At 38.7% G+C, this 245581-nt stretch overlaps 1 protein-coding gene across 5 annotated transcripts; it reads right to left on the reverse strand.

Annotated features, from left to right (window-relative positions):
- Nucleotides 1-27435: 27435 nt before the first annotated feature.
- Nucleotides 27436-217394, reverse strand: LOC126337002 (uncharacterized). Of its 5 annotated transcripts, XR_007565030.1 has the most exons (11): nt 217221-217362; nt 201240-201349; nt 161548-161760; nt 159710-160019; nt 157330-157480; nt 142733-143099; nt 139592-142090; nt 131951-132339; nt 83209-83787; nt 47310-47379; nt 29371-29455 (listed from the first exon to the last, which is right to left on the reverse strand). XR_007565030.1 is itself a non-coding variant. In XM_050001245.1 (10 exons), the coding sequence occupies exons 2-10, from the start codon at nt 201310-201312 to the stop codon at nt 28766-28768; spliced, it is 5271 nt and encodes a 1756-aa protein (XP_049857202.1). In that variant the 5' UTR covers nt 201313-201349; nt 217221-217394; the 3' UTR covers nt 27436-28765. The 5 variants fall into 5 exon arrangements, 4 of the variants coding, with proteins under 4 accessions (XP_049857202.1, XP_049857203.1, XP_049857205.1 ...); XM_050001245.1 differs by lacking the exon at nt 47310-47379 and having other exon boundaries at nt 27436-29455; nt 217221-217394; XM_050001246.1 differs by lacking the exon at nt 47310-47379 and having other exon boundaries at nt 27436-29455; nt 216813-217362.
- Between the last annotated feature and the right edge of the window lie 28187 nt (nt 217395-245581).

The raw sequence follows: 245581 nt of genomic DNA on the forward strand, positions 1-245581 counted from the left end.
TTACAAAACAAACAATTCCATACAAAAGCTCATCCCAAACTGAAAGCAAAACTAGACAGATACCAATAATGTGGTATCTATCAGCTCACTTGAAGAGACTGTGCGAAGATATACATTGTAATGACTGGCAGGACATTAGACACAAGATATAAAGATCGCATGAGAATATTTAAATATGGTATAAATCATTCAACATTTCCAGATCATCTAAAACAAGAAGACCACAGATCAAGCAACATTGAAAACGATATGAAAATCATAAAAATCAGTAAAGACAGATACTCCTCCTGAACTCAGAAAATTTCCACATACAAAAAGCATTAAATTAAAATAAACAGTTGCTCAATGACCAAAATAATATTGGAAACCAGACTCTATATAGAATAACTAATGAAATTAGATGAAAAAGAAAATGGCCTTTTCCATCCTTCATCCTTGCCCTCTCTCCCACCCTACTCAAGTTTCAATTCACTTCTCGCTCCTCACCTTCCCCTGTAACTCACACTCCATCATTCTGCTATGTACTTATGTCCACTCATCATAGTTTCCCCCTCCACTTAAAAAATACCTCTATCGCTATTCCTTCTCTACTCATACACAGTAGATAAATAATAGAATCATAATGAAATAGAATTACACTTATACAATAATCTAATTTAAAAAAGTATCATAGGTCAAAGACAAAGTAGTGGAAAGGTTATATTGGCAACACTACAAAACACAAACCACAACAAATACTTGAAGCACAAAAACAAACAGAATATAGTGGTGTGCATAAGAGTGTATTGTGGAAAACATAAGAAATGTAGAGTGCTGGAGAACATTTAAAAATTAGACTAAAACCATCAGTGTCTAAAACAGAAAAAGAACGATATGCTAGCAGACGACATTTCCCAGTGTAAGCGAGAAATCGATCGAAAATCACCGTAAGTACAAATCAAGTTATTCTTAAGGCACTGTTTTTCGATCTAAAAGCAAATCAAAATGTAAATAACTTAATTACAGACCACTGACGATGCTTTACCTCAATAAAGCTATACGCACTTGGTGAAAAAAATCACGCAATTTTCTAGCTGCAATGACAGAACAAAAATGCGCTCAAAGTTTTGTTTGTCTGTATCTACACTCCTGGAAATGGAAAAAAGAACACATTGACACCGGTGTGTCAGACCCACCATACTTGCTCCGGACACTGCGAGAGGGCTGTACAAGCAATGATCACACCCACGGCACAGCGGACACACCAGGAACCGCGGTGTTGGCCGTTGAATGGCGCTAGCTGCGCAGCATTTGTGCACCGCCGCCGTCAGTGTCAGCCAGTTTGCCGTGGCATACGGAGCTCCATCGCAGTCTTTAACACTGGTAGCATGCCGCGACAGCGTGGACGTGAACCGTATGTGCAGTTGACGGACTTTGAGCGAGGGCGTATAGTGGGCATGCGGGAGGCCTGGTGGACGTACCGCCGAATTGCTCAACACATGGGGCGTGAGGTCTCCACAGTACATCGATGTTGTCGCCAGTGGTCGGCGGAAGGTGCACGTGCCCGTCGACATGGGACCGAACCGCTGCGACGCACGGATGCACGCCAAGACCGTAGGATCCTACGCAGTGCCGTAGGGGACCGCACCGCCACTTCCCAGCAAATTAGGGACACTGTTGCTCCTGGGGTATCGGCGAGGACCATTCGCAACCGTCTCCATGGACCTGGGCTACGGTCCCGCACACCGTTAGGCCATCTTCCGCTCACGCCCCAACATCGTGCAGCCCGCCTCCAGTGGTGTCGCGACAGGCGTGAATGGAGGGACGAATGGAGACGTGTCGTCTTCAGCGATGAGAGTCGCTTCTGCCTTGGTGCCAATGATGGTCGTATGCGTGTTTGGCGCCGTGCAGGTGAGCGCCACAATCAGGACTGCATACGACCGAGGCACACAGGGCCAACACCTGGCATCATGGTGTGGGGAGCGATCTCCTACACTGGCCGTACACCTCTGGTGATCGTCGAGGGGACACTGAATAGTGCACGGTACATCCAAACCGTCATCGAACCCATCGTTCTACCATTCCTAGACCGGCAAGGGAACTTGCTGTTCCAACAGGACAATGCACGTCCGCATGTATCCCGTACCACTCAACGTGCTCTAGAACGTGTAAGTCAACTACCCTGGCCAGCAAGATCTCCGGATCTGTCCTCCATTGAGCATGTTTGGGACTGGATGAAGCGTCGTCTCACGCGGTCTGCACGTCCAGCACGAACGCTGGTCCAACTGAGGCGCCAGGTGTAAATGGCATTGCAAGCCGTTCCACAGGATTACATCCAGCATCTCTATGATCGTCTCCATGGGAGAATAGCAGCCTGCATTGCTGCGAAAGGTGGATATACACTGTACTAGTGCCGACATTGTGCATGCTCTGTTGCCTGTGTCTATGTGCCTGTGGTTCTGTCAGTGTGATCATGTGATGTATCTGACCCCAGGAATGTGTCAATAAAGTTTCCCCTTCGTGGGACAATGAATTCACAGTGTTCTTATTTCAATTTCCAGGAGTGTATTTTTATTCGATATTGTACAACAATTTTTAACAGTAATTAATTTGCCTTGGTAGAACTCCACATGGGCTTACAAAGTAATTTGCAAATTCATCACGAATTTCTTTGTACGTGTTTGAAGTTCTCTGTGGTATATTTGGGAGTACAGAAATAGATGATGCGGCAGCATCTGGCCTCCAAGCCCCTGAATCATGTCACCTATCTTTAGGAAATAATAATCGAAGTCTCCTTGTGGGCTGTAATAGCTCCTTGACAAGACATTTCTCATTAAAAATTTGTGGAGACATACTGCTATAATAGTGACAGTTCGTACCTTCGCTGGTTCTAACAAAATTTTTTTGGGGGCAAACGACGCATTGAGTCCATAATACCGAACGTATTTTTCAGAACCATCCTTGCTCTTGACAATCAATAGTTAAAAATTCTTTCTTTTGAGCCTTGGTTGTGTCTTCCTGGATAAGGCTTCTGATGTTTTCCTGTAATGAAAAAGCATCATTTGCCATGTGCACATATGATAGTGGCTTTGTCCCACAAGGTAAACCTTAATGAGGTGGAAAGTATAGATATTTTTTGAGCTAGTTCACTTACAGAGGCTTTCTTAAAAACACCTCCATGGCAGGGAGATCATCAACTTTATATTCCCCTATCAAATTAACTGGAAATCTTAGGGACGCTGAAGCAGAAGAAATTATCTTCACTTAAAATTACAGTGTAGATTTAATTAATAAGAATATAATCAAATACACAGTGTGAACATTGATAAAGTCGACAAACTGCAGGGAAGGATTTATGACTGAAAGTGGATGGAAGAAGCTCCTGTCCACATGCAACCAGAAATGCATCGTTGCCACAGTGATGGCACTGATGAATTGAGGCAAACAACTGCTGTATCGTGTGTGAGATACAGAGGTGAGCAAGTGTGCCGGGACTTACCCCAATTCACTGCTAGTAGCGCCACCTTAATGCACTTGCATGTAGTGCACAAGTATTGCACCACAATTAAGTGTAAAATTAAAAGTCAAAATTTACATTTAAAAATTAGTTAAAATATATTTTATTGTAATAAAGTTTCAAATATCAAGTCTTAATGTACCTAGACCCGACAGTTTCCATAAAAATGCAGTTTTAAGAAAATAATAAGTGGCTCTAAATAATAAAGCTAGAAAGCCAGAATTTGCTCAGAATGTGCCTATGGAGCTCATAAAAAAGTGGTACTCGTTTCAAAAATAAAGAACGAAAATAACGACAGGAATCCACTTTTTTAAGAAAAAGGGAAGGCACTAAAAACTGGATTTAGAAACGTAAAAAAATGTTTTATGCTTCAGTTCACCCTAAAAATCATAACTAAGAGACCACGTTAAGCTACCTCTTATAGTTTTTGACTAATTAAGTGAAAACCAATTTTGTAACTAAAATATACCAAATTGTAGTAGATTAAGTACCTGTAACTTTAATGATAGAAAATTTTGGTTAAAGCATATGATAAAAACCTACTACATAATAGAGCTATTCATAATTTTAGAGTTGTAGTATTAACAACAGCCAATACAAGTTTTAGTAAAGGTATGGTTCAGAGGTAACCATCTACTATTAGTTCCACTATAAAAATTCTAGAAGCCAAAGCTTTTACTCAGGCAAGCTGAATCTTTTTCTGTGCTTTCAAACAACATACTTAAATACATGTAAAAATAAACAAGATTCTAAATTAATTCATAACTATGTTATTAAAGATTATGTGTCCAAGAAAGCTGTCGTTCTGAGGTGGCTGCTGTGTCTTAAGGCAGTAGACAACAGACATTCCCTCGGCCGTCCGCTGTGGCACGTATATGCATACAGCCTGAGAGGCAGTAGGAAGGTTCACTTCACACTCAGCCATTGTAAGAAGAGACACTGAAAGGTTTCAGATAGATTATATAATGGTAAGACATAGGTTTAGGAACAAGGTTTAATTTGTAAGACATTTCCAGGGGCAGATGTGGATCCTTGGTTATGAACTGGAGATTAAAACGGAAGAAACTGCAAAGATAGGAATTTGAGGAGATGTGACCTGGATAAACTGAAAGAACCAGAGATTGTAGAGATTTTCAGTGAGAGCATTAGGGAACAACTGACAAGAACATAGGAAAGAAAACGTAGAAGAAGAATAGGTAGCTTTGAGAGATGAAATAGAGAAGGCAACAGAGGTAACAGAAGAGATATTGAAATTAATTGATGAAAGGACAAAATATGAAAATGAAGTAAATGAAGCAGGTGAACAGGAATACAAACATCTCAAAAAAGAGTCGACAGGAAATACAAAATAGCTAAGCAGGGATGGCTAGAGGACAAATGTAAGGATGTAGATGCATATATAAGGAGGGGTAAGATAGATACTGCCTACATGAAAATTAAAGAGACCTTTGGTGAAAAGAGAACCACTTGCATGCATATCAAGAGCTCAGATGGAAAACCTGTCCTAGGCAAAGAAGGGAAAGCAGAAATGTGGAAGGAGTATATACATGGTCTATACATCAGCAATGAACTTGAAGGCAATATAATGGAAATGAAATAGGACATAGATGAAGATGAAATGGGTGATATGATATGGTGTGAAGAATCTGACAGAGCACTGAAGGACCAAACTGTAATTGGGAACAGGCCCCGGGAACAGACAACATCCTGTTAGTGCTAATAGCCTTGGGAGAGCCAGCCATTACAAAACTCTTCCATCTGGTGAACAAGATGTATGTGAAAGGTGAAATACCCTCAGACTTCAAGAACAATATAATAATTCCAGTCCCAAAGAAAGCAGGTGTTGACGGGTGTGAAAATCAGCAAACTATCAGTTTAATAAGTCATGGTTGAAAAATACTTTACAGAGGAATGGAAAAACTGGTAGAAGCCGACCTCAGGAAAGATCAGTTTGGATTCCGTAAAAATGTTGGAACATGCAAGGCAATACCGACCCTATGGCTTATCTTTGAAGATAGGTTAAGGAAAGGAAAATCTACATTTCTAGCATTTGGAGAAAGCTTTTGACACTGTAGACTGGAAAACTCTCTTTAAAATTCTGAAGGTGGCAGGGGTAAAATACAGGGAGCGAAAGGCTATTTACAGAAATCAAATGGCAGTTATAAGAGTCAAGGGGCATGAAAGGGAAGCAGGAATAGAGAAGGGAGTGAGACACAGTTGTAGCCTATCTATATTGAGCAAGCAATAAAGGAAACAAAAGAAAAAAATTGGAGTAGAAATTAAAATTCATGGGTAAGAGATAAAAACTTTGATGTTTGCTGACATCATAGTAATTCTGTCTGAGACAGCAAAGGACCTCGAATATTAGTTGAAGGGAATGGTCAGTGTCTTCAAATGAGAATATAAAGTAAAAATCAACAAAAACAAAATGAGGATAATGGAATGTAGTCGAGTTAAACCAGGAGAGGCTGAAAGAATTAGATTAGGAAATGAGACACTTAAAGTAGTAGATAAGTTTTTCTGTTTGGAAAGTAATATAACTGTGACGGTCAAAGTAGAGATGATATAAAATGTAGGCTCGCTATGGCAAGGAAAGCGTTTCTGAAGATGAGAAATTAATTAACATCTAATATAGATTTAAGTGTCAGGAAGTCATTTCTGGAAGTATTTGTATGGAGTTAAGTCATGTATGGAAGTGAAACATGGATGATAAATAGTTTTGACAATGAGAATATAAGCATTTGAAATGTGGTGCTACAGAAGAATGGGTAGGACACATTATGAGGCATAAAGGGATCACCAATGTAGTATTAGAGAGAAGGGTGGATGGTGAAAATCATAGTGGGAGACAAAGAGATGAATACACTAAGCAGATTCAGAACAATGTAGGTTGCAGTAGTTACTCAGAGATGAAGAGTCTTGTACTGGATAGAGTAGCATGGAGAGCTGCATCAAATCAGTCTCTGGATTGAAGACCACAACAACAACAAGTAAGGAAATGTAAGTATTATTATCTTTGTTTAAGAGAAGATTTTTGGATGCATTTTGTCTTCTACTTCTTTTTAAATATTATATTTTCTTTTTCTACAGTGTTAAACAACAAAATGTCAAGTTCTACTGAAACTGCATAACAAGATGGCATTCTCAAACCATCTAAGAAAAGAGTGAAATGATTAACATTAAGCAGTTAAGAGAAGGAAATTATACTGAATGTGTACAAGACAGAATGTGATTTACCTCCAACAACAATAACAAGAGAAATTATTGCTAAAACTCCACATTCCACTGGGGTCAAGTGGCTCATCCATACGCTGAGTGCTTTGGGAACATAAAGCTAAACTCACCAAAGAAAGGCAGCCTCACAAAAAAATAATTCAAAATGTTGACGACTTCAGCAGAAACATCATAAGGGGGAAAGTGCATCAGTTTTTGCAATAAGCTGCCTATTGCTGATAAAATCCTCTTCCATTAATGAAGATCCTCATCTGCTGGACTTCACAAGAATGTTTCACTCTTTATTGAAATAGATAAATCTCATATATGCTAAGCATGGATGTAAAAGCATGCTGATTTAGAAATAGGAGATTGTTCTATGGAGAAGGCATTATTTAAGGATGATAAAGTCAGCATGCCAGGAAGGTAGGAAAATTTATGACTTGGGTGAAACCTGGCTAAATGCAGGCCCTACATCGAATAAAATCTGGGCAGATGATTCAGTGTACTCTACTAAGGAAGCCTTTCTGTCTGGGTTGTCTACAGGGAACAAAGTGCCATCTGGGAAGGGAAAACGAGTAATAACAACGCATATTGGGAGCGAGACAGGTTTGGTGGACAAATGTCTGAGGGCTTTCAAATGGAAAAGAAATAAATCCAGAGACTATCACGAAGAAATTAATCTTGGTTTTCCGACGTTCTTTCTCACCTTGAAGATAATTGTGTTATTGTATGTGACAATGTGCCATACCACTCCCACGAACTAAAAAAATTCCAAACACAAGATCCAGTAAACAGAATATTATAGACTGTCTTTTGTTCGAAAAAAATCAATTTGAAAATGAAATATACAAGTGAGAACTACTGGCTGTCCTCAAGGAAAATAAACTAGCTTACAAGTAGTTGTAGATGCTATGGTAAGTTCAGTAGACAAAAGTTTTAAGAATGCCACCATACCACAGTGAATGGAATGCTACTGAACTTGTCTGGGCACAGATTAAGAATTATGTTGCAGCAAGGAACAAAACCTTCAAACCGGATGAAGTGAGAGTACTTCTGGTTGAAGTGGTCACTGAAGTAATGGCGGATGTGTGCACATACATTAATATTTGTTTCATTGATCATGAATATGACATTTCATATTTTGTGAAATGTGTCACTTTAACATAAGTTTTCTTTATAGAAAATTTTTATTTGTTATTTATTTATTTACTTCATTTCTAAAAATTCGTTTATTGAATAGAAGGAGATGTCATTCAATAATTCTTTTAATTGTATGGATATGGTGTCTGTTCTTTCAGACATGTCCGAAAGAACAGACACCATTTATGACCAGCACCCATCTAGAACGAAATTAGGATTATATTAATACCTTCAGCTGCTGACGGGCATTGCGGGCAAGTGAAAATGTGTGCATCGACCAGGACTGAAACCTGGGATCTCCTGCTTACATGGCAAATACTCTATCCATCTGAGCCACCGAGAGCTGCAGGGACTATCTCTCACACGCCTCCTGCGAGACTCACATTCTCACCTTGTATGTCTACACACTACATTCATAGAGTCGCACCCCAACACACTCTTTACTCGTGAAAGACATTCTTACCAAGTCCTGTAAGAGTTCTGGGAATATGTGTGCATCCGCGCAGAAGAAGAAGGTCATGGTTGGTATTGACAGAACTACACACTTATATAGATATGGTGTCTGTTCATTCAGACATATTAGAAAGAACCAAAACAAAATAAAAAGACTCTAGCCACCCCATAATGAAGATACTATAGGCGTTTTCCTCCTCCTGCTGTCATCAAATGGCACAGTGACGGGCTTGAAGATCCCACTTCTGACACCAGATAAAGTATCAGAAGAATGGTAACAGAGACAAGGGGCTCCATGGGCAATCACTGCTAACAGTTACAAAGAGCTTTTATTGCTTTCACTGCATGATGTAGTAAGGCAGGCATGCCTTGTTGACTCTGGCTCAGACTGATGAATGGCCTGCTGTGATGGCATCCAACTCGGCAGATGGTTCTTCAGTTCCATATGCGGCCACAGTGGAGGTATGTGGAGTCTGCTGTGTGTGAGGTATAACCCACTGCCCTTGGACAGACGTTGGCTGGCGCCTGGTGATGTGGCACCAAATCCTACTAGGAACTTAGCAGTGGTGGCAGGAATGGTGGATGGCAGGCCTGTGACACCGAGTTCCATGAAGGTGATGTGATAGCTTCAATGACTATGGGCATTCAAAGGAATGTTAAAGCATACAGGAAAATATTTCTGGTTAGCAAGTAAGACAGCATCAAAATAGCAGAGTGTGTAAGAAGTTAACATCATATATTCAACTCTGAGAATGAAGATGTCTTACACAAATGGATAAAACTCAAAATATGCCTTCAACAAGAATGCTGCAAATGAGATTCTAATGAATGGAAGAGACCCACCATGGTTCAATAACAACGTTAGAAAGTTGCTATGAAAGCATAGTTAAGGCCTGGTAGGCAAATGGAAAAAGGACAAAGCCAAAACAAGCAATAGGAGATCGATGTGAGATGCATTCAGTGAATTTTAAAGTAAAATTTTGCCAGATGATCTGGCGTAAAGTGGTCTTATGTAAAATCAGTAAGTGGATCAAAATCGTCCATTCAACAGGTCAGTGACCATACCTGCACCGAAACAGAAGGTAAGAGTGAGGAGGAAATTCCGAAGTCAGTCTTCCAAAATTGTTTCATCATAGTACACCATAACACGATTCCCCTTTTAATCATTGAACAGAAAATCAACTTGAACTGTTCAACAGCGAAAAGGCAATAGGACCATATAAAATACCCATGATGTTCTAAAAGTTAATGTGAAATTAAATTGCTCCCCTTCTTTGAATAGTTTATTGTACGTCACTTGAGCAACGAAGGGTACCTAGTAATTGGAAACAAGTGCAGATCATTCCTGTTTTCAGGGAAGGCTGCCACACAGATGTGCATAATTGTTGGCCTATATCACCAACAACAATCTGTTGTAGAATTATGAAACATGTGTTATGCTCACATGTTGTGTCATTCTTGAAGAATAAAAATCAGCTTTATAAAACTCATTGTGGGTTCTATGAGGAGAGAAATGTGAAACTCAGCTTGACGTGCAGGGGATCGATCATTGGTGCAGGGGATGGTAATTGAACCTCAACATAAATAAATGTCATGCAATGCACATAAATACACAAAAAGATCCACTACTGCTCGATTACACTGTTGTACAAACTGCTGGAAACAGTAAATATCGTGAAATACCTAAAAGTAACCATTGTAGTGACCTAAAGTGGAATAACTACATAAAATAAATAGTAGGAGCAGCATCTGCCAGACAGATTCATCAGGATATCTTACGAAAATGCAATTTATCCACAAAAGAAATAGCTTACAAAATACTTATTTGACCTATTCTTCAGTACTGTTCATCAGTCTGGGACCCTTACCAAATGGGTTAATAGAAGAGATAGAGAAGACCCAATTAAGAGCAGTACATTTTGCCATAGAATCATTTACTTGGCAGGGAGACATTATGGATATGCTAAACAAACTCCAATGACAGGCACTACAATGCAGCATTTTGAATGAAGAGGTTTACTGTTGAAATTCTATGAGCTTACATTCCGAGAGGAGTTGGGCAACATATTAATTCCTCTCACATACATTTCATGAAATTATCATGAGAAAATTAGGTTCATATGGAGCTTTACCAACAATTATTTTCTACTAACAGCATTCATAACCGGAACAGGAAAAGGAGGAAATAGATTGTGGTATCAGAAGTATACTCTGTAGATGTAGAACCATAAACTAGAGCTATCCTCAGATTTTCCTCGAGGCTAGAGTCCACACAATTGTGAGAACATCTGATTTCGCTGTAGAGCAACACCCATCAATGGCAGGAGTCCAGTGAAGCACCTTCACAGTCACCTGCGTTGGAATACTCCTTAATCTGTTGTTCCTGCCATTTCACTGACACACCAACACCACATTATTCTGTGTTAGCACTCTAGTATGATTACCGTATTTACTCGAATAAAAGTCGCACTTTCTTCCGGTTTTTGTAATTCAAAAAACCGCCTGCGGCTTAGAATCGTGTGCAAAGTAAGCGGAAGTTCTGAAGAATGTTGATAAGTGCCACCACAACTAACTTCTGCAGTCGAATATACACTACTGGCCATTAAAATTGCTACACCACGAAGATGACGTGCAACAGACGCGAAATTTTACCGACTAGAAGAAGATGCTGTGATATGCAAATGATTAGCTTTTCAGAACATTCATACAAGGTTGGCGCCGGTGGCGACATCTACAACGTGCTGACATGAGGAAAGTTTCCAACCGTTTTCTCATACACAAACAGCAGTTGACCGGCGTTGCCTGGTGAAACGTTGTTGTGATGTCTCGTGTAATGCCGGGTTCACACACGCAAGGAAAGTATCGCCACAAGTTAAGTCATTCTGGAGTGGCGCTGTGAGCTACCGTTCACACAGGGCGCCACAAATTCTTCGTTATTGCGCAGTTTGCAAAATGGCGTCACCTATCTCAGCTGATTAAACGGCTGTACATATTACTAAATAAGATGTTTTGGAAACATAATAAATGTAAAATATTACTTACCAAAGTGTTTCTCGTCTCTCTTGTCTCGACTAAATGTTTTAAGAACCGGTCTACAGCTTCAAACAAAGCAAGGCTGAGTTTATAAATGTCGTCTGTAGACACACCACTCTTAAGTGATTTCAGTACCTTTTTATGTTCATTCATGTAAGCATTTCGAATTTTTAATTGTGTTGTAGCTACATCAATTCCAGGTACATATTCACGCATACTGTTTACTATTTCAGTTAATGCAGCATCTCTCAAATTTTTGGCTTTGTATGATTCGCTTTTGCGGTTCCAAAGGCATTCTTGTTCTTGATACACCTCGAAGAATCTCATAATTGTCGCTGTGGACCACCATTTCGACATATTAATAGCAAACGCACAAACAAAAGCACCATCTGCGAATGAATATGCACTAGAAAGGTTTGAATCCAGCCGCGAGGTAGAAATGGAATGACGTTATTCGATTCTGGGGAAGGCAAAATGGCGCAGCAAAGTAGAACCAAGTTCATCTTTTTGTGGCGTGACAAAAGTTGCGTTTCTTAAATGGCGCCATCGAAAACTAGTAGTTTACACATGCAACTACAAAGCAACTGCACTTCGCCATTAGCAGTGGCGATACTGTTGTTGCCTGCGTGAACCCGGCTTAAGGAGTAGAAATATGTACCACTACGTTTCCGAATTCAATTAAGGTCGGATTGTAGCCTATCGCAATTGCGGTTTATCGTATCGTGACACTGCTGCTCGTGTTGGTCGAGATCCAATGACTGTTAGCAGAACATGGAATCGGTGGGTTCAGGAGGGCAATACGGAGCGCCGTGCTGGATCCCAATGGCCTCGTATCACTGGCAGTCGACATGACAGGCATCTTATCTGCATGGCTGTAACGGATCGTGAAGCCACGTCTTGATCCCTGAGTCAACAGATGGGGACGTTTGCAAGACAACCACCATCTGCACGAACAGTTCGACGACATTTGCAGCTGCAAGGACTATTAGCTCGGAGACCATGGCTGCAGTTACCCTTGACGCTGCATCACAGTCAGGAGCACTTGGCGATGGTGTACTCAACGACGATTTGGGTGCACAAATTGCAAAACGTCATTTTTTTGGAAGCATCGAGGTTCTGTATACAGCATCATGATGGTCGCATCCATGTTTGGCGACATCACAGTGAACACACATTGGAAGCGTGTATTCGTCATCGCCATACTGGCGTATCACACGGCGTGACGGTTTGGGGTGCCACTGGTTACACGTCTCGGTCACCTCTTGTTTGCATTTACGGCACTTTGAACAGTGGACGTTACATTTCAGATGTGTTACGACCCATGGCTCTACCCTTCATTTGATCCCTGCAAAACCCTACATTTCAGCAGGATAATGCACGACCACATGTTGCACGTCCTGTATGGGCCTTTCTGGATACAGAAAATGTTCGACTGCTCACCTAGCCAAGACATTCTCCAGATCTCTCACCAATTGAAAACGTCTGGTCAATGGGGGTCCAGCAACTGGTTCGTCACAATATGCCAGTCACTACTCTTGATGAACTGTGGTATTGTGTTGAAGCTGCATGGGCAGCTGTACCTGTGCACGCCGTCCAAGCTCTGTTTGACTCAGTTCCCAGGCGTATCAAGGCCGTTATTATGGCAAGAGGTGGTTGTTCTGGGTACTGATTTCTCAGTATCTATGCATCCAAACTGCTTGAGAATGTCATCACATGTCAGCGCTAGTATAATATATTTGTCCAATGAATACCTGTTTATCATTTTGCATTTTTTCTTGGTGTAGCAATTTTAATGTCAAGTAGTGTATGTAGCGCTACAAAGGCATGCTTAGCAGGCACAAAGAAAAATACTGGCACCAAAACCTCCGAGTCAGCAAATAAATTTAAAAAAAAAAAAAGGGTAGACGACGAGCTTTTTTCTCCGCCCCGAATTTCGACCACTGCATTTTCATACATTATCCAACGAAGTAAAAAGAAATTTCGTATTGCTCATCTTCGAATGTAGCAGCCTTTCAAATATTCATAGCAACAAAAATAAATTTCTTTACACAAAAACACCAACAATGCACAAGGCTTCAGGATTGTCGCACGAGTTGATAAGCTGGGGCTCATTAAGATTTCACGTAGCGGCACCTATTGCTTCGTGGAATTTTGTGAAGTGCTTGTTGGTGTAAGTGAATCATATTGAAGCGCTTCCAGTATAGTGCCAAATTCAAAAGGGGAGTTATTTCTTTTGCGGAACAAAGTTCTAATCGCGCTGCAGGTCCGCGATACGGGATTGATGTGAGCAACGTCAGGCGATGGAGACTGCAGAGAGACAAATTATTTGAATGTTCAAGTAGCAGGAAAGCATTTAATGGGTCAAAGTGTGGCTGATATCATGCACTAGAAATGATTTTAAATTAATTTGTTAAGGTACAGCGTCAGAAATTCCTGCCTGTAAACGCCGAAATTATAAAAATTAAAGGCACATGAAATTGCTAGAGACAAAAAATCGAAAATTTTAAGTCTAGTAGCAGCTGGATTAATCTGTTTATGAAGCCCTGGGGTTTTTCACTTCGGAGGCGAACTTCCGTTTGCACAGAAGCTGCCGAAAAATTATTAAGAAAAGCTTGTGAAATTTCAGCGCTTCATAATTAGGCGGCGCGCAGAAAAAGCAATACCTTGTTGGTCAGATAAGAAATGCTGACCAAAGTCACGTATATTTTGACATGCCGTCAGATTATACGGTTGACGCCATAGTACACAAAGACATAAGTGTTCTTTCATCAGGGGGTGAAAAACAGCGGATGTCCGTCATTCTTGCTTGCACAGCAGATGGACATAATTTAGCCCCATTCACAGTTTTCAAGCGAAAGGCTTTACCGAAATCGGAAGTATTTCCAAAAACTGTAATTGTACGAGCAAACGAAACTGGTTGGTTTTCGGACGACATGGTGCTGGAATGGATTAGGCGTGTGTGGAATCGTCGTGCCGGCGCACTGCTTGATTTACTCAAGTAATCTCTGGTTTGCGCAGTCTGTTGGCAATAGATACGTACACAGGCCATACAACGCCTGCAGTAAAACGAGAATTAGAGGAAAGCAAAACGGAGTTGCAGGTGGGATGACGTCAATTCTGCAATCACCTGACGTCTGCTTGAATAAACCATTTAAGGACAAGCTTAAACGCATGTACACACACTGGCTTTCGAAAAGTGACAGACAACTAACACCAACTGGTCGTGTAAAACGCGCAAGATTTTCGCAAGTGTGACAATGGATTTATGAAGCATGAAAGTGTGTTCCAAATCAGACTGTTCAACAAGCATTTAAAAAATGTTCGATATCCAATGCACTAGATGGTACCGAGGTCGATGCTCTGAGTGAAGAAATGAGCAACAAAGAATCCAATGATATTGATTCAGAATGTTTTAAATTTCAGCGTTTAATTTCGATGTCATTTTCATTCTTATTTTATAAGTATTGCTACTCCGCACTGCACAGGATAAAAAAGCATGGAGAGCTTCATCAAACCAGTCTACGGACTGAAGACAACAACAACAACACACACTACGCATTTGAAGTCATCACTAAAAATCTACTACGAAAATCCGACTGGCAAGACTGACTGGGATGTATGTCAATATGGCCAACTCTACGTTCTGAATTTTTTCCTACCTGTGACAAGAGATGGCTACTAATAGAAACTTTTATGAATCGAGAATCACATGCTGTATTCTCTTCACCATAAGAATAATACATATGTAAACATTATGCCATGTATTCCTTCTGTTTGCTGCTATCTCATTTGAATCCTATCTACCTAATAAACTACGAAACTAGAGTGAGATAACAGCAAACGCGGAAGAATATACATATCATGTCATGTTTATATTCGTAATATTCTTATGCTGAATAGTGATACAGTCAGAAATGAAGCACGGCAACTGACTAGATTTTTAAATCTAAGATGACTCTAATTTCTGTGCAGAATGTAATGTACTAAAGAGGCGTCTGAAAGATTTTCAAACTGAGAAAAATTTTCGCTAAACTCTCGTTCAGATCATCATCTGTCATACGCAGTCTATTATTTGGTTCTTTTGATCATTATCAAAGAAAGCAGCAGTGTAAGTAACAACAAATAGCAGTCTCTTACCATTGTTTCGCTAATAAGACAATTCCTCTCTTTTTTTTATATTGTAAGCGGCGGTAGCGCGCACAGAAGCAAGCCATGCCGCGAGCGGCGACAGGTCGTAAACACTCTTTATCAGAATGCGACAAACAATGCATGACACAGTTCAATAATGAATTTTCATCTTAGGGCGACGTAAACACCTATAACAAAGAGAACGGCATTTATCAGATCAAAGCAAAATAAGCAATCGATTCAAACCAGACGAAGCGCCGGCCGCGGTGTCCGTGCGGTTCTGGGCGCTACAGTCTGGAACCGAGCGACAGCTACGGTCACAGGTTCGAATCCTGACTCGGGCATGGATGTGTGTGATGTCCTTAGGTTAGTTAGGTTTAATTAGATCTAAGTTCTAGGCGACTAATGACATCAGAAGTTAAGTCGCATAGTGCTCATAGCCATTTGAACCAGACGGAGCACGTGAAAAAGAAAGGGTACCCGTATAAATACTGACGGAGCGCCTTACTCATAGCAATTAGCCGACAGGGCACAGATGTACCGATTAGCCAGGAGGGTCAAGAGGGAACTTCAAACACACAGAAGTATCTGCTGGGAAGCCCTCCTAACGGACATGGAGAGCACACCAGATAAGTTCTGGAGGGTCATCAAGTCACGAAAAACAGGCAACACCTCGCTCCAACCACTCCACGGTAGAAATGGAATAGTCTATGAACCACAAGAAAGGGCGGAAGCTATGGCCGACTCCCTGGAGTTACAATTCAGAACACCAAATACGAACGATCAGGAAAGTGACGACCACGAAGAGCAGGTGATCGCCTGTGTCAACAGGATCCTCAGGGCCCCAGTCACAACATCCTTTAGACCAGTAGAAGCGGAGGAAGTTAGCGTAATAATAAAAACTATAGGCAACAAGAAAGCAGGTGGCCCAGACAAAGTCAGCCCATTGCACCTCAAACACCTGGCACCAAACACACTGGAATTCATCACGCACATCCTAAATGCTTGCCTGGAAAGGAACTACTTCCCACTCCCATGGAAGAAAGCTAAAGTAATAACGATTCCAAAACCACAGAAGGACCACCTCTTTCCTCAAAACCACAGGCCGATCTCACTCCTGTGCTTCTTGGGAAAAGTGCTAGAAAAAATCATTCTGAAAGAACTGGACAGACACCTCAAAGAGAACAATATTATCATACCGGAACAATTTGGATTCAGGCAGGAACATAGCACAATACACCAAGTTATGAGACTAACTGAATACATATGCAAGGCCAAAAACATCAGGCATAGTACGGGCGCGGTCTTTCTCGACATAGAGAAAGCCTTCGACCACGTCTGGCACTATGGCCTGACATACAAGCTCAATGAATACGGCTGTCCTAAACACCTCCTACACATGCTAACTTCCTTCCTTCGAAACCGCACCTTCTATGTGCGCTTATCAGGACCGACAGCTCGATCAAACAGGTAGAAGCTAGAGTGCCGCAAGGCTCCGTAATGGGCCCAGTCCTCTACTCTGTTTATACAAATGACATACCACAGGTAAGAGGAGGTCAACTCTCCCTCTTTGCTGATGACACGGCCCTGTATAGGAGTGGACCAAATCTCCACTTTATCGCAAGGAAACTACAAGAGCACCTTGAGATAATTCAGAAGTGGGCAAACCTATGGAAGGTCACAATAAACAGCACCAAGACTCAAGCCATCATGTTCACACATCGGAGGATGAGTCCAAACATCATTATTAGGTTTAACGACACAGATCTAGTCTGGCAAGATAATGTTAAGTACTTAGGATTAGTTTTTGATAAGAGAATGACCTTCAAACAGCACATCACGCAAATCTGCAACAAGGGGTCCCAAGCCATATCACAGTTGTATCCACTACTGAAAGGGAATGGGCTAACTATTAGAACTAAACTAAAGATGTATAAGATGATAGTATTTCCAGCCATCTTATACGGGTCGGAACTCTGGTCGCTGACCAGCGACAAGAACTTGAAGAAAGTACAAGCAGTTCACAACAGATTCCTCCGACTGGCTACCAATGCACCCCGTTATCAGTCAAACAGAAATCTATACAACCTCACCAACTTCCCCCACATCACCGACATCATCAAACAGAAATCTGAATCATTCTTCACCAAAGCCGCAGCCTCCCAATACCCCCACATCCGCAACATCGGTATAAACCCAGAGCACACCATCACCAAATTCCCGAAAATGACAATCACTCGACAATTCCACGTCTAAGCAAACTACACCCGACTACAGGTACACAACAAAATAACACTCAAGACGACACCAAACCATCAGTTTCGTTCCCCAAAACTTATCAGACAGAAGGCAGGAGCTAAATTAAGTCTCGGTCCTTTAAAACAACAGGGGTCCTAGAACCCATCCGACAACCCCACTACTCATAGCAATGGCTACATGGTAAAGCTTAACTGCTAAGCTTACGACTCGAACCAAACTACTGTTGCTGTATCTTCATCCATTCGACCTAAATTGTGTCTCATGTTACAATGGACGAACTTTTTTCGATTTGGAGGTGCGGTCTAAACTTTTCTCTCCCCTTGAATTTCGAGTCTCAAATTTCAGATGCGGCTTAAATTCGGGATTTTTTTTCCCTTGATTTCGAGTCTCGCTTTTCAGGTGCGGCTTATTTATTTATTTATGTCCCATAAATTCAATACTGCGAGGCATTCACATGGATGTAGGATGTGTCAGAATTATTACAAATAATACAAAAGGAATACATCAAAGTACCTCTTGCAAGAGGATATCTGGTATAAGACAAAATACACATTAATAGGTATAAAAAATTACATTAAAAATATGGTCCATCTTAATAGCTAAATGAAAGACACAGTAATGTTAACAGTGATTGTATCGTAATGCACAATAGCACATCAAATTAGTAAATGAAAAAATCAATTACAGTTGACTCTACTGAAATATTCTTCTACCGAATAGAAGGAATTATCTAATAAATAGTGTTTGAGCTGATGTTTAAATTTGGGAAGCTCGTGGATAAGTAATTTCAGTCATGGTGGGAGAGCATTGAACACCTTGTAAGCTCATGTAATGGACTCCTTTTTGTACAATAGTAAGGTTTTTTGATTCATAATGGAGGTCCATCTTCCACCTGGTATTGTGGGTATGGTATGAATAATTGGTTTTGTACGATTGTCCATTTTTACGAATGAAACATAACAGGGACTAGATGATATATTGGCATGCAGTTGTCAGTATCCATAATTTTCTGAAAAGATTCCTACAAGAATGTTTAGGCTGGACTCCACTCATTATCCTAATAGCTCCCTTGCGGGCAATGAATATTTTTTTGGATAGTGGATGATTACCCCCAGAAAACTATGCCATACAGCAATAATGCATGGAAATAACTAAAGTGAGCAGTTTTTCTGGTGTCTCGGTCACATACAGTGGAAATAATATGAACAGTGAATGTTACTGATCTGAGTTTTTGTGGGGGTGTAAAATATGTTCAGACCATTTTTGACTGTTGTCAATGTGTACACCCAGAAACTTGATTGACTCAACTTGTAGTTAACTCTCTACCATTAATTGATCCTCAACTTTTTTCCTTACTTGCAAATGCACAAACTAGGTCTTATTAACATTTAGTGATAACCCATTATTTACAAACCAATTACATACTTCACTACAGACAATATTGGCCGATTCCTCAAGATTGAGGTTGGTAGTTTTGTTGATAAGGATAGAGGTGTCATCAGCAAAAAGAGTAAAGTGAGTTTTAGAGCTAGTATGCAAGGTATGCTCATTGATAAAGATGAGGAAGAGAAGGGGGCCGTGAGGAACACCACAGCCAATCCCCAGCTAGATGACAGAAAGTACCCCTCAGAGTCGTTCAACATGACCTTCTGCTTTCTTCCAGCTAGGTAGGATTTAATCCATGAGCCAACTGAGCCACTTATACTATAATATCTAGCTTTTGCTAAGAGGATTTCATGATTAACACTATCAACGGCCTTAGAAAGGTCACAGAAGATACCAACAGGAGATAATTTATTATTAAAAGACTCAGACTTGATGGGAGAAGGAAAAAATAGCTTGTTCTGTTGATATATCCTGTTGAAATCCAAACTGGCTATTGTTTAATACCTTATAATGCATGAGGTGTTCAATAAGTCTTTTCTTAACCAATTTCTCAAGAATTTTAGAAAAGGTTGTTAAAAGGGAGATAGGTCAATAGCTGGTAATGTTGGCTTTATCGCCTATTTTAAAATAAGAGGTCTGACAATAGTATACCTTAGTCTCTCAGGAACAAACCCGTGCTGGATGGATTCATTTAATATGTGGCACAGTATTTTGATTCTTGCTCTTCATCTCTCTAATTCTATTCTCAATTTCATGTACTGTGTCAGGAGACACTTAAACCTCTTTGTTTTTACATTAATAGCTTTTTGAAGGGATAACATGGCTTCATTAACCGAACAAGTTTTTCCAGTTCGTACTGCCAGAAAGTGGTTGTTAAAAATGTCAGTGATTATTTCAACATTGTCATGAATGGTATCATTTGTTTTAATTACTATTGTGTTTTTTGCAGCAGGTATTTTAGCTGTTTCCCTTTTCATTATGCGCCATATGGTTTTAATTTTGTTATTAGAGACATCAATTTCTGATTTTATAGAAATATTCTTTGCCCTTTTTAGAACTTTTTTAAGGACGGCACGTATAGTTAGTAATGTTTTTCCTTTTCTACACTATAAATGGATTTGAGTGAGGCATACAGATTCCTTTTCCTCCTGAAAGACGTTTTAATGCCCAGAGTTAGCCAGTTTTTATTAGAGTAGGTCTCGTGTTTGGATTTGACAGTCCTTTTAGGAAAGGCCGCTTCAAACAGGCAGATAAATTCATTTAGAAAAGCATTGTACTTTTCATTAACATTGTCAAAGAGCTCAATCTGGTCCCAGTCTACTTCTTGTTGGGAATTACAGAAGCTATTGATAGACTGTGTGTTAATTACTCAGAAAGTTTTACTGCAGGAATTGTTCTTGCAAAGAGGGCTAACATTATCAATTGAAAGTAGTTGACCATCATGAACTGAGAGCCCATTCAATACACGTTTTACAGTCATGTCTAGAATTCTACTGCTTTCTAAAAAGATGTTGTCAATTCGACTTGTAGAATTAGCAGTGACTCTAGTGGGAAAATCCACCAGTGCTGTTAAGTTAAAAAGAGTTCATTAAATGTGATAATTTCTTCCCATGTTATCTGTAAGAAAGTCAACATTAAAATCACCTACAATTATAATATCTTTTGTTTCTGGAAAGAGATGTGTTAACAGAGATTCTAACTGTTTTAGAAAAATACAGATTTTGCCTGCAGGAGCCCTATAAAATGAAAGGACAGTAATTTCAGAGAAATCAGTACAGATTACAACTCCACGAAGTTGATCAATACAGTATTTACTCAAGTCTAAAGATCTATAAGCTATTTTGTTCTTAATGTAAATCACCACTCCACCCTTACCTAAAGAATGTCTACAGTAAAGAGCTCCTAGGTTATAGTTATTCAGTTGCAGTGTGTCACAACCAAGTTTCATAAATTGTTCACTAAAACAGATTACATCGGCATTATTAATAAAGTCCTTATCTAAAATGTTAATGGATAGCTCATCCAGTTTACTTAATAAGCCTTGAATGTTCCGACGGTAAACAGCAAATTTATTAGCACTGGCTGGAGATTTGAGGTGGTTGATTGGGTTAGTCTCTCTTAAAGTATTAACATTAGGCTTACTTGGAGGTGTAGTTTGATACAGTTGTCCTTTCCTTGGGATGATACCATAACAAATTCTCACTACGAACTGCGGCTTTTTTGGACCTCTGGTTCCTCCTCCTTGCAGGTGGCACTTCTCCTTGGGTTGGTGAAGAATCCTTGTCTGTTAGCTGCTCTGATGGTTCTGCAACAGCTGCAAATGATACTCTGGGTGCTGATGATGCTTCATCTTTTGGCTCTGGAACTGTTCTTGATGCCAGTATATCTTCCTGAGGTGATGCTAGGAAAGCCTCTTCTGCTTGTGGGAGTGACAATATCCCCTGATCTTCTTCTGAAATTGTTGGTAGGTCTATACTGGATTATGAAGTGATTTCTTGAATGACCATTGGAGCAACAATATCTGTTGATGCTAGTACTACTGTTGCAACAACTTCTGATGAGTATGATTTTTCTTCAGTTGATTCACGTTTTGCTGCCCTTGGTGAAATCTCTGTTGTGTCAGCAATTAATCCTGGTAATGCTGCCACAGGTGTTGGCTCTCTTGGATTCCCTGATGATGGTGAATTTGCTAATGCTGTTAATAGTGGGTCCACTGTTGGGAGTTGAGTTGTTGCAGTAATTTTGGAAAGTTGAGCTGCTGCATATGGTGGTGTTTGGTGAGGTACTGAAGGTTGAACTGTTCTAGGTGAGTAATTTTTTTTTTTTTGGACTTTCATGCAACATTTCCACATTTTTTTACAGAGAAGTTTTTTGCCCTTTCTGTTAAGGTGCAACCAATGTATTCGAGTAAATACGGTATGCAAATTCTGAGCCACATGGATACAGACATCCATAATGGTTCATCAGATGGCGGTAGCTGCAACATACTGGTACCAAATGTTCTACCAATGAAATCAGCTGTACTTGCACCATCTGGGTCAGGTGCTGCCAGCTCTCACCATCCCATTTCAGGGACCACTACAGTCTGTCTCACCTCAGACTACGGGAAAACCAGCATCACCCTTTGACGACTTCTGACTGGCTGGCCTGATGTCCCATTCTCAACCAATGCAGATAACAATAGAAGTTCATCAACTAAACATCTGTACTGTCTTCATCCTTCAAGGAATGGTTCGCAGAAGACAAGTTAATCAGCCACTACCAGCAACCTATCTACATTACACAGCACTGCAACATTCCTACCCCCGCCCCCCTCCCTCCGCAAGCTGGGTACGAGGAGGGAGGACCCAACAGCATTGCCAGATACAAATATTTAAACAAAATCACCACTCCATATAACTGCTACAACACCTACAGACTGTGACCTGCTCGGTGTGTGGTATGCATTTATGTACCAATGGAGCCAACCACTGGGGCCAATAAAAGATCAACTGCAGGCCGATGTTAGCAGCAAAATTTTTTTTCTATTCCATAATTTTATGATGATCTCAGGCTACTCTTTACTATAAAGTATGAGGTTCTTTTGACTGCATTTGAGAAGACAGTGCATGAGAAACAGCGCACTGTACATCTACATGATTACTCTGCAATTCACATTTAAGTGCTTGGCAGAGGGTTCATTGAATCACAATCATACCATCCCACTCTCGAACACCTAAAGCTTTCTGTTCGAGCTCTGATTTCTCTATTTTATTTTGATGATCATTCCTACTTATGTAGGTTGGGCTCAACAAAATATTTTCACATTCGGAAGAGAAAGTTGGTGACTGAAATTTCGTAAATAGATCTCGCCGCGACGAAAAATGTCTTTGCTTTAATGACTTCCATCCCAACTTGCATATCATATCTGCCACACACTCTCCCTTATTACGTGATAATACAAAATTATCTGCTATTTTTTGCACCCTTTCGATGTCCTCTGTCAATCCCACCTGGTAAGGATCCCACACTGTGCAGCAATATTATAACAGAGGACAAACGAGTGTAGTGTAAGCTGTCTCTTTAGTGGACTTGTTGCATCTTCTAAGTGTCCTGTCAATGAAACGCAACCTTTGGCTCACCTTCCCCACAATATTATCTATGTGGTCTTTCCAACTGAAGTTGTTCATAATTTTAACACCCAGGCACTTAGCTGAATTGACAGCCTTGAGAATTGTACTATTTATCGAGTAATCAAATTCCAACAGATTTCTTTTGGAACTCATGTGGATCACCTCACACTTTTCGTTATTTAGCGTCAACTGCCACCTGCCACACCATACAGCAACCTTTTCTAAATCACTTTGCAACTCATACTGGTCTTCGGATGACCTTACTAGATGGTAAATTACAGCATCATCTGCGAACAACTTCAGAGAACTGCTCAGATTGTCACTCAGGTCATTTATATAGATCAGGAACAGCAGAGGTCCCAGGACACTTCCCTGGGGAACACCTAATATCACTTGTTTTACTCGATGATTTGCCGTCTATTACTACGAACTGCGACCTTCCTGACAGGAAATCACGAATCCAGTCACACAACTGAGACGATACCCCATAGGCCCGCAGCTTGATTAGAAGTCGCTTGCATCAAACGGTGTCAAAAGCTTTCCGGAAATCTAGAAATACGGAATCAACTTGAGATCCCCTGTTGATAGCAGCCATTACTTCTTGCAAATAAAGAGCTAGCTGTGTTGCACAAGAACGATGTTTTCTGAAACCATGCTGAGTTCCCTTCGAGGTGATTCATAATGTTTGAATACAGTATATGCTCCAAAACAGTACTGCAAACTGAAGTCAATGATATATGTCTGTAGTTCGATAGATTACTCATACTACCCTACTTAAACACTGGTGCGGCCTGCGCAATTTTCCAATCTGTAGGTAAGGATCTATCAGTGAGCAAGCGGTTGTATATGACTGCTAAGTAGGGAGCTATTGTATCAGTGTATACTTCCAGAAAGCTTCTCAGGAGTACTGTGACATTTGCATGTTACTGAGACCTTGTACGGCATGTAATTCCTGTTTTGGAAGAGTGCAACTGTGGGGAACGTCTCATGTTACTCGCCTAGTGAAAGATCTACTTAATGTAATATTCCACGAATGTGTTATCTCCAAAGGTCATCCAGATACATAGCCTGCAAGATCACCTAATCTAAAACCAGGTGACACTTTGGTTCTGGGGATATCTAAATGAACGCATTTACCAGGGGCAATTATGGTCTCTACCTTATCTGAAAGCCAGTATACAGGAAAATGTTGCTCAGATTCCATCGGAGCTGTTGCAAGCAACTGTTAATCAGACCGTTTTACAAATGCAGCATTTCATCGTAGTCTCTGGTGCTCATATTGAACAAATTGTGTAAGAAGTGGTTAATAATGAAATCAACATTATGTCTTTCACACTTCTTTGAGCTTTTCTACCAATGTCCCATTACTGTCAAATACATATGGAACATTTCTATACGTCTTTCTTGCGTTCAAAGCACAGGTTTGCATGTGGTGGCCAAAATTTGAACTTTTTCCAGCATAAATCAGTTCCCCACTAACGCATTAGAATAGCTACCAAGGTCTGCTGCCGTACGACAATTACAGCCCACACTGGACTTCTGTGAATAGCTGGACTTTACAATTCTATGCATCCGGTATTTATAGCTGTGTATGGAAAGTTCAGCATGACAGTTGACGATTTAGATACAGAAATTACAGACAGAATATTAATTACCTGATATGGAACACGTGTGTGGTGTTTTGGTCATACAACCTGGTTGGTTTGTGGGATTTAAGGGACCAGACTGCTGCGGTCATCGGTCCCACATATAATCTGATAATAAGTCGATGCAGCACTCTTATTCCTGATAGCTTTCTTCATATTCAGCATAACTGCTGTATCCCACATTACTGACAATCTGCCTTTACATACACCTATCTAGGCGTGACCCTACACTCTTTACTTTCCGCCATTCCTTCAAAGGCTTCTAATATTTTCATTTATTGTCTGTTTCATACTCTCAAAGAGCTATGCTCCAAACACAAATTTGCATTCTTACTAGATTGGCCACACAACTCCAGTCATTCTTTGGTCTCACCAGTCAGCCTCCTCCATCTTCTTTAGTCTACATATCTGCTCCTGCTAGTCCCATCATACTCGCATCCTCTCTGATTCTCTCAATCCATTGCACCTGTGGTCTTCCCCTCCGTCTGTTGCCTTCTTCCACCATTGACTGATGATCTGGCCTTCTTGACCATTAAGTGCAATATCAATTCAGTGTCCACTCACTGATTTTTATTTTCAAACGTTAGTAGCTGTCATTTTTTACAGAAAGATCCTTTGCCTCGAGGAGTCCTCGATGCTATTGCTTTTTTGCATTGATCTTTATTTATTGTTTACTTCTGACATAGCACAATCCCTCCACCTATTCTAGTCTCTTTTCTACATCTACAATTTAACTGTGCAGAATGCCCATTAACTATGCACACAGTTATCTTCAATTTTTCATTTATATGCATATCACAGAATTAGTTTATGAAACATCTGAGTCAGTTCTTGTTCATTTGACGACCACTACTATCGTCAGTGAACTGTGCTACACTGATTTTCTGTTCAGGGTGAACAACTCCCACATTCACCCGTTAAGACCAGATTTTTTCTGGAGGAAGGATAATTCTTTATGTGGCGATATTCTCAGGTGATTCTTTAATGATTTTAGATTTATAAAAAAATACATAGCCAGTTTCAAAACAGTTTGTACACTTGGCTTAATTTTATGGACTTAAATAACTAATTATGAAAATTCTCTATTTTAATGAATAGTGAAATGATCATTCAATAATTACCATGCAAAATAGCAATAACAACAATATTAAATTATACAGTGGAATATAGCAAATCAACTACATCCGTGTATTCTGGTGGTCACGAGCTGCTTGCTCTGCTACACTGACTTGCTCACAGTTTCATAGTAATGGCCAGCAGTTTGCAGCACTTGTGTATGATGGAAAGGCTGAACATTTGCAAATGTATACCTCAGGTTTCCACTGGGGAAAAATACTTCTGTTGTGGCTAAGGCATAGTAAAAGCCAATGTACACAACTGTAGCCAGAAGGTCTGAAAGAATTAAGGTAGTCCTTCACTCCTCTCATTTCTTTTTCTGTACACAAATGTCATCAGTGATGAGTAACCCTGGGTTATATTTTTCCTGATTTTGGTCATTTGTATCATTCTTCAATGCAGTTCTGTTTTGTGTAGAGATTGTGTGGATTATTCTTCTAGCATCATTGACACCACACTACAGTATTGGTGAACATGGATGTAAAATCAAATTATGATCTGAAAACTGTATGGTGCCCTGTCAGGCACTAGGGGCTTTACTTTATTGCCTTTACTTCATTCTGTCCACTGATGCAAGGAAATCTCACCTGTAGTGTCTGTTCTTATCTAACTGCAATCTTTTTTCTCTTTTTTGAAAATTTAAAATTCATTTAATGTGTGCATAATAGATACAACACATATCATATCATGACAAGTTACTTTGTCACACTGTTTGATGAAGTCAAAGAACCGGTTGCCCTACTTCCTACATGTATGTAGATAAAGAATAGTTAAGGTTTTAACATCTTGTTGTCGAGGTATTACAGACTGAGCACAATTTATGTTAGACAGAAATGGGGGAGGATATTGGAAACTGGCCCATTTTAATAAACTTTCAGTAATTTCAGATAATTATGGCAATACTAAATATAAATAACAGTTGAGTGCCTCAGCCTATGTACCACTTCTATTGGAGTAAGCACAAAAATATCACACACACACACTGAGGATGTAATACCCATTCGTACTTGATAAACAATCTTGAACTGCAGTTATAAAAAACTACAAGGGAAGATGAGCTCTAACTTAGATCAAATCTTTAACTGCTGGGAGATGGAGTGGGGTGGAAAAACAGAAAATGGGCCAGTGTAAAAGAATTTTGGAATAAAACAAGGGAAAAATGGAAAGCCACTGATTAAAAATCTGTCAACAAAATATTTCCAAATTTTACTGTTTTTAAGTCACAGAGGTAAGAAAAAAGTTTATCTGTTAAAGCATAGAATTTAGCATGCAAGGAAGACACTATTCCACGACCAGCCTATATGAAGTGTAATCCATGGTAACCTCTGCAAAAAATAGTACTATCCACACAGACAGTGACACAGAAGGGCAAAGGCTGATGGCTTCCACATATTTCCAAGATTCTTTCAACACTATACCCATTTAATATCATACAAGAACAAAACACAAATAAGAGTCATGCACCTTTTGTTTCAAAATCAGCTTACAGTCAGTAATATATGACTGATACATGTCACATTTTGTTTATCATTATGCAGTATGCTGTTAGTTGTCACACTAGATTCCAGAACAACAGCTTCAAGCTGCAATAACTTCCTGACTTCCAGTTTTTTCTGTGACTATGTTAAGCGAACATCCGTAACTGCTTTTTTTTTCACTTTCACTGAAAGCAAATGTTTCAACAAAATATAGAATACAAGAATAGTTTTTAATAAACATTACAGTCTTTTGTAACAGCAATTTGAGTTGCATATGCATCACTCATTGCTTTTGAATTCTGTTTTCTACACAAGTCACATCATTTATTCCCACTCTACTATCTTTTAACATTTAAACAGCATACTTGAAAACAAACATAGATATAGGTGTGTGCATAAAATAAATAAATAACAAACTGTTATGCAGACAAAATTCATAAACTGCATCTCCAAACAGTAAAACAGTTGCAGGACTAATTTAACAATGTGTCATAACAAAATCATTACAGGACATGACTACACATAAGAATGGTGATTGTACAATAGTAATGACAATAGTGAACATAGTAAAGGATGTGAGAAAATGAACATTCATGTTCTGATAAGTTACAACTAAAATTACATTTTCTGAGAAATATTAACAATTAACATTGTATGTGTATACAACACAATAAATACTTTTAAAAATGCATAATAAATTACTACAAAATTCAGGAAAGTACTTCAAATAGAGAGCAAATATTATACAAATATTACAATAAATGTACCAAAAGAATTAATGGTAAAAGAACTAAATAAAAATATATATAAAGCTAAAACATGTCAATTTCATATAAGACTCAGCAGTTAAACAAAGAAAACTAAATTACAGTCAAAATTTTATTTTAGCTGGCAGCATAGTATGCGCATATAAAACCTCTAAAACATTTTTACCATCATCACATTGTAAAAATTTTTTTACCCACTTAACATCATTAAAGGAATTACCCATTGAAAGCCATTTTGCAGGTGAGACAGAAGAATATACAGGAAAAGAATGATAGTGAAATACAGAAATGGAAGACAAACACAAAGTACAATGCTACTTCCCTCTCAGCAATACAAATGTGTATATTTGTATAATGAACACTCTTTCACAAGACTTAAGTACATTACACATAAATCAGTCGTGAAAAAATTTTCAACCCACTCTCACAAGTGTGCATGTGTGTCACAGGAGTAACTCAGTAGGCTATAGCAATTTTTGTCCATTGCAAAAAAATCTCTCACAAAAACAGATAAGCTTGCCACATTTCACATCATTCATCGAATAACACAAGTTCCACACAGGCGTGAGGGTCCTATGCAGTCATCGTGGCAAAAGGCTCCACATTTCTTACATATTATCATAGCTTTCAAATTGCAAGCACACGGAGACGTGTCACTTCTGTTCATAGAAACGTGATTATTGTGCGTCTGCTTAGAAACATGGGCCCTAACACCACCCTGTAACACAATCTGAGACTGTCCAACTATAGGATATGCCATATTTTCCCCATTGCTGGGTACTATGGTATAACTCTGCAACATACCGTCTGATGCTACATCACCATAAGCTAAATTAGGATTATCTTGCATCCTCTCTCTTCTAGTGACAGGTTGCATAGCTGGGTTTGGACAGTGTACCATAAATTGTTGTTCACTGTAATTGTTACCCAAGTATTCAGATGATGGTCCATTTTGCTGATCCACATCAACACTGGCTGGGCGGCCTCTGCCTATACCTCCACCAGCAGTAGTAGTACTGCCACCACTGCTTCCTGGTCTAACAATACCACATGCACCAATTTGATTCTGGTTATTGGATGGTGGCGCACTGGATGCACGTGGAGGAGCATTCTTTCTGTTCAGCATTACATGTGTTGTATCATGTTGCTGCTGATCCACACCTGCTCTCTGTACTAAAATGTATTGACCAACATGTCCAACTTGTGGTCCAGGACTTTCCACTATCTGTAATAATTACAACAGAAAAGAATTATTCATACTATTTTTTTTTCTTTTTAAAAGTGTGGACATGCTATTTGATATAAATTTTGTTCAGACAAACTAAACTGTACAAAAGAGTAAAAAAGGAAAAATAATTAATGGGAGAGTGGGAACACCGCTGCAATTCAGTTATTCCATAGTCTTTAAATATTGGAGTAGATATCATCAGTAGTATAAGACAGATTTAGTGTAGCATGAACCCAATAAGGGCCACAGAAAATATGTTGGTTACATTTGTGTGTGATAGGCAGTGTGCTTAATAACTGTTGACTCTTGGTACTTGGTGCAGAATCACATCTAATTGTAATTTAGAATTTATTTCCTAAACTGATCGCCTGCAAGATTTGTTGATTATGATTAGTCACCTGTTTCATCACTGGCAGTCTGTTACAAGTTAAGTGTTTGGCAGTCAAAAGTAAATTATAGTGCAGAATTCAATTTTTTGCAACATTTAGCACCATTGCTGTAATATGGATTTATATTTGCCATGTTAAACAACATTGTTTTAAAATTGCTCTAGAAACAAAGCATGTTCCTCCAAGTACAGCTAAAATAACTCTAGTATTAAAGGTGTTATGATGTGCTGCTTGTTTATATTTTCTCTGGTATTTATTGACAGTTTTTTTCCCCAACATCTTGTAAGCACAAGTGGCTACAGTAAAAATTAGTAGGATGGAAGAAGCTGGAAAGCATGCCTACAATGCATTGATGGGAAGATATAACCTCAAGCCAGCAATAACGTAAGATGACTTTTGAAAATGCCACACCTACATGCTAATGATATGTCAAGAGTAACAAATGAATAAAGATGAGTTACAAAGTACAGATAACAAACAGCACATCAAGAAGCTGCCATGAAAGCCTCAACAAAGTCATATTATGAAATACAATGCCATGTTATGAAGTGCTTGCTACTGAAGCAACCTGAACAAAATTTATGTTCCACTGTGTTACCAAACACATAATTATATTGTAAACAAATTTAAAGACTCCGATGGCAAAATTAATGTCACTTGTAACTTAAACATTCTTGAGATAGCCAACAAAACCAGCTTTCCTTTCACACAAATATGATATGCACTTCAAAGGAAAAAGATGTCCTTGCATGAAAGGAAAATAATGGTTCTTGTGGTTAAATATACAGTATGATGCAGTACTTAGAAAATTAAACAAGACAGTGATGAAATGACTAAGTTCAAAATGGAAATAGCACCTTATACAGAGTGAGGATGGAGGGCAGGGAATATTTATTTTGTTATATTAGTATGGAAATAGGGGTATTGCCCTCTCTCTCTCTCTCTCTCTCTCTCTCTCTCTCTCTCTCTCTCTCTCTCTGTGTGTGTGTGTGTGTGTGTGTGTGTGTGTGTGTGTGTGTGTAAAGAGAATGATAATTAATTACTTAATGTATTCCTTAAATTAATTTAAAGTAATCTCCATATGCAAGACAATTTTTGAGCAATTTAAAGGTTGCAGAGGAGAGAGGACTTTTTAGAATAAGTCAACCTACCTTGGCAAACTAGCATCAGTATCCAAATAATGTGCTGCCTGTCCCGACATTGCAATGCATGAAACTATTAATACTGTTATTTTCATATAATCTGTTGTTATACTATAGACTTTTTATTTCGCTAATTTTCAGATTTGAAATTATCTGTTGTTTTCAAAAGGTAATATGGATGTATTCTGCCTGTGCCCTTCAAATATTAGCTAACAAGTTTCCACCCATATGTACTTTTATTCCCATTTCCATTAGTTGTGAGGGTCAGAGGTGGCTTCATCTGGTAACAGCATAATAATTCCAACAAATTTTACTTCAAATTCTTGAGGTACCCCACTGTAAAACTATTTTGGTGGACAGGTGTTATGTCTGGATGAAGATCAATCTTTTTCCTTCACCCCCTGCCCCTCCCCCAATCCAGCAGGAACCACATGTATTTAAATTCATTTATTGAAAAACTCAATGCAATTATAATTTATTCTTCCACATAGTCTCCTTTGGAAATGCGTTTGTCCCAGCGTATGGGCAGCTTTTGATGATCTCATCATAAGAAGAACTGGGTCATGTTACCAGTCAGTTGCGAACAAAGTCTTCCACACTCTCGTCATCTTCAAATCATCATCCTCATAGAGCTTCTTTTAGCAGTCCGAATAAATGGAAATCGCAGAGCAAGAAGTCTGTGCTGTAAGAAGGATGATCAAGTGTAATCTAGTACAATTCCTGTAGCTTGGAGACAGTTAGAGCTGCAGTATGGAGTTGCACATTGTCGTCTAGGAGGATGACCTGTTGAATTGATTGGTCTCGTCTTTTGCTGTGACGTGCAACTCTCGCCTTGTTCAATAATTCGCAGTAGTAAGCAGCATTTATTGTGCGTCACTCGTGCAATAAAATCAATTAGCAAAATGCCTCGCTGATTGGGGAGGGGGGGGGGGGGGGGAGTTGAAAAAAACCTTGCCAGCTGACAATTGATTCATGGCTTTCACTGGTGCTGCCTCCTCTTTCCTCCACGACTCCTTACTGGCTTGTTTGAATTTTGGAGTGTAGTGGTGAACCCATGTTTCATCACCTCCTTCTGCAAACCTTGCTGTAAGCCAGCAACAGGCCTCCAAACGTCTCAACTTCAATCTTCAGTCAAAAGTTTAGGGGCCCACCTGGAACACAATTTACGAAATGGGCGAACTCATATTGCACGCACTTTAAAGGGCAAGAAAGGAGATATTTCGTTTGTTCGGCCATTACCTCGGAAATACCAGGATAATATTCAGATTCACAACCAGAGAAGTGGGATGTTTCTGGCATGTGTGTGTGACTGGGCCTGGTGGATTGTAGACACCAGTTGAGAGTTAAACAAAATTGTAGTAAACTTTATCCTACCACGTGGACCAGCTGCTGGATACAGGTTTCCAGCTCAAGCATAGCAACAATTCCATCAGTGTTCCAGTTCCTATTGGTTCAACATGAAGGCATCACTCTATATCAAAGGAAGATACTGATGCAGTGGAAGAAATTTTTAATTCATTAACTGGCTACTTTCAGTACAAAACCGAGTGCACAGAAATTGTATAAATTGAAACCTTTTAAATCTTTGGAACTTTCACACACATTTTTGAACCATTTAAAATACTTGAAAAATGACACTCTTACTCAACTTTCAAAACTAAAATTATGTTGAATAAGGCTATGTTTTGATTTTTATGAGCCTGTTATATGATAATGTGGCAATAAAACAGCCATGGCAAAAATTTCAGTTATCTATAAAACCTGTTCAACTTAAAAGTGGAAGCTCTCCATTTCAGGGAACGTAGAACTATATGGTACTAATCAACAGAAAAAAAGTCAATTTTATGGGTTGGCATTTTTGGGGGGAAAAATATCTGTGAATTATAAAAAAAAGTTAAGAACACTATAGTAAAAGGACTTTGACAGATAAGTCCAAATGGAGAATTTCTTTATAATCATAAAGCAATTATCTTGCAAATAAAAATACTAGCAAAATATCTACAACTGTTCCACATACAAAGCATTTTAAATTTGATCCACTCTTGTGTGTCACTCCTGTAAAAATTGAAATCTGGTCATTACTCCATCGATACCTTGTACTTCTTGTAGGAGTCCTCAGCAAAATAACAGTGTAGCAATGAACATAGTTCTTCAGATGCTGGTGAGTTACTGCTTTCACTGACAATTTACCAAGTTCACCAATGAAACTGTCGAAGACAACAGTTTTCTTTATTAGTTTATTTTCCTCCCATGTTGCATGTGTAATTTCTGCAGAGTTATCTGCTACATATTCCAGGCCAAGTGTCTCTAAAGACAGTCATCCCTTTCCATGGCAGTCACCACATTCTTGAAACAAACAATTCTCTCGCATTAAGTCACAGGCTACTAATGACTTCACATGCCCGACTAAGGTGTCATATGTTACGTGTTCCAGTAAGTTCTTCAAAGTTACCACACAAAGCTCAAAATTTTTACAGGAACACACATAAACGGACATCCCTAGGAGTGTGTGGAACTACCCACTTAGGTCGTAGTGCATAAACCTTGGATCTTCCAATATGTTTAGTTCTATAGTTGCTATTACAAACTGCATAAGTTTCTTTAATATTGCAAGTCATGTATCTCTCCACTTTCACAACTTTTTGACCTTCAACTATTACAGTAATTGTGTCTTTTTAGTTGGCGCTCTGGCAAAAACAGTCCCATTTAACTTCCAGATAAAATGACAGCACTATCTGAACTTGAGCTGCTTCTACAGGATGACCATAATAGGGATCTGGTCTTCCAAAGACTCCTTTTAAAGACCTCACATTTCTTGATTTGTCTGCCATGTACTTTGATACTGATGGAACATGGTTCAAAATTGTTTTCTTTGAAAATGTCTCTGGAATTATAGTTAAAACTTGCACATTTTCACTGCAGGATGCACAATATTCGACAGCTGAATTGATATTTGTGAAAAATTCCTGGCAACAGGTGCAAGAGTGTTTTGATTCATTTCCTTCTGAAGAAGGGAAGAGTGTGGTCAGTTTTGCTGTAGTGTATTCATCCATAGATTTAGTAATTTCTCTGCACTTTCTTGATGCATAGAGCTTATGACCTTGACTTCACTGACCATGGTTTCTTAACAGCTCCCAACACTTGCCTCCGTAGTTGACTGATTCAGGGTATTTAATTCCTCCTCTATTGATGCAAAATCTGCATCAACTACATCATGGGATGCTTCACCTTATTCAGATACTATCATTGTGGTTATTCTGTCAAAACATTTAGAACACAAAAAGTCGTCACTGGAAACATCTTCACTTTGAAACAGTCTTCAAATGGGAACACTTATTCCCAACCTGAACAAAGTCTGCTTTTTTGTTTGTTTTATATATCACTCTTTTATGGATATGCAAATAGCCGGCACGCTTCACTCTCCTGTGGCCCCAATCAGGAGACATTTCAAACAGTCCTTTCCACAAAACACACTGCAACTGTGTCAACTGGCAAATTCCTCACCACACAACAGAACTCACTGGATGGTCTCAGATTTCTTGGAAACCCTTTTAGTAAACAAATTAGCACTGAACAACTACAATACAGAAACCAGCAATGAACAACCACGACAAAGAAACTGACAAGAAACCACAACAAAGTGTAAAGAAATATCTGCAACAATGAAAGTGAAAAGAAATGACTGCAACAGAGAAAGTGAAAAGAAATAACTGCAAACAAGACAATAAAATAGGCATTGTAACAAAGAAACAACTTCAGTGAAGACATACATTACTCTTGAATGTTAAAAAAATTAATTTTTAAAAATAAAACCTGTCCAGCTTAAAAGTGGAAACCCTCCTTTACAGAGAATATAGTGCTACGAATCAACAGAAAAAAATATATAACTTTTCTGGATTGGCATTTTTGAAGGAAAAAAAATTCTGTAAATCACAAAAAAAATTCAAAAGGTGATAGTAAGAGAACTTTGACAGATATGTCGAAACGGAGGAGACCACTGTAATCATAAAGCTATCATCTTTCAAATAATAATTAAAAAACCTAACAAAAGAAATAGAACTGTTAAAAGAGATACAGCATTTTAAATTTTTTTCAGAAATTCACATCTTCAAAATGGTGTTCGCAATGTGATTTTGGAGGCTTGTATCCCGGGGCAGCAATTTTTTAGGAGAAAACAAAAAAATACGTGTTTCTTACTTACTCTTGAATTTTAACATATACTAAATTCAATAACATCCAAGACTATGAAGGTAACCCCCCTGCCTGAAGTGATACGGATTATGCCACCCATTACTGCTTTACCTTGTGCAAGGTGGTCAACAAAGGATGATGCCCTTTACCTGACAAACGACACTGTCCATATCCTCCCTGGCAAATTAAATCAGAGAACCACAGTCTTCTACTTTACTGTTCTGGTAGCTGTTTCATTTCTGGAGTGTAGAACCATTGCAGCCACATTATTGGGGGGAGAGAGAGAGAGAGAGAGAGAGAGAGAGAGAGAGAGAGAGAGAGAGAGAGAAGGGGGGGAGGTGAGTGTGTTTTGGACAGTAGGTTGGGGGGGGGGGGGGGGCACGAATCAGCAGGTCAAAAGAGCTCAATGTCTTGACACCATGAATTTGTGCCTGAGGGAGAGGTCGCCACAGGTGCTTTCAGGTGGAAGTGGTGTAAAGATTGAAGGGAACGATCAACAAAGAGTCCAATCATTACTGCCAATTTGTCGCTGCATCTTGGCAATGCACCAGTGATCATCTGCCACAGAATGCCATCGCAGTGCTTCCCCCAGCCAACCTACAGTCCAGAAGTGGCCCTGGTGGCATTTTTCCTATTCTCTGAGTGAAGAGAGCCTTCAAAGGTCAACACCATGAGGTCATAACATATATCAAAAAGTCTTCAAGCTGCTGTTTTAAGAACATTCCAGAAAATGAGTCGCAGTACCTTCCAAGCATGAAAACTTGTTGGTATGAGTGTGCTGACACCCATGGGTGCTAGTTTGAAAAATTTGAACTGTTTGTTGCGATATCTTCAACACAATTTTGAATCATCATTCTTCATATAAACCGTCCACAAAGAGCACCAGTCTTAATACACTCCAACAGATAACTGGAAATATTACTTCAGTGTCTATACATGACTGTAGCCAGGAATATGCAATTCATCCTGCCAGCTGCAAACACGTTTGGATACCTCATAGGAACATACTTTCTTTAACACACGCACAAACGGTATTGAGTGGAATGCTATCCGGGAAGTGAAGAACATCAAACATGGTATTCATTTTTGACATTACCAACCTATTTATTTCCTTGCCACTTTGAGATCTGAAAACAGAAAACTGAAATGGGCCAAATTTGGAGAATAAGGTTGGTGGAGAACTATTTTTAATTTTTATATCAAGCTCATATACTTTTGTTGTCAGAACAGATGGTGTCAGATTTTTCCCCCACAGGCAGTGGTTTTTTTGTGCATTTTCACTCTCTTCACCCACATTTTTCATGTTAGTTTCATCTCTAGGTTGTTGTGATTGGTCCACATTCCATTTACAATTATAGAACAATGCCGGAATTCTTTGGATTATGTGGAAACCTTTCAAATATGGTTTTTAAATAACTTTCCTCAACCTTTTGTTTTCAAGACAATAAATGTGTCCCCTATTGAGCATTTAGATTAGGCTGACCAAATTATTTTCGGTGAAAACCGGGACACATTCACCCGGGTGCCAATGGACACCTCATTCCACATGTACCCAGGTTTCTTAATTTTAAATATTAATGTTTTGTTGATACAATTTGTTAACCCGATTATTATAACTAATAAGAGGATACAAAAGATTGATATAATCTAGATTATCTGTATAATTAATGACATTTAATAAACGTATACAGAAATAAAGAAATGTGTTACGATTTTACAAAATTTTACAACCATTCAACTTTTAACCAATTAATATTAACTTGAGCTTTAATATTACTGAGCACTCATAGATGGAATTGACTGTCCTTGGAGAAAAGGGTATTTTTCACTGCCTCCAGCCTTCTTGCCTCCAGCCTTCTTGATCATGTCTGAGACACAGTGATAAAACTCGGCACAATCCATTTTGTAGTTGTACAGGATCTGCAGGATTGCTTCAAGGGAGTCCACCTACATTCTGTTTCTCTCATCAGTCCACTGGATATTCATGAACGAAAATATTCTTTCCACATTGGCATTATGGGCTGGGATTACAAATAAATACCTTGCAATTATTACCAACTCAGAGTAATGCTGAAGACAGTCACAGCTTTTAAAAAACACTCACCCACTTCTCATGACATTCCAATGGTGGTTTTTTCCCCCCTCTCCACCATGCCACTTGTGAAGACTTTCTTCACAAAAGTTGTCAGTATGCCGAACTGATCAAAGAGAATGGATCATTGATTTCAATCTGTTTACTCTTCAAATAAGAAACTGTCTCTTCAACAATTTCCCATTCTGGCACTCTCTTCAGTAACATCCAATCAAACACCGGCGAGGAGGGTAAATATGAGGTGCTCCACTTGCTGAGATATTCTGCACAAGTGTCATAAAACTTGTTAACTTCTTCCGTAAAACTCCTTTCCGCTGCTTCTGATACTTCTGCTCTTGTAAGGACAGATTTAACATTAAAAGAAATGAACTGCTGTTCTCTCCTCTTAGTAACAGTTTCCAGAGTATTTTTCAAAACATCATTTACCTCTATTACACTTTTCGTGCTTCCCTCAATTTCCTTTATCCCATGCTGCAAAGTGCTAAGCTGACTGTGAATGGACCATAAGTAGGCTTCACTTAAATGGTTACTGAAAAACTGAAGCAATATTTTGGGGGCTTTGTCTTCATTTAGGAAAAAATCTTTTAACGGTTCAAACAGACGGATTACTCTTTCAGCTGCTGGAAACAGTGATACCAGAGAGTTTTCCAGTGACACATTACATTCATATATTGAGTTCTCACATAATCACAGAACTCCTTAAGCCTCCCTGTTCTAATAGTATATATGTAAAAGTGTGAGTATACCTTCATGACGATAGTTTCAACATCACAGCTTAAACTGTCAGCAGATGTCTGCATGCTATTGTGTAAAACATGTGCAGGGCACCCTATGCCTTCTATGTTTTCATGCAATGTTGCCTTTAATTTGGTAAATACATTGCATTTGCCTTGTCTTTTTAAACCACTAAAGTTTGTGTTGGTGTCGTCTTCACAAAATGCCACACATTTATTTTTCTCAAGATCAAACATTTCGATAGTATTCATACAAAATCTTGAAATTTCGTCAGATGTTTCATTAGGTAGGGAACTCACCTTCAAAAGTTAGGTCTAAATTCCCTGATCAATATCGAAAAACTGAACAACAATCGGAAATATTTTAGTGGCCTTATGATTCCTGGCATCAGTGGATATCCCGTTGAAAGAAGACTTTTTGATGTATTCAAGGCTTCCTTTACACTCTGGGGAGCAATAACTCCTTTCACTAAGGCTGAAACTTTACTTCTTGCTGAACTAAACTTTTTTGCAATGGAAGAATCATCAAACATAATGCTGTTAAGCTTATTAGTACAATCACTACATCTATAAGTTTTACCTTGTGGTAGGCTAGTGCAATGTCGCGGCTGCTCGAAACCCCCCCCCCCCCCCCCCCCCTCCCCCGTCTCTTCACTTGACTGATGTTTCACAAAATAATTTTGTAGAGTTTTACTGCAGCTCGGTGCACTGTATCTGTTAATGTGTTTCTTCGACCTGATGTGATCAACTATGTCGGAAAGTTCACCATGACTTATACTAATAAAACAAGTTACATACGAACACTACTTCGTAATCAAAACGACCTTTCTTAATGAAATTCCATTCCTTGGAATAACAGTCACTGAACTTGCAGGCACCTTTCGGCATTGCGTTTCACAGTACTGCAGCAATAATACCACTAATATGAGAAAAAACTATTGCAATTTGTTTGACAAAACATCAACTACTACACTGTTCTGACAATGAGTGTGTAAGTAAGTGGCGCGACAGTCGGACGGTTTCATAGCTTTGTTATAATAATACAACTTACTACTTGTTGGCCAAAGTACTGCTCAAAGTAAATTATTGCCTGAATGTATCAATACTGATACTGTGATTACTAGTATGAGACAATGGAGATGCTACACAAATAAGTTAAAATATATTAATTTCTTGTGTTGTATTTCCTTTAATATAGTGAAATCCCAAAAATTTGAGAAAGTTTCACGAAATATATTTAAAAACTGAATTCCGGGACTTCTGGGCGTCCCGAAACAAATTTTTGGGACACCGGAACACAGGGGTGAAAACCGGGACAATCCCTGTTTTCCGGGACGTTTGGTCACCCTAATTTAGATCCTTCAGGTGTCCGAATTTCATGTAACCTGCCATGAGAGCACTACCACCTCAATTTAGTGATCTTCACAGTCTTCCATCACATCATCATCAAATGTTAATGACTAATTCTTCTTGAGAAAGCCTTTGTTGGTCGTCTACAATATACCAAGTCTGACTGTCTTACAACCACAGAAAATAATCCATTGTTATTAATTGTTTCTGAGTGCTGGTACAGTGTTTCCATTAATTTGCTTGATCTCATTGTGCATCAGTCACAGATGACTTTATATTAAACAAAAATGTTTCATAACCATGAAACTTAGCATATTTTAACTCTTTACTGCAGTACGCGCAGTGATAATATTTCGTGACACATTATAACAGCATACTGCGCAGGGACTCTTAATGGACACAATTTTGAACATGGCTTTGAGCCAGCAACCATACAAGTTAATATTTAACTTGACCAGGTTTTGACACCGACTATGGGTGTCTCATCAGAAAAACTAAAATCAATTGTCTGTAAGTATTGTAACGCCATTAACATAGAGCTAAACCAAGAATAGATGGTTATTATACCAAACAAATTTATGAGGTGACTATATTGCATGTAATGACACATGAAAAAGATTAATGAGCAAAATGCTCTTATCATATAAAATAGCTTCTTAAATTGTATACAAATTACAGGTATTGGAACTAACATAACAATGGTACTTGCCGGTAAAAATTATAGCTACATGACATAGCACACTGTATGTCACCAAGGGCTGTAAGAGGAAACAGGCGCTGAAGGTGGCATCAAGCTAAGAGGCTCACAGGTAGAAGTTGCCACAATGTGGACATGAAATAAGTCACTCCTGCTATTAACAACTGAAAAAAATCAGCTGCTTACGTTAACAAAAATATTTTAAGTAGCCAGTATTATATAAAATAAAAATTTTAACCAGGACAGTGCGATAGCAGATACCCTCAACATTCTGTGTGAAAATGAATTACAATGTAATAAATGAAAAGGAGAGAGGAGGTATTTTATAGTCTTACTCTGAGGAAAATGAAGAGTCAGTTTTGGGCATTTCTAAGTAAGGGCTTTACACCATTAAAGAAATTTTTATTAAGTAGCTGCAACTGTTCATTCAGAAGGAAACTCATTAAGAGAAAGGTGTTTCAAAATTTCTAATTCTTCAAGAACAGTAAGTATGATGTCTTTCTTTTCTGTGTGCAGAATACTGACATTGTGAAGTTATTTAGGCTTGTGCCCTGTACTTAATAATTTTGCAAGGGAGAATGCACTGGTTTCGAATTATGAATAAGGTTATTTCTCATACTGTTATTAGTAGAAAATATTACTTTACAATCATATTTGTTTTGGAGAAGACGCTGAATCCTGTAAGATACAGGTCCAAAACTAGTAGTATTTTCCATTCAGGGTGTATACGGGGACAAGGAAAAAAAAAAAAAAATTCCCCGATTTCTCTCTGGTATCCCGTTTAAAAAATATGCTTTTTCCCGGGCAAAAATACACTTTTTCTGTGCTAAGTGACAGTAGGTTTTCCGCAGATTTTCCCTCGGAACTGTAAAACTTATCAATACTTAGAATGGTTAACGTTTTATACAATCGCATAGAACTTCCGGAAAAAAAAAGAAAAGACGGGACAAAGAAGTTTTGGAGAGGCTTTTAATAATAATAATAATAATAATAATAATAATAAAGGAAAGAAGTTCTGGAAAGACCTTTGATCTGCAGCAACATATACGCTGCATATTTTCGTGTTACGAAAGTATAAATTCGAATTGCACCAAACACAGCGCGTTAGTTTCCGGAGCGTTGAAACCGAGGTTGCGATGTCCATTTGTAAGCGAGTCATATCTCAAGCCACGAGATCTCGTCAGCCGATGACAGAACTATTCAGAGCATCGCACACGTGTTATAGTCAGCCAATAACAAGATCACTGGTTAACATAGCGCGAACACGCAAGAGGAAAAGTTAACAGTTTACATTAATATACACAGTACCGTATATCTACAAGAAAAGCTAAGCTTTCACATATAACGTTAGTCTCTAAGATTAACACGCTATAACAGAAGCTAAGCTTTCACATGTAATATTGATCTTTTTTGCCTGTGTTATACTTTAAGACACATCACACAAATGTGCCAGTAAATTTAAAATTATGACATAAATGTCTTGGATCGAAATTCTTGTAAGCGGCTGGTCCTCAAACTGTTCAGTTACGAACGCTCTGTGATTTAGATATCCACCCCACTTTCTCACATGTAACATAATTCATCTTGCGTAAAAAGAAATTTGCTCTGAACTTTTCTAACCACCGTTCGCAATATTATCCGGAGACTGTTAGAAATAGGTTCGGTTTACCAGTTGCCAGAGAGTGCCTGAAAACAGGCACTATTGTGCGTGTGCAACTGCAGTGGTGTAGGAAGCCCGTATGTTCGTGTGTATAAAGCACTAAGAGAGCTTACATTACACCATAAAAGAAACAGTGCATCAGAGGATACTTCAAAGATCATTGGAATTTCGTAAACCATACTAAAATGCATAATTCGGCTTGAAGGGCAAATTGGCTTTTTCCAGATTCACAACGAAGTAGGTCCCATCTGATACTAAGCTTTTCAGTGTGGTTTTTAGGATGTAAATTTTCTTGGAGTACCAGTGCTCTACGATCTCATTTTTGGTTCTTTATTATGGCATAATGGCATATATGGCAGAACATGATAACGTGCACTTGAAATTCAGCGAACAGTTGGAACTAGCCAATACTGTAGAATGAAACACTTCGTTTCAAATAAAAAGATTGCCTCGGCGGAAAGACCAATAAAGCCAAATTTCTTTAGCACACTTGCAAAAATAACTTCACTCTTCTGTTAATGCTTGACTGCTACTAACTTGGAAATAAAATAAAATCATAAAACTGAAATTAATAATATATTTTTGCCCTCTGTAATTATGTGAATGTATTTTAATTCACTTGATAGCTCCCGGCCACAGAAATCCGTTTCTAGGGCACGCAAGAAAAATTTTTCTCGTTTGCATCTGGCTGCTTGCTGCTACTACCGAGACAGCTAACAGCCAAACTTCAAATAGAGGGAGAAGGTACTGCTTATACACGAGTCAAATGCACATGCGCAACAGACCGCTGGCAATTGGTCAAACGAACCTAATGTGAACAGTTGTGACGTCATGCTCATGGCAAGCAGTATATTGTTATGAAGAATTAGTCTGCGCCCTACGGTCTTTGACATATTTTTGCTATTTGCAGACGCTTGTGTGTGCACGCTTTTTTGTTGTTGTAAATTGCACATTTCCTTTGCCACTAAAGTTTTATTTTTTCCCTCTCGTTTATATTTTATTGCTGCAGTATCATTCTCCAGTAGCAGGATACAATAATATTCTGTGCTAGAGAATCGATTCTGCAGTCAAAATTACAAAAAAATTAACTGGAAGCTAAAACAATGAAAAATTCCCGGGTTTTTCCTGGTTTTCTCCCGGATGAAAAAATTCCCGGGTTTTTCACGGATTTCCCGGTTGTCCTGTGTCATATACACCCTGTCATTACAGTCGTTATTAGGAGAAGTGCCACGATTGACAATACTGTTATTGGTTTTTTTTTTTTTTTTCCAAAAATATTGTCGATTGTGGTTGGTTCAAAACTATTTTTGAAAATACAAAATTCACATGTTAATCATAACATAATCTGTGATACATGTCCAGCCTACGGCATAGGTCAGACTGGACAAGCAACTGCTATTAGATTTAAAGGCCATCTCTTAGGAAAGAAAGATACAGATATAACTTGCTCTTTGCTGATCATTTATTAATTACAGGCCATAAGCATAAAGAACTTCATGACTTCGGTATCCTGTGAAAAGAAAAAGGTTTCAGACTTAACATCCATACAGAATTAATTTTCAAACACCTTTCTCTTAATGATGGTTTCATTCTGAAACATTTGCACCTACTTAATAAAAATTTCTTTAATGGTGTAAAGCCCTTACATAGAACACCTAAAACTGACTCCTCATTTTCCTCAGAGCAGACTCTAAAATACCATCTTTCTCTCTCTCCTTTTCATTTATTACATGAAATTCATTTTCACACAAAATGTATAGAATATCTGATATTGTATTGTCCTGGTTAAAATACAAATAATGGCTGTCGACTTGTGAGATGAACACTTGCATGCTCTTTAAAATATATTTGTTAATGTAAGAAGCTGATTTTTTTCAGTTGTTAATGGATGGCTCGTGTCCACATTGTGGCAACTTCTGCCTCTGAGCCTCTTAGTCTGATGCCACCTTCTGCGCCTGTTTCCTCTTACTGCCTTTAGCGGCATACTGTGCGCTACATTAAATAGCTATAATTTTTCCTTTCAAGTACCATTATTATGTCAGTTCCAATACCTGTAATATTTATATGGTTTTAAAAATTATTTTAAGAAGTTACTCTATATGATGAGAGCATTTTGCTCATAAATCTGTTTTAATCTGTCACTAAATGTGAGAAAATTTGTTTGGTATATTAACCATCTATTCTGGGTTTTTCCTATATGTTAACTGATTTTGGTTCTTCAGACGCAGATCCCCCATAGTTGGTGTCAAAACAGGGTCAAGTTAAATCTTGTAAATAGTCTTCACGGGTTGCCGCTGGGTCATGTTGTGCAAATTCGATGATATTTCCTCGGAACAACTGTCCCAACATTTTCAGGTGGTTCAACCTCATTGGTAGCGATGTAAGATTGATGGTATCCATACGTCAATGCCCCATTTCTAGAATATGCGAATGAAGGATTCACAGGCGCAGAAATCATGAGTGCGCAATGATTTGCAAATAAATGGTGCCATTCTCAAATACCCTCTGCGCAAAATCACAGAGCGGTTCTCCTTCGCGTGCGTCGTATGTTGCGTTAGCTAACAGTGCGGCCAGACATTATTCACTAAAGACCATACTAGACCATGTTATGGTGGGCCTGTTATTGAAAAATCTTGATTTCCACATCGTGGTTTAATAGCAGCCAATCCCAGGGTTCCGGGTTGTGATCAGTTGAAATCCCGCATCCATGTATATGAGAGTATCGGCAGTATGGATATGTATTGCTTCCTAAATGAAGCAAACCCAGAAGGATGATATCAGGGATAAAACTTCCGTCTTTTCATAAATCATGCAATGTCGTGTACTTAGAAAGTGTTCCGCATAGTGCCGACTTTTCCGACTGACGAAGGTGTGTATGACGTTTATGTTCATTGCAGCGTTCTTGTACTGTGCGACATGTCTGACCTATATATATGCCACCCCACACTGAGAAGGAATCTTGTACACACATTTCCTCAGGCCAAGGTCATCCTTAACCGAACCCAACAGGTTTCTCAGTTTTGCAGATGGTTGAGAAACACACTTAATGCCATATCTTCCGAAGACTCTTCCGATTCTTGACAACATGACGCCAAAATATGGCAACAAGGCCAAAGTGACAGTTTTATCAGAACACTGTCTTCAAATGTTGCATTTCACTCAACAGGCTTTCAGGATCAGATACCACATGTGCTCTATGAACTAGTGTACTACTGCATTTTCCACGATGATGGCAGCTTGTGGCCTGCAGATATAGTTCTGTATGCGTTGGCTTGCGGTAGAGGCTGTTTCCCTAGGTTCCATCTGCTTTCCTTCATACAAGAACATCAAGAAAAAGTAAAGTACCATGTTTTTCCACTTCTATAGTGAAGTTTATATTCGGATGGAGCGTATTCAGACACTGAAGAAACGTAGGCAGAGTATCAAGCCCATGTGGCCACACCAAAAATGTATTATCCACATACTGCACAAAACAAGGGTTAGAGAGTGGCCGACTGTAGTGCTTCTTCAAAATCCTCCATAAAATAATTGGCCACCACAGGAGACAGAGGGTTTCCCATGGCAGCACATCCAGTTGTTCAAAACATCAGTCATGAAATAACAAGTATGTTGAGTGTAAGCATGTGTTTAAATAATGCTACTATGTCCTCCTCAAACTTGTTGCTAAAAAGACACAACACCGAAGCTTACTACAAGATCCGACAATTGCAATCTAAGAGTTTTCAGGTGCCCTACGAAATCTTCAGAGTTTCGATTATGATGGTCGCGCTTGCCTATGAGAGGTCCCAATAGTGATGTCACATATTTGGCAACAAAGTAAGTAACTGTTCCTTGTTACTTACAATGGAACGGAGAGGCACCCCATTTTTATGGATCTTGGGTACACATACAGTCTAGGAGGAACTGCAACCCACTGATGCAAACTCTTAGTGACTTGTGCTGGAATCGAGCTCTTTCTGATGAGTTCCAAAGTCTTTCTCTGGATCCCATCCAATGGATCACTTTCTAATTTAGTGTATGCAGGATCTTTGAGCAGTTTGTATATTTTGTAGTCCCCCCCCCCCCCCCCCCCCCCCCCCATGAGAGACTGTCCGAGTATGGCACCATCTACCTGCAAATCATTGCATATGCGTGATTCTGCATCTGTGCTTTCTAGAAATGGGGTGTCGACGTGTGGATGCCATCAGTCGTATCTAGACACCAGCAAGGTTGAACCATCTGAAGATGTCTGACAGTTGCTCAGAGGAAATATTGTGGAATAAATTCACACAAAATGATCTGGTGGCAAACCCGTGAAGACTATTTACAACATATCTGCTGGGAAAGCTTGAAGAGTCACAAGTTAAATCTTGTTTGCAACACGTTGGCTGTATTATACAAATCATACTTGACAGACACCTTGCTTCTGCAGGCAGTGCACTATCAGTTGTGCCAACTGAAAAGCCCCACAGAGTGATTCACACTTACCACAATATTAACTTTTACCCATTTCAAAAAACCACATGTCACCCACCACACAAGGTAGCTACCAATAAAAAACTGTACAATGTACCTGTTTGAAAGTTAGAAGACACTGGTTACAAGAATTACACTTACTTACAGTAATAATGTGTAACAAAATTTCCTGGTGTTTTATAATAACACACTACCTTCATAGAATTGGCTGTGATCCTCCCTGCAACTGGTTCATGTGTTCACACTAAAAGGATTGCTACTCTTGTGGACAAGTTCTCCACCTGCTCCCTAAATCACATACATCATCTGATACATCTTTGCATTACTAATTGCATTCTCATCTCATTTTCTTGTTGTCACCTTGTCTATACATGGATATGCTGCCACTGTACACTAACTTTCTCAGCATTCTGTATGCATCCAATTTCCCTCTTCCCTCTACATAAAGATATAAAGATGACATGCTATATGCATCTACACAACTGCATCCCTTCAAAGGCAATGCCTGTGAACAAAGTTGAGGCAATTGTATGGCACTATCTTCAACTTGTTTATGAGTAATCAACTGAAGTTGGCCCTATGCATCCATTAAGCAAAATCTCTCATCTGATTCAGATTCACTGACAATATCTTTATGTGCTACATACAGTATTAGGATTCTGTCTGTTTTTTTCCCCAACATCACCATCTCTTCACTTTATTTCATTGGGTTCTCTTCCTGTGTTGAGAGAGACGTTTTACTAAATGATGCCCACCTTTTTAACTGCTCCTTATATAATTGTAGCTAACACACACACACACACACACACACACACACACACACACACACAACCAGCAACAGTGTCTATACATAGGCTGTGCAGAGGCATGTACAACACACACACACACACACACACACACACACACACACACACACAGGGAGAGGGAGCTGAAATCACCGCTACAATTTAAGTCCTGGATTGCTGTAGTTTTTTATGGTGAGAGATTATCTTCCGCGTACTAGTTTTCATATGTAGTAAATTTACAATAATTCAAGGGCATATGCTTAGCTACAAATTTTGATCAGAAGTTCAACAAAAATATATCAAGTAATTAAACATATTTTCTTCCTTAAATTTCAGGATAAAGAATGATTAGTTACCATGCTAAATGATACTTCCGATCCACTGCACTGCACTGACGATACTCGGGAAAAGAAGTTAGAAAAACCACTGCAATAGAAGGAAGGTAGGTTAGAGTTTAACATGTTGTCGACAATGAGAGCATTAAAGACAGAGCACCAGCTCAGTTTGGAAGGATTGGGAAGGAAATTGGCTTTAGCTTTTTCCAAGGAAGCATCCTGGCACTGGGCTGAAACTATTTAGGGAAACCATGGAAAACTTAATTCAGGATGGTCATTTGGGGATTGGAACTCTCTTCTTCCTGAACATGAGCCTAGTGCCTTAACCAATGCACCACCTCATCCAGCTGCTTCGATATAGGGTTCCAGTAAAATGCAAACAGTGTATGTTAATCACATTATATATGACAATCCGGCAAGAGAGAAGGAATTGCTGGGGGCAAACAGGAATGTTAAGGGATTAAGCGGGAATGTGGGACAAGGTAATGTAGGTAATTGAAGTCTTTTCTTTTTAAACAATGGAAAATCCAGGATGGGATGTAACAATATTGTGAAAAGTATAGCTGCTACTCATCATATTGCAGAGACGCTGAGTTGCATATAGGAACAAAATGACTATCACCCAATAAGGTTTTGGCCAACAAGGCTTTTGACAAAGGACTTGTTGGCCAAAAGCTTATTGTGTGACAGTCTTTTATTGTGCCTATCTGCGACTCAGCATCTCTGCTATATGGTGAGTAGCAGCTATCCTTTTTATAATAATTCTCTTCTTTTTGTATATAAAAGATCATTACATTCTGAAAGTTATACTTTGTTTCACTATTGTCCATATGTGTATATGTTGTCATAAGGTAGGCAAACTTAAGTTTTACCTTTATTTGATTGTAATTTTGTCTTGTGAGGCCAACCTTTTGATGTGACACATGTAGAAATTCAAACAGAACTGTACAACACAGAGATTAAGATCACAAATTGGTAAGGTATTATAAATCAGAAATCTGAGACTAATTTACTAAGCATTTCAACAGGAAGGAAAAACTTAATCTGATAAATTAATGGACTTACTAATAAAGTAAACAGCACTAATTGATCCAATGAATGAAATTACAGATTCAATTTGGCACAACTTTGTTATGTCTTATTTTGAATGACATGTGATAATGATAATGATGAAAATAAAAAGCTAAGTTGAGGATGTAATTTTCCAAAGTGACACTCTTGAATTAAATGTATCACAGAGTTCTTGCCATGTCATATTTGTCAATCTTGAGCTTTCGAGAACTTCCTCTGCCATCATTATCAGGAGATTAGAGTTCAGTAGACTGCTATGTATTTTAGTTGGCCGACTTCATGGGAACTTCAATTTGGCCAACTGAAATCTAACCTCCTGCCATCAAAAGCTTGAGGTTGACCTATCTGATGCTGCAAGAATTCTGTGAAGTGTTTTTTCAAACAGTTAAGTTATTCTCATATATTTACAGGTTCAAAGCATCGTAAGTAATCATTTTTCAAATGCAGTAAATGTAAGATAATTTTGACAATGCCCCAGCAGCACAAAACTAAATGTCAGGCAGAACATTATGTCTATGTTCAAACGCCACCAAGAATGTGCAATAGCTATAAGCCAGTCAAGAACCCTTGTTTCGTCTATGGATAGTTTCACAATTTCTTCTCTGCAGTGATCAACATTCTGCCCTGAAAGCACTTTTGGCTCAAAGTTTATTAGGGCGTTCTCTCAGGTTTCTCACAAAGCCTACTGTCTGGGATTGTAGCTGCATTAGCAACCACAGACAAGACCTTCAGATTCTCACATGAAAAATGAGTTACTGGAGGCTTACAGACTGAAGTTAACTTTTTTGTTCTTTGCATCTACATTGAAAGCGGTATATTTATGATATTTGGTGTTTTATGACTGAAATAGTGTATCACTGATGGTGCAAGTAATTTTCTTGTCCATCTGAGATTTTATACTTTTGTGATATCCCTATATGGGAATATGCTAATGTTAGTACAGGCGCAGGTCGATGGCAACAACTGCCGTTCACTACAATGAAGATTGTCAAACGATCATGAGAGGAGAGTACATAATGTAAAAGTATGGTGATTTGCACCACATGTTCATCTTCACTATTCTGTTTCTCACTACATAGAGAAAAGTAAGAAAGATTAAACCAAAATAAAATCACAAGTGACATTTCAAAGGAAAAGAACAATTATCTACTACATGTTTAAAGTGAAATGAATTAAATAAGCTTCTATTCTTTAATTCAGCATGCTTCAAAGAGTACTCATCTGAGATTTTTCTCATGGAATAAATTGTTATTGTAAGAAATTACTTAAGAGAGAGGACTGAAATTGAATATTAATGAGGAGCCTGTGCTTCCACAATTAATATTCTCATGTAATAAAAATGTAAATCACACACCATGAGGAGTTGTTATAGATAAGGTTCTACTATTCTACACAACAATGGTCACCACAGAGAGTTAAAAGTGTGCATCTCATCAACTCCCAAGTCTCTGGGACTGCGAAGTCTGTATCCAGCTAAAAGTAGTTCAGCCCTCTCGGGATTACATAAGAAAATTATGTAGAGCACCAACAAACACAACCAAGAAGGAAATATATGACTGAAAACAACAGAAAATATTCTGCAGTGTATTTTGAATTACAACAACCGGAATCTTGTACATCAGAGAGTATAAAATCTGAATACAGGTCCGAAGCAATACAAACTATGACTGCACTGTGAAGAAAAAGAAAAGACCAATTTGCTTGAAGGTTAAATCAGTTCAAAATACTGCTGTCTCATTGATTTATTTATAGAAAATATTAAAAAATGATTAACTTTTAGCAACTAAGCTACATTTGATGTTACTTAAAACTACTTTAACATTTTTCTACAACTGATTTCTGAAAGGAACACTTCGGCTTTATATACTCCTAGCTGTGATATTTTCATTAACTAACATCATTTCTGCACATTACCTTCACTGTGAACAGATACAAACGAGGACCTGTCAACTCTATGGACTCCACGTGGTTTGAGTGTCAAGTCACTTTGCAATAGCTGCGTGAAAATAGTGCAGAGCACATGTAAATATGATTTAGAACAGGATAAAATTATTAAAATTTTGGTGACTAACCAAATTTAGAAAGCTATTATTAGTGAATCTAGTAGTTGTCAAGATACAAAGTGACAAGCAATAAGTGACAAAGACAAGCCATTAGAGGCAAAAAAAGTCAGACTGGGGAAGGTTAGGAAAGGTTGGTTGATTGGTTGTTGGAGTTAAAGGGGCTGAACTGTGAGTTCATCAGCCACCTCATCCATCATATATGTATCGAACCAGAAATAACCCTTGGAAGAAGGCTATAAACATCAAAGCATGGGAAGCCCGATTGTAAGCAAGATACAATAAGACAGAAATAAAATCAAGGAGAAGTAGGAGAAGGGTGAGAGTGGGGAATGTGGGCAAGCTGCTCTGCCCAGAATGAAGTTGATGTCCCTGAAGCACGGTAAGCGGTGACAGCTGCACACACTGCATCTCACCAGCAGAATCTCATTCTCCATTGCACCAAGAAAACAAGCAGCACAGAAAGATGTTGCAATTTAGGAAAGAAAAAACATTAAAAACCGCAAATATAAATGAATAAGGAGAATAAAATTATGAGAAGGGTAGTAGCCAGGCCGGACCACCATGTAAGAGCCACCATGGGACCCTTAAGCCAGACCAGGCGAGGGGTGGTGCCCCTCCATCCCCTCAGGCGGTCAATGAGGCCAAAGTGCTCCACCCTACCAATGAGTAGAAACCACCTTTGCAGGTGAAACATAAACCCAGGTCAGCCACGTTGGCATTATCTGCTAGCACCAGAGGTAGCATGTCAGCAAGGTTTTCGATGCCACAAAGCAGCCAAATTTGGGCAGTCTAGTAGGACGTGGAACACCGTCAGGCAGACACCACATCAGGAGTAAACTGAGTCCTCACATCGAAGCATGTGGCTGTTGGTCAGCCAAATGTGGCCAATGCATACCGAACAAAGAACAGTGGATTCCCTGCAAGAAGCATGAAGGACAGACTGTCACATGGTTGTGGTCTCCTTCATTACCCACAGTTTGTTACAGGACTCCTGGGCGAACCATTCCCTGTTCCAGACATCCAACAATTGATGGCACAGAGATGTCCCAAGGTTTAATTCTCGGATTCATATTTCTAAAATTGGTGTTCTGGTAGCCAACTTCAACAAGCGGTCAGCATGTTCATTCCCAGAGATTCCAATGCATTCAGCAGTCCAAACAAAGACTACTTACCATCCACTTTCATGGAAGTCAGAAAGACAATCCTGTACAGTTGTAAATAATGGGTGATGAGGATAGCACTGATCTACAGCCTGAAGGCTGCTCCGGGAGTCACTGCAGATTAGAAGCATCTTGCCGGTGCAAGAACGAGCATGGCTGAAGGCTTGTTTGATGGTCACCAATTCAGCAGTTACAACACTGCATCTATTTGGACGCAGTTTGTCCATCGGCTGTTGAGACATCAGTATATACCACTTACAAACCTGGAAATGCATCAAGGACAGCCAGGAACAGGTGTGAAACACCACAGGGTCAACTAAATCTTTCAGTCCAAAGAATAAATCAAGATCGATTTGTGGTCAGGGTACATGTCAAGGTGGTGTACGTGACTGTTCTCCATCATGAGGTGACTGTAGGGGAAGTTGGGAGTTCAGAGTGGAGACATAGTAGTCGAATTGCAATTTTGGCCTCAGTTCTGGGTCTCTGTTGTGGCAGGTGGAGCAAAGGACATGATAGTTTGGATGCCTATGGGAGCTGTGAACATGAAGAGCTTAATGGAGTAGCTATTGTTGGTGACTTATCTGTGGTAGAGGGACTCCAGCCTCCACGAGCAGGCTGTTCACAGGGCTAGCTTGACAGGCTCCTGTTGCAAGACAAACCCCACAATTATGTATCAGGTCCAGAGAGTATAATCACAATGGTTTATCAGGTCCAGTGATCGCAATACTGTGCAAGAGCGGTGTGACATTTTTAAATGACACCCTATATTATTTATTCGATAATTCATTTCCTCTCCTAAAGACTCATTCAAAAATGTATCACAGTGTACCATTCACTGAAATACAGCGTTATTAATAATGTAACACAACACTGACTTGTCCACTTACTGGAGTTTTCAGAAAACAAATGAAAACCAAGTAAAATAGTAACACAAAATTGACTTTGATTCTCCTGCACTATTGCTCAGGAGTAGAATATTCAAAGGTGTTCAAAGTGGTGCCCTTGGACACTGATACACTGGTGCACTCATTAAATGAAAGAATTATTTACTGCTTCCAGTGTTGCCTGCTGAAGAGAATTACAAGCAAGCACGATACGTTCCTGCATGTCCTCTGGAGTTGTTGGAATATCACGATAGACATCTTTAATGCATCCCCAAAGGAAAAAGTCCAGAGGATTTAAATCAGGAGACCTAACAGGCCAAGTTACTGTTCCTCCTCGAACAATCCACCTGGCACGATACCTTTGGTTCAGAACACGATGTGCACGCAAGGGTTTATATGCTGGACATCCATCGTGTTGATACCACGTAAGCATTCTGGTTCTTCGTGGCACTTCATCCAGAAGAGGAGGAAGAATTTGTCTGAGGAAGTTGGCATATGCTGTGCCGTTTAGACTACCACTGATGAAATAAGGGCCGATAATTGTAGTTCGAAGTATCCCACACCAGACGTTAACTCTCCATTGACACTGATGTTCCACCTGTCTAAGCCATCATGGGTTGTCGCTGGACCAATAATGCAAGTTCCTTGTTTGAGAAGGAACATTCATTGGTAAATAGAACAATGGAGAAGAAGATCAGGTTGGCGAGGATTTGCTGCTGCACCCACTGACAACTATTCACAATTCTGGAAATCATTCCCATGCAATTCTTGATGTAGTTGTACATAGTAAGCATGGAACTGGTGACTAGGAAGAATACGATGTACACAGGTTTTAGGAATGCCAATCTCGTGTTCAGGCTGTTGTGTGCTCACACGTGGATTCACAGCAACAGAAGTGAGAAAAGTAACTTCAGCAGCTTTGTCTGTATGAGTGCTACAACGATTGCATTGTCATGGGTTGAAACTTCCAGTTACCTGAAGCGTTGCAACAAGATGAGAAAACATCTGTCAGGAAGGTGGGTTCTTGACAGGATATCGCTCTCTATACTGTTCCGCTGCCTGCGTAGCATTTCGTCTAACTTCAACAACAACAATAAAAGAAACGTTATGTCGATGCAATTTGTAGGAAGGACAGCCTTTACTGCATGCCTACTCTACACAACAGTATTTAAAAGGACTAAACTATTGTACTAAATGTACCGGTACATAAGAAAACAGTACTGCAATTACTGTTCTGCTAACTTACATCCCCCATGGATGAGTAGCACTCCCACCTTCTCTTCGTTGGTGTACATGCTACTCACACAACTCTTCAACTGACGATGGTTGACGGAATGATGGGTGTGCATTCTACTTATGATTACATTTGTCCTCTGTCAATGTCAGCATGTGGATGTGTTCCATTACCCCGAGTACCTGCACTAAGTGCAGGGAGCATCAATGTCAAAGTTCTATTATATAATTAATAACGTCGTGTTTCAGTGAATGGTGCACTGTGATACATTTTTAATAGGTCTTTAGGAGATGAAATGAATTACCGAATGAAAAATACGGGGTGCCATTTAAATAAATCATACCACTGTTCATTATCTTCGTAAAAAACAAAGCTGTAATGAAGGCAGTCATGCTGATTGATGTCCCCCTGATGGCTAAAGAATATTTGCTTGAAACATTTTGTAATTTTCATCTGGACAAACAGTTATTTAGGGTGGTCAAGATAACGGGACACCCAGCAAAATGGAGGAGAGTACCACTGGCAGATGGGTTGACATCGTCACTCCTATGGCATAAGACATTTTTATGCGTGCAGGATGTAGACGTTTAAACTTTTTCTTTACCTCTTGGTATATCAGTCTGTCTAGAGTCTTCTATTCTTGTATTTCTCTCTCCCAATCTCTCTCTGAAAGACAGTACAATCTGGTGAACAGGGAGAATGGTGCTCTCCACAGCTGATGCAGACGGGAGAAAGGACACAAGGAACGTTTGCATGCAACAGTCACCCACAATCCCCACCAGACTGGGCTGGCATCACAATGCCAAGACATGTGCACGAATCAGATATTTGAAGCACCGCAGGGGAGGGGGGGACATAGGTTACATGTCACGTCAGTATAGCATCCATCACTTTTCAGGCAAAAAATCCCCCTCGAAAACCAAGATGAAGGCCCTGGTAGCAACCCTATTGTCCTTTGACCCCCTATGGACATGACGGACAACCTGCTGCCGCAAACTGTCATATAGCTCATCATCATCGGGCTGCAAGAGGTGGTCATGATGGAAATTATGAACTGAACAATGTTTAGAATATTATGGGGAGTGAATCATTGGAATGTAACCCAGCTTGTCACAAGCAAGCAATGCTCATGACTGGGTAGGGGTGCTGTTTTAAACGAAACTGACCCACTCTTCACTTTGGGGAATACTGTGGACTTCCCAAACTTGTCCTATATAGTCTCTACAAAGAATAAAGGTACCGTGGCCCCATTTCTCGCTTGTTACTCAGCCCTAGGTTCCTCCCATGGCCTTGCCAGCAAGGAAAGATTTTGGGGTCGTATCTCTCTCAGTCCTTTCCTTCTGAAGAGATTGCTGTGTCTGTATGACCACCAGTGGAAGAAAGCTTCATATGCTTCGAATGCAACTCATCTGCCATGGTGCACCCACTTCAAATGGGGGCTCTCCCAAGGCACCAACAGTGCGACCCCTGCCTAGTCATGAGGCTACCACCATGGAGGTACCTGACAAACTGCTGCTGCCCCCCCCCCCCCCCCCCCCACACACACACACACAAACACAAACAAGATGGCTATTGTGCTGGATTTGGGGCATACCACCTTACTGGAAAGGAAGGGGTTGATAACATGAAAAGTCACAGATTGGAACAGGCACCACACTGAGCGACCTTCTCTGCATGTCTGCATGATCCCCGTTTCTGAAAAATTAAATGAAGTGGTGGATACTGAAACACAACTATGGAGATCATGTATTTATTAATGAATAGGTGTAGAGAGCACTGGAGGTGAAATAGAAAAGCATAGTGGAAGTACAGGCTTGCAGCACATAAAGGGAAGTAGTGCTGCAAAGGCTGGGACCCTGTGGTAGCTAAGAGTTGTGAGCCTTCTAGCCCTCTGGGAGGAAATAAGTTATATTTTATTTTTCTTCAAAGGAATCATCATGGCATCTGTCTTACAAGAACCATAGAAAACCTACATTTGGAAGGCTGAGTGGGGTTGGACCGACAATCCTCCCAAAAGCAAGTTCACTTTTTCTTGCCAATGCGCAGCCTTGCTTGGTGTTGACATGATAACACAGGTAAGTAAAACGCTACCAGATAATCAGAAATTTATCGTTATAATAATGGGAACAAAGAAAGGAGTCATTTTTGCAGTTCATCACAAATTTGAATTCATGTTAGTAGTGACGTTCAGATGGACTTCACAGATAAGGTTTTGGGGAATATTTTTAAAATGCTTTTGGCATTGAGATTTAGGAATTCATCATCAAAGATACATAAACACCAACCATTTCTGCTGGTGCATTCTCATCTGAAGATTCAGTGACAGGCTGGAATCTGGAATGCCACGACTGCATAAGAAAAAATAGCTGACTGGGAACCTGCTTTTTCGTGGCGATGTGGAACTACACGAAGTAATGGGAAGACATTTCTTGTTTCTGTGACCCAAACGGTGCTGCAAAGAAAACCCACTGCTGCAACATACAGGCATTTTTGTCAGAACATTGCATGATGACAACATGGAAAAAGTGGCTTCAAGGAAAGGAACAGACGAAAAGTACTTGTATTTGACTATAACACGCATATGGCAGCTGTTTATAAGAATGAGAGACAGCTTGGAAACTATACGTCAAAATGAGGAACGTATTAGCAGGTGGCATTCCACTACAAATCTGAATGGTATGTTTGAATGTGCACACTACATTCTACAAGAATTATGGGTGATTATGGAATTGGAATTTCTGCTCACAATGCAGGAAAACTTGAGATCTGTAGGAGTGCAGATTACTCCAAACAAATACCAACCAAATTCACTCCTACAAAAATGTTTCCTACCTAACATGGAACCATAATGAATTATCTTTCGAGACAGTGTGTGGGGTGAACTGGAGCTAAAGAAATATGTTTTACATTTCTTGTAATTATTTTTGTGTAAACTTGTTTGACTGAATCCAATAAATGGACAAACATCTAGTACTTTAAAATGAACACTAATGCTTTATTCATTTACATAATACTTTTATTCTGCATGTATAAATGCTATTCCTTTTTTGAGGTGACACTGCTTCACTTTTCTTTCGGCAGCTCTAAACTACCAACAGCCAGAGAGATTTCACTGCCTACATGGAAAATACACAAGAGTAAAATGTTTCAATTTTAACACACGCTTTTTGTGCTGTTGCTATCAAGTCTACCACTGCTTCTTCTTCACAAGGCAGTGTAACTGCATTTTATATGTGGGGGTTATGATTACAATCCATTCATTTATGTATCATGTTCCTTCAAGCATGTGGAAAGACTCAAGTTACACATAAATAGAAACTACCACTTCAGGCAACTTCTGTTAAGTACACTAAAAACAAATTATGACTAGTACCTGATCTACTTACACTGATAATTATGAAAATTACTGTCAGACTGCTTGTGCAGTTTATATCAAATATGTCAGATTGAGCATTTAGATAACTTTACACAGAACACCCTTTTATGCATGTACAGGGTGACTCAATGAAGACTTTACAATTTTGGATGATATAGAAATTTATTTTGGATGATATAGAAATTTATTGAGATAACTTGCCCTTTTGTAGCAAACAACCTAAAGTTTCACATAAAAGTGTCAAGTTTATTTTGGTTTGATGTGACTGCCATTTCTCATAAGGCAAACATCCAAATGTTAATAAATTTCTTCCCACATCCGTTGCAGTAAATCAGATGTAACTTGTGCAATGGCAGCATAGATTTAATTTTTCAGGTGGACTAAACTGTTTCATGGGGAGGGGGGAACAACACACATGGTCTTCACTGAAAACCCAGAGAAAGAAATCTCGTAGTGTGAAGTCTGGGGAGCGAGGTGACCAACCAACTGACCTGGGAAGCAATTATCGTGGAAACTTTGATATTTCTTCAGGAAATGAGGTGGTGCATTGTCTTGCCGCTAGTAAACTATCCCATCTCTGTCATCATCACTGATCTGTGGAATTAAAAAATTTTCAAGCATATATTGATACACAATACCTGTGACAGTTTCCTCCATGAAGAAGAAAGGGCCATAAGCTTTCAGTCTGCTAAGAGTGCAAGAGTAATTTGTAGGCCTGCTTGGATGTTTTTAGCATATTCAGTGCAAAATCTATGCCAAACATTTGTTGCAGAGTTCGTTTCATGAAATCAAAACACACACAGAGAACATTCCGTACCACTGAAAACAGCCATTCTAATTGCGCACTTTGCTGGCACTCTTGGTGACAGAATGGGGTACTGACACACCAAGTGAATCAAACTTGACATTGTATGCTTCAAAATGACATCCCCCACTTCTGTAAGTTACCTCCATAAATTACTATACCATCCCAAAGCTGTAAGTCGTTTTGGACTCACTTTGTATAGCAACAAAGTAGTAGAAGAAAAACCTTTTAAATTAGACTCGTGAAATTTACATTCCAAAACCCAAATATTTTGATTAGGTACACCTTAAATTTGTTTTTGAGCATCTGAGGATTTTCGATTTCCAGCCTTGTAATATACTGGTAATCAGTTATATGTTTTTGTACTGTATATTCTGAACCCCAGACAGGGACACACATTCTATATGGAAATTATTTTTACTTCTAGTAACATGGTTGTGAATTTTGTAGTTCATCGTAAATTAGTTCTTATAGGTAACCGGAAATAGTATAAGGGTGCAAATGTTTCGTTTTCCTGAAGAGGCTTTGCAAGATGTTTGGCTATGAACTTTATATAGTATTCTTACAGCATGCACCTGTTGAATAAATATTTTCCTGGTGTCAGCTGTGCTGCCCCAGAGATTGTCTTAAGATAGAACTTTTAAAAAAAAATTTTCCATAGGGTAGTATTGAGTGGAAGTGTGTAAAATATGCTAGAAATCCAGTCCACAGGTTCAGCACAATGCACAGAAGGCAAAGTCAGATCATAGTTAATTTATCCATGAGTTTGTGCCACTTCAGTTCATTATTGACCTGGGGCCTCACACATTGTGTGACCATCGATTCCACTCGGGGTACCTAAGTAATTTTTATTTGTTGGGAATAGCATAATATGAATCTTTGTAAGATTATAGGCTTATCCGTTTCCTGGCAACTTTTAATTCTGTATCATTATTCTCCTGGCTGTGTCTTCTATGGTTTATTTTTATTTATTTATTTATTTATTTTTTTTTTTTACTCAACAACATTATACTTAGGCCTACATCATCAGCAGCCATCACAATTGAAGAGTCCTACAATCTTACAGCCAAATAATTTGCTTATGTTAAAATATGAGTGGGCCAAGCAATGTATCTTGTGGGATACCATATTTTACTTTTCCCCATGCTAACTTTGGTCTCATTCCTGTGGTATCTTTTCTGCATTCTATTGTTGTGGCTCCATCAATGTACTGCTGATACCAGTAGGCAACATAGTAGAACATACCAAGAGAGTAGTTTTTCTTGTTTGGTTCTTACGGAACTGGAAGAAAAGTAATTCACTGCTTTCTTACAAGCTATCTTCTACAACAATTTTGTTAGTGTGTGAAGGAAGGAGTTTCGACTGCAATTAAAGGCATCTTGCTTATTTCAGTGTTTATAAATGGTTGCTATTACCACATACTTTGATTTTTTTTTAAATTAAATGTCTCTTTACTTGTTGACTGATTACAAAGGTAAGATGGAAGGTTTGAAATCCTACTTTTATTGCTTTTCAGTGCCCTAATGAACACACTCTTTAATGGCTGATTTGGCAAAAGTGACGTCTGCAGCTGGATTACCCAAAGTTTTCCACGGCCCATCTTTTGTCCCAGTATTTTCAGCTACTGTTAGCACAAATTCACTGATTCTTTTAGTTAACGTTTTGAATTTAACTTCATCTGTCTCATTGCTAAGCACCACTGTCACTCAGTTGAATATCAGGAGCTGCATTACTGAATTTAATCATTTTATACTTACTAATGTTCCAAATTGTCTTTAGCGAACTACTTTCCTTTGTTCATACAGTAAACTCACTCTGAATAGTGTGACCACAGAAAATTTTGCTTTTGTCTTCCTAGATAAACCTGATTGATGGGGGATGTTTCACTGCTGACATCTGACCTTCTTGCTCAAATAAATCAGTATGGGGCTCTTTATCTACTTTATGAAAGACAGCTGGATTAGAAAGAAATTATCAACTGCTCTTTTTACTTGTATTCTTACTGAGTACATTACTTTGGGCTACAAACCAAAGCTGATCATCATCATCAGTAGTTCAAAGTGTCTTCGATAAAAATTGTTCTGGGAGGAAACCGCTCCATCACAGCTTTGTTTAACCTAGTGGAAGACAGCCACGACTAACTCAGCAGACAGCTGTGACAGCATAAGAAACCTCAGAGATAGGTGCTCTTGTGCAAGGAGCGGTATTCAGATGCTGACATTGGAGAAGTTGTCACCCGGATCTCTTGAACAGCGAAGTTGCAACATGGTCACAGCACACTCAGGCTGCAGAACCGCTGACACAGCTTAAGGACCCACTATGAGCAGATGATGATTTAAAACAACTGAGTGAGGTAATGGAGCTGCTGAAGGCATAAACCATGTCCCTGCATGATCACTTGAGAAAACACTTTACTGGACAAATTAATTGGTACTGTTTACACCAATATCTGTGTGACAAATTACCTGCACTATTTATCTCAATATATATTTATTTCTTGGTATAAATTTAAAGGACTTTCATTCTATTGACTACTACCATAGCCTATAAGAGTATGAGAAAATTAACACCCTCTACTAATTCCTACTATGTAACACTAAAACAGAAAAAAAGACAGAACTCAGGTGTACACAGGAACCACTAAAAGAAGCACTAACACCACCAAAAGAGCAATTGTCATCTGGATAATGTGGCTAAATTAGCAGTAGAAAATTGTGTATTGAGACTAGGTAACCACCAAATTTGTCTTTCCAAAACTATAGTTTTATCAAGGTCCACTCATTACTATGCTAGGATGTACAGAGGGGCCACGGAAATTCAAAGGCTAAAAACATCTTTAACAGAAGAGGAAGAGGAGCAGGAGGACGAGGACTGAAATGAGACAAGCTGTGGACCTCAGTGTAAAATATAGAAAACATCACTAACTATTCAACATAAAACTCCATAGCAAAAGTTGTGTGATTCTGTGAGCTCAGATATTGTGACCTATGTAACAGTTTAGTGTGCTGAGCTTGTTTGTGTCTGAAACTACTATCCAAGTCTTTAAGGGCTCTAATGATGTCTTCAGCATAAGGTGGTAAGTCACACAAAGAAACATGCCTTTGACCATGCTCTAATACACATACACCAACAGTCACCAAAGGATGCAAATACCAGCTGTGAAATGATGTACAACATAATCCAATTCAAGTTTTATACAGTATCTGACTACTACATTTTTCTACAAAAATTAATTCCATCAATGAAGTTTTCTATGCTTTTCACAATATGTCAGATCATTCTCTTCTCAGATCACTCAACTTTCACTTGTCATTAGATTTGCCATCACTCTCACTTCATTATTTATGATAAAGGTGTTTTGCTGCACCACCGTAAAGTTTAAATGTCCTACTGCTTAGAAAAGAATAGTCAAAAACAATATAGCAAGTAATAAAAACTAATAAAAACATATATTTGGTTATGGTTTCTAATATCCTCACAATCTTATCAATAATATGAAAGAAAATATCCTGACTGATTCACTGACTCATCACTGCCCAACCCAAACTGCTAAGGATAAAAAAGGGTGTTGCCCTTGTACTACAGGGATCATTTAGGAAAGGACTTTTTGAAATTCCACCCTTAAGTGGATGAAGTAGGGGATGAATAGGTTTTTGAAAACGTGCCCTATTAAGGCATTTCTGAAGCTGGAACTACAAAAATTGGTATTTGGTTTCTCAGTCAGAAATGAAAAAAATGTTTCAGTATTTTTGGAAATTCAACACCTGTTGTTGTTGTTGTTGTTGTTGTTGTGGTCGTCAGTCCAGACACTGGTTTGATGCAGCCCTCCATGCTACTCTATCCTGTGTAAGCTGCTTCATCTCCCAGTACCTACTGCAACCTACATCCTTCTGAATCTGAATTCAACACCTAAGGGGGTTAAATAGTGAATGAAGGTTTCTTTGTATATACAGAAAAATTAAATCATTACTAAAGAACTACTAAAGCATTTTAAGAGCTACATCTACGAAAATTGGTTTTTGACTACTCAGTTAGAATTTTACAAAATATGTTTTACAGTGTTCTTGGAAATTCAACCTCTCAGGCAGTACAATTGGGCATAAGAAGTTTTATGAAAATATTTCATTAAATAAATGATTTTTAAAACCAAAGCTATGAAAATTGGTAATTGACTTTTCGGTTGGAAATAAAGAACCGTTTTTTACAGAATGAAAGTTTCTATGGAAATATCACCACAAGAATTCAAAAGGCACGATTAGCAAAAACGTCAGACTTCAGCCACCAGAATAACTTTTTGGTTAGAAGAACATTTGAAAAAGCTCTGGCTGCTACGACCTTAAGTAACATGGGAAGTTTATAAGGTGTTGCAATTTTTGAACTAAATCAATGGTACACCTAATATACATTTATAAAGTTATTTTAGATGTAATTACTACACAGATGAAAGTAAAATGTATGTGTGTGTGTGTGTGTGTGTGTGTGTGTGTGTGTGTGTGTGTGTGTGTGTGTTTTGGGGCTTACGGGCACTCAATGTTGAGGGCATCAGCACCTTGACACACATTAAAAGAATCAAATGTGGACAAATTTAGTAAAATGGAAGCATACATGCAAAGAAAGTGGAAAAAGAAGCAAAATGCTGTATAAGAAAATAAAATGTAAGGAAAATTTGTTCATATAATAATTTGATTTTAGCTTCATTTTGAAGAACCAGTGAATTCAGAAGTATCTTAACACTGCAGTCATATATGGGAATATCACTGGCCACTTATGTAAAATATAGGCGAGCCAGTCATCCTGTGAACAAATTAAGACTCTCTCCCTAAAATCTTGGTTAAACATTGGACAAGTCACAGAACTGTAAAACTTTAACAACATTTGTTTGAGTGTTTCCTAAGAGAGATGGCATATCCACCGGCAAGTCAGCTGTGGCCCGCTGATCAGAAAATAAAATGCAGTCCAATAAAATGTGGACACAGTGACCTGGACGCTACAAGTACTGCACATTGGAGGGTCCTCTCACTGAAGCAGGAAGCCATACATCATAGGACTGTGGCTAACAGAAGATGAGTGAGGAGAACCTAGTCCCATCGACGGGGCTGGAAAGAAGTACACCACACTCACATTGTGAGCATGATTAAATGGAGCTTATTGTCAGTCATTTCCAACCACTCATCCTCCCACCAACGCATGACTCGTGAGCTCAATAGCGAGGTGAGTGAGTGAGTGCAGGGGGATGGCACACTGAAAGGAACTATCCAAAAGCTGTAAATTTCCTCATTTAACAATTGCAAAATGTAACAGGTCCATGAAACATTTCCATCTACTCTCAAGAATTTTACACTTATTCCCACCTGTTTTACTAATATCATAAAAGAAACTCCAGTTCCAAAAGTTCAAGATTCATCCTATTTTATGTGATTGTGGAAACACAATCATCTTTCATACATAAACTATTATTAATCTTTATATGACTGCAGTGTTAAGATACTTCTGAATTCACTGGTTCTTCAAAATGAAGCTAAAATCAAATTTTTATATGAACAAATTTTACTTACTGAACAATGTAGACATAGCATGGGTGCACGAATGCACGTGAGAGAAATCACAAAGGGGGGAGGGGAATGAAACATGTTGTATAGTCTTCAGTTCAAAGACTTGTGTGATGCAGCTTCCTACACCAGTCTGTCTTGTTCAAGACTCTTCATTTCTACGTAACTATTGCAACCTACATGCATATGAACCTGTTCGCTGTAGTCAAACGTTGATCTACAATTTGTAATCCCAAACTTACTTCCATTTCTGAACCGACTATTCCTTAATGCCTCAGGATGTGTCCCCCATCAATCAATTCCTTCTTTATTCAAGTTTTGTCATAAATATCTTTTTTTTCCAAATTAGATTTATTACTACTTCATTAGTTACTTTGTCTGCCCAGCTACATTCTACAAACATTTTCCTACAACATTTATACTAACCAATGTTTATCATCCTTCTCGAGAGTAGCATTACAAATGCTTCTATTGCCTTCTTGTCTGTCACATTTGTCATCTTCGTTTTGATTCCATGTAAAGGTAAATTCCAGAGAAGACTAACTAACACTTAAACTTATATCAGATGTTTCATTATTTTCTTGTTCAATAGCATTTTTCTTTTTTTTTCCCCTAGTCAGTGTTCTGTAACCTTCTACTATGGTCATCATCAGTGATTTTGCTACTGAAATAACAAAACTAGTCTTCTGCTCTTGATACTCATTGCCCAATATTCTGCCAGCATCACCTCATTTAATTTGCTATACTTATTCACTCCACTATCTTTGATTCACTTTTGCTGATGTCCATCTTGTAACCTCCTTTCAAGGAACAATTCTGTTCAAGAGCTCTTCCAAATTCTTTGCTGTTTCTAATTGAGTTATAATGTCACTGGCAAACCTCAAAATTTTTACTTATCCCTGGCCTTTAGTTCCCTTCTCATTTTTCTCGTTGGTTTCTTTTACAGCTTGCTCATCGTACAGACTAAACAACGATGGATATAGGCTACAACCATGTCTCATTCTGTCTGTAACTACTGCTTCCCTTTCATTTCCTTTAAGTCTTAGAAGTGCAGTTTGACTTCTGCACGATAATTTTCACCTCCCTGTATTTTAACCCTGCTACCTTCAGAATTGCAAAGCGTGTATTCCAGTCAACACTGTCAAATGCTTTCTCCAAATCCATAAATACTTCAAATGGTTTTTCTCATTCTATCTTCTATGAGGAATCATAGTGTCAGCATTTTCTTGTGTATTTCAATATTTCTCTGGAACCCAAACTGACCTTCCCAAGATCAGCTAGGGGTTAATTTAAATGACATAAAAAGTGTTTATGAATCTGGGAAGTGGCCCAATTGCAACAAGTGAAGTGGAAAGAAATAATAATTAGAACATATATGAACACAAATGGCAATGCTGTTTGGGATGTAGTACTTTGCACGGAAAAAGTGGTAACTGAAAAAGTTCAAAGTAAAGAGCAAGTGCTACTGACGCCCCCCCCCCCTCTCTCTCTCTCTGTGTGTGTGTGTGTCTGTGTGCGCGCGTTTTCATTGAAGTAGAAGCTACAATTTTTGATGTCTGGGAGAAAATCAGTACTGCATGCCGTAACTGAATTTCCATATACCTGCAACACAAAAACTCTTCTTCAGCTGAAACAATGGCATCTAATACGAAAACACAAAGCTGGTTTTCTGTTACACTGGCTGAATTGAAGGCACATTCTGGTCTCTGTATCTTAATGTTACACGTAAGCCAGTCTTTCAATCAAGGTGACTGCTGAAAAAGATAAATAAGAAACTCCAGATTTCAAAGTGACAATACCACTCATATGATTCAAAGTTATCTCCAGGTATTTGCACTTTGCTACTGACTCAACAGAAACACTTAGTGATAAACTGAAGAACATAAGGCCAATCATTTTGCAAATTGTTCAACACTAAAATGATATCACTGATGAAGTCTGAAGAAATTTAGGGGCAAATCTTCATGTGTTAAGTATAATCAATCAAAAAGAGTTAAAACTGCCACAAAGACATACAAAGTATTCTTAAGAAAAGGAATACTGCCCAAATCTGAAGGAAAAAGGAAATTGGTAATGTGGCTGTCAAATTTCCAGTGAGTTAGAAGGCTGTGCCCAGAATGTGTACTGCTCTGTTGGGGGAATGGAGAATGATTTGCATGGAAAACTGATACTTGTTCAAGGAACTGTTAGAAAGGAGCAATCGTGCTATTGATACTGTTATGACCAGCAAGGAAAAAATATGCCACTTCAATTCAGTTGAGCTTCCCTGAGAAAGGGGGAATGAACATAGGCATTAGTCAATAATATTTGTATAGTAAAATGAGCCAATAAAAGTAAGTACAATTTTACCAACACTTCACAGAAGACCAGGATTCGTGGAGGTGAATAAAACTGGAAGAATGAAGTTTATACCTGATTTTTTTTATCAATTACAATCAAGGACTGAATGGAACTGACACACACACGCAATCAGCATCTATCTTCTTATTCTGCTACGAAAAGACAGGTCAAGATATATTTCTAAATTCTGGATGTAGTAATGTTTAATGTAAGCATCATCGATCATTGAACCAAGCACCTAAGAGAATGAAGTCAATGTGCAACTGCAGCTCTTGAAGAACATGATGCCTCATCTGACTATATCCACAATGTGTGGCCGAACAAAGTAGAAATCAAACAGGCTTTTAGTCAGGAGTTAAGGTCATTTTAAAGTGAAAATAATGCAGATTATCTCTCTAAAATATGCAAGGTCTTTTATGATCAAGGTCCAAATGGAGACTCATGTTTTCAGGGTTGCATAGTAACTGTTCATGTGGACAAATGTTTCATGGTGTACCACAAAGAAATAAACTGTGTGTCAATATGCGTGATTCTACAAGGGCATAAAACAAGTATATTTGTTCATATTTGTAATCCATCAAGAATGTAAGAAGCAACCACAACTCAAATGACAGCTGAACAGGTCTACAAAGTGGTTTACAGGAATGATTAAGTCATATGTAAACACTTGAAGCGTAAAGGAGACCACTCGCCAAATAGCAGCTTTTGGCCAAGAAGACCTTCATCAGAATTACACACACACACACACACACACACACACACACACACACACACACACACACACACGAGTGCCCCTGCAATGTGCTGGCTGGAAACAGAATGCCGGGACTGCATTTCATCAGGTGGACTAGGTTGGGTCGGTGTTGTGTCGGGTAGGGTGGGTAGGGAAGGCAGGAAATGAAGGGAAGCAGCATGTTTGCTGCCTAGGAATGTGGGGGGGGGGGGGGGGGGGGGGGTGCCAGGTGCACAGGCTTGGCATGTGACACACAGGTAGCAGAGCCAGTGTGCTGCAGTGCACAATGTAGATGATGTGGCTATTGTGTGTGTGTGTGTGTGTGTGTGTGTGTGTGTGTGTGTGTGTGCATGTGCGCGTGTGCGTGTGCGTGTTGGTCTCCTTTACTCCTGAAGTATTTACATTCTGCAAGAACTTCCCTTACTCAGCAAGTCTGAATGAAAGAAGTTTCAAACCAGCTGTAATGATCTTCACATCAGTAGTAATGGTCAAACATGAATTGTAGGAAAAATTCCTTGGAATCCAGCAAGGTAACAAATTAAAATGGAGCTTACACATGGATAAACTAATCAAGAAGCTCAGTTCAAGAAGTTTTCTCTTGGAAGCATCTTCCACTGTGTTGACCTGAAGACAGGGGTGTCAGCTTATTTTATGTATTTTCACTCCCTGTCATCTTAAGGAATTACCTTCTGGGGCAGCATACTTCAAGTAAATAAAGTATTTTGTTCAGAAAAAATGAACAGTAAGAATACTGTGTAAAGCAGATAATCATACATCTTACAGAAGCCTTTTTAAATGATCTTGGATTTTTTTTCTCACTTCCCAATACATTTAGTGCTTAATGATTTTTGTTGCTCATAATAAAAATCAGTTTCAATTAAATTGTGATACACAGTCACTATACAAGACACAAAAATACTTTTCATGTAGACTTCGCCTCTTTTTGTATAAAGTTTCAGAGTGGTGTTATGTATTTCGATGTTAAAATATTCAACAAGAGTACATCTAACATAAAGCAAGACATTGCAAACTCCTCCCAATTAAAAAAACAGACCCCATATGCTACTCTTACTACAATTTATCTGAATATATTGAGTCAAGAATTGGAAAGCTCTCTTAGCAACATGTCAAGTGAACAACAACAATAGCACCTTCCTTACTAATTTAATAAACTAGATTTAGATTGCGTAAGTGTGAATACAATTAAGCAGTATTGTGATAGTCTACAGTTAATACAGTGTACAGGTTGAGTTTCTATAAAATGTTTGTCTTATGTTAATGTATATCTTGACTCGTTCCACCTCCCTGAAAGCTCTACAGAATGCAATGTATGAATGAATATAAAAGTATTCACAAAAATTTTCTAAAGTAATTCCATTTTACTTATGGTAATCGAAACCCTTAGTGGAACAACAACAACAACAACATTAATAATAATAATGGAAGAAGCGAAGGTAACAACTCACCATACAGCTGAGGTGTTGAGTCGTCAATAGGTATGTATACAAGACAGAGAATTTTGATGAGCTTTCAGACAAATCCTTCTTCAGAATTAATAGAATGCACATACGCATGCATAGCACAGCAACATTCAAATTTTTGTTTATGTGCTTGTTAACATCTCAACTGTATAATGAGTTGCTACCTTCATTCCTTCCTTTGTTCGTTTCCATCCAAGTCAATTCTAGCAGTTTTTATGTAATCTTAAAACCAAAATGTACTCGATACTATACTGCATTGCATATTCGAAGATGCACCAAAGCAAATTAATAAAAGCCTAGATCATCACCATCATCATGCATAGCAGAGTATACAAAAATATAGGTCACACAAACTCACTGTATCATGAATGAAGGTGCAGAGGGCAAACAAACAAATGTGAAAAAACTGCTGTTGAAAGAGCAGATACATAATATTACTGACAACTGATCTCAAATTTCACAAGATCTAGGAGACGACCCCCCCCCCCCCCCCCCCCCCACACACACACCACCTGACATAATGGATTCGCATTTGGATTTAGTACTCAGTCCAACCCTTCACGATTTAGGTTTTCTGTGATTTCCTTAAACTATTATGTTTTGATGGCTCCTTTGATAAGGCAACAGCTGACTTTCTTCCCCATTCTTGTACACGGGACATTATGGCATCTGCTTTCTGCCTTCTAAATACTTCTTATTTACACTTGTAAGTAGCAAACTGATTGTTCACTTTTAAACAGTAACTAGAGCAAGAAGGTTTATCAGTGAGTTACATCATTGTGGGTGACCAATTACGTGCAATGGTAAGCAAAGTTGTGGTGACACTAACTCTCCACTTATCTTTACAGTTACTCAACTACAGAAATATTTTATTAGAATAAAGGCTCAATAAGTATAACGTGAGATAGTACGACGTAGTGGAAATCAGTAAGGAATGGCTAACGCCACCAGCGCAAAGATAAAGGGAGAAGGGGAAAGAGCAAATGGGTCATACTTGGACTGAGAAAATGTTGAAGATGTAAGGGTTACCACTCTAAATAAAGAGCTGATCATAGGTGAAGAGAGAAAAAAAAAATATTGTGAAGTGGCATCATCAAGAGAAGAAGTTGACTTGCAATCCTTTTTTGCAACACTTGAGAGACAGAGATCATAATTATGTTTTATCACTGTTGTTTTACTGCTCATATTTGAATATTCAATTGACAGCGATAAAATGTAACTATGATCTCTACCTCTAAAGTGTTCCAGAACGGATTCTCCAATATGATGAAGATTGAGATCTCCACAAAGCTAAATACGCCATATAGTTACTTCAGTCATGTTGATGGACAAAGATCACACCAACAGAATTAAAAGTATTCATGAAATGTGCCACGTTAACTACTGCATGTCATGCCTTAGCATAATTAGTTACAAAAAGATATCAAATTAAAACACAATCCACCCCTCTAGAGGTAGTTAACATCCCATTGCAACTCTGATCCCTCTACATTCACTGACACTAGGCTTTTACTAGCAAAATATTTTTGTGAGCTGTTTTTCACCCTACTTGTGTGTCCTAGTTTTGTCAGGTATCTGATACTGAAGGTGTTTACCTTTTCTGACTGTTTTGTACCTTTGCCCACAATATATAAACTATGACTGAGAAATCTCATCTCCTTTGCTCCTACATGGCTTTTATCTATTTTGACCACAACCAGTGTTTTACTTCCATGTAGAAATACATACTTCAATTTATTTATTTTTTAAAAAAAAGGACTAAAATGTCCTTTTTTTCCCTTAGAAATTACATCTAGTTGTTTTACTGTTTGGGGTTTATAGTTTCATACTGTGATATCTGGAAGCTAGAAATTTGTTTCACTAACATATCATCACACACATACATACTTAGATCAAAATTAAAAAAGTGATTTAACATTGAGCATAAGAGATGGCGATGTCAGTGTGCACACAATTTAAATCCAGCAGCAACAGTTCGGCATTTCTGTTCTGAATACATTCACCTGGTACACATTAATATACAGGGTTCAATTTACTTAGCAGGTGGTCATGGACTTATCACTTTTCTGCACACTCTCATAGCTATTTCAGAAAATTTTGCTGTGTAAAATAAACAAATGGCACACAGAAACAGTGCAAACAATGAAAACCAACCACAATTGTTATGCCATCAGCGGCAAGTGTTGTGTGGAACTTGTGTGGCACTCACACATAAGGTAACAGAGTGAAACGACAATGGTGAACAGAATAGAGAATCATTCTATGATTAGTTGCTGCTGTGTTAGCTGTCTTGTAAAAAATTCTGATCACAATGTAGGACACACTGCCCAAATTGGACTGTTTTTTGAAAACTGTTTTTATTGCACAACTTACAAACAGCTTTGATTGTTCTGGTTTACTGATTGAAGAACAAATTTGTTTGGTATTTGATCTACATGGGTAAGCACATTTCACTAAGGCACGAAGATAGATTATAATCTCCTCTGACTCCTCTAGCTGAAAGGTCATCAACAACAATCAATATTTCTGATGTAGTTTTTCCCATATTTGTATTTCATTTTGATTAACCAACTTTTTTTCCATGCCCAGGGATTCATTTACATGTCAATTAATGGGGCTGCATCCCTGTTAACACACTGATTTGCACATATTTACTCCCAACTAGAATTTAACCAATCACTATTTATTTTAATTTTGTTGTCCAATGCCCAACTACTCTTTATAAAGTTTTTTAGCTGTCCACAAACATGAGAATCTACCACAAGACTTTTGTGTTTAGTTGTCAACAATCTTTTCGACAAGTCTTTCCTTAACTGGCAATGATTTTGTGTTTCACTTTTTCACATTAATATTTTATCACTCCACGAGCCTATAGTTATTCAACCTCTGTGCAGGCCTCATTCAAATCCGTCTTTCATATAACATTTTTAGGTGCACACTTCTCTGTTTCTAAGATGAATTAACTTAACAAACAATGAATTGGCACTAAAATATGCCAGATACTACATTCTCGATGAACCTATCGCAGCTTGTATCAAGCGAACCTTCTAACAACAGTCTTTTTCAGGTCTCTCAACATGTGTTCTATGCTCTCCAGTTTCTCCTCTGAAATGTACTCTGCAAACCACCAAGAGGTGCATGGCAGTGGGTCCATCCCATTGCACCAGTTATTAGGGTTTCTTCCCGTTCCATTCACACATGCAGTGTAGGAAGAATGATTGTCTGAATGCCTCTGTGCAATGATTATTCTAATCTTATCCTCATGAGCCCTATATGAGCAATACATAGGGGGTTGTACTATATTCCTTAAGTCATCATTTATAGTCAGTTCTTGAAACTTTGTTAATAGACTTTCTCGGGATACTTTATATCTATCATTAACAGTCTACCACTTTAGTTCCTTCAGTTATCTCTCAGAACTCTCCCACAGATCAAACAAACATGTGACCATTCGAGCTACCCTTCTCTGTATACATTCAGTATCCCGTATTAGCCCTATCTGGTACGGGTCCCACACACTTCAGCAATATTCTACAACTGGTTGCATGAGTATTTTGTAACCAATCTCCTTTGTAGACTGACTGCAGTTCCCCAGTATTCTACCAATACACGTAAGTCTCCTACAACTGAGCCTATGTGATCGAATCTGTTTCATATCTCGACAAAGTGTAGCACCAAGATATTTGTATAAGTTGAACGACTCCAATAGTGACTCACTGATATTATAGTCACAGCATATTATTATTATTATTATTATTATTATTATTATTATTATTATTATTTTAAATTTCTTGAAGCGCACAATTTTACAATTCTGAATAGGTACAGAAAGTTGACATTCCTTGCTCCACTTTGAAATCTTCGAATATTTATGCAGTTTCTTTCAGACAGTACTTCATCATGGATAACTACATCATCTGCAAAAAGTCTTAGGTTACTACTAATATCGTCAGCAAGGTCACTGGTATACAACACGACCATCAAGGGTCCTAAAACACTTCTCGGGGGCACCTGAAGTTACTTCTATATCTGACGACGTCTCTCCGTTCAAGATAACATGCTATGTCCTTCCTGCCAAAAAGTATTCAATACAGTCACAAATTTCACTTGATGCCCCTTATCATCGTACTTTTGACAATAAGCATAGGTGTGTACTTGAGCCAAATGCTTTTCCGAAATCAAGAAATACTGCATCTACCCAACTGCCTTGATAGAAAGCTTTCCGTACGCCATGTGAGAAAAAGTGTTAGGTGTGTTTGACATAATTGGTGTTTTTGAAATCCATGCTGGTTAGCATTGAGGTGGTCATTTTGTTCAAGATAGCTCAATATGTTTGAGCTCAGAATATGTTCTAAGATTCCACAACAAATCAGTGTCAAGGATACTGGATGGTAGTTTTGTGGATCACTTCTAGAGGGTGTCCAGGAAGTAAATATGAATTTTGCGCCATCTTGCAATATGATGATGGGCAGCCATGATTTTTTGTTATCTGTGTTCCTTCCCATCAGCATCATGATACCTTGTGTGTGGTGAGTATTAAAAGTCATCACAAATACAGTCAAAGTCCCAGGTAACCATTCGTGAATTGTGTGTGACACTCTGACGTAAAGCTGCTGCTCCAACTGAGAGCTGAGTTCAGTTCAGTTCACGAGTTGTTCCGGAAGTTAGACACAACAAGTTCTGTTTCAAACATTAAGGAGAAAGGGCAACTGCATTCTGTTCGAACACAAGAAAACATTGCTCTCGTGCTTGATAATGCAACCATAAGTCCCAGAAAATCAGTTCAGCAATGAGCTCAGCAATTGAATTTAACCCCAAGTTCACTGCATGAAATCCTTCCAAAAGATCTGAAAGTGCTTGCATACAAGATTCAATTTCACAAGAGCTGAAACCTACAGATCATGGAAACAGATACCAACTTACTCAATGGGCCTTGGCTCGACAAGAACAAGAACTTCACAAAGAGAAGGGTCATTCCATGTTAGTTCAACCAGGGTCTCCAGCTCATAGTCTCAGATTCGACTGAAATTCAGTACACTAATTCTACAATGTGCGGAACACTCGTGTACAAAGTATTAGCTTCCCCCGCCAATTAGTTCCAGAATTATGACTTGTGAAAGAAGGTGGCATGACCCGGAAATTGCTACCCGCATCTGGCAATCTATCTTCAGACCCAACTACAGGTCTTAATAACTTTGGAACTATTCCACACAGTCCAGTGAAATTTTTACAACCCAGTAACATCCACTTAGAGAACACACACTATGAATCAAAACACCAACGACATATTTCTGAGGGAAAATAAAAAAATCCAAAATGTGATTAAAAAATGTAATATGTTAAAAGGTACATATTGTAGATGCCCTCTATGCCAAATATAATTCACTCAAAAAGGGTATAAATTTTTTTTAGTAAGCTTAATGTGGTCTAAACACACACACAACTCATCATGCCCATAACAGTCACAAAAATTGTGTTACATGCACACAAAAATTTGAAAAATTACCTGAAAAACATGGATTTTCTAAGTGTGGTAGCACAAAAGGGACAAGTGGTATCCAAACCAAATTTCAAACACTGCATAAGTAGAGCATAATATAATATATGGCAGAATTTCAACTTGTTACTGCAAGACATTTGTGTACAATGGAAGTTGACAGATGTATTTGGTGATGTGGCCATTTTTCCACAACACAATTTTTGTAAAAACATGCCGTAAACGGTTCTGCGTCTTCTTATCCTCTCCCACAACTGTTTAATCACTAAGCAACAACATTTAGACAGATTAAAACAACCTACCATTAATGTTTACTGCACCTTAACTGCTAAAAACCAGTCGATTGTGCTTCGAACAGAAGTTCTCCCAGACTTTTGCTACTGTACTCTGTACATTGAGTGGCAAATTGTACTGTCTTCCTGACACTGTGGTAGAAACTAGAACTGTCTTAAGAATATGTTCAAAAGGTATTATCCAACACCTGTCTGCCAAACATGGCAAATGAAATGATCTTGCTGGTCCTGCTGGTGCCATGAAGTTTACAAAAAATACACCACCTTCTGCTTCACAGCACTCTGCAACACATCCTAAGTACCATTTGTCATCATAAACAGCAATAACATAGCAACCTGGTTGTATGTTGCTGCTTTTGCTTCTGAATCCTGAGTCAGACACACTGTGAAGACACATGCTGTGCATGAACCTATAGTTATAACCAGACAGTCTGCTCATCTGCACATTGTCAGAGTGCACTGGGGAGAAGTGATGATGGCTCCTTGTGCCTGCAACAATATTAAAGTGTTTTTGTCTGCTTTTTAGCAACTCTTCGACTAATTTCACCTCATCTTTCGAAACACAGAATGATTGTATGTCAGAGATATTTTTCTGTACCCAGGTAAATAATTGAAGAGGTGTTAGAATGTGACCTTTTGTAGGGTGCTACAGACTAGCTTGTGATGCCATGCGCTTAATGGTAGCACCAATACCATCACATACATTTTTACCATGACTTGTTGCGAAAAAATTCCATTCTGCGTGAATCTGAAAGTCATGGTAAAGCACGCATAAATTTTTGAGATTTTTACAGTTTTTGTACTGACTAGCTGCCCCACCACTGAAGTATTTTGCAAAAGGTATGTGAGGCAGCTTGTTTTTCACATATGCCATGGCAGTGTGAATGTGGGCATGAACTGCAATGGCATCATGAATTAAACAGTCACTAAAAACGCACAGGCTCATGACAGACACATCACCTGATTCACCCCTATAGTAAATCGCAAATGGCTGGAGAGTTTCTTGACTGCTGTCCCAATGATATCCTTGGATGGCATCTTGAACTATAAATGCATAATTTCCAGGAAAGTCTAGTATTACTATAATTTCATCTTGTTTCAAATTATCCTTACAAAACTGGAGATAAGCCGATTGTGCTGCTGCTGCGAAGCTGTGTGTGGTCAGTTTGTCCATTTTCTGACAACATATTTCAACAAAATCTTCCACTGTACTTTGCTTTGTTTCAAGACTTGTGTGATCCATGTGTGTCCATTGATTATGAGAAATAAGTTCATTGTCTTCCATAAGGAGTTGACCACACAGTTTGTTATTCATGTGTTCTGCAAGATTTGCCTTACCAGGACACTTTTCACACCTGTGTATCATGCACTGGTAGGAACAATTTTGTCCAAATAGGAGCATATCTGGCATGATTTCTGTTCCTTTGGAGCAGATAGTTCTCCCTGTTCCACCATTAGTGTCAGCTATTTTGTGTTTTAATTCCATTTGAGCTTCTTGCAGTTTTCTTCTACCATATCTGGGCCTGTCATTTTTTCCAACTTTGTGTGTTTTCATGGGAGACCAATCACAAGCAGTCACTGAAGTATTTAAATGCTCATCCACTGTGGTTGAAGGTGGCTGATACTCTTCGTCACTTTCATGTAAATTATCAGAATATTCTTCATTTTTTAGCAGTGTAACACACATGGAATGTAACTTTGTCCTGGTTTCATGTGAAGTCCCATGCACTGATTCACTTTCAATAGTGATATTATATCAATTTCTTCAAGGCTACACTTCACTCCCTTCTTATGAACCCGAAATGGATCAAAACAACCTCTTTGTAGGAGCAAATACTTATCCAGAAACACTTTCATATGATTATAAAAAACACTAAAGTTTCCTGGAACTGTACTTCTTGTGCCCGCAGGGTGTATCCCGGATCTCCATAGCAACAAATCTTGGTCTGATTCATCCAGATCATACAGTACAGAGTGAATGCCACATTTTGTTCCATATGTTGTTTTATGGCATTCAGATGCTTGTGCTCTACCAATACTGCAACTTGTTTGAACAAAAGCACCACTAGTGCACTCTTCTGGCTTCATACTGACTTTCCACAACTGTACTGACCAGTCTGAACTACAATCTTAAAAACATTAGTAACCTGTAATTGCTGCTTGTTTCCTTTGTTGTTCCTGCCTAAAATGACTCATTCTGTCCCTGAAAACTACCATTGTTTAACTTTCTGTTGCCTAATGGTTCCCAACAATTGCTGCAGCTTTATCTGAAACAAACTGTCTGCATCATCACTATTACTGCTAAATCGTGTCAAAAGAAATGTAACCACATACATCTCTGTCAACTTTTATTGTACACAAATGCCTTGCAATAACAAGTTGAAATTTTGCCACATATTATATTATGGTCTACTTATGCGGTGTTTGAAATTTGGCTAGGATATCACTTGTCCCTTTTGTGCTACCACACTTAGAAAATCCTTGATTTCAGGTAATTTTTCAAATTTTTGTATTTTCGTGTGCATGTAACTCTGTGTGACTGATACGGTCAAGATGAGTTCTTTGTGTGTTTAGGCCACATTAAGCTTACCACAAAAAAAAATTATACCCTTTTTGAGTGAATTATATTTGGCATAGAGGGCACCTACAATATGAACCTTTTAACATATTACATTTTTTTTAATCACATTTTGGATTTTTTAATTTCCCCTCAGAAATGTGTCGTTGGAGTTTTGATTCATAGAGTGTGTTCTCTAAGTGGATGTTGCTGGGTTGTAAAAATTTCACTGGACTGTGTGGAATAGTTCCAAAGTTATTAAGATTTGTAGTTAGCTCTGAAGATAGATTGCCAGATGTGGGTTGCAATTTCTGGGTCACGCCACCTTCTTCCACAAGCCAGAATTCTGGTATTAATTGGCAGGGGAACTTAAAATTTTGCACACGAGTGTTCCACACTTGGTAGCATTGGTGTGCTAAATTTCAGCCAAATCTGAGGCTATCAGCTGGAACACTTTCTCAAATTGGTTGAATTGACAATGAAAGACCCAGAACCATTTTCTCAGATGAGGCCCACTTCCACCTCAGTCGGTACATCAATAAGCAGAACTGCAAAATTGGGGGTAACAAAAATCTGCGAGTGATGGTGGAAGATGAGATGCGGCCACAAAGCAGGCCTGTGTTGTGTGGTTTCTGAACAGGGGAGTGATCAGCCCACACTCTTTTTGAAAATGAGGAAGGAGCTGCCATAACTTTGAATGGCAACTGTTACAAAGCACGCTATCTGATTGGTTTTTCCCTCTTATTGATGAAAATAATGATTTTTTGTTTCAACAAGGTAGTGACACATTTCACACACCCCGTGAAACGATTGCTCAGCTGAATGAAAAGTTTCCTCAAAAAATTCCGTCTTTGCGTGGCAACCAGAAATGGCCTGCCATGTCATGTGATCTTAAGCCTTATGACTTTTTTTTTTAAATTTTCATTTTTATTTTTGTGTGGATTTGTGAAACAAAAAATGTATCTGAACAAATTGCAAACAAGCACTAATAATGATTTCAGCCGTTTCTCAACTCCACTGACACTAATACTTAATTCACTCATATTTTCAGTGGCATGGGGATTAATTTGGGGCAATTCTCCTGGGTTTTCCTTTTCCTTTGTAAAGAAACATTTGAAAATGGAATTAAGCATTTCAGCTTTTGCTTTTGCTACCCTCAATTTTAGTTCTTGTCTCATTCGCTCGGGACTGGACACTAACTTTCCCGTCAGAAACCACCTTTACATATGACCAGAATTTCTTTGTGTTTTGTGAAAGATCATCTGACAATATTCTGCTACAGTAGTCACTGAAGGCTTCAAGCATTGCTCTCTTGACAGCCAAATGCATTTCATTCAGCATATCTCTATCTGTAGCCCTACACTCTGTTTTACATCTATTATGCAGTAATCTCTGTTTCTATAGAAGTTTCAGTACAGTGAGTGTTTACCATGGAGGGTCCCTCCGCTTATGAACTGTTCTACTGGATACATATCTACCCAGAGCACGGTCAACTACTCTTTTAAACTTGAGCCATAGTTCTTCTGTATACTCCTAACCTGTACTGAAAGTTTCAAGTTCCTCACTGAGGTACACAGTATTGTTTTATTTATTTATTTAAAATCTAGTTTACTGAACATATATATCTTTCTGCTTGTTTTATTTGTTCTTTATACTTTGATAATCACTGTTGCCACAACCCCGTCATGGTCACTGACACCAGTTTCAAAGTGGACAGCCTCGAAGAGGTCAAGTCTATTTGTTGCCATTAGATCCAATGTGCTTACGTCAGGATTGGGGTTCGTAACTACCGTATTTACTCGAATCTAAGCCGCACTCGAATCTAAGCCACACCTGAAAAATGAGACTCGAAATAAAGGAAAAAAAAAATTTCCCGAATCTAAGCTGCACCTGAAATTTGAGACTCAAAATTCAAGGGGGGAGAAAAGTTTTAGGCCGCACCTCCAAATCGAAACAAAATTGGTCCATTGTAATATGAGACACAATTTACGTCGAATGAATGACGATACTGCTACAGTAGTTTGGTTCGGTTCGAGTCGTAAGCTTAGCAGTTAAGCTTTACCAGGTAGCCTTTGCTATGCGTCAGGCGCTCCGTCCGTATTTATACGGATACCCTTCTTTTTTCACGTACTTCGTCTGGTTTGAATCGATTGCTTACTTTGCTTTAATCTGATAAGTGCTGTTTTCTTTGTTATAGGTGTTTACGTCACTCTAAGCTGAAAATGCTTTACTGTACTGTGTCATGCATTGTTTGTCGCATTCTAATAGTGCGTGTTTATGGCCTGTCGCGAGCTCGCGGCATGGCTTGCTTTTGTGCACGCTTCTGCCGCTTACAATATATAAAAAAAGAGGAATCGTCTCATTAGCGAAACAATGCTTTCTTTGATAATGATCAACAAGAACCAAATAATAGACTGCGTATGATAGAACATGTTCTGAACTAGAGTTAGGCGAAAATTTTTCTCCATTTGAAAATCTTTGCGGCCGCTTCTTTATTACATCAAATTCCGCACAGAAATTAGAGTCATCTTAGATTTAAAAATCTAGTCAGTTGCCTTGCTTCATTTCTGACTGTATCACTATTAGGCATAAGAATAATACGAATATAAACATGACACGATACGTATATTCTTCCGCGTTTGCTGTTGTCTACTGTATTTTCGTAGTTTATTAGGCAGACAGGACTTAAATGAGATAGCAGCAAACACGAAAGAATACATGGCAAAATGTTTATATTCATATTATTCTTATGGTGAAGAGAATACTGCATGTGATTCACATTTCATCAGGTTCCTATTAGCAACCATCTCTTCTCACTGGTAGGAAAAGATTCAGAATGTAGAGTTGGTGATATTGACAAACAGTTTTGCCAGTCGGATTTTCGTAGTACATAGAAATGCTGCTACATTCGAAGATGAACAATATGGAATTTGTATTTACTTCGTTGGATAATGTATGAAAATGCAGTGGTCGAAACTCAGGGCGGAGAAAAAAAAAAGCTCGTCTTCCACTCCCCCCCCCCCCTTTTTTTAAATATAATGATGCAGAGGTTTTGGCACCAGTATTTATCTTTGTGCCTACAAAGCATGCCTTTGTAGCACTACATATATTCGACGGCAGCAGTTAGTTGTGGCGGCACCTACCAACATTTTTCAGAGCTTCCACTAACTTTGCACTCAATTGTAAGCCGCACGCGGTTTTTTGGATTACAAAAACCGGAAAAAAAGTGCGGCTTAGATTCGAGTAAATACGGTATCTGTTCTAAGTAGTTTTCAGAGAAAGCATTTAGTAATGCTTCACAATATGTCTCATCATGCCCACCACTAACAAAACTGTAATTTTCTCAATTAGTAGTTCGATGATTAGTCTCCATTGAGGATTACGGTATTATTGGGGAACTGATGTACTAGTGAACTGAGGTTTTCTCTAAAGTTTTCAATTACATCAAGAGACGAGTTTGCTGGACAATAGAAGGATTCAATTACTATTTTATGCCCAGCCCTGATACTCAGTCTTGCGCGGACAATCTCACATGCAGCTTCAACTTCTATCTCTGTGGATCTGAGTTTCTCATCTACTGTGCAAATAAATTACCCCCATTTCCCATTTGCCTATCCTTTCGATCTATACTCAACGTTTGCCCAAAAATCTCACTGCTATCAATTTCAGGTTTCAACCAGCTTTCTGTAACTGGTATTATGTGAGCTTCATTGCTTTTCATGAGCGCTTCAAACTCTGACACTTTGTTGTGAATGCTTTGGCAGTTGACTATTAGCATTTTAAATCTCTCACCTCTGGGAGAGTAAATTACATGTACACTAATTTATCATAATACTGTTTCTGGAGAAAGCTATATATTGTTATTAAATAATTACCTGGAATGACTGCTGGATGAAAAAAGAAGTTGTTTGGTCACATAATACAGGTATATGAGATAAAAGTTAAGGAGGAGAGTATATTACATAAGGGAGTTACAAGATATGTTATTGTCAAGAAGAAATGGGGAGTGAGTGATCCAGAAAAAGAGAAGAAGGGAAACTATAGTTTACCTTCTTGTCAACTAAAAGATTATTACAGATGGAGCATAAGCTGGGATTAGGAAACGAATTTGGACATACCCTTTCAAATGACCCCTCTTGGTATTAACTGTATGATACTTAGGAAAATCACAGTAACCCTAAATCTGGGTGGCAAGACACAGGGAGAGGAAGGGGGAGGGGGGAGGTGGGGGTGCTGGACTGATAACCTCTCGAATAAGTCCAGTGTCTTATCAAAGTGCCATCTTGGTCATGATGGGGGTGAGGGGAAGGAGAAAGAAGAGGAGGGCGAGTGGGGACACAGGGATGGAGCCAGAGGATGAGATCGGTCTAATAAAAAATACAAGATAATTGAACACAAAATGATACACTAGCAACACTACCAGATTACGTCAAGGAAAAGAGAGGCACTTTCATACACACATCCTGTTGGCTAACCATGAGATGTGCATGCATTACTGAGGTCACAGTACACTTCATTGCAGAATGTGTTCTGGTCACAGGCATGGGAGGTGGAACAGGGTTTGAATAACAACTTTGTAAATTTCCTGTAAACAAGGATCTAACATGATCTTCCATATCAATATGAATTGTAGAACATTAGTGTGTGGAGAAAATTAAGAACTTAAAAGTCTCTCCACCAAATATGAACTCTATCACATATGAGTACATGTCCCACCTACTACACTGCAAAAGCAATGAGAGATTCCAGCAGTATTCCCAAAATCTTTTCACAGGTTTACCATTCATATCATTATGACATAACTCTTATTTTGTACAAATAATGCTTCCAAAACATTACAAACAAGACATCAATTAAGCAGGAAGTAAAAATAAAATATACGATGAACCCAAACTCCACTGACATAATTTTGGAAGTGGTTGTGGGGTATTTTCCGAGTACTTTGGTGTAAGAGAGCCATGTTCTATGCTGGCTCATATCACAGCAATAATGTAATTATGATTTATTCAAACTGTTACCCCACTTATGTTTGTTTCTATGAAAATGCTGAAAAATTCTGTAATACGCAATCACCAAAACATACAGCACAAGTAATGGAACAACTCTCGGGCATACCACGAATGCTTATCACGTTGTTTTTCGTCTGTTCAGCCAGTGTACTGTACAGACTGAAAAAGTGCAGTATTGTTCAAAATCCCAATTAGCATGACCACAACTAGATGTACTGTGATGTATCATCAACAGTATTACGTGCTCCAGAATTTCAAGAGTTTGGTTACAGTATATCACTGTAAACAAATAGCTAACAATGAATGCAGCTGGATGGTGGATTGTAAAGTGGGCATTACTGCTGTGAACAAGAAGTACCTTAAGTGAATGGAACAAGTTTTGTTTTCACACAAGACATTCAGTACATACCATTGATAATTGCACTGTTGTGCAAACATTTTTGTCCAGTATTGATAGAAATACAAAAGAATACAATACAATACAATACAAAAGAAATCAAACATGATGCTATTACTCTGTAAAAAGCCCTGACCAATCTCAAATCTTGTCAGCAGAGTTTGGGTTCACCATATATAGTAAGGTTAGGTTCTTGTCATCTACAAGGTTTTTTTGTTTTCGTTTTTGCATTTAGTTTCAAAAGTAATCGTATAAGTTATAAAAAGTATCATTAAGAAGAGATACAGATTGTGTATACTGGTAACATAAAATACTTTGTAGAAAAAATCTACAGTTTAGCTTCACAGTCATGTCATGGAAGGAAAATTGCATCTAGTCTTAGCATTACTGTCTGTTGTACTCTCATTTCTTTAACTTATTGCCATAATCTTTCTTTCCAACTAGAATTATCTAATTAGTCTGTAACAACATGCACTTCCGCTAATTAATACATTCTGCAGCGCATTTAACAAAATTTTGTTTTTAAATAAGACTCTCATTAATGAACACCAGTATTTTGAACATCAATGCACTGCCTTCGCTGTGTGTCTACTTGACAGTTTGCTCTGAGGCATTTATACTTTTTATTGCCAATTATTCTGATTCTTAATGTTTTAACTGCTATCTTTGTCTCTTTAGTTTCAAATGGGTGAAATTTTAGCAGCATAAATGTGCAGTGTTCTACACTTTTTCGCATGCTATCAATCTTTGTAGCAGCCTGAGAAAACAAACAAGTCACCAAAGACTGAGCATTAATTTCTTATTCACATTAGTTTACGCACAGCCTTGGATTGTGTTTTACAGGTTGTCCTTTTTAAAGTGAATGTTATTTGATTAAGGTGTATAACAACCTAGAAGATATGGCAGAACAGAAAATACATTATCTCCAGTTAGCTAACATTACAGACAGGAAATAATGATGAGAAGCTGAAACTGAGAAATTAACAGAATGTTTTACAAGGAATGTTTGAAATACAGTGTGAGAAATTTCATTCAGTACAATACAAGAATGTGTACTGCACATGCATAATGATTTTGCATTCCAAAATTTTCTTTCTCTGAAACTTGGGATTAAGCACTGACACTATTACAAATTGTGACTGACAAGGGTTCACACAGTGACAGTGCAATCTTAGCCCACAAGACAAATAGAAAAATCAACTGACGCTACCTACACTGAATTTAATGAGATGCCAAACTTGTTCAGAATATTTTGGAACAGATGTTTGTATTAATATGTTAGCAGGTGAAAGAAGTGACAATATTTACAAACGAAATGTATTATCTGTTACAGCTGCCCGTAGAAGAATGCAACAGCACAAAGATCCATTTTTAAGCACAACAAAGCATTAAAAAACAGGTCCTGTCAGTATCATTCAAAACATTTCAAGTTCTTGTGATGACAATGGAAGAATGGTGAAAAGCAACTTACCTCAGGTACAGGAGGAGCTTGTGATTGTGGTAAGACAGCCATTGTAACTGGAATCCCTTGAGGGGATGTAAAAACATGACGAACCAATACAGGTGGTGACTGCTGTCTCTGATGATAGGAGCCTCCCTTTGAACTGGTCACTTTGTTTTGGCCACCAATGGAAGTTACGGATACTGGCTTTGACACACCAACGCTGTTGTTTACATTTCCATTATTAGGCAATACAGAAAAATTTCCAGAGGCCGGCAAAGGGGGGGTAAATGCCTTGGTGTTAGTGGAATTATTAGTTTGTCCATTTCCATTTCGTGAAGAAGTAACCACACCATACTGGGTAGCAGCTCGAGCACTACCAGGAGTTTCTGATTTTTTTGTAGCACCGACACCTGTAGTGTTCGAGTTAGCAGCCAACAAAGATGGAGGTGGCTTCAACTGACAACGTAACTGGTCTCGATTTGGGCTGTTCTGTATGACAGCTTGACATATTTGATAGCTTCGTTCTAGATTAACTGCACCAGGTGGTGGCTTATTCGAAGAGCCCCGAGAGCTTCGTCCTCCACCACTCTGCCCTCCGGAAGATACCTGCACATTAATAAAAAAAAAGTCCTAAATATTGAAAAGGCATAAATAGTATGGGACATAGCATATTAAAGTGACAGCATTACAATGTGAATATAAATTTTAGAATGTAGTAATTGGTGGTGACACCATGAAACATCAAGTCTCAAAGCAAAGTTTCAATAATCATCCAGCTACAACACTTATTGTTTGGGCAATACAACTGGCTGTTGAATGATTTTATACACAACAGGCTTTTAAGCTAGTAAACTGGAGCCAAGATGAACAACTAAGTGATTTCAACAACCCACAACGTATTTTACCAAAACTAGTGAAATGGTATGGGACAAATGTTACTGTCATTAACAAGCTATGTTAACAATTTCTTAAAATTAGTAGTAGAACAAATTTCCTCTATCTACAAAATCATGTTAACAGACTACACCTGTGACATACTGAATAATGATACAGTTGTACTGGCTTTTCACCAGCAACTGTCTCTTCTTAACTATTCATTCAGTTGTTACAAGGAGAAATGGAACAATAGACACAAAAATTTAAGTGACAGCATCTTTCAGATATACAATGTCAAAAGATATAATCCCTTTTAGTGCCAAATACAATCTAACCATAATGCAATATTTCGAAGGGGACTAGGAAGGGGGGACAGTCATGACTCACTTTTGGCACAATTCTGTCCACCTCAACTCTCCTTCTTAAACGAAGTTAAACAGGTTTTACTGTCTCTGCAGCTTGAACTCAGAGGGAATGTCAAAGTATGTGTGTTTCATTAAGATTGATTAGATCGATGATACAAATAATTGACTCTGATACGTTTAAAGAGTTCTTGCTGAGTGGCTGAGACAAGTTAAAACTGTGTGCTGGAATGGTGCTAAGCCTAATCCCTGCCTTTCATGGACAGTGCACTACCAATCATACATGTGAGCATATTTCATGGAAAGACTCAAGGCTTCAACTTGTCCCAGGCTGCTATCAGACTTTTGAGGCAGGATGAGAGGCATGCTCAACTGAGGTAATTTATATCATACTGGCCAGGAGTAAAGGGACTCATGTTCAGATCCTGAACTGGTACACTATGCTAACTTCCCACATACAACTGAAGCAGCGTGGAATAAATGAAGTGTTTTTCATCTTTGTTGTTACTACCTTTGAAAGGCCTCATTGTGCCATCACACAGGAAGTTTTTTCTGAAGATATTCTATTTTGATAACAAGAACAGTACAATAAGGATGGGTTGTCTAGTATTGCAATAAGTGAATTGTATTTAAAAACATATGATGTTGATAACTACTCATCCATCCTTTTATTCTCTGAGTGATGCATGTGCATCAAGAATGAGCAAGATCAAATATAAAGCAGATTAAGTGAATCAGAATAGCATTTCGAAGACAGGTATAATGCAGCTCTCCATGCTACACTATCCTGTGGGAGCCTCTTCATCTCCGAACTGCAACCTTCATCTTTACAGATATCACTACACAAAAGGGTTATGCCCCAGATGTAGTGTGCAACATTTGGGCACAGTAAATAATGTCCCGAATCTTCATTTCAGTGATTTACAAAATTCAATGAGAAACTCTGCATGTGTGTTTGACAGATTTTCTCTTAGTTCCTTCCACTAAGTTCTAAAATCTGACAGAGAAACTGACCACCTTTTGTTTCTTCTATCGAGAATAGTATGCCATGTAGCTGAGGTTTCTAAATGTTTCTCAATCTACATGGAAGTCAGGGTCTCAATTTTTTCCTTTAAAAATCCTTAATGAAATATCATTTTATCTAGGAGTATGTGTTTCAATAATTCGCCAGCAGTTTAGATTTTACTTCAAATTTCATAGAGCACATTTCACCAGACAGCTTGAGAAAACGCATGCTACAACGAGTGTTAAAAACAATGTATCACTTCTTTATCTCTACTAAATAAGAATTTACCACTCCTACTTTTAATTCGTGAGTACTTCAGTCACAGACAGTACTGTGTTATTGCCTCTTTGTGTGTTACAAGTCAACAAAATGGCAGAGGACAAACTAAGATCAATTTTGTCAGACTCATTTATATAATTCATAATGCAATCTAGAACAAAAATATAAGTATTTTCATTCAACGCCATCATTTGACAACCACAGAAAGAACCAACACAATATAGTGGCAACAGTTGTGAAATGAAATTTTAATAAACATTTTTGGAACAGTGATCAAAATTTTTTTTTTTAATTTTTCTTTCAAAAATTCAGTCTTGATCACACCACGTATGCTTCAAGAACAAAGGTGACCGGTTTTGGTCATATCACATGACCATCATCAGACCCACTGCAACCTTTGAAGATGGTAGGTGGAGTACTCTTCTCAGCTGCTGTGATGTCATCTAACAACTAGTTGTGAAATAAACTAACAAAGAACAAGTAGTTAATTAGAGGAAATGTAAACATATTCTGAAAAATATGGCTATTACAGGCAGCCTGCATGACCAATAAGCAAGAAAATAAAGAACTCATTTAGAAATTTCCCCATTACTGCAATGACTGACAACGCCTGCACCACAGTGTGTCACTGTATAAATCTATTAGATAACAGCAATTCATCTTGTTACTTAAGGATGTCAGAGGTATTGAGAGATTACGCAGACTTCTGGAAGGGCACAACAAGGGCTTTAGGAAAGGCAATAAAATTATGTCTTGGCTCATATAAATGAATATGATACCTCCCTGATGAAACATTTTCACATAGTTTTGCAGTCAATGTTTGTATAATAACTAGTCAGAAATTGTGAAACACACTTCTTACATAACATTCAAACTTGGTTACAAATTTGAATTTCCTCACATTGCTTCACAAAGGGTTTTTGGTGCAACTGAACTTGAGAAACTCAGTAAACAAGAAACTTGCAATTTCAGCAGCCTTATCATTGGAAGAGGAAGCGTAATGTTTAGATGGTGGGATGTAATACCGAAGAGTGTTTCACCATTGGTACTACGCCAAAGAAGGTGTGACACGTAATATTCTTGATTTCTTATTATATTTTGCAAATCAATTAATTTCTGCAGACATGTGAAGAGAAATTGACTAACACGGACCAGCCAACTGATTTAGTAATGGTACTGTTGGACACTACAATATTCACAGTTCTTTTTAATATTGTCGATATTTCAGTTTCCGAGGAGAACAGAAAAAAGTAACTCGTAACAACAGAAGCAACCTGGGATAAAGCAATTCTTTGTTTCACTTGTGTAGCTCCTCATTTGAAAATATATATGCCCACACAATTATTGGTGTACTGTACACACTGTAATAAGGAACACGTAACTACTTGTGTGGAAATCTATATGTTCACACCACTGTGCAGATAAATGAGATGACAGTAAGAATAATGCCTACTATATATGACTTACATATGAACAAGATTACAAAAGAAGCATTTATGAAGTTAAAATGTGAAAAAAATCAGAGGATAAACCTCTACTCATTCAAGGCCAAATTTCCATCACAGGGACTTTAGCACCTTAAATTCTAACAGCAGCACAACCAGCATCAAAATCAAAACAATTAACAACAAAGCATCAGCAATCAGTTACCCCCAAGCAAGATAAAAGCAGGTTAGTTGTCACATTTCATGGATTTATTTAATTAGCAAAAAGCACCAGAAAAATGCTAATGCAAAAGCTGAAATGTACAAATGCCTCAACATTTCTGTATCAAACTGTGCAAGTTTCAAGAAACAATTTGTATGTATCAGAAGCCCTGCTACATGATGGTAGCATGTGCAATATTTGAACATGTGTTGTTAGAATTTCGGTTGTGGATTTGTAAGTTGCTTCTGCAGACAAAATGGTACATTTCACAGAGCATGCTTTTAGGTTTGAAAGGGTCTTACGTAACGTAAGACACTTTCAAATGTTTGAGGTATTAAAAATGATCTAGACTAAGATGTGTCAAACAGAAATCAGACTTAAGGTAAGGTTACAGATCACCCACAGACAAGGTTACATTTATTTTATAATCTCTAAGCACTCATAATTCAGACCAGAATCAAATCTGTGTGGCAGATCAACAAGGACTGGTCTAGTACATAAAGCAGCCTGAGTGAGGTTTTGGGCAATTTTCCATGCTCATTTAGGCAATCGCTAGGCTAATTTTCAACCCACACCTCAGAAAATACAGTACACAAACAGTTATCATATGACGACACAGCACACAGTTTACACAATTCACAGATAAACTGTGAATGTGATTTCCCTCCCTTTTGTTAACTGTTGAACATGGCGGCAAGAAGTGGATGCAGCCACAAAGCTAAAATAAAATAAATCTGCCAAATCATGAAAACAGTAGATCTCATTATGATGGGATACACTCTAGGAAATAGAGAAACAAAAACCTTCTAATACAGTTTAAAAATCAAACAAACTGCATGACTGACCTTTCTTTAAAACAGAAAATACATGCAGAGGAGCAATACCTAATCTCTATATTTCATTTAGCACAATAGCAATTGTACAAAAGCCCACAATGGTGAATTAAAAAAGTAGATATCAATTTGGAAAGCCATTAATAATAATGGGGACAAAAAAAGAAAACCACCAATAACTTGTTGCAACATATGAAGGGATAAAACTACAAGAATCAATTAGGATTGCTAAAATAGTGAATGAAAATTATATTATATAAGCACAGTACAAAATTTAGTTAAACAAAAAATGTAACTCAAAGAACAATGTAGACAAGCTCAAACATTAAAATTCAATACATCAGTCTCCAGTAACTACAGCAATGAAATTTATCAGATAATAATCAGAAGAAATATTTTGTGAACCAAATTGCAACAGCACATCTTCCCATATACTTCTCACTATATCTTACACACAAAAATAGTGATGATGATGATGATGATGATGATGATGAAATGGAAAACTACTGCTATATCACTCGCCTATAACAATCTGGAAATCACATTCTTGCTTCCCTTACAAAGTATTTTACTTAAAGGCTTCAGATAATTTTTGAAACAAAATAAGAGTTGGAAAAGTTTTATACGCATAATGCATTGATGGCAAGGAATTCTCGGGCTATGCAGGTACCAGAAATATTATTTTCTTATACAAAATTAATTTTTAAAAATGGGGCATTATTACTTTGAGATTGGAATAAAATAAACTTCCAGATTATCAACAACAATTGACTTCATTTTTGTAGCTCAGACACCACAGAAGAGGATTACATATTTAAAGACTAACAACATCAACTAACTGCGTTAATTTCCAACCTATGATACTAGGTATTAAACAAAACAACTTATGAACACTACTGCTGTCTCCTAAGCTGCTGTTCTGTTTCTGTAAGTGTTGAATAACAAATATGCGCAACAGCAACAGACAAAATATTAATCACACCCTTAAAAGAGCACTCTGACCATCTTGCACTGAAGAATTGGTGTCAGGTGGCCATGTGATCCTCCAGTGAAGTACACAATGGCAGTGAAGTGGTGTGTGTGTGTGTGTGTGTGTGTGTGTGTGTGTGTGTGTGTGTGCGTGTGTGTGTGCGCGTGTGTGTGCGTGTGTGTGTGTGTGTGTGTGTGTGTGCGTGCGTGCGTGCGTGTGTGTGCGCGCGCGCACTCCGAGCAGCTATTTTGCACTACAGTGAAGCGTTTACACATTCGAAGTGTGACCTCTCAGAAGAGAGCATGGATATTATGACGCTGGTCCCTTTTGAAAAGTTTTCTGTAGCTTAATAGTATGTGGCTGAAGATGTGTCTCTCTCTCTCTCTCTCTCCTGATTACACTTAATAGGTAAAACAATTTTTTTCAACAACATAAATAAGTGTGATAGGTAATGTCTAATAAATGAACACCATGAGAGAGAAACTTGAGGGGGAGGGGTTGGGGGAGTGGGGAGGGGAGAAAGAAAGCTGCCAGAAAAGAACATCACAAATGGCAAAAATTTAACACTGAAATTGGTCTTAGATTAACACCCCCACTTGTCACTACCATCACGTGACAAGGCAAAACCGCAAAAGTTACAAGATGTGCTTATCATAAATCACCTTTAATGGAGGGAGAACACTGAACAATAATACTGTAAATAACAGTGAAGTCAATAAGCACCTCAAGACAATCTGTAGTCACAAAACCACCCGTAGGGGGTTTAATGCTCTGATATGCCAGGATACTTGTGGTACAGTCAAAAGACAGCAATACCATAACAAAGTCAGCACCTCACATCAATACCAGAGAAGGTAATGAGGTCTCATAGCAAACTGCAACAATGAACGGGAGGTGCCGGCTGAGCCACACCCTCTCTCCACTTTGCAGTGCTAACACACCAAGGTGCCAATGTACAGCCCAACTGAGCACAGGAACGGATCAATGTTTAATATGGCTGCATTGTGTTAGATGGGGCACCAGCATATTTAATATTTTATGCTAAAGAGGGAATATTACACTCATGTTCAGGAGGAAAAAAAACTTGAATGATTAGAGATAGGGTTCAAGGTTGACATCCATATCAGACGACAACACCACTTACCACTAAAACGGTGCCTGGAGCTCTCATTGTTGCTGTAAACTGAAGGTAATGGATCACTGTGACTTGAGCAGACTGCCTCGCAAATATATGCATGAACCATACCATCGTATCAGTGAGTTTAAAAGAGGGCGCATTATTGGCAGGACAGAATGTGAAATTGCTGCTTGTATGTAATGATGTGCTTCAGCAGTGCAATGGGTGTGTGCAGGATGGTTCCTGGAGGGACGCAGAACACGACAAGATGGGTCAGGTCATACCATCCAGACCACATCTGTGTCATCCTCAGCTCTGGTGGAACAGTGTAACTCATTGTACACTATCAGGGGGCGACAGTATGTCGCCATTTATGATGGCATAGATTACATGCGCGTAATACACTTCTCCGCCTACCTTACACGAATGTGTGGAAACATGCTAGATGGCAATGGTGTTTGGAACAATGTCACTGCGAACACGAATGGAATCAGATAGTGTTTTTCAGATGAATCCAGGTTATGTCTGTTTGAAAATGACGGCTTTCACTTGGGTTTGCCGCAGGCATGGGGAGGCAACAACTCAAGGCCCTATGGTGTAGGGTGCTATTATGTACAACCACAAACCACAGTTTTGTGCATGTACAGGGCACTTTGATCAGTGTGACCTATGTGAATGACATCCTGTGACCTGTAACCATACCATTTCTGCAAAACACCCCAGATGCCAATTTTCAGCAAGGCAATGCACAACTACCACATGTTGCTGCACAAACACTTGCCTTCTTAGTGTCACAGGATGTCAGCCTTTTGCCCTGGCCCGGAACATCACCAGGCTTGTCACTGATCGAAAATGTAAGGAATATGATGAAATGACAGTTGCAGTGCTGTGACCCAATGATAACCACTACAGATGAACTCTGGAACCAGTTGAATGCAGCATGGATGGTTATACCACAGGATACCATTCGTGCCTTATATGTGTCAATGCAATCATGCATGGAACAAATTATCAGGCTTCATGACAGACCCTGTGACTACTAGGTAACAGGACACATGCTGAAGCGAGGTGACTGAAATGCTAATCATTTCTGCAAAACATACTAATACATCTGTCCTGTGAATATGAACATCCTATCTCTAGTTCTTGGTATGCTGTTTTTTATGAACATGAACATACTTCGAATGAAGAGTCTTGTAGATATGTCTGTATCCTGTGATACTTTAACAGTCAGAGATAGTTATACAAAATCAGAATATTCCTGTGGAAATGGATTATACAAAGTTAAGTATACCTGTCTTGTTATGAAGTGAAATAATATTTTACATGTTCCAGTTTCCACTCATTCTCCTTTCAGACCTAAAGAACCCACCATTGTACTGATGATAGTATTTCTGTCAGTGAATACTGTTGTTTAATTTCTAGATTTATTATGCCAAAAGATTACATGTGGATCATAACATCAGGATTTTTCCAACTGGTCAGTAGTAAAGTGCTCTGAGAAATTTCTTTCCGTTTAACCGTGACATACATGATTTATTCGCTGACAGTGCCAAAAGCTGCCAAACTGACTGATTCCCACTGTGAAGCTCAAAGGTCAATGCAACATCGTTTGGCTAGCAGCCACAATGTTCTTGCACCTACTACTTACTTTGGCTGAAAGATAAATAAGTAACATTGGCTATGTGAACACATTATAAAGAAATAAAATTTTTGTCTCTTTAATTTAATGAAAAGGAAAGTTGCTCCTCACCATATAGCGGAGATGCTGAATCGCAGATAGGCACAACAAGAAGACTCACAAATGAAGTGTGAGCTGTCATTGTGTGTGTGTGTGTGTGTGTGTGTGTGTGTGTGTGTGTTTTGATTTTGACGAAGGCCTTATTGGCTGAAAGCTTTATTTGTGACAGTCTTTTTGTTGCGCCTATCTGCAACTCAGTATCTCTGCTATACAGTGAGTAGCAACTTTCCTTTCCGTTATATTGTTACATTCCAGTCTGGATTTTCCACTATTTGATTGTCCCCTTAATTTGGATGTCAAGAAAGACAGTGCACTTCAGTCAGTCAAAGGCAGTGGAGGATTATAATTGTTGAGACTTTTGTATATAGTTGTTGAAATATTGCCTGTTGATTACCAGTTTGGGATCTTTGGCAGACATTTTTCTTCCCTGGTCATTATTGCTGTAGTTCTTCTCCACAGCAAGAACCTATATGTTGGCAAATTTCATTACATGGTCGGTCTCACACAGCACATGCTCTGCCACAGCTGATTTCTCCACCTGTCACAGCCTGCAATACAATGTATACTCAATGATCTTGGTGTTGATGGATGGTCCAGTCATTCCAATATAAACTTTTCCACATGTAAACAGTATGCGGTATATTCCCAACAACATGAGTTGTCTCCTTTTACCATTTGCCAATCAGGGACATTAATTTTCTTGGACAATTTGTAAATAGTCTTTACGCCATGTTTGCGCAATATGTGACAGATTCTGTCCATTACCCTGGGGATGTATGGCAGAAAAAGTTATACCCGATACTACTTCTTCGAACATGTCACTTCGCATGCAGGTGGCAGAGTACCCATTACTCCTTAGAACACATTCCCATTGCATCTTATGTCTGAGGTGCTCAAGCTTACATATTAATTCTCCTCCATGTTACAAGCATATTATCCATTTCTCTTTTGAAACTCTATTGATGATTTGCAAGTTTGTGCAGGTATCGGTCTCGGCATTACTTGTAAATGTCAGGCACAAATGCCTTCTTTTCCTGCCTTCGTCAGCAGTTGTGTGTGTGTGTGTGTGTGTGTGTTTTGGGGGAGGGGGCGGCACGCATCATCTATTTTTGATGAAGGCCTCGTCGACAGAAAGCTTATTTGTGACAGTCTTTTTGGTGTGCCTATCTGCGACTCAGCATCTCCACTACATGGTGAGTAGAAACTTCCCTTTTCATAATATTGTTATATTCCAACATGGGTTTTTCCACTGTTTAACAACAACTTATTGTAAATGAAAAGCCCCATCTAAACAAGGCTGAAAATGTTGCTAAGCTTCCTGATGATGTCCTTCTCCAGAAATAATTACCAGAGTACACAAATATACACCACCAGCGACTAAGAGCAAAACTGACCACCCAATGGCAGAATATACTGTATTTACTCCATTATTAAGACATTTTTTCCCAAATTTGTCATTTGAAAAATACAGGCTCATCACGCATTCACAGATTAAACTATTGCTGCTGAGGTTAACACTTTTATGTTGTTCAATTTACAGATGAAGCTTTGAATACTGAGGTCACATGCAGATTTATTTTGAAGAATTCAAAAGTGCAGGTCTGGGCAAATGATACTCTCATTCAAAGAGGTTCAAGATTCCTGATATTGCAAAGTGCTAGATACAGTATCGACGTTGCTTGAACAATCATGTGACATTTGACTCTTGCAGCGTTAGTGGAAAGGATATGGGAGAAACTATGAACTAGGCACTACAACGATCATTTTCTCTGCTTAGAATCTGAAAGTTTTGTGAAAAACAGGAGGAAATAGCACTACACTCTATCCCCTTGCAACCTCTTTTTGTATTCAAACAGGTTTGCGATAAAAGCTCAAACATCAATGCTGCCTTTTAAGCAAAGGTAAGATTCAAAAGCGGAAATGTTTTCCTTCAAAAAACATTACTTTACTCTGAACCCAGACCAACATTTTATTTGGTTAAGAGACTGTAATGATGCTTTACTAAGTGGCTTGTCATGAGAAATTTGGTCACTGTTCACGAATTAGAATAAGGTTTAGAACATGATAGTGATGTTCATGTGAGAATAAATTATGGTGGCAAGACCAGTCATAGAGATAGTACCAACAAATGTCAGTACATCACAGGGTGACCGAAAGTTCGAGAATCAGATTAAATCATATTGGCAATCTTTTGTTCCTGTATTAGTTGCTGTTGTTAGATGTGACGTGCACCCTAGAAGAGATTGTTTCAAATTGCTCCACCACAGCACTACAAAAGATTTGGACGGGAAACATGATACGGGCTTGGCTGTAGGGGCAGGCAGCAAATTACGACACAATGCCAGACATGTGAAATTTATACTGTGTACTTTGGTTGTTTAGAAACACCTACCATGTTTCAATTGCAGTTTTCCTGAACCTACTCATATTTGGAATTGAATTGACTTTAAAGTTGCACAAATATTCAACAACAGTATTCACTTCTGCATGAGATGGTAAATATCGAGATAAGGAGCAGTGGTGTACTTATGTTTCGTGCTACAATGTTGTTAACACTCACCATGATGTATGACAGGAAGATGCTGCTACTTACAGCAGCCAATGAGAGAGTGATGGGTTGATGATACGTTTGAAAGCAAGTGACATAGTAACACTGTCATATCAGCACAGATGTAAAATCAAATACGTATATGGATAAAAGCAGCTGTGTTCTCAGGTCACACAGTAACCTCAACATCAGAAATCGCATCTTATTTGGAAGAAACAGCCAAATATCTGTGACAATGAAGATATAAATTTCACAGCTCTTCTGTTAAGATAATGATGAAAAATGGAGAGGGTCAGTAAGTGAAAAATATAAAAAAGGATAGGTCTGCAAATTTCTTTTTTGTTTATATTATTTCTTCTTGTTTTATCAAAATGTAGACAACCAATAAAGTGCATAAAATTTAGAATAGGTACATTGTTAAATTTTTAAACGTAATTGTTGGGTTCAAATTAATGATGATGTAAATAAAATAGAAAGAAACTTCCACATGGGAAAAATATATTAAAAACAAAGATTCCAAGACTTACCAAGCGGGAAAGCGCCGGCAGACAGGCACATGAACAAAACACACAAACACACACACAGAATTACTAGCTTTCGCAACCGATGGTTGCTTCTTCAGGAAGGAGAGGGAAAGACGAAAGGATGTGGGTTTTAAGGGAGAGGGTAAGGAGTCATTCCAATCCCGGGAGCGGAAAGACTTCCCTTAGGGGAAAAAAAGGACAGGTGTACACTCGCACACACACACACACACACACACACACACACACACACACACACACACACATATATATCCATCCGCACATACACAGACACAAGCAGACATATTTAAAGGCAAAATATGTCTGCTTGTGTCTGTGTATGTGCGGATGTGTGTGTGTGTGTGTGTGTGTGTGTGTGTGTGTGTGTGTGTGTGTGTGTGTGCGCGCGCGAGTGTACACCTGTCCTTTTTTTCCCCTAAGGGAAGTCTTTCCGCTCCCGGGATTGGAATGACTCCTTACCCTCTCCCTTAAAACCCACATCCTTTCGTCTTTCCCTCTCCTTCCTGAAGAAGCAACCATCGGTTGCGAAAGCTAGTAATTCTGTGTGTGTGTTTGTGTGTTTTGTTCATGTGCCTGTCTGCTGGCGCTTTCCCGCTTGGTAAGTCTTGGAATCTCTGTTTTTAATATATTGTTAAATTTTTATGTTGATACAACAGTTTGTAATTCTGATTAGTCAGAATATGTTGATATGAAATTTTCTAAAGAAGCTTCTTGCGAGGGGGAGGTGGGGGGGAGGGGGGAAGTGAGTTGTCTTATAATCAGGGTCATCTTAAGTACTTCAATGGCTGGTTCACAATCCATCACCCCCCCCCCCCCCCCTCCCCAATATCAGATTCTCTTCACTATGCAGATGGTAATTGTCATTACAACATATCCTTTCATAATAAAATTGCCCTGGTCTTGTTTTCTGCTGAAAACCTGTCCCAAACCCATCTCCACTCCTGCCACAATCCCCCCTCACTTCATTCAATTTACACCTCGCTCTCTGCAGGCTCCCACTTCCCCTACTTCATCTTCAACCTTCCAGTCCACTCTTTCACATAACTGAGTGCCACACAACTACCCCTGATGGTGCCAGGGTAAGTACACTGATGCCACATGTCTATCCCATCCACTCGCTGCTGCTCCCTCCCACCCATCAGTCATTTTTTTCTCAAGCCCACTTAACAGATGCAGTGTTGTGAAGCATAGTCAATTAAGAAATTCTTTGCAGTGGTGACACAGCAATTGCCACTATGAATCAAAAAATAGGCCAGCACAGCTCTGTATAAATAAAAATGGAGGGAAATCCACAGGAAGCAGTAAAACTATTCTCAATCTTTAGAAAGAAAAAGACTTCAAGTTAAGAGAGCAGTTTCAGATCTTAAACAAAAATGCACTGATCTAGCAAACAAGATATACTTCATAAATCAGTGCAAACATTACAACAGAATGTACAAAATATCATCATGGATGGGCACAATAGCCTTTTAATTAACTAACAAAAAAGGAAGGAAGGGATACAATGCCAAGGCACATACATACCCCAAAGTGCTCACAATAAGAATTCCAATGACAAAAAGGTAAGGCATTCCCCACTGTGGAAGCAGTGTGTAGTGGTGTGATTTCAACAAGTGCTCCACACTGCATCAAAATTCACCACACCAGCACCAGGACTTGAAAGCTTTTACAAGCCACAGCAAAATATCCTCTGCAGTCAATTGTAATCATATGGCAGTGGACAAAGTTCAGACTCTTCTAGATCACATTGGTCAACAGCATTTTCATCACAAAGAATGTCAATGATGATTTTGTTTTTTAGTGGCATTGTGGATCCCATACTCAAAAATGATATCAGTTTCTATTTATTGGGCTGTTTCCTTTCACCGCACTGCCCTTTATCTACCGAAATCCTTTGCAAAACTTAATTTAATTGTTCTGCAGACGTTGAAAAACTTGAGGCTTTCCCAATGCATTAGTTGTAGAAACGGTTCTCAGGCTTGACATCAGATAATATCTCATCAGTTCAACTGATAACATCTTCAGGTGTGATGATTTTCCTGTACATTTCCCATTTAGCTCAGCTGTGTGTTCGTCGCACCTGGAGATTTCAGACAGTTGTGCAGACAAAATATTAAGGGTCTGACATCTCTGCTGAGAATAGTTTCTACAACTATCATACATGACGTTCAATTTGGAAATCCATCTTCAGGAAATGATGGAAATTCAGCAGCATTCTTGATTTGTCACATTAAAATGGGTTCCGTTTGTGACTAATCAATGAAAAAGAATTTGTCATGATACTCTAAAGCCTTAAAAATAATAGTATCATTCATTAGATTAGATTAATACTTGTTCCATAGATCATGAATATGGCACTTCGTAATGATGTGGAACGTGTCAGGTTAATAAAAGATGTCTGTACACGATATTACATTATACAAAATATTGCATGACACTAATGTTTAAGTTAGTTTTTTTTCCCTCCCTTAATTTATATCTAAAAATTCAGCCAATGAGTAGAAGGAGTTGTCATCTAGAAATTCTTTTAATTTATTTTTAAATGTTGGTTGACTATCTGTCAGCCTTTTGATGCTGTTTGGTAGGTGACCAAAGACTTTTGTGGCAGCATAATTTACCCCTTTCTGTGCCAAAGTCAGATTTAACCCTGCATAGTGAAGATCATCCTTTCTCCTGGTGTTATAGCTATGCACACTGCTATTACTTTTGAACTGGGTTGGATTATTAACAACAAATTTCATAAATGAATATATATACTGTGGGGTTACTGTGAGGATCCCTAGATCCTTAAATAGATGTCTGCAGGATGACCGTGGGTGGGCTCCAGCAATTATTCTGATTACACGTTTTTGAGCAATGAATACTTTTCTACTCAACGATGAATTACCCCAGAATATGATGCCATACAAAAGTAGTGAATGAAAGTAGGCATAGTAAGCTAATTTACTGAGATTCTTATCACCAAAATTTGCAATAACCCTAATAGCATACGCAGCTGAACTCAGACGTTTCAGCAGACCATCAATGTGTTGCTTCCAGTTTAACCTCTCATCAATGGACATATCTAAAATTTTTGAAAATTCTACCTTAGCTACAAACTTCTGTACGAAGTCTATATTTATTACTGGAGTTGTGCCATTCATTGTACGGAACTGTATATACTGTGTTTTATCAAAATTTAAAGAGAGTCCGTTTGCTGAGAACCACTTAATAATTTTGTGAAAAACATCATTTACCATTACATCACTTAATTCTTGGTTTTTGGATGTTATTACTATACTTGTATCATCAGCAAAAAGAACTAACTTTGCATCTTCATAAATGTGGAATGGTAGTCATTAATGTATATCAAGAACAGTAAAGGACCTAAGACCGAACCCTGAGGGACCCCGTACTTGATAGGCCCCGAGTTTGAGGAATCAGCTGTTGTTTTAACATTACATGAACCACTTATTTCAACTTTCTGCATTCTTCCAGTTAAGTATGAATTAAACCATTTGTGCACTGCCCCACTAAAACCATTATGATTTAGATTATCTAAAAGAATTCCACGATTTACACAATCAAAGGCCTTTGAGAGATAAAAAAAAATACCAATGAGTGATGTCCGGTTATTCAGAGCATTTAATATTTGATCAGTGAAAGCATATATAGCATCATCTGTTGAAAAGCCTTTCTGAAAACCAAACTGACATTTTGTTAGTACTTTATTTTTACAAATATGGGAGGCTACTTTTGAATACATTACTTTCTCAAAAAATTTTGATACAGCAGTGTGATTGCATAATCATGCCAACAACATAAACAATGTTGGACATCCAGATTGCTCACGAAAATTTTAAAAAGATATTGAAACATCTTGGTAACTATCAGTCTTAGTGCGCTGTGGTCAGATATGTTGAACTATTAAGAGTTCTTAATGGATCTGCTGTAAATTTTCTGGGTTTTGTAAACAATGAATCTTATTAAGTAGGCTTCCTTTGTGTTCAGTGGTTCCCACTCATTCCCTATGTCTCTGAGATCTCTCAGAAAAAATACATTATACATTAACGTGCTTTTTCAATGAGAATGCTACAATGTTCCACCTACTGCCTTGAAAATACATGATCGGTTGCATGATAACTTTGTGTTTCAGGAGATACTCCAGAATTCGCCCAGATAGAGAATGGAAAGTATGTTGTGTTCTTGTATAACTCTGGTTTGCTGGACAAGATTTTAATAAAAACTAAGTGGGAGTTTGAATTTCACCATTCGTGATGATGCTGTTAGCATGACTGACACCTGTAATGTCAACAGTGAACTGGAAACTGCTAGAATTTTGAATCTTCCCCAGAACTAGGAAACAATCACTTAACACAGGTTCTTTCGAACTGAATTTGAAATAAGGTCCAGTAGGCACAAAAGCTAGTGTTATAACAGTTTACAGTCAGTGCAAGTGTTCATAAAACTTGAAGTTCACTCCCACATTACTGTACCTAGGTGTACGGCATGTTATCTACCCAGAACATAATCTACATGTCACTAGTGAAACAAGCCAGCACAACTACGCAAAAAATGGCCCGGCCTGCAGTGGTGGTATGTTTTAAGGAATGATCTACAACACAGTATCAGACATCTAAAGAATAAGATACCTTGCCATTAATGAAGAAAGTAACAGTGAAGCCACTCCACTGGAGTGTGCAGAACAACCATTAATCTCATTTGAAGACTTCCTTCAGACTTTGATTGAAGAAACAAGAACAGTTTTATTGGGCAAAAAGATAAAAGGGGAAGTAGTACTCAATTCCAACCTGGAACTACAATACAAGGAAACAGCATAAAAGCAGTTGGTGCAGGAATTTATTGAAAAAGACAGAAGATAGAGGAAAATCATCACAAACTCCAAGGAAGCAGAAGTCTGATAATGGAATGAATTTACCAGCCTGGCTTGAGGTGGTACTCTTAAAGCAAGTGAAAGCTATGGTACATCAGGCCACCTGAGTCTAACATGACAGGAAAGTAAACAACTGATGGAAAAGGGGTATAGCAGGCTATAAAGCAACAACAACAACAAACTGAGATTTCAACATTCAAAAACAATAGTGAAAACAGTAAACAAGTAAATAAAGTGAAACATGCTTCGAAATGTCTCTCACTGACAAACTACCAAGTGTAATGCAGCAATAGTAAGTTGCTCAAACACCCAAATGCAGCACAATTGTCAAAGGTCAAGCTCAAACTAAATTTAATGTTGCACGTCCTAAAATGAAGAACAAAGAAAAGAACACAACATGAAGATGAAGCACAGGTTGATATGGTACAATCAGAAAATTAATCTGGACAACAAAAAATAAAACACATGAATAAGTTGGAAAATATTAACTATTAACTGCAAGAAAAGTAGAAGATTGCAAATGCTCGTAACTTTAAATATTTGTGGAATTAAAAATTAAAAAAAAAAGAGAGATGAACAATTTTGGGGAAATTTCTTAAAACAAATGATACTAACCTTGCCTTTTTGCAAGCAGTCATTTGTGAAGAAACACATTCCTTCCACACATATAATGTATATAACAAAGTTGGCTAAAGCAGAAGAGGTTGCTTTATTTTAACCAAAAATGGATTAGAATTGTAGTGTGTAGAAGAAGAGCTGCGAGAATGCATTGTCAAAGAAGTTCCGAATGGGATCATCTTTTTAAACCTCTACACTACCTCTGGTTCAACTAACAGAGCAGCAAGGGAAAAGGTTTTCAGTGATGATGGCCTGTATTTTTTGAGACAAGCAAAAGGTATCAACATCATCATAATTATTATTACATAGTAGATTTTTATTACATTTTAAGGGCAATGGATTCAAAAGGCAGAACACCCTTCTGTAGTACCCAGCAAATCATGATTAGAGGGCTAAACATAAAGATGCAGTTGAACAACTTGCCATCACACGTACTCACGAGGCATATGCCTAGGCAGCAGCAACAGCAGCGTCATTGGCTTGACAGACAACTTCGCAACAGAAATAACTATGCAAAATTACAATGTAATCCCCGTCACCTTTTCCAGCCATTACGTTGTAACTGTTAAAACAAAAGATCTACCTCATCCCAAAATAATTGGCAGAGGATACTGGTAATTAAATTGTGGCCTGCTATACACAACATCGAAAAATGAGTACAAAGTTTGTTACAAATCATGAGTTAACTGAAAATTTTTTTTCCACAATGTGACTGAATGGTGGGAGAACCAGGAGAAATAACAGAGTACTACTACCTTTACCACCTGTGAACTGCAAGGAAAAATAGATGACAGATAAGATCGACAAAAGCAATTTTTAAAAGTTCCAATTTTAGAACTGCAGAAAAGCAAATTTCAGGGTAAAATTATTACCCGTAAGGATTACAGGCATCTAACAGATGAGGAGTGGAGTATTTGTCACCTTACATATGACTGAAAAAATTGGGAACAGAGACATACAAGTAACACACTGGCTACAGATGGTAATGTATTACTAGTCAGTAACGCGTACAAAAATATTTACAAAGACTGGACAGTGCACGAGAGAGAGAGAGAGAGAGAGAGAGAGAGAGAGAGAGAGAGAGAGAGAGAGAGAGAGAGGGGGGGGGGGGGGCAGTGATGTCGATATACCTATACTCTGATAAAGAAATAAGAACTTAGAATCATCATATTTGTTCCCCAGAAACTGATACTATGAAGAACAGCAGATGTAATGCCAATAAAATTGTTATGCCCAGAGTTGAAAATAATTTCTTGTGTCATAGTGGCAAGATTAAAGCAAACAAACTCCTTCAGAAAACAGAAAACTCTGGTCAGAAAAGATGTTTAGTGTAACTAATGAAAGTATTATAGCTGTAATTTGCTCCTTAAGAGATATGACCTTCTGCTCATGGAAGCATAGGCACAAACACTAGGGCTACTGAACATAAGATTTAGGGAAAGCCTTTGATGAAGTTAGCCATCAATATCTAACGAGTTTGTAACAACACTTCAGATTTTCACAAACAATGATAGATTTACTGTTATTAAATAAATACCAACTGACTTCCTAGGTGCAGGTCAGCAGACATTTCATGGAAGCAATTCCAATCCAACTTTCTGTTCGGTAGGGTTGCCTCTTATGAATGATACTGTTCATCACTTCCTTACAACAGTTAACTTGAACAATCAGTTCCTCAATACCAAGATTACACAATGGTGAACAATGATTCACTGTGAACACCTAATGACGTTACCATTATAATTACAGAACCCAAAGCCACCACAAAAGTATTGGAAATAATGGACTGTTATAAAAAAGCAGCACGCACAATAATAAAGGAAAGGCAACAATAAAACACACGTCTTGTGGCTAATTGAAATTGCTCATCCCATGCCACAACCCTTCATCGAACGTGATGAAATGGACCTGCTAATAGGGAAATTAAGGAAAAACACAAACAAAATAATGGACATCAACTTCAAACGAATGGCAGAAAAAATAAACAGTGCCCTTGTAGCAAATATTACAAGAATATTAAATATCAATTAAAAGACTGAATGTTTAATCAGACTGGCCCTGTCCAAAATATGCTACGTAGAAGAAATCATACTCATAATTTGAAAATGGATTGTACAAATAAAAAACTAAATAGGTTGGTTAATTTCAAAACGTATGTTGTTTCAGGTAGTCAATAATCAGCTGACGAAGCTACTTAATGAGGATGGCCTACCCTTAACAGGTTGTGAGGAAAAATGTTCAACTCTCGTAATGAAAAGCCTCATAAATAGCCTCAAGGTGTCATCAAGTCTGTTGAACTTATTAAAGTATGGGCTAGATATTATGACATACAATATGGCTGACAGTAGGGTGTCAGGATATACAATCTTTGCCTTGCAAATCACAACATATGTTTTAAAGAAGACTCCCAACCTAGGATTTTTCATGACAAAGAGAGTAATTGAAATCAATGGCAAGAAAGCTTAACGGTCCCCAGCCAATCAGATGAAACATGAATACTTAAACTGGCAGACAGTCTGCTCCAATTTTGCACACAAGTCATTGTTCAAGGTCGCACTTAGCATCTTACATGTTTACAAATGATTTAATCGCGACAGTTGCAATATGGCACATAATAAAACTGACTAGTAATCCACACTGCCAGTACTGTGGAAGGTTGATTCTGCCATACACTGCATAGTAAACTGGTCCAAATTACAGGTCTGTGGAGACAGATAAAGTTTAAATCAACAAGTCTATTATTGATGACTGTCAACCATACAGCAAGAAAATAGTGTACATGAATGTCTGTGTGTGTTCAGAGCACCCAAGGTGAGAACACTCACATGGATCATGTACTGTTTTACAATAGAGGAGAGGCTGTAAAGGACTTGACACCACATTATGAACAAAAAACAAGACATTGTCAACAATAAATGGAAAATAGAAAAGTTTTTATTTTCTGTATGCCATATTTAAATGTTGTATTTGAAGTTAATGTACAAATTTTGTTACATCTGTCGCTGAATAAATTCAATACCATCAATCGGGATTACTTTACATGCTTCCTACTAAGTTTTATCGAGCAGTGCGTGTGGTTGGTTTTGGAAGTTCTGAGCAAAATGGCTCATTAGATAAAGACAGAGTGAACTTTACTGGTAGGAAAATCATGATTGTGTTACTCCTACATCATCCTGCTGGATGATAAGTACAGTTAACTGGATGTGAATAACTTCATGTATTTTATGTTGCCTAGAAACTCTCACTGCATGTCATAATTATGCCTCATGAGAAGGGAACTGTAGGCAAAAGTTGTCTTTTGTTGAGCCATGTTCACTAGGAAGCTGAAAACAACCGAAGGTGTAAGACTTATGCTTGGGTGGGGTAACTTTGGAAAGATTGTTACGTGCAAACAAAAGCAGAAAAGAAGAAAACCAAGAACTTTACTGGAAAAATGGGCAAAGTGATGTCTTATGATGAGAGAATGACAAGTGACTCAACATATACATTTGTATAGGCCAATGTTGGAGATATCTCTAAAATCAATTACCAAGACATTGTAGGTCTATAAACCTAAGATACTAAGAAGACGGTCTCTGAAGTTCAAGGAACACCTGCCATCACTTCTATAAATATTCAGACTTTACTGGCATGAAATTAGAGTTAGAGGCACTGCACACTGGTGTAGAAGAGCTATAAAAGCGTAGGGTAAGAAAGCTGTGCTCCACACACAGCAGAAACATTGATTTCAGCTTACTTCATAAAAATTTAAAACTTAAATGACTCGCCACATTTAATTTATTCTTGTAATGTGCTCCAACACGTCAATAAAGTTATGAGAAATGTCACACCAGTTCAATTCAGATTTTTGGTTTCTTTCCATCTAAAATTTTCAGGCAAGTGTAAAATTACCCATTATGAGGCAGTATTGTTAAATATCTTGCCAAGTATATGTCTGTGTAAAGTTTCCCCTTTAGAGGGAGTACCTTCACACACAATGTCATAAACATAATTTTCATTCATTTGAGGTTTCAATTGTCCTTAAAAACCCTGAGAGTATAACCAAACTTGCAATCCATTATATAACAAATCACACTTTATAAATTCAGGAAAACACAAAAAATGGTTACCACTGAAGATTGCAGGTTTGTATCTAGTAAGATAATTTGAAATTTTTAATTAACATTTAACTTTATCGAGATGACTTGAATCATTATTTTTGTTCAGGTAATTGATTTAAATGCATTTTTTATTTCTAATACTTTGCCATAGCATTTTAAATTTTTTATTTGCTCTCACTTTTTTCTTCCTAGCATTCTTTTTCGATTTGGATTCTGTGCCCATATTTGGATTCTGTGCCCATGTAAGTCGAATTATTTTTAGGTGTTAACTTCAATTATTTCTTTCATTTTACCATTTTATATTTTTGTTCATGCCATTGCATTCATTATTTCTGTTCCTCATTTTGTTTATAATCTCTCTTTCTTTTAAATCTTCATCTGTGTTATTGTGATCACACAGCAACAAGAATTTATATCTGAATGTTTCTATGATGATTACCATCCAAAACATATATCTCTTTTAACAAAAATACATTTTTGACAGCATTGCACAACCAATATAAATGCATAGAATATTTCATCTTTTGATTTTTTAAACCAATAGATCAGTATTTTCAAATGTTTAAACATTAGATACATAAAAATAATTAAAATCAAATGCACAAACATTCCAAATGAAAATGGAGTGATAGAAATAAAAAATTAGAGCAAATAAGAGAGTTAATACAACGATTAAGATGGCAAGACAAAAGATTAAGACAAATAAATAAATTTCAATCAATTAACTGAATGATAGTAAAGATCTAATTCCTTTTGATAATGATTTAAAATTTTGCAACATCTGAAGGGATGCAAATCCACTATCTATAACTTATCAGGAATACATCTTTGCCACTAAACCATACCACTGCTCTTCATAACATTATTTTTTTAAGCCTCTAGAGCATCATGCAAAATTTTTTCTCAATGATTACTCACAAATGAGGGCCCACAAAAGTGAATGGCTACAGGACTTGGTACCTGGGATCCTAGCCCACACTGCTGTATATGTGGTTTCAAAAAATCAATTCTACCTCTGAAGGACCTTCTGTCCTTAGACAAAAACTTAATCATCTTGTAAAAAAATTCCTACGAACTTCATTTTTGGTGTAAGTTAGGTGACCAAGAAGTGGCCTTCCCACGTATGCTATTCCACATGTATCACATTACCGACGCGTCAGCTAAAAGAATTATTTCTTGTTGGCTGTTCCCATGATTTGGAGAGGACCAACAAATAGCACAACAGATTATTATTTTAATCTCACAAAAATAGTTGGGCCCACTTCAAAAATAAAGCAAAAAAGTGCAATATCCCAATTTTCCAACATCTTGAAAACTGTCTCTCACAGTGAATAATTACAAGCGTAAGTGATTCCCGAACCCTTGGCAGTGAGTGCAACTAAATACAGTGAAGAATCAACAGAAGACTGACAGATCTATGCAAGTTCTCGATATTTCTAGCCCTTGCCATTCATAAAGAAAGAGAAGACTGATTATAAGGAAAAATGGCCTACTAGGAATGAACCATTACCTGTCTAGGACAATTAATATTGTTAAATGTGATAGGAAATCATGAAAAAGAGTATCATTGGACTCATTTAATAGCATTACATTAGAAACTGTATGGGTAAATGAATGCTGAAAAGTTCTTGGAGGGCATGTGACAAATTTCGAAAGATACTACTGCTAAACACATGTTCACAATGTCCATTAAACTCTAAGACAACGGTTTAGATTACTTCAGAGTGATCTGTGATTACTTTACTTCAATTTAAAATTTCATTGATCGCATTGTAAACGGAATAAATAAATATTGTGAATCAATAGCCCCCCCCCCCCCAAAAAAAAGAATAAGAAACACATCATTATAAACACATCTTCTAAAATACTGTAAATATATTGCTATCAGTAAAATTACTACATGTCGTTTTGTGGATGAAGTTTTCACTCAGCAGACAAGACGATGGTATACCTCTCACACAGAGGAATATAACACTGGATTTACTACAGTTTGTGTCTGCAACATCGAGTACAATGCAACACAGCATGCTACTACTATTTTTAAAATCTATGTTGTTTAGATTGGAAATGGAAATGACTGTACAATCACTATTAAAAGAGCTGTGATATGTTAGCCACATTTCTTACCAAAGGTGCACCATACATTACGTATCCAGTGATTACATTTTTCAGTGCAAACGCTACTAACAGGTTACTTAAACTTGAAACATGATACATCATAATAACTAGAGTCAATAATGAAATGATAGCTAGACCACTTATGAAGTAGTGACGTGAGACCTTTCGGCATAAGATTACCAACTGTTTTAACAGGACAGTCTCCTCGAAATATGTTCCACTATACATGTCATGAACACTAGCACCATGGAGTGGTGAGGCAGTGCGGCAGCAAACACAATCTGCAGCCAACGGGTGACAATACAGCATAAAATGCAGCACCGTTGGTTGGAGCAACACCACTGGGTTAGCAAGGGATGCCCATAAGATGCCATGTGTCATAAAATTTAGATGTGATATTAAATGTTGCAGCGGTAACAATGTAGTTTGTGGAAAAGGCCTAAATTTGTCATTAGGCAGTAATTTAAGCAATAATTTCAACAATTTAAAGAAATAGCCACTTTTTGAACAATTACTCTTTTGATGTAGAGATGTGGACTCAGGCTAGTAAAGAAACTCTGGGAAAAATAATTATCTTTATGGAAATTCAATTTTAAAGGGTTCCAGAATAAATGACTGATTATGTACAAAGGATAGAAAATATGAAATGAAAAAGGCAAACATCAGATTTTTAACACAAAATGAAGAGCTGGAATTAAAACAGTCAGTCGTTAACTTAGACAATAAATGGAACAAGAAACATCACACAGTAATTAAATGTTGGCAAAGTGCCAGTGGGTATTGATTAATTAAAGCACTTTCATTCCAGGTACATGTTTTACATGTATGATTTAAAAAATTATAGCCTTCAGTTGTCACTGAGAAATGAACACAAAGAAAATGTAAGTTACACAGAGACTCTGACTGTCTTAGATAAGTTTAGTTTTTCACAGCACGAAAGAGAATAAGCCTTACTGTTGTAGCTTTTCAATTTGAAGATGAATTATCAGCCAGATCTATGGAAAGATGAAGTTTCATTATTAGTTATGGAATACTAACTCTCTCCTGTTTTCCCATAGACATAATTATATGAGAAAATGGCACTGTTCACCTCTATCTGCCACCTTCACACAGAAGTGTGGATTGATTTAGAACAGGAAAGTAACAATGTGACAAGTGGATGGGGAAATTAGGTCACCAAATAAAAGTATGTGATGATTATAAAAAGAGAGATGGTTTGATGAATGAGAAACTGAAAATTTAGTGACAGTTGGCGTCAATTTAAGTGATCCATTATGGTAGCTTCAGAGCAAACGGCAATGTTATGAGACAGAACTAACGCAGATCGTCATGTTACTGTTGTCAGTTAATTGTATTCTCAACAATTCATCATGGAGATCGAAGGAAATAGAAATACAAGTCCTGTTTCTTATTCCAAGTTGGCATTAATTATGTTTAGCATCTAGGCATGAACATAAAAGTACTACACTTCTAAGAACATCTGAGCATATGGAACTACTAGCTCCATTTCTCTAGGGCATAAATGCAAAGGTTTTGCACCCTGGCTACACTGACGGCTGATTTGGTCAGATTTAGTTCACGACAAAAATAACACAGTAAAAAACAGGAAGAATGATCCTGAATATTAAACAATACTAGTTGTCAACCGATAAATAATGGAGAGGGGAAAAGGGAAGCAGACAATCATCATTTCACTGTTGCAGAAAAGTGACTTAAAACTGCTTCAATTCAATATGAATCACATCAACAAAGTGTCAAGTTATGAATTATTTTGTCAAATTTTAAGTACCCTACCACTTCCTATCAGGTAATGGAAACAATCTGTAAGCCTCGAATTTAATAAATTGCTAAGTAAAAATGTCATAAATACAACTTCTAATTTCCAAGTAATAGCCACAACACAAAGGGCTAGGAAGGTAATGTTGCACATACATACTCAGCAAGCAGAGCTGATTCAGGAATTTAAGAAAACTCCTAGTGAGTTACTTCATATGAGTTTAACTCCTTCAGAAATTTTAGACAAGGGGCAGCCGCAGCCATGGAAATACGTCTTCATCAATGAAGAAAAGTGCTGTTAAATGATCCTTTATTCAAATGATCTGTTTCGTAGCTTATAGCTGCATCCTAAGGTATACATCAAGTAGAAAAAAAAGGAGGAAAAACTATAATAGACAATACTGTCTACACCAAGTTAAGAAAGAATGTAGTAAACCATGGATAAAAGTACACACATTCAGTTCATACAAAATTCAGACTGGAATTAAACGGACAATCTAACATTATCAGTCAAATCAAAATTAAGTAATGGTAGTGAGGTAATAAAATTGGCAGAATTATGGAATCAAGCATTCCAAATAGCAAGAGATCCTACAATAAAAAACAAGAGAACTGATGGGGTTTAAAATTGTAAGTCTGAAAACATGGCATTAAAATGCAGGTAATTAATAAGACAGAAATATAATTAGTAGTTAAACTCACTATTGGGTGATCAACATAATGCAGAATAGATGTGTGTGGCATTAGCACATGATGATATGCATGCATGTCTTTATTGGCTACATTTTAGGTTTCCGATGCTTCCATAGGAGTCAGTTCTGCACTATGTTGCTCTCTCACCAGTGTGTTTACCTAAATATATTCCTGCATTATTAGTTACCTTCTTCATTTTAATTCAAAATTTTCAAACTTTGAATTTTTGACCCTTGATATTTGCTGTATGATTCCTTGCTATTTGAGGTGGTTGACTCCATCATTCTGCTGATTTTATTACCTGACTACCATTCTTTCACGGGGAATTTTTATTTTGACTGAGACTGTTGGGTCTTCCATTTAATCCTAGTCTGGATTTTATATGAATTAATTGTGAGAACTTTCATCTATCATTTACTACATCCATTTTTAACTGTTTGTTACATTTTTCTCAATTTTTTTCTAATCACATGTATAACTGATGATGCAGCTATAAGCTGCAAAACTGGTCATTTTAATAACTGGTCATTTAAAAGCTGCTGCTGTTCTGTCATTTAAAAGCTGTTGCGGTTCTTCAAAGTAATTTTTTAAATTCTTCTATGCTTTGTGTGCAGACTGCAGTTTTTTTTAAGACAAATAAAAACAAATTAACTGGACAAATAAATATCTTTTTTAGGACAAAAAAATATCCTCGACCAAATAAATATCCTTGATGGTCGAATGAGAAGTATTGTCTTGTCAAATCAGGAGTATTTAAATGCTTGGCTTTAAGATGTCACGAAATAATAGTCACAGGATGTTTCTGTTCCTATTTATTATTAACTATGAGGTTTGGGCTCTGCCCATCTTCAGATGACCCAGTGAAAAATTTGTAACAGAATTGTTTTTAGAATCCTGCAAATTTACAAAGTGTCTTAAAAGAGGACCTACGTTAAAACATGACTGAACAACTGAGTCATGTTAAACAAAATAAAGTGAAACCCCACTTTCACAATTTTCAAGGAACTTCAAAAAATGATGTAAAATGTGGGATATAACATTTTTAACACATTCCGGTCACTGCCCGTAGAAACTACGAGCGTGCATTTATTGCCTTAACAGTTGGCACTTGGAGAATCTCAGAGCACCGCCTCCTTGATTTTTTTCAGGTTGCTGCGCATTATATCTGTGTGGTGACATCTGGAGTTAAGTTTTTCATTTTTGTAGTACATCAGATGACTGCTAGATGGGTTTCCTGCCTCCCAAGCGCTCGCTCTTGCAGTGTGCTTCAGTAGTTCTCTTTATCGCAAACATTTTGTTGTAAAATGAGAGACAATTGGACTGAAGAGGAAATTCTGAGGCTGCTTGAAAAATCTGGATCTGAAGTTGACTACAATGGGTCTGAAACTGAAAATAGTACTTCTGAAACAGATGGTAATTATAATGGTCAGTCACTGTGTTTAGGGATCACAATTATATTCGCGGCAGTTTCTCTGACTCATATCACTTATTTTGAAGGTAACAATGAGAGTTCCAAAAATGAAAACAGGCTATCAGATGTATTAGAAGAGTGTGAAGCTCCCATTCAACGAGGCAGAGGCAGAATACAACAGCAAAAGTCCCAAAGCAATATTGTTGACTGGGTAGATGATGTTCAACATCAATTACCACTCTTTGAAGGCGTAATGTCTTGGCACCTTTGAACAACAAAAGCACTGAATTTGACTGTTGAAGCGCCTTTATTGATGCAAATGTCATAAAAAACAGACAGAAAGAAACAAACAGCTTAGATGCAGCAACAATTTTCAAATTGTGGGGGCAAAATAAGATAATGTCCAGGTCCCTTTGGGCCAACTGGTCTGCTGTGACACTACATGAGATGAGTTTTTTGCTACAATTATTCACCTGCGCCTTTTACACAATCCAAATGTTACGGACTATTGGAGCAATGAGCTAATGCCAGATTCCTCTTTACCTGCAAAAATCATGAAAAGAGACAGATTTAGGTCAATTTACTTTATTCTTCACATGAGTAACAATGACAATTACTTACAAAGGGATAAACCAAACCATGATCCTATAAAGAAACTTCCACATGGGAAGAATATATTAAAAACAAAGATTCCAAGACTTACCAAGCGGGAAAGCACCGGTAGACAGGCACAATAAATACAACAAACACACACAAAATTTCTAGCTTTCGCAACCGACGGTTGCTTCTTCAGGAAAGAGGGAAGGAGAGAAAGACTAAAGGATGTGGGTTTTAAGGGAGAGGGTAAGGAGTCATTCCAATGCTGGGAGCGGAAAGACTTACCTCAGGGGGAGGCTTTACAAATGTCTGCTTGTGTCTGTGTATGTGCGGATGGATATGTGTGTGTGTGTGTGTGTGTGTGTGTGTGTGTGTGTGTGTGTGCGCGCGCGAGTGTACACCTGTCCTTTTTCCCCCCTAAGGTAAGTCTTTCCGCTCCCAGGATTGGAATGACTCCTTACCCTCTCCCTTAAAACCCACATCCTTTCGTCCTTCCCTCTCCTTCCTTCTTTCCTGAAGAAGCAACAGTCGGTTGCGAAACCTAGAAATTTTGTGTGTGTCTTTTATTTATTGTGCCCGTCTACTGGTGCTTTCCCGCTTGGTAAGTCTTTGAATCACAAACAATCACACAAAATATCTAGCTTTCGCAACTGACGGCTGACCCCCCCCAGGAAAGAGGGTAGGAGAGGGAAAGACGAAAGGATGCGGGCTCCAAGGGAGAGGGCAAGGAGCCACTCCAATCCCGGGAGCAGAAAGACCCACCCTAGGGGGAAAAAAGGACATCTGTCCTTTTTTCCCCCCTAGGGTGGGTCTTTTTAATATATTTTTCCCATATGGAATGTTTCTTTCTATCTCACAGTTGATGAAGAAGTCCATTCAAAGGGAGAATTTGATTTCGAGTACATATCAAGAACAAACCGAGCAGGTATGGTATAAAATTTTTCATTCTAATTGATTCAGCAACAGGATATGTTTTGAACAGTGAAGTGTACACTGGGGCAAGTAAAAAAGACATCCGTGCAGATTCAGTGGTGCTACGTTTGTGCAAGCAACAGTTATCTACGTTAAGGGTCATACACTGTACATGGACCTGTTTTATACTTCTGTAAAATTATTTGAAAGATTGTTTGATATTAGCAAAGTAATGAGAAACAGAAGAGGCCTACCGCAGAAATTCACACAGAATAAGCTAAGAAGAGGTGAAATAGTATTCAAGAGAAAAAATTCTGTGCTAGCACTTCACTGGAAAAATACTACGGATGTTTCTACCCTTTCTAGCAAACAGAGTGACAAGTAGTGTTACAAAGACAAAATCCTAGGCTGTTTGGAATGGTAGAAGAACTGAAGCCTGATCTCATACTTGATTATAATAAAAATAAAACTGGTGTTGAACGTGGAGATTAGATAGTGACTGCTATTATTTTCAATAATGAACAATGAAATGGTGGAAAAATGTATTGGTTCATGTGTTTATGATGTGTCTGGTCAATTCTTAGATACCGTACAAGAAACTTTAGGCCTGTCTCTTACAAACGAACCATCTTGTTTACTTTTATGGTGAACCTGGCCACAAAAATACTCAAGAAATCAGGTGAAGCTTTCAACGAAGATGAAAAGCAGGGTTCAGCAGCAAACAGGCTAACAGCACGGCATTTCCTCACTCACATTCCATCGACAACAAGCATGAAGTATGCATCAAGATACTGCATTGTTTGCTCTGAGAAGGGTGCACGCAGTACTGGCAAATGAGTGAGAAGGGAGACCAGATGGTGGTGTTAAGAATATAATGTAGGATTGTGTCTACCTGACTGTTTCAACCAATATCACACAAAGACAAATTTTGCTCAATGAAAAGAGTTGTATAAATTAAATGAAATAGTTTTGTAAAGTTATTTCATAATACCGGGTGATCAAAAAGTCAGTATAAATTTGAAAACTGAATAAATCACGAAATAATGTAGATAGAGAGGTACAAATTGACACACATGCTTGGATCGACATGGGGTTTTATTAGAACCAAAAAAATACAAAAATTCAAAAATTGTCCGACAGATGGCGCTTCATCTGATCAGAATAGCAATAATTAGCATAACAAAGTAAGACAAAGCAATGATGATGATCTTTACAGGAAATGCTCAATATGTCCACCATCATTCCTCAACAATAGCTGTAGTTGAGGAATAATGTTGTGAATAGCACTGTACAGCATGTCCGGAGTTACGGTGAGGCATTGGCGTCGTATGTTGTCTTTCAGCATCCCTAGAGATGTCGATCGATCACGATACACTTGCAACTTCAGGTAACCCCAAAGCCAATAATCGCACGGTCTGAGGTCTCCGGACCTGGGAGGCCAAGCATGACGAAAGTGGCGGCTGAGCATACGATCATAAGCAAACAACGCGCATCTGTCGGACATATTCTCCCCCCCCCCCCCCCCCCCCCAAATAAAACCCCATGTCATTCCAAGCATGTGTGTCAATTTTTACCTCTCTATCTACATTATTCCGTGGTTTATCAAGTTTTCAAATTTATACTGACTTTTTGATCAGCCGGTACATTCTGATTTATTGCAATTGCAAATTTTTTTCTACCACTGAAACTTCTAATTTTCAAAATATAATGATTCTGTAAATATCATTCAAAAAACTTTAAACAAATGTTGAGATATAGAATGATAATACAAATATCAGTTAAAAGGTTTTGCTTTTCTTCATTATCTTTTGGTCAGGAGCCATGCAAAAAAGGTGCAAAAGGGTATGACTTCTAAGGGATTGCAGCAGTGCCTGTGGCCCGACCGCAATGTGTTAAGCTGTAAAACTTATGTATGGAATACCCCCTTGCTTTTCTGCACTTTATGTACGATATAACGGCATCAAAAGGCTTGTCAGGGACTTGTTTGTTATCTAATGAAGATTTGCTATCTAATAAATGTTTATTATATAATAAAAACTGCGTATGTAACTGGAACTGGTAACTGGGAAGTAGGAACGTCTGACTCAATTTCATGCATCATTATCGATTCTTTTTAAAAGCCTGATGCTATTAGTCATTGTTTAAATAATGAAAACTGCACTACTTAAGTATTTTTTCATGCTTAGTAAGATGCATTTTAGATTTTTTCCCTCACTGTCAAGTGCACATATGTATTTTGTGTGGTATTCTGCATCTCTTGCACCGTACTTGTCTTTTTGAGTCTGCCTGGTACTTTGCCTCCTCTGTTATGAGGAAAACCATACGCACGCGTGCAAACTATCACTAACATTGTTTGTTTTGTGTAACATCACAGAAAATATATACATAAATACTGCATTTGATACCGAGAATAAATTCTCGAAACATGTTTTGCTCAGCATGAAAAAAATACGCAACCTGCACTGCGTTTAAAATAAAAACATTTGAGCAACACAAAGTGAATGACAGTGTTAACTAGTGTTTGCGCAGTAGACACAGTTTGGAAATTGTTATGATTGGTCATAATATCTTTATTCAAACGAACCTAATTACTCCCATCAGACACCACACCCATGTACAGCTTGGCAGCGGCGGGACTTACGGTACGAATTTTTCCAACTTTTACACGTTTACCGGTTCAAATCTGCTGAGCAGTGCTCTGGTATAAAAAAAAAAAAAACTTAATCATGTAATATTAGTAAACACTACTGGATGGCCAGCATTATGCCAGTGTCATTTTTTCTCCATGAGCATTTTTTTCATAATGTGTAAACCACAGGAAAACTACAAATATGTTGTCAAAAAATTGTTTGCAAATTAAAATTGTGGACATAAGAAATTTGACGGGAATGATATAAAAAGAAAAGTCATAAATGAGAGGAAAGTGTAAGCGGGGTTATAGTGAGCAGACCATTTAGTACAGAATGAATACCCAAGTTTGACGAGAATGTCAATTAACAATGAAAGAAACAAAATTTACTAGTCCACTCAGCAAATAACATTAATGACCTAACATGTGTGTTGCTTACAGTTGAGTAATGTGGCTGACAGAATGCCCTACGTAAGAAAGTTCGTTGATGCTATGTGATGTTAAGTGCTGTGACACTGCCATAAACGGCCAATATTAATCACAAGTGGTAAAAATGTTACCTGTTACAAAATTTATACAGATTTTTGATACACTATAATTAAAAGACCCCCCCTCCCCTCAAGAACCATAGACCTTGCCGTTCATGGGGAGGCTTGCATGCCTCAATGATACAGATAGCCGTACCATAGGTGCAACCACAACGGAGGGGTATCTGTTGAGAGGCCAGTCAAATGTGTGGTTCCTGAAGTGGGGCAACAGCATTTTCAGTAGTTGCAGGGGCAACATTCTGGATGATTGACTGATCTGTCCTTATAACACTAACCAAAGCGGCCTTGCTGTGCTGGTACTGCAGAACGGCTGAAAGCAAGGGGAAACTACAGCCATAATTTTTCCCAAGGGCATGCAGCTTTACTGTATGGTCAAATGATGATGGCATCCTCTTGGGTAAAATATTCCGGAGGTAAAATAGTCCCCCATTCGGATCTCCGGGCGGGGACTACTCAAGAGGACGTCGTTATCAGGAGAAAGAAAACTGGTGCTCTACGGATCAGAGCGTGGAATGTCAGATCCCTTAATCGGGCAGGTAGGTTAGAAAATTTAAAAAGAGAAATGGGGTAGATTAAAGTTAGATATAGTGGGAATTAGCAAAGTTCGGTGACAGGAGGAACAAGACTTTTGGTCAGGTTAATACAGAGTTATAAATACAAAATCAAATAGGGGTAATGCAGGAGTAGGTTTACCGTATTTATTCGAATCAAAGCCGCACTCGAATCTAAGCCGCACCTGAAAAATGACTCTAAATCAAGGAAAAAAAAAATTTCCTGAATCTAAGCCGCACCTGAAATTTGAGACTCGAAATTCAAGGGGGGGAGAGAAGTTTTCAGCCACACCTCCAAATCGAAACAAAGTTTGGTAGTTGTAATATGAGATACAATTTAGGTCGAATGAATGACGATACAGCTACAGTAGTTTGGTTCGAGTCGTAAGCTTAGCACTTAAGCTTTACCAGGTAGCCATTGCTGTGCGTCAGGCGCTCCATCCGTATTTATTTGGGTACCCTTCCTTTTTCACATGCTTTGTCTGGTTTGAATTGATTGCTTATTTTTCTTTGATCTGATAAGTGCCGTTCTCTTTGTTATAGGTGTTTACGTCACTCTAAGCAGAAAATGAATTACTGTACTGTCTCATGCATTGTTTGTTGCATTCTGATACTGAGTGTTTACGGCCTGTCGCCGCTCGTGGCATGGCTTGCTTTTGTGTGCACTACTGCCGCTTATAATAAAAAAATAAAAATTTAAAAAAAAGGAATCGTCTTATTAGCGAAACAATGGCAAGAGACTGCTATTTGTTGTTCCTTACACTGCTGTTTTATTTGATAATGATCAACAAGAACCAAATAATAGACTGCGTATGATAGAAGATGTTCTGAACGAAAGTTTAGCGAAAATTTTTCTCCGTTTGACAATCATTGGAAACGCCTCTTTAGTACATTACATTCTGCAAAGAAATTAGAGTCATCTTAGATTTAACAATTTAGTCAATTGCTGTGCTTCAATTCTGACTGTATCACGATTACGCGTAAGAACAATACAGATATAAATATGACATGATATGTATATTCTTCCGCGTTTGCTGTTGTCTCACTCTAGTTTTGTAGTTTATTAGGCAGATAGGATTTAAATGAGATAGCAGCAAACACAAAAGAATACATGGCAAAATGTTTATATTTGTATTATTCTTATGGTGAAGAGAATACTGCATGTGATTCACAATTCATAAAAGTTCCTATTAGCAACCATCTCTTCTCACAGGTAGGAAAAAATTCAGAGTTGGCCATATTGACAAACATCCCAAACAGTCTTGCCAGTCGGATTTTCCTATTACACTGAAATCCTGCTACATTCGAAGATGAACAATACGGAATTTGTATTTACTTCATTGGATAATGTATAAAAATGCAGGGAGGAGCAAAAAGCTCGCCTTCCATTTTTTTTTTTTTTTTTACTGGCACAGAGGTTTTGGCACCAGTATTTATCTTTGTGCCTGCAAAGGATTACAAAAACCGGAAAAAAAGTGCGGCTTAGATTCGAGTAAATACAGTAATAACGAATAAAAAAAATAGGAGTGCGGGTAAGCTACTACAAACAGCATACTGAACGCCTTATTGTGGCCAAGATAAGACACAAAGCCCATGCCTACTACAGAGATATGAAATATTATTCAGATAGTGAAGGGAGATGAAAATTTAATAGTCATGGGTGACTGGAAGTCGAGAGTAGGAAAAGGAAGAGAAGGAAACGTAGTAGACGAATATGGATTGGGGCATAAGAATTCAAAGAGAAAGCCATCTGGTAGAATTTTGCACAGAGCGCAACTTAATCATAGCTAACACTTTGTTCAAGAATCATTAAAGAATGTTTTACACATGGAAGAAGCCTGGAGATACTGACAGGTTTCAGATAGATTATATAATGGTAAGGCAGAGATTTAGGAACCAGGTTTTAAATTGTAAAACATTTCCAGGGGCAGATATGCACTCTGAACACAATCTATTGGTTATGAACTGTAGATTAAAACTGAAGAAACAGCAAAAAGGTGGGAATTTAAGGAGATAGAACCTGGATAATCTGACTAAACCAGACGTTGTACAGAGTTTCAGGGAGAGCACAAGGGAACAACTGACAGGAATAGGGGAAAGAAATACAGTAGAAGAGGAATGGGTAGCTTTGAGGGATGAAGTAGTGAAGGCAGAAGAGGATCAAGTAGGTAAAAAGACAAGGGCTAGTAGAAATCCTTGGATAACAGAAGAAATATTGAATTTAATTGATGAAAGGAGAAAATATAAAAAATGCAGTAAACGAAGCAGGCAAAAAGGAATACAAACGTCTCAAAAATGAGATCAACAGGAAGTGCAAAATGGCTAAGCAGGGATGGCTAGAGGACAAATGTAAGGATGTAGAAGCTTATCTCACTAGGGGTAAGATAGATACTGCCTACAGTTAAATTAAAGAGACCTTTGGAGAAAGGAGAACCACTTGTATGAATATCAAGAGCTCAGATGGAAACCCAGTTCTAAGCAAAGAAGGGAAAGCATAAAGTTGGAAGGAGTATATAGAGGGTCTATACAAGGGCGATGTACTTGAGGACAATATTATGGAAATGGAAGAGGATGTAGATGAAGATGAAATGAGAGATGCGATACTGTGTGAAGAGTTTGACAGAGCACTGAAAGACCAAAGTCGAAACAAGGCCCTGGGAGTAGACAACATTCCATTAGAACTACTGACTGCCTTGGAAGAGTCAGTCCTGACAAAACTCTACCCTGTTGTTATTGTGGTCTTCAGTCCTGAGACTGGTTTGATGCAGCTCTCCATGCAACAGTAAAGCTGCATGCCCTCGAGAAAAATTTTAATCACTGTCTGGTGATTAAAATGTGAGAGACGGGCAAAATACCCTCTGACTTCAAGAAGAATAAAATAATTCCAACCACAAAGAAAGCAGATGTTGACAGATCTGAAAATTACCAAACTATCAGTTTAATAAATCAGGGCTGTAAAATACTAACGCGAATTCTTTACAGACTAATGGAAAAACTGGTAGAAGCCGACCTCGGGTAAGAAGAAGTTGGAACACGTGAGGCAATACTGACCCTATGGCTTACCTTAGAAACTAGATGAAGAAAAGGCAAACCTACGTTTCTAGCATTTGTAGACTTAGAGAAAGTTGACTGGAATACTCTGTTTCAAATTCTGAAGGTGGCAGGGGTAAAATACAGGGAGCGAAAGGCTATTTAAAATTCGTACAGAAACCAGAGGGCAGTTATAAGAGTCGAGGGATATGAAAGGGAAGCAGTGGTGGGGAAGGGAGTGAGACAGGGTTGTAGCCTCACCGCGATATTATTCAATCTGTATACTGAGCAAGCAGTAAAGGAAACAAAAGAAAAATTTGGAGTAGGTATTAAAATCCATGGAGAAGAAATAAAAACTTTAAGGTTCACCAATGACATTGTAATTCTGTCAGAGACAGCAAAAGACTTAGAAGAGAAGTTGAATGGAATGGACAGTGTCTTGAAAGCAGAATATAAGATGAACGCCAACAAAAGCAAAACGAGGATAATGGATTGTAGTAGAGTTAACTCGGGTGATGCTGAAGGAATTAGATTAGGAAATGAGACACTTAAAGTAGTAAAGGAGTTTTGCTATTTGGGGAGCAAAATAACTGATCACGTTCGAAGTAGAGACGATATAAAATGTAGACTGGCAATGGCAAGGAAAGCATTTCTGAAGAACAGAAATTTGTTAACATCGAGTATAGATTTATGTCAGGAATACATTTCTGAAAGTATTTGTATGGAGTGTAGCCATGTACGGAAGTGAAACATGGACGATAAATAGTTTGGACAAGGAGAGAATAGAAGCTTTCGAAATGTGGTGCTACAGAAGAATGCTAAAGATTAGATGGGTACATCACATAACTAATGTGGAGGTATTGAATAGAATTGGGGAGAAGAGGAGGTTGTGGCACAACTTGACTAGAAGAAGGGATCAGTTGGGAGGACATGTTCTGAGACATCAAGGAGTCACCAATTTAGTACTGGAGGGCTGCATGGAGGGCAAAAATCGTAGAGGAGATCAAGAGATGAATACACTAAGCAGATTCAGAGGATGTAGGTTGTAGTAGGTACTGGAAGTGGAAGAAGCTTGCACAGGATAGAGTAGACTGAAGACCACAATAACATAATTAAAAGTTAATAAATTAAAAAGACAGATAGGGTTTTAGTTCCACACAAGAGAGCTTTCTGATGCTGGCTGGCATAAATGCCATGAAGCTACTGTTTATGACCTGCAAGTGAAAGTATAAGACATATTACACTATGTAAATAAAACAGAAAGAAACTTCCACATTGGAAAAATATATTAAAAACAAAGATTCCAAGACTTACCAAGCGGGAAAGCGCCGGCAGACAGGCACATGAACAAAACACACAAACACACACACAGAATTACGAGCTTTCGCAACTGGCAGTTGCTTCGTCAGGAAAGAGGGAAGGAGAGGGAAAAATGAAAGGATGTGGGTTTTAAGGGAGAGGGTAAGGAGTCATTCCAATCCCGGGAGCGGAAAGACTTCCCTTAGGGGAAAAAAAGGACAGGTGTACACTCGCACACACACACACACACACACACACACACACACACACACATATCCATCCGCACATACACAGACACAAGCAGACATATTTAAAGGCAAAGAGTTAAGGGCAGAGATGTCAGTCGAGGCGGAAGTACAGAGGCAAAGAAGTTGTTGAAAGACAGGTGAGGTATGAGCGGCGGCAACTTGAAATTAGCGGAGGTTGAGGCCTGGCGGATATCGAGAAGAGAGGATATACTGAAGGGCGAGTTCCCATCTCCGGAGTTCGGATAGGTTGGTGTTGGTGGGAAGTATCCAGATAACTCGGACGGTGTAACACTGTGCCAAGATGTGCTGGCCGTGCATCAAGGCATGTTTAGCCACAGGGTGATCCTCATTACCAACAAACACTGTCTGCCTGTGTCCATTCATGCGAATGGACTTACACTGTTTGATATAACGTATGTGGATTTTTTGTTACATTATAAATAAAAACCGATGTCAATATGATATAAGTTTAAAATACATACAGGGTTCTGCAACAAAAATATTTTGTGCAAAAAACATACACCAAGAACAGGAACAAAACTAGGAGCTTGTGTCAAGAGGTGAAAGTTGCTATTTAAACCGTAAAATATGGAGGAGAACACAAACTAAATTAATAAAGTACAGAAATCCACATTTTTGTTCTTATTTTTACCCTCCTATTTTTTCAGCAATAAGTCTTTCAAAAATGCTAAAGGACCGTTGTCTTTTGCTAGTAATTTGTTCATTAATTGTTAAATTTGGGGTTGTTAGTGTAAATTTTATTCTCTTCAAGGCTACCTTTTTGTTTCAAATGTAAAATAGTCGATCTATTTGGAAGGTAGGAGACGGATACTGGCAGAAGTAAAGCTGTGAGTACCGGGCGTGAGTCGTGCTTCAGTAGCTCAGTTGGTAGAGCACTTGCCCGAGAAAGGCAAAGGTCCCGAGTTCGAGTCTCGGTCGGGCACACAGTTTTAATCTGCCAGGAAGTTTCATATCAGCGCACACTCCGCTGCAGAGTGAAAATCTCATTCTGGATCTATTTCCTATTGACTGTAAACAGTGATTCTGTTCTATCAGGTGCCAACCTGGGGTATTATTGTTGCTGGCACATGTGTGCTCCATAAATGTTATTTAAAATTCTCTACCTGCCTGCTCAATACAGAAACTATCGCAAGCAATTTACAAATACAAACAAAAACTTTCAAAAAGTTGAGGAAGCAAACAGACAGTACTAAAAATGCAGTCATAAATATTTCTCTTTCTTGTGATGACACATGATCAAAAAAATCAGATGCTTTCAAAAAATCTAATATACAATCAAGTTTCTGAACGGATAAGAAACTAGGACTATTTTTGCACCATAACCTAAATGAGAGTACAGACAAAAACAGCAACACAGGTGTTTATAAAATAAGGTGTAGGTCTTGTGATACGTTTCTATGTTGGCCACACGTTTAGGTTTAGATCTGACTGAACTGAAGAAGTTTATTAGTATACACCTGATTATGAGCTGCTTACAATATCCTATTATCCATATGTACTGGAATAACAGATGGAGAATACTTTGAAAAGTGATAACATGACTAGGAACAGAGTCTTAATAATTAGGACCAGTTTGAAAGTTGTGTTTGATGATGATGTCAAAGAAGAAGAAACAAAGGACAGGCTATGGAAATTACACCCACTGAAAACAAAAATTAGATAAATGCGTTTGAAGCAAGAAAAAGAGGCAGATGCGGCAGTACATGAGATGATGGTACCGTTTTCTGGTACAAGTAGTCTGAAGCAGTACCTACCAAACAAGTCAAATCCTGTGGGTCTGAAAGTATTTGTTCTTGCAAATCTCAATGGACTTGTGATGGACTTGACAACTTATCAGGGGAAGACAACGTACCCTATTTATACTAAGGATTTGGCTTAGGTGAATCGGCTGTAATCCAGTTGACTGAAAGTCTTACCCCTGAACATTTAATTTGTCATGACAGATTTGTCATCAGTCTGAAGCTGGTACACGAGCTTCTGAAAAGAGGTTTCATTTCAACTGGCACTATCCCGAAAAACAGGATACCCACGGAAGCAAAACAGAAAATGGACAAGGAGCTTATTAAGGAAGGCAGAGGGTTGTCAGATATGCTTGTCCGTTATGATGGAAATATATGTTTAATTAAATGAATGGATAGAAAGAGTGTAATGATGATGTCTTCTGCCCATGGTGTGGACCCAACAGGCAAGTGCTTAAGGTACAGCAAAAAGGATAAGACTCAGACTGAAGTCACCAGACCAAGGGCCATCCAAGCATACAATGCTAAAATGGGGGGAGAGGACCTCTTCGACAGAATGCTCTCGCACTGTCCCATAAGAGCAAGAATCAAGAAATGGAATATTAGAACTATATTGCACTTGACTGACATGTCAGTAGTTGATTCTTGGATACAATTTAGAATGGACCAAATTCAAAAAGAGAGTACCTTCAAAAAATATTCTTCAAGTATAATAAGTACACACTTATTCTCAGAGAAGCTCCTCTGTACAGTGATATAAAGGAAGTAAAAAACAATGCAGAAGACAGTGAACAAGATGAAGAAGAACAGCCAAGTACAAAAGAGGAAGAACAGCCAAGAACAAAACGAAGAAAAGTGCCTGTTCCACTGCCCCATAAAAATGTTAGAACATCAAAATCTGCACACATGTCAGCAATTTCTGATGTTGAAGACTGGCGAAAATGTTTAAGACAATGCTGCACAGAAAGAACAAGAACACAAAGTACAACTTGTAACATTTTCCTGTGTCTTGTAGTGAAAAGAAACTGTTTTAAAATGTTTCATGAAAAATAAACTCCGACAACTGTGTTATACATTTTATTTACTATGAATGTCACTTTTTAAAAATTACACTAAAATGTGTTTTTCAACATACATTGTAATTGATTTTATTACTTTCAATAAATATGTTTGAATAATATTGCAACTGTTAATTTGGATGTCATTAGTGAATTTATATGTATCCTTAATTATACAGAGTCCCGAAATACAGTATACGGTACCCATCATTTCATGAAAGTTGTAATTTCAACAAAAATGTGTCCGGGTTTCAGGAGGTTATGGTAAGCAGCAATCTATCTATTCCTAGACTGTTGATATATCAACATGGAGTTTCCATTGTTTGCTTCAGGTCAAATACTGTAGTATGTTTTGAAATTACTGGAAATAAAACCCTTCTAAATTTGTCTTGATCTAAGTTTGGCATTAACTTTTATTCGCGTGCATGAAAAATCTGCATAAATTTTGTAAATACTTTAGAATTAAAGGAGACCACTCACTGAAAAGCAGAGGCATTGAATTGTTGCTAATCACAGAAAAAGAAAGAAAATTCACTATCTTTAGGAGTTATCCTAGGTGCTCTGGTTATTGGAGGGAGGGGGGGGGGGGCAAGGGGGTATAGTGTTAGGTGGAGTGGGTAAAGGGAGAGGGGAGGGAGGTAGAGCGACTCAGATGAGCAGCTAGTGGCTCGGAGGGAGGTAGCTGGTTTGTCAGCCAAAAATGCAGGAGGGAGGGGGCGGTAGATTTTTTAGATGGCACGATTGCATTAGCTGGTGGGAAGCAGTACATGCTGAAGGCAACGTGGTGACATGAATTTGGAGGGAGTGACATGACAGAGAAAGGGAAACTATTGGGTGCAAGATACAGGGCAGTGTGTTACCTGAGACCGAGGCCAGGATGATTACGGGAGCAAAGGATGTGTTGCAAGGATAACTCCCATCTGCATAGTTCAGAGAAGCTGGTGGCAGAGAAGCTGGTGGTGGAGGGAAGGATCCAGATGGCCCAGGTTGTGAATCAGCCACTGAAATTGAGCATATTATGCTCAGCTGCAGGGTTGTGACACCACATGGTCAACTTTGTTCTTGACAACAGTTTCACAGTTGCCCTTCATTCTGGTGCACAGCTCATTGGTTGTCATACCAACATAAAAAAAGGTTGTGCAGTGTTTGCAGCAGAGCTGATATATGACACGGATGGTTTCACAGGTGACCCAGCCTCTGATGGGGTAGGATAAACCTGTGATACGCACTGGAATAAATGGTGCTGAGTGTGTGGACCGGGCAGATCTTGCACCTTGGTCTGCTGCAGGGATATGATCCCTGTGGTAAGGGCTTGGGAGTGGGAGTCACACAGGGATGGACTAAGATGATGTGTAGATTGGGTGGGTGACAGATCATCACTTTAGGAGGGATGGGAAGGATCTTGGTTAAGATGTCCCCAGTTTCACGCCTGGATGAGAGATAATCAAACTCCTGGAGAAGGATATGGATCAGCTGTTCCAGTCCAGGATGATAGTGCGTGACGGGCACTTCTTTGTAACTGATTCTTGGAGACGGTGGGAAGATTGGGGGTGTGTGAGCATATGGCAAGGGAAATCTTGTTTGTGGACTACATTTGGTAGTGTCCAGGAAAGTGGCACATGGGGTAGAGGAGGACCACGTGAAGTAGCTGGGTGAAAAGGTGTTGACATTGTGAAGGAAAAAAGGCCACGAACATGAAGAATGTTGGTGTATAGGGAGGTAGCTCAACAGTAATGAACAGGGATCCCAGAGGTAAAGGGATAGGATGGTGTCTGTGCACTTTATTCTAGCTAATCAAAGGATAACTCTGAAAGCTAGCATGTTTTCTTTCTTTTGTGGGTGCCTATCAACAACTAAACACTTCTGCTCTTTGGTGAGTGGTCTCTCTTAATCCTGAAGCATTTACATTGTTCAAGAACTTTCCTACAACGTGTACAAATTTTGTAATAGCTAATGTTATTACCACTTTCAATTCAATACCGGCCATTTATGGCAGTGCCGCAACATTTAATGCCATGTAGCATCAACAAGCTCTTTTACATGTGGCAATCTGTCAGCCACAACCCTCAGCTCTAAGCAGCACACACGCTGGGTCATTACAGTTACATGCTGAGTGGACTAATAAACGTATGTCTATTTTGACGTTAATTGATATTCTTGTCAAAGTTGTACATTCATTCTATACTAAATAGCATGTATTTTGTTTAACATGTCTTTGTCATTCAATTCTGTTTTAAGGGGGGTAGGACGTCAAACGGGCCGACATGGAGCAGAAGAGGCATCACAGAACATTTTAATTTCCAGTGTCTATACTTTTACAAATAAACTCATAAAACTTTGTCAGCATACCTATATTCCACTGCTATGAGTGTGAATTCTGAATCCTTCCTGGTCATGCTGACAAAGTTCTATGAATTTATTTGTAAAAGTATAGACAGTGGAAATTAAAATGTCCTGTGGTGCCTCTCCTGCTCCAAATCGGCCCGTTTGACATCCTACCTCCCTTAAAATGGGTCCTCTTTTGAGACACTTAAGTAAATCTGCAACAGCATAAAAAAATTTCTGTTACCAGTTTTTCACCAGGTCGTGTAAAGATGGACAGAGCCCGAAACACGTCACGAATACTAAATGGGTCCACAAACGTCATGAAGCTTTGCCACCATCCATCTACTTTAATGTTATTTTCATCATTGTGATTATACTGGTTGCCCACCTCTACTGTGACTCAGTCACATCTACAGTGTTTAAATGGTCCATTACTTTTTTATCGGGGGGAAAGTGAAGATAAACTCGTGGTTTTAGATTACATACTTGTACTTTTCCCTAGATTCTGAATCTGAGGAAATACCTCGGACTGCTCAAGGAAGAGAGTTTCCTAGCGAATGTGAATATAATTTTGTTTGGACATTTGGTCCTGGGAGTGGAGATGTACTGTTTCCCATACGAGAAGTGAGACAACCTCTCCAAAGTTTCTACCCAAATGTATTTAGCATATGGAAAACAACATAAATAACAAGAGGTTTCCCTTTACTGTCTCAGCTCAGGGTTTTTAGAGACACAATCATCACTGCAATAGTGCAATGACGTAGTTTATAAAGTTCAAGAACAAATTTACGCTACATCTTGTTCCTATGGCATCATTAGTGGCATGAAATACTAATATAAATAAGTTATTTTAGCCTGTCACCATAGGAGATGCAACATTCAGTCAAAAAATTAGTAAGTAGATGAGGCAATGCACTTTCAGTTTAGCATTGCGAACTGGCTAACCGTATGGTGGTTATAGTGTGATGATACAGTATTACCAATGTTGATCGAAAATTATACTCAGTACATCATTTATGCTTGTTCAAGATTCAGGAGTAAGCAGAACTATCAAATTCTAAACAAAAGAAAATCCAAGACGGAATATAACAATATTATGAAAAGAATAGTTGCTACTCACCAAACAGAGGAGATGCTGAGTCACAGATAGGCAGAACAAAAAGATGGTCACAAAATAAGCTTTCACCCATCAAGGTCTTTGTTGAGAAGAAACACACACACACACACACACACACACACACACACACACACACACACAAACAGGCTTTAGCTGCCTGAAACTATTGTCGCGCGCACGTGTGTGTGTGTGTGTGTGTGTGTGTGTGTGTGAGAGAGAGAGAGAGAGAGAGAGAGAGAGAGAGAGAGAGAGTGGTGTCTATTTTTGACAAAGGCCTCATTGGCCAAAAGCTCATTTTGTTATCGCCTTTTCGTTGCACCTATTTGCGACTCAGCATCCCTGCTGTATGGTGATTAGCGAATATCCTTTTCATAATACTGTTACATAATATAAAATTTAGTGTTTTTTGTATTTTAATATGTTACAAAAGATAGATTTAACTTATATTTTCATATGAATTGAGTCTGTTGTCCGTTTTTTCTCTCACTGTGTTGAGGAGCAAATGAATGCCACAGCCAATCTAAGCTCATCTGGTACATGGGTGAAGAGCTGGTCGCTATTATGCTTGCTACCCATCCAATGACCGTAAGAAAGTAAACTTCATAATGTAGCATAAGCATCACCCTTTGATGCTTGACAATACTTTTTGTTAATCTTCAGCAGACTGTAGCAAAACATTATTAAATCCATTTGCATATTTGCAAATTGTATTATTTTCAGTTTACTTGAATCCACAGTCCTACAATAGTTTAGAAATGACATTTTCTGCCTGGACTGTTATTAAACGTATTTATTCACAATCACAATTCTGGTCTATTATGCTATTCTTAAGATACAGCTGCAACACCATAATCTGCTTGAAGACCAGTTCAACTTTAAGAATGCATTCTGTTCTCACAGTATTTTATAAATACAAAATTATTGTTCTTTAAAAAATATACCTCTTTCAATCTTACTACGAAGTAAGTCAACATATAATCATTCATTTTAAGAGGACACTGCCGTCATGTCAACCATGTTTACATATTCCATACGCACAATAAGACAGGAGTCTTTGTCATTCTTATAAAAGAATGTAGCCATTTCACAAAGATGAGAACATTACGTGAAAGCAGGTGTCTACAAGAGAATTCACTCTATTTACTGTAAACACATACTGCTGAATTCATGTTCCCTGTGCACTTAAATTTCCCTGTGCCTCTACTACATGTAGCATTTGACAGCTGAAGTTCTACAAATCTACTGGGTGCCATAGTTTATATCTATAGTGAGAGAGATACTTTCCCACATTATTTCTATGTTATATGTTACATTATTTAGCCAAAACTTATAATTTTCTTTAAAGTCATTGTATTTCTATGTGGGAGCACAGAGAAAGATTTTTACTGTGGCAAAAAAACATTCTAGGAAACTAACAATGTTAAAGACATACACTAACACAATCATTTGTATATATTCTGGTATGTAGCACATTTCACATCTTGTTTATGGACAATTACACCTTGACAAAAAAGTTGGTACTAAAAACTGTGTGTCTTGAACGCAGACGATTCATTACAAAATACAATTTTGTATGGCAGCAAAACCCTACCTTAAAAAAATTACTTTTAACATTGTACAATTTGTAGGTACCTAATTTGCTTAAGTAGGTCCTTTGATAGCTTACTTACATGAGTCCACATACATGTGGCTCAGTGCTGAAATTACAATCTTAGCAATACTTCACAATGTCTATTAGATCATAATTAACCTTCTGTTAATTCTATTTGTTCATGTGAAAGTTTGTCTGGTTGCTTCTTCATGTGATTCTTAATAACTTTTTCCTCCAAAATCTTAAACACTTTACCTTTCTTTACTTTCTAGAAGATCATCAGAAATGTTTCGATAACTGATATTTGGCATCCCCCTCTTCAAAGTAGGCTGTAAAACTTGATGTGTTGTGATAGGTTAGCCTTACACGTTCCTGAAGTCTGGTAGAAAATGATCCCCCATTTGACCAACATAGCACTTTGAGGATGCCCTGCAGTCTACTGTATACACCCCAGAGCTGGAAAGCAGCATAACTTTAATAGCATTATGTTGAATGTTCTGTTTTACATTATTAGTATGGAAGCTAACTGCTGCTTTTGTTTTCTTAAAAGACATACAAAATTTTTCTAACGGTGTTCCAAGATTCTTTGATGACACTGATCACTATTTAATCTGCAGTGAAATTGGGCTTGTGAGACCGAAAGTGCAGGAGGTCAGGTCCATATATAGGAGGATAAGAGTGGAGAGACTTCAGGATAAGGAAAGGCACAAGTACATGACAGCGATCTCAGAAAGGTACCAGGTAGTTGACTGTAATCAATTACAGTCTTTGGAAAAGGAATGGACAAGGTACAGGGACACAGTACTAGAAGAATGTCTTGGAACAGTAGTGTGTAAAAGTAGGATGAAGCAAACAGCTTGGTGGAATGACACAGTCAAGAAAGCCTGTAAAAATAAAAAGAAGGCATATCAAAAATGGCTACATACTAGAACTCAGGTTGACAGAGAAAGTTATGTTGAAGAAAGAAACAAAGCCAAACAGATAATTGCAGCATCCAAGAAGAAATCTTGGGAAGACTTTGGAAACAGGTTGGAGACTATGGGTCAAGCTGCTGGAAAACCATTCTGAAGTGTAATTAGCAGTCTTCGAAAGGGAGGTAAGAAGGAAATGACAAGTATTTTGGACAGGTCAGGAAAACTGCTGGTGAATCCTGTGGATGCCTTGGGCAGATGGAGGGAATATTTTGAAGAGTTGCTCAATGTAGGTGAAAATAAGATCAGTAATGTTTCATATTTCGAGGTAGAATGGGATAGGCATGATGATGGAAATAGGATCACATTTGAAGATGTGGAGAAAATGGTCAATAGATTGCAGTGCAATAAAGCAGCTGGGGTGGATGAAATTAAGTCCGAACTCATCAAATACAGTGGAATGGCAGGTCTTAAATGGCTACACAGGATAATTGAAATGGCCTGGGAGTCGGGACAAGTTCCATCAGACTGGACAAAAGCAGTAATCACACCAATCTTTAAACGTGGAACCAGAAAAGATTGTAACAACTACAGAGGTATCTCTTTAATCAGCTTTGTGGGTAAAATCTTCTCAGGTATTGTTGAAAGGAAAGTGCAAGTATTAGTTGAGGGCCAATTGGATGAAAATCAGTGTGGGTTTAGGCCTCTTAGAGGTTGTCAGAACCAGATCTTTAGCTTACGGCAAATAATGGAGAAGTGTTATGAGTGGAACAGGGAATTGTATCTATGCTTTATAGATCTAGAAAAGGCATATGACCGGGTTCCTAGGAGGAAGTTATTGTCTGTTCTACGAGACTATGGAATAGGAGGCAAACTTTTGCAAGCAATTAAAGGTCTTTACATGGATAGTCAGGCAGCAGTCAGAGTTGACGGTAAATTGCGTTTATGGTTCAGAGTAGTTTCAGGGGTAAGACAAGCTGCAACCTGTCTCCACTGTTGTTCATATTATTTATGGATCATATGTTGAAAACAATAGACTGGCTGGGTGAGATTAAGATATGTGAACACAAAATAAGCAGGCTTGCATATGCGGATGACTTAGTTGTGATGGCAGATACGATTGAAAGTTTGCAAAGTAATATTTCAGAGCTAGATCAGAAATGTAAGGACTATGGTATGAAGATTAGCATCTCCAAAACGAAAGTAATGTCAGTGGGGAAGAAATATAAATGGATTGAGTGCCAAATAGGAGGAACAAAGTTGGAACAGGTGGACGGTTTCAAGTACTTGGGATGCATTTTCTCACAGGATGTAAACATAGTGAAAGAACTGGAAGCAAGGTGTAGCAAAGCTAATGCAGTGAGTGCTCAGCTACGATCTACTCTCTTCTGCAAGAAGGAAGTCAGTACCTAAACTAAGTTATCTGTGCACCGTTCAATCTTTCGACCAACTTTGTTGTATGGGAGCGAAAGCTGGGTGGATTCAGGTTATCTTATCAACAAGGTTGAGGTTACGAATATGAAAGTAGCTAGGATGATTGCACGTACTAGTAGATGGGAACAATGGCAGTAGGGTGTCCACAATGAGGAAATCAAAGAAAAACTGGGAATGAACTCTATAGATGTAGCAGTCAGGGCGAACAGGCTTAGATGGTGGGGTCATGTTACACGCATGGGAGAAGCAAGGTTACCCAAGAGACTCATGGGTTCAGCAGTAGAGGGTAGGAGGAGTCGGGGCAGACCAAGGAGAAGGTACCTGGATTCGGTTAAGAATGATTTTAAAGTAATAGGTTTAACATCAGAAGAGGCACCAATGTTAGCACTGAATATGGGAACATGGAGGAATTTTATAAGGGGACTATGCTCCAGACTGAACACTGAATGCTGAAAGGCATAATCAGTCTTAAATGATGATGATGATGATCCAAGAGATGGCATCATAGTGAATCTTGATTATACATACTTTGCTGCTTCTCTCTCTAGTATAGTTTACTGTTTATACATTCTTATCACCATTCCTGCTCCAAAGCAATTTTTAGTTGCTATATTTTGTAGGAAATTTAATTCTTCTTCGATATCCTGATTATTTAACGGTAAGCTCTTCAGGTGATTCAAGATTGCATGAAAGTATCGAATCTTCTGTGCTGATGACAGGATTGGTTCTGTATTATCATATCTGTAGTATCTTTCTGATTTAAACAAACTTGTGTTTCGAATTAATGTTTGTCTTAATTTTTTAAGAAGCTGGCACAGTTTGTCTTCTCCATTTCCTTCGTGAACTTTGCAATTATCCATAATAAGCAAAAATCATGATTGTGAATAAATACATTTAATGACAGTCCAGCAGAAAATGTTGTCACTTTGAAAATTTACTGACTGGGTGAGTAAGCAATAATCAGAAAACATTTCAGTAGAAATAACTCATTTTGAACAACACAACATTATCTAGCTACCAACATGATTAACAAAACAACAACATTGCAGTCTCTTGAAACAGAAGTACACATAAATTTTCACATCAGTAAAAAGCTGAATATGGCTGACACTATTAACTAAAGACAAACAAACTGGAATTTATATTCCGAATTAAGCTACTTTGCATCACACAAAACACTAATATAAAACATTATCACTATTTAAGCAAAATAGTTGCAAAACAAAATAGAAGGATAATGTTTAAGAACCTGTGAAGTTTCTCGGACTGGTTTGCTTTTCATTTGGCTCTTTGGTATATGTGTTGGCAAAGCTCGCACAGGAGTAGTGCTGCTCAAAGCAAGGTATGGCACAGCACTCGAGCTTGCCACAGCAGCAGTCTTTGGTAGGTTAGAATTGATAATTCCATTTGATGGGACACTGACACAACCAGTCAGCTGGCTTGTATGTTGATTCATCAGATTCGGTGCTGATACCACAGATGGAAGGCATACAATTGTAGTCGGTGGGATAACAGTTGCAATGTTAGTCTTTGACACTGTTGGAGTAGGTAACGCTGCAGAAGCATTCTGGGGCAAACCACCTACACTGCTTGTCACCATAGATTCTGCATTTGTAACAGTCTCTGGTGTCAACGTCACTGAAAAATAAAGAGACAGTCTACAACACTTGCAATGATGAAACCTATTAAGATCTTATCTATATTGTAAAAAGAGAGAGAGAGAGAGAGAGAGAGAGAGAGAGAGAGAGAGAGAGAGAGAGAGAGAGAGAGAGAGAGAGAGAGATGATATGGTCGAAAAGAAAGGAGATTATGAATGTAATGTCACAGATAATATATGTTAGTGAGAGAACAAAAAAGTAAATAGGAGGGAAACAGTATAACTTCGGTGAATTACGGATCTTCGCCAAACATAAACTTAATTATGTAGTTCGTGAATTTATACTACATATTTAGAGTCTTTAATATAAAACACAATCAACCAAAAAAGTTAACAATAAGCTGCAATAAATTATTGATCATTGTGGCAGTAACTATTAACGTATGAATACTAAAGAATCAATGCTAAGAATGATTTCATTTGCTGAAACATAAAACAATACAAAATAAACCAATGTGCTACATATTTGCATTAATCGAAAGAGCTGTTTGATGTACATCCAATTAACTTTATCTGCAAATTATATATTCCTGTACTCAAGGGAGTCCAAACGGAATGTGCAGTGAGAAATCACCGTTCTGCAGATGATGTCACTGTCAAATGTTTGTACTAGAGCTGATAAAAAAATTAAAAGAAAGCACAGAAAGTCATGTTCCACGCAAGAGAACGTCTGAAAAAGGCTCTAGAAACTTTTAAGAACTTGACATCCAAGAAACTGAAGGTGGTTCACTACATGTTAACCATTGCAATGAGCATCGGAAATGATCAATAGCATCAGCTCAGAGATTTAGTATAAAAGAGAAGAGGACATATGTGATCCAGTGACAAATTACACTCCTTTTAGGAAATGTTACACCTTTTTAAGCAACAAACTCAATTTTCCACTAGCTGGTATTTTAATTTTGAAGAGATGGTCTTGCCCATTCCTTTGTCGTCCAAGAATGTTGAGTGACATGGTACATTTGATGAAAGTGAAGGGAAAGGCATTTTCTGACATCATGTGTGGATGACTATATGAACATCAATGGAAATGTGACATTTGATAAAGTGGATGATCAAATTGCAGGCCAACATAGTAACATGTTTGTCATTAGATAGCATGCTTGTCATTATGGTTCAAGGACTTTGTTCCATATGGAAATAGCCAATATTTTTTGAATTCACTATTCAGATGACAGCGATGTTGCTAAATTCAATTTTCTGGTGACAGTGGTGTTGCTAAACTCCATAACGCAGATTAAAGTGTTGGTGCAATAGTTTCTGATTTGGGCCATAAAAGTGTCTTTAACAAACCGCATATTGATCACATACATTCACATTTCCCCACATCTGCAGTAAATTGCGAAAAAAATGTGGGTTCCTCATCTGTACAAACTGCTTAGCAACTGATTAATTCATGATGGCATAAAGCCCTCTTTCAGGTTGTTAATGAATCATATGATACATTTAATCAAGGGTTCATGTACCCGTAGCTCTCACGAAATGGGAAAAATATAGTGTAGTCAGGTGAATTTGTTTAGAGAAAATGATTTAAAAGTTAGTATTATGCAATTTTTTGAGGGTCAGAACTGGAGTTGAAACTTCCTGGCAGATTGAAACTGTGTGCCCGACCGAGACTCGAACTCGGGACCTTTGCCTTTCGCGGGCAAGTGCTCTACCATCTGAGCTACCGAAGCACGACTCACGCCCGGTGCTCACAGCTTTACTTCTGCCAGTATCTGCAGAGCACAGGGTGTGAGTCGTGCTTCGGTAACTCAGATGGTAGAGCACTTGCCCGCGAAAGGCAAAGATCCCGAGTTAGAGTCTCAGTCGGGCACACAGTTTTAATCTGCCAGGAAGTTTCATATCAGCGCACACTCCACTGCAGAGAGAAAATCTCATTATAGAACTGGAGTTGTTTTATGTCAACTTACAAGTTGCCATCCGTCTTCAAAAACATTAAAAGTACCAGATACCCCCAGGTCTATCCCTACCCCCCAACTATTGTACAGGCACCATCGCTCTGCATTCTTGTAGAATGGTTGACAGAAGAAATTAGTGAGTGTTTATGGAATTTACAACAGCTCCAGAAAGCAATCCAAGCTAAAATGTAGTTATGCCGTGAAAAGATGCTGGATGGCAACAGGAGGCAACTACTTCTGATCCAGAAAGAACTGCTAGCACTGATTAATTCTTTACTTGCCCTCCTGTCACTCAGTGTTAAGCACATTTTAACAGGATAGCCGAACCACAACTGCATTAAAAATCGTGCGGATTAGAGGTACTGGTTGCTTTTATCAACATCCTCCTCTGAACGAAATGACACCTCACTTGTGTTTGTTGTTTCTGGAAAAGAATGTTCAGGGCATTCCACTGTCAAACACTTCACCTGTGGAACTGGATGAAAAGCAAGAGCAATTCCTGTCAGTTACTGCTTTGTGGAATTTTGCAAGGCCATGCTAGATGGGAAAGCAGAGATAAAGGACTTTAAGGTTCTGTTGTGAGATTGCTGCAATGTCTGCTATGTCGGAAGATGCTGAACGCACAGCAGAAGGTTTTTGGCAGCAAAGAATGATGATACACCGAGGTCATTGTCAAAACAATTATCTTGCCCCACCCAACACCACTCTGAGAATACAAATGGACAAAATTTCTATCACATGAAGGATTGTTAATGCCTTGTGACAAGTGGATGCAATAGATTTCAGAATGCGAGTTTCTATTCAATGAGGTGGACAGAACTGACATTGTCAAAAGAAAAAAAATATTTCTTAAAGATTAGCCAGCATGATTTTGTGTACATATCCTCATGCACCATTGGCAGTAATTACAATATTCTTATGGATTAACATTTTTATTAGTGCTCACTACCTCAATATGAAACTGAAGACAGAGATAACAGAAGCAAAAGAAGTGAAAATCTCATCAGTGGCACTCCTCAATATTCAGAGCAAAAAGTAGCTGCTATAAACTATACACAAAGAGTAAATTTTGCACATTAAATAGCCTTGTTTGTGATAGTGCAGTAGAGTTTCATGGCCCATTTACACAGTTCTAGTTTGTCACCACCGTTACTCCAACAACCAATAGCAGGCCATTTTGCTTGCCCACATTTTTTTTTTTTTTTTTTTTTTTTTTACGGAATGTAAATGTGGAGCTCTGGGTCTGAATTCACTTCTTCCACGGTCTGTCGATCATCACGGATGTACTCCTGCTTGATGCCAATGCAGAAACTCACCACGTTGGCCTGAGGTTTTGCAACTCCTTCAACATGGGTATTGGGTTATGACATGGATGAAATCCCTTATGAGGCAACATGTCTACTGGCTAGGACTGAACAAGGATGTGGAGGCCACAGAAAGCAGCTGTTTCCTTGTGCTCAACACCAGGCTGCTTTGCCTCAATCGGCCGCGGTGGTCTAGCGGTTCTAGGCGCTCAGTCCGGAACCGCATGACTGCTACGGTCGCAGGTTCGAATCCTGCCTCGGGCATGGATGTGTGTGATGTCCTTAGGTTAGATCGGTTTAAGTAGTTCTAAGTTCTAGGGGACTGATGACCATAGATGTTAAGTCCCATAGTGCTCAGAGCCTTTGCCTCAATCTTCGGACTCCACCTCCCCGTTGCCCCTGCATTCATTCGTACTCCGAGTGCCCCTTTCTGGGCTCCATGTGGCTCTTTGTCCTGGACACTTACCCTAACTATCCATAAGTGGTCTGCATGGCATCCACCACAACTTACGCCACAATCAGCATGCTCGTCGGCCCCAAGTCGTGGTAATGGCTTTTAAACACTTCCACACCTCAAAAACAATAAACCATCTATTTAGGCCACTGTTTCGCCCAGCCTCCAATGTCGAAGAAGATCGTGTGGTGCAGATTAGTACGCAATTGTTAAAAAGCTGCAGGAGCCACCACCAACACGGCTTCACTCGAAATAATTCTGAGGATATACAAGACTACTCCCATCCATGACCGTAACCCAGTGCAGCTACTCCATGTGCAGCAGCCTCATACTGTCCTCCATCTCCTTGGCCCACTGCCCCAGGAACCCTGGGCCTGTCATGCCAAGTGTTATCCACCAGGCACAGCAGTGTCAACACACTTCTACGGGGGCAAAAGGTGCTTCATTTCTGACTACAGTGGTTATTGCACATGGGTGGTGCCTTTCAACAGTTGACACTCCGAAGGGTTTGGAGTGCTGTCATACCAACTGACTCCATCCAAGCCTATCAACTGCACAACTACTGGTGGCTCAATTGGGCCTAAAAAGCAGGCCTTTGTCGGTCCCATAACAACACAGGTATAACTTGCGTTCCAGAACACCAGCTGTGGTTCCCTGGAAGAGAGCATGAAGGTGGAGGTCTCACCACAGCCTCTGCACCCTCAGCTGAACACCAACTGTACTACATGTTCACCTTCCAAAGCCCAAAGCATACTCCCTGTCACTTCCAGTCTTCTGCACCCTTTTTAGGGGGGATCTAGTATCCCAGCTGGGTGATTTTGAGAGCCTGCCAGGGGACACAGAATTCAAGTGATGGCCACTAGATGGCACTGCTACATACATGGGCTCTAGTTCTGCTGTTATAGCACTGCCTACAGAGCCAATTAATGCTCACTGCCATTCTGTAAAGCTAGCCCCGTCTTCAGTTGTGATTTCCCTGCCTCGTGTCGTTCTTGCTCCACACCATTCTTCTGGTTACAGGATTTGCTATGCCTTCTGTTTTCCTCTTGAATTACTTGTCTGCACAAATTATTCTGATGTGCCATCCCCATTTACCATCTTTCTCTTGCTGTTGTCCTCCTGCTCACACTCAGTGACTACTGTCTACTGTGCCCCTTGGATGGTTGGAGAGTTTCTGCTGGTTCTTGAGTCATAACCGTTCACTATAGGATAACCCTCCAGTGTGTGTGTGTGTGTGTGTGTGTGTGTGTGTGTGTGTGTGTGTGTGTGTGCTGCGGGGGGAGGGGGGCCGACCATTACTAATATTAACAATTGAACCTTAAAACCAGTTGAATTTTTGCATTTTTGAGAAGAGTAAAGACGTCTGGACTGTGTTTTATAAACTAAACAGCTTTCAAAATTAAGCTTCCAAAGTCTCTGAAAATGTGAGTGAAAAACATTCAAAACCTACAGGTTGTTCAGTGATCAATGGTGTAACGTATGTCAGGAATAAAAAACTCACAGAATACAAAAATAAATGAGGCAAGAGAATACTCTGGAATGGTAAGAGTAATGATGACTGTAATGAAAATTAAATGGAGATGAGCAAAACAAGTAGCCACGCAAATGGACGACGTATGGGCCCAAGAAGACCAGGTCAACCTGACTGACTGGGAGAAAGATATTATAAAACATTCAGGAGCAACATGAATGCACTAAGATGAGTGAATGAAGCTTTCATACAGCAGACAATGTCTCAAATGGCTACTGTTGTGGCTGCTAATGATGAATATATTTAGAATACAAACAAAGAACTAAATTTAACAGTTACCAATACATGTGCGATTCAAAATATAAAATGGTATTTTAATAATGCAAACAAAATAGGCACCCACTTACCTGCAGCTGACAGACATGTGCTACAAAGATAAATGCAACAGCAAGGGGGAACAAAATTAACAGTCAGTTAACCACCTGCACAAGTACCGATTTTCTATGAGTGACTAGTTGAGAATTCTGGTGTTGCTTGTGTTTTTATTCATAAATGTGCCCAAGACTTCGCACATGCAGAATTTATTATTGAATTATAAAGCTTCTTTGTATACAACATTTGAAGTAGTATGATTGGGGACAAGAACAAAGAATTCATTAGCTTCACTAACAGGGGAGGGATGGCAGTGCGAAAAGTAGGAGACAAAAAATGGTTCAAATGGCTCTGAGCACTATGGGACTCAACATCTCAGGTCATAAGTACCCTAGAACTTAGAACTACTTAAACCTAACTAACCTAAGGACATCACACACACCCATGCCCGAGGCAGGATTTGAACCTGCGACCGTAGCAGCCCCGCGGTTCCGGACTGCAGCGCCAGAACCACACGGCCACCGCGGCCGGCAAGTAGGAGACACTAAGTTCCACGCACTCAGTGTCTGGCATTGCACTTTTTTTATGGTCACGGTATAACATAAGATCACTGGGAACTTTACACATTTAAAGCAAAAACTGCAATCTTTTAGGAATAAGTGGGATTCAGTATATAAATCCACTCACTTAGTTCTCCTCCCGTCAAAATTTCAGTTTCTTTGACATTACATTGGAAAGAAGTTAACATCAAGCCCCCGTAAGTGAAGGATTCTGATGAGCTAGATAACACATGTTTTCGATCAGAATTACATCATGCCCTACTTTTGGAAGGAGTTTCCAAAGAGTGGGTTAAAGCCTGATGTTATCGAGATGCTGTTACGTCTCAACTTCATTGTATTTCTAAGACTGCACAGTCCTCTGTCTTTTAGCTATTCTATTGTTTTCAAAAAAATTCAACAGTTTTATACGCATTTTTTTCAAAATGTAATGAGAGGGCACCCAAATCACAAATAAACTTAATAAATTTGCTTTTCTCTAACAAAGCATGTAAATAAAACCCATTAACAGCAACCAAGTAATGTTGTAATGTTTTTAATATACAAAGCAAAATCAGTAAAGCTGTGTATCCTACCCAAGTAAATTCAATGTTAATTTGTGGCATCTTATTCTCTCACTGATGTAAACTTTCAAAAATAAGTCTGCCCCTGAGAGGGAGGGGGGGGGGGGGGAATAAAAAAAAAACTAACAGCACGATCTACTGATTCTTTTGTTTACTATGCCATGATGATTAAACATCTTAACTACTAAGCTGAGCAGATAATTTTAGACAGAATGTTTACAAGATTAAATAGTTTCAAACGTATTTCCGTCCATCTTTACCACAGAATTCTTAAGAGGCATTTCTGTGACATTATGGAAGGAATGACAGCTCTACCTGCTTCTGGATCCCATAGACTCTTTGCTGATTCACCATACAATTCATACACACCAGATGGTAGTAATAAACTGATGTAAAAATAACAAACTGATATAAGCAGCAAGTGTAATGTCATTTAACCCTTACAAGCTGTCACCATAAGCTTTTCGAACCTCAGTAGTAGCCATTTCCATTACAATATTCTGATGGTTAACAATTCATCTCAAATTGTCACATTTTAAACCAAATCCATCTCCCAAAATATTTGTAGGTATTATAACTAATAATAAGAATAGTGATAATAATACACAAACCTTCTAATTCCAGTTTTACACCTTGACTTGTTGGATAGTCAGCATACTGTGACTGCACAGATTTATTCAGCCCCTCCTGGTCTGATGTTACTGCTACCATAGATGGATCCATCTTTACGGCATACGGCCAATCCACTGATAGGCCGTCCTCAGAAGCAACAGGAAATGTTCCTTCCTCTAACCTCACTTCCAGTTCCTCCTGCATCGGAATTACCTCTACTTCATCAGCAGCTTCTCCATCTTCAATTACCCTTAATGCTACAGGAACAGGAACTGGGACTGCCTCCAACGCAACAATAGGCACCTCTGTACTTGAATCAACATCCCAGCAACAGCCATCTCCACTAGAAACAGTTGTGGCAAAAAGGGCTGTCTGATTTTCTTCAACATCATCTTCTGCATCATCATCATCATCATCTTCATCCTCCTCCTCCTCCTCATCATCATCATCTTCTTCTTCATCGTCGTCGTCATCGTCGTCCTCATCATCGTCGTCGTCATCGTCATCATCTTCCACTTTGTTCATATCTGGTTCGGAGCTTGTGGGTTCAACAGTCACAGCGTGCAATGGTTTTCCTGGTACACACGCACTTTCCTCAAGGCTAGCAGTCACTTCAACTTTGGTGACAACACCTGAACTACCGAACAATTCACTACTGTCAGTTCCAGCATGAGAAACACAGTTCTGATCATAAGGAACACTATCAGATGTCTGCGAGGTCACATTATTAGCAATGTCCACTTCTTTCAATTCTTCTTTTATATCCCCTAATGTTACAGCACTATTCACAGTTACCATTTCCATTTCAGAGTCAATAATTCCTCTGTTAGTATTGTCTGCTTCACATTTCTCAACAGAAAACTCACTTCTTGTAACAAGCTCAATCATCACATTCGTTTTCGAGTCTGTCAAATTTTGACTGTCACATTCTTCACTTTTTACGATATCATCACACATCTCACACTCAACAGAAATTTGAGACTCCAATTCCAGAGGAACGTCCGTACTAACATCTAACTTATTGTCTTTAATATCATATTTAGTATCCTGTTCATCACACTTAAAACTTGGTCCAAACTCACTGAAAAGATGACTATCACTAAATAATTCCCCTTTGTTTTCACTTTTAATGTCCTCTTTACTTTCACTTTCAACTTCATCTTTGCTTATAGTATTAAACTCCTCTCTGCTTACAGCGCTAATCTCATCTCTGCTTAAAGTGCTGACCTCATCCCTACTTTCAGGGCCAACGTCAGCCCTGCTGCCAGGGCCAACGTCAGCCCTGCTGCCAGGGCCAACGTCAGCCCTGCTGCCAGGGCCAACGTCAGCCCTGCTGCCAGGGCCAACGTCAGCCCTGCTGCCAGGGCCAACGTCAGCCCTGCTGCCAGGGCCAACGTCAGCCCTGCTGCCAGGGCCAACGTCAGCCCTGCTGCCAGGGCCAACGTCAGCCCTGCTGCCTGGGCCAACGTCAGCCCTGCTGCCAGGGCCAACGTCAGCCCTGCTGCCTGGGCCAACGTCAGCCCTGCTGCCAGGGCCAACGTCAGCCCTGCTGCCAGGGCCAACGTCAGCCCTGCTGCCAGGGCCAACGTCAACTCTGCTAACGGAGCCAGAATCATCACCACTAACAGAGCCAACCTCATCTCCACTAATGGAGTCAACCTCATCTCGAGTAATATAGCCAACCTCATCTTGGCTAACAGAGCCAACCTGACCCCTGCTAACCTCCTCTCCGCTTCCAAAGCTAATTTCCTCTCTGCTTACAATGTTAACCTCCTCCCTGCTTCCACTGCTAACCTCATCACTGCTAACCTCCTCTCTGCTTCCACTGCTAACCTCGTCTCCACTTCCATTGGTAACCACCTCCCTGCTTCTACTGCTAACCTCTCTGGTTCCACTGCTAACCTCCTCTTTGCTTTCACTTTTAACTTCACTAAATTCAACAAGTAGATCTATATGTTCCTTACTAACTTTAATTTCAATTGGCATTTCACTTAAGCTCTCAGCTCCACTAGCAATATTCTTGACTGAGCATTCTTCAATTTTTATTTCACTTTCTTGTTGCATATGAACATCTGATGAACCATCAACCATTTCTTGTATTTCATTCTCAGACAACTTTGTATCAACAACTTCTGGAACATCATTTTCTTCACACTCCATAGCAGTCAGGTACTGATTACTGTGTTGTTCTTTGCTTTCTGTAGTACTCTGGCTGTCACAATCTACAGATTCTTTAAGAAACACATCTTTGTCAGATGTCAGAACATCAACAGTTTCACCTGCCACATCAATGCATTCACCGGATAGTGTTTCATGTTCTGGAACATCACATGGTGCTACTTCATTGTTAAAACTCAGTTCATTGAGCACACCAAGTTTTTCTTCATTATCTTCAAATTCCTCAGCACTACTTTTAGGACGATCCAGTTCCAAATTGCTTTCAGGAGTATCAGTTTCACATGATACACTGGCTGGAGCAGCTTCATTAAAGCTAATATCTGAAATTTAGAAAATAGAAATTTAGTTACAGGACACTTAAAATAAACATTAAAATAAAAATAAATAAAATAAATAAATAAATAAATAAAAATAAATAAATAAATAATAATAAATAAAAATAAATAAATAAATAATAATAAATAAAATTAATTAATTAATTAATAATAAATAAATAAAATAAAATAAAAAATAAAAAAAGACCACAACAACCTCTTAATGGATAAAACTCTACTGAGTAGAGAAACTGGTACTGTTGAAGAATTCAGTTACTACATGCCCTTACCAAATCATACAAAATGATATGCCAAATCAAGTATAATGAATATTATGAATATAATGAATAAATCAAGTATAATGAAACAAAAACCAGTAAAAACAAAACACAACTTCATTAAACATTCACCACTAATCAACCATACAGTGAAACCACCATTACAATATTCCATCACAGCAAAAGTTTATGAATGTAGAAGACGAAAGTGAGATTTGTTTCCAAACTTTCTTAATTTCTCTTGGCATGCAGTGAATTGCATGTGGACCCTTATCATCACAGTGCTTAATATTGTAACATAAGCAGAGAACTGGAGAGAGAGCCATAGTTACTTGCTGGAAAACTGTTGTAACAAAAGAAAAACACCTACCACTCTTTGACTCCTGTGGACTCGAGGCTCTCAACTTCTTTGAGGTCCGTTGAGAGTAGCATTCCGGACTTTCGAGGCTCCTCTTCTCTGTGCTACTGGTTACTGCCAAATCTGCTACTTTACAAGCTACAGCACTATCCACCTCTTCCCTGTAGCTTGCAATTGCTCTTGTAACTGCACCAACTGTTCTTAATCGCCTTGCACACGTCTGTACAGGTTTACTGTGACGTCCTCCACCAACTGATGTTGATGGCCTTAGCTTTATAGTTGTTTTCAATGGTGGTCTTACTGGACTCGGAAGCATAAGAGGTATATTTTCCGATCTCACATCTTGCTTTTCACCCCAAATAGGTTCAAAGTGTTTAAGCTGTAGCAAAAAGTAGTAACATGAGGAATTACAAAAAGAAGGTAAAATTTTACGACAGAAAATTTATGTATGAACAACAGCTTCCACGTGTGTTTTGTGTGTGTTTTTCTGGTACCATCATAGCAATGCACACTAATTCTAAAAACATAAAAATTTATTTAATGTAATATAATTAACTCTTAGCTTAAACAAATTAACACTACAGGTTAAAAAATATGTTGACATTGCTACACTGGTGCAAATAACCACATAAAAAGACGCCTGTAGATTCAAAAGAAAAGAAGTATCTGAAGGTTGGTCACCAGGATCTGAAATGTCATAGTGCAAAATTCAAATAAAGTTATTTTGGGACAAAGTGGAATTTATAAATAAATTTACTTATTTAAACAAAAAAGTTTTTATTACTTTAAAATAAATAATAAATGTGTTATTTTTACTGATTGCCGCTTGTAAGAGTTACTGATAACCTTACTATAAGTGGTGCACACATAAGAAGGAGCAGTGTACCACATGTTACTCCAGCAAATAGCATCTTTCTACTCCGTCTGCCTGTAGAAAGTGCATCGGGATGCATGTAGACAATTATCACTGATTTTCTTTTTAGTTTGAGTATGGTGTAGTTACTCAGCCAGTATAGCATTCATTACAGATGGCATAAAGCAAACACAAGTATTATATAAAAAAAATTACAAAGATAGTTTTCTCTCCCTGCACAGAATATGTCACACATCTCCCTTCTCACGTGCATCCCACAATAACTATGGATATCAGCAGCTCATTTCTGCAAGTTGTGATATTATTGATGTACCAGAAAGTTCTGGATGTTAATGCATGCCTAGAGTTGGTAACAAGAGATTAAATGTGATGGTTGTACCCCAGCCCAGTTAAAAGACAATTTTGAAAAAGCAACAGCTTAAAAGTGATATACGTTTCGAGTCGTGGAGATAACAGAGTTCATGGACAGTATTTTTGTAAAAATTGTGAGGAATCCTTAGGTTTTGTCAAGTTGAAGTCTGCTGAGCGATAGGTGTCTGGCAGCTATTTGTGGTACATGGAAAATGAATTTCTTTGTAGGTAACATTGTTTAAAACCTTGGATATCAAAAGAAGTCAAATCTTGGATATCAAAAAAAGTCAAATCTTGGATATCAAAAGAAGTCTTACAGCTGTGTGAAGCAACAGAATAATTAATATTTTCCAAACAAAGCCATAATGAAACAAGCTGATATACGTGGCTAAGTGGAAAGTGCATTATTTAACTGAGTAAGACTAATTACAGCCAATTGTAATTGCTCAGAGCTAAATAAATAGTGTTCAAACTGAATGACTTATTATTACCTAACAATTGTTACATGTGGTTCTCTATAATTATTGGATGCACAAAACAGAATGGTTGTAGGCACATGATTTCCTTGAATAGCCACCTGTGCATCAGATGCAATAAAATCCATCATTCGTGTTATTGCTGTAAGTTACATGATCATTTATGAAATGAGTATGTACAAATACATAAGGGGGCTTTATGTGCTGCAGCCATTACTGTCATAAACCTTGGGATGCTGCTAATAAATTAAACATAATCTATCTGATAGCTTTTTCTTTCTTCTGCTTTTTTAGTAGTTAGACAAAATACTTCTACAAATTTGTAAAACTGTGTGCAGATGAAAGAAAAGAGTTTTCAGTAATAAGGAAATACCTGCAGTCAAACAAATCATTTCCAATATGCTTTGTACTTAGAATGTATGATACATATCAACAATTTTATACTGAAATTTTACAACATTACACACACAAAAAATGTACTCATTAATTCACAAATGCTATTCACAAAATTCTTATAGTATCCCATACCGAACAAGAAATTGATATTCGATACTCTCACCGCTATGGGGTGGTGGGGGGGAGGGGGAGCAAAACTGTTGTCAACTCAAAGGTTGGTTTGAGCACCACAATGCTTTACAAGCCATGATCATACTGGGAGGTGATATGCACTTGCCTTCCTATGAATTTTGAAATGACTTACCCAGCCCACTGTAGGGAGGCATACCGTTTAATGTGAACTCTGGGTCATGGTACAACTTGGCATTTTTTCCACATCAGCAATCATTGCCAGAGATGAAAGAAAGTGGTAAATGACATATAAAAACAGCAGGACTGATAAGGCATCGAAGCCCAGACCTTTGATTGGTAGTCTGGCAATTAACCATAAAAATCTAATAAGACCTACAGAGAAAAAGCCATTTGCAGTTAAGCAACACCTCACACGTCAGTCACACTGACCGCCAAGAGTACCTCCCCTTCGACAGCTGTCACCCGTTCAATGTCAAAAAGTCTCTTCCATTCAGTCTTGTCACCCATGCACACCGCACCTGCAGTGGAAAGCAGGAGTTGTTGAAATATATGGATAATCTTACCAGAGCTTTCACTGGCAGAAAATATTCTAGCCTGCTAATCCGTAAACAGATCTCCTGTGCAATCTCATCCTCTGACACCAGTAACCCAGTTAACCAGCCACCGACCACCACTCCTAATCCCCCAGTATCACCCTGGCCCTGAAAAGCTCATTCACACCCTTCACCAGGGCTTTGACTCCATTTTGTCGTGCCTTAAGATGAGGAATGTCCTACATAAAATCCTATCCACATCACCCAAAGTAACGTTTCGTCACCCACCAAACCTACGGAATATCCTTGTCCATCCCCACTCCAATCCTGTTCCCAGTACTGCGCCCAACTGTCTTGTGGCTCGACAAAATGCAAGACCTATCCCACACATCCACCTGCCATCTCCTACTGCAGCCCAGTCACAGAAATCTCCTAACAATAAAAGTCAGAACCACATATGAAAGCAGCCATGTTACATATCAGATACATTGCAATTACTGTACAGCATCATATGTGAGCATGACAAGCAACTAACTGTCCACTCACATGAAAGGCCACCGCCAAACTGTGGCAAACCTTAAACTTGACCATTCAGTTGCCAAACATGTTGCACACCCCAACACTAATGACTTCAACAGTTGCTTCACTACACAGGCCATTTAGATATTCCTTTCCAGCTCAAGTTGCTCTGAACTACGAAGGTGGGAACTGTCTGTCCAGCATATCCTGCACACTCTCCATTCTCCTCCACCCCTCTCATGCCCCACGTCCTGCCCTGCTTTTTTCCACCACTCTCCCTTACTCACTCCCCTCACTCCCCTCCCCATCTTCACCAATCACTTTCCTCTCATTTCTTCTACTCCCTCCCTTCCTTCTTCCCACGCTCTACTCTCTGAACTCTTTTCATACAGTTGTCCAGCTGCTAAGTCATCTGGTGAAAGATCTGCCACACAACACTCTACTGCAACTGCCTTGACTCGTGTGTCCTTCCCTATACCCTTCACACCTCCCATTTACTCAGGCAACTGCTTTTGATAATCGATAATCAGTCTCACTGCTATCAAGAGCGTGTGTGTGTGTGTGTGTGTGTGTGTGTGTGTGTGTGTGTGTGTGTGTGTGTGTGTGTGTGTGTGTGTGTGTGTGTGTGCGCTCCTACTAGAAAAAAGAGCAAGGGTTCGGAAGCTAGTGCTAATTGTTTTTTACTGTGTATTTCTGTACACTATACACCAATCCTGCTTATTTTATGCATTCTTCTTTTACTGATATTCTTGAGTATAGGTGTCTACAAATCTCAAAAGTCATTAGGTATCAGACTGTCTGCTCTCATTCCCACAGCTAACTGTGTAAACGACAGAGAATTCACACAGTACACACGATCAAGGTGATCACATACATTGCATTAAGATCCATGAGGTACAGGCAAGTTCTTTCCATTCTTTGTCTATTCTAGTCATTCAAGCATACTTCTAACCATCTAAGAATGTATGTTATTTTGAGTTTTTAATATCACTCTCCAAAGGAAAGGCAACCATTAGTTTACGTCAAAATGATTTGAGGTGAATTTTTAAACAAAATGACCAAACATTTGTTACAAATGGATTAATACCATGAAACATTGTTGAGACTATAATGTCGCCGCCACTGAAACATGTTGTTCCAGCAATGGCTTCAGAGAGAGCCGACCTCGAATTTGGGTTATGCCTCCCTGTGTTAGGGTTTCATGACAGACCTTCCATGAGTTATTTGATAGTGTTAGTTTTTCCTGAAACTCACATCAGAGCTGTTATCCATTCTTGTAATTATCCAGAGTAAACAAGTTATCATTTCCACTCTACTTGATGGCAGTTATTCCTTTGTGTACCTACAACAACACTTGCATTTTTGCCTAAGAATAAGTAACTGAAATTCTTAAAATTGGCACAACACAGTGCTACTACATGATGTTGACTAATGAGTTATAGTTGGATTATGAGAACGAATTATTTTGCGACAGCACTATTGTATCAAACACTCTTGGACTGCTTTCCGTGTCAGTTCCCGCAACTGACTTGGCAGGAAGCCTGAAGAATGTTTTATACAAAGTTGCACTACAATTAAAAACTACATTTCAAAAACCCCTATCTTCTCTGTGCCACTTGCACATTGGTTACCTCACTACAAAGCAGCCACCGCAAGTGACCTCATCTAACTATTGTAAAGAATGTTCTTCCATTGTTTTCAAATTGTTCTCAGAAATCCATGGTAGCCATGGGCATTTTCATTCGGACTTCTAAGCATGATTACTCTGGTTTCACCTGTCTCCTTGTAATTTTCGAACATTGTTAACAAATATATAAACGTTTCAGTGGTCACATGAAACTTCTTAAATGAATTATCGCACAATTATCTTCTTGTCATAACACCTCTGAGAGCTTGTGGAAACAAAGAAAAGTTGTGTACAGTCTGATTAAAATTACTTGACAATCGAAGTCTACCAAATGCCACTACAGTGTTACCACATCAGCTGCTGGCTACCACTCGGTTATAGGTAACACAGAAACACAGCAGGTCACTACACAAATGCTGTTAATGTATAACACAGAGCAATGTTGAAAGTGGCCATTCTGAGATGCAACAGAAATGTGATATGCTCTTTCGACAGCAGATTTTAAGTGATCAATGAATGAACTGTAGCAGATGATGCTTTCTGTAGCTCTGTATGTAAATCTGTACTAACCTAACCACAACCTTATGATGTGCAATATATCCGAGGATACGACGGCTGCAACTATGGTTTCTGCAGCAGAAGAGATGTTACTGGACAGAGAAAACTAAAGAGAAGTTTCCTTTACTCTATGATTTAAACACATAAACCAATATGTTAAAAAAAGATTGATGATCTCTTCTAACTAAACACCAAAGACCACATTTGAAAGATGTGTGTTTTCTTCAATTTCTTTCATTTGTTACAATCATATACTATGGTCTGATTAAAATTACTTGATAGTTGACACTACATGTGCTGGAACTGGTTTCCTGCAATCAGAGCACTCGACATCACATCCATACTGTTTGCAGTTGCCAAACTGCCACAACAATTATCAGTTGACTTGGAATTCCATGTCTGACTTTCTTTCTTGATGTGTTTGGATCCTGAATCATAGGTCTGGTCCTATTCACAGCTCTAACCAAAGCCAAGATGCAATTCAGCGTCACGGAGACCGTTATTGTAATCACGGAATCACAGAGATTGGCTTCCATTAGAAAGCTTCTCACAACATTCATAAAGCCGAATTTTAGAATGTTGCAGTTCGTCGTTCTGACTGGATCGTCATTGATTATCATATTAACCCAATATGTAAGAGGTCACAGCTTAGAGTTTCATCATAAGCCTCAAATTTCTTTTTTATTTCTATCTCTAATCAAGAGTTCATTGTTATTTTTTTCTATTAATTGTTTAAAATGTAATTTATTCTATTTGTAATTCTTTGCCGTCATTTTCATTATCATACCGATTATTATATTTGCTCTTACGTTTCTTCCTGTCACTTATCTTGTTTGGAATCTGCTTGCATCGCTTATAATCTGCAACCACATGCCAATGAGGAAAGCTGATCGGTTGGTAAGGCGACAGCTCTTATAGTTACACGTAACCAATGACAGATTAGTTTGCTTTTAGCGTTGAAACTGAATTTTGAGTTTGCTCGCAGAGCCTAGGTTTAATCACCATGGACAATGTGATTAAGATTTCACTGATGCCGCATATTGTTGACAACTGTTCTCTTGGATATATTGCACATCACACAGTTGTGATTAGCTGTCTACAGGGCATTTCACATATATCTCACACCTTGGGACAGCCACTTCAAACATTGCTCTGCGTTACACATTAATATCATTTGTGAAGTGACCTGCCATGTTTCTGTGTCACCTATAACTAAGTGGTAGCCAGCAGTTGATGTGGCAACACTGTAGCAGCACGTGACAGAAGTCAATTGTCAAGAAATTTTAATCACACTGCACACAACTTTTCTTTGTGATCACAAGATCTCAGAGCTATGTCAAGCCGATATATTACACAATGAAAGAAATGTCTCTCTATACACATTCAACATATTCTCTTTCCTATATGTAACAGTGGATTTTTCAACTGGGGCAGTATTTGCAAACTGCATTCCACATATCACTGTTTCACTTTATTCTTGGCAAATTGAGGGGAAATATGAAGATGTCGTCATTTTACTTGGCATGATTTCTTTATGAGACTACAGTATGTTATTTATCGTAGGGGATAACATAAAGGGAAATCAAACAGTTTCCATCTGCAGGCGTAGCCGTAGTGTATATGCAATGCAGCACGAGTCCAATGAGCGTATGTAAGCCGCAACATGTAGGCACTCATCTTTCAAATGTGCATGCAGTAAATGTGAACTATAGCAAAGTTATTACCCAATGGGTCCAAACAGGAACAACTTGCTGTTTTTCTTTTCTTGACTGCCGAGAGACAAACACCAGCAGACATCCATCAGAGAATTAAGAATGTTTATGGGACAGTATTTCAAGTTCCATGCTGGGTGCTGCTGCTCCATGGCGATGCAAGTTCCCATACCACAAATGTTGCAATGCAGAAGTGGAGACACTCAAGCACCTGCCCTATAGTCTCCATCTCTTCCCGTGGAATTATCATGACTTCGGTCTCTTAAATTATGCCTTAATGTGTCAATGTTTCCTGTCAGATGAGGATGTGCAGCAGGCAGTGTTGGGTTTCTTCATGCAGCAGGGCACAGTGTTTTACAAAATGGGTACCTTCAACTTGGTAGGTCAATTGGATGATTGTCTCAATGCTCACGGCAATTTTGCCGGACTGGCTTACCAATTTTTTACTGGACGGCTTTCACATGGAAACTTTTTGACTGATATTTATACAACTAATATGGGTTAATAGATTGGACCAGAAACCCAAATCATACAATTACAGTAGAACAACATTCCTGGAGTAGAGATTTTGTTAGCACAATATGAAGTTGCAAATGTTGCACAATGAAAGAAGCTTTTTTTCCCTACATGAAATCTGTTGCCACGAATGCTAACGTACAATAACGTTCATAAACATAGAGGAGGCGTTGAGAGCAGACAAGCACAATGAAAAGACTACTGAACATTTAAGCTTTTGGCCAAAACTCCTTCTTTGGAAACAGAAAGCATATATACATACACACAAGCACAGCTCTCACGCACAGCTGCTGTCTCCAACTGCTGTTGCCCGACTGTGGACTTTTAACTGCATCTGAAATGAGCAGTAATACAGATAGGTTGTGGGGATGAGGAGGCATTTGGGGGGGGGGGGGGGTAGCAGGGTAGGGATGGAGGAAGGTATTGTACTGCCTGTGAGAGCCTGCAGCGACACGATGGGGACAGGACAGAGCTGCTAATTGCACAAGGTACCCCGTGGTATTGGCTGCTGGAGAGGCGGGAGAAAGGGAGTAAAAATGGGAGAGAGGATAGGAGAGAAACAGAGAAGTGGAACAGGCTAGTGCAGGCTGTTCCAGCTCATGAGCTCCATGCTGAGCTGCGGAGTGCTCCCTGCTCCACAGAGCACTATCACTCACTGTGAACAATCAAATGGGTCGGTGACACACGGCAAGACAGGTGGCACGGCATGCCTTTTGATCCACCTGCAGCACCTTACATTATCGCCAAAAACATGCTCCTAGCAGCTATGATGCAGTGACATGACTACCTCGGGGATACAGGAAGTTAAGGAAATAAATGAGAAATAACTGTTTTGTTTTTAAAAAAATTCTATATGTTTATTGGGTGTCTTACATTATACAGTTTTTTCATATTGACAGCAAAGTGTGGCAGCATTATTGTGGAGAATGGCCTTCAGTGTCGCATCCTAAAGAAAAGATCGTACATTGGTTTTTATTTTTTCCATTGTTGAGAAAAGCTGCCCACAAATAATCATAGATTCAAACAAGCACGTGATGTGTGGGGTATTTTTGTGGTACTTTTCCTGTTTTTTGCTGTAAGAAGAATACTACTGTGACAAATTAAGCATGAAGCATGTTGTAGTATCTGTCTTTCATCAAAATTGAATTTTGTTAACCAATAACTTCCAACTGGAGTGCAAACAGTAAATCATCAGGTGAAACCGAGACAGAAGTGCTGAACAACTTCATTTCTACTTTAAAAATGCTGAACTGTTGGAATCATGTTTCAAGAACATGACGAGCTGCTTTATCTTGGCTTGATAGTCGCCAAAACTGGTACCTTCTGGTAGTTTTAAAGAAGCCAGACAACTGAAGAACGTTAAAATTCCGTCACCTATCTGCTTCTCAAACAAGCATAACTTTTCCATGAATGCTCCGATTAGGTCTTGCATGTCTACTAATGCTGCTCTTTGCCCTGACCGATTTAAATAATTCATATGCATTTTTATGTCAGCTATGAATGCTAGAGTTCTGATGTCCATTTTAAATCTTTCAGACAGTGTGTTTCTTCTCCTTTAATTTTGAGAAAAAGAGGTATTTCCTCATGAATGGTAAAGAAAACATCAGGAACTTTTCCCTGACTAAGCCAAGGAACTGTGCTGTGGTAAGGTATGTCCCATACTCTGCTTCAGGGTGTATACGTGGACAAGAAAAAAAAATTTCCGGATTTTTCCCGGATTTCCGCGTTAAAAATACATGTTCTCTCAGGTGATAGTACATTTTTCCTTACCAATCCTTTGAATGGTTATGGTTTTATACACGGGCTTAAAATTTTCCCGGCACTTTAGAAAAAGAAACTCAGGGAAAAAGCCACGTTTTGAAAATATCTATGATGTGCAGCAACATGTACGCTGCGTATTTTCGTATTACGAAAGTATACATTGGAATTCCACCAAACATCGCATGTTATTTTCTGAATAATTGAAATCAAGATTTCGATGCCCTTTTGTAAGTTGTTCGTAGCTCATGCAACGTGATCTCACCAGCCGATGACAGCGGATATTCAGAGCATAGGACACGTGATGTAGTCAGCCAACAACAACACCACTGTTAAGTAGCACGAACACACAAACAGAGAAAGTTAATAGTTTAAATTAATATACATAGTGTTGCTACAAGGAAAGCACAGCTTTCACATATAATATTGGTCTCAAGGTGCAAGAGAAGCTAAGCTTTCGCATATACTGTTGATCTTTTTTGCGCGTGTTACACTTTAAGATATATCACACAAATGTGCCGGTAAAATTTTTAATAATGACATAAATGTCTGATCTTCAGGGTTTGAAATTATTCTAAATGGCTTATCATCAAAGATTTGATTTTTAAATGAGAGTCAAACATTCTGTGTTTAATAAATTTATGGTACATTCTTGCACATAGTTCAACTTAGGTAAAAGATATTTACTTTTAAAGTAATGCTTTTCAAACGACTATCCGCAATATTTTCCCGCGACCTGTTAGAAATAGGTTCATTCCAGCAGTTGCCAGAGAGCGCAGATAACAGGTGACACCGCGCTTGGGTAGCTATGACGACATAGGAAGCCCGTAGGTACGTACGTGTAAAATATTAAAAGATCATACATTATGGCATAAAAAAAACAAGGCATCAGAGGATACTGCAAGAGCATCGGAATTTCGTGAACCATATTAAAATGTGCACATTTAAAGTGCATACGTAAAGGGCACATTTGTTATGTCCAGATTCCCAATGAAGTAGACCTCGACTTGATATTAAGCTTCTCAGTGTGGTTTTTGGTATGTAAATTTTCTTGGAGTACCAGTACTGTATTATATCATGTTTGGTTCTTTATTATGGCATAAAGGTGGAAAGGTGGAAATAAAATAAAATCTGAAACTAATGACATATTTCAGCCTTCCGTAATTACGTGAATGTGTTTTAATTCACCTGATAGCTCCCAGCCCCAGATATCCATTTTGTTTTCATTTGACGTGAGAGTAAGCGAAGGGGAAACAGCAAAATCACTAAATGTAAGCCGGCCGGAGTGGCCGTGCGGTTCTAGGCGCTGCAGTCTGGAGCCGAGCGACCGCTACGGTTGCAGGTTCCAATCCTGCCTTGGGCATGGATGTGCGTTATGTCCTTAGGTTAGTTAGGTTTAATTAGTTCTAAGTTCTAGGCGACTGATGATCTCAGAAGTTAAGTCGAATAGTGCTCAGAGCCATTTGAACCACTAAATGTAAACACAGGTCACGTGGAGACTACCCACTATTACTCAGACTGCCCTGGGCATCAGCCCCGGATCTACGACATTTGCAAAGTGGGTCAATACTAAAAAAAAATCGAATTTTCAAAATATGTTCATCTTGTAGCGCACATCTTTCTGAAAAGTCTGAAACATAAAACATATGTATTCGAGGAAATATAAGACATATTATTTGGTCTTAAATATGCCAAAGTGCAGTGCCACACCTCTTCATAAAGCCTTTTTCTACCGCACGTCCAAACTATATTCAGGAGAGTGGAAATTGAAATGTCCTGTGGTGCCTCTCCTGCTCCCAATCGGCCGGTTTGACTGCCTGCCCCTCTTAAAAAAAAAATCTCGCAATTAACAGCGGATGGGATTACTTGTAATCGAGAGAACAACAACTCTTCAGAAAATCTGAACTCTTTATTGCCTATTGGCTAATAACTTTTGTGAGACACAAAATTAAATATAGGATATATAAAACCAGTACTAACAAGAGATAAGCAAGAAATTACACATTTCTTCAAACCTTAGCTCCTAGCATTTTTTTCTCTCTAATCTTGCTAGAAAGAATCTATTACCTCATCAAAGTTCGTCAAACGATTTGCTACATGAAAAATCGAAATGTTATCTAATACTGAAAAAGCTGTTAATACAAATACCCAAGACTGGTGTGGTTTCTCGATCTGATTACGTCTATTTTGTCCCTGTCTGCTAGATAAAACAAAGTAGGCCTTTCTAATATGGCAGCAGTTTTGTAACACACCAAATAAACAAGGCTGTTTTGGCACAAATGGTTATTTTTATAACACGACAGAATATAATTCACGAAGTCCCAATATTAAATGCCTATTAGGCCTACTACAAGCAAAAAGTTTTATGTTAGGAAATAGTTTCACATTTCATTCATACACACCAGCTTCTCAAGCATGAGATCGAAAAGTAGTATTATGAAATTTTTATATAAATTTAAAATCGTCTTATTCTTCCATAATTTGTGTGATGTCCCTGTTTCTTCTCCTTCCTCGTTCTAACAATCTTGTCATCACCAATTCTGTAGCTACTGTCAGAATTTGTTCGCCGATCAACTTCACTAACCCTGCCACAATCACGTTTACTTATCCCGCGATTATTTTCTGGTTAGGCGTTATTACGTGTTCGAACAACGTTTTCCGCGTTATTTCCAGGATAGAACTTATCGGCTGCTAGCCGGGGACTGTACTACTGGTCCTTACTACTGTAGTGATCTGTCAAAATTTCATTTTCTTGGATACACCGAGGAGATAATATGCAATTTTTCTCACCTGTTAATTCTGTCACTCGTTTATTTTCATTCTGGTAGTCAGAATCTATGGATTTCGCTAGCAATTATAGCAATGCTGATCATTCGCAAACCCAATCAACCACATAATCAGACAGCGATTGGCATTCATCTGTTCGGCTTTACTCCCTCAGCTCATTTGGCCCCGTCCCCTTTTGTCTGCAAAAGTTTATTTCTAGATGCGACGAGGATCCTTCTGACAGAGACATCACATACACAATGCATGCATTCAAAAGTCAACTTATGATTCAGTCAGAAATCATCTTAAAATGTGTTCAAAAATGTTCAAAAACCAACAGGGAAGCCTTTCAAAATCATATGAATAATCGATAGACAAATGTGCGCTGGATGCTAGGCGCTTTGTGAAACAAGTTTTTTTCCTCAAGAACATGAATCTGGCACCCCCTTTTCCCGGTAGCATCTAGCTGCTTGCTGCTACTGCTTGCATAGCCAACAGCCACATTCCTGTAGCCAGACGCGGGAGAATCTACTACCGAAATGTGACTCAAGTGCGCATGCACATGAGCCTGCTCGTAACTCTAAAACGAATCCAATATAAACAGTTGTGACTTCACACTCATTGGAGGCAATTTGTTGTTATGAAGCACTGCATAGTCTTCCTATACCCTTTGACACATTTTCAATAGGCAGACGCTTGCATGAGCACTGTGTGTTGTTGTTGTATATGGCGCATTTCCTATGCAATTAAAGTTATTTTCGTTTTTTTTCTCTCGTTTATGTTTTATTGTTGAAGTATTATTCTGCAGTAGCGGGATACAGTAATATCCTTTGTTAGAGATTCGGTTCAGTCAAAATTACAAATATTTAACTGTAAACTAAAACAATGAAAAATTCCCGGAATTCTAAAAATATCCCGGGTTTTTCCCGGTTTTTTCCCGCATGAAAAAATTCCCGGGGTTTTTCCCAGATCTCCCGGTTGTCCCGTGTCGTATACACCCTGTGCTTCCATATCTGAGTTCTTTGAAATGGAGGCGATTTATAATGTAACACCATACAAAAATCACACATTTTACAACTTTCATCATATCATCCACATCCACTAGTTGAGAATGTGGTGTCTTTTGGTGAATGAAACAATGAGCAGCCAAAATATTTTTTCTTGAATTCATTCTTGAGTTTCTGTTTTAAATGAAAAGTGAATCCTTGACGATGCTTGATCATTTATGGAGCACCATCTGTGGCTACAGAATGGGGCTTATCCCAAGGCAAATTCATGTTGTCCACCAATTCACAGCAGCTTCAAAAACATCAAGTCCTGTTGCTGTGTAATCTCTTTGTACCACATTCATAAGTTTCTCCGTTACTTGCAGCTCTATACTGGAAGTTTAGCATAGTCACATATATCTATACTTTTGTCAAGTGCTAGCATAAATGCAACAAAGCTCTTGGATTTTCTCCTGAGCTGTTTCACTAAATTCGTTGTCACGCTCAGGTTTCAACGAGACACTGTTTGCTTTGAAAGGCAAACCACTTCAAATGACCACAGCTCTGTTGGAAACAAACATTCTGCAACCACTAACATGCATTATTTTATGAAAGGTCCCGTGGAAAACAGCTTGCCACTCATAGCTATAATGTGAGCAACTCTGTACCTTGCTCAAACTGTATTTCAGTTCCATTTTCTTCACTGTCATTCAACAGAAAACTATAAACACATTGCAGTACATGAACTCTGCTGCATATTTCTATAAATTCTGTCCTAAGAATGCTTCTTTAAACTTACACCTCCTCGTATGTTGCTCTTAAGCCTGGCTACTAGCTCTTTGCATGCTTCGCCTTCTATCTACTCGTAATGCGCTGCGTGAAGACGTGTATAATGACACCATATGTTGTACTCCTTGGCAGAATTAAATACTTTATGGCAGGCAAGGCACTGTGGACGTCCACCCCTCCCCTCAATATATAGAACTGTATCCTCCAATTGAGGCACAGGACTACCGCAACTGATCACAACTGCCACTGCCATGGATTGTTGTACGAGTTGCGGCCTGCGCACAGTGGCTTTGCTACCCCCCTCACCCCATATTACACAGACCCCAAGCCACTACAGCGAACACTCCTCCTCTCTGGGGCACTTGTGGAACAGCCTGGGCTAGTGGATGCAGTGGTAGAACAGGAAGCATGAGTGGTGCTCAAGTGGGAGCTGGGAAATGGTTAGAGAAGTTTTGCTATTCCATCCTGGACTTTCCACAGTTTGATACTATCATACAATATTTGTTTGAGATCATGTCCTTGCATTGCTGGTCATGTTGAAAGCAATGATCATCCCAGAGCAGCATTAAGAGTGGATAAATATATAATTACAAATTGTTCAGTCTGAATAACTAACCTTCCACGGATCAAGACGGCTCATTTCTTTCTCCGCTTCTGCTTTCAGTCTTTGTTGGTTCTCTGGAGTAAATTCACCTTCAGCTAACCTTTCTCGCCACTCAAGACATGCTCGAGCAAAAAATTCATTATTTAAACCAGAAGAATTCAATCTGTGGAAAGAAAACAATTTTATAAGGCATTTTAAATGCCACATTACAGCTCACATTTTTACACTTATTTGTAATGACTGTATCAAATTGAAAGTATAGCTAACTACATAGCTGTAAATGCTCTATATTTAAATCTGAATTTTGAAAGTTACTATACCAAAATGCAATTGTGAATTAAATGGTGATGTTAATTTTAAGAAAATGTTTGTTTTTTGTTTGTTTGTGTGTGTGTGTGTGTGTGTGTGTGTGTGTGTGAGAGAGAGAGAGAGAGAGAGAGAGAGAGAGAGAGAGAGAGAGAGAGAGAGAGAGGAGTTACACATGAAACCCCTACCACAATATTACAGTCTATTTTAATGAAACAATTCTGCTACAAACTTGTAACATTTAAAAAAAATTCTACTACTCATCAGGAACAAACACGCAAAGACCTAACCCACTGTTTTTCTGAACCAGGAGTTTATTTCTCAGAAAACGAGTAGCGGGCAGAATTAAGAGGACCACTGCATTTCCTCAAGCTCTTTATTTTTAGTGACTAAAGGAATCATATTTTTGAAAACACTTAGATCACTTCCCAATTTCTAACTGTTCATCAATTTGCTAAATACACTCTATTTTTATGTGTTCCACTTTAGTTCCTGAGTAGTTTTCTGTTTATATTGCCACAACAACATAAGAAATGCAACTCACATTAATTCCAATGTTAACACATTTGGAAGGATAATGGCATGCATTCATATGTGAATTGTCTTATTTTACATTCTTCCTATGTATTTAGACAATGTGATTGATATTTCCATTAATCTCTTACTTTGTCAATACTCTTTCAGTTAATTATGACTTCACACACCAAATGTTTTTAATATATCTGCCGAGGATTTCATGTTCTGCAACTATCTCTCTCATCACTCCTACTTCCTTGGAACCATGTGCGTAAGGGGAAAAAAAGTTATGTCAAAGTTAAAAACTTTTTACATAGTTACAGCTTGTTATGTTTTGATGTAGTCAATATTTTCCTTAAATCGTCAACAACCCCCACCCCCACCTCCCCATCGCAGTTTTCTCCTTCACTACCATCCCATTTATTTTGTTTCACTCTTAATGGACACTCATATTTTGGTTTCATTGTAGTCATTTAATGTAGCAACTTTGTTGAAAGGCATAAACGTTATTCTATAAACGATACATTAACCTTTCTTAATAAGACTTTGACAGGCCTTCCACCATGTTTATCAGCTGTATTACTTCAGCAAGATACATAAAGTTATTTTTCAATTTTCCCAAAAATAACACCTCCCCCCCCCCCCCCCCTCTCTCTCTCTCTCTCTCTCTCTCTCTCTCTCTCACACACACACACACACACACACAAATAAATGCATAATACACATTCTGTTAATATCCCACCTATTGTGCATTTCATTCTTTTATTATTGCTGTTTCTTTATTATGAGACTGATACATAATCTATAAGGAAAGCCCAAACCATGAATTCATATCTGCAAGGAAAGCCCAAATCATGAATTCATGTTCTTTATTATGAGATTGATAATCTGTATGAGATTTATAATCTGTAAGGAAAGCCCAAACCATCAATTCATGTAGCTCATATTTACAGCATGGTCCAAATTAGAAACACAAATTGTGGACAATGCATTCCTTTAATTTTACGCGTATTTATGAAACCTCTTATAATTTTTGTATTACTGTTGTTAAATTTTATCACGGCTTGACTAATTACCATTTGTCCACAATAAATAATGGTCAGAACACACATCTGGACATACATGTACACTACTCTAATTAAATATGTTATTTTCCTTATTTTTATAAACCTCGAGGACTTTTTGGAATAGAACATTGCGCCAAAAATATTATCATTAGAAGAATGTACAGTATTATATCTAAATAACAATACGGCACCTGACAACTTACTTTTCCACGGCAACATTCTTGAATAAATGCCTCACAGAGTGCTTGCCACATCAGATTTGTATTCAGTCTCAAGCTTTTGACAACTTCAGCTACTGTCATTGTCAAAAGATTTCAGCAGGCCACTTAACAAGGTGCCTAATAGCTTACTACAATCTCCTGACAATGGCGATAGAGAAGTCACCGAAAGCACAGGACTGAACATAAGCCTTGAATATAGGCCTGACATGGAAAAAACTCTGTGAACCATTTATTCAAGTACAACACTTGTTACATAAAATACTGATGGCAAACTTTACCTACCTTAATGAATTATCAGATTGTGTAGATATGCTAGCTCTGTCAACATCTGGGAGAAGTTGAACAAGCTTGCGCTGATACAGTGGAGGTAAACTAGAAAATGTATGCTTATTCAAAAGAGCTCTCAAATTGGTATTAACAAGGATTGAATCTGGTGTTTCAAGATCAATACAGCCTTCCTTAGTTTGTTCCAACTGTGCAGCTGCAGAAAGTTTCTTATTTGACCTTTTTCTTGGTTTTATACTAAATCCAGGTATAGAGGCCAAGACTTCACGCATTGTTGAAGGTTTGGAGGCTATGCAATTGCCTTTTGCTAAAAAGAAAATATGAAATGAGTCAGTACTTAAGTATGTAATTACAAATGTAATATAATGTAGTGAGAATAAAATGATAATTTCCATTTTATAAACTCAATAAAAAATGCAGTAACAGCTGTAGCTGTTTCTCTTTACTGCAAACTCTTTATTTCCAATTTAACAGAAACTACTGAAGATACATAGAACTTCAAAAACATGTAACACATACAGGTATATTAAAGATACAATGTGCACACAGATAAGGACGTCATACAGCTACTTAATGCTTCTATTGTGAAAGAGACTGCTTGCAGTGAGTGTAAGAAGATGGTTGCCCATGTGAATGATTTTGTGCCCAAAAGTGAATCATCTGTTACAAGTGATTCTCAAGTACAGCTTAAAAGACAGATCAAAAAGCTATACACCACTCGAACCATGTCAACCATCAGATTCTGGACTCTAAATTTTAAAAATTCCACTTTACTGAATGTAGAAAGCTCCAATGCTACACAAGGATAACTGATACATTAAATGTGTCTGAACTATGGTATCCAACAGACAGTTGCTGTAATCATACGAACAAGCATTCCAGCTCCACTCTGCCTTTTCTCACTACAACCAGAAACACTGGCATTATCTGATGTCCTGTGTTCATTGTGTATCGTGATTATGCTGCAACATTTGTTTTTACTCTGCTTTCCCTCCACTGTATCTTTCTGAAACTGCAAGCTGCAGCTAATTTATTGGTGAATGATTTGTTACTTGACAAATCTACTGTCAATGCAGACATACTGATAAATTTATGGAGTTTTGGTATAGCCATAAAAAGGTAGATTACACGAGAAAGAAGAACGAATGAAAAAAAAAGAAAGGAATGACAACAACCACCACCAATCCTAAAGAGAGTAATGTATCTTTCTGTCCTTCTGAAGACCTAGAAATTCAAAAATGCTCTTGTGGTGTACATAAATCTGCATGCACCCATTAATGAAACATACACAGGCCATGATGAAACACAGAAGCTGTCATTTATTTGTTACTGGCAACGAGGAATTGCAAAATACTATAATTTTCAAACACAACTGAATTTTTTCAGTGCAGAAGCAGTTAAGATCTTTTACAGATTTCTCATAATCTAGGATAAAGGGTAAAGCAATCTACAAACAGGGAGGAACATGGAATCAGAAAATTTTCACAGAATACCAAGTATTCACAACGCTAGCTCACGTCTACATCAGCATGTTTATGACAGCATCTTTAAAGGGAACTATTGCCACTACAATGTGATGCGAGTTCAAAGAATGTTTCACAAAGAAACATGACATTCTGCAAAATATTTGCAAACTGAAGCTACACATTATTAACAACAAAGTAACAATGACAGCAGTTGTGAAAAAAAAGTTCAGGGAATTCACAGTAATGCCCATAGATAACAGTCGACATAAAGAGAAATACATTGCAATAGTGGGGAATCGGAATAAGAGGCTATTTTGCTTCCTGTCTTACGAAATTAATCAAGAAATTTCTACACTATTATGGCATTACCTGCATTGATTGTAGTGTTCTTCCTGCGCCTTCTAGCTTGCTGACGCAAAGCATGCTTAATTACTTTCTTGCTATGAGTATGTGAGATTCTTGCACTAATATCTTTTAAGGAATCAAATGAACATCCGGGCATATTTTCCATGCTACTAGCATACAACTTGGTATCACGAGACCTCTGTTCACATTTGATGCGGCTGCATCTCTCTGATGTTCCTGGAGTTGGTGACACAAAAAATTTAACTCAGCTGTTAGTAAAATAAATAATGTACATAGCACACACCTAATATGAATATTATTTATGACTTTATGAGAGAAATACTTTTTTTCTTTACTTTCAATGAAAATGATGTGCATCAATAATCTGAGATTATAGGCACCATATGCCCTGCAAAAATTCTGTCACCTTCATGTTAGGGTGATAAAGGAGGATATAGTATGGATCATATGGGATACCTGCAAATACATCAATTTTAGGCAAGTGTGGGTTTTACAAACTGGAAAAAATTCTTGCTTGCTATTGCAATGAGCAAACCGTAACTCTTCTTGAGAGGCTGTTATTTATTACCAATGCCTTAAAACTGGATGCTCTTAACAGAAGGGAGAAAGATTAATGTTCAATGTCCCATTGAAACCTGGTTCAAGATGAAACACTTGTTCAATTGGACACAAATGGGGATCACACAAACCAGGGATTTGTAGAAAGGAACTTCCTACCATTTGCTTCCTGCCATTTCCGTAAGTGATTTAAACCACACAAAACACAAATCAGCTAGATGATGACAAGAACCACACATTTCTTGAAAGAGAGTCCAATGCCTTCACCAATATACCACCTCACAATGTTTCTCAGTTGTGGCTGAGAAAGTGTAAGGTTCTTAAAGATAAATAACAAGGAACTAGTGTGACTGGCGGTATGAAAACTGTCAATAGCAATACCAAGCGCCACATCCTGACTGTGAGCAAAGAAAATAATGTAAAAACTGCAAATATTTGATGACGGCCTAGAAAAGTACTTCTTTCAAGTAGGAAGGGTTCAATGCTAGATTTAGAGAGAAGTCTTCAATAAAATGAATGAAATTTACAATCATAGATAAGCTGGAATGCAAATGAATTAAACCGATCCACAACTGAAAATCAAAGGCGCCATGCACTTGGATGGGTCACCGTCCAAGTCTGCCGCCAAGTGCTTTTGGCAAGCGTGGTGCACTCGGCCCTTGTGAGGCAAATTGAGCAGCTTCTTCACTGAGTAGGAGCAGTACCAGTCACAAAAACTAACAACAGCCAGGAGAGCCGTGTGCTGACCACATGCCCCTCTGTATCAGCATCCTGTTATGCCTAAGGTCTGAGGATGACGTGGAATCCGGTCTATAACATTGGGCCTTCAAGGACTGTATGCACAATCGAAAGCAAAAATCAGAACATCTCAGGAAACGAAAAACAAAATTTGTATGCAGAATGTGTATCATGTTATGGAACAGATCATAACGTGATTCTCATTCTGATTTACACTGACAGGTCTTCGAGACGGCAATTGAAAAACTGTGAAGTCAGGACAACAATAGTCCAGTATAATCTCTTAAGACTTTCCTGGCAATTCGTTATCATCTAATTGAGATCAGCTGTTCTGCCACTGGTTCCTATCTTCCCAACAAGGTATTTTAACACCGTAACTCTACATCTTCGTCAGGTGTTCCCTGAGACTAGCTGACCAGAGCCCATATTTAAGCCTGCCAAGTGCCCCGAGTTTCGTCCATCTTCCGCTCCGGATTGGATGTTCATTCTTTGGCCTGCACCTGTGAGACGCACTTCTGCACAGCTGTAGGTGTTCCTCATTCTGTCTGCAACTGCGGCGGCAGTCTCCTGTCTTGGTGGCTGCATCATGGTGTTCCATATTTGCTTTGAGACTGCAAGATGCCCTTCTGCACTGCTCCAGCTGTTTTGCACCTGCTGCTGCCGTCTCTTGCGGCAGTGTCAGACTCCTGGTGCCCCGTAGTTAAGTCTGTGGCCACAAAGCGCAGTTCTCACATCTCGCACTGCTGCTAAAGATCCGTATTACATCTGTGCTCACTGCAGCAGTCTCTTGCACAAAGATTGCCATCCAATTTTCTATATTAAGTCTTCTCCATACCAGGTGTGATCCCTGAGGTGTCAGGTTGTTGTTGTTACATATCTCATCTGTACTTGCTGTGGTTGTCTTCCGCAGCAGTGGACACTGCCTGGTGCCCGTACATGGCCTGATCCTGTAATTTACACCTACAATTGTCTGAGATTCATTACTGAAGATATTTTCCCCAGTGTTTCCATAGTAGTTCAAACGCCGGATACCACACAGTGCTGTGATGGTATCCTGCTTCCTGACTAAGTTTTCTGCAATCTTTATTTCAGTTGATTCACTGATGATACTATCCCAGAATCTGCAGGTTTGGGCCAGGATCCTGGTTTTATTGTAGTCCATGGCATGTTCACGCCCCAAGTAGTGTTTTGATATGGCCGATTTTGTGACTAACTGAAGCCTAACATGTCTTTGGTGTTCCTTAAATCGTAGGTCCACCATTGTGGTAGCTTGTCCAATATAAGTCACACCGCATTAACAACATATGTGATAAATACCCGGTTTTCTTAACCCCAGGTCATGTTTGACTGTTCTGATTTTGTTGGCCAGGTAGAACTATTTTAGATATTGTGTTTCTTCAGGATTCTGCTGATCTTGGCGGAGACAGGCCCTGGATACAATAGAAAAGCTATCTTCCTAGTCTCTTCTTTTTGTTCCTCTTCCAGCGTATCAGGTCATCTGGTGGAATTTAAAGCTTTGCAGATGTCCACTGTCGAATACCCACTGTAAATGGACACTTGCTGGAGATGTTCTAATTCTGTTGTGAAGCCATCGAAGTTGGAAAGTTTCTTGGCTTGGTGTACAAATATTCTGAATACCCTACTCTTCTGTGCTGGGTGGTGGCAGCTGCCAGCCTGTAGATATAAGTAAGTATGTGTTGGTTTTCGATACACACTGTGGCCAATGGTGCAATCTGCCTTCCTCCTTACCAGGACATCCAGAAAAGGAAGCTGACCATCTTTCTGTAACTCCTTGGTGAGCTTAATGTTGGGCTGTTCTGAGTTCAGATGGTCCAAGAATTCTTCAATCTTTCTCAGCCTTGGGTCCAGGTGACGAACCCACATATCTGAATAAACACGCCGGCTGGTAGGTTGCAGTTGTAAGGGTCTCATCCTCTAACTTCTACCTAAACAGACTGACCGCTAGCAAAGAAAAGTGATCCACCAATCACCACTCCTTCAGTCCGCTCATAGAAACGGCCTTCAAATATGAAGTAAGCAGATGTTAAAATATGCCTTATATCCAGCAAAGCTTCTTCAAACTTCTCACCGATCAAATTGAGCATATCCTGGAGTGTTACTCTGGTGAAAATGGATAACGCATCAAAACTGACCATGATGTCTGTGTCCGAAATATGCAAGTTTTCGCAAGCTGAGGCCCTAACAACAGCCATCTACCAGCCAAAATGTTTCTTCATATATGTGGATGACGCATTCATCTTCTGGTGCCATGGCCAGGAATGACTGACAAATTCTTGAGCTATCTGAACTCATGACATGCCAACATAAAATTCATCATTGAGCTAGACAGAGATCAGGTCGACAGCTGCCATCATCAAGCACAAAAGACTGGGGTGCTCAGGGCACTTGGACACCAAGCCAAGACACTTTCCGATTCTAGCAGCTTGACAATGGAATTAGAACATCTTTAACGAGTATGCACTGACAACAGGTATTTGACCAGGGACACTTACAAAGCATTACATCCCACCAGACAACCTGATCTTTTCTATGTCTGTCAAGATTAACAGAAATCTGAAGAAACGTGAAATTGAAAGTGTATTCTGTCCGTTCATCAAAATCAGGGCTCTTCTTGGATTAGTCAAGGATTATCTGGGGCTATGAAAACCTGGTATTTAGCACATATTTTGTGAATGCAGTATATTCATCACACCACCAGAACAGTGGACATAAGACATAAGGAACATAAAAGACATACTAGGTAAGGGTAGGCCACAACATCAGCAATAGCAGAACACTGCCTGGAGCACAAACACCCTATGGATTATGATAAAACCAAGACCCTGGCCCAAACCCTAGATTATGGGATAGTGTCATCAATGAATCAATTGAAACCAAGATGGAAGAAAACCTAATCAATCGAGAGGCACGATACCAACTCAGCACTGCGTGGAATCTGGCATTAGGATTACTATAGAAACACCAGAAAAAAACTCCCACCCCCAGTAATGAACCTTAGTCAACTGCTGGCATAAGCAAAAGGAAGAGTCCACATATGAAGCACCAGGCAGCGGCCACCACTGCAGATGGCCACAGGGGCCACAGACAAATTATGGAACATCAGCAACCTGAGACCTAGGGAGAACACTTCGTGGGCACAAACCAAATATGGAACAACGCGAGGCAGCCGCCAACACGGGAGACAGCTGCTGTGGGCAAGGATGGAATAAGGAACATCTGGAGCAGCAATGAAGTAGGCAGCCTGAATACGGAACACATGGCGACTCATACTGGATGGACAGCATATGGAATGCCTACAGCAACGCAAATCTGCAGATAATATACCTTGTGGACACGGACGAAATCCAGAAAAACATGATGAGGCCGCAACCACCACAGGAGACTGCCACAGCGTGCTTGGATGGAATGGGGCACGGAACACCTGTATTGATGCGGACGTGCACCTTGTTGGCGTGGACCGTAGAAGGAATATGGGATCTAGAGCAGATGGCACAAAGAACTCCAGGAACAGCCCAGGATTAATTATTGGATCCAATCATCCAGGCAGCCTGGGTCAGGAATGTCTGGTGAAGACGTCGAGTTAAGACAACAAAATATCTTGTTGGGAAGACAGAGCAACAGAAGCACACTCAATCTCAACAAGATGACACTGGCTCAATATATACAAAGATTTGAAAACTAATTCACACTGGCACGTCGATTGCTTCAGAAATATAAATGGAAGGTTTCACTGACAAATTAGGTGTGGTCAATGAAACGTAACACACAGGTCCAGCAAAGAACAAACTTGATTCCAAAATGTGAGATGGTTGGACAACAATAATAATAAATAAACATTTAAAAAAAGGAAAGTAATTGTAATTTTGATGAAATAGTTCACAGGTGAATGGCCAGACGTTAGTGACCAAAAGGCACAATATTTCAACAAGCAACCATGCTATCATCATCAAGAGCACTAATCAGCAGAGCACCTGGCTGTCCAACACAAAGCTTTGATCTCTCTTCACTGCCCCTTTCATTGATCTAATTCTGTATCTGCCATACATGGCCAACATCATCTCTCAAGTCCCCCCACAGAAACACTGCTCTGTCCTAGGTTCATAACCAATGTAACAGCATGGTGGCAGCTCCTCTACTGCTCCTCAGCCTCCCCAAAGTCAGTTAATTGTGAGTATCATCATCATCATCATCATCATCATCATCATCATCTTGATAGTGAACCAGCACATCACTTCCTGCTTACACTGTGGTTGAGTTTCACGCAGCTCACTGTCCTGTGTGTTCGTTGCACCCTGCGATTCTGTTTGTAATCATTTTTACTGTTGCAGGAGTTACTTTGTTGTTACAGTTGTTGTGTGGTAGTGAACAATGTTACAAAGAAGTACATTGAAAGTTATGAGTGGTGAAGTTCTTTGTCATTCTCTTGGCCAGGGGACTACCATAGTACCAGATCAATCAAGAGAAATGGTAACTAGTCTGAGACTGGAAAACTTAATGACAGTCCGCTGCTTTCCATTAACAATGTGATCGATGAACCTGTTGCAGCACTGAATAAAAACAAAAAACTATAATGAAGATTGTCAAGTAAATGTTCAAGAAAGAAGCTGGAAAACATCAAAGCTTGAAACACTGGGGAGGGGGCAGGGGGGGAGGGGGACTTTCTTTGGACAAACAAATTAAAAATACAGATTTATTTACTGAGGACGTGATACCTGTTAAGATCATTATCACAGTAAGAAACATGCGGCACTCGTAAGTTATCGTCACCAATAATGGACCTGATGGTTTTTGTGTGTGTGTGTGTGTGTGTGTGTGTGTGTGTGTGTGTGTGTGTGTGTGTGTCCTTCAAGGCAGTCACACATTCTTATTCACAGTTTTGCACGACCTAAAATTTCTTGTGGACGTTGCTGGGGCTGTAAATTGTTGATGGGAAGGGAGGATATAGCTGTAATGCAAAGTCAGTTTTTAAGGGACATATGAGGCACAAATATCTATGAAATGGTGTGGGTTATTTCTGGTCTTGTTGCCAAGTGGGACTGGACAGATAATGCAATTAATGGAAGAATGGCAATGCCTTCAGGGCAAGGGGGGGGGGGGGGGGGGGCAAGAGTTATTCTTTGCCATGCAGGCACTTTATAATGTTTTCTCTTGAAAGGTCTCTTGCTTTTTAAATCAAAGGAGACAGGAGATGATTATGAAGATATGGACCATGTTATGTTTACAGAGTGGTCCATAGAATCACTAATTCAAAATCTCTTAAACTGTCAATAACTGTTCTAGATAATGTTTCATACCATTTAGTTATTGCTGACAAGCAACCCACAAAGGCAGAGAGAAAGGGGGAAATAATCGACCACAATGCTGATGTATGTGTTAATCTTAGAAACGTGGAGCTTATGAAACTAATCTCTCTATAAATCACAGTTTCAAATACACAAAAACTACAAACTAGCAAAAGCATAGTATCGTGTGGTGATTAAACACTACTTTATGAAAGGCAAACCGCCTCAGGAGACTTAAAGAGAAGCTTGATAAACATTATGGTGACTCTGCACCTTCGATTAGAACAGTTTATAAGGGGTTTCAGAACTTCTGGAGTGGCCACATGGGCACAAGTGATGCTGAACGTTCTGCATGCTCTGTGGAGGTTACGACACCAGAAATCATTGATAAAATCCCTGATATGGTGATGGATGATGGAAGAGTTAAGGTGCATGAGATTGCTAGTGCTTGGGCATCTCGAATGAATGGGTACATAATATTTTGCATAAACATTTGGAAATGAGAAAGCTATCCGCAAGATGGGTTCCACGATAGCTCACACTTGAAAAAAAATCAGAATCGTGTGAAGTGTTGCAAGGATGGTTTTGCAGCTGTTCAGGAAGAAACTGCAGGACTGTAAGCACCATTTATTCACTGGGGATGAAACACGGATACATTACTATACTCCTGAGACCAAACAACAATCTAAACAATGGTTTACCAAGGGAGAATCTGCACCAAAAAAGGCGAAGACCATTCCTTCGGCCGGAAACGTTATGACGACTGTCTTTTGGGATTCGCAAGGAATAATCCTCATCAACTATCTGGAAAAGGGAAAAACTATTACATCATTATTGTACTGTTTGAAAACCAAGCTGCAAGAAAAATGCTGGCGACTGGACTGCAAGAAAGTCCTTTACCATCACAACAATGCACCAGCACACACCTCAGCAGTTGCGATCGCAAAATTAATGAAAATAGGATTCCAACTCATTTCACATACCCTCCCCCCCTATTCTCCAGAATTGGCTCTCTCGGACTAGTATTTGTTCCCCAATTTGAAGAAATGGCTAGCGGGACAAATATTTTATTCAAACAAAAAAGTGATTGCAGCAACTAATAGCTATTTTGCGGACTTTGACAATTCGTATTATTTGGAAGGTATCAACAAATTAAATCATCATTGGACAAAGTGTACAAGTCTAAAAGGAGACTATGTCAAAAAATAAAAAAGGCTACCCCAAACGCAAAGTAGTTTTTATTTTTGCACGGACTTTTCAAACGCCCCTCGTACGTGTACAATCGTGAACCTATTATTTTAATCCAATAGACTTAATATGGTCCCAAATTAAACTTTTTACCAATGAGAGTGATGTCAATGGAGGTCCATTATCACCATAGAAATGAAGCCAAGTTGGATTCAGTTGTATGTGTGAGGTGGAACGTTTAACAAAATTATATTTTTGTTAAGTTTTAACATTTTAATAAGATGGCCTTATCAGTAACCAAGTACAAATGAGTTTGTCTCAGGCATGCAATAAATATAAAGCAAAATAAATATCATTGTTTATCTGTTTCTTGTATTAGTTTTGTTCCTTATCCCAATACAGGACGGTCTATTTAACACACGTTTTCTCACAGCATTAACCACACATAAATCTTAGGTGTCTCAGAAAACTTAATAACAGAGTAATTATAAACCTATCAACTTGTTTTTTGTAACAGAACCTTACAGGTAACCACTTGGCACTTGACGTGCCAGTGGATCATAATGCGTCATATTTAATTGACATTATCTCATGTGGGAAAACTAACAGTGGTCTAGTTTGAAGTAGATGAATCTGTGATGTATTCTTAAGATTTCATTCACCTAACTTCAACAATAAAAAAGTTTCCTGCATTTCGAAAATTTGGTAATTGTGTCAAAAAATGCATTTTTGTAAACTGTCAGTGTATGGTATTAATAATTTGTTTCTGCAGATAAAATTAAAAGGAATATAAAGAGCAGCTCACATGGAACACACTGATTTCAGTTACATATTTATAAAGTGAGTAGTTTGTGAGTTTGAGTAAGGTTTTTTTCGGTGTTTGGGGAAGAGACCAAACAGCAAGGTCATCGGTCACATTGGATTAGGGAATGATTTGGAAGGAAGTCGGCTGTGCTCTTTCAAAGGAACCATCTCGGCATTTGACTGGAGTGGGGTATCGGCGAGGACCATTCGCAACCGTCTCCATGAAGGTGGGCTACGGTCCCGCACACCGTTAGGCCGTCTTCCGCTCACGCCCCAACATCGTGCAGCCCGCCTCCAGTGGTGTCGCGACAGGCGTGAATGGAGGGACGAATGGAGACGTGTCGTCTTCAGCGATGAGAGTCGCTTCTGCCTTGGAGCCAATGATGGTCGTATGCGTGTTTGGCGCCGTGCAGGTGAGCGCCACAATAAGGACTGCATACGACCGAGGCACACAGGGCCAACACCCGGCATCATGGTGTGGGGAGCGATCTCCTACACTGGCCGTACACCTCTGGTGATCATTGAGGGGACACTGAATAGTGCACGGTACATCCAAACCGTCATCGAACCCATCGTTCTACCATTCCTAGACCGGCAAGGGAACTTGCTGTTCCAACAGGACAATGCACGTCCGCATGTATCCCGTGCCACCCAACGTGCTCTAGAAGGTGTAAGTCAACTACCCTGGCCAGCAAGATCTCCGGATCTGTCCACCATTGAGCATGTTTGGGACTGGATGAAGCGTCGTCTCATGCGGTCTGCACGTCCAGCACGAACGCTGGTCCTACTGAGGCGCCAGGTGGAAATGGCATGGCAAGCCGTTCCACAGGACTACATCCAGCATCTCTACAATCGTCTCCATGGGAGAATAGCAGCCTGCATTGCTGCGAAAGGTGGATATACACTGTACTAGTGCCGACATTGTGCATGCTCTGTTGCCTGTGTCTATGTGCCTGTGGTCCTGTCAGTGTGATCATGTGATGTATCTGACCCCAGGAATGTGTCAATAAAGTTTCCCCTTCCTGGGATAATGAATTCACGGTGTTCTTATTTCAATTCCCAGGAGTGTAGAAGGACACCCAAAGTACTATTCTTGTTTTCCCGCAGCAAGACTATCCGCTTCTGCATTTTCTCTCTGTTGGTATGTCTGTGCACTGATCCTTGAGTACTATTTGAAAAGGTTTCCAATGACTTCTTATGCTCCTGAATTAAGGTTCTCAATTTTTCCCAGAAAAGCCTCATGCTATTTCGCTTCTGATAACGTTGTGATAAACCATCAGTCAACTGGAATGTTTCTAACTTCCTGAAATCTTCACTATACTACAAGCATGGCTTTGTTTCATCTGACAATCATAAATTGGCGAAAGAGAGAGTAGTCTCATCCGAACAACCAATCACTGGAGTGATAGATTAACATTGTCAAAGAGGCACCGTATAGCAACTACCAATGAATTGAAAAGAGGGAAAGGTACACACACTAGTGTCTTGGTTTCCTCTAAGCTTGATTGCAATTCTACCTGCCTACATAGCTTCTCTTTTTCCTGCTGTTGCTGGGAATTCTACCCCAACAATACCTGTATCTGCTCTGTCTATAGCAGATCGTGTCTGGCATTTTTTTGTAATATACTACTGCTGTTCACAACAACAATGAATAAAAATAGAGCAACTGAACTCCCAAAATATAAACAATAATTATACATTAACCCTTTTGGCATATCATTGCTAAACAGAACTCAGAACCATCTTATGCCAAATTACCAAGTTATCTACAAGTACTACACATGCATAACATAACTCTCATACATGGGATTTCATGCCCTGACAGGTTATAAAACTTACACCGAACTGATGTTAAGCCTTTCGTGCTACAGACATGCACTCCGCATTCTGTGCTGAGGACAACATTGTCGTAACTCACCAAATGCTGCTACCCATGTTGAAAGACAGCATTCTGGCCTCTTTGAAATACTTACAATCTGATCTGAAGAAAACTATTTGGTGACAAAATTTGATTTTAGCAAATATTCCAGACTGCAGACACTCAATAAAGGGCTGAATTTCTTTTCGTTATTCATCATCACTGCATCAAATTAAGTAAATCACTTGGCAAAGTTTTATAGAGTTTGCAGAGATGATAATGCATTGCATAAACTTTGCATACGGTCAATTTTAGCTCATACACTGCCGTATATGAAATGTAGATAAAATACTCAAATTTTATTTAAAAGTGAGAGTAGAAAAATATCTCATTTAATTCTCTAGTTACTGGTTTTCATATCACACAGACGGTCCCACACGACATGCCCATTTCTGTCTCTGCCATTGGGATTCAAATGGTCATAACAATAATGATATTTCATACAGCTCAAGATACTGAAACAAGATTTTCTGCAAAAGACAGGATGCAAAGCAGCATGTATGTTGTATGATAAATACTCTAAACTTTATAATCAAAAGGAAAGTTGCCACTCATCATATAGCGAAGATGCTGAGTCGTGATAGGCACAACAAAAAGACTGTCGAAATAAAGCTAGTAAGGCCTTACTAGCCGAAAGCTTTATTTGTGACTGTCTTTTTGTTGTGCCTATCGCGACTCATCATGTCTGCTATATGGTGAGTGGCAACTTTCCTTTTCATTATATTGTTACATTCCATCCCGGATTTTCCACCTTTTTTTTTTTCTCTGGGATATGGAAGTAATACGTCCACAGCAGTGATAGTTCGGCAGAACATGATGCATAAACACATCAATAGCATTTAAGGAAAACCCAGTAGCTGCATTTAAACATTTCCTCATCACCCAGGGAGCAGTGAAGCACAATGTGTTACCTCATCCACACAGCCATAGTTAGCTAAGTTTCCTTAAGATTCCCCTTGAATAGTGACAAATCCACAGGCTCTTGTGGTTTAACAAATGACGCCTTAAGGATCTCTCCGACTTTACATGGCCTGAACTGATACACATTTACAGCTGAAAGGCCATCAACAAAGAAAAAGTTCATTTATAACACCACAATAAGCTGGTAACTGTAGATGCAGGTCAATGCTCTAGATGTAGCTCCACTGCCACCGAGGTCCAGAGGTGACAGCCAATTCTGACACCAATGTTGTGACTAGGGGAGCTGGTGCGCCACTGTGAGGAGCAAGCCAGGCATAGAGTGAACTTCAGTGACCCAATTTACACCCACTGGTGTCAGTGTAATAAACATTTTAACCTTGTACTGAGTTTACAGAGTTTTCAAGTGTCTTCAAGGTGGCAGTAAACAGTCAGGTGTACGTATGTGCCTCAAAGAAGTGCTGACATCTTGTCACCAATACGTGACGTCACCTCATAGGTTAGTGAGCCACACCTGCTTGCTCTGCTGGCTGCAATGTGGGAACAAGAAAGTGTCACCTGTCCAGATGTCCTGAGATATAGTGTGGCTCCCACCTCAGCACTCCCGTTGACAGCCTGTAGTGCACTCGTGTGACGATGGCCCTCTGTGGTCCAGTATGTTGGTTGGCATGAGGACTAGCCTGGCATTCACAAATCAGCCAAATATTTATGAATCAGCCTAGGGGGCTCTACAAATGTGCCATGCCTGGTCTGTGTAGAGATGACAGCATGCAGATTGTCTGTCTGCCATGGCCTGTAGTGGAGGAGGGCTGGCCAAACACCCAGTAAGTAGCAACAGCAGATCACGGCTGCGGTATGCGCCAGGCATGCTGTGCTTCGGTGTTGAAGTCACCAAGCATTTAGCAAGCAGACCATCAATCAGCTTGTCGTGTTTTCGCTGGTACTCAACGGACTGTCATTCTCTCTTGTTCTAACGACACATACAGAATAGCAATGTGACTGAATGTGTCTTTGAGCTCTGAAAACCACATTATTTAGTAGATTGAACCTGCGCCTATGACGCGGTGGTGCTGGTGTACGAATCCATTTGTCCTCGTTTATTGAGCCAATCGGAGTTCCTTAGCTTGCTGTAGTAATTGAGTAGTTATTCTCGTTTGCTGGGCTTGGATTTTTCTGTCTACATTTGACTTTGCAGTGGCACTATGGTGCTGAAGATACAAGTATTAATTCACACTGCCTTATTATGTACGACATTGATGGTTGTATTTCTGCCTTCCTTGCTCAGAGGTTGTATGGCAATGAGCATCAACGTTGTTTAAAAATGTCATGGAAAATATCTTTCTATGTTTTTTGGTCTTTTTCTATTTGTCTGTTACCTTATAATACACTATGCTGTATGTTTCTATGGTTAAATTTTTATAACTGCAAGTATAAAATAGGAATTTTACGCCCAAGGGCACATTTTGCCCAGGGTTGGTACTCCATGAGACCATAATTCTTATTATCTTCCCTACAACCGTCTAGCTTAGGCAAAATTTGCCCGTATGTTTTTCTTTCTTTTATTCAGTTGGCAACCTTGAACATGAGTGTTCAGTGGTTTGTTGAGCATCTAATTGTTGAGTTTCACTTTCATTGTTGATTTTAGACTTGCCATTATTACTATTAGCAGTTTGTCACAGTAGAGCGACGCCTTTATTGCAAAGTACAGTTTGTAAGATGAGTTATAGAGGGTTGAACGACACAGAAGTTCTTGCAGAACTGTCACTCGATGACGAATTACCAGATTTAAGCGATTTTGAGTCAGATCATACAGAAGTAGAAAAGGATTCCAGTGAAGAAGTGGAGGACAATGAAGAAGAAACAAACCCTGCAGGTAATGCTCCAAATAAATATGTTACAAGTTCTGGCAGAGTGTATCTTGCAGAAGCTCCAAAACATAGTAAAAGGGATTTTGGTAACATAGTCCGTGAATGTCACAGAATAACCAGTGCTGGGAAAGTAGCAAGCATATGTGAATCATTAAAAAAAAATTTCGCTCCTGAATTAGTACGGAAAATACTTGACCATACAAATGAAGAAGCTGAAAGAGAAAACGTATCTCCCATTAGCAATTCTGAAATATATGCATTGATGGGAATTTTAATTCTAATGGGAGTTTACCAGGACACCAATATTTCTTTATCTGATTTATGGTCAAATTTATTGGGAAGAGTGATTTGTAGAGGAGCTATGGGTAAGACAAGAGCATATCAGCTATTGAAAATTCTTCGCTTTGATGATAAAGGCACCAGGTCAGAAAGACGTGTACGTGACAAATTTGCGCCGCTGTGTGAAGTATTGAATGGAATATTCCCACACTACTTCGGAAGTGGACTTGACAATACAATTGATGAAACGTTGTGTCTCTTCAGAGGTCATTGTCCTTTCAAAGCTTTCCTCAAAGACAAACCTGGAAAATATGGAATATTAGTCAGACTGCTTTGTAGTGCAACTGAACGATACATAATAAAAATGGAAGTGTATGCTGGAAAAGACAGCAGACCTGCCAGTGAACGAGGTCCTCTTGAGATTGTGAAGAGACTGGTGGAGCCAATAAAGAATACAGGCTACACTGTCACAACTGACCGCTTCTACACTTCTGTGGAGTTGGCGGACAATCTCTATCAAGACTACAAACTTACACTGCTTGGGACACTCAAATCAAACAGAAAACATGTACGGTAGGAACTTAAGATGACAGCAGGCAGATAGCTGTATTCCTCCAAATTCACATTCACAGACCCATCTTCTAAGAAGCCGCCAGTAACAATTGTCTCTTACATCACAAAAGAAAAACAAACAAAAAATCTGTTGATATTGTCTACACAACATCGTAATGCAGAAGTAGAAGTTGATACACCAAAAAAGAAAACACACATAAACCTGTACTATAATTCCACTAAGGGAGGAGTGGATGTCTTAGATTAAATGATTAGAACATACTCTACAAAAAGGAGTACAAGAAGATGGCCACTGTCAATGTTCTACAGCCTACTTGATATAGCTGCAGTTAACTCATACACACTGTTCAAGATGAATGCGCCTAAATGGAAGGAAGGGAAACCAAACGCCAGGAAACTGTATCTCCATGAATTAGGCCACGAACTTTTGGAACCATACGTAGAAGGGCGAGCCATGGATTTGAAAGGACTCCAGTTGCCTATTATTTGCGCAATGGGAGAGATCCTAGGAAAGAAATTAGAGGTAAACAAAATTGCTGCAAATGAAGAACCAACTAGGAAAGCAAGGTGCTACTTATGCTTGAAGAATACAAGTAACCAGAGAGCAAGAGGCAATATCACAGAAACCAAGTTAACAAGTGGAAGCTGTGGGTGCCATCTCATTCAGAATCAACCATTTTGTGTGCATGAGGTAAACATCATCTGTAAGTGAAAATATTCTCTCCACGTGAAAAGTGTTTTCCGAGAGTTTTCAATGCACAATAACATGTATTTTAGCAAGTGTTTTCATTTCTGTTTTTGAAACTTTCTCTCAATGACAAAGCTGTATTATTCAGTTAATAGATCAAAGAGTGCTTAGAAACTTTAGACAGCCTTTGTATTCAATTACAAACCTTGTTATCTTGTGTACACAAACTTTCTTTGACCAAGATTTGACCATTCTTGGTTGTTATATTCACCCTTAAGAGTGTTAAAAAATTAAGCTTTCAATTATGTTGTCAATATTTCCTGTTAAACTAATATCTCAATGGAAACAGAATTACAAAAAATAAATACATATTACAACAAATTACAAGATTTATAACTTATTGTAACACGGTCAAAATTTGCCCTTGGTTGGTGCTCCCTGTAACCTAAAATACCTTGGTGTTTCTGGGGTTCTCCCCCCCCCCCCTCTTTTTTTTTAAGATCTCAAAAAGTCTTTGTATGATGCAGGGATTTTTAAAAAGAACTTATGCTTTTAAAAAGGAAAGGTATGTAAGTAATAGAATCTTTGGTCTTTTCCTACTGACTCAAGTTGTTTCAACTTTAAACGTTAAAATGTTTTGTGTAACATACGTGCCAAATGCAAATGTGCCTTTTTCGAGAGGGTAAAGGAATATTACGAACTTTTACCTGTATACAGTATAGCAAACACTGATTACTATTCCAAGTATATGGCCTAACGAACAGTTGATATTCAATCCTTCTGTTTCATCCTTTAAAAGTTTAACAAGTTGGGAGAAATGGTCTTATACATTACTGTAAAGATGAAAATCTATACTTTTTTTTTTTTCATAAATCAGGATAGAGAAGACCAAACACAATGTTTCTGATACTTCAAAGAACATGGCACACATTTAATATATTCAATTTTCTACTTTTTATTTCCTTTTGGCTATTTGTAATGGGGAAGATGATGTAATGATAGAAGTGCTTCCTCTTCAATCCCCATTTTGAAACTGATATGACTCGTGGAACACACAGTTAAAGTAACAATTTGCAAGTTACAAATTGTGCACAACAATCTGCATCGAAGGGGTCACTTTAGTTTGTTTCCAGAAAAAGAGTGTGTTTTAATGCAGGAGAGTTCAAAACAAGGACCAAAACAGGGTTGGTAATAAATATGGAAGTACCATTGCCCTTAGCACAACATTTAAAAATAGTAACAATACAGACTGATAGTCAATGAGTCAACTAAAAATGAACATTTCTGAATCACAGTGTGACTGACAAACACCTACATAAAGACTGATACCCTTTAATAAGAAAGGGAAACTGCAAACCATCTTCAATAGCCAGGACAACAACATAAATAATACTTTAAACAGACAATGGGATTAGTTAATATCACAGAAGTATAATTCAATTCAATATCATTATATGAATTCAGAGCACACAACAATGTTGGTACTGTCAATGACTGTCAGCTACAGTCATAACATTCATACTCTTCATGACAGTGCCAAATAGACTCCAATCAGTTGAGTGATGAATTTCTGGATGCAACAGGTTTCTGTTTAAAACACCTAAACTCATAATTTCTGCTATCCACATCTCGAATTTGTAAGGGTTCAAAACCAGAAACCCTGTATCTCACACAAAAAGATGAGCAATATACATTTACCACACCTACTAGTCACATACGAGACTGAACAGTGGAATAATCCTTGTACATATTTGGTAATTTCTTTTTTCTTTGATGAATGTTATGTTTGTCTGGAATTAGGTTGTAACTAATCTATTACATGTTCTAAAAACCATAAACAAATAGCACAACTGCATGTGCCCCGTTATTAAAGAAAAAATGTACCAAGGCAAAATTAGGGACAGCATTCAGTTGTCTAGTGGAACAACTATAGTGTATCAACAACGCCTTTAATTTCTACACATTTTGGTGATTTGGGTGAAAGTGAATAATGTCTGATATGGTTTAACTACTAGAATATGACCTGGGGAACACACTTCTGCAGCAATCAGACTAGTTGTAGGTGTAGAATGGAATACGTGTTTAACACACTGTAAGTGCTATACTTATTTTGCTAACAAATGAAGCATGTTGTAGTGTCTCACACCTTAGAAGTATCATGATATAATTAAAGAAAAATATGGCTTTACAACTACATCAAAGCAATTCAAATGCGAGTAGCTAGAACTGTTACTGGTAGGTACAAACAACAAGCAACTGTTACAGAGATACTGCAGGAACTCAAATGGAAATCTGTGGAGGAAAGGAGACATCTTTTTGAGGAACATTTTTAAGAAAATTTAGAGGACTGGCATTTGAAGCTGACTAGAGAATGATCCTACTGTTGCTGAAATATAATTCACAGATATGAGAAATTAAGGCTCACAGATCATCTTTTCGCCACACTCTATCTGGGAGAGGAAAGGAAATGACTAGTAGCGGTACAAGCTACCCTCCGCTACGTACAGTACGGTACGGTACGGTACGGTAGCTTGTGGGGAGGGAGGGAGGGAGGGGGGGGGGAGAGAGAGAGAGAGAGAGAGAGAGAGAGAGAGAGAGAATGTGTGTGTGTGTGTGTGTGTGTGTGTGTGTGTGTGTGTGTGGGTGTGTGTGTGTGTGGGTGTGTGTGTGTGTGGGTGTGTGTGCGCGCGCGCGCATTTAGTATGTATGTATGTATCTATGTATATGTATAAGATTTCTTGCATTCAAACTTAAATCACTCTAGGCCTCTGAGGGAACCAGGGTGATGCTTTATTAAATCCCTCACTGATTATCTTGAAGTCTCAAACATGTAACTCAACAAAACATTATTTAACATGGATTCCAAAAACTTGTTTGTATCAGGTTATTTATGAACATATACTCAAAGTTTTGATGTGAGAACATTTAATACTAATGAATGTGGCAATTCCAGAACTTTCAGACTTTATCTCATCACAGGGAGCCATCATCATTTTCACACTCAGATCTGAGTTGGTCTGACATGCATTTGTGGTGAATATTATCTAGCAACTCAAGATAGGATACCAGTTCTAATACGTAAACAGTACTACAACAGTCAATTAGAGAACTTGCAGATGATTCATAGAACTGCAAGAGAAAATATATGACAGCATCACCAGTTAGTCTGATAATGCATTTCAAAATATGGTAACCAATCGTCAAAGATTAGACATAAAAACTCTACAGACTTATTAAAATTTAAAGTAATGTCCCTCATTTTGAGCTCTGGAGTTAAAATTTGCACAAATCATTTTCTCGTAAATGTTTACACAAATAATTTTCTCGGGTGATAACCTGAAACCAGTCTTTTTGGTCATTATCCCACCCTTTTATGGGCAACTGTGTCCCTTTATGGTTATAAGCTTGGTCAAAGAAGAAGACAGCTTTAGGTATGTCATGCCTGTGTGCAGAAAACTACCTTAGAAACAGAGTATATTTATACGCATGCATGCTGCAGTAACAAAGCAATTTATTACACGACAATTTTTTGTAATTTCATTGATGACAGGTGGGTTGTTTGTGGTACATCTAATCAATACCTGGGCTAAGTAGATTGAAATGATTAGTAACAGTAAGCTATGCACCTCAAAACTTACAGTGAATAGAGCACATCCACACTATACTTACACATGAGTAAAATACACTTTGAATTTATTACAGTGGAAATAAATATTTACTATCAGGTGAAACAGACAGTGAAACATAAGAAAGCAGCATGAAATGGGTCATGGAAGAAGAGAAGAAGGAAACAAAGACTTAATTCATCTCACTTAAAAATTTCTGCTAAGGAATTAAAATCAGAAATTATAAGTAATGCAGGAAGAGAGGGATTATGTTACTCATAAGTATCTGAACTATTTTGTCACTGTGTTCCATATTCTGCTATCTTTTACTAATCTTTTCATCTCTGCATAATTATCATGCTGAACATCCTCTATAACCCATTTTGCATAACCTAGACTGTGTCTGCATAAACTACTCTTTTCTCCTACTGCTCCTTTCATCACTAAGATATGTTCTACTGACTACTGTTGCAGATGCACTACAAACCAGTTCTTCCCTCTGGTTACAGTTTTTCTATCACTTACTTACTCTTTAGTACTTTATTCTCTGTAGCACTTACTCATTTCACACTTCATCTGTCCACTTAATTTTTAACATTCTTCATTATCACCCCCTTATAAAATTCCTAAGGGGGTGATATTGAAGAATGTTAAAAATTAAGTGGACAGATGAAGTATGAAATGAGTAAGTGCTACAGAGAATAAAGTACTAAAGAGTAAGTAAATGATAGAAAATTTTATAAGGGGGACTATGCTCCAGACTGAACGTTGAAAGGCATAATCAGTCTTAAATGATGATGATGATTATGATGATTCAATATCACCACATGTCAAATGTTTCCAGTTTCTTCTTCTCTGCACTTCTGATAGCCCAGGTTTCACTTTCAGTAAGTTCTTCCTTCTTTCAGGAATGATATCTTAACACCAGCAGAGTTCATTTAAACAAAAAGGCTTTGTTATGCCTAACAATTATTTGACACAGTTAATTAACAGTGTGGTTTCAAGTGCACAGCCAAGTTGTCGATTCCATTTTTCTGCTCAATATTTCAAAGACCCAGTCGTCTTCCTCAGATGCTGGGAGCTGTGTTATAAAAACTCACAGCCTGGACTTCAGCCGAACTAAGTTTTGTTAGCATTGTGCTGTCACCTATAGCCAAGTTCGCCTCCCAGCACCCTTTAAGCCCTTTGATGCACATTTGTTTCTTGGAGCTCACATATTCATTAAGGAAAACGCATTCTGTCTCAGTATTTCCCATCTCTGCCACATGAGATGGCCAGAAATACCTTAATAAAGAGTGCTGGATTTCAAACCAAGCTTAAACTGAAACCTCTGCCCCAATTTATGAAATTACATTTGCATCTTTATTTCAACAGCCTTCTTCATTACACTGTCCAAGAAATTTGCTGTTTGCAGCAAGAAATTGGTCTCATTGTACATCATTTCACAATTAGGCAGAGCTTGGTGACAGCTGATTTTGCTCAATTTTTCAGTCAGGAGCGTAAGTGATATTCCTTATACCCTTTCTTGACTGTTCTAAAAAGTATGTCCCCCATAAAACATGCCACAGCACTGCAGAACTACATGGTCTATTAAAATAAAGATCTCAAAAAATCTAACAAGACTCGAACGGAGATATCTATTTAAGCAAAGCTCAGGATCCAACACTTAATACATTAAGATTTCGCCCGTCATCACACGTGTAAGAGATGGAAAACAACAAGAGCATATACACAATAGCAGTGCATGACCCAGGGAACAAGTGAGCATCAGGGGCATAGCAGGCATCAGACTCGAACTCAGCTATAATTAGCAGCAGCACACCAACAACACTTTGCACTGAAGTTGGAGTCCTCATATCGACTACACACATCTCGCTGTACATGTACCGGCAAATGCCGAGAACATCAGTTGTCAAAACATCGTCCAGGAAAAGGGAAACAAAAACTCCGCTGTACACCTCAAAGCACACTATTAACTGAAGAAGGTTTTCTTCATCTGCGCCAATCTACTTCTAGTATCTTTCTTTTTATGGCCATCTTATTTACTTTTACTCCCCAGGTAGGGGAATTCTTCCACTAATGTCTCCAATTCTAACATCTGAAAAGTCACTACTCTCTTTCTTTTCTAGTGTTCTATATCACCTTGGTCTTTGCTTACTTTATGAATATATCTTCTAAATCTTTCTAACATCTAGTCAAAACACCTATGCTACCTGTGAACTTTAACATAAATCTCTGCCCCTTTGTGTTTTCATTATTCTTCTGAAATTTTCTTTCTTTATGCTGAATAGCAGTGATGATATGCTGCAATCCTTCCTTATGTCCTCCTTAATGCAAATTTGTCTTTCTTGATCTTCCACTTTTGTTACTTCCACTTTGGTTGGTTGGTTGATTCGACAAAGGGGACCAAACAGTGAGGTCATCGGTCCCATTGGATTAGAGAAAGATGGGGAAGAAAGTCAGCCATGCCCTTTCAAAGGAACCATTCAGCATTTGCCTGAAGCAATTTAGGGAAATCACGGAAAACCTAAATCAGGATGGCAAGACGCGGGTTTGAACCATCGTTCTTCTGAATGAGAGTCCAGTGGGCTAAGCACTAAGCCACCTCTCTCGGCACTCCCACCTTAGGTATTTTAGATAATGTACATTATTTGTCTGTCTCTTTACTTTAAGCCTAGTCTTGTTTGTACAGAATAATGCTTTTCTTCTACATTTTATTTGGCTATAAGTTAATCAAGGATATTGAGTTGCAGAGTGATACCTGTGGGGTACATAGCACTATGAGTGATTGTGCGAAGAGACATTTTAAACAGCTGATAGAGATATTAAGCAACATGAAGTCAGGCTGTTAGTGCCATTAGATAAGTAGTCACTAAGCCGACTTAAATACAGCAAGTTGTGTTGATTTTTATGGCTCTGAGGAGTGCCCAACGATAAAAGTACTAATGAGAGTTAAAGTGTTTTCTCACACTGTATGTATACGAATTTATTTGTGTGGTTCTAGGACCCCCACTCAAGTAAAGGTAGTGATGTGATGCTGGAATGCTAACACACTACAATTTATGCACATGTCGAGCTGTGATGTGGTTAATGATGAAGAAATATTTTTAGTTTCATAGCTCTGGGGAACAGCAGGATGAAAATGTGGGGGCCACTGCAATTAGCAAGGCTAGAATCCAATGAGTGAAGAGGATTAACTGCTCAATGTAAGGCACAGAAGCTCATAATTAGCACTGTGTGCTGTTGTCCTGTAGTTTGGAGGGAGGCAATATATTATGCATTTGCTTTTAAAGGTGAACAAACAATGGGGTCAGAGATTTTTTATTGTATTTATCTTACGCACTGACAAAAGCAATTCATCAGCTGCATACACTTTCCTCACTTTGGGAAGAATGTATGAAGTAGTGAGCATAAGAGACAAAGCTGGTCCTCAAATAGTCTATTACTTTGCTTCCCATCCTCATCACCAAGAAACACAAAAGAAAACTAAAAGAAATTTTTTTTTTAATAAAGTATTTATTTGCCAAGATCACTACATAAAAAAGTGACTAGCAATGTCAACCTCTAAAACAGTCATCTTCAAATCAGGAGTCACACAGCTGGCGTCTACATCTAGATAATATGTAGGACACATATTTGTGTCAACATCCTTAGTGAAAAGCTAATTCTAGAAAAAAAAACTGAATACAACTACATGGATATGATCCAAAGTCAATGGTATGAAGCTAGGTGCAATAAGACTCCATCAAAAAGATATCTTACAACTGTATTAGAAGTACATATATTTGAAACATACTGTGCAAATATCAGTATCATCATCTTGATTTAAAAGCCAAATCACTTTGAATAAAACAATCGAGCTTTCGATAGCTGTCTCTGCCATTGTCATCAGGAGTTGAAATCACTGACTCCTGGGGCTGACACAGTGTCACACTTATATAGATGTAATGGAAGCATGTGAAAACTTCCAGAGGGTGCAAGAGTGAGGCATGTGTGAAAAGGAAAGTTGGGCAGCTCCTAGCAGCTCTGTCCCACTATGAAACCGAGTGACATCACATGGCACGAGCGGCCGGTACCAAGTTTGAAACTGCCACTTCCGAATCCCTACAAGGGTTGAGCCAACGTCTTTGATTTCACACGATGTCCAAAGCTCGCCCCCATGCCCTACTGAGTGTCCCATTCCCTAGTAAGAGTGTACCCCTGGATTCTGTTAAATATGTCTGAAGCATGCCTATATCAAATTTACTATGATAGTAGTAAAAACATATATGATACAAGCAATTGTAACAGAATTACATAACTTCTTTAATCATACAAATAACAAAGTAAGGTGTTTGCATTTCCTGGGAAGAAACTGATACAAAGGCATCACTGTCCTGTTGTGCTATTGCACTATCATTACTTAGTACAATGTTTGTTCTTTCCAGTTACCTCGAATATTCTCTTCAGGATTACTTACTTTGGATTTGTAGTTCTTGCACTGAAATTGTCACTCATTCTTCTCGTATCGCTCTTTACAGCTTACGCACAGTATCAAAATGCTTTCCATTGCAATAAACATTCCTTGCAAGTATTCCACAAAGGTTTCCCATTGAGTTCAAATCTGGCCCACTGCAGGTCTCGGAAATCCATCAATATCACTTTTTGGTTGTTTCAGGACCTACATCTACATCTTAAGAACATATACTCAGCTCAAACATAATAAGGCATCTTGAACAAAATGACCTCCTCCCTACCAACCAGCATGGGTAACAAAACATCAATCATGTGAAACACGACCACAAACTTTTATCACATGACATACTGAAAGTTTTGGCTCAAGCCAGTCAGGTAAATGCCGTATTCCTTGATTTCCAAAAAGCATTTGACTCGTACCACATTTACATTTATTGTCAAAATTACTATCATATGGGGTATCACGTGAAATGTAACTGGACTAAGGACTTTTTTTTTGCAGGGAAGACACAGCATGTTACCTTGGATGAAGAGTCATTATCACATGTAGAAGGTTTTTCACAAGTGCCTTAGGAAAGTGTTTTGAGCCCTTGCTGTTCATCTTGTAGGTCAATGATCTTGCAGACAATATTAACAGTACTTCAGGCTTTTTGCAGATGATGATGATGCTCTGTTATCTATGAGGAAGTAGTATCTGAAAGAAGCTGCATATATATATATTCAGCAAACCTCGATTAAGAGTTCCAACTTGCACACACAGACGCATTATCTTGTTGAAACATTAGACTTTTGTCCCCTAAGTCCTTGCACATTCTAATCAATGCTGCCTCTCGCATCTCAGTGTACATGTCTCATAGTTAAGTCTGGTGATCAGTCGGCCACTGTGTAATTTACCTCAAGTGCAGAAGCACGCACAAATCATAAAACTTTCATCATCCAAATTTCTGCTCATTCTTACCTGCTGCTGTTCTGTTCTCAGATTACATCAACAATATTGAAATCCATCTGTTGTTGTTGTTGTCTTCAGTCCTGAGACTGGTTTGATGCAGCTCTCCATGCTACTCTATCCTGTGCAAGCTGCTTCATCTCCCAGTACCTACTACAACCTACATCCTTCTGAATCTGCTTAGTGTACTCATCTCTCGGTCTCCCTCTACGATTTTTACCCTCCACACTGCCCTCCAATGCTAAATTTCTGATCCCTTGATGCCTCAAAACATGTCCTACCAACCGATCCCTTCTTCTAGTCAAGTTGTGCCACAAACTTCTCCCCAATCCTTTTCAATACCTCCTCATTAGTTACGTGATCTATCCACCTTATCTTCAGTATTCTTCTGTAGCACCACATTTCGAAAGCTTCTATTCTCTTCTTGTCCAAACTAGTTATCGTCCATGTTTCACTTCCATACATGGCTACACTCCAAACAAATATTTTGAGAAATGACTTCCTGACACTTAAATCTATATTCGATGTTAACAAATTTCTCTTCTTCAGAAACGCTTTCCTTGCCATTGCCAGTCTACATTTTATATCCTCTCTACTTCGACCATCATCAGTTATTTTACTTCCTAAATAGCAAAACTCCTTTACTACTTTAAATGTCTCATTTCCTAATCTAACTCCCTCAGCATCACCCGATTTAATTTGACTACATTCCATTATCCTCGTTTTGCTTTTGTTGATGTTCATTTTATATCCTCCTTTCAAGACACTGTCCATTCCGTTCAACTGCTCTTCGAAGTCCTTTGCCGTCTCTGACAGAATTACAATGTCATCGGCGAACCTCAAAGTTTTTACTTCGTCTCCATGAATTTTAATACCTACTCCAAATTTTTCTTTTGTTTCCTTTACTGCTTGCTCAATATACAGATTGAATAACATCGGGGAGAGGCTACAACCCTGTCTCACTCCTTTCCCAACCACTGCTTCCCTTTCATGTCCCTCGACTCTTATGACTGCCATCTGGTTTCTGTACAAATTGTAAGTAGCCTTTCGCTCCCTGTATTTTACCCCTGCCACCTTTAGAATTTGAAAAAGAGTATTCCAGTCAACATTGTCAAAAGCTTTCTCTAAGTCTACAAATGCTAGAAACGTAGGTTTGCCTTTTCTTAATCTTTCTTCTAAGGTAAGTCGTAAGGTCAGTATTGCCGCACATGTTCCAACATTTTGACGGAATCCAAACTGATCCTCCCCGAGGTCCGCATCTACCAGTTTTTCCATTCGTCTGTAAAGAATTCGCGTTAGTATTTTGCAGCTGTAACTTATTAAACCGATCCATCTGGCCCATCTAAATTTAGCTTCTTCTCATCACTGAAGATCTACATCTACACATTGCAAACCACTGTGAGGTATGTGGCAGAGGGTATGTCCCACTGTACCAGTAATTAGTGTTTCTTCCTGTTCCACTCACATATAGAGCGCAGAAAGAATGATTGATTGAATGCATCTATGCATGCAGTAATTATTCTAATCTTATCCTCATGATCCCTATGTGAGCGATACATAGAGGGTTGAATATTTCATTTGAAGTCAGTTCTTGAAACTTTGTTAATAAACTTTCTCAGGATGGTTTACATCTATCTTTAAGAGTCTTGCAGTTCAGTTCCTTCAGTTATCTCTGTGATATTCTTCCACCGATCAAACAAACCTTTGACCATCCTTGCTGTCCTTCTCTGTATACATTCAGTATCCTCTATTAATCCTATTTGGTACAGGTCCCACACACTTGAGCAATATTCTATGATGGGCTGCACGAGTGATTTTGTAAGCAATCTCCTTGGTAGACTGACTGCACTTCAGTATTCTATCAATAAAGCAAAGTCTACCATCCACTTTACTCACGGCTGAACCTATGTGATCATTCCATTTCATATTCCTGCGAAGTATTGGTATGAGTTGGCCAATTCGAACAGTGACTCATTGATTTTATAGTAATAGGATACTACATTTTAATTTTTTTCCCCATTTTGTGAAGTGCACAGTGTTACATTTCTGAACATTTAGAGCAAGTTACCAATCTCTGCATCACGGTGAAATCTTATCAAGATGTGACTGAATATTTACGCAGCTGCTTTAAGATAGTACTTCATTATAGATAACTGCATCATCTGTGAAACTCCTGGTTTTTACTGTTAATACTGTCTGCATGGTCATTAATATAAAACATGAACAACAAAACACTTTCCTGGGGCATGCCCGGAATTACTTCAACATTTGACGATGACTTTCCGTCCAAGACAACATGCTATGTCATCTCTACCAGAAAATCCTCAATCCAGTCACAAATTTCACTTGATACTCTATATGACTGTACTTTTGACAACAAGCATGGGTGCAGTACTGACTCAAATGCTTTTTGGAAGATTCTGAAACAATGATACATGTTTTTCAAATAACCTCAATCTAATCTGTTTATGTTTTGATGTTAAGAGCGGCTTCATGCAGTTATGTCTCGAATGCAAGATGTCAGTCATTTGACAAAATTTGTCGCAAACATCGGCAGTTACTGACAACCGTAAATCAGCAACAAGTCGAGAAGAACAATGGTTTGTGGCCCTTGCTTCATGCAAACGGAACCATTTTGATGCCTCAAGTAACTTTCTACTTTGCCCATATTTTCCAGTCTGTCCATTTTGTGCACCCTATCCAACAAAATTATGCATCTCTGTACATGAACAATTCAACTTCTTGGTAATTTGACAATTAGTGTGTTCAACTTCCTTGTATGTATCGACTTTTGCTTTTTCATCACATGACTGTTTTCCATGTGGCATTGTCACAATTGTGGTTTAGTACACAACATGAGCATCACTAATGGTACGTCACTACTGATGTTTTCTTCTTCAGTAAAGGCATGTATGCACTCACAAACACCTCACAGAGCCGAATGCCTATATATCAAGTTCCACCTTTTACCACCTGAATCTCAGATGTCTTGTTATATACCAGACTGACTGACATCAAACACCCCATTTTACCACATCTGTTGATATACTAGATTTCATACTACTGCATATACATTATGCACAACTATTCCAATCGATGATGTTAATTTTCCTGCAAATAGTCATGCCTTCTATAATACTGATTTCAACAACTGTATAATGTAACAGAATAATAAAAAATGGGAAAACTACACAGTCACTTTTAAAAACAAATACTACAACCAATAGATAAAACTATAAAATTATTACAATCAGTGTAAGAAAACTGAAGCTACAAGGATAGAAGACATCTACTAATGGCATTAATATTAAGAAAAACTAATAATATCTTACAAAGAGGATAGACAGTAATAAGATTTTATTCTTTACATTCTTCTTTTAAAAGAAAAACACAAACTATTAAACAACCAGAGGCTAAATGACAATATGGAAACTCCAGGATGGAATATCACCAGCACTAACGGCACAGGTAGGTGTGTGTGTGTGTGTGTGTGTGTGTGTGTGTGTGTGTGTGTGTGTGTGTGTGTGTGTTCCTTTTCCTAATATTGTTTACACTAGACTTTACTGCACAATATGACAGCTGGGAGAAACGGCCTCTACGTATAATAGTGGCTTTATAACCAAAAGAAAATGCTATGTATCCAATGTTGTCGTAAGGGATCTAACATAGTACGTGTAGCATTCAGCTACATTCTGACTTATGAAACAAAGTGGTTTGAGTAAATGGCTGGTAGTGAAATTGATATGTAGTTCGATGCCTACTTGAAGCATTTACTGATATTCAGAATACATATTGGTTGTTTTTAATAGTAGGACTGTTTTGTTTCCTGCTTTCCGTGTTATTCTGTTCTATTCTATGCATCATAAAGCAGACATATTCAGCATGTAATTAATGATATTAAGAGCAACCAGTATGTATCCCGAAAATCGGTAAATGCACCATGCACCATCAGGTTATGTGTCACTTCCTCTAAAAGCCAATTATTTTAACTAATTTATTTCATAAGACAAATCGTAGTTGAATGTTTTATGTATTGTCTTGGATCCTTTGCAACAACATTAGATGAGTAACATTGTGTTATAAAGCTGCTATTATACAGAGAGGCTGTTTCTACTGGCATTCAGATTGTACAGTGAAGACCACTGTGAGTTCATTTAGTCTTCTGATATGTGATAATTTGTGTTTTTGTAATGAAGAATGTAAAGAATAAAATATTATTACTGTCAATTCTAAATATATGACGATGTTGGTTTTTCATAATAGTATGCCATTAACCGGCATTTTGGGGAGCAAAATAACTGATGATAGTCGAAGTAGAGAGGATAGAAAATGTAGATAGGCAATGGCAAGGAAAGCATTTCTGAAGAAGAGAAATTTGTTAACATCGAGTATAGATTTAAGTGTCAGGAAGTCGTTCCTGAAAGTATTTGTATAGAGTGTAACCATGTATGGAAGTGAAACATGGACGATAAATAGTTTGGACAAGAAGAGAATAGAAGCTTTCGAAATGTGGTGCTGAAGATTAGATGGGTAAATCACATAACTAATGAGGAGGTAATGAATAGAATTAGGGAGAAGAGGAGTTTGTGGCACAACTTGACTAGAAGAAGGGATCAGTTGGTAGGACATGTTGTGAGGCATCAAGGGATCACCAATTTAGTATTGGATGGCAGCATAGATGGTAAAAATCGTAGAGGGAGACCAGGAGATGATTACACTAAGCAGATTCAGAAGGATGTAGGCTACAGTACGTACTGGGAGATGAAACAGCTTGTACAGGATAGAGTCGCATGGAGAGCTGCATCAAACCAGTCTCTCAGGACTGAAGACTACAACAACAACAACAACAAGTAGGCATGTTCTATCTGTACAGCTTCAATTTTTATTATGCAAATTGTAATTATTACAACTGTAGCTACTGGTTTGCATATTCTTTTTTTTAATTTGTGTTCAGGGATTTCCCCCTTTTAAATATTGTATTACATTATACCTACTTCATAAAAACTGTACTGCCACCTAGTGGGATCTTTGCTAACATATGAGCTAATGTATGCAAAGCCAATCAATCTGTTACCTTGAGCTTGTTAACTTTGGCTGACACTGTAGTCATGCAGTAAGCCTTACCTGAAGTCACATTCAGTCCACAACAATGACGTTTGCACAGTCTGTTTCACATATGTATTCTATAAATACCATTTTAAGGTATGAATAAAATGTTCTCAGGTTTCCAACCGCGTCAATTGGTTAAAACTACACGAGCTTTCGGCCAATCACTCCTTGGCCATTGTCAAGTGTTATGACTGCCAGTGGGCTGCTGGTGTGCCCTTATATACGCTAGCTGCCGGCTGTGACGTCACTGGTGCCCGTGACATTGCCATAAATGGGCATGTTTTGAGTCGGCATTCGATGAGCCCTCTTCAACCACGCGATAGCTGGATCCCACGCAGCGCTGAGCTGTAAGCTACCGCCTCTATTCAGAGTGTTTGTGGTAATTTTTATTTTAATAGCTTCCTGTATTAAACTGTCCCAGAAGCCATTAGTGCGAGCCACGACAGAGGTATCGTCTAATTTTATGTGGCGACCGTTTCCTAACGCATGCTCAGCTAACGCAGATTTCTCTGGATAGCGTAGGCGATAATACCTCTCATGTTCTTTCCTGCGTTGTTCCACAGTGCGCACTGTTTGTCCGATGCACTGCTGGCCACACTCACAAGGTATTTCGTAAACCCCAGCTGTTCTGAGACCTACAGCGTCTTTAACTGGTCTCAATAATTGACGGAGGCCTGAAGATCGATTTGATCTTGTGTCTTTTCAACAGGCGGCTTATCTTGCCCGGCACAGAGCCACAGAATGGCAGCAAAGCTAGTTTCTTTTCCTGCTCTTCATCGCTGGTCTTATTCTGATATTTCCCAGAAATCACTTCTTCCACTTGATGGGTGCTGTAGCCGTTATTCCAGAAAACCTTGCATAGGTGGTTCAGGTTTTAGGGAATAAAGGTTTTCAGGAATAGGTCACATAATATTCTAACAAAGTGTCAATTCAGGGTTTTTATGTGGGGGGGGGGGGGGGGGGGGGGGAGTTTTTGCAACAATCTTTGATGTGCAGCAATATGTACACTGCATATTTTCATATTATGAAAAGGATAAATTTTAATTCCACCAAACACCTCATGTTACTTTCCGAAGTATTGAAATCGAGATTGCGATGCGCTTTTGTTAAGACAGTCATAGCCAATGTCACGTGATCTTGCCAGATGATGACAGTGGATATTTAGAGCATAGGACGCAAGACGTTGTTAGCCAATAACAACACCACTCTTAAGTAGCGCATATACACAAACTGGAAAAGTTAATATACATATACATAGTGTTGCTACAAGAAAATCAAAGCTTTAACATATAATACTGGTCTCGGAAATTAATAAGCTGCAAAAGAAGCTAAACTTTCACATATAATATTGACCTTTTCTGCGCATGTTACACTTTAAGATACATCACACAAATGTGCCAGTAAAATTTTTAATAACGACATAAATGTCTGATCTTCTGGGTTCGAAATTTTTCTAAATGGTCGTCCTCAAAGAGTTGATTTTTAAATGAGAGTCAAACACACAGTGATTTCAGAAATCCATCGTACATTCTCTCACACAGTTCAGCTTGCATAAAAGGATATTTACTATGAAAGTAGTGCTTTTCAAACAACCATTCACAATATTTTCCCGTGACCAGATAAAAATAGGTTCATTTCTGCAATTGTCAGAGAGCGCAGCTATGATGATGCGTGAAGACCGTATGTTCATACATGTAAAACATTAAAAGATCTTACATTATGTCATAAAAGAAACACGACATCAGAGGATGCTCCAAGAGCATCGGAATTTCGTGGACTAAAATGCATAATTCAGCTTACAGTGCACATTCATTAGTCCAGATACGGATGTAAATTTTCTTGGAGTACCAGTACTATATTACCTCATGTTTGGTTCTTTATTATGGCATAATGCCATATGTGCTAGAAGATGAAAAGCTGCACTTTTGAAATTCAGCGAACAGTTGAAACTAGCCAATAGTGTAGAACTAAACACTTTGTTTCAAATAAATTGACTGCCTCAGTGGAAAAGATTGATAAAAGCCAAATTTCTTTAGCAGACCAACAAAAATAACTTCACTGTTCTGCAAGGCGAATAATGCTCGACTGTCAGAAAGGTTGAAATAAAACAAAATCTGAAACTAATAACATAAGTTAGCCTTCCGTAATTATGTGAAGGTATTTTAACCCACTTGATAGCTCCCGGCCACAGAAATTCATTTTGTTTTCATGTGACGTGAGAGCAATAAACAAACAGGAAACAGCAAAATCACTAAATGTAAACACGGATCACATGGAGACTCTCCACCTCCCCACTACCACTCAGACTGCTCTGTGCATCAGCACCGGCTCAACAATTTTTCCGAACTGCAGCAATACTAGATAGTAGTGCCCCCACACCCACGCTTGAGCGTTTGGGGGGGGGGGGGGGGGGAGGTAGACTTTTCAAATATACGTTCATTTTGTAGCGCACATCTTCTTGAAGAGTCTGATATATAAAACGTGTTCGAGGAAATGTAAGACAGGTTATTTGGTCCTAAGTGTGCCAAAGTGCAGTGGCACGCCTCTTACACAGCATTCTTCTATCACAAGTCATTGTATTTCGCTCTGTGGAATTCAAACATATAATTTTTGTAATGGAATGTTCTGTGGTGCCTTTCCTGCTCCCAGCCAGCCAGTTTGACATCCAGCCCCCCCCCCCCCCTTTTTTAAGTAAATAACCTCGCAATTAATATTGGATGGGATTATTTGTAACCCGCAGAACAAGAACTCTTCAGAAAATTTGCACTCTTTATTGCCTATTAGCTAATAACTTTCTTTTTTGTGTAACATAAAATTAAATGTAGGATACATGATACCAATAAAGACAAGTGACAAGCAAGACAGTACACATTTCTTCAATCCTTAGGGTGATAATGTGCATTTTGTCACTGTCTGCTAGATAAAACGAAATAGGCCTGTCTAATACTGCAGCATTTGTAACACACACCAAATAAACAAGACTGTTTTGGCACAAACGGTCACTTTTTCTTAACACAACAGAATATAAGTTATGAAGTACCAATATCAAATGCCTATTAGGCCTACTACAAGAAAAAAACTGTTTGCAAATAGTTTCACATTTCATTCATAGGCTCCAGCTTCTCAAGCATGAGATCAAAAAGTAGTAGTACGAAATTTTTATACAAATTTGGAATCGTCATATTCTTCCATAATTTGTCTGATTTCCCCATTTCTTTTCCTTCCTCGTTCTAACAAACAATCTTGTCGTCACAAATTCTGTAACTATTCCTGCCAGTTTCAAAACTTATTCTCCAGTTAATTTCACTAAGCCTGTCACAATCAATGGCTTAGTTATCTCGCATTTATTCTCCGGTTAGGAGTTGTTATGTGTTCGTACAACGCATTTTCCATGCTACTCGTAGAATAGAACTTAGGCAGCTGCTACCGGGCTCTGTACAACTGGCCGTTACTAGTGTAGCAGTCTGCCCAAAAATTTTCTATCAAAATTTCATTTTCTTCGATACACCGAGAAGATTATGTATTACCTTTTTTACATATTATCTCTGTTAGTTGTTTATTTCCACTATGGATTTCGCTCATATTTATAATAACGCTGATCATTCGCAAACCCAGTCAACCACATAAATAAACAGCGATTGGCATTCAGCCATTCGGCTTTATTCTGCTCAACTCGTGTAGCCCCATCCCCTTCTGTCTACAGGTAAGTTATTTTGAGGTGTGACTGTGATTCCCCTGGCAGAGACACGACATACACTATACACGCATTCAAAAAAGTCAACCTATGATTCATTCAGAAATAAACTTGGAATACGCTCAAAAACCAAGAGGGAAGCGTTTCAAGATCTATGAATAATCAATAGACCAACATGCCCTGGATACTAGGCACTTTGTGAAACAAAGTTCTTTTCTTCAAGAGTACGAATTTGGCATCCCCCACACTTGAAACTGCCGCCTGGGGCGGATACCCCAGCTTGCCCCCCAGTGAATCTGACAGCTTGCATGCGCCATAATATTTTTCCAGGTAGCATCTTGCTGCTACTGCTTATACAGCTAACAGCCACACTTCTATAGCCAGAAGCGGGAGATGTCGGCATCGCATCGGGGGCAATTTGTTGTTACGAAGCATTGCACAGTCTTCCTAAAGCTGTTGACACATTTTGCTGTTGGCAGATGCTCATATGAGCACTGTGTTTTGTTGTTATACACTCCTGGAAATGGAATAAAGAACACATTGACACCGGTGTGTCAGACCCACCATACTTGCTCCGGACACTGCGAGAGGGCTGTACAAGCAATGATCACACGCACGGCACAGCGGACACACCAGAAACCGCGGTGTTGGCCGTCGAATGGCGCTAGCTGCGCAGCATTTGTGCACCGCCGCTGTCAGTGTCAGCCAGTTTGCCGTGGCATACGGAGCTCCATCGCAGTCTTTAACACTGGTAGCATGCCGCGACAGCGTGGACATGAACCGTATGTGCAGTTGACGGACTTTGAGCGAGGGCGTATAGAGGGCATCCGGGAGGCCGGGTGGACGTATCGCCGAATTGCTCAACACGTGGGGCGTGAGGTCTCCACAGTACATCGATGTTGTCGCCAGTGGTCGGTGGAAGGTGCACGTGCCCGTCGACCTGGGACCGGACCGCAGCGACGCACGGATGCACGCCAAGACCGTAGGATCCTACGCAGTGCCGTAGGGGACCGCACCGCCACTTCCCAGCAAATTAGGGACACTGTTGCTCCTGGGGTATCGGCGAGGACCATTCGCAACCGTCTCCATGAAGGTGGGCTACGGTCCCGCACACCGTTAGGCCGTCTTCCGCTCATGCCCCAACATCGTGCAGCCCGCCTCCAGTGGTGTCGCGACAGGCGTGAATCGAGGGACGAATGGAGACGTGTCGTCTTCAGCGATGAGAGTCGCTTCTTCCTTGGTGCCAATGATGGTCGTATGTGTGTTTGGCGCCGTGCAGGTGAGCACCACAATCAGGACTGCATACGACCGAGGCACACAGGGCCAACACCCGGCATCATGGTGTGGGGAGCGATCTCCTACACTGGCTGTACACCTCTGGTGATCGTCGAGGGGACACTGAATAGTGCACGGTACATCCAAACCGTCATCGAACCCATCGTTCTACCATTCCTAGACTGGCAAGGGAACTTGCTGTTCCAACAGGACAATGCACGTCCACATGTATCCCGTGCCACCCAACGTGCTCTAGAAGGTGTAAGTCAACTACCCTGGCCAGCAAGATCTCCGGATCTGTCCACCATTGAGCATGTTTGGGACTGGATGAAGCGTCGTCTCACGCGGTCTGCACATCCAGCACAAACGCTGGTTCAACTGAGGCGCCAGGTGGAAATGGCATGGCAAGCCGTTCCACAGGACTACATCCAGCATCTCTACAATCGTCTCCATGGGAGAATAGCAGCCTGCATTGCTGCGAAAGGTGGATATACACTGTACTAGTGCCGACATTGTGCATGCTCTGTTGCCTGTGTCTATGTGCCTGTGGTCCTGTCAGTGTGATCATGTGATGTATCTGACCCCAGGAATGTGTCAATAAAGTTTCCCCTTCCTGGGACAATGAATTCACGGGGTTCTTATTTCAATTTCCAGGAGTGTATAGGGTGCAATTCCTTTGCAATTTACGTTTTATTTTCGTTTTTTTTCTCTCATTCATGTTTTATTGTTGCAATATTATTCTGCAGTAGTGGGGTAAAATAACATCATTTGTTAGAGTATTGTTTCTTACCAGTCAAAATTACAAAAATTCAACTGAAAACTAAAACAAAATAAAAAAATTTCGGAATTCTGAAAAATTCCCGAGTTTTCCTAGTTTTCACCCAGATGAAAAAATTTCTGGGTTTTCCCCATATATCCCACTTGACCCGGGTCATATACACCCAGCATATTAACACTGCTGCTGTCATTCACCTCTGTCAATTATGGCCCATGATGCACCACAGTTGTCTCGCCACTGTTTTCCAATAGTGCCATTTTGTATGCATGGATAATGTAACCATGGTGGCACGTGAACAACAGTTTACAAACTTAGCCATTTAAGAAATGTTCCCACCCTTGGCACAAAAGTCAATGATCATGGCCTCTTTTTACCCTCCACCACCATTGTTGACAGCTGCGAGTGGTTACTGCACGTGCATCGACATCTAACATAGGCAGTGGTCGTAGTGTACCTGGACCGTGTAAAGGTCTATATATCCTGCCAGGAAATTTCAGCAACGAAAATGACTTTCACAACAGGACAGGTTAGTGTAAAGTAGTTCTTATCTGATGGATACCAATTACTTGAACAAGTGCCTATTTTCACTTACTTTACGAGTTTTTAACTTTTCATTTTGACCAAAATAAGTAAATAAAATTCTTCTGATTTTTCTCTATAAAAAATGTAATTATTTTACATACCTAACACAACATTAGGAAACTAAACAATCACATAACTGTGGGTCATCAGCTAGTTCACATATAATCACTGCTCCCTTTTGAAGATTTGCATGCTTGGTGGCACCTAGTCAAGATATCAAAGTTGCAAACAAAAGCATACAGTATTTTTGAATATTCTGAACAGAACTCTCTCCATTTTGACCTTTCCAAAACGTTGATTTACTGTTCATCTGCCCCGTTGAGAGGAATGCGGTATTTTTCAATGTCAATATACTAAACATGTTTTGCTACTGTTGTGGCATTATCAAAGCTGGTAGTCACATGATATCAATAGATACTCTGAGAAGAAATAGAAAAATCTGTTGATATTCAGTAAGATTTCTGTAGTAAAAAATTATTTCGCTCATGATACTAAAAATCACTCCCACTACAGGAAATATATCTTGCAAATGTCCTTTCTTTTTAGGCGGAAAAAAGCACCCAACTGATAGTGTCATAAAATCAAAGAAACGTGACAATACACACTTTCAATGCTGTTGGTTACCTGCAACTATTTCTTTTATTCACTGTTACATAATTCTAAACCATTTTCAGAATAATAAGTATATCTGAGGCCCTGACAATCACAAGGGCCTAAAGCACATAGGTGTCAATTTTGAGACTGTAGAATGTATGCATACTACTGTCACATGTTGATCATAACCGTGCTGCAAGGATACAATGTATGTAAGAACAGTCATGAAAAGCTATTGCGCCAATTTCTCCAATATTCACATCCGAACGGGCCTAACGAACAAACCATAATTTTGTTTCTGGCCACAATTTTATGCTATGTGATGCTGACTTTGGTCGAATCATAAAAATGAAGATGAAAACTTTCAGTGTTCTCACCTGATGCTTGACTCAAGCTACAAAGAAAGCAAGATTAGTTAAAACTTTACAATTTGTAAAGTAAACATTACAATTGTCAGAGACACTATGATCACTACCCCGAATATGAACATATGAAGACCTCGATAATCCATCAGACCTAATAGTCCACCATGCATCAGAAATTTACCCAAATTTTTTAGCTCAGAGCAGCTGGTAGTACAGTCAGACACCTTCGGCAAATATCAAAACAGTTCAATGTAGTGCCGTGTCAACAACCACTATCTGCCTCACTGAGACTGAAAGCTATCTAAATGACGATGAGTAGAAAACGGATTGTTCTTAAAATATACGACTGACCAATTCTGCATCAACTATGGAACTGAGCGCTTTTTCAGCAGCAGATGTTGACAAATGGTTCGACATAGATGGAAATTTCGCTATTGAAGGAGAGCTGAAAGGCAACGTAAGACTATAAAGTATTTCAAACCCACAGGAGGCACTAGAAACTGAGAGTGATGAAGAAGAAACACCTGTAACTCACATCTATTGGGATATGGCTTCAGAAGTCTTAAATATTTGTGTGAAATTCGCTGAGAGCAGCTAGCAATACAATGCTTAGTCAGTTATGAATTTGCACACCATACAAATTATATATATATATTAAAACAAAGATTCCAAGACTTACCAAGCGGGAAAGCGCCGGCAGACAGGCACATGAACAAAACACACAAACACACACACAGAATTACGAGCTTTCGCAACTGGCAGTTGCTTCGTCAGGAAAGAGGGAAGGAGAGGGAAAAATGAAAGGATGTGGGTTTTAAGGGAGAGGGTAAGGAGTCATTCCAATCCCGGGAGCGGAAAGACTTCTCTTAGGGGAAAAAAAGGACAGGTGTACACTCGCGCACACACACACACACACACATATCCATCCGCACATACACAGACACAAGCAGACATATATGTCTGCCGGCGCTTTCCCGCTTGGTAAGTCTTGGAATCTTTGTTTTAATATAATATATATATATTAAAAACAAAGATTCCAAGACTTACCAAGCGGAAAAGCGCCGGCAGACAGGCACAATAAATAAAACACACAAACACACACACAGAATTTCTAGCTTTCGCAACCGACGGTTGCGTCTTCAGGAAAGAGGGAAGGAGAGGGAAAGACAAAAGGATGTGGGTTTTAAGGGAGAGGGTAAGGAGTCATTCCAATCTCGGGAGCAGAAAGACTTACCTTAGGGGGAAAAAAGGACAGGTGTACACTCGCGCACACACACACACACACACACACACACACACACACACACACACACACACATCCGCACATAAACAGACACAAGCAGACATATTTAAAGGCAAAGAGTTCGGGCAGAGGTGTCAGTCGAGGCGGAAGTACAGAAGCAAAGAAGTTGTTGAAAGACAGGTGAGGTATAAGTGGCGGCAACTTGAAATTAGCGGAGATTGAGGCCTGGCGGATATCGAGAAGAAAGGATATACTGAAGGGCAAGTTCCCATCTCCGGAGTTCGGATAGGTTGGTGTTGGTGGGAAGTATCCAGATAACCTGGACGGTGTAACACTGTGCCAAGATGTGCTGGCCGTGCACCAAGGCATGTTTAGCCACAGGGTGATCCTCATTACCAACAAACACTGTCTGCCTGTGTCCATTCATGCGAATGGACAGTTTGTTGCTGGTCATTCCCACATAGAAAGCGTCACAGTGTAGGCAGGTCAGTTGGTAAATCACGTGGGTGCTTTCACACGTGGCTCTTCCTTTGATCGTGTACACCTTCCGGGTTACGGGACTGGAGTAGATGGTGGTGGGAGGGTGCATAGGACAGGTTTTACACCGGGGGCAGTTACAAGGGTAGGAGCCAGAGGGTAGGGAAGGTGGTTTGGGGATTTCATAGGGATGAACCAAGAGGTTACGAAGGTTAGGTGGACGGCGGAAAGACACTCTTGGTGGAGTGGGGAGGATTTCGTGAAGGATGGATCTCATTTCGGGGCAGGATTTTAGGAAGTCGTATCCCTGCTGGAGAGCCACATTCAGAGTCTGATCCAGTCCCGGGAAGTATCCTGTCACAAGTGGGGCACTTTTAGGGTTCTTCTGTGAGAGGTTCTGGATTTGAGGGGATGAGGAAGTGGCTCTGGTTATTTGCTTCTGTACCAGGTCGGGAGGGTAGTTGCGGGATGCGAAAGCTGTTTACAGGTTGTTGGTGTAATAGTTCAGGGATTCAGGAGTGGAGCAGATTCGTTTGCCACGAAGGCCTGTGTGTGTGTTTTATTTATTGTGCATGTCTACTGGCACTTTCCCACTTGGTAAGTCTTGGAATCTTTGTTTTTTTATATATATATATATATATATATATATATATATATATATATATATATATATATATATATATATATAATGAGAGACAGCTCAATCCAAGAAACAAATTAGCATTTCTGCAATGTTTAGAGGGCTCAGAAGAAAATTTCAAATGAACCATCAATGGTAGATACCAGTGTGACATATTCCACTTCCTCGACAACATCAGATATCTGCGCTATTCCTAAAGACAGTGATTACAATTAAACTGTACCCCATTCTTTGTTACAATTTTTATTAATTTGCTTGTTCTTTATCTTTTTAAATCAACGGTGCTTATTTTATTTACAATAATTATTTATGTTTGTTGAACGTTTCCAAAACTTTCAGCCATAAAGTGATTTAATAGAGCCGTACAGTATTCGACTTTTCATTCAATTCCATTTTCACAGAAAAGTAGTACATACTTTAAACTTTTACATACTGTTATCTTCCCTGTCGTGTTTAATAAAAAAACAGTTCCTTGTCTTTGTAAATTGAAACTACAGGTTTTGCTTCTATCCCTGTTGTTAAACAAGATTTTTAAAATCACCTTCATAATTTGGCATAGATCCCCAAGCATGCCAGATTATCAAGGTCTTAATGTACAAACAATCCTAAATAAAAGGAAATATAGGACGGTGAGACTTGTTAAAAAGCAAGTCAAATCTGTGAGACTGATGGTGTGTCTACAAATCTGATTTTAACAAACATATATCTTTCTCACAACTTTGTGTCTGTGTTTTGGGCTATTATGGTTTTCAGTGCATCATTTCATGTGATGCAGGATGGAAAAAAAGGAAGAATTTTCCTATGATTGAAAGCTAAGACAATCTCACATTCCAGTTGTTAAACTGCAAATCTTATGTGGCACATGAAATGTAACACGAATAAATATTTTATAATTAGCATGAAGCTGTTTCTTTTGTACCAGTATTGGGTTCACATACACAATGTTTGGAAAATATTTAACATTAAGAAATACGTTGGTTTGCGAAAAAATAAACAATAATGTTTGTTCCTTGGTATGTTTTCAGGTGTTTAACAAAACAGAATAAATTATCATGTAAAATTTGAAAATAATATGCAAATGGGCATTTATTACTGACCTTTGTATTTAAATATAATATCACTGGTACAATCGCCATCTGAGTCTGCTTTATCATCTACTTCCATAACCATAACTTAGCTCAATTACTTTACACACTGGTGCCGCATCCTGCAATGAAGAGAAGCACAAAAATTTTACAACAAAATTCTTGAAATAATAACAACTGAAAATAAAGGTGAACAACCTGGAATGTTGAGCTACACTGTTCTTTGTCTTGTTCATACACATATCGAACTCTACTCTACAACAACACTGTGGAGCTGTACAACAGTATTTTTACAATGTTAATATTAATCAACCATTTTGACAGCAAACTAATGTAATTTACTACGGTCAAAAATTATTAACGTCTTAAACAAAGAATGAAGATTAGGGTTTTTGTACCACAGATCATGAGATCATTTGAGACAAGCTCAGATTGGGAAGGAAATCAGTAGCTTATATAAACAGCATTTGTTAAGTGAGCTGCCATGTTTGTGTATCGCCTATAACCAGGCTGTAGCCAGCAGCCAATGTCACAACTCTGCAGAGGAAAGTGACAGATGTCAACTATCAATTAATTTTGTTGCAACCTGTTTTCACTTTTCTAGTTATCCTGTAAATTCTAACAACACATTTGCATGTATGTTATGCACAATTGTGTTTCACATTCTCCAGAATATTTACAAAAGACATTTTGACAACAACTGTATCTCAATAGTTCTTCATACGCGACCTTTTGACAGTCACTGAAAACTGTCACAATTTTAAAAAAGTCTATAGCTCAGTCAGCGCAAGTTAATCCCAGACAGGTGACAATGCTGTTGCCGGCTTTCAACTATGAAGTGCAGCACAGAGGCATTGTCATAGGGCCATTTACAAAATCGCATATGTGATTAGCTGTGGTGATGCTATGTACAGCCCATTGTAACTGTTAGGGACCTCCTTACAGCCACTCTACTATAAGCAAATGGATCCAGAGCAACCTAAAGTGTAAATTCTACCCGCGTCTGATAAATTTTTGAGTATTGCACATTAAACGGGGACCCTTACTGTACAGTATTAATAGAAAAGAGAGACAGAATAACCAAAATTGATATGCTATGGAGAGTGCTACTTTTAAAAAGTAGAATGTGTACACTACAAGAGGAGCAAAACAAAATATTACTCTTTCCCATGAACATCACAAAAAAAAAACATGGCAGTAGACAGAGAAATTCAGAGTTTATATGAATGCATACCATTAGCCACTCTTTCCAAGAACATCCTTTCCTGAATGGAACAGAAAAGGTGGAAATGATTGTAGTACTACACCAAACTCCTTTCACCTCACTCTAAGTTAGCATGCGAGACACACAGATTTTTCTTTATAAATTTCTTTTTTAGTCTTTGTTCAACCAGTCCTTTCAGTCAGACACATAAGGTCACAGGATATCCATAATATAGAGATTAAAAAAATAAAAATAATGAAATGTTTAAGGATGAAAGTTTATAACTATAACAACTACAGTTACAATAACAGTGAAAATAAACGCATACATTATTAACAACAAGTAACGAAAGATAAAGGCCTGTTACAGACACCATAAAAGTAATAACTCTAAAGTCTTTGAGAATACCATCAAAAAATCAAGTCAGGATGGCTGCATCAGATTCAAAAGACTGCATCCTCTTTACATAAAAAGTTTTCCACGCCTGTTCATCAAGTTTTCCTCGCGAGTGTGGTATGCTAAACAAGGCAGAGTTACACGAAGAGATAACTTGATCCAAAGAGCAGTATTGCTGTCACATACTCGTCTGTCTCCTCTTGTCCTCACAACAGGTGGGCTCCTCCCATTCTAGAGTCCGAGTGACCTAACCTTCCTCTTTGACCTTTCCCAGTGTATCCTCCTCTACTCCGTGATGCAGGAATTATTAGTTCTGAAAGCTAGTACATGTACTTTTGTACGTCTCCATTGGCAGTACCGAAATTCACTTCCTGAAGGTTGTGTACTACTCAATTCTGTCTGATAATTTTATAATATGTAGAATGGGTAAGTTCTGGGCTGCAGTCAATATCTATAGTTCACAAATATGTAACTAAAACAGGGACTTACCATGTACCCAAAGTCCCAGAACTTGGGTAGTCATGTCACCAGTTTAAGAATACTGAAAGCCTGCAAAAACAACTGTATACTGTGCTTTATTATCATCAGGAGTCAGTACCAGGAGATGCTTCTCTTGAGAACATTTCTTATACCATTGTATTTTGAACTGAATATGTATCAAATTTTGAAAAAAATCAACTGCAAATCAAAGATCTTTAGAGTAACCTGCTACAACCACAAGAAAGTCATTAACATGTATTGGGAAATTCTCAGGAACGCTGTATGCTATACTATCCAAATTAGATGCTAGCTCACTTTCTGTTACATGGCACTGTACAGGAACCTTCTGCTTGCTTCGGCACAAATAAGACTGGAACAAATGGGATGATTTACCCTAATTCCATAGTGTTATGACTTATTTCATTATCCTGTGAAAGGTGATGTTACTATGGATGGTGTGGAAAGCCCTCCATTAGATCTTCATATAGATTAAGTGAATCGCCTTGAGCAGACCGCAATGTCTCAATGCCGAACCATAACATCCATTCACGCTGTGCAGTTGTATGTACTCATACGGCAACAGCCTTGAATTGTGCCTTGTTTTAGAACTTAAGTTATGAAAATAATTATTCAGTCTAGCAAAGTGTTCCATAAAACTTTTTTGTAAAGTTTGGAAGGTAGGAGAATAGGTACTGGCATGAAGTGAAACTGTGAAGGCAGGTCAAAATAATGCCTTGGTAGCCCATGCAGTACAGCACTTGCTTGCAAAAGGCAAAGGTCCCAGGTTCAAGGTCTCATCTGGCACACAGTTTTCAGTTGTCAGGAAGTTTCAAAGATGAGCTGTCCATCAATTCAGACCCCAGACAACATGGTGAGTCAATGTATTCATGTAGACTAGATAATGGTACAGAGACAGACTGACAGCCAAATACAATGTTGGTGGTGATGATGATGATGATGATGATGATGATGATGATGATGTTTGGTTTGTGGGGTGCTCAACTGCACGGTTATCAGCACCTGTACACATTCCCAACTTTTACTCAGTCCAATCTCGCCACTTTCATGAATGATGCTGAAATGATGAGGACAACACAAACACCCTGAATACAATATTCACTGGAGAATTGAGTGCTGTGGTAGCACCTCATAAGTGTACAAGTTAGTGTTGATACCAAGCTGGGAGGGTGAGACTGCTGTGAACACAGTTTTGACATGTTTGATTGTACTGCCAAAAACTTCAGGCTAGTGTCATACTATTAGTGTTGCTGCAGTTCCTGAGAAATCAGAATTCTGCCCAATGGCAAAATGAGACTAAAAGTGATACTACCTATAATTTAACAAATAAAAAGAAATTGTATTACAGTGTGCAATGGTCACTAACTACTTCTGAACTGAAACTGATCAGACACTCAAAAGATACAGAGAAAATTTGGATTTAAAAAATCATCAAACAGGAAGTCACAAATGTAGAGTATCAAAATTTATTTACAACAATTTCACCATCTTAGGAAATGAAAATTACACAGAAACAGATGAAAGAGGGAATCATTTAGGAAAGTAATCGTATAACAGCAAAAGACCTAGCAAGGAATGGAAATGAAACCACAAATAAAATGAGGCTGCTATTAAACAGACAGCTTGGGTTTTAATCAAATGATGATAGAAACATGATAGATTAAAGAAACAAAACAAATTGGAATAAGACAATATATGTAGATTTGGCAAAATACTTTGAGTAAGAGAAGATTATGTAGATTTGGCCAAAGGAAAAAAAAGTTGAAAACCAGGAGTGTGACGAAACTATAGAATCTTATGTTAGAATGGCATACAGCACAATAACTAACAGAGAGAAAACTGAGCAAGCAAGTATTTCATGAATTCTCTGACTATTTGTACAGTACAACAGAGGAATCAAACCTACAGACAGTTAATAACGAAAATAATGACAGCCCAGATCTAAAGCCAGACGAAGTGAAATAAACAACTCGAGTTATTAAGGAAGGAAAGTTGCCTGTAAAGGATGCTGTTTACCTAGGAGGCAAAGTAACCCAAAAGTAACTAGTGAAATTATTTCCAGAATGGCAGTGGAAAACCGAGAAACAGGTCAGTATTACCGCTTTGCCTGAACTTCATGGTTTCTGAGAAAGCTTTCACTCAATTTCAACATAATTTGTACTAACCGACCTTAAGTCTATAACAGCACATCAAAGAAAATACACTTCAACAGCTCAGCTTCTATTACACATCATCAAGATAGTACAAAATCCAAAATTGAAAGCAGCTCAGATACGGAGATTTACGAAAACAATTCGCGATAGCCTTACAGACTACGGTCAGATCATAATGTAAGAGAACGATGACATAATATGAGTTTATGGAACTAATCTGGACCACCATCAATTTACCGATGACACGGTACTGACTGTGCACTCCAAGAAAACTATGGGCAATGGTTAACAAAAGTATCTGTTTCTATAGAAAGTGAATGGCCTCGGCTGGTAACCCACAGCTTATTAGACACAGCCCACCTGGTCAACCTCAGGTAGCAGATGACACACTGTCAGTGCACCTACATACACATAAACAAATCTTATATTATCGGTTCCAATAATGTAAACAGAAAACCAAAATGGTTACAATGACATCAGTGTGCTAGCACAATAATGGTAGCAACTAGAAACAAGCAAGTTTTAGTCCAAAGTCATACACATTCATCAGACTTCTACCGGAAAACTAAATCCCATCAGGCATCACACTGTGTGGCTTTGTAGAGTGAACAATCTAGATAAGTAAATGGCTAACCTGGATAATGCCATCCAGTGCGTGTTGCTAATAGCTTCTACATCTACATCTACATCCATACTCCGCAAGCCACCTGACGGTGTGTGGCGGAGGGTACCCTGAGTACCTCTATCGGTTCTCCCTTCTATTTAAGTCTCGTATTGTTCGTGGAAAGAAGGATTGTCGGTATGCTTCTGTGTGGCCTCTAATCTCTCTGATTTTATTCTCATGGTCTCTTCGCGAGATATACGTAGGAGGGATCAATATACTGCTTGACTCTTCGGTGAAGGTATGTTCTCGAAACTTTAACAAAAGCCTGTACCGAGCTACAGAGAGTCTCTCTTGCAGTCTTCCACTGGAGTTTATCTATCATCTCCGTAATGCTTTCACGATTACTAAATGATCGTGTAACGAAGCGCGCTGCTCTCCGTTGGATCTTCTCTGTCTCTTCTATCAACCCTATCTGGTACGGATCCCACACTGCTGAGCAGTATTCAAGCAGTGGGCGAACAAGCGTACTGTAAACTACTTCCTTTGTTTTTGGATTGCATTTCCTTAGGATTCTTCCAATGAATCTCAGTCTGGCATCTGCTTTACCGACTATCAACTTTATATGATCATTCCATTTTAAATCACTCCTAATGCATACTCCCACATAATTTATGGAATTAACTGCTTCCAGTTGCTGACCTGCTATTTTGTAGCTACGGAGGTAACAAAAATTTGTTGTTCAGCATCCCACATTATTACTGACCAAAATTTAATAACTTAAAATTCCGTATAAATCTACTCATTTCGAGGTATAATTTTATGCTAAAGGTTTAACACAGTAAACAAATATTACAGTCAGAAACTGTGTATATGTCTTGAGGCAGTGTAACATACCACATTCAAATACCCATACACCATCCATCCAATATCTGAGAATGAGAGCACTTAGTGACTTCCAACGAGCTTTACACATAATTACAAACCTCAATGAAACTTTTTCTCGTTGACAGCCCACACAAAATGATGAAAGGAAAAAAGTTAGACACTTACTACATTTCCACTGTTCATGCAGTACAACTGCTGCATTGGGCATGGCATTTTGATGTATAACTTCTTTACTACTCATTTGATTCACAACACATCGTGCACACAGTATTCACATATATCAGTGAATATGCCTTCAAAAATTATTGCACTGTGCAACACAAAGTTCAGGAGATGTGACATCATAATCATTGAGACACGTGGAAAACTAGCTTTTGCTTAAAATGGAGCATAAATAATGCAAACTGCTTTCATCTACTGTTCAATAAAGAGAGCACTTGGCGACTTTCAACAAAATGTAAACATAATTTCAAATTTTTTCTAAACACTTTCTTGATTGCTTGCTCAACATCAACCATTTAAGACATTAATCCATAATCAGAAGTCTGAAGCTGTTTTACACTTAAAAAAATAATTCTTTACAGATTTTGAAGTTCAATTGTTAATATCTATGCCTCCAATGCAGATGAATTCAACAACTGAAGAATGTAATAGATAGTACACTTGAAATTAGGATTGAAAATCAACTATATTAAAACGAAAAGTAGAAGAATTGTATTCCTGACTCTGCAACCATTCTTCTTCAGTTACCATTTCAATTGTGTTTATTTTGTAGAACGAATAACTATTACTCCTCTTTTGCAACTGGTTTCAGATGCGAATGTTAAGAACTAATTATTCTTGTCTGCAAAATAAACCACTTCAAAATAATACACATTAACAATGAAATTAAAGACTCAGTTATATAGATTTTGTATTTACAACAGGTAAACACAACAACTAGATGAACACAAAAAAAATTAAACAGAAGAGTAAATTTAAATGACATGAAGGACATTCAATCAACTATACTCACAGAGATATCTCATCTCCAAGTTGCTGAAAATTCAAGGACCCACTATAGAAAGCTGTGCTATGGTCTTAAACAAGTGGCTGTATCTCCAAAAGAATTAAATTTCCGAAACTGAAACTTTACCATTGTTAATTGAGAACATGTGTGAATGTTCATACAAAATTTCATCTAAATCCATGAGGGTCATGTGGGAGCCTCTAGACCACTTGACATGGAATGACCACTATACAAAGTTTTCAAAACATGCTTCCCGCATGTCTGAAATGGAAATAAGAGGTTAGTTTAGTTATTTGCATATTCTATGGGTCATAATAATTGTGATCTGTTGCTACTGAGTGGACCGAGTCTGGTTTACGATTACAATACACTTCTTCAGTGAAAAATATGGCAACATGTTCCTGCTATTTTTCTTTGCATAAAAAATTACACACACACACAAATTATGAAATCTTACTATTATGATTACAGTTTGGGTCTGAAATTTTATAATCTATCAAATCGTGTAAGGGACCTAAGACTTTTACCTTGCTCCTTTCTGTGCAACACTAATGAGTTTTCAAATTTTGATCACTGACAACAAACTTCATAACGCAATGCGCTAGTCTCTAGAAGATTTAACATATAGCAATAGAACATGTACTTTCAATGTGAAAGTCACCCAAAACCTTAGGTTGCTCAGTGAGCACTGGAGAGATGGGAGATCAAGGAACACAGTAAAGTGTTAACTACTGACAATGAAATGAAAGTATGCTTTACACATACACAGATGAATGAGTCATAGGCTTTCCAAGTAAATTATTTACAAGATTAAGACAGAAAAAGACCAAGATGATTACCTCATCAAACATTTGTAAATGACATTAAAAATAAGCAGAAGCAATATGGATGCAAATAACTGACAGTGAAAATTCATGAGGGAGTCTAGAGAATCCACTTACAAAAGGAGTGTTGCCAAATACATTATGATGATACTGTCACCAACACAGTCAAAAGCCTTTGTTAATCCACAGGATACAGAGTGGCCAAAGTTTTTTAATGCCTTCTGCTATCTCGTATATTGTTAACTGAAACCCAATTAGTAAAATCAAACAGTAAATCTGTCAACATGTTACGCTTACATAAAACATCAACTACTCTAATGTACAGAACTGTTATGATTTTTTTTTTTTTTTTGTTTAACAGGTAACAGTGATTGTGGCACTAATAATAAAATAATCATTTTTTCCCCTTTCCTGTGTAAAAGACGCACAATTAGATTTTTAAGCCTCTGGGAAGGCATCTTCCTGCAAACACGTTATGCAAATTACTGTGTGCACTGCCAACATAGGGAACACAGATTGAAACCTTCCAACCAAACCTAGACCTCAGGCCATGCTGTCTAATCCAATCCTGGTTTAAAGAGGGAGGGGATGGGGTGTCGGGCTCTATCACATTCTAACCTCTTTCTAACCTTTAATTACTTCATATCCGGTTAAAATGATGTGAATTGTTACATCACAAAAACTTTGTTATTGCCTCGATTTCCTGTCTGATAGCTTCTGCCCTAACTTCAGTCCCCTAACAAGTCTTCCGAAAGAAACCCAAGTAGTCCTCATTAATACTCTGTAAGCCTTTATACAATTTGCACTTTATTTTAAATAAGATTCTTTGTAACTATGTTAACCATGTTGGCTGCTGGTTTTAAGTGCCTTAGTGGAAGACGGCTTAACACGCACAGCCAATGACAGCCCTTCAAGTGTTGAAGAAATTATCTTACTGTAAGTGATTTAGTGCACCCCCTCCTCTCCCTTCCCTTTCATATCTTTGTCATCACTGCTTTCTTAAAACATACCATCTCATATTAAGATGAGTACATCATGACATAATTCATTAGAGCCCCTTACACATTGAAGCTATTCAGTAACAGGAGGCCAATTACTTATTTCTGTGCCGGTAACTCCCTGTTTTACTGTAATGTGAACATAAAGAGGATGGCTGTGGGGCTATGCACAGTGGGGAGTAGCAGTGTACCAAATGATACTCCTTCCAATAATGTCATTCTGCCACATCTTGGAAATGTCACATTCCGAGGAAAATTAAAAGAAGCAAGGTGATGCTTCACTGCTGTTTTTTCTGCAGGATGTCACTATTCAGGTCCACATTTAGTATTACACTGCCTTTTTAAGGCAGACTTTAACACAGTTCTAATTTTTTCTCAGAAAAGATCATAAAATTAGGGTTAGCAGGATTCATAAATAACTGCAACCCCAAAAAAATTGGCTCTAGTTAATTAGGAATCTTGCTCATCACAAAAGCTTGTAGGAACACTTGGTCGGATGAACTTTAATCTCACAGAATATTTGCAGAAGAAATTGGGCAATGTTTATCCCTGCAGCTGAAATTGGCCAATGTTTATTACCACAGAGGAAGTTTGTGTAATTCTTCGCCTCTGAGCATATCAAGAGTTCTAATTCAAAATTACTTTTAGTTTGTTACAATATTCACTGCAGTCCCCTGCTATGTTACATGGCCTGCCTTTTTTTTCTTAACCATCTACATCTACATGACTACTCTGCAATTCACATTTAGGTGCTTAGCAGAGGGTTCATCGAACCACAATCATATTATCTCTCTACTATTCCACTCCCGAACAGCGAGCGGGAAAAACGAACACCTAAACCTTTTTGTTCAAGCTCTGATTTCTCTTATTTTATTTTGATGATCATTCCTACCTATGTAGGTTGGGCTCAACATAATATTTTCGCACTCGGAAGAGAAAGTTGGTGACTGAAATTTCGTAAAAAGGTCTCGCCGCGACGAAAAACGTCTATGCTGTAATGACTTCCATCCCAACTCGTGTATCATATTTGCCACACTCTCTCCCCTATAACGTGATAATACAAAACGAGTTGCCCTTTTTTGCACCCTTTCGATGTCCTCCGTCAATCCCACCTAGTAAGGATCCCACACCGCGCAGCAATATTCTAACAGAGGACGAACGAGTGTAGTGTAAGCTGTCTCTCTAGTGGACTTGTTGCATCCTCTAAGTGTCCTGCCAATGAAACGCAACCTTTGGCTCGCCTTCCCAACAATATTATCTATGTGGTCCTTCCAACTGAAGTTGTTCGTAATTTTAACACCCAGGTACTTAGTTGAATTGACAGCCTTGAGAATTGTACTATTTATCGAGTAATCGAATTCCAACGGATTTCTTTTGGAACTCATGTGGATCATCTCACACTTTTCGTTATTTAGCGTCAACTGCCGCCTGACACACAATACAGCAATCTTTTCTAAATCGCTTTGCAACTGATACTGATCTTCGGATGACCTTACTAGACGGTAAATTACAGCATCATCTGCGAACAATCTAAGAGAACTGCTCAGATTGTCACCCAGGTCATTTATATAGATCAGGAACAGCAGAGGTCCCAGGACGCTTCCCTGAGGAACACCTGATACCACTTCAGTTTTACTTGATGATTTGCCTTCTATTACTACGAACTGCGACCTTCCTGACAGGAAATCACGAATCCAGTCGCACAACTGAGACGATACCCCATAGCTCCGCAGCTTGATTAGAAGTCACTTGTGAGGAACGATGTCAAAAGCTTTCCGGAAATCTAGAAATATGGAATCAACTTGAGATCCCCTGTCGATAGCGGCCCTTACTTCGTGCGAATAAAGAGCTAGCTGCGTTGCACAAGAGCGATGTTTTCTGAAGCCATGCTGATTACGTGTCAGTAGATCGTTCCCTTCCAGGTGATTCATAATGTTTGAATACAGTATATGCTTCAAAACCCTACTGCAAACCAACGTCAATGATATAGGTCTGTAGTTAAATGGATTACTCCTACTACCCTTCTTGAACACTGGTGCGACCTGCGCAATTTTCCAATCTGTAGGTACAGATCTACCGGTGAGCGAGCGGTTGTACATGAGTGCTAAGTAGGGAGCTGTAGTATCAGCGTAATCTGAAAGGAACCTAATCGGTATACAATCTGGACCTTAAGACTTGCCCGTATCAAGCGATTTGAGTTGCTTCGCAACCCCTAAGGTATCTACTTCTAAGAAACTCATGCTAGCAGATGTTCGTGTTTCAAATTCTGGAATATTCCATTCGTCTTCCCTGGTGAAGGAATTTCAGAAAACTGCGTTCAATAACTCCGCATTAGCGGCACAGTCGTCGATAACAGTACCATCGGCACTGCGCAGGGAAGGTATTGACTGCGTCTTGCCACTTGTGTACTTTACATACGACCAGAATTTCTTCGGATTTTCTACCAAATTTCGAGACTATGTTTCATTGTGGAACCTATTAAAGGCATCTCGCATCGAAGTACGTGCCAAATTTCGCGCGTCTGTAAATTTTAGCCCATCTTCGGGATTTCGCGTTCTTCTGAACTTCGCACGCTTTTTCCATTGCCTCTGCAACAGCGTTCGGACCTTTTTTGTGTACCACGGGGGATCAGTTCCATCTCTTACCAATTTATGAGGTATGAATATCTCAATTGCTGTTGCTACTATATCTTTGAATTTGAGCCACATCTCGTCTACATTCGCATAGTCAGTTCGGAAGGAATGAAAATTGTCTTTTAGGAAGGCTTCTAGTGACACTTTATCCGCTTTTTTAAATAAAATTATTTTGCTTTTGTTTCTGATGGATTTGGAAGAAATGGTATTGAGCCTAGCTACAACGACCTTGTGATCACTAATCCCTGTATCAGTCATGATGCTCTCTATCAGCTCTGGATTGTTTGTGGCTAAGAGGTCAAGTGTGTTTTCGCAACCATTTACAATTCGCGTGGGTTCGTGGACTAACTGCTCGAAATAATTTTCGGAGAAAGCATTTAGGACATTCTCGGAAGACGTTTTCTGCCTACCACCAGTTTTGAACAAGTATTTTTGCCAACATACCCAGGGTAGGTTGAAGTCCCCACCAACTATAACCGTATGAGTGGGGTATTTATTTGTTACGAGACTCAAACTTTCTCTGAACTGTTCCGCAACTGTATCATCGGAGTCTGGGGGTCGGTAGAAGGAGCCAATTATTAACTTAATTTGGCTGTTAAGTATAACCTCCACCCATACCAATTCGCACGGAGTATCTACTTCGACTTCACTACAAGATAAACCACTACTGACAGACACAAACACTCCACCACCAATTCTGCCTAATCTATCTTTCCTGAACACCGCCTGAGACTTCGTAAAAATTTCTGCAGAACTTATTTCAGGCTTTAGCCAGCTTTCTGTACCTATAATGATATCAGCTTCTGTGCTTTCTATTAGCGCTTGAAGCCACTGTATGAACTACTTACAAAATCTGAAGAAAGCAGGAAAACGTGACAACCACAATACAAAAAAAGGTTTACGCTACCTTTATTTCCCATGGAATGATAAACTATGTGAGATAACAGGCCCTCCCGCTACACTCTGATTAATAAACTTAACCAGCTTCCCCTTACCAGGCTTGGACAACCTGATCAAACATATACATACATTCATACATAATGCAGAAATGACCACTAAGTGTCACAACATGAGCACCTGTCAATACAAAAAAAGACTGGGAGGATTGTGATGTCAGTAGAGAAGCAATAACAGCAGACTGAATCAATCAGGAGAGCACTGTGACTGGGAGCATGGGCTAGTTACTGGATGCCACTTGAGTAGCAAATCCATCAGGAGCATTTCAACCCTTCTTGAGTTGTCCAAAGTGACTTTTGGTGATGTGACTGTGGAATGGAGTTATGAAAAAATAACCACAACTAAAACAATATCAGACAGATCTTATGCACTGATGGATAAAGACCATCAAGCATTGCAAAGGGTGGTTATACAAAATCACATGAATTCAGCTGAAGCAATCACTCAAGAGTTCCAATGTGTTACCAGCATTTCGACTAACAGAAGAGGTTTAAAAAAAAAAAAATGGGCTACAATGGTAGAGCAGCACCTCTTAAGCCACACATTTCTGAAGTAAATGTAAAGCAACACTTGAGACGGAGTAAAGAATAACACCACAGAACAACGGATGTCCAGAAACAAGTGATGAAACCTATAGCAATTCCATGGAAGGGTTTGGGTTTCGTGAATGCCTAGAGAACATGACCTGTCATCATGTGTAGTGCCAACAGTGAAGTACAGAGGAAATGGTAGAACTGTACGGATGTGTTTTTTGTGGTTTCGGTGGCCCATTATCGAACTTAAGAAAACACCAAATTTTCATAGACATGAAAACATTTTACAGTATTGTGTACTGCATAAAGTAGATGAACAATTCAGAAATGATGACTGCAGCAGCGTGACAATACACCCTGTCATAAAACAGTATTGTGAGGCAAAGGCTTGTGGACAATAACACTCCTGAAATGGACTGGAGAGCCCAGAGCCCAATTGGAACACCTCTGGAATGAATTAGAATGTCAATTTTGTTTCAGACCTCAAGCGTCCCAACGTCACCACCTTATCTGGCTTCAGTACTTGAGAATGAAAGGGCTGCCATTCCTCCACACATTCCAACCTCTCACTTAAAGTGTTGTCAGTAGAGTCCAAGCCACAATAAAGGCAAAAAGTGGATACACCTTATGTTACAGTCTGTTAACAGGTGTCTGTATACTTTTCTTAAGATAGTATAAAGCTGAATACAGGATTCAACAACAGCTCAGCACTGTATGGAGGATGAGGAAACAACTCCCACTTAAAAGAAGACCTGGCACCAAACGACTTCCACTTATTCCCAGCAATGAACAAGTGGTTGGCTATGCAGCGTTTTGACGACGCCGCACAGCTTCAAGAAGAGGTAACCACGTGGTTGAAGGCGCAGGCGGCCGAATTTTATGACTAAGGATTTTCCAAGCTCGTCCATCGCTATGATATGTACCTTAATTTAAATGGCAACTATGTAGAAAAGTAGTATTTATGTGTGGCTTTCATCTGTATATAATAAAAAATTTCCTATACTTTATTTATTTTTAAATCCAAAACTTAATGTACTTTGTGCATAGCCCTCGTATGAGAGCAGGCATGTAGCTCAGTCTTGTTATCCTTTTGGAATACGAGTGTGACATGTTCATTTCCTACCACTGAACATTATTTTTAGTCTAATAATATGCAATCGGCCATGTTTATCTATGGAGGCATAACAACTGAGACAGTAAGTCTGTGACTTCAGTTGCTTCTCAGCATGTTTTAATAAATGCAGCAATCATATCTGCGGGCAACCCCTGAAATTACTACAGGTGGAAATAAAGGGTACTTCTCAAACTATACAACAGGATTCCTACCAGTTCCATTAAGAGATGAAACATGTGAAGAATAACTGATAATATGACTCGTGCTGTTAATAGTCGAAGTTTGATCTTCATTGTCTCTTTGAAAGTGAAAAAAAAGGGGGGGGGGGCGACTCTTATTTCTGCCTTGCAATAATTTCTTACAGGATTTTGTACGGTATTAGGTGGGCATCTAATGGTGTAAATGCAACATTAAATCTACTGTCTGTAAGACAAATTTTTGTTGTTGCTAATTTCAATTTTTATATAGTCAACAAACATCAATATACTGATCTTAGTGTCATCATAAGCTTCACCATGATAGATCATTATTTAGGCCATGAGATAAATTCTACTACAGAAACCTACTACGGCAGACACAGTTATTGCAATTTTATAGGCTTCATAGAATCCATTACACACTGTGAAATATTCTAGCCACAGTTGATAATTTAATTTATGTGTCATGTGAAACTATCAACCTCCACTACTAGGTAAAGTCTTCCTTCAAACTTCTTAATGCATTAAAGTCTTAAGCCAAACACATCCACAGAACAGCTGCTGTCTTCTAGTGCAATGAACTCACCTTCCACATACTACATCTCACTTTTTTCTGAAAGTTAAATTTATTATTCACCTAAACAAGAGCTAAAGCAAAAACTATCTGAGGGTGAAATGGCTGCCCGTTTACCAATTTTACAGAACCTGTAAATTTCCTCATTCCTAAGTTATAGTTAGTGCTACTATGGCTGTTAAGTCAGGCCAATTTGCACATTTCTCCAAAAACATGTTACTTTCACATTATATCTCTATGTTCTCTCTCCCTTTCTTTTACGTTTTCAAGCTCACTGTAACCAGTTCTGACATGTACAGAAAAACTTCCTTCAAACCATAATTCTGACACTTCAATGGTAGTGACATCACTTACTTACTTCTATGTAATTACTGTATTTCTGTTCTCGGAGCGAAAGTCACATGATACATTATCCATTCTCAACTGGTCTCTTGATACCTGCATCAGCTATAATGACTATGTCAATAACTTATCTTACTGTCACACTTAACACATTGTTGCCACAATAGTCCAAGCATTAGAGACTACAGTGTTTACAAACACTGAACATATATTACATCAGTTTTAGAAAATTTCTTTCACAGCAGAACAGAAGTGTTTGCGTTACAAAGCAACGAATTAAATGAAAACGCATTACCTACAAATAATCATTATTTCCAAATATAGGTCCACATGGAACATCAACAACAATAACAACACGCCAGTAAAAATAAACAAAACAAAAACAATTCTCTAAAACACAAAAATTGTCAATATACCTAACGCCTATTCATAATTCGGAAAATTTACAAGAATTTGTACGATGTTCGCCAAGACATCTGAGCTGTTGGCATTCCACAGATCACAATTTAATATTCTACAGATCACAATTTTAGAATAATTATAAAAAACCAATCAGTGTACATTTTCATTCCTATATATTTCAATTTCGTATTATTATCATCACGGTTCAACTATAAATAAAATCTGTCGTCTCATTTCTCACAATGAAGTCTCCCACAATTACCTTTGCTAATTATGCGTTCTCCTCCTTTCACTACCATTTACGGGATATAATGCGAATCATATAGCGTGGCTATACTTGCAGAAACAACAGACTCTAACATTCTTCAAGAATAACACAGCTTTCGTGCTGTTTGGCCACGAAGCTGTGGCTGGATACAGGTGCACTCCACACATCAAAACAAATGTTTCTTCAAAATGGTGCAATTGTAGAACAGCGTTCCACTTATATTTAAGAATAAATATTACAATAAGCACAACTTGTATACAACTACATATATTGCGAACAGCGACTCCAAATAATCTCGAGGCAAACGTTAAAACCACGACACGGCTTTCTACGCATTCAAACAATGATGGACTGTCACTTAAAACCACTGACTCTGGGAACTCACAAATACATCAGACTTACAATATCAGTATCACGTACGCCAGTGAAACCATCTCCTTCAGCCCATGACTGCCACTTTAAAATTTTATATTTCTAAGTTTACTTGAATTATGTTACTCGACACTATCGTATTGACAACCGCAGCAACACAATTGCGTCTTTCTACTACACTCTCTGAGCTATTACCAACACAATGGTACTTAGTGATGAAACTCTTTGACCACGAGAACAACTCTCTTGACCGAAGCGATCTCCAAAATTGAGGACATAGTCAAGAAGACAATAACACGAGGCTATCATTTGCTGCATTAGAGTTTTGCCAGTAGCCCCCACGCCCGAATCTTTACACAATATAACTCTCATGTATAAAATAGCTCTCATTATCAAATAATGGATGAGTATAGCCTTGGTAATTTGCGATTCGTTCTCGGAAAAAGTAACTCTTCACGCATCTCAGTTCCTATGACCTAATATTTTCTGAACTATGTGACGCACAATGCTATACTTTTGCAGATAAAATCAGTGCTGAAGTAATAAAGTAAAACTGTGAAGTTGCAGGACGTCCCTGCAACACCCTTATCTTCCCACCTGAGCGAAGCAACGTGAAAAAAGTTTAATACAGGTAATGTAGCTTACACAATATTTCTCAAGGTATTGAAAGAATTTGTATTTTTTTGTTTCATATTGAGCGGACGATTTTGTGACAAAGTGGCCCACTGTTTTTCTAAGGACGCAGCAGTGTGGCAAAACACCTTCCATAAATACTTTTTCATTTTTTTTTTTTTTTGCCGCCGATCAGCACCCAGGTGAACATAGCGATTGTCTTGTCAAGAGCCTCTCTGCACATTATTAAAACTAATACGCACAGAACACAGAAAGGGATGCAAAGGGCGGCCCTTTTGATCTGCATGACGTCAAGCGTTGCGCTCGACGGAATTAATCTAACTGACTAATGAAAACTATTATGCAAATAAACGCAAACGAAACAAGTTGAGATAAACCTTTGGTTAAAAAAGTATCGCATAAGCTTTTTAAAATCATTATTATTCATACAATCGAACTGCGAACTATTACTGCTTTCATCGGCGGACGACACTGAAACAATTTTGTTTTTACAATTGTCGTTTTTACTTCCAGAAAGTTTATTTTACTTCTTAATTTTTGTTTCCTGGAACTGTGAGCTGATAAATGAACTTCACTTCCAACAGACACAGCTGTTATGAAACACCATGCAGGAGTTTCAGTGTTTGTATCAGTGTTGGCATTTTCATCCCTATTTTTAGCCTGAAAGTAATACATAGACATCAGTTTAAATGAAAATAGACGTCTGCATTAATATTCAGTTTACACAAATGCTTTCAATACGTTCACTCAAACATATGTAATATGAATCGTATTTATTTAATGACGGATGATTGATAAGTGTTGAGAAGAAACATTTGCCAAGATTCGTCATAAATATGAATTGCTTTTGTAACTCAAATTTCCCTTAGTACAGAATAACAAAAGCGATTTTTGGTCCCTGCTCTTTTCCCGAAAATGCTGAGAATATATTTTACTATGTTGGGTGATATACAATTTTAGCTTGTAACAGTGTTCACCCAGAGAGCTTTTGAAATTGGAGTGATGGGAAATCTAAAGTCAAAGGACAGAAATAAAAGCTGCACATCCAACATTCGTGCGTGTAAAAGAAAATACCACTTCAACAAGTCTGCTCCTGAATGGAATGTTACTCCACTGGTTTTACACTATAATCGGAACTTTTAGCACCCATAAAAGACCAAGAACAAAAGTATGTGATATGAAAAGGTTGCTTTAAGCTAAAATTACAAAACATAAAAATATTTTTGTCTAAAAAGTGGACATTGTGGGTAGAAATTTGTGGCATTTCTAATAAAAGTATGATAAAACATTTCACCTGTATCATTGAGGAATCGTCAGGAAACAAAATGTGTTCTGCCAAACTGATGTTTTGTCTCATACTAAGTGATGCACAATATGACAAAAACAGGAATTCTCTGAACAACTGTAATTCCGTCTTTTGTCTTTAGAAAAAAGAACTGTCACAAAAACGTTACAAACTGTTTGTTATCATTTCATCTGGCCAAATTTAGAACTCTAAATATCACATTAATATTGATAATTTTAGGGAAATTTTCTCAACTTACGACTAGATTTTTAATACTATTACAACTAGTCATTCAGTTGCTACAGTCAATGATTTCAGCTACAAACAAGAAAAACTGTAACTGACAGCTTCACTTCTCACAGTGCATAGTGACAGAAACTTGCCTTTTGTTCTCTGTCACCTGACTTATATATTGATTTCAAATCTTAACATGGCAGAGTTAAGGGGGTGCTTGATCAGTATGTATCTATGTTCTAATGAAGTAATAGTATGCCCATCAAAAAGGTTTAGAATAGTACCAGCAGATCCTCTATACCATTAAGAATCGAACTCCCACATATAAAACAGCTTCAAACGTCTGACTACAAATGAGTTAATGTTTTAAATATTTGAGGTGAAGTATGTAAGCAAGAACAAGTTTAGAAAAGGGTCGAAATTACGTTTAAAGCTTGTTGGAAGTTGCTAAGAGCTCTCGTTTTGAAACACTGGATGGATATAGCTGGGGTAATATGCACTCAATTTTAAGAAAAAACAAATTTTATCATAGCTCCTGAATTATTTGTTCTACAATGATATAATTTTGGGGGTACATTCAGTGACGTATGTAGATATTGTGTAAAAAGTGTGTTGCAAATAGAGCTACTACAAATAAAATAATAAATTAAAACGTCATGTCTGGTGATGAAGTTTCACTGTGCACCATTTTAAGCCGAAGTATTGTTTTATTTAAGCTTTCTGTGAGTTGTGTGAGAGAGAAATGTTATATGAAATGAAAAAGAACTTAAGTACAGCTATAGAACGGTTGCTTACTAAAAATTTAAATTAAAATGTCCACGTAGTATTATCCGATTCTTCTGTGAAGTTTAAAACTAAAATATTGAGGCTAGTTATTTCACAAATTACTCAAAAATCACCAGGTGGGGCCCTGTACATTATGTCTGTTGCTATCAATCAACCATTAATTTCTACTTGTACGACACTAGCATGAAATGCTGATAACAGCAAAATCAATCAAGGTGTAAATATTATTATATTTTCATTCTTAATATAAAGGGCTTCTGTTTCACTTTTCATAATGATTTGTGATCCCTGAATAACTTTATACAAGAGAGTATCAAAACGTTTCGAGACTAGTCTTGCAGAATGCCAATGGCGATGCTGCAGTGAATCATGCGAGGTGTTTTGAATGCCACATCTGCTTCAAGAGCGGACCAACATCCCTGGAAGACAACGAGAACTGAGGACGAAGTTCCACGAGCAAATCATTCTAAATCATTTGGCAACATGTGCTTGAAGATTATTTGAGATAACTTCACAACACTGTTACTATTGTGTTGTACAGAACAGTGCAGGGAATTTCAACGGTTTGTTGCTACCAAGTTTGGCAGCACACTGCTGACCCAGGGCAAGTACAAACACATGTCGAAGTTAGCGAAGAACTCTTATCAGTGTGCTGTGGATGACCTGACCTTCTGTGTAGATACATCGTGAAGGAAACCCCAGATATTGTAAAGTTAAAAATTATTTAAAAAAGGAAAAATGAAACATGCACAACATTTACTAATAATGAATTTGTACTATCCTGTAACTTTTTCCATTTTAATTATACATCATCATTTTTTTTTAATTATTATAATACACTTCATGTCGAGCATCATTATTGGAGACGAATCATGGGTGTATGGATACAATTAAGAGACAAAGAAACAGTCATTACAGTGGAAGAGGGCATAACTTCCATGACCGAAAATGGCGAGGCGGGTCTGCAGCATGACCAAGTACATGTATAAAAACGTTATTTAGTTATAACAGTCAGCTCATTTCGTAGCGGCTTGGCGTAGATATTAGTTCTCTTATAGATCTCAGCCCTCTGCAGAAGGAGCAGATGTCGCACAGTACAAGGAGTGGCACTGCATAGCAGGTGCACAGTTACAAGAAACTATAAGAAGGCAACTGTAAAAAAAGGAGGTAAAAGTTATCACCAAAAGCAAGGGTGATAATCGTTAGTGAAGTGATTGACTGCATTACAACTCACAACTTGAATAGAGATATTTTATTTTGGCGACCAAGGTGAAGGATGCGGTTAAGAGGCGCTGGAAACACAGAGCTTTCGCGATAATAAAATAGAATTTTCAAGAAACAACAGCTGAACATACGACATTGGCTAAAGCGACCCAAGTAAACAGAGAAAACAGTATAAGTGAGAACAAGCTGGAGTGTCACCCAATGTAATCACAACTGTTAAGAAGAAGTAATTTCGTGATTTGGCAGGTGAGAAGCAAGTAAATGTGAATTATCACAACAGAAGAGACAAACGAGATTAGTTGACCATTGCAACCAGGTCAATAACAACACATATTTTCGTGTTGAAGTAACCATCGACACTTAAGTCCAGAAAAATTATGTCGACGAAACGGAAGTTTTCGGCATGTTGATTTCGAATGCAGCATCGATCTCTGGGAGAGCAACTCCGTAGCAGCCGGTCAAGGCAACAGAAGGGTTGCTTCATAGGGCATTGGGCTGTCAGCTAACTCGGCGATAATTACAGAGCGGTTGATCATGACTGCGACGGCAGCAGCCTGTGATGTGTCCAGTTGTGAGATCTATGTTGATGATAAACGTTCTTCTTCATGTTGGTATCAAAACAGAATCACACGATATCATGTCAAGATTGTTGACATTTCTATGCACCATCTAACACATGTAGTATGGAAAGCTGTGTGGACAAAATATTAGAAAAACCAAAAAAAATAGAAGAGTTAAACGAGCTTTCAAATAGTATTACAAATTTAAAAACACAAGGTGGGAGTTAGCTACAAAAGTACACTCTTCAAATATTAAAATTTTCAATACAGGCGCGACCGTGATCAGATTAACTAAAGAGCTACAGCATTAAGCTCATAATGGGGTCCTTTAGGGATATGGCTGCCAAGGAGAGAAAGGAATCCAGTGTACCTTGCAAGATGGCAATTTCTGATGACGTTATTGGATGTGTTAATATTTGTAAAGGAAAGAGATATATATGATGAACTGTGGTCAAAGAAACAGTTGTTAGCCAACAGTATCTGTGTTTGTAATGGCTGTAATGTGGAGTCATAGAGTTTTTGACCGCTGTGGTGTGGAGCATGTGGGGTTTCGTTGAGTGTACAGTGTAATGCATGGGCGCATTTTTGGAACTATGCGAGTTTCAGATTCATTATGAGAAGGAATGGTGTCTCAGAACAATGGTTGGATAGCATACAGACTTAAAAAAGAGTTTGAAATAAAGAACAAGGTATTATTTGATGGGATTTGTATTGTATTGTTGGATCACCTCACCCTCGTCAGTCGGGGTTTTGATAATTATTCTATTGATTGATTTTCCGAGTTAATTTACTGTACTGTGGAAGTTATTAGATTAAATTTATTTTCATATCTATGATTGTTCTCTTTGATAATTTCCTTTCTAACAGAAATTTCAGTACTTAAAGGTTCATTCATGTGTTTCATTGGCATCCTGTGTCAAGATTATGAACACAGTTTCCCTGGCCCATCTGTAGTTAATATTTATGAGTATTTTTTTAACTGTTGCGGAGTCTTTCTCTGTTGCTGTTTCTTCCAGTACTTCATTTTACAGATAACATTCATAATACGTGCAAACATAGGATGTTTCAGTTTCTTTATTTTGCCAGGGCCAAATGTCAGTGCAGAAATTTTCATGTTGCATTCTTATACATGTCGACATTACAGTTTTTTTATATCCAGTTACATTTGTTTTTCAAACATTTTGCACTGACCAACTCTATTGAGTGTGGAATTATTTGTTGATTTATTTATTTATTTGCTTATGAATAAGATCGGTTTTCACACACATGGAATTCTTTTCAGTTTCATGTAAGTGGTGTGGATTTGAACGCAGTAGCACATTTAGGTTGTCAGTTCACCTTCCCAGGTGTGTATTCACGATAACACACACGCAAATAAAGGCTACTCACGTACAACCCTCTATGTGCAAACTGGGAGGAGTCATTCGACATGTGAAAATGCTGCTTCCAGATTCTGTGAAGAGCATAGGGACAGCGAGCTCCAGATGGTGGCTTATGCTGGTAGTAACGATATGTGTCACTTTGGAGCAGAAGTGACTCTGTCTAGCATCAGGCATCTAATTGAAATGACAAAGACCGCCACTCTTGCTTGTGAGATGCAGGCAGAATTCGCCATCTATTGCATTATCGATAGAACAGACTATGGTCCTTTGGATCACAACCAAGTGGAAGGTCTGAGTCAGAGGATGAGATGGTTCTGTGATCGTGTAGGCTGCAGATTTCTCGATTTGCGCCATAGGGTGATGGGTTTCTGGATTCTGCTTAATGCGTCAGGGGTCGACTACACACAGGAAGTGGATACACGGCTAGTGGGGGCTGTGTGGAAGGTTTTTACGTTAGAGGGTCTTGGGAAACTACAGAAAGGGTGTCAGTTTAATAGGGTGCAAGGGAAACACAGGAAGGTAGAACTAGGAGCAATCGGTATTGTACATGTATGTTTTCGTAGCTTTGTTGGGAAAGAACCAGAGATCCAGGTGGTAATAGAAAGTACTGAAGCTCAAATCATTATAGGTACAGAAATCTGGCTAAAGCAAGAAATAATTTCATCCAAAATTTTTACAAAGAACCTCACCAGGTTCAGAAAGTATAGGTTAACTACAATTGGTATGGGGTGTTTGTTGCTATCAGAAGTAATTTACCTTGTAGTGAAATTGGAAGTGATAGTTCCTGTGAGTTAGCAAGGGTAGAGGTTATACTTCAAAACTGGACTAAATTAATAATTTGTTCCTTTTAGCGACACCCTGACTCAGATAATAACAGTTGTTGAACATTTCAGAGACAACTCGAGTCTCATTTCCAATAGATATTGCACTCATACAGTTATAGTTCGTGGTGACTTCAATCTACCCTTAATATGTTCTCAAAAAATCGGTTATAGGAACAAAACGACGTCCGAAATCGTACTAAATGCTTTCTCAGAAAATTATTTTGAACAATTAGTTCAGGAGTCCACTCGAAGCGTAAATGGTTGTGAAAACATATTTAACCTCTCAGCAACAAATAATAAAACATTAGCGACCACGAAGTAGTTGTAGCGAGACAGAATACTGAACACCCAAACCCCAAAAGTAAACAGAAAATAGTCTATTTTTAAAAAAAGCTGATAAACATTCACTTGATGCCTTCCTAAGAGATAGTCTCCACTCCTTTCATCTGATTATGTAAGTGTAGACCACATGTGATTTGAATTCAAAGAAATATAAAGATAGCAGTTGACTGAGATATAGAGTAAACGCTCATAATATGACGGTACAGCTTGGTATGGGTTACCTCAGCTATTATTACTATAGGCACCTGACATCTGCTAGAAAGTATCAGAATTTGTTCTATATACAACACTATGTCATTTGATGACTGGAAGCTGTTGGTGAGCTGTTGTTTGTCGTGGCTGCAAGAATTTGTTTGATCTCCCATCTGAAAAATTTTTGTAGTGTTGCGGAAATAAGGCTGCACTGTTGGTGGACGTTATGAACTTTGACTTCATAAGCGCTTTATTTATTGCGTTTTAATTTTAAGTATGTGTTCTTTCAGTACTTATTCACTTTTGTGCATCTGGGTAGCATGTGGTAATGAAGGAAAGTGAAGATAGCAGGGAGCTTAATATGTGGTAGTCATTTATTGTTATTGTAGAATATGTTCTTTATAATATTTTTGAAATGAAAAAGACCATTATGTTATATATTTTTTCTCGTTATGTAGGTTCACTGAAGAAGATAAAGATTAGGGATAAAGATCAAATGAATGGAGTTTGGAAGCCGTTTTCAGGAACGAAATGGGTTACTTAAAACCACATAGATATTTCTGTGAGCCACAAGCAAGGTTGGAAAGGTATGTAAAGCAAATGTGGGAATATGACAAAGAAGATATTACTACAAAGTTAGTAAGAAAGCCTATACTTCCATTGGATCTTGAATCTGACTTAGTAAGGCATCGTCTGTTAGTGGAGGAGCGATTTTTTGGGGTAACCACGACGGATTTATGACGATTGGCTTGCCATTTAGCACTGTAAAATAATATTCCAAGTACATTCAGTGAAGAAGCCGAATCTGCTGGTAAAAAGTTGTTGCAGAAATTTCTAAAACGCCTTTCAACAACACTGTCTGTTAGAATGCCACAGGGAATTTCAATGGCTCATTTGAAATCCTTTTCTACGGAGAACATGAATATGTTTTTCAACATATTGGAATCTGAAATGCAGAAAATTAATTTCAATCATAATCGGCTCTATAAATTCAATGCAACGGGTTCAGTGAGCACAACACAAGATCACTAAAGTGATATGTGGCGTCAATGACATGTGCAGAGCGTAGTTGCTCATTACCATTGTACCTTGTATGAATGCTTCTGAACGTTATGTCCCACCTTTAATTGTATTTCCACGAAAAACATGCAAGTGGTGCTCTGGATGGAAGTCCTCCAGGATCAATAAATGCATGTCATATTTTAGGGTGGGTACAGGCTGATATTTTCACATAGTGGTTGTGACTTTTTATTGCAGTGGTAAACTCGACAAAATCAAACCTTGTCGTCCTCATACTTGACAGACATTACTCCCACACTAGAAATATGGATGTCATTGGCTGGGGAGGGAAAATGGGGTTTCAATTGTATACCTTCCACTCCACAGCTCTCATAAGATGCAAACCATATACCTGTCATCTATGAAACCACTCAAGACTTTCTACTGCCAGGAAATTGAATCGTGGTTGAAAATAACATCCTTTGTTCAATGACAACATGTCAGATGGGAAAATTATTTGGCTGTGCATATTTCCACACTGATCCTGCTGAAATGGCAGTTAACGGTTTTAGAAAACGTGGAATTTATCTGTTCAATTGAAATGTGTTCAGAAGTCCTGACTTCACTGTACAGTCTAGGAATGAAGCACTTACCGAGAGCCAAGATCAACAGTCACCTATCAAGGGACTTCAAACAACTGATGATATCCACATAGCTTCTGCAAGGAATATTGTAAGTGCTGCAGACATGTGTTTCCTGTCATCCAGTTCTAATACAATTGTTAACGACTTGGCATGTTGTTCTGAACTAAACTCACCCTCTTTATTATCACAAATTCATTCAAGTTGGTTTATGCGATCTGCATACTTGAGTCCTCTGCCATCTATTTCTAATGCTGCTGCCCAAAGAAGGTTTAGAGCAGGCTCTGCAAAGATCATAACTTCATTGTCACAGGAACAATAACTGGCAAAAAGTCAAATGAAGAAGATCGTCAGAGTTTGGTAATCAAAAAATTGCAAGGCCTACCCAGACTAAAGGCTCTCAGAAGATTACAAGAAGAATTCTTATGCGCACAGAATGTCAAGAAAGGGGAACAGAGGGAGAACATTTCTAGATCTTCCAAGTCCATCTTCTTCAGAAGATTCAGAATTTTCTTGTGTGTCTGAGGAAGATGATTGGAGAAATGAAAGTAATGTTGCAGCTCACATTGAATATATTGTTCACTGTTGTTTTCAGATGGTTGGAGAGGTGTAGAATGGATACTTTGTCAAATACGTTCATACATAAACTTGTGCAGGTATTCAGAAAAAGAATTTCATGCTCTTGAAGTGTAAATAACTGAATAATGAACACTATGTGGTCATTTTAGTTATTTTTCTTTAATTTATTATAACAGGTTCAAAGTAAGAAAATAATTTTCATTTAAGTGTTTTCTTTTTGTGCCTGAAGAACTTAAAACAGTGCATTATCTGTTTACAGAAAAAATGTGTAAACTATTTCTAGTAGTAACTCATTTTATTGTCATATATCTGACTGAAAATTATACGAGAAAGTGGTACCTTGTAATAGGAGCCACCCCTATACTGGGAACCATTTTTGGGATTTTTTTAAAAATAATCCACAAATGAAAGATTTTACATTTAACAAGCTAAAGGCCAAATAAACCTAATCTTAGAAGCCCATATTTTAATACAAGTGTACAACTAGTGCATAATTCTTAATGGTGTGAGACAAAATCAAAAGCTACCCCATATTAGGACATTTTACAACACCAAATAAATTAATAAGAGATTATGCTGATCCCTCAATTGTACATAAAACAGGTCAGAACACTGTTGCAGAAACAACAACAAACCATGCTAAATTTTAAAAAGTGCAAAACTCCCAAGTTTGGCAATTTTACAGAAGCTTGAAATTCAGCACAAACTTCAAAGCAAGGCACATTTGATAGTTTCCACAATGAAAATCTCTCTTGAAATCTGGCAGAAAACCCAAAGTGCTTCTGGTAGTATTTAAAATAAACCAGTGACAAGATGTATTCAATGTCTTCACTGCACAATACCAATGGTGATGCTACTAATGACAATGCCACTAAAGCAGAGTTACTAAAGACAGTTTCCCAGAATTCCTTCACCAGCATTCGAATCAAGAATAACTGCCAAATTGAGTAACTTGGAAGTAGGAATCCCTGGTGCAGCGAAACGTTTAAGGAGAAATCAATGGAGTTGGGTCCAAAAAGTAGATTTTTCAAAAGTATAATTTTTTAATATGCAGATTTGATCTATATTGTATATGAATTTTGTTGTGATAGCAGCATTAGAAATGCCTTTACAATATTAAATTTCTTGATTCTACACTGGCAGCTACCCTTATCTTTTCTGACATTTGGGAAACTGCTTGTTTCAATGGAATTGTTGTGAGTGTAATTTATGACTGCAGTCAAGCCACATTCAGATTTCTTGTAAATCCTGATTTACTAAGGAAGTGTCTTTATGGGAATACACAAAATACAAACGAAAGCCTCAGTAATTTAACTAGGATTAGATGCTCAAAATAGACATTCTGTGGTCTTGAAGTACTCAAAATATATGAAAGAACTCTGTGAAGGAGTTTCATGTTCCAATGACAGAAATAATTGCGGATTTGAAGTGCTAAAGAGGGTTCTCATACACTCCTGGAAATGGAAAAAAGAACACATTGACACCGGTGTGTCAGACCCACCATACTTGCTCCAGACACTGCGAGAGGGCTGTACAAGCAATGATCACACGCACGGCACAGCGGACACACCAGGAACCACAGTGTTGGCCGTCGAATGGCGCTAGCCGCGCAGCATTTGTGCACCGCCGCCGTCAGTGTCAGCCAGTTTGCCGTGGCATACGGAGCTCCATCGCAGTCTTTAACACTGGTAGCATGCCGCGACAGCGTGGACGTGAACCGTATGTGCAGTTGACGGACTTTGAGCGAGGGCGTATAGTGGGCATCCGGGAGGCCGGGTGGACGTATCGCCGAATTGCTCAACACGTGGGGCGTGAGGTCTCCACAGTACATCGATGTTGTCGCCAGTGGTCGGTGGAAGGTGCACGTGCCCGTCGACCTGGGACCGGACCACAGCGACGCACAGATGCACGCCAACACCGTAGGATCCTACGCAGTGCCGTAGGGGACCGCACCGCCACTTCCCAGCAAATTAGGGACACTGTTGCTCCTGGGGTATCGGCGAGGACCATTCGCAACCGTCTCCATGAAGCTGGGCTACGGTCCCGCACACCGTTAGGCCGTCTTCCGCTCACGCCCCAACATCGTGCAGCCCGCCTCCAGTGGTGAATGGAGGGACGAATGGAGACGTGTCGTCTTCAGCGATGAGAGTCGCTTCTGCCTTGGTGCCAATGATGGTCGTATGCGTGTTTGGCGCCGTGCAGGTGAGCGCCACAATCAGGACTGCATACGACCGAGGCACACAGGGCCAACACCCGGCATCATGGTGTGGGGAGCGATCTCCTACACTGGCTGTACACCTCTGGTGATCGTCGAGGGGACACTGAATAGTGCACAGTACATCCAAACCGTCATCGAACCCATCGTTCTACCATTCCTAGACCGGCAAGGGAACTTGCTGTTCCAACAGGACAATGCACGTCCGCATGTATCCCGTGCCACCCAACGTGCTCTAGAAGGTGTAAGTCAACTACCCTGGCCAGCAAGATCTCCGGATCTGTCCACCATTGAGCATGTTTGGGACTGGATGAAGCGTCGTCTCACGCGGTCTGCACATCCAGCACAAACGCTGGTCCAACTGAGGCGCCAGGTGGAAATGGCATGGCAAGCCGTTCCACAGGACTACATCCAGCATCTCTACGATCGTCTCCATGGGAGAATAGCAGCCTGCATTGCTGCGAAAGGTGGATATACACTGTACTAGTGCCGACATTGTGCATGCTCTGTTGCCTGTGTCTATGTGCCTGTGGTTCTGTCAGTGTGATCATGTGATGTATCTGACCCCAGGAATGTGTCAATAAAGTTTCCCCTTCCTGGGACAATGAATTCACGGGGTTCTTATTTCAATTTCCAGGAGTGTAGACTCAGGTGTGTTAACAACAAGCATTTTACACCATCGATGAAGGTAGGGTCAAGAGATATGAAAGAGCACTGTCTTACTTACAAATACAGGTCAGACAGATTTGAAAACGGGAGAACAGGAACATGGAGGAGGAGGAGTATCAGTAGGGAGGATTTTAAAATTGAGGTAAGCTTATTACATGTATAAGTATGAGAAAAAATTTTTGAACTAGATTTTCTCAGTTTTATATTTTTTGCATAATCAGAAGCCTTTTCTCAATAAACATATCTGCTAACGCTATGAAATTTTCAGGAGCTGTTTCAAATATGGTGCTGTCACACTGGAACTAAAATAATATGAGATTCTGCAATTACCCTGATTTTTATAGGATGGTATGTAGAAAAAAACTTGTATGCATAAATTTTAAAACTTTGCCTATAATACAATTCATACTATAAATTAATGATTGTAGTTTAGTGGTCTTAGAATCTTCTTAGGATACTGCAGTACCACTTTCAAATTCATTCATGATTAGAATTTAAGTTATGGGTTTTTGCAAAAAAGACAAAAAACTAAAATTTCAAGTTCCTGACAAAATATTAAATTTGTATCTTTTATTATATTTTTCCGTTAAAAGACACCTCGTTTTCTACACGAAAGCGAAATTTTATATCTGTACTTCAATAACTATAGCTGTATGATTTATTAAATAAATGTTTACAATTTCAATATATACCTTTAAATATCTTCATTGTCCACCAGTTTCTTCCTTTCAGAGTATGCTTATACATAGCACCATGCTTAGCAATCACTCATCGAATATATAAAGACTGGAAAGTTGCAAAAGTCACACCAATGCCGAACAAAGGGAACACATGTAATCCACTAAATCACAGACCCATATCATTGACTTCGATTTGCTGTAGGATTCTGGAACATATACTTTGTTCAAACATTATGAATTACCTCGAAGAAAATGTTTTTTTGACAAATTATCAACACAGATTCAGAAAAATCATTCTTGCGAAATACAGCAAGCTCTTTATTCTGATGAAGCAATGAGTGCTATCAATAGGGGATGTCAAGGTGATTCCACATTTTTGGATTTCCAAAAGGCTTTTGACATTGTTCCTCACAAGTGACTTCTAATCAACTTGTGTCTCTATAAAAGTATCGTCTCTGTTGTGTTACTGGATTCATGATTTCTTGTCAGAAATATCACAGTTCATAGTAACTAAGAGAAAGTCATCAAATAAAGCATAAGTAATATATGGCGTTCCCAAAGTATGTGTTACAGGTCCTATGCTGTTCCTGATCCACATCAACAATTTAGGAGATAATGTGAGCAGCCCTCTTAGATGGTTCACAGATGTTGCTGTCATTTATCATCTTGTAAACTCAAAGATGATCAAAAGCCATTGAAAAATGATTTGCAAGTGATATTTTTATGGTACAAAAAGTGGCAATCGATTCTAAATAATGAATAGTGTGGTGTCATGCACATGAATACTAAAAGTAATCCGCTAAATTTGGGTTACACAATAAATCATACAACTCTTAAAGCTGTAAATTCAAATAAATACTTAGGAATTACTATTACAAATACCTTAAATTGGAATGGTCACATAGATAATGTTGTGGGGAAAGCAAACCAAACAATGTGATTACACTTAGAAAATGCCACAGATTCACTAAAGAGACTGCTTATGCTACACTTGTCCTCACGCTTCTGGAGCATTGCTGCGCAGTGTGGTATTTGCATCAGATAGGCTTTCACGGAGGACATCGAAAAATTTGAACGGGCGACTCGTTTTGTATTATTGTGCACTGATGTATGTCTGTGAAAAGCTGCTGCCATCATTCTCGTAAGGCTGTCAACTAGCTGGCAACTGGCTACATCTTGTAAGAGACGGTAATATGCCAAGAGGTCAGCTCCTATAATAATCGGCATCGTAACGTCGACGACAGTTAAGTCCCAAAGGAATGGGTGGCTCAATCCCAAATTCAACTTGGTCCACTGCATTCCGTAAGTCGATGGACGATTTATTAGCGGCAATTAGGCAGAATGCCATTAGCGGTCTAGAGCCGTCCGTTGAAGTTCTCAGTAGGATGCTTAAATCCGAATCAGTGTCTTTCAAGTACCCCTAGGTGGACCTTCTATCGCTACTGAACAGGTGCCATGACTCCGTGGGGTAATCGGTTATGTCTACTATCGACTGCCACTGGCATTTGTATATGAACACAGTGCTGCATATTTTTGTGAATGTTCACCAAACCTATGGTGGCAGAAGTACATAGGTTGTTACATGCTCGACGACTCAGCATTGGTTGACGATTGGCTTCTGCAACTCCAGCGATAACGTCCTCTACCGTTCCAATCACCACTGTGTGACAGCAGCGTGCAGATATGCTTGCATAACGTCTCAACATTTGCCGCCAACGAGTCGAATTCTGTGCGCGCGACTTACGCTGCAACTGTTACTCTACTGCACAGCACTGTCATTGCACTAAACTGGGTGGGTGCGATGGGCTCTTGAATTCGACTGGTGAACTTCGGCACCGACTGGTGAACTCCGCCACCACATGCGACTTTTCTGTTAGTGACACCATGATCACTTTGGTCAGTGGCGGTAGTCTGCTGCTCCACAGTGTGCATAGTAGATTGTAGGGTAATTACATCCACATTGCTCAGTAGGTGGGGCATATGTAGCGATGGCTTGCATTCGCCTTCTTGTGTCAACACTTGACTGATTCGCTCCTCATGTGGCGCTGCGACTATCTATATTAATACCGACTTAAGCCTCTTGTAAGATTTCTGTTGAGGTAGCTCAGTAATCAAATTGTACACATAGCGGTGGGCAAGTTGACTCACGATGACGGCGAATTTCGTCGAGCTGTCCACAATTTCCGCTTAGCAAAAGCTGGCTTCCATTTGAATTAACCATAGAAACAGGTTGTTCGGCCTGAACGGAGCCAAACGGACCACTACTCTGGACACTGCTGGCTTGCCAGCCATGTTGAGTCATAGATAAGTCCACTGCTGGTTGTTCGATCGTCTTCAGCTCAGATCACACTGCAGTCACCGCTTGTTGAGTGCAGCTCACTCAGAGCTGTCTAACCTTTGCAAGACGTGGACACACTGAGACTGGAGGTTTACTGGAACAAACTACTTTACTACAGCCATCAAGTATTGATCAGAATGTAAACTCAGAAGTAAATCGTCACTGAATGTATCAATATTCGAGAGGACGTCAGTAAGTGATTACTGCTCTAACCAATACTGAATCAAGAATGGAACATAAGACATAGAACACACAACATAAAAATACACAGCAAGGAATAAACAATACCAAGAGAGATAAAAACTTACTAGAAAACACAGCTGCCATGACGGTTTGCGCAAAAGCTGTTTCACAACTGCTACACATTTATTATCGTGCACAAGCGAGACTACACTAATAGACACATGAGCATCACTGGTTGGCGCAGGCTTGACAGTAGACCGCAAAGACGACACTCAACCACATAGCAGATACTACAAAATCTGTAAAAAGTAATTACATCATTTTGTAGTGAGTTGGCGAAGATTTGACCTCTCTTACAGCCCTTAACCCTCTACAAATGGAGAAGAAGTCACACAGCATAAGCAGTGACACTGCATAGCAGGTCCACGGCTTCAAGAAACTAAGAGAAGGTGACCTTAAGAAAATAATCAAGGTAAAAGTTGTCATGAAAAACATTAGGGTGACGTTTGTGAATTTGTTGACTCAGTTACAGACCATAACTTAAGCTTTAACCCTTCACTGTAGCACCAACAGGAAAGTAAGTATGTGGACAAGAGAAAGATTCCCTGCATTCTATAACAGTTTGTTCTTCCAAATTTAGATAAGTGTACTAGTTATCTTGGGTGGTACTACTGATTTCATATAAAATAACTGGATATCATTAAGGAGTACTGGAGAATTATTTCACGGAAATTTGTACTTATTACTTATCAATTACCAGTGTGATATGTTTCTAATCTACAGCTTCTTAAGATTTAGTTTAAGATTGATAATTTGCACTCATCTTGGACAAAGTTACATTAACAGTGCACCCCTCTTCTTAGGATCAGGGTTTAGATACAACTAGATGTTGTCAGCATATAAGTGTCAATTACATGAATGTGGCACAGAGGACATATAACTGATATATGGTGAGAAAACAGTGGACCAACAACTGTATCCTGGAGGACTCCGGTCAGAATATGTTTCCAATATGACTATCCAGCTGTAACATCCACGAGATAAATTTTTGTCTACAATGCGACGAGAGGAAATTATGCCTGGAACTGTTATAAACGTTATCTGTTCGACATATGAAAAAATAGTGAAAACAATGATAAATATTAATTATTTATACAATAATCTGTGATGTAATTGGACATATCGTTGTGTATCATACACAGACAATGATAATTGTAAATTACTTTTATGATCTGCAATTGTCTTCCTTTGTTTTTACCTTTTGTTGGTTTGCTTTTGTAGGTTGCGGACGCATATCGAACTGAGGTCTGTTACGAAATTGTAATTATTTGTTAATTATTACTTGAAAATAGAGTTCATTATTATTATAAATATGAGTGAATAATAATTTGTAACTTTAATTACTCTCTCAGTAAGCATTATCTGTGTTAATTATTTCTTTCCACCGCAAGGAGTGCAGCCAGTGATGATACTGATTTGTATCGCGTTTTTGTCTGTGTTTTCCTTAGGAACAAATCAAATGTTTGCTTGATGAAGTCTAAATAGTGCACAATACGAAAGTAGATTTTTTAGAGTTTAATAAGCATTTAAAATATTTACTTATTTGCTCTAACAATAGAAAGTCTCTATCAATTGTCTGCCACCACCTTAACAATTATCTCAGCGGCAAATTCAAACTTAAATTACGCAACTCTGCAGAATAAATGCCGAAGGTAATACAAATGTGTGAAAATAAATGTGTACCAGCGGTCCCGAGCTCATTTGAATGAAAATTATTCGCATCAGATTGGTTCTTTAAAAACAGTGCTCATAGCATGATGCTTATAAGAAACTTTTCTAGTTGATGTATGGAGCCGAAATTAATTACGTACGAGTTGCAAAGAAATTTGTTTCAGGTAACATACGTCAGTGTTGTGCGCGGCTGATATTCGGTGGTTTTAATAATTATATTACTGAAGATAACTGCTTCCATCTTAATCAATAGTTGTAAGGAATCTGTTGTAAGAACTGTGATTTAGTGACACTTACACAACTTACAGACAACACTTCAACACAACGTTAACTTGGAGTTCTTTAGCAACTTGATCAAATCTTTAGCCGGGAGAAAAATTATGGTGTAATTACTCAACATAATAAATTAACATTATCATTTCCATTTACAAATTAGTTAAATACCAAGCCAGTGAATAACACAGAAAATGCCACACAGCCTCAGTACTGTAGTGTATATGAATATCAGCTATTTCATTTTTAGAAGAAATAAATCGTGATTGGGAGGATTAGTGACCTGAAATAAAGCAGTGTTAAAATGGTCAATTGATTTCTCACTGTGCCATGTTTAATGCAGTAAATGTCTTTGATTACAGTTGCAGCCCTATGGTGTTTTCAAAAGGCTAATTGATATTTACCAGCAATGTTATACTTTTGGATGTGATCATTTGCTTTATACGAGCAATGTACTCCAAGACTTCAGGGAGCGTGTGTAATACACTGATCAGTCTGTTGTCACCTGGTGATTATGGATGGTAATTCTTCAGTGCTGATCGAATTAAATTTCATTTCTATGCAGTAGGTTATCTATCACAAACAAGTGGTGATTGAAGATGTCTATGAGAAGTGGTATAACAATACTGGCAATGTTTTCAGTGATCTCTTTATTCATCCCATCGTTATCAACTGTCTTAAAGGAGACTTTCATTATAATTTTCTGTACTGTACATGTAGAAACATGTTTCAAGAAAAGTGCCTCTCCTGAGAAGATATTGTGGCTTATAATTTATCGCAACTTGGGAGCTGAGTGATGTTGAGAAAAAGTTGTTTGAATCGTCTGCATGTACTTCAACCGTACACTGACTTTGTTTGAATTTTCTAAATGCCATTTATTAAGTTGCTAGTTACTACTCTGAATCTGTCTACTTATAAGTGAATAAAACATTTTTTCATCTTCAGTAGAAAATTTTATTATGCTGCTCTTCATACATTCTTTTTCTCATTTTACAGCTGTTTTTCTTCTGCTTACTCTTGTTTAGTCATTATCTGGCCTATTTTTCCGCCATGGGGCCCTGTGTCTTTTTCATTGTACATTTAGGTGCATTTTTGTCACAATGTGCAATAAGTCTTGGGCTGAATTTTGTGAATTTGCCATCGAATGTCGGTTTATTGTCTATCCTGCTAAGGAACATATAAACAGCCCTTTTGTAGGGCATCATAGATAACCTATTTTAAGTTTCTGTATCTCATTATGAGAGATTTTTCTTTGGAGGTCTGCACACAAAGCATTACGAATAACTCATGGGCTGAAAGGAGAAATTTGACTAATGCAAATTACTTTATCTATCGACTTCATTGCTGTTATATCTATTGGGATGTGACTGTGTGGGTCATAATGAGCTGGATCCACAGGTATACTATCCACATCATCAGAGTGAAATAGTCTTCTTAAATTCACTGCAGAGTGACAATTTAGCTACAGGTCTATATTTGTGTCTCCCATAGCGATAACTGCTTTTATTAAGACATTAAAGAGGACACGACTGATTGGAAAGATGGCACTGCACCAATTTTGGGTGGTTTATGGAGTACTTTGATTAAGAATTTCTGATTAACTTAATTTATTTAGGAAAACAAGAAAACAGCTTCTCTTTCACCATCTGTACACAATGGGTTTAGTATCTTCAGTTTTAGATTACAGGAAAACGTGCATCTATACTACGCCCATGATGAGCTACACGTTAAACCCACTGAAGCATGTAAGCTATAGGAGACACAGGGTCAAACCCGATTGTTGGTTTGTGACATGTCTCGCACAGAAAAATTACTTGTTAGTTCAACTGGTAGGACCGGTGGTAAATTCTCTTAGGATAAGCCATTAATGATTGCCCACAGGTACGTGACACCGTTGTCACCTGTGGTTCTCGATACTGTAAATTATGATTGTCTTCCTGCTCTGGTGAATCACTGACTGTCTAGTACAAAGCATCGAAAAGGACCACACTTTGTAATGACAGATTAGTAAAACACAGTTAATAAAGTAGACATTGGTAGTGGGGAATGGGAGATATAAGGTTAAAAGGACAGGTCAAGGAGATTATTGTTGGTCAGTACTAACTAGAAGGACAACTGGATATATGTAAAAACTTATAAAATGAGTAGCAGTACAAGAATGTATAATGGTCGATGAAACTTATAGAAATACAGCGAAGGATGAATTGTTAAATGATTCTGCAATATGCATATCACTGTCAAGCCAAGTAAAAAAGAATAAACAATGAATATAGTGAATGATATTTATTTTAAAGTTAATAACTAGTTTGTACAAATACAAATGTTTTAAACTTTGAAAGAAAAACATTGTGCATCCATTAACCTAGCCTGTCAATGAAAAATGATAAAGTAAAGAAAGTCCAAAAATCTTGACTATAGATGATGATGAAAATTAAAGTGGAAAAACCATATAGTAGACTTGTTAAAAATTCTATGATCAACTACTTTTGACATAAGAATGACTATCCACTTTCCAGACAACTAAATCAGAAAGTGAACTTGGTTTTCATATCTGCATTCACTGATATAATATGAGATAATATTCTGGGTTGACTCCTGATTTGAACGAAAATTATTCATTGCACAAAATAGAGTAATGAGAATTATATATTATGTTACAGACATACTACTTGCTGGTAAATTTTTAAATAATTAAGAACGATATCTATAGCCTCATATTACATGTATTCATTGCTTAAGTTAGTTGTTTACTATCGCTTGCACTAACTGAACAGAAACTACAGAGATTCACAACCATGGATTACTCGACAATGCAACCATGAAAATAAAATTGTGACATACAATGGAAGTGTTTTCAGACATAGATGAAAGTTGTTTAAATGTAAACACATAAATATTTGCTAAATTGTCTCTTCATTTGTTAATGGAGTTAATTCAAAATAAATTCCTTCACAAATTCAGTGAACGTAGAAGTTTGAGCCTCATAGCCATCCATTGTATGTAAGCTATATCTCAATTTGAATCAGAATCCTTTAGTAACATGTTCGACTTCAATTGGGATATTACTCACAGTTTATCTTTCTTAAATCTGATCATGATATAGAAATTGCAAGGATGTTGTGGAAGTATAGCCGTAATTTGCCATAGAGTTGCAGTTATGACACACTGCCTCTTTTGTCTATCTTAACAAGATTACTCCAGTTTTGAAAATAACAAAAGATTATTTTAATATAAAGATAGTAAATTTTATACTTACTTTGTAATATATGAAATGTTTTAATGTGATAATGATAATGTTTGCTTCTATCATAAATTGTATTTAGGAGAAATGAAGTGTTTGAAACGGATTTTTCGATAGCTTTGAGAGCTCTGTGTGTCATGAAATAGATGTAAAATGTATAATAACAATAAACTCACACAACTATTGATTAGAGCATAAAATACACAACATAAAGTGGAAATGTGCATCCACCATTTTCGGTATTTCCAGTAGCACTATGAATGTGAGAGCAATCCTGTAGTTTAAGGCTATGCCACAATAAGGAAATGGTGTTTCCTTCAGTTGTTTCCACCTATGTTGAGGAAGTAATCCTCTCTGGTTACTTTCCCTTAAGGTGTCCCCCACAAGCAACACACTATCTGCGCAAAAGTCTGCACAGATATCTGTGTATGCAATAGATCATTGCAGATGTGGTATGTTAACATGATATGAATTCAAATCTGCTGGTCGCTCGCCATCTGTCAGTGTAGAGAAGAAATTTCAATGGCAAGTGACTATACTCTCATACAATAACCTCAGAGTTTATTTTTAATTTATTCAGAAGTGGAATACACTCAATTTCAGTCTTTGTTCATAACTTGTGCTGCAAAACCAAAAAGCAAACAAAATGCAAAGAACAGAAAAACAAATCAAAATGGTCTACACTGTGCTACTTAAGCACTCAAATTTTCTCCAGGAGTTACAGGCAGCACTCGACGACTGACATAATTATTTGAGTATGGATTTAACTTTTGACACTCGTAACTCCTAACTGTATGCGGGGAGAAATCTCTCTAAATGAGCGACAGACAGCGACTTTCAGATATCTAGCAATAAGAGCTACAAGGATTTAGAATTTGCAACAGAATTTTCGAAACAATCATTGAGAGAAATCATACTCAACACACATGATCTATTTAGCTGTCCTGAAGGTTGATTTCATGAAGTCAAGTAAAGTACTGTACCTCAAAAATATTGTACTGTGTTTTGGCGAGGTGGAAAAGTGTTTTCATCAAAATATTTGTGATAAAACCGGCTATACTTGCGTGTGCATCACTACACGTCAACATAATGCGGGAAATGAGAGTGCTGGCCACGGAAAACTATGACAAGCTACAACATAAAAGGGATCTGTAAATTTCACATTCATCAAATGTAAAGTGCAAAATAAAAAGGAAACCCACTGATGATGGCACAGTGGTGCCGAAACATGTTTGGGTGTTAAAGAAAAACGGTGTTTTGCATAACTGGCGGACCTCAAATCCAAAATATTTTTTAACTGCAAACACGGCCAATACAAGGAGCTGCACATCAAAATGATGAATATACTGTACCTCAATTCTGACAAGGTACAGATCACATTTTTACAGCTTTAGACATGTTTGAGACACAGTATATTCTTAGAAGCTATATATATGTGTGGCCAATAAGCTATAGTTCAGTTTGTTTATAAGTCGACATTTTCAACTGTGTACCTGAAGTCTACTACCAGCATCTTTTTCACCAGAATATACAGGGAGTCATAGTATATCTATAGGAAAATTTTGCTTGCACTATTGTGCTAGAAAATTCTATAGTGCACCTCCAAATCACTCATTATCAACCACAAATGATATTAGGAAGTAAGAAAAATGTAATAATAACTATGTCCCTAAAGGCACTGTTCCAAGATCTACCATTATTAGCTTAACACAACTGCACTGTTCATTAGGACAAACAGGTCATACTTTTTTGTTACACTGTCACAGCCCACATTAGATTATGGTGTAGGATATACTGAGTGAAGGTATGCTAGCAATCCCCAAGCACCTGATTGAATAGGTTGCGTTATTTTGCTTGGCTGTTTTCAGTAAACAGTCCACAACGATTTTTTATTTATTATTATGATGTACCATTTTCTTGTTTGCTGATAGGTCAACCGCTCATAATTTATTTGTTAAAGAATATTATAAACAGCTCCCCTTTTATCCCCTTTACTGTATTCCTTGCGTTTAACTTTTGACAAACATGTATGATTCCAATAGATTTGGATTAATTCGGCAACGAACTGTCTAGAACACTGGCATGTATTTGCTATTTTAAAATTCACTCTGCACATATAGACGAGAAAAACCTCAATAAACAAACAGGTGACTCAGACACGTTTTAGCACCCTCAGCCTTGTCTGATTTGCACCCACAGATTTCAGCAACTTCGCTCAAGCCTCCAACTTCCAGTTTTGTTCACACACAACGATCTGTCAGCGCAGATGTTACGTGAACAGACTTTGGCGCAGACGGATCGTCGAAAGTTGACTGGCTATTAAAAGCTTCACACATAAGTGATGGACTGCACCGATCCATCGCAAGCCGTATCGCTCAGTCGGTCGCTCGCCTCAGTCCGGCCATACATGAACAGTTTTCCAGGCAATTGCAACCAGTACTATTAACACCACCGTGTCGAGAAGTTCTGTTACAGAAAATGAACTTGTATACTTAGCAACAGCCTCAATAGAGCTTTATATCCCTACAAATACTTGCAAAAAATATATCGAAGAAAACGATAATAGTAATTTATGAAACTTATTTCGAAACACTTTCCTTTGGAACTGTAGGTTACTGTACATAATACATTGGGTTTTTCACTGAGGGCAAGTGGTTCTGTACATCTTCCTCATGTGTTCATAAAATTCGTTTCCGTTTACTAGTTCACTCTCATTCAAATTCTGAGGGTGGCAGGGGTAAAATACAAGGAGCGAAAGGCTATTTGCAATTTGTTCAGAAACCAGATGGCAGTTATAAGAGTCGAGGGACATGAAAGGGAAGCAGTGGTTGGGAAGGGAGTGAGACAGGGTTGTAGCCTATCACCATGTTATTCAATCTGTATGTTGCACAAGCAGTAAAGGAAACAAAACAAAAAATCCGGGATAGGAATTAAAATCCTTGGAGAAGAATTAAAAACGTTGAGGTTCGCCGACAACATTGTAATTCTGTCAGAGACAGCAAAGGACCTGGAAGAGCAGCTGAACGGAATGGACAGTGTCTTGACAAGAAAAGCAAAATGAGGATAATGGAATGTAGTCGAATTAAATCGGGTGATGCTGCCGGACTTAGATTAGGAAATAAGATATAAGGTAGTAAATGAGTTTTGCTATTTGGGGAGCAAAATAGCTGATGATGGTCGAAGTAGAGAGGATGTACAATGTAGACTGGCAATGGCAAGGAAAGCGTTTCTGAAGAAGAGAAATTTGTTAACGTCGAGTATAGATTTAAGTGTCAGGAAGTCGTTTCTGAAAGTATTTGTATGGAGTGTAGCCATGTATGGAAGTGAAACATGGACGACAAATAGTTTGGACAAGTAGAAATGAGGTGCTACAGAAGAATGCTGAAGATTTGATGGGTAGATCACATAACTAAGGAGGAAGTATTGAATAGAACTGGAGAGAAGAGAAATTTGTGGCACAACTTGACAAGAAGAAGGGATCGGCTGTTAGGGCACATTCTGAGGCATCAAGGGATCACCAATTTAGTGTTTGAGGGCAGTAGTAAGGGTAAAAATCGTAGAGGGAGACCAAGAGATAAATACACTAAACAGATTCATAAGGATGTAGATTGCAGTAGGTACTAGGAGATGAAGAAGCTTGCACAGTATAGAGTAGCATGGAGAGCTGCATCAAACCAGTCTCTGCACTGAAGACCACAACAACAGTTCGCAATTTCTTTTCAAAACTTCAATAAGTCTTGAAATTGTTTCATGAACAACTCAAAATCATCAGATGAAGCTCAGTGTATCGAAACTATTTCTATGAACATACTTTGAATTTTATATCTAAAGCTCAAGCTTCACAATGCTAATCACTGCAAAACGGAGAGTGTATTTTGTACTACTTAATATAACAGTTGAGTACAAAAAATGGAATAGGAGGTAAGTGTCAAAAATTTTAAAAATGACTATTATAGTGAAAGCGTTGTATAAGCCAAGCATAATGAAACGTGAAAGGTTGCAAGGGCCAGAAAAATTCCTCCTAGTTTCAAGAGCAGGTCGAAGATAACAGCACTGTGCAAGAGCCAGCCGGGCTGAGATGGGAAGGGATGTAAGTGCCACCGCCTTGATGTATATTCCAGAGCTACACAGTTGCTTTAGTTGGTGACAGTATGTTGACACAGCAGTGATTTCGTTCGTTTGAAGTGTGTGTTTTATAGTGTTCTTCAGTTGAGTGTTTAGTGTACCAATCAGAAAATGGAAAAGCCTGTTAGGAAGAAGGTGAAGCAAGAGAAAAGAGCCAGCTGTATATTAACAGTCGAGGGAAAGAGATACCTGCAAAACAATCACCAGCAGAATAGGCAAGCTGCTCCTGTTAGTACAACTGTAAAAACATAAGCAGTGAACATAAACAGCTATTGTTTTAAGAGTTTTATATAGTTGATGAAGAAAGACAAGGAACATATTTGTTGAATCATATTCAAATGGTACAGGCGTTATGGGATGTACTAAAGTGCAATAGAGAGTGAAAGGAAACTGATTGTTTTACAAACAAAAAAAGAAATCAGGTTGCTTGGTTTTTGAGGACCAAAGACGGAAAACATCTGCATCATATGCACACTAGTTTTAATTTACAGAAGATGATCGAAATCTTGTAAGATGTCATATAAACTCATTCCCCAGATACAAAGGTCACTAATGTCGAAAAAAAACAAGTAATGAGTTTTTGCACTGATCTAAATAAACACCAAATGTACATGGCTTTAAAAAACGAAATCCTGCAAGTGATGTTACATACGCTTTTACGCAAAAGTGTTAAAACAAGATTTCCAAACCTAAAATTTAAGGTTCTTGCAGATGATACCTGTAAAAAATATGACTTTTTGAAGCCAACGTTGAAATCTATGACCAGCGAAGAGCCAAAACAAAAATTAAAAGCGCAGCAAGAGTTCCATCACCGAAAATGGGAAAAGCTTCATAAGTGTATGAAACAAGATACACTCCTGGAAATGGAAAAAAGAACACATTGACACCGGTGTGTCAGACCCACCATAGTTGCTCCGGACACTGCGAGAGGGCTGTACAAGCAATGATCACACGCACGGCACAGCGGACACACCAGGAACCCCGGTGTTGGCCGTCGAATGGCGCTAGCTGCGCAGCATTTGTGCACCGCCGCCGTCAGTGTCAGCCAGTTTGCCGTGGCATACGGAGCTCCATCGCAGTCTTTAACACTGGTAGCATGCCGTGACAGCGTGGACGTGAACCGTATGTGCAGTTGATGGACTTTGAGCGAGGGCGTATAGTGGGCATCCGGGAGGCCGGGTGGACGTATCGCTGAATTACTCAACACGTGGGGCGTGAGGTCTCCACAGTACATCGATGTTGTTGCCAGTGGTCGGTGGAAGGTGCACGTGCCCGTCGACCTGGGACCGGACAGCAGCGACGCACGGATGCACGCCAAGACCGTAGGATCCTACGCAGTGCCGTAGGGGACCGCACTGCCACTTCCCAGCAAATTAGGGACACTGTTGCTCCTGGGGTATCGGCGAGGACCATTCGCAACCGTCTCCATGAAGCTGGGCTACGGTCCTGCATACCGTTAGGCCGTCTTCCACTCACGCCCCAACATCGTGCAGCCCGCCTCCAGTGGTGTCACGACAGGCGTGAATGGAGGGACGAATGGAGACGTGTCGTCTTCAGCGATGAGAGTCGCTTCTGCCTTGGTGCCAATGATGGTCGTATGCGTGTTTGGCGCCGTGCAGGTGAGCGCCACAATAAGGACTGCATACGACCGAGGCACACAGGGCCAACACCCGGCATCATGGTGTGGGGAGCGTTCTCCTACACTGGCCGTACACCTCTGGTGATCGTCGAGGGGACACTGAATAGTGCATGGTACATCCAAACCGTCAGCGAACCAATCGTTCTACCATTCCTAGACCGGCAAGGCAACTTGCTGTTCCAACAGGACAATGCACGTCCGCATGTATCCCGCGCCACCCAACGAGCTCTAGAAGGTGTAAGTCAACTACCCTGGCCAGCAAGATCTCCGGATCTGTCCCCCATTGAGCATGTTTGGCACTGGATGAAGCGTCGTCTCACGCGGTCTGCATGTCCAGCACGAACGCTGGTCCAACTGAGGCGCCAAGTGGAAATGGCATGGCAAGCCGTTCCACAGGACTACATCCAGCATCTCTACGATCGTCTGCATGGGAGAATAGCAGCCTGCATTGAAGCGAAAGGTGGATATACACTGTATTAGTGCCGACATTGTGCATGCTCTGTTGCCTGTGTCTATGTGCCAGTGGTTCTGTCAGTGTGATCATGTTATGTATCTGACCCCAGGAATGTGTCAATAAAGTTTCCCCTTCCTGGGACAATGGATTCACGGTGTTCTTATTTCAATTTCCAGGAGTGTATTACACCTTCACAGCTTCCATCAGCTATTTATACAACCTTATGTATGGAGCTACAACGAGTTATGTTTGTTCCAATGCTTACACACAGCACTATGTTTCATTGTAGACAGCTATCTTGCTACAATCTAGGAATACATGTTGGAGACAACAGTTCTGCATATATGTGTGTGTGGCATGAAGGGATTGGAGGCCGTGGTGATAACTTAATAGCTTCTTGTTTGTTCAAAGGTGCTTCCACTGGAGGCCATTTTCCTCGTAAAGGGCTTGTGTTATGTTGCGATAATTGTGGAGCACAAAACAAAAACCATATGATGTTAATGTGTATTATTTATTTAGTCCACAAAGGAATTTATCTTTCAGTTGATGTATAATATCTTGTAAGTGCACACAGTTACGTGAGCTGTGACTGTGATTTTGAGGTGATCAAGAAACAACGCAAAGCTGCAAAAGCGGATCTTGATGTATTAGTTGCAGGTACAAAATTGACAACACCTTTTACTGTAGTATCTATGAATACTGATGACTTCATAGATTTCAAAGGCCCCGCTAAAGACTACCTAAATACAAAGGATCTGGTTATAAGTAAAACAGTGAAAGTGGCATCAGTTTTGGGTCTTGAATGTTATGTTATGGTAACCTGTAAAAAAGTTGATGTTATAAAGAACTATGCTAGTCTTGACAATGTACCGGATATTCATGACTTGCCAAAAATACACTTTAAAACCAAAATCTCACAAGAAAAGGAGAATGATCTTTTGGGATTGATAGATTATATAGAGAAAGAAGAAGACAAGGGCCCCTACGGAGCCCTGTTGGAGAACAAAGATGAAGAGGTCTGCAACATGGAGGTGTAGGAAGAAGATGAGGAATAGGACTGCTTGGAGGAAAGAAGTACAGTACTGTAAGTTTATTTCGATTGCCAAATGCAGATAACTTTGCGTTTGATTTCTCATATGTATTTACGTGTTTTTAAAATAAA

The sequence above is a fragment of the Schistocerca gregaria genome, chromosome 2, assembly GCF_023897955.1.
Source record: "Schistocerca gregaria isolate iqSchGreg1 chromosome 2, iqSchGreg1.2, whole genome shotgun sequence".
Taxonomy (NCBI): domain Eukaryota; kingdom Metazoa; phylum Arthropoda; class Insecta; order Orthoptera; family Acrididae; genus Schistocerca; species Schistocerca gregaria.

What these genes read in the sequence shown, in the direction of transcription:
- LOC126337002 (XM_050001245.1), bottom strand. Translation starts at nt 201,312, where the DNA reads ATGGTTATGGAAGTAGATGATAAAGCAGACTCAGATGGCGATTGTACC. An exon ending in GCCGTCTTGATCCGTGGAAG is followed by an intron (nt 143,100 to 157,329) that starts GTTAGTTATTCA and finishes TTTTTGCTACAG; the next exon opens with CTTAAACACTTTGAACCTAT. An exon ending in AAGCTCCTCCTGTACCTGAG is followed by an intron (nt 29,456 to 83,208) that starts GTAAGTTGCTTT and finishes TAATTATTACAG; the next exon opens with ATAGTGGAAAGTCCTGGACC.